We start from the raw sequence: 288,358 nt of genomic DNA on the forward strand, positions 1-288,358 counted from the left end.
GTTGTCGGAGTACATGGTAAAGTCCAGTTTTCCGGCATGCGGTTTTCTCAACTAGCAACGGCGTCAAGTTCCTCACTGGGCTAAAAGGACGACTACCGGAAACTACGTCTTGCCACCACAAGAAAATACATGGTAACTATCTAACGCGTTAACAAGTGCGCATAATACAACGTTAGAATGTTTTCAATGATTTTCCAACTGCCACTCATATTAACCAACCAAGATGTTTTACGCTATTGTGAAAATATGCAGCAAGTTACACATTTTGTGTTGAAAACACAACCGGAAGTTGCTTTGTAATGAATGTCTTGACGTTTTTTTGCGGTACGAACTACTGAAAGGTTTATTCTCGCTGTGTTTTCTACAGAAGACACATTCGCCCTCTTAGTGTCATTGAATAATATTAGCAAAGCACTCATAGTTTAACATTTCATTGTCGCTTTCAGCGGGGTATTGAACTACTTGTAGTGCTTTTGTGTCGCCTTCTATTCCGGTTGGAATTTTTTTTTTTTATAAAGGGCGTGTTTGGCTGATCTGCACCGGGAGTTTCAGCTCCTGTACTTGGGACACTTGTGAGGAATGACAGCAACCGGAAAATCCCTGCAATCCGCGTGAATGGAAACAATGGATTATAAGGAGCTTGGACATCGTTTTGAGGAGAAACTAACACTGACAGACAAATGTGAGTATGCTGCATTAATATAGGTCACGCTGGAGACGTGGGAAAAATGAGGTGAAAATGATTCGTTCAACATTCTCTTGCATATATATATTAAATACATGTCTATTTATGTCGTGTCAGGGTGGTGGCAAAAGCTTGGAAAGCCCATTTTGGTTTATTCCCTTGCTACCAGTAGAGTAGAGTCAGTGGCAATGCTGCACCGAGCACTGGTCTTCATTAGTAATGCAGACACAGCACATCTCTGCAAAAACATTTCTATACCCAAATGCAGTGTCTGCAAAGATGCTAACATACAAAACCCCCTTTCTCTACCCCCAGCCTCTTGATGCCGATGGCTAGATTGAGACAAACATCCACCCTTCATCTTTCCATGACCTGTCTATCTTCATGGAAGGTGTCCCTGTCATCCCTGCCCCCTCCCTCCTTTCTATATAGACATGTAGCATCTTCATCCCTGCAAACGTGGGTGTTTATGCTTGGTCCTCAGAGGAACATTAGGGAGAGGCATTGCAAGGGGGTGTCCTTAAAGCATCTACATTTTTAAGCCTTTTGCTTGATTATTTATGAGTGTGGTTGAAAACAGAATACACTCATTGATGCATTTTCTATCACGTGAAGCGCGGTGCTGGAGCCTATCCTACTTCAGTTGAATATGGCCTTTTTTTAGTCCCAAAATATGCACATTTAAGCACGTTTTTATGTATTTTTCTGCCCAAATTAAGCATTTTCTAGCATAAAAATGACAAACTGAAGTAAAGCAAGGCATTCAGGAGACGCATTCAGCGACGTCATTACATGTGGTATTCTACGGCGGTCACTGTACTGAACAGAGCAGGAAGTAGAAAAACAATGAGGAACTCTCCCAATGCGAACTGTCTAGAGGGACGTTAAAAAGCATAATTAGAAGGTTGGAAACAGGGTTTCTCTGCTCTTTACGAAAATATTCAATTTAGAAATAAGGAATTCTACTTTGCGGAAACGTACTTACCGCGTTTGGGTCTGGAACCAATTGGCCGCGATAAACGAGGGATTACTGCACTTGGTACTCACTCTGCTTACGACTGATGCATTTCCATTGGCAAAAACAGCTGCTAAGTTGCTATTTCCAGTACTAGTACCTTAGCCGGGTTTCCAAGTGTTTGAAGCTAGCACCGTACAACCCACTGCTGGTTTCCAATTGATGGAGCAGAGTCATCCTCAATAAACATACAGAAATGACAAAAAATGAACATATCCAGTTACTCCACAGTCTCCTTTTTGCTGCAGTGGCCCGTTTTATTGCTGCCCTCAGTCTCCTTTTGAACTGTGAGGGAACATTTTGTTGGGAGACCGTGTAAACTACACAGTAAAGCCTTAGTTGTTAGTAAACAACAGTGCTAACCACGCAGCCGTTGTTATACTGATGCCATCGAACACGAAGACTGTCGGTTGCGGGCCCTTCTACCGAGCGCGCCAGCATGTGACGTTATCAGGAATGTGACGCACCGAAAAAGGCAGGGGCGCTGGGTAAACAGAAGCATTCTTTGTCTGTGGTGTCTCCTCTCTGCCAGTCTCAGGCTTGTAAAAATAGAAAAAGGAAGACAAAAGAAGAGGATCCCGGGCCAGGGTTTGTTTGCTTTTTACACACTGGTGTGCATGTGGAGCTCTGAAAGGCAATCATAATCCCAAAATGCTCACAGAGGAGACCATCCCAATCCCTGATACCAGGCCCTCCACAGTTTTATCTCACCTCCCGTGACCTCATCTGTCCCGGGCAAGCAGTCCACATCTGACCCACAGTAGTAAAATGGCTGAGATGGAGTTCTTCTTTCTTTTAGTTGAACACGGAGTCTGGTTAGCTGTAGGTCAGCCTTAGGACTTGTCTTGAGGATTGGTCAAGTACTGTTACAGACCAAAGTATGGAACTGGTGTGGATCCTGTTTCATTGCACGATAATAATATAATTCTGACTTCATACCATTAATTCGCTCGCATTAAAAAATAGCCCAGATAAGGTGGGGTAGCGTGAGCAAATCGAGCGCTCCTATTCTGTGCTGCGCTGCAAACGGCCTGTCATAACCTTCCCTGAGCTCACTTGGAAACAAACACGGCGTCGAACATGTGGGACGTCTCGGCGTTTCAGAGGAAGACATTTCGCCAAATGCCCTGCAAACGTTCTCCCTGCAAATGAGAGGGAAAAAAAACATCAAACACATCAAATCAGCCACCCGAAACGCCAGCATCACTCCGATGCCCAGAGCAAAAAAGTTTGCCGGAGACAACCTGAGGGCAAAAGTGATCCCTGACCAGCCCTACCAGCTTTTTTCGGCTAATAAGCCCTTGGAACCACAGTTTGCACTTCTGAGCTGCCACTATTTTTTCAAAAACGTTTGCTAATAATAGTGATGTCACGATATTTAGTAAGGCCAAATCTACAGGTACAGTTCGTCTGAGTCGTGCGTACCTCCAGGTGTACAGTTAAATCTCAATGAAAAAAAATAACAGATATAAAAAATGGGATATTGGTATCGGTCTTGAGAAGCAGGAAGTTATCAGCATTGGTCTCTCCAGGCCCGGACTTGTTCATTCCCCTGGTTTTTGTGTGTGCAGGTAAGAATATTTGGACTTGGGGATATTCCAGTTCTCTTTCCTGATATTTGTCCTTTCCGGTCGTGTTGCCTTGCAGTCAGGATCTCAGTTTTCAGTCAAATGCTCCACTGTGAAAGTAATCATAAGACTTCCACTCACTCCCTTTTGTCCGGCTTGCTTCCGAGCTAGGATGACGTAATGTTCTTGGCTCACGGTCAAAATCACTGCCGGTCTGAGAACACCAGCTGACATTAGCCCCCTTGGAAGATTAAGTTCAGACGGTATGAGGTGTCGCTTTCCTCAAGAGTACAAAGTATCAGGAAATAGTGACGTTTCCAGGTAGAAGCGACTGTTCTGTGCCTTCAATCACAAATCAGATGAGAGTTTTGTGCTGGATTTGAGGCTCCACGCTAACAGTTGACATACATTTTTCAATTTCTTTCTGGAGTGGTGTTAATTGTTTAGCCTGACATAAATCCCTCAGTTTTGGTCAAAAATGTTGCCGTGAAGGCAGCGAAACCGTATAGGCCAGTCATTGATTAATGCTGTTTAGCGCCATCCGGCTGTGTGACGTGTCCTTTTTGTCTAAACGCCCGCATAGTTCAAGTTACAGTACAGCTTGCCTGTTGATGCTAGCAAATTGTTAGCAAAAGCGATTGACTCCTCGCTGTGGAAGTAGATTAAACTTAGCTTTTTGCCTCTCTCTTTAGCGTTTTCATTGCTGTTTGTGTTCTGTTTTAAAGTGACGCAGAACTACCGTCAAAAACAGAAAAATGCGAAGTAGAATTGTTCAAACAAAGGCAGCCTTTTTTAACGATTCCTCAAGCTTAAAGGCTTTTACTACCCAAATGTTTTGGGCAGGGGTGTCCATACTTTTTCCACCGAGGCACGCAGAAACAGTAAGGGACCAAAATGATCAATTTTGTACGTTAAAGACAGTGGTGGGCAGTCGGGGCCAGCAAGGCCTTTTCTGTTGGCCTAAACACCATCAACTTAAATGAATAAAGTGTTTGTTCCGTGAAATTGTGTTCATTTTATTCCCAACAGTCTATTATGTTCATTTAGTAGCATGTCTCTTGGCTGCACTGCTTCCGACGCGTGTATGTGTATGTCAGATTTCAGCTTCTATGTGTTGCCATGTCAATCGAATACGCCCAGGGCCTTCAGCATCAGTAGTGCTGGCCCATGTCCCAACGCTATTAGCAACGGGGCTGTTTGTTTAAGCAATCCGATTTCAGATTGACCTCGCCGTTCGCAGGCGTACAGTAACATCAGCATGTTTCCGTCCTCTGATTGGTTAATGTCTGAAAGCCACACTCCCAAGTTGCGCAGTACGCTTGAACGCCTCATCACATGAACACAGCCGCTTTTAATTGAGTTTTGTGGTTACGTACGCACCCTCATAAATGAATTAATGACTTTATTTTGGTCCCCGAACACTGGCAGGTTTCAGTGTCCATTCAATAAGTGTGCCACGGCACGCAGCGGCGGGTGAGACGCCGCGAGGGAAGGCGTCTCACTCACCGCGGCTGGATACTGATACTGTACAGGAAATGAAAATAGACATCATTTATGCTGAGGGCCTATCAGCAGGATGGCCCCTGGGCCCCATTTTGCACACCACTTAGGGCACAGGTGTCAAACTCAAGGCCCGGGGGCCGGATTTGGCCCGCCATATCATTTTATGTGGCCCGGGAAAGCCTCGAAACAATGCATGTCAAAAGGACGCTTCTTTTAATATTATTTAAAAAAAATTTGTATATATATTATTATTTTGTTATTAATAGTAATTTTGTCTTTACTTTTTTATGCGTTATTTTTCTTTGTTTGACTTAAAAATATTTTTACAATAATATAAAAAATGTAATATTTAAAATATATTTTTACAATAATTAAATTAACATTTACCGTTATGTTTACTATGAATAAAACAATGATATATTAAAGTAAAAACCAAATTAATATTACTAACAAAAAACCAAAAGACAATCTTTCTTGCTAAACGTATTTGTTGTAAATATTGAGAGAAAACCCAATTTTTTTTGTTGTCAAGTCCAATTGAAAAAGACTTTATTAGTTATTAATTCATGTAATAATGAATTATTAACAAATTTCTAAAATCGATTGATAAAAAGTGGCCCTCTGAGGATAACCATAACTGCGATGTGGCCCACGGTGACAACGAGTTTGACGCCCCTGCGTTAGGGGAACAGAATGAGCCCACTAAGCTCCAAATGTTTTGTAGGTGGAGTTTGTCTTGATTGGGAAAGAGTCGTTATTATTATTACACATGATAATACAAAGCGTTTAGCATGTATCTGTGCACAGAATATCGGTGATAGAGTTCGATGGAATTCACAGCTCTGTCTGGGTAGGAGGGAAAAGTGTTCTGGGGAGTGGAATGGGTCGGCTCGGATGACTCTGAGAAGCTGGAAGCTGTTGTGTTTGTAGGACGCAGACGAAGAAAAGGAGGAGTGCACGCTCCACGTCAGCGAAGCCCAGCGCAGATGCTATAAATCACAGCCACGACGCCTGTGCGGGAAAATGAGAGGAAGGCCTTTCTGCTGCAGAGTATATGGGGGGGGAGAATGACAGCGCTTCCTGTGGGCTTATGCACAGATTACTCATGTTGCCCTCCTCAAAAATGTATGAATCGGCATTGATGTTATTAATCCTGTTTGGAGGATTATTGCCTGTGTGAGGCGGAGTTTAGTCCCAAATAGACCTGTCACATCACACTGGCGAGATTAGCCATTGCAGCAACAAATGCATACGTTTTAGTGTGGCGCTCAGTGGCGACGAAAACTAAATGACTATTTTTCTGAGGAGGTGCAAGCCTTGATTTGGCTTACGAAAACAACAAGCTTGGTGTCGCGACAGACACGTGTACTCTTGTGAAATTGGATATTAGACAAATGAAATCCTGATGGGGAATGGAAGACGGGCTTTCTGACTCGTTTTGGCGTAAAACAGACTTTTGTTTGATTTTTTTGAGGGTGACCTTGGTCAAGTATTAATAGCTTTAGCCATGTAGAGGCTCCGTTGTATTCTTGGAAAGCCTGTTTTTATGCTTTCCGCATCCGTGAGGTCCATTTTCACACCCACTCCCCCTCGAGCGGCCCTTTTCATGCGGAAAATTCCCCCTCCGCGCCCAAATTTTTCTAATTACGGAGACATGCGGAAAAAAATGGCAGGAGCAGGAGATCCTCGCAGGTGAAGTACAGAAATACCCGCAGTTATATGACGCAGCCCACCCTGACGCACAGTAGTTAAAAAATGGAAACAAGCTGTGTTTTTAAGTCAAGTTGTTTGGGTTTTTGTTTTCTTTTGCCTTTTCTAAGCACATTCTCCTGCTGGGGTACAAGTCCATGTGGACCACCTTCTCTTCCTTTTCAGTCGCAGCAGCAAATAAATACAAATAAACACAATTCCTCTTCTTCAAGACGTAGACGCGCAAGTGTCGCCATGTTGGAAGTCAAGTAAACAATGGCAAACGTCTTCCGCTCTGGTTTGGTAGCGTGGCAGACGCGTGTTTTCGACACACCGCCCCCTGCAGTTTGGGAGCAGACGCCTCACGGAGTGTAAAGCCACACGCGGATTTCCGAGCGGCTCTTTTACGCGCGGCTCTTTTGAGCGGAAAGTATAACCCAGCCTTAAGTCTGTCTGTGTGGCTGTGCAGCAAATACACTGCATGCTTGTGTTGATGTGCTGCTCTGACCTCAGGGGAATCACTAACAGATGCAGCACCACTCTCCTGCTTTGGCCTTGACAGACACACACAGAGAGAGAGTGTGTGTGTGTGTGTGTGTGTGTGTGTGTGTGTGTGTGTGTGCAACCTTGATTGTCCGTTTGACAATCACTCACACGCCACCCAGCAGGCATCATTTCAGGCACCAGGACCTGCAGGTTCTAATATTAGAACGTAGTGGGTGGAGACCACAAAATCACATATGCACACACTTGCTTCCAAATGTGTTGCTTCTGCACCTCCCTGGTGGTTGTTTTGAGCCGTTAGAACCAGTCCGAGTGCGGCTTGTCATGCCGCAGCAGTACAATTGATTACATTTGTGCTCACCAGTGATGCTGCACTCCACTGTGTATTGACCAGAGCTGTCTTCAAATAAGGATTTCCATACTCTGGTTCGTTCGATTTTTGTCCGCTGTTGTTGTTGTTGTTTTTTTTTTTAAAAGAGCCGAGCTACTGGCGAATAATGAGATCTCATTTGCGACTTTGTCCACCTCTAAGAAAACACTCAGATAAAAATAAGCGTGGTAGGTGTGCAGCAACAGTACCGTCATTTATTTCAGTAACACCGAAAGCGAGACGAACTAAACGGAAACACGGTCGCTGTTGGCACACATCGGAAAAGTGCACATGGAATAGGAAGAACGCGGCTTGAATAACAACAAATTGTCCAAACTGCCACTTAGTAGCCTCATTTCTTGCATTAAAGGCGTAACAACCTTACCTGTTTGAAATGATACGCTGTTCACTTCCTGGAGTCATCTCTCACCTTTTCAAAATACTTCCACACTTTGGATGTTTTTTTTAGTAGCCTTCATGAGCCAAGAAGTCCGCTCACCTCAGCGCCACTGGATCGTGCCACCGAAAGCGGGTGATTTTTATAAATGCGTGTTAAGTGTAGGTCTTCTGTTTAAAAACACACGTCATTTTTCGTGCTTCACTAACACCAACTAGGCTGTTTCTGTATCAAAATAGTCTATTTAGAAGTCAGAATGGTCCAAAGACATTTTTAATGTGATTCGATGATGAGAATCAGACTGCTTGAATCAAATCGTTGACTATTCTCAGACACCACGAGTATTTACCAACAATTTGTTGTCAGGTTCTACCTGTAGGTATGGAACCTTTTATCATCCAGATTGGATATGCTTTAAAGGGGCCCTATCCTGCTCATTTTATTGGCTTTTAAAATGATATTGGATGCCACCGGGGCACTAATAAAACACTCCATGCACAGGGTCAGTCTCCTCTTGGCCGACGTGCTCGGATTCCCCAACAGTTGCGTTGGCACGGCTCAGAGCTGCAATGAGACACGCCCCCCTCAACCGCTTACGTGCTCATGGTTATGAGCAAACACTAAGGAAGAATCGGCTGTTGAATATAAGTGGATGAATAACGGTGAATCCGGCGTCGAACTGTGCTTTCTTCTCAAAACCGCCGTCTATGATGTGGCGAGAGCAGAGGAGCGGTAACCGTGAGGTAGGTCTTTAGCGCCCCCGTAAACAAACGACCTCCCACTCCTGCCTTACTGCGGTTTAGATTAGAGCTGCAGCAATTAACTGCTCAACAACTCATTTATTCAATCGTTTAAATATAAGTATATAAGTATAAATATCCTCTGATTTTAGCCTCCCAAATGTGAATACTTTTTTATTTCCTTAGTCATCACTGAAAGCAGACGTATTATATTTTTGTTTCAGGCAAAACAGGATGGTCACACGGGAAACAGTGATCGAATTTTTGCCTCTTTTCCGATACGCTGCGGACCAAACCGCTAACTGTGTTTGGTTCGTGTCACTCGAAACAACAAGCTTCAGATTCATCGACTAAGAAAATAATCGGTAGTCGCAGCCCTGGTTTAGATGCACAATTCTTACGTAAAAAAAAAAAAAAAAAAACACTTTCTGGCTGCCATTTTCGGGATGGAGTTGTCGCCGATTGTAAGTGGTCGCCATACACGGGCTTCCTAAAGTTGCGACGTGAGAAATTCAAAAGAGTTTGCGGATAGCCTGGAGTTCTCCCAGTTTAGCAGTGACCACATGATATGGCACTCCCACATCATGTAGAACAAGAGTACAATATTTTAAACGTATGCAAAAGGGCTCCTTTAAGCAGGTCATGTTTTCTGCAATGATTTAAGTGTTGGACCCTTTTTACTGTTACTGTTATGGCCGTGTGCTGCAGTCAAGGTTGTGTGGATGTTCTGCTGTGACCAGGCCGCCCGCATTGATTGAAAGACGACCTTCACCGGGATTAGTCCATCACCTCACCTCAGTCAGGCCAACATGAGTCAGCCACACAGAGCTATGCCCTACTTTATGAGTCCAAAACAAGAATGTCGGGAGGGAGCGGGTCAGCTGTGGTTGAGACTCTTGTGTTGTCTGGACTTGACTTTCTATCACCAAGACGTAAATACTCACCGGAGCTTGTTAAGTTTGCGTCCGGGTTGCTGCAGTCGGACTGGTATGGGTTCTGGTCATACAAAGGAAAATACCGACTTAAACATTTCTGCCATTTTTAGCTGACAGAGGAACACATCCTGAAGATTTGCCTTTGTTTACGTCACATTCTTGCTCACCATAGCTACATTGTGTATATGAGCGCACGATGAGGTCATGGCTGAGGAAATGAAACTCCCTGACTTCAGGCCAGATCCAGAGCTATTTTGTCCGCCTCAAAACGTTCTTCTCAGCTGCTGTAAGCTTCTTGGTGCGCCACCTCTGGCCTCGTTTTTAGTATCAACCCGGAGCTGGTGAAAAGCGAACCTGGAAAATGTGAATAACGAATGATTCATGTATGATTCACGCTACATCCTGCGCTATGGCTTTGTGACTGGGTAACCTACTTCTTTGTTTAAAAGCATCTGGAGATCCCTCCTCTCACAGGAGTCACTTCCTGCCTTCTTCTTCCTCTCACAGAGGCCGCTTTGACTCTCACAAGTGCTGTCGTGTGGAAGCCTTGTGATCACCATGATTTCCTACAGACGTTTCACCTCCTCTGAACCGTCGCATTTGTTTGTTTGCTCTTTCAGATTGTGCTCTCTGAGATGTGTGCCCCTACCAGTTTAAGTGAATGTAAAATATGTCATATTGCCGATGTGTAAGTAAAGAAGTACACACACACGCCATGTTCAAAGGACTCACTGTTCTTTTCTTATTATGATTATCATCGTTATTATTAGGCTCCTCAGTGGAAACTGTTTTTTCTGCCATTCGTCATGGGAGGTCCCGGATGGACAGTTGATGCAGTTTCATGCCTTTGAGTCAAAGACAGTGGTTGCATGGGATTTGTGAGTTGGTGTAAAAGGTTCAAATAAGTTCATATTTGGTAAATAAGTTAAAAATGTATGGTTAAAAAGTAGGGGTGTCACGAGACACTCGGCTCACCAGACGAGACAGTGCGCCATATTTGGTCGACGAGACGAGGTGAGATTTTTTTTTTTTTTTACATTATTTTTAAGAATAGTACAATGAAAAAAGATATGACTGCCCAAAAAGCCTTTTTAATTTAAATGAGTCACAAAACAACTCAGGTTCGTTTTGAAATGTTTATATGTCCATATATTATTGACGATAAACGATATTATTTTCAACATTATTTTGAGACCAAGTTGATCACCCATGTTACGATAATAGGTCCGAAAATAAATAAATATATATTAGAACGTGATTAAATAGATTCAAACGTGACAAGATTTATCATAAAAAAAAAAAAAAGACTCGTGGGCAGTAGGCCTGGGACGATAATGAATGTTGCACAATAAATGAAAATGAACTGGATAATTTTGCCGGCCTTAATATATTGCCATGTGTATGCGTGTCTGTTTTCCTCGTCTCGCCTGCAAAGAGGCAGGAAGACGGTTCACTCTGTGCATTGGTTTCAGCACCTCGCTGTGTTTTTCCATAGAACAATGGCATGAATGGAGTGAGCCCTTTTGCTAGTGATACAGTCTCTTTGTCTGGGTGGGTGGAAGTGGGGCTGCTAGAATAAACACAGAGTGCAGAAGAGTATAACGCAGTAGAAATTAAATTAGTAGATTACAATATATATAATAGAATACAATATATTATATATAATACATATAAAGTATATAATATATTGTCATATATTTTTTCTATCTTTTCACTGTACTTTTCTTCAAAGTAATGCTATAATCTCATTCTCGTAGACCGAATCTCCTGCATCATCTCGTCTCTGCCTGTATTTGTTGTCTCCGCTTGATTTGTGCATGTGTTTCGGCATTTTCCTCTCTCAACCACGCAATCCGTCTTCTTCGTAGACAATCTGTCGCTGCCGGTTGGAGGAAAAGAGAGCTGTTGCCCCCTACTGGGACAGAAATACATTGCCTACAAGTCAGAAATTCACACACAAGATGAATAAGACTTTCATCTGTAGCTCCCGCCGAAAAAAAGACGTCAATAGACGTCTTTGGCGGTGAAAGAGTTGATCATGAAAAATTTAATTCAACATGTCATCTTTCACTGTTGTAAAGTTGTGGAATTGCCGTTTGTGACTTGTATTTACTCACAGGCAATTCGTACTGTCTGTCAAACGTTGGCAGCATTTCTCGAAATGCTGGCTTCTTAACTGTATTAAAGAGCTGTATTTCTTTAGCGATGTGAGCACTGTTCTGTGTGTATTTATTTTGTCAGCCTAATGTCTCAGTGAGTGTTGACTGTCAGGACGAAGGCTCTGCATCTCGAAGTGTAGTTTTCTTCTTAGATGGGAAAACTGGGTCGGGGGGGTATGTTTTCTGTCGGCAAGTTTGCTGCGTTGCCTTTTTGTTGCCACTACTTTCGAAAATACATATTTGATATAATAATTTATTATTTCAATATCAGCTGTTCACTTTATTAATTCGCTTTTTGTGTCTACATGATTGGGTCTAATTGTGAGTGTTCTGAAGCAGCAGGTTTGCACAAAAACAGCTGCTGACGCCCGTGTGATTGGCCTGTTTCACTCCTATTGCTGTTACAGAGAAGCAGCATTTCGTCTTTTGTGACAGTGATTAGTAGCTGTTCCCATTTTTCTTGCCTGTCGTTGTACCCTGGCGTATATTGCAAACACAGCTGTTGGTCTGCTGCAGGGTTCAAAGGTTCGTGCGGCATTTTGCTGGAAAGCTTTAGCCGTCCATGTGGCCTCCAAATTAGTGTTTACAACAATTTGTTTGTTTGTTTTCCATCATGCATGCTTGATGTCGAACTCACTGACCTTCTCCTCGGCTCTGTTGTTGTTTATCATGGACGGCAGCTTTTGAGAATTGCACCAATTGATATAAAACGTGATATTCAGGGAATGTCACACACGCCGCCCCCCCGACACTGGAACTGGACACGTACGTCCCCGACTGTTGTTGCTCACAGCGACTCAGGAATGTTCTTCCGCTTCTTCTCCCCCCAGGGCGTGGACACTTTGTTGCCTGAGCGCGTTTCCGTGTTTGTAATCCACGCAGGAAGTGCAGAGCAGCACTCAAACACATCCTGTGTGTTAGTGTTATTTTTAGGCGGATGTGTGCATGCTGTGCAAACAAGACGTAAACAGCCATCCCTCGTTTATCGCGGTTAATTGGTTGCAGACCCGACCACAATTAGTGAATATCCTCAAAGTAGTTTTCAATATTAATAAATAGATTGTTTTTCATAGTTAGAGCATAGAAAACCTGTTTAACCTGTTTGACAATCATTACCATTATTAGAGCCCTGTAGACATGGAATAACACTCCTGTAGTGACCTTTACACACCTATTCTTCTTTTTTTACACCACATTGCGCAACTGTAATGTACAAGCTACGGGATCACTGCAGGGACACGAGGAGGCCATGGCTCTCAACATTAGCAAGCTGGCTAATTAAATAATTACCCTCCAATTTATTTAGTGTATTCTAAACTTAAGAAAGGGTTTAAAATGGAGTGGAAAGAAGGACCACTTCCACACTGAATGGGAGGAGAACTTATTTTCAATCCATCATGCAGTGCGACGCTAATTGAATGCCATCTCTCAGTAATGGAACATTACTGGCGCCTAGTGATCCGAATACTGCATATAACTTGTCTTTCAATGTTTTTCACTAACAATACGCCATAGTCAACAACAAAATAACAACCTTTTATTAATAAATACATTTTTGAAAAAACGTAAAAGTGCGATGGCGCGATAATCGAACGGGGATGTAGCGAGGGACGACTGCACAGTGTTATGTATGTGTGGAAGTAGAGTTGCGGATGCCAGAGATTCCTGAGGTGGCCTGACCCAGATCTAAGAACATGCTCCCCCCATCACAAACACACTCTCATGCCCACAACTCCCAACTACATGGAGTCTGACCTGTTTCACACAGCTCAAGTGACGTTCACCTTGTTAACCGTTGAGGCACCCTAAAAGAAGTTATACTTTTTACCCCTTCGTCCCAAAATAGTATATAGTAATATACCTGTATATTACTATATATACCTATATAATACCTATAGTACCTATATACTATACCTATATAATATAACTATAGTAATTTTTCTTTCACTTTCAACGCATCAAATTTTTAAAACAATTTCAAGCCATGTTATTTATAATTATTTAAAAAATACATATTTTAAAAAAATATATATTTTAGAAGTGCAGCTGTCCCTCGCCGCATCGCGCTTTCAATTTCACGACTTCAATAAAAAATATATTTTGTATGTATGTATGTATGTAGACACACAAGCACCTGACTTGACTGCCGGAGCAACAGGGTTTTATTGCAGGTTGTAATTATCTGAAAACAGGCACATCCCTGATTCCCTAGTAAAAAAAAAAAAAAAAAAAAAAAAGTCTACCGTTGCAACCGTAACCCACGCCAAGCTAAAACTAAGCTCTGAACGCCTGACGTCACTTCCTGTCCACCAGCCTCACTCAGCTCCCCTAGGGAACACATTCTAGCACAATTTATTTATCTTACTTATGTCTTCAATGGCTTCTTTTCTGTTATTATGTCTATGATTTTGGGTAATACGAGTGTAAAGCTGACCATAGGGGTGTTATTTCATGTCTAGAGGGCTCTAATAATGTTAAAAAATTGACAAAAATTTTATGAAGAAGGTGAAAAACTATGGAATTTGATCTCGCCAGGATTTACGGGTAGTCCGCATCAACAACAAGTCCCATCCATTTGTCATTTATAATCATTTTGCATTGTTTTCTGTTTGTAAAACTATGATTATTCTCTGTAAAAATATGTACTTTTTAAAATTCTTGGGCGGATTCATTGGATTTCTTCATTATTTCCTATGGGGAAAGAATGGCCTCAGTTTTCATATGTTTTGGTTTTCGTCCGAATTCAAGACGAAAACAGAGGCTCTACTGTATTATGAACAATTAATGATTAAGAACATGCAACAAAACAACAAAACATGCTCCAGAAAATCGTAACCGTGTTGTATTCTCTAAGTGGAGGCTCAATTTATTTACTCAATTGGGTCCAAATTAAACTGACCCAGAACCCTTCTTTGGGTTGGGCCTGGTATGGAAAACACTGACTTAACCACAAGTTCACTATAATTTAGCTTTGAGTTCACCGACTGAGGTTGCAACCCCTCATAATTTGAATGATAAACCATCTGTCCCGTAGAGCATTTTGAAAAGAACACTGGGAGAGTGTACAGATTCTTCCTCCGACATGAGCCACTTGGACCGGCTCTGATTCCAGTCGTCTGTGGCTTCATTTTAATGTGACTGCCACTGCTCTTCTTCAGTCTTATTGTATGTTTGTATTTTTAAAAGTTGTCAAATATGTGCAGGAAATGTCCTGCCATGTGGGGTTCCGTCTGCCTGTGGTCAGCTCCCCGGCCCAACTCCCAAGGTGCCTCAGCAGACGCCCGCCCCTTTTATGGCCCACATTCTCAGTATGGTGTCTGTTGCTATTTATAAACCCAGAGTCTGTCACAGTGGCACAGAAACCTGAGATAGCTGTGGGGGTGATGGACGGGTGGGTTGAATCTGTGACTCTGTCAAATGAGGCCTTGATCCCGTCTACTTGTCGGCCTGATGGGTGTGTGTTGCCTGTTTGAGTGAATTTATAATCCAATCATACTTAAAATCAGGAAGCGTGAGAGTTGGTGACGTAGTTGTCTGTCAAAGATGTTATTTGTTCTTTCAAGGGGAGGATTTATAACGTGGCTATCTCTCGCACTGCTTACAGACAACAAAACCACACCCATGCTGTGCTGGTCACAACTGGCTTCATAAAACTCACCTTTTGCAAGCCCCACGCTGTCATGTGACAGATGTTGTCTTGCACCACCGTCAGACTTTGCTCTGTAACTTTATGGATAAACGCTGGGCTTTGTCCCGCCCATCAGCATCTCTGGGGGTGTAGGGGGCAGTGGGCTGGCCCGGATGCTCGGCTTCTGCATGATGATTGGTTGATCTGTCTGAGGCGGAATCCCTTTTTGATTGACAGTGAAATGAGCGAGCTGGACGTACTGTATAAACCACCATCGGAGCTTTTTCCATCTCACGTTCGACAAGCTTTACCAGTGTAGTGTAATTGAGACGGAATTTCTTCCAGCAATCCGCCTTACATTGCCTTTTTAAGCGCTTTCTATGTCTCTTTCTAACTTATAAGTTCGGTTAAGTGTTTTAAACTCACAAAGGCAACCCACACGTGGTGAGCGAATAATCTCCTCAAGTAAGGAGGAGCGCTGCAATCCTCTTTTTGTCAAACCCTAATCCTTTTTTTTTTTTTCAACACAAGGTAGTAACGGGTTTTTTTTCTTAACGTTGTTGCTGCCTCGTCGTAACAAATTGGATCCAACTTGACATGCCGCGGTGCTTCCATTAGTGTTTAACAGGGCTGTACAGTGGGGTGCGTTGGACAGGAGCCCGGTGTTAAGCTGTAATTTATGTGGTTCGGTGACTGCTTGGTCTGGCCCAAGGAGAGCGTCACTCTCCATCTGCCCATTGTTGGCTCACTGGAGAGGAGAGTTAGCGTCCAGCCTCTCACTGTCCATCTCTACACTCTCTCTCTACACTCTACTCCTTTTTCTTGATCCAGTTGGACTATTTTCCCTCGTGTTTTATCCTCCAGCTCTCCTCCCTAAACACATTTCTGTCCGTGTGTCTTTGAATGAGTTGGCTAATGGCTCCATCCCCTCTTTCTTGTTATTTCTTTATTTCCTGTCACGACGATTTTGTCGCTCGCATCCTCCAGAGCGACAACCGTGGCGGAACATGCGATGAGGTCAGTGAGGGTGTCAGCAGGTCAGCCGGGCTTAACAAAAAAGAGGGATTCAGACAGGATGTGTTACGTGGCTTTTTGGAGCCTCTTTGAAAGGGTCAAAGGTAAGGAAATGTGACCTCATGATAGGATCTGAGTTAATCAATTAACGGTCTACTAAAGCACAGCACAGGTGGTTAGAGCTGTGGCCGTAGGCAACCTGCCGAAGTAGTGTTTTTGTTAAATCCACAAGATCACAGGGGCTGCTGTTGGAGCATCTTGAGTGTTTTTCAACATTGGTTCTGTTGGTGATATGTTGTGCATTATTCCTGGTTCGCCTCGACATTTTCTCATGCACACCAAATTATTATCATGATTAAAGTTAAATTGTTATGTGTGCAGTCGTCCCTCGTTGATCGCGTCCAATTAGTTCCAGACCTGACCGCGATAAAGGAATTTCTGCAAAATAGGATTCAATACAGTGTTCCCTTGTTTACTGCGGGGGATAGGTTCCCAAAATACCCATGAAGTAGCCAATTTTGTTTGTTTACAGTCATTATCGTTTTAAGGCTGTAAACCCCCCCCCCCCCCCCCCCCCCCCCCCCCCCCCCATACACTTTATACACTTTTCTCAGTCAGGCATGAACATTTTCTCCCATTTCTCCCATGTTTAAACACTCTCAAAGTTCAAATTTCATTTGAATTTTAATGATCAATCTACTGGGTTGGCCACAAGAAATTATTAAGTGACTCACACATGACCGGCTGTTGTGTTTTTGTGTGCTTGTATCGTTGTTATATTGCTCCTGCCGTCGTCCTCCTCCTCCTCGTCCTACTCCTTAAACCGAAGATTCGTCTTCTTCTATTGGCCGTTAACGAGTAGCTCACACAGGTCGCTAGTTTGCTCGCGACCATTGACCACAACAGGAAACGGCACGAACAAAATTGGTTGACAGCGGTCTACAGCCAATCAGAACCCAATGGGCGGGTTCTCCCTTCGCCAATAAGGACTGCTGTGGCTCTATATTTAGCCGGCTATTGTCTACTGTGGGTTCCTAATATGCTCGTACAGGCACGTAAACACAAACTCAGACAAGTGGAACTGCACACGTCTTCAACATGAGTATACAACACCCTCTACTGGTAGTAAATACAACAACAGACACATACAACAGAGCACCGATAGATCGCTCTAATACACCATAAGGACGCAGAACACACAAAAAATGCAAAATTGCACTTTAAAAAAATCCACAAAAGGTGAACCGCGATGTAGCGAGGGAACACTGTATTGATATATGGAATATTTTCTTAGAGCATAGAAAACCTACATATGACCTTCTAAATACGTTTTTTTAACCATTATTAGAGCCCTGTAGACATGAAATAACACCCCTACAGTCACCTTTACACTTGTATCACCCAATATAATGGACATAATAGTAGAAAATAATAATATAAGATAGACTCACTCCTGCGGTGGCTATTGTGAGGTGACATCACACATACACACTTACAAGGCACCGCCTCTTAAAGGCACACACAACAAGTCACAGGTACTATATTAGACTTCCGAGCACTTCTTCTGAATGCATTATATTTGTATTTTCGTTCATTTTGGCATTTTTATGCTTGAAAGTATTAAATTTATGTCAAGAAGATGTGCAATTTGCTTAAATATGCACTTTTTTTAATAATGACATCAAAATCCATGCAAATTAGCTTCTTCGTTCTATTTTTGACAGTGAATTTGGGTTATTAGTTTTTGCGTGCTGACATTGCTGACAGGAGTGCTTTGCTGCTGTAATTATCTGGGAAGTGGGGGGAGCGTCGTCTTACTGCAGACGGGCTGACGTGTGTGCGAAAGACGTGTGAAAGTGAGGTTAATGATTTCTAATGAGGCTGGAGTGTTTGTGATAATGAAACTCCTGAAGGCAGCGCTTCGGTTTGATCGTGCAAGTGTGTGAGAAAGAAAGGCGGTCATTGGCTGCACATAAGAGTCAATACGCAATCTGATAGCAACATGCTACCATCTTAGAAAATGGGAATTAAAATGTGAGCTAATTTGCATTTCCTCTCCACAGCTCTACCCTTGCAAGCTTGTGGGCCGACCATCCACAATGGAGACGCAAAGTTACTGAGCAGTGTGTTCCTGACGCCCGAAGATTCGGCCATCACAGACCTCTCCCCCAAGACTGAGTCCTGCGCCAAAACAGAAACCCCCACTGAGACAGATGCCTCCTGCAAGACGGAGCCCAGCCAGTCTGTGCCTGGCACCAGCAGCAAGAAAGGTGCGCTATAGATCTGTTAACCCTGTTAAATCTCTTCCTGTCACTCAGTTTTAAAGTTCAACTGCACGTTTTTTTGGAATTTTTTGGAATCGTGGTGTGAAACATGAACACATACTGTATGTCTCTCGCTTTTCTGTGCATTCTAGAGATATAAAAACATAAAAATAGATGAATGGGACGCAACCATTCTGCCTATACAGCCTCCCAAAACTGCCAACAGCGCACCATTTACATAATGTGGCCTGCATATTAACCAAGCAACAAATACAGCAATGTTGTTACTGTAGGCACACACCACACCAGCTAGCTACTAGCCGCCTAGCGACTAGCTTCACCACACACTCGCTCACAGCGCCTCAGGCCGCTACCGAAAGTTAACGCCACATATTGCAGCCAAAGGCTAACGCTAGGTGTAGCGTTCGTTTTTATGTTGCTATGCGAAATCAACGCGATATCCACGTGGTTTTTATTGGACTTTTATGACAGGGGCCATTTAGGGACCTAAGGATAAAAAGTATAACTTGATTGTAAGGGTTCATCCATTCATCCATCGAGCATCTACTCCAGATGCCTCCTGGATGTCTCCCTGGTGAGGTGTCCTGGGCATGCCCAGTCGGGCGGAGGCCTCAGGGCAGACCTAGGACACGCTGAAGGTATCATGTCTCAGAGCCAGAGACTGGGAAGTTTGGACTTCTCTACTGAGTTCGCTGCCCCTGTGATGCAGACCTGGATAAGTGGAAGACGATGGATGGATGGATGGATGGATGGATGGGTGGATGGATGGGTGGCTGCATGGGTGCTAACCAATAACAGACAGTCAAGCTCCTGTTTTTGATCATGTTGGATAAGACTCATTGAAATGTGATCATATTGGATATATCTTCCAATCTGAATGCAGTGTAAGTGGTCAAATTGGATGTGTGTTGTTAATATATGCACAAAAGTGTAACTGCGCATGTATATCCAGTCATACATTATCATAGAGGGTATTACAGTATGTTCAAGGTGAAACTGAATCACTCAACCTGACGCCCACAAGGTCAGATTATTTGTCCTTGATGCAAATGAAATGCAAAATGAGTTGCGTGGGTATGTTTTTTGTTTACGATGAGGCATAAAATGATGAGTAAGCGTTTTCTTCTGCTCTGCACTGTAAACCAACATGAGAAGGTAAATCTCTGAAAACCGAAGACAGGGGTGAGTCATTCATTAAGTATTTTCTTCTCGTTATCTCTGACCTTAAGAGCTATACAGCGCATATTTAAAATGCAGTACACGTGTAACTATTACATCATTTTGTTCCTAACTGGCGGTCCCATTCACTACCCCTTCACAGATGGCTTTGGACAAAAGCCAAATCCTCATTTGGGATGGAGAGACGTGGTGTGTGTAGTGTAGTGTAGTGTAGTGTAGAGGGAGCGACTGGTGCATTAAATGACATGTCTGGGGGACGGAGACTATTATTTTTTATACTGTGGGTTTGCACATCGGCCGGACTGCAGCATGCATCCACGTAGCAGAGCCAAGGTGGAAAGGGAGGGATTAAAGAGGAGGTTGCCATGGTGATGGAGATGAAGTGCTGCAGGTCTATATACTATATGATTGGATGACACACATGGCATACTGGATTTACAGTACATGGGGGGTGGGGAAATTATTCTGATGCCCTAGTGATTTTTAAAAATTTGCTCCACCAACAAAGACATGAATGGTCCATAATTATATTAATTATGGTAGGTTTATTTTAACAGAGATACAAAAAAGAGAGGTAGCAAACCAAAAAAATCACCATTTCATTCCTTGGATTAAAAATTATTATCATAAACACAGAAGAAATGGATACATAAATGAGTTGGTATCGTCAGTTGTCTCCTAAAAAGAGAAAAGAAGCTGGCAACACCAATGTATGTGAGTCTATTTTATGTCTTATATTACTTATTTTCTCTTATTATATCTTCTATTTTGGGTAATACAAGTGTAAAAGTGACTATAGGGATGTTATTTCATGTCTAGAGGGCTCTGATAATGTTAAAAACTGTATTTAGAAGGTTTTAAGCAGGTTTTCTATGCTCTAACTATGAAATTATTCCATTTATAAATAAGGGTACCTACTTTGCGGAAATTCACTTATCATGGTCGGGTCTAGAACCAATTAACCAAGATGAACAAGGGACGACTGTATAGATATTTAATTATAATGTACCTCTTGCTTGGTGATTGCAACTAAAACCAGCACATCACAGCAATACTGACTTATACTTTTTTTTTTTTGTCTCCCACAGATTCAATGAGCTCGGAGCAGCGACAGAAGCTCGCCAAGCAGAGGAGAGAAGAAAGAGCCAGATATATTGGTGAGAAACATAAATTAGTGTTTTCCTGACGCTTATGAAACTGAAATTTATGAAACCGGTGCAAAGTGCGGTCCGCGAGTTGATGCACATCTTCTATTGCACCCTACTTTATTCTAACCTCTTCGTGTATATCGTCTCTTTTCTGTCGACCTGCTGATGGTTATTGACATGTCTCGTTGTTGTTGTCTCCCTGCATGGCTTTCAGAACAGCAAACTCAGCTGCAAGGTAAGGTGCTTCACTAAAACAGTGAATCATAGCATTTCAATTGATAACATTTTCAATGATAACTCCATCGCTGCAGCATAAAATGGTCTCTGTTCATTGGTTCTGTGATTCTCTGTGCGAGCCAATTATTCATTTCATTTTATGGATCTATATTCCCACCTCATGCATGTGTCCCATTCTGTTATCTACCCATCACCATGGCTTTGGCTTAAATTTGAAAATAGACTTGGGTACACGCTTCTTAATCAGTTATTTGATTCATCAATAGACAATTTCAGGGATGTCCGAACTTTCTCCACTGAGGGCTGCATACATAAAAATGAAAGGATGCGGGGGACACTTTCGCACAGTTTGTGCATTAAAGATACTGTGGGAGCCATTTATGTTGCTTTTGGGTTTAGTTCACCTGGTTTGTGTTAGGGTAATTGTGGAGTGTTATAATTGGTTGACCACTGGTGGCGGTATGGAGGGGTTGCATATTTAGGTGCGGACGTGATAGTGCATGAAATTATGGTGACGGGAGGTCACACGGTTTTTACCGCTCACACGTACATCATTGCACCACTTTTACACCCTCCACATATTCAACCGGCCATAACATTTAGCATCTTGGACATGTAATTCATCGTTTTATTCTTTTTATACAATAAACACAATATTAATTCCAGCGTAAGTATCCTTCTGGACATTGCATTATTGGAGTGCGTTATTACCTGAATTGCCCGCACGCAGAAGCGACTAAGCAGGTTTTCTATGCTCTAACTATGACGAGACGTAATTGTCGCTACAGATACTAAAAAACAATCAAATGTAGGTCAATACATGCTAAGACATTGACGTCTTAGCTTTTGTGTTACAGGTGAAATAAGGGTATTTTAGAATAATATGTCTCATTAGTCATTAATTTATTTTATTTTTAGAATATGGGCCAATAAAAAATGAGCCGCGGGCTGAAAATGGACCCTGGGCCAGACTTTGCACACCCCTGACATATTCCTTCTAACCAAAAGATTTGGACATACTGTATGCCAGGGGTGCCCAAAATGCTTTTCAAAGGTGTTTTTCAAAGAAAAATACAATGAAAAGCGTCTTGGTTTGCTGACAAAGCGTATTATTACTATAATATGATGTTTTTCTTCTTACAATACACTTTTGTGCTCATTTTTGCATTTCAAAAAATGTTTTTTTTTGTCGTAACATTAGCAGTATAAAATTTGACTTTTTTCTAAAATGTTTTGACTTTATTTTTATTTTATCATATATTATAAAACATAATAATATGTTATATTATGACATTTTTCCCAACCTCTTTGCTTTGTTTTTCCTCATATTACAACTTTAGTAAAAAATACCGGCCTTTTTTTCTTTAATGTTCCGACTTTATGCTTCTAAAATATATTTTTTTTCCTCATAACATTCTGACTTTATTTTTGGAAAATTAAAAGTTAAACTGCCACTTTCATCTCTTATTACTCAAACTTTATTCTTCGAATATTTTGACATTATTGTTGTAAAATTACTGCTCTTTTCTTCCATATTTGCTGGGGTTTTTTTTGGTTTTCCTGTTTAATTTCATTTTTTAGAACGTGCTGAGGGCCATTAAAAAAAACAGCATCGGGCCGCACTTTGGACACCCCTGCGGTATGTGCAGAATTGTGCACAAAGGTTGTAGACAAAATTGAGTAGTTAACTTTTGGGATGAAGTATTAACAGCCATCATCACCATGATCAACTGGATGAATGAGCAAAAATGTCAGTCCAGCTCCCCCTGAAGAGTGAAAGAAAAATGGTATTACTTATCTCCAGGGCTTCATTACTGAGAGCTGAGACCAAGCCTTTCAGACAGATTAGATTTAATTACAACATTCATTAGCATTGCTAGAGCGGTCACGCTGCTACGTCACCACAATTAGAGATGCATCTTTGTCATCGCCATATTCCAAATTTAGGGGCTCTCACTTACATTACTTTCGGCCTGATTTTGTACGAGGAGTTCCACTGGTCTCTCTTAGCAAGGAATGACCACTGCAAATCAATGTAAAGTCCTGAATGATTAACGTTGTCCTCTTGTGCAATCTGTCAATCTTGACGTGAGTGGTTCTTTCCCATTCAAACACCGATAGGAGATGTCGTAATGCATCACTTTACGTCCTCTACTGTAGGAGAATGGTGATCCTGAAACCAAACCACGAACCCAAGCTTTAACCCTGTGTATTTTCCACAATTCTGCAGTAATCCTGCAAGCATAATGGGATTTTTGGCAGGAATTGGATTACAGAGGAGTTTGTCACTGTCGCTGAGGCACAGAGTTGTGCGCCTCTTCGCATTATTACAGCTGAGAAGCTCTTTTGAGCACAGCACTGAATGCAAATCTTTTCTTGGCGTAATGCTGCTACATTCCTTAGGGCATAAACCACAAAGTATTTGCAATGGTTTTTTTTTTGGTTTACTAAACCCCACACTCCAACGACCACAAAGCTGTAAACCCTGATCGTGCACACCTGTTTGGCTCTCTGGTGATCTACCAACAACCTGCTGTGTGTCGAGCTCCACCTGCAGGGTCCACACCACGAGTCAGCGGGCCATTGGTCACCTGTCCTAAGGGTCATTTCAACTGATCATCGTCACAGCTAACCATCCCACTTCTGACACCGCCGAACTCAACAGACAAATGCAACAGAATGGAACCACACTCAGGGGCTTGTTGGAAACAGGCGAACTGATGATAACAGCGCGATAACAGTTTAACAAATGGTGGTTGTTTAATTGTTACCCGCACAAATGAGCCGCGGCAGTGGTTGTGTAAAGAAATGGCATATGCTTAAGCGCCATTTGAAGCTTCCAGTTATTTACTGTTGCACTTTCTGTTATGTAATGAGCAGACTGCCATCTTTTTCACTCTGCTTTTAGAGGATTCACTATTCAGTTACTTCAAAATTAGCTTTGGGATAACCGATGTAAGGAGAAAAATTGGGCAGGCGTTCATCGAGGCGTATTTCTTCTTATCTGACGCCCGTGTCTGTGATCACCTTTTTAGCGGCAAAGAAGGCCCAGTGGTTGGAGAAGGAGGAAAAGGCCCGCCGTCTGAGAGAGAGCCAGCTGGAGGACCGCAGGAAGAAGCTGGAGGACCAGCGACTGAAGGCCGAGAAACGCAGAGCCCTGCTGGAGGAAAAACAGAAGCAGAAACTAGAGAAGAACAAGGTGAGTTTATTGCCAACAGGTAATTAATTACAATATTCACCCCATAGAAAGGTCGTCTTTTATTCGGGGTCTAGTGATTTATACGGCATGCAAGCCAACTGGTCAGGGCTTTTCTTCCTGTCACTCCCACATTAAAGTGACCTGGAGAGATTTAGTCCCCATTCAAAAAAGTTTGGACCAGTTATCGAACAACAGAGGAGTTATAAAGCCAATTTAAGATAATGACTATCAATGAAGCTGAGCTGGGGTGAAAGCACCGTGAGACAATTTCAACTTTAGTTTGGGCATAAAGTTGACAGTTCTTGGTCTTGGTGCCGTAGGAGCGATACGAGGCAGCTATCAAGAGGTCGACAAAGAAGACGTGGGCCGAGATCCGTCAGCAGAGGTGGTCCTGGGCCGGCGGACTCAACCAGACCTCCCGCAGGGAAAGTAAGTTTGGGATGAACACATCTAAACCGGACACTTCTAGGTGCTAAATCCCATGAGACAAACTCCAATGTAGGACTGTAATTTGAGCAGGGTTGCACACCCTCATCTGTGGCCCACTGACGCAATTTAAGGAAAGAATCTAGGAAGCGTTTGCGGTTGCAAGGGCGGAGTACCACAGGTCCCACAGATGATGTCAGTGTTTGTAATTATCCTGTGAAAAGCGTTGACTCCATCTGACTGACAAGGATGTTTCATTAGATGAGGCGTGTGAACGGCAAGGCGCTGTGAGGTCATTTCCCCCTTTTTCAGACTGAACCCCTGAGCACAGTTGGCACAAACATGTGACAAGCTGCCTTTTTCAATCCCTCGGGGGAAATCATCTTGATAATATGTGAGTGTGTGTTGGTCTTGCCATGCCAATTCTTTGCGGCAGGACTAAAGCAAATTCCTTGATGTTGACCTAAGCCAAACCCTTACTGTTCCTCAAAATCCTTCCCTCCCCCCTCCACCAATTGGGAATAGCGACGAGTCCTCCATGTGATCATGAATTGCCAGTTTGATCTGAGGGAATGGTGCGTCCCTAGCCTTTCTACAGGGCTGTGATTCAGATTAAGGGGATTGGGCAGCCCCATCTCCTTCCAGTCCACAGTTGGGGCCGGTGAGGGGCCACCCACACCCGGTCCTCATGTGAACAGATGTTGTGTGTTGCGTTCTCTCCGGTGCAGGCAGATGCTCGGCCTCCACGGTCAACTTGCCCAGACAGGTGGACCCTGTCATTAACAACAGGCTGTCCAAGTCCTCTGCCACGCTCTGGAACTCCCCCAACAGAAGTAAGGACGACCCGATGTCAATGTCCTCCAGGCTTCCCTCCCCTCTCATCCTCCCCTCCACTTTTCCCTTCTTCTCTACCCTACCCTGGTTTTTGTTCTTTCTTTTTATTGTCGTAATCGTCTCTGGTGACCCGCCTGCCTGCCTGTGCTTGGTGACTGGTCATTCGCCACACATCTCCCCAACGCTCTCACACCGTCGGTCTTGTCTGCATCGTGGTTTTTTGATTTCGTTCATTTGGTTTAGTCTTTGATTTAAGCCGCCTCTGCATTTTGGATCAACCTTCCTTCATCTTGAAGTCACTGGGCCATGCTTTGCAATATTGTTTGGTACGTGTGTTTGATCCGCTCATAAGTTGACATCTCCTCATGGCATCTTCATGTCTCTTGTCTCCCTCCACCTTTCCGTCGGTGGTTTGGTGTGCTGGTGCTGGTGGTGGTGGTGGTGGTGGTGGTGGTGGTGGTGGATATGAGATTGTTGTCGAGCCCAACTGAGCTGAAAGTACAGGATTGTGCTTTTCGGTTCATGGGCTGTTTGATGTAGCAGGTGCATTCGAAAAGTATTCACAGTGCTTCCCTTTTCTAAAATGTAATAAATTCATTTTTCTCATAAAAATTGTAAACACAAAGCCCCATAATGACAACATGGAAATATATATATTTTTTGCACCATATTCTAATTTATGGAGATGCACCTGTATATAATATATAATACTTATACCGTACATATTTATTTTTATTTTCATTGTATATTATATACAGTATATACATGTTATATATCCATCATTTATGGTGGTTGATTGATTCCAGATCCGACCGTGACAAGTGAGTTTCCACGAAGTAGGATTCTACATTTACTGTATAAATGGAATATTTTCATAGTTACAGCATAGAAAACCTGTTTATTAGCTTCTAAATAAGGTTTTTAACATATTAGAGCCCTCTAGACATGAAATAACACCCCTACAATCACTTTTACACTCGTATGACCTAATATAGTAGACAATAGGGGTGTAACGGTTCACATGGATGTATTGAACCGTTTCGGTTCTGCATGTTGAGTTTGGTCCACTTATATTTTATGCTATTTTTCTCATTAAATTTATTACAAGAGTGATCTAAGTGCTTCACGCGGAACAAAAGTCCTGGGCGAGTTTCCGCACGGACTTATTTTCTCTTAATATGTCTACTATATAGGGTAATACAAGTGTAAAGGTGACTGTCGGGGTGTTATTTCATGTCTAGGGGGCTCTAACAATGTTAAACTGTATGTAGAAGGTCATAAACAGGGTTTCTTTTGGAAATAAGGAATCCTACTTCACAGAAATTCACTTATCATGGTCGGGTCCGGAACTAACTAACCGTGATAAATGAGGGATTACTGTAAATGAATACAAATAACCCATAAAATTGTTGAGATAACTAAAGACACTGTATTTTAATATGAAAGTATTCATAAGACTGTTTACAAATGCATTCAAAAGTAAAAGCACAAGAACTCCCATGTACATAAGTATTCACAGCCTTTGCCATGAAGCTGACAACGAGCTCAGGTGCATCCTGATCATCGCGGAGATGTTGTTCAGCTTAATTAGAGTCCATTAAATTCAGTTGATTGGACATCATTTTGGAAAAGCACACACCTGTTTATGTAAGGTCCCACAATTGACAGTAGATGTCACAAACAAGCATCAAGTAGCGATGCTGATCGGTAGAAACCACCGATAGACAGGTGTGCCAAGCTTGTTGCATCATATTCAAAAAGGCTTGAGGCTGTAATTGCTGCCAGAGGCGCATCAACAACGTATTGAGCAAAGGCTGTGAATACTTATGTCCATATGTGTAATTGTTCATAATATTTTTAATACATTTGCAAACCTTAACAAAATAAATTGCCATGTTGTCATTATGGTGTGTTGTATGTAGAATTTTGAGGAGAGAAATCCGTTTAATCCATTTTGGAATAAGGCTGTCACGTAACGACATGTGGAAAAATGATTGAATTATTTCAAAACCCTTCCTTTACATATTAACATATCTGTGTCTTATAGCATTACACAATGCTGATGGTTCCCTACTAATGTAGTTAGGTGGCATATTGGTTCAAACAGCCATAATAGCACCTCTGTGACGCTTTATTTTGGTAAGTTAGAAATGTCAAGAAGGAAAAGCATAACATTTGGAGGTCCTATTTAGCATTTTTACACCAACTGCTAGGATAATTATTAATCACTGAAATATCCAAATGAATAATTCTCAACCGAGCTTGATGACCAAAATGTTAAACACCCCCAGGAACAGAACTTATTGGGTGGTAGCAATACATACGTAGATGCGTCGGTGCTGTGCAAGCAAACCAAGGACATCGGTAACTGAAACATTTCTGCAGAACCAGAGTTAGAGAGGGGCGTTCCTAACCAATATTCAATGGGTGAATGATAATATTGTTCAATATTCATCAATCTACAAGCAAATCAACAGAACAGTGCATCACCAGGCAGCATCTCAGCACAGCCCCCTTCCTGCCGCATTGGAGGAGGTGGAGGTAAACCACTGTTGCTTAGCAACAGGAGGTAGTCCATTTATTGGTCAGTCATGAAACGCACAGCGAAGGTTACAGCCTGCGCTCTTATATAAGGAAGGCAGTCTATGATCCAGAAAGTCATTTCAATATTTGCACGTAATAAAAACACCAAACATGTCGTGAGAGCGCTATCATCATATATGCAGTATATGTGACATCCAGGGTTGTGCATAAAAATACAAGTTCCGCAACGTCCATGCCTCTCCTGTGATTACTCACCTGCAGCTTCAAAAAAAAATGTTTGCACAGCATTTTGTCAGTTTTTTTTATGGTAAAAGGAATACTCCAAACATGACAGCGGACCCATGTCATAGCCTCAAAATGTTCTCAATATTTTACTTCATTCTAGTATATAAAAATATTCCAAAATTACTAGTGTATTATTTTTAAAGATTGTAATTGTTCATAGATTGCGCTTTTTAATTGCTTGGATGTATTTATATTTTTTGTAGTTATATATAGTATATGTTTATGTATTATATTATTTCATATTTGTACTATATAATACGTATTATTGTAATTATAATGTTTAGATTTGTATAAATATATTTATTACATTATTTATACTTATTTCGAGCTGCATCTATTTCTAGTATTGGTGGGTGATTGGTACAAATTGTGGTACTTTTGGTCCGATACCAAGTCAGTACTTTTTACTTGGACTTGTTTCAAGATTGTTGAATGATTTTGTGATTTTTTTTTTATTTTATTTTTTTTGCATTTAATTTGTTGATCGTCATTCAAATCTGAATAAAACACAGATGTTAGGCAACCAAAAAATATATTGTATATATTTTATAATTGTATTTGTGAACCATTTAACTATATTTCATACAACAATACAACAACAGATGTACAAAATAATACAATGATTCCCTTTTATTACAATTAGTTGCCATTGCAATTAGTTTGCCATTAGTGCAAACTAAGTCAACAAAAGCAAAAGCTACCATTGGTTCTCATTCAAATCCTTTAGTCCCTGGGTTTTTAAACAATACAGCAATATATACAATAGATTTGAACAATACAACACAAAAGATATTTGTGAAAATAAACATAGAAGAGAATTGAAAACCATTTCATCACGCTTGTATCAATCAATACCGATACTATCCTGGTATTACAGGATATATATACAGAAATTGTGGGCCCCATTTAAAAAAAATAATAATAATTTTTTATTTTTTTTTTTACATTTTTCAATTTTTTGCTTGGAATTGTCCCAACTTTTCCTCCCTCCCATACATCAATACATGGGTATCGAAAATATAAATATTTGGATTTCTAGACATGTCCAGCACTTGTAATTTACAAAATAAGCAGCTTCTAACTGTAATTAAACAGTAACTATGGTGTTATGGTGTTATATAGTTTTATTGCGTTTAGCTTCACTATCAATTTATGACTCACAGGATTACAACATAGTCCAAATGGTAATGAAAAAGCTCTTGTTGATAACTCTATTTCCAACCAATCTCTTAAAAAACAAATATTATATTTAATGTAATAATAATTGAGTCATCTACTGTATAGTTCACATTACTGTGATTGTGTGTGAGTCACACAGCAACTTGACACCAGAAAATGACTATGGATGCATGAGTTGTGTGGCTTTTTAACCAAGTGGCCCTCAGTAATTGTAAACGTATTGCCGTGTTGCTTGTGGAAAAGTCATACAACGGTGTTTTCACTGTGTTGCATTCGGGTGTTGTCCTGTAAACGGCCGCTCTGGCTCGTGTGTGTGTGTGTGCGTGTGTGAGATGTGTTAACAGTGGCAAGTAGTAACGTCCACGTTCCTCCTTGTGTTGTCATTTAAAATTTGAAAAAGTGTGGAGTGATGGCACTTTTCAGTCATATGCAATTTTGCCTTGTGCTTTTTAGTACTTGCAACTCTGTGGGTCACATGTCAAAATCCATCTGTGGATGAATCATCAACATCACTTGCAGACGCATAGTAACAGGTGTTGAGGAAATGCAGCTCATTTGACAATGACCTGCTATTGACTGCGCCCTCTTGTGTCAGCCCGCAGCCTGCGTCTAAGTCCTTGGGAGAGCCGGATCGTGGAGAGGCTCATGACGCCCACGCTGTCCTTCCTGGCTCGCAGCCGCAGCGCCGCCACCCTGCTCAACAACAGCGACTCCTGTGAGTGTGACACTCTGTGTCTTAATTAATCCAACATTTCATATGCATACGGTTAGCTTTTTAACGGGAATTAGCGCACCAGGGGTCCACTAGGGCAGTGTTTCCCAACCACCCATCCAAATTATTAATTAACAATTAAATGTTCTTCTTCTCTGGCAGAAGGTCCACCATTAACTTGTGCATCAGCATTCGTGCAACACAATAAGCTCTCTTGCTGGTGTGCCGTGAGATTTTTCTATCGTAAAAATATGTCAGTAAAGGTTGGGAAACACGACACTACGAGTCCATACTTTATTTCCACATACACGCAAATTGAATAGATGCTCTTGTTTTGGGTTGGTCGTTTATCATGGATGTCTGAATCCTACTTTCATGCAACGTACAACTCAAGGTAGATTTGTTTGGACAGATATAGTGATGCATTCATGTCATCAGGAGTCATAACATTAAAGTTATATCGTCAACATTGTGAGTTTTGTCGGGCAGAAACAAACTTACAGCACTAAACAAACATTTATGTAAATTAGGCAGTCCCTACAGTCCCTTACCCAATCGGGACACAGAACACAATGCGTGTTCTCTCGTGCAACAGCGTTGTAGAGAGGGAACACTGTATAGAGAACCTTGTTACGTTTCTTACTTTGCCAGTAAAATGTATACTGGAATTTTTTTCTTGTCATGTGGAGCGCATGCATCCCTGATGTTTTAACACCAATCTGCATGGTGTGTGTGTGTGTGTGACCCTGGTCTCTGCATGTCCACATGCTACTCAGACTCTCACCACTGCTCCCGTTCAGCTTCAGCCAGCCCGCTCAACGCCTGCTCCCACCACCCGCACCAGAACGCCGCCGAGCGCTGGAGGCTGTCCTCTGCCAGCACGCCTGACATCACCCAGCGCCAACGCCAGCGGAACTCCACACCGGTAAACTGTGTGCTATTTTGTACAGTGCGCAATTCAACATGTCCAAAAGGTAATATGAAGAAGCAGAGCTTCTTTATTACTGTAATTTATTTAATACAGGAATGAAATGAAACAGTAATAAAATAATGTACTAAAAAGCTGTTACTATTGTTGCTTTCTGTAGTGACCTGGCAATTATGTGTACGCAAAGAGTACAGTAATCCCTTGTTTATTGTGGTTAATCAGTACCAGACCCAGCCGCGATAAGTGAATTCCCACGAAGTAGGGTTCCTTTTTTATAAATGGAATATTTTCATACTTCTAAATAGTTTTTTAATATTATTAGAGCCCTGTAGACATGAAATAACACTTCTATAGTCACGTTTACACTTGTATTACCCAATATAGTAGACATAATAATAGAAAATAAGGCATCTTAGACATAAATAAGACATTACACAGACTTACATGTTAGCATTGACAGCATACTTTGTGGCTATTGTCTCATCAATGTAATGTTCCATATGCAGTGAACATTCGCACAGGAGCTGCTGTCAGCCACAACTCACGCCAGTCACTGGCACTCTCCAAACTGATTACCATGCTAACACTCAGCAACTCCAACTAGCTGACATCACACACGTCACTTCCCAGCCCCCACCTCTTCATATAATAATATAATATAATATGGGGAAACGGCGAAACTCAGAACAACCGCTGCTCAAGCAGTGTCACAGCAAATGTGTTCCCCAAGGAACCTCAGGTCTAGTGCATGTCTCACTGAACAATGACGCCTAGTGGCCAATGTAGAGTACTACATTCACAATTACAATGCTTATTCTGCTTTGTATTTGTATTTTAGTTCTTTTAGGTAGTTCATTTAGGCATCTTATGCTTGAAAATGCTTAATTTAGGCCAAGAATAAGTACAATTTGCTTAAATATGCAGTTTTGAAATTAATATTTATTCATTAATTTGTGAAAAACTGTGTAAGAGAGGAGGAGCGATGTTCGAACCGTGATGTTGCGAGGGATGACTGTAAAAGTGAAACAGTTGTGGGTCCGGTGCCTTGCTCAAAGGCTTTGTCAGTTTCCATCCTGCATGCTAAGATGCTGGCCCAAGATTTTTGTAGGACAGGTCATTCATATTCATGTAAAGAGCTACTGGATTGATAGATGAATGTCCTTATGAGATGTGGGACTGTCCTGATAAATATTCATGCGTATTCTCTGCAGCCTGGTAAAAATACAGTTGCCTGCTGGCTGCATTGTCACACAAGCAGCAAAATCAACTCAGTGGGAGTGAGATTGCCGGTAAAGTCAATAGAAAGCCTTCAAGTATAAAAAATAGAAGGCTAATAGGCAACTCATGAGAATAACTTATTTTAGCCAGCTGTAAATGTAACAGCTGCATTTTTTGCTACGTCGCTAATGATCATGTGGCGCGCTGATGTATTGCTTTGTGGTGTAACAAAAACATCATTTTTTTGTCGCTGTCCTCTCCCAGGTTGACAGAAAGAAGAAAGAAAAGAAAGACAAGGAGCGAGAGAACGAGCAAGAAAAGAACGCTCTCACAAAAGAGAGGGTGCAGAAGAAAAGACAGACCGCATCACCAACCACCACCACCACGAGGAGATCCCAGCCAGAGTCCAGGTAATCCAAACATGCCATACAAGTATTACAAAACGCTTTCCACCTCATGCATGCTAGGGATGAGCAATACTATACGTTTTGGTATCGATCCCTTACCAAGTTAATAATATTGCGGCTACTCTTTATTTGGATGTTTTTCAAGATCATTGAATGATTGATTGTGATAATAATCCCAATAAAACACGGGGCAACAATTTCAGGCAAACATTAAATAAATATTTGTGGTGCGTCGTCAAAGCCAGCAAAGCCTTCTCTGCTGGCCTAAAGCACTGACCTACATTTACAACTTAAATCCTAGTATTTGTTCCGTGAAATTGTATTCATTTATTCTTAACATCTACAGTCATGGAAATAAACATTAGACCACCCTTGTTTCTTCAGTTTATTGATCCATTTTAATGCCTGGTACAACTAAGGTACATTTGTTTGGACAAATATGATGATGATAACAAATATAGCTCATAAGAGTTGAATTTAAGAGCTGATATCTCCCAACTTCCATGGTTTTCTTGATAATAACCAAAATCGCTTAAGTTCTTATAATAGCTATAGCATTATACTGCCAAAAAATGTAACTCTTATGAGCTATTTTTGTTGTCATTGTTATATTTTCCCAAACAAAGGTTCCTTTAGTTGTATCAGGCATTAAAATGAACAAGAAAGTAATCATTTTTTCCATGACTGCATAAATTTTATTTTGTAGCGTCTCTCTTGGCTGCACTGCTTCCAGTGTGCGTGTGTGTGTATTTGTTTTTGTCCAATCAGACTTCAGCTTCTGTGTGTTGCCATGTCAGTGTCATTAGCCCAGGGCCTTCAGAATCACAAGTGCTGGCCCATGTCGCATATATAATGTTTGTTTTAACCAATCAGATTTCAGATTCGCCTCAGTGCCAGCTGGCGTACAGTATATTTAGCATTTTTCCATCTGCTGATCGGTTGATGTCTGTTAACACTCAAAGTTAACAGTGCTTACAGTAACAGTATATATTCTATATACTGTATAAATCAGCCTGGGACAGGGTTTGTGCTCCACTACCAGTGTTCGAGTGAGTGGTGAATGTGGTGTATTTTATTTCATTTTTGATGTTTTTGTTGTGTTATTCGATAAATATTGTTTCTGAACTGCTCCAGGTTATGTTGTAGTGTAGAGGTTGGGGTTGTTTAGAGACAATGTATTGGAAAGTAAAGTGTTAATTGGGTTTATTGCTTTAGTAATAATAATGGTATTCATTCCCAGTTTTGGAATAACGCATTGATATATTATGTTTTTGTATATTATTGATGATTTGTATAGTTGTGACGTGGTATTGTTGGTATTAAGTGGTGAAATGGGTCACTTAAGTCCCCACTGAAGGGCTAGGTACCGAATGCCCCGCCCAGCACTGGTATGAACACTCTTATTTGTGTATACACATAATATATTTTAAACAACAAAAAACACAAGATATTTGTGAAAATACCCGTGCACTTTGGACACCCCTGTTTTAGTGTTGGAGAGTGTTCTTAATTTTTAGAGCAGATGGTCCGAGAGGCTGTCATCTAACTACTAAGATAAGACTACTAACCTGGACGTGGTTCAGGCAGTACTTCTGGCAAGAGCTGATCTGTTTGAATGAAAGTGAGGAATGCTTAGACAGAACTAGGTTTTCAAGACTGATGGTTTCATCTTACACCTCCCGAGAGCCAAATAATAGTGTCAACACAAAGTGCAGTTTCTCACAGCAACTTCCACTTGACCTACTTATGGTTTTGATGCACAGTTGTACCTGGAGCCTCATTTGTCTCATTTCCTATCATCATCTCTCTCCTCCTGCTTATTTTTCTCCTATCACAGCACCCCTAAGCCCAGAACAAGGCCTCCATCTCCGGCTGCTCCCAAAAGTCGGCCCTTATCTCCTTTGGTACCGGCGGCCAAGACGCCCACAGGCAAGAAGACACCCCCTCCCGGCTCCAAGACCCGACCCAAGCGGGCCCAGACACCCGCCAGGGTCCAACCCCAGACGGTCACGACGGTCACAGTGGAAACAGGCCAAGAACCTAAGGAGCCTCACACTGTGGAGAAAAAGAGTGAGTGTGACTTCTAGGTTTTTGGCTGCTGTCCATACTACACAGCAGCATATCCTCACAGTTTTCTAATATTTAGATTTTGGTTTTTAGCTAGATAAGACAGAGAAACACCTCAAAGTATGTTATAATGTAGTTTCACATTATTGCAAGCCACAAAACAGGTACAGGTGCACCAAAAGTTGCTTATTCAGCCCTTTCAGCGCTCTCGCATGTTTTTGAACATCTTCATTCACTTTTTCATGCTCTTCCTGTCTTATAGACTCCAGTAATGTGGTGACTGCTGCACCAGCTACGTCTCCTGCCCCCAGCCCACAACTTGTAGAAGCATCCCCTCGTTCCATGCCAAAAGAAGAGCTCCCTATCTCAGCTGCCTCTCCTGCAGTGAACTCCACAAGTAACCCTGCTGCCCCAATGGCGGCGGCCGGCAGGCCATCGGCTGGCACCAACGACCCAGAGGAGGCTGCTCGCGTCCTCGCCGAAAAGCGCAGACAAGCCAGGGAGCAGCGAGAGAGGGAGGAGCAGGAGCGGCAAGAGCAAGAGCACAAGAACAGGTCTATCTTAGAGTTAATGTGTAAATCAAACCGTATGGCAACATATAGTAGGGTGTAACGCCAGACACATAATCTCAGGATCCTCAGGGAGGAGGCAATGGCGCGCGAAGCAGAGGAAAGGAAGCACAGAGAGGAGGAGGCTCGATTCATGGCCGAGCAACAGCGTCTGCGGGATGAAGCCCAGCGAGCTCAAGAGGAGAAGGAGGCCAAGGAACGAGCCAAAGCTGAGCAGGAGGAGAACGACAGGCTGCAAAAACAGGTCACCCGTTGAGCTTTTTGTCTCAAGAATTGTTTCTAAAACCACACAGGGGACTAATTTACGCTGCCATGAACACCTTTTCAGCTAAATTTGGAAATATTTTGGCATAACATGGGACATTTACTGTGCATACATATTGTTATTACTATTTGCATACATTAAAAAAACATATAAACCAAACAAGTATATCAAAAATATGTAATAAATCAAGTTTATTTAATTAAATTATGATATATAATTACAATTACAATTAAATGGATGTCTAATTCTAAAAATAATAGTAATATAATTAAATATAATTTTGTTTGTAATATTTAATAATGGAATATACTAAATATAACCCATCCGTCCATCTTCTATGACCCTCACTAGGGTCGCGTGTATGCTGGAGCCTATCCCAGCTCACTTCGAGAGGCGGGGTACACCCTGGACTGGTCGCTGTCCCGGTACTTTTGTTTATATAGTGTATCTTAGTGGCAACCCTGGTGAACATCCTCCAAAGCCACCACACACAAACAGTAATCACATATTTAAAGTGTAAATACATTACTCATGGACCCCAGTGATCACCCACCCCGCTCTTATGCTGTAAGGCCATTTACCATCTGGGCTGCTTAATGCATAGGGCCATGCATGAGCTGCCTGCGCTGTCTGGCATCTGGGCAGATTAAATAAGAGGAGAATATGTGGACTGCCGTCACGGATTATATGTGTCATGCTCGAGCCCTAATAGTCAGAGGCCCCTTGTCTGCCTGGACACATGCCAGCTGGTGACCTCCATAATGGCTGAGGGTGCCATTGTGATGGACGAGATAGTGACAGGCTTGTGTCTTCTTCACTGAAGCCCTGCAGTGGGCCCATAGGCAGACAGGCAGCGTCAGTGTACGCCAGCAACCAGCAACCGAGCTCTCTTCTTGGCTCCATCAATAGTTGCTTTGTTTGTGACAGCACATGAGACTGGGATGGAATCTCATCTATCAGGTCCAAGGTGTTTGCCTGTGTCTAGAAATATGTGGGAACATTACATACATGTTAAACTCTAATGTAATCCACATCAGAATGTGCACAGATGCGTAAAAAATAATAATGGCTTTGCTCATCGTAGCACATGTGGCTGCTTAATGGTGAGTGTAAACAGTGAACTATGGAATGGAGCCAGTTACTCATACAGTGCCTATGTGGCCTGTGGCGATATACTGCCCCCCGGTGGTAGCTCCAAACACAACAACCTTGCTTTTATCAGCAGGCTGGATACCGACGGTGTCCAAAGTGCAGCTCCTTGGGCCACTTGCGACCGCGGTTTGTTCGAAACAAAATTAAACAAAAACACCCCAGCAAAAATGAGAAAAATTGAGCAAAAAGAAATGTAAAAAGAAAAGAAAAAGCTGAAATGTTGATTCACATAATGTGGTTTGACATAAAGATACAGTAGTGTTGTTTAGCCTTTTGACAATATTTTAAAAAGTATATAAAATTATCAAAGCATCTTTTGTTTTTTTTTAGTGCGTGGCCATGGAAAAAAAGCTTGAACACCTTTGCATTATACTGTTCCAGTCTTGTCAACTTGGCCATTTTGTCGCTAAATCTGGCGACTTTCCAAACCCTCTTGTCGACATATTTTCTCAAAAGCGACTAGCGACAAATCTAGCGACTTTTTCTGGTGTGTTTGGAGACTTTTCTGGTATTTGGAGGCTTAAAAGTGAAAGCAAGTATTGTTCTGCAGTTTGTGTTCCTACTGAGCAGCGGCCCGTGCTGCCGAGAGGTCCGCCCTGCCCCAAAAGCAGTCACAAGCGTTCAGTTCGCTCTCAGTTCCCGCAGCACACCAAGATCATAGCGGAGCTCTACGAGGCGCGATGCCACCGGGGTGGATCTCGCCGTACAGAGCAGGATCTAAAACTTGTTTCTTAATCTTCATGAAATTACTATTCTTTGCACTGACCTGACAGTGTGTCAGAACGTGTGATGGGAGAACGTTGTGCGATAAATTAAACAAGTAGTCCTAACTACAAGATAAAAGGTGGAGGCTGGAGGCGTGTCTGGTGTAATTATTACCCTGTCTAGACTTTGAGAGGCGCTGGCCGAGATAAAATATTAAAGTTATTCTAGTTTGATGAAGTGATGGCCAATTTTAATTGAATAAACCACGAATCAAGTTTATTTGTAGTTATAAACGTAATTAAGGTATTTTTACCCACTTTTTTGTCTGTCCTATGAGGTTATGCTTTCTTCCTACCGCATTTCCTACAGCATCATATGCAAATTAGACAATTACATTACTACTAATAAAATACAATATAACAAATAACTTATGATAAAGTATATTTTACCATCTTGATGTGAACATTTTTGCCTAAAAAAGTCTCAAATAGACAGGTTTATGGTATTTTGCAGGCCATTATTACTGATGTACACTGCCAGTCAAAGGTTGGGAGACACCTGCGCTTGTAATTGTATGCAAAACTTTTGATGGGTACTGTAAATGTAACTGCCCTGACAATAATTACCTTGTTTTGCTTTGTATGAAGTTCATAGTCATATCTTCTTTGGTAATATTCCCTTTTGTTCTTATTTCAGAGGGAGGAGGCAGAAGCAAAAGCACGTGAAGAGGCAGAGCAGCAGCGCATGGAGAGGGAGAAACACTTCCAAAAAGAAGAGCAGGAGCGCCTGGAGAGAAAGAAGGTGAGGGCGAAGACGTCGCACCGTCGCAGTTTCTCCTCCTTGAAGAAGCCGCAGCTAATTCATTTGTTTGCTTCTTGTGCAGCGTCTTGAGGAGATCATGAAGAGGACTCGCAAGAGCGATGCAGGAGAAAAGGTTAGTTCTTCTAAACTAACACTATAAGCAGCCTCTTGTCTTGTCATCATAACATCTTGGTGTTCACAGAAGGAAGTGAAGGCCTCACAGCAGGTTAATGGAAAGGACACAGAGCTCAGCAAAGGTAGTCAGGACATATAATCAACATTTTCTTTGGCAATGAAGAATTTGATCCAAAATATGGTCTTTCCGGACAGGCGAAAACCTGCTGAGTCCCGCCGCATCCAGCGCGTCCGGTCCTGTCTTAAACGGAGTCCAGTCGGACGATCACCAGAATGGCGTGTCTGCCAACGGCGAGTTTGAGCAGATTATGCAGCTGAACAGTGGCCCGAACCCTGCTGCACCCCAGAGTGGGCTGGTCACTGGAGGAGAGCCCTTCCTCATGAAAACAGGACCCATGAAACCTCAGCATGTGGCAGGTATACACCCACACACACACACACACACACATACACACACACACATATATAGTGGTGTGAAAAGGTGTTTGCCCCCTTCCTGATTTCTTATTTTTTTGCATGTTGGTCACACTGTCCTGTCCTTTGATGATCTTAAATGATGCCCTTAAATGTTTAAGATCATCAAACAAATGACAACACAACTGAACACAAAATGAAGTTTTTAAACTGAACTTTTTATTATTAAGAGAGAAAAAAATCAGTCTGGAAAAGGTTATAAAGCCATTTCTAAAGGTTTGGGACTCCAGCAAACCACAGTGAGAGCCATTATCCACAACTGGCGAACACATGGAACAGTGGTGAATCATCTCAGGAGTGGCCAACCAAAATTACCCTAAGAGTGCAGCGACGACTCATCCAAGAGGTCACAAAAGACCCCACAAAAACACCCAAAAAACTGCAGTCCTCACTTGCCTCAGTTAAGGTCAGTGTTCATGACTCCACCAAAAGAAAGACACTGGGCAAAAACAGCCTGCATGGCAGAGTTCCAAGACGAAAGCCACTGCTGAACAAAAAGAACATTAAGGCTTGTCTCAATTTTGACAGAAGACATCTTGATGATCCCCAAGACCTTTGGGAAAATACTGTGGTGTGACGAGACAAAACTAGAACTTTTTGGAAGGTATGTGTCCCATTATATCTGGGGTAAAAGTAACGCCGCATTTCAGAAAAAGAACATCATACCAACAGTAAAATATGGTGGTGGTAGTGTGATGGGGCTGTTTTGCTGCTTCAGGACCTGGAAGACTTGCTGTGATAAATGGAACCATGAATTCTGCTGTCTACCAAAAAATCCGGAAGGAGAATGTCCGGCCATCTGTTAGTGACCTCAAGCTGAAAACAACTTGGGTTCTGCAGCAGGACAATGATCCAAAACACACCAGCAAGTCCACCTCTGAATGGCTGAAGAAAAACAAAATGAAGACTTTGGAGTGGCCTAGTCAAAGTCCTGAACTGAATACTGCTGAGATGCTGTGGCATGACCTTAAAAAGGCGCTTCATGCTGGAAAACCCTCCAATGTGGCTGAATTACAACAATTCTGCAAAGATGAGTGGGCCAAAATTCCTCCACAGCGCTGTAAGAGACTCACTGCAAGTTATCACAAACACTTGATTGCAGTTGTTGCTGCTGAGGGTGGCCCAACCAGTTATTAGGTTTTTTCACACAGGGCCATGTAGGTTTGGACTTTTTTTCTTCCTTGATAATAAAAAGTTTCATTTAAAAACTGCATTTTGTGTTCGGTTGTGTTGTCAGTGACTAATAATTAAATTTGTTTGATGATCTGAAACATTTAAGTGTGACAAACACACAAAAAAATAAATCAGGAAGGGGTCAAACACTTGCTCACACCACTGTATACACCTACAAAAATATGTCATGGATCTCACTTTCTGGTCTTATTTCCCCGGCAGAGGTCCTGTGAGTCGCCTACACACCATCCATGGACGCGCGCCTTATGTCTCCGCTTGAGCATCCACCAACACACACACAATGACTTACTTAGAAATTAGTGTGCCAAACAACACACCTGTGCTGATTCATGCAAAATCACATGCAAAGGACGCAGGACGGCAGGACAAGGATGTATTATTTCATCCCATGTTTTTGGGATGAAATAAGTACTTTTAAAAAATGCATTCAGTATTCTCATGTCTCCAACATGTGTTATGGTGCAGGTTTTATTGAAATGTCACATGCAGATTTTACGGTGCACCTTAAAGATGACTGAATTTTTAGAAAATACAGTATAAGCCCCACCTTCCCCCCCCCCAAAAAATCCTGTTTGACAGTGGTTGTTATGATTATTATTATTATTACCGTCGTTTCTGATATTGTTAAGTTGAACAATATGTGTTTGTCGTTTTTGTCTTGGAATATTGCGTTATTTAACATGAGGAGCATTGCAAGGACTGACTACACAGACAGTGTATGTAAATGTATAATGAGCCTGGCTGCCTATAGGCCTCCTGTTTGTTTGCAGGGGATCTGTGAAATAAAGCTTTATGAAAGGGAAAAAAAGTGTTTTTTTATGAATAAAACTGCAGTATTCTGCATTGAGAAGTCACAGTGACATTATTGTGTACATGTTGAACTCAATTTACAGTACCTCACAGAAGTGAGGGTATCCCTCACATTTCTGCAAATATTTTACTGTTTTTCTTGGGACAACACTGAAGAGATGACACTTTGATGTCAAGTATACACAAAATATTGACACCAATTTGGACATTTTTGCTTCGGGATATACTTGCTGCAGATTAGGCTTTCATGGCTGTGTGTTGAGGGGACAGTAAATTTACACTGTTATACTCTGCAAGCTGTACACTGTTTTGTACCAAAGTGTCATTTTTTCAGTGTTTTTCAAAAAAAGTCAGTTTTATAATTTCTGGGTCCATTTGCCGAAATTGTCTCACTTCTCAAGATTTTTTTTTTTTTTTTTGCTTCAATCACCCTGTTAATTCAAACTACAATGTTTTGATTTAACATACAATATACGCCGAGGAGGGTGACGGGTACCTTCCAGGATCACCCTCATGGTTCTCCCTTCATACATCCAGCGTATCAGATTCCCAGCCAACTCCACCGGGCCTTGTTTCATCTGGCAACAAGCTGTGAACAACATGTGCTGTCTGTATCTGTTTGCTTTGCTTTGGAGGCTCGCTTTAAAATTAGAACACCATTCAAAGCAGACAAAACCTCTCCACCAGCTCTCATTTACTTTCATTTCTCCTTGTAATTGATACATACTATGTATGCATTGCATACTGTAGAAGACCTGTCAATATTTACATTTTAACATGAGAAAAATGTCCTGGAAAATAAGGACATTTCTGATTGTCCACCAGCATAATACAGTAGTTTCCCGGTGACAACAGAAGGTTTGACAGGTATGGAATAAGGTCAAAGACGAATTTGAACTAAACCTTCCATGTCATATCTCAAATGAACGCGCTTGGCAATGGCTCTCCGGGTGTGCATTTATTTTATCAATATACGCTGACATGATGACGAAATGATCAAAAAACATGTTATAGCTTGAAAGCGAAATTCCCAAGCAACACAAAAACATATAATAAAATATTTAAACAACAAACAAAATTTAACTGACTTTTTACTTCCTTGGTTATAGTTGTCCTCTTCTCGTTGATACCCACACCTCTTGTGAGTCCATAAACAGCCCGTAATGGTGAGTGACAGACAAAGAGCCGTATGCAGTCAGACAATGGTGCCAAAAGAGAGGTTGTCGCTGTTAATAATAACTGCGGTTATTAGTGTCAAACGCCCACACTGTGAAGGAAAATGAGCATTAATAAAGGTACAGTAAAAGGTCGTGCACATTTTTTTTGTCATTGTTTCTTTGCAACTCAAACAGCATAGACATAAACTCAAAATAAAAAATAAAAATCAAATAAATGCACATCATAAATTTTTGAAAATGAAACAGTGGAACAAAATTAGTTTTTAGCTCCGGGCTTTCCAATTTGTATTGTCAGGCAGTGTGTAGAGAAATTGTACAGTAAATAATTTCCTCCATTGGTATTTTTATTCAGATTTGCACCACAATGTTCTTGCTTATTTTGTACACGAGATCATGAAACAGGATGTGCATGATCCTGCTAATAAACAACCCAGTACCTCCTGTTCTCAGAGAGGTCTGTGTCTAACATATACAGTACAATAAATCTTAGTGGTTATGGGTTTTCCTGCAAGGAGACCATCGGATATTTTGGCGGTCAAGGCCGGATGGCGCCCGAATGGTGATCAGGGTGGGATCTGTCTCAATCAGCAGAGGCATTATATGGCCCAACGCTGGTAAAAATAGTACACACACCCCCTCTTCAGGCTTAACTGCTCCACAGACATACCCCCACTGTTAGATGGACAACATGAATTACAGCAGCCATAATGCAGATATGTGTTGTTTCTATACAGTGTATCATGGAGTGAATCTACATTCTATTTGCACTATTTATATCCAATGCGGACTAAACTGAGACCTAGGAACGTATGCCTACTATCCTGTATTAATGGTAATAACTAACAGTGTAACTTCAATCAAACGTAATCACAAAAGCTACACGTATGAAACGTGGCCATTCGTTGACTGTGTTACTACCTCGCACAAGTCTCGCGAGATTTCGAAAGATAGCACCCTGAGCTAATCTGCCTGTCGTTGGACAACCCCTGGGCTGCGTGTTCTCGACGCCGAAAGACGTGCATAAACTGCTACCCACGAGGGAAAAAACATGCATCGCTTCGTATATATGTCATGTGGATTGCCTCGATAGTCCCTGTTTCTTTTTAGGGCGCGGGGGACTCGGGGTTTTTTTTTGGCTCGGTTTGGCGCATTGCTACTATCGACTAGCTAGCGAGCTAGCATACTTGCTAACACCCAGACGGGAAAAAGCAGGAAGGAGAGCACCGACGAAGCTTGGCCTTTAAACGGTTGCTCTACAAGCAAACGACGATTCTTGTGAAAACACAAACAGGTAACACACATTTCCACACATCGTCTGTGCTCGACATACTGAAATGTGCAATAGCTAAACGAGAAATAGAGTACTGATTAACATGTGGGTAGTCAATTGTCTTACATGGGCGTCAAGTTGCATGTAAATGATCTTCGTTATATTTAACTGTAGCATCGAATCCATTGTGTAACACACGGAGGCCAGTTTGCATTATTTGTATACGTCATGCTAATATGCAATTACTTTCGGTTTATATTGGCACCTGTTCTCATCTTGGCTTTGCATGCGTGGTGTGCAGAGACAAATGGCATTGTATAAATTACTAAACGTTGTTGGTCGGTTCTATCAGCACGTTTGTCAGACTGCCCTAAAGAGCTAAATGGCTCCATAGGGTCACACTATTGAGTCTATGGCGTTAAATAATTGCCTTTGGTGGTTAAACAGCATGTAAAATGGATGAAAAGGGGGTGGGGGTTGTGCGTCGTTCACTTCCTCTTCAGTGCTGAATGGAGGCGTGGTTTTTGATTACACCCGCTAGATAAAGTGGTCTGTTTCAGGGTATCTAAAATGGTTGAATGGCTAAGCAGTAATATTCATGCATAAAAATAATAAACAGCTCCAGGTATGTAAGGGGTCTTAGTGCTACAGCATCACGGCCCCGACTCACGCCTCCCCCTCCAAAACCGCTGGTGAAGGTTGGCGTGCACCTCCAGAAAATGTCTGGATCGCAGAGCTGTGATTTGTATTTTTTTTTAGTACATAATTTCCCAATAATTACCCTTTCCTGATTTTACTTCCCGTGAAAGCGCAGCACTGATCACTACTACTAATACGATTACACAGGAAGCTAAATAGCTTGTCAACGAGGGTTGTGGTTGCTCACTCTCAGGAAAACACTGTCCTGTGCCCAGAGCGTCTTACCAGAGAAATGCACGTCACGTGCTCAACCCCCACCAAAGAGCTATATCATGATCAAGATGCCGCCACAAGGGCCGGCGTAGTGACAACGCTGCAGGAGAATGAAGCCTTAAAACCCTGGAGTGGTATTTGTTGTGGAGAAAATGGTGTAGTCATGGCAACAATGTGTAGCCCATAGCAACCGTTTGTTGTCAGCAGGACATTCCACACATGGGGTGCAAAGGCCATTTTATGACGGGACTTTTAAAGAGGATCTGCAAAAAAAATGCGAATGTCACTGACTCAACTGTGCATGAAGCACTTGGGACTCATGGCTCCTTGTTGGACTACATTGGAATAGTACTGACAAAAAAGGATATGTCTTGTTAAGATGCCATGCGTTAATGAACATGTTCTGCATTTCCAGGTAAAAGACTTTTTCCATCTTAAACACTGAATGCTGATTATTTCAACATGGTGATAATTGTTACGGTTTATGGTATCCTCAATTTACAAATAACAAAAACAAATGTACAACCAAGATAATCAAATAAATGTAAATAGATATAAGTAATAAAAGCAACTCCAAAAAACTTGAGAAATGGTTTTAGTATTGTCTGCTGTAAACCATATTTTAAAAAAATAATGTGAATTATTAATTGGTTAATAGATTGATTAATGAAATGGTGGTTTCTATTTGACCAAGATTCCATTTGTATTTACCAATATTTATAGTTATGCACTAACATGTGCATAACATAGCATATACAGTCATTCTTTGCTACATCACGGTTTGAACATCGCTCCTTAACTCTATCATGGTTTTTCAGAAATTAATTAATAAATGATCACTACACAGTGGTCGACTATGGTCCTTTATTTTTCAATATTGCAAGACATATGTTAGTATTCTGGTCACTAGGTGTCAGTAATGAGACAAAGCATTGATGGAACATGACGTTACATGACGTGACCTGAACACTGCATCTAGTCAACCATGGCATGTTGTACATGGCAGAGTCGCCTCCAATTGTGTGTGGAAGTGGTAAGTTTTCCTTCTTACTTTGTCCTTCCCCACTCTGTTTGAAACCCCTTAAGTTTAGAATAAATCAATTGGAGACTAACAAGGTAGCTCGCTAGCATGCGATGCTTAAAGCCGTGGCCGTCTCTTATGGCCCTGCAGTGATCTCGTAGTGATCTGATCAGTAGATTTGTAAGTGTTCAGAAGTCACTGCTGTGAAGCGGGCCTGTGAGTCTTGTAGCTTTAGCGTTTGCTCGACGCTAGGGATGGTGCAAGAATTAGGACTCTGGAAAGCACAAATGCACACACTTAACACGTGTGTGTTTCCTGATTTAAAAATGGTTTACCTGTGTCTCTCCCTCGCTGTCTTGCATCACAACTTTGCACATATTGTGTGCACAGAAGCACTGCTCAGTCTCATTATGCCGCCGGCCGGCTCATGTCCATATGGTTGCATGTTGTTGCAGCTGCTGTCCAACCTGTTGGCATCTTTGTGGCATCCCTGCATGCCCCTCCCCGTGACAGTTCAAGGTCATGTGAGCTGGGTGATGATAGTTGTTGAAGGCAAGGGTTCTTTTTGACAGGTGACAAGGTGTCCCACTGTCCGATCCAGGCCTGTCAGCAGCTCTGAAAGCGTCCAGCTGTCCAGCCCTCAGTGAAATGGGTCACTTGTTGTGTTGTTTTTGTTGCGCAACATGATATAACCTTTGGACTGAGAGTCCCCTTGAACATTTGGTAGGTAAAGAGTAACCTGCCTAATAACTTACAACATTCTGTTCTTTTTCAAGGATATTTATTCTGGCATAAGGGCTAAGATGGCTCCTGACTCTCCTGCTCGCTCCAACTCCAGATCAAAGTCCAGGTCCAGGTCTTTGTCAAGATCGCACTCAAGAAGCCGCTCCCGCTCAAGATCCAGAAAACGGCGCTACAGGTAAATCGAGCCATGTTAAAAAAAATGTAATCCCAGGAAGCATTTCAGGGTTAGGTTTTCATTATTAGATTTCATGTGTTTTATTTTGAATAGTAGTATTATAACCTACGGTGGAACCCGCTTAAGTCAATATTGCTTATCTTGCCAACCTGCCTTTATGTCGAACAACTCATCAAGTTCTGGTCCACTGTGTTGTTATTATTACGAAAAGTCCTCACTAGGGTCACAGGTATGCTTGAGCCTATCCCAGCTGTCTTCAGATATGAGGTCGGGTACAATCTGGACTAGTCGGCAGCCAGTCGCGGAGCACATATAGACAAACAAGCATTCACACTCACATTCATACCTATGGACAATTTATAGTCTCCAATTAACCTAGCTTGCATATTTTTCAAATGTGGGAGGAACCCACGCACGCACACATGCAAACTCCACATAGGGATGTTCCAATGGACATACTAATTCAAAGACGTAATATGTAGAATTCTACTCTGGTCACTAGGTGTCAACAATGTTACATTGCTGAGATGATTAGCCACCGCAGGAAGGACACTGTATTGTACCGAAATTGCGATGCGGATGACGGTGCACAAATCACCCTTTTATTGGCGTCTACAAAACAGCACTGTATACATAACAGCAAGACACACTCAACACTTAAATGCTGCCAACTCTGTTAGGCAAATCTTCTCTTGGGCTAGAGGCTCTAACAAGCTGGCAAACGCCACCACCCCCTGTAGGCCAACCTTGAACCATACAAAATTTTTCCGTTGCTACAATTTCATCTGAAAACAGAAAAATCTATATATGCATAAATGGAGGAAAACTATGTCAACAAACTGCCCTAGCTTAAAAAAAGCCCCTTGAACCCCTGTTCTCCTTATGTCTCTGGCCAAAGTCATCAATAAATATGCAAGCAATGGTTAGTTTTGATTTCGGCGTCACGTTGACCACCGCTTATGTGGTCAGTCGGCTATGAGTGTCAGGAGCATCGAGCTAAGCGGATTCCACTGTATTTATAACAGTTTAAAAAAGAAACAAACATTTTTTATGCTTATTACATGAAAATAGATTAACAGTTTGGCATATTTGAGTTTGGTCACATAATACATCACAAACTTCTGACAATTGAATTGCACACTGAAAGAAACTGAATGACGACCACTACTACACAACTATGCAAGAATGCTTGATTTGTTTTCAGCAATCTCATTTTCTTGTTCTCTCTTGTCCCGCTTCTCCCTCTCTCTCGCTCTCATTCAGTTCAAGGTCTCGTTCTCGCTCTCGCTCACGTACTCCTGCAGCTTATCGAAATTATCCCTCCCGGGACTATCAGAACAACAGAGGTGGGTTCAGGGGCTACAACCGTGGCTATCGAAGGCCTTACCACTACCGGGGCCGAAACCGAGGCTATTACGCTCGTGGTCACTACCAGAACAGGGGAGGTGGCTACGGTTATAAGTCCAACTGGCAAGGTGGCGGTGGAGGCTGGCATGACCGCAAACACGACCAGGACCACCGCTCCCACAGCCCCAGAAGGGGGCGGTCACGCTCCCACACACCGGCTAAACGATCCGGAAGCCGCTCCCACTCCCGTCACTCTGAACAGTCATCATCGGAGCAGTCTCACCGCTCCAGGAGCTCTAGCTCCTCCAGGTCGCGCTCCTCCACACCTCGGCATCGCAACAAGGGCAAGCCCAGCTCCAAGATTACAAAGGAAAAGCAACCAGAAAGCCAAGTGGAGAAGCCAGGCCCGGCAGGAGATGGCAGTGTTATTGAGAAGGCATCAGGTGGTAAATGGATCGACTATGACACAAGCCCCAAACGTGGCAGCTCAGAGACGGCTCAGAAAGAAGACGTGACAGCTACTGTGACTGGCAGTCCCGCCAAGTCTGGACAAACTGCTTCCTTTGGCGGCTTTGGCTTCTTCTCCAAGGAGGATTCCAAAGGTGGCGATAAGACGGTGATCTCTGCTGCCTTCAAAAAGTATGTCTCCTTTATCTTTCATCCCAACTCAGTGGGATTCCTGCTTTCCCTCTTATTTTTTCAGCAATTTATGCAACATGTCATTTTTCTTTCAAATATTTTAGCCTTTTCCAAAAGTCATTGGAAGAATCCAGTTAAAATGGAATAGGAGTCCTGATTTTAAGTATGACAATTCTCCTTTGCTGTGCACTGAGAGGAACTTTAATGAAATCCCACGTACATAGAAAGAGGCGCATTATGTGAGTATAATTACTGTCTCATGGTCTGTACTATTTGCAGCAGGGATGGCTTTTACTCCTGCAATTAAGAGTCATTCTATGATTGTTATATGACCTTTGCACCATGATACTGATTTGATTGTTTATTAAACACTTTGGTGGGAGCTTTTTAGCAGAAACAGTACATCAGACAGCCCCATATGTCTATTCATGCCAACTGGTGAGAGTATATTCTACGTAAGCGGTTTATTAAGTCTGGTTGTCTTTTACAGGTTCCTGGCTGAAAACAAAAGCAAAAAGCAGGCAGCTGAAAAGGAGGATGGTCACGATGGCGAGAAGAGCAGCGCAGACAGAGAGCAAGAGAAGGGCGCCAAGTCTGGAGACATCTTCAGCATCTCTGTCTCTGCTTTTGGTGACTCCAAGGAAGACAACACTATGCCATTCTTCGATGATGAAGAGGAGGAGTTCCTCAAATCTCATGGGTTGAAAGAGAAGGAGGAAGATGGCGGGGGCAAGTCCAGCGTGACTGCTCGGGATATATTCGGGAAATGGGGTGACGAGCCGAGCTATTCCACCTCCTACCCATCAGGAAAGGAGAAAAGCCGTAGAGATGATGATACTGAGACCTTAGACATGGAAGAGGAGATGTATCGAAGCCGCAAGCACAGTAAGAAAGAGGAGAAAGCCAAGAAGAAGGAGAAGAAAGATAAGGAGAAGGCCAAAAGGAGTCCGTCCCCTTCTACGACTTCCAAAGGCAAGGGCAGGCCGCTTTTCCCTGGCGCCTTCCCTCGTCGCGAGGAGTCTCCCGCACAACGTCTGTCTTCATCCAGAGAGGATTTTGAACAAAAAGTTGCTTTGATGGAAGAAATGCCAAGGTATGCATGACCGTATTGGTTGGAAAATACAGTCATGCTCATAGTACTATTCACCCTGTCAGTTATGTCAGTAATGTAATATATTTATTCTTCCTCTCTCTCTCATTCTCAGCTCCTCCCTGTCTAAGAATCGCTTCATGTCCAGAGAGCTGGTGAATCCCTCTAAGAAAGATCCGGAGTTCCGTTCAATCTTTCAGCATATTCAGTCTGGTCAGCTTCGCAGCAGCCCCCCAGAGCTGTTTGCTCAGCACATAGTGTCCATTGTGCATTACATCAAAGGTAGCACAAGAAAGGTCCACTGTGGACTGTTGAGTACATGTGCTGAACATGAATTTGCAAGCTATTTAATGTAGTAGTAGTAGTAGTAGTAGTAAGTAATAGTAAAGTGTGAAGGTGGCATAACACCGCTCTCCCTTCTTCACAGCTCAGCACTTCACCTCTACAGACATGACTTTAAGCGAACGCTTCGCCATGTACCAAAGGAAAGCTGCAGAGATAGAAATGATGAAGCCAAGGAAGAGCCCAGAAATCCACAGGTATGTACCTGGTAATTGCACCATATCCTCAGCATGATAATTTTGCTCTATTTTCCCTGCTGAAATGCAGTCATTTTCTTCCTCTTCTCTTAGGAGAATTGATGTTTCCCCCAGTGCCTTTAAGAGGCACTCTCACCTGTTTGAGGATATGGACGAGACAAGCTTCAAGGTGACCTGTTGTTTAGAAACTTGACGCATTGTCCACAGCCCAATTTGAGACAACCCCAGAGCCAACAGTGTTCAGCTTTGTGCTTTTCTTTCAAAGGATGCGTATTTCTAAATCAAAAGAGCCCAATTGTGTTTTGTAAGTGCCAAGCAAGCCTGCAGCCTATGAGATATGGTTATTGATTGGGTATGTACCAACCCCAAGCAAAGGCTAAAAGGAAGGGAGTTATGATCCTGCCTCTCATGGGACGCTTATCAATGCCTTTACCTTGTAAGTATCTTTCCATGAAAAGAAACAAATGAAGCTACAAAAACTACTGTAAATTTTTCAATTCCCATTTGAAATGATGCATGCATGCTGCTGGTGTCCATGAATATTGACCTGTCAACTTTAGACTGTTCGCAAGACACTGCATTTTAATACTGTCAATGACACACATTCACCACTGGGGGGGATATGATACCTTAGTATACAGTATGACTGAGCCATTTGAAGTGTAATGTGTTTATGTGCATATGTGCAATGCTCGTGTTCCATCACAAATATCCTTTAGCAACACCTGGGCTTGATTGATGCTTTCATAACTACCCCTTGGTATCTTTAACTGCTGATTTAATGACCTCTAAATGCATTGTACTGCAGGATTCAAGCAAAAAGTTCAAAGGGGACCCGATGGACCTTCGCCTGGATATTGAAAGGCGTAAGAGGTTTGCAGGGAAGGACTACAGGCGTGAGGGAGGCAGGAGCCCCGGAGGCTCCCGAGGGCCGAGCAGAGAGAGGTCCTCTGAAAAATCTGGAAAGCACCACAAGAAGTCCAAGTATGTTCAAACTCATAGCATCACAAATGCACGTCTGCAAGCTTCTTGACTTTTCAAACGTTTTCTTTTGTTCGCAGGAAGGGAAAGAAGAAGCGGGATCGCTCTCCATCGTCCTCTTCCTCCTCGTCCTCGCCATCCCCTTACCCGTCCGCACCTTTCAGAGGGAAAGAGTACATGGGAGATGGGGTGGAGCACTTTGAGGAGGGATACGGTCACCCACGTTACCCCCCGCGGGACTACGGTGGCCCCGGGGACAGAGGCCCTCCTCGGGATTATGAGGGCCCACACATGGAAAGAGGCAGAGGCCGTGGATTTGTAAGTGATTGCCTGCGCTTTGCTTGTCTATTCTTCTGTTTGTTTCCAAGGCACTGACATCTCACCTTCTTGCAATTTTCTGTCCTAATGGAATCACAGTAGACTGCACTTCTCTATGTTCCTACCTCCTAAAGCTAAGGAACATTATGTGGAGAAGGATGATGATGATAATGATGACTCTGTCATACTTAGCACTTCCTGATTTGTACTAAGGTAACGAATCGGTGGACTCTCAACTCATTACTAAAGAATGCATTTCATCCTTCCATCTGATAAGTTTTTGTGGTGTTCTCTTTGCCCCTCAGTGGATCATTGACCCTCATTTGGACCAGACCAACTTTCATCTTATAAAGTAGAACCAAAAAAAACAACAACCTGCTCTTCTGCTTTCAGTTCCCCAGAGTGAGAGGACGAGGATGGAACAGGGGCAATTATCCCGGCAACAACAGCAATGGCAACCCTGTCAACATGAACCCTCAAGGGCGCCCTCCAGAGGAGGAATGGGATCCCGAGTACACACCCAAGAGCAGGAAGTACTACTTGGTGAGTCTTAACCACAACAACTTTAATCCATCCATCCATTCATCCATCTTCTATGCTGCTTATCCTCACTAGGCTCGTGGGTATGCTGGAGCCTATCCAAGAGGCGGGGTACACCCTGGACTGGTCAACAGTCAATCTCAGGGCACATATAGACAAAAAAACATTTACACTCGTACCTGTCGCCAATTAACCTAACCTGCATGTTCTGAAATGTGGGAGGAAACCGAAGTATCGGAGAAAACCCACACTCGCACGGGGAGAACATGCAAACTCCACACAGAGATGCCCAAAAGGAGATTCAAACCCAGATCTCGTGACTGTGTGGCCAACATGCTCACCACTAGGCCACCGTACAACTTTAATGTAAACACATAAATTTAAGAGACTGGTAGTGTTGTTACAAGATCTATTTCTTACATATGGGAATTTAATAAAAGCGACATTATGTTTCCCTCTACACTGTCTATTGAGTGGCCCTGCAAGATTGAAAGTCTTATAAGTTTTACAGTCGTCCCTCCATCAGTTTTTCAAAAATCTATTTCTAAATCATTTTGTTTCATGGTTGAATATGACCTATTATTAGTCTAAATATATGTATATTTAAGCAAATGTTACACATTTTATTCTGCCTAAATTAAGCATTTTCCAGCATAAAAATGTCTAAATGAACTAAAATACAAATATTAGGCATTCAATGGATGCATTTAAAGATGTTCTACACTGGTCAGTAATGTTGCTCGTTTTTTGTCCCACGGGAGAGCTACAACTGGATATCACATTCTTGGGGTACGTACTAACTGTCACTGAATAATGTTGCTCTGCTGTTGTCATACTAATTACGTCTTGTCCTCAAAACACTATTTGTGTGTGGTTGTTTAATAAACATAAACACAGTGTGTCTAGCCTTATGATGGGGATACTATGACAGGGGTCTCCTATCTCACCAGGTGATTTTTGAGTAGCTCACAAAGGGTCAAAGAATATTTGCTTAAGCTTTGAGTAGTTTTTTAAAATGATAACTGTTTAATTCAGACTTTATGCCTTAATGACAAATGACCACCAAATAGCAAAATGACAATGGCCACGCTGTTTGAGTAGAGACCCGCTTGGTAAAGGAGTGTGCAATTTAAATGTTGCCAGTTATAAATAAACACATAGTTGAGAGCTCTAACAGTAATGGAAGTTGGAAACTGAATTAACTGTTTTAAATAGGATATATTTCTATTTCATATATTTCTAGTATTTTTTCTGTTAATTTTGTTATCTTGAATTTAAAAATACATTAACAAATTATTTCCCATGTATTTATATTACTCCAAAGCATGCATCAAGTTAAATTTAGGTTTGTGTCAAATAGTACAGAAATTGTTTCACACAAAGGCCAAAAAAATATATATATTTTTTAATAATGACCTTTTTGCCAGGGGCGTTTGGAATTGTCTTAACGGTGGCCCTGACCAATAGCACAATAAATAGAAAACCCTACAGTTACTCCATGTGAGTGGCATTGGTGTTGGTATCAGCCGATCCCACTCATGGTTGATGGGTGACATAAAACTAATCGGAGCATCCCAAAAAAAAAGTCGCAAACCTTCAGTGACACAAAATAATCCACAAGTGAAACCCACAGAAGACGCTTGCTCACACGTGACTATATATGTATGTTGTGATAAAGACATGCCTTTTCGAATTAATGCGATTGCTCCTCTCATAACTAACTCATTCAATTCCAAAGACTTAGTTATACGTTTTTATAAACCCGAACACTCGATCCCAACAACTTTTTATTTTGTACGTATTTTACATACAAGAGAGGCAAAAGGTGATGATGCAACGCCCCACTAATACATTTAACTTCAGAGCAATTTTAAGCCATAAAAACGGCCACAAGGTGGCAGAAGTGCTTTTTATAAGAGCTCGGCAGAGTTCATGGAAAAAAACACATGACAGGAAGGAGGAAGTGAGAGAGCGTGGAGGAGTGTAGCGTGCAGAAGTTACCGCATTGTAGGGAAATTTTAACACATGCACACAGTTCAGTTCCAAATGTGAAAATAGCAATAGTGTTGTATTTGTAAAATATCCCCTTTTTGTGTTGTTTGTTTGTATAGTTTAGATATTTGAGCCGTCACAAAGTAAAACATTTTTGCTTGAAATGCATCTTTTCACAAAAGCTGGTTTTCTCCATTTTCTAGTCAGGAACCGATATTTTCCTGAAACGTACCAATGTTCTACAGCTGATTACTCAAGAACGGGAAAAATGAGAAACTAGCCTTTAACCTGATTGTCTTGTCTCATTTCAGCACGATGACCGAGATGGGGAGAAAAACTGGGTGGACAACCGTGGGCGAGGCCGAGGTTCCTTCCCGACCCGCCGGGGACGCTTCGTCTATCGCAAAGGAGGCAGCAGCCCCAAGTGGGCCCACGACATGTTCCAGGGCGGAGAGAAGGCAGCAGAGCTGGGAGACGACAACATCGAGGGCCAGCCTAAAGACACCAAGAACGCAGACGATGGCCTGAAGCCCTAAACAGCCATCAATGTGTCTGTATAGCAACGCTTGTAAAAATGTCTTTTTTTTTCTTCCTTTTTTTTCCCCGCCTCCCTCTCCAGCTCTCATGTTGTGTAATTTTCTCTGGTGTCTAAGGCTTTTATGTCACATTAGATGAATGAATGAATGCTGCTGAGGAAAAAAATCCTGAGGCAACTTTCAATGAGGAAAGAAACATTTGTGCCTTCAAAGGAAAAAAAAAAAAAGCTGAAGGAGCTTTTTAAGCTTTTTTTTTCCCCCCTGTTCATCTTCCCCTCTTCTCTCTTCTTATTTGGTGTTTGGAGCCCTGATGGTGTCTTGATGTTAAAGCTGCATGACATGTTGGATTACTGCTTCTCCCCACGGGACCAATCACTACCCTCCAAATTCATTTGTATTATTTTAGTGTCACGAGCTATTCTTATGGGCCACATACTTGTTGGTGTGTTTTCAGTTCAAAAAAATTATCCACTCCAAAATATACGGTAATTGCTCTGCTTTAGTCACATGGATATAGTGTAGCGAAATAGGTTTACATGATCATTTTAGTAAAGTGGATGCCTTTTATGTTAGGAGTTTTAATTGAAACGTTACACATAAACGTAATTGCTAACTCTAAAAAAATATATTGTAATATGTTTGGACAAGCTTAAAATTTGTGGGTTTGTTTTCACACTTCATTGAAAAAAAAAATCAACAGGACGTTTTAAGAACTAGATTATCTTTGAGTACGTTCTGCATGTACGCAACAAAACTGTTTAGTTTTTTTCCGATTAATACCAAACAGAGGACTTTTATACTGTGGAAGAGCTTTCATGTTTGTCTTTTAATTTTCAATAAATGATTTTTTTTCTTTTGATTTCGGACAGTTGTGTGAGTGTTTGGAAGAAACAAGGAGAGCCAATGTAAGACGTGTATCATTTCTGCTGAGGCGTGCGCTCCTATATTCTTAATCACCCTGCAGCCAGCACATTGTGAGCAGTAGTCACATTTCCAGCCACACTGGTGAACAGACCAAGTCAAACTGGCTCATTATGCTGAGGTGTTGGCTGTCCTGTGACTGCGATCGTCCTCTTCACTTAAAACATGGCAACCATGCGCTCTGTTTTCAGCATAACAAACCTTTTCATTGGGTGGCGGCTTGTGGGGAGACATATCACTGTATGACAACTAAACCAGAGGCTGCTGAGAATTGTGGAAAGGGAAACGGGGAGCGACAGGGTCAGTGACACCAGCCGGTGGGAATGCTGGGAAACTTTTTTTTTTTTCTCTGGTAGGAAGTCTCAGCAAGTCATTTTCTCTGCAGCAAACTATTTTGGAAATGTTTGGGTGTGGGTTCTTATGGGTTTAAAAAAACATGAGTTTTTATTCAATATAATCTCAAATTTCCTTTTCCTGTTTCGGATGAAACATTTTAAGATTAATTGAAATATGATTATTTCAAATTTTGTTTTAGTCATGAGAACCAAAGTACTTTTTTGGATATTTTTTTTTATCTTACAAGTAAAATGAGGAGATCCTGTACATGCTAATTAAATGCTCCATGTGCGTGTAATGTAGGAATTTGTATGTAGTTATCACAATGATAGATTGCCTACAATATTTTGTTCTGGTGTATGGTGGTGGAAGAAACATAAGCTCTGTTATATGCTGATAGTTATAATGATAAATGTATTTATTACTAGTATTTGTTGTAATGTTGCAGTGCAATCAAAAATATTTCTCCATATTCATAGTATTTTTAAATTTGGTTTTATTATCTAAAAACCTTCCTGCTTTGGCTTTTATGTTACGTTAAGCCTTAACCCATTAAACGTCCTAAAATGGGCCCTATGCAGCTTTATGTGTGACTTGAATACGAAAGAATTGAACTTAACTCACTGTGACAGGAACAATGAAAATCAGTTCGGCATTTCTTCATAATTTGCAGCATTTAAGATGAAATATAAAAAAACAATTATTTACATGTTCAGAATATATCCTTGTTTGATGTTTGGCTCTAAATTGTTATCCAAAGGAAACTCGGAAAGTCCAGTTTGGAGTGGTTGTCACGTGACAGTCATGTGACAATCCCAGGCTATGGCAGTGTGTCAGGTAAGCTAGCTAATGCCCTTTACGGTCATTTTAAACCCATTTAACAATTGAAATGCATTAATAGGGTGTCATATATCACAATTTAACTATTCTTACTATAGTTCTTGAAAAAATATTGTATAAAACAAGCTAGAAAAATCCCGCGTTTTGGCTTATGAATTACTATGGAAAGTCGGAGGTGACATGTTTGTCATGGTGGAAATGTTAACAACTCACTCAATACTGTCTTAAGTATTTTGAAGGAATATATATTTTTTTGTTTTAGAGTACATTTGTGTTAAACTCAAATAAGGACTAACATCACTGATAATATAAATTAGTATTATTTTAGACTAAATATCACAATATGTTCTCTGTTTCACTTCGTCTGTGATACTGTATCACAGACGAAGACCATCGTTTGGGTTCCAATAGGTTTAAATAAATAAATAAATACATTTCAATACAATCATCTTAAAATCAACAAAATTACTTTTCTTCCTGTTTTGGATGTGTGTACATTTTTCAAGTTTAATTTGCTGTGATTTACAATTTTATTTTATTAATTTGATCCCAACCACAAACAAAAACGCATACTTTTCCTGTTTAGAATTTAATATAAAATAACTATGTATTTTTATTACATTTAATGCGAGTAATAAAAAAAAAAACTTTTCTTGCTGTTTTGACTCGTAATATAATAATTATTTTATTTTTTTTAATTTTATTTTGTTCATATAAAAACAAAAAGGTACTTTCCTGTCTTTTTTGGCTTACATGTTTTGTCTTAAATAATAGTAGGAGATACTGTACATGCATTTAGTTGGCCAGTGACACTACTGTATGCTTTATGTGAAATATGCAAAGTAGGAAGTGATAGGGAAAGAGGTCAATAAATGTACAAACTAAATATTGCTTTATTTGTGATCCCACATTATGATCAAGATCTAACATTAAAGTGGGATGTGGGTTAATATAACCATGAAAATACATCCACAGAACGACAGATCGACAAAACATTTAATTACATTTAATTTAAGTACTGACTTGATCCTAAAATGTGCATTTATTCCAATCACTGGAGGATAGCATTTTCATATTTTCCATGAATTATTTGCGGAACAAAAGCAGATTCTCACTTTTTAGGCCACGGAATCTGAAACCGAGGATGTGAAACACCATATTACCCACAATGCAATTACTAGATGCATGTATGTTAATAGCATTATTATCAAACTGGACCTTCTCCATAGAGACACATGAAAAATCTTACAGTCAAGTGTTCCAGTGTTCTGTGTCTGTTTGCCATAGGTTTTTGGACACTAGTGATAATGGACCCGTCCAATAGTACCAGTCCCAGTGACCAGAATATCAGGCTGCCCGTTCCTCCATATTTCCCTAACAATGCGCTCCCTCTCCTCCAGACGCCGTGCCTTCTCCAGCTCCTCGGCTGAGGCGAACACATCGACGCTCTTCAGAGTGCCGTGAGACTGCGTGCTGCGCTCGTCCATGGGCACCAAGGTCAGTTTGTGGTTTTCTGACTCGCCTTCCTCTGCTAGGCTTTCGTCTTCCACTTCCTCCTCTCCTTCTTCCTCTTCTTCCTCGCTGGACTCCTTCAGCTGCCTCCTCTCGGGTGACCGAGGAGGTCTGCTGTGGCGGCGAGGCCTGCAGGTGATGCCAGCTATCAGGAGGCACAGCGCCATGAGCAGGCCGAAGCAAACGCCCATCATGAAGTAGAGGGCGAAGCTCTCTGGGTTGGCTGTGTGGACATGGACACACATGCATTTACTGTTCATAAGAAAAACAGGGAACTCTTCTTTTCCCTCATATAATGTATCACAGGGGTGTCCAAAGTGTGGCCCAAGGGCCATTTGGAGCCCATGGCAAATTCTAAAAATGTAAATTAACATGAAAACTGAAAAAAAAACAACAGCAAAAATGGAGAACTCAAGTACGGTAGTCATTTTACAGGAGAAACAAGAAAAAGTTGTAATTTTACAAGAATATGGTAATATTATATGGGAAAAATAATGTAATTTTAGTGGGATAAAGTTGAAATATTAAAGAAAAAAAAAACATTTTTTAAGTCAGAATATTATGAGAAACAACAAATAAAGTTGTAATTTTTGGAAAATTAGGTTGTGGAAAAAGTTACGTTACGAGTATAAAGTCTAATATTGCAATAAAGTTGAGAAGTTTTACTTGAATAAACTCGTAATACTATGAGGAAAAACCATTTTAGGAGGATAGAGTTGAAATATTCAAGAAAAAAATACACTATTTTTTAAAAGTCGTAATATTACGGGAAACAAAACAAAATGAAGTTGTAATAAAGTTGTAATTTTTGGAAAATTAGGTTGGTTGGTATGTTGGCCCCACAGCCAGGAGATCGGGAAGATCTGGGTTCGAATCTTCGTTGGGCATCTCTGTGTGGCGTTTGCATGTTCTCCCCGTGCGTGCGTGTGTTTTCTCCAACAGCAAAAATGGAAAATCACTGCGTATCACAGTATCACTGCGCGCTGCCGCTTGTCCATTCTTGTGTATGCGTTCCACAGTGTTTACATGCGCGGATGAAGACCGCTGCAACGCGATGGAGCTAGCATTGCAGCAGTCTTCATCCGTGCATGTAAACACTGGCACACATAGACAAGAATGGACAAGCGGCAGCGCGCAGTGATACGGAGAGAAAATAACACCGAGCGATCGAGAGGTCTGACTTTTTTTTGGGCAACGGTTTTGTGTTGCAAACGTATTACTCTTGAACGCATATTGTTTTGAGAAGCCAAACTCTTAACTGAAGAGACCCCAGCAACTAGCCGGAACTGCTTTCCTCCACAACGAAAACCGACCAGAACTCGGCTCACGGGAAGTGGGGGGAAAAGTCACCATTGATGCACTACACTGCTGATGGGGAGGTCATACAACTTCATGTCGAAAAATCCAAACTACCCCTTTAAGAAGCCAAAAACACGGGATGGGAGGAGAACCTTTTTCACTCTCCTGTTGGACATGCCATGCTTGACTTCATGACGCAGTGTTAAGGTAACGTCTCAATGTTTTGTATCATGTTTTGTATCATTACTGCCCCCTAGTGACAAGAATCCTACATATCACTTGTATTTCAATATTTATTGACTAATAATAGTCCACCACGAAACAGGGGAGCGATAATGGAACGCCGATATTGTGAGGAATGACTGTATATTACATAATATATGCCATATATAAATATAAACCCGTAGGTGTTCCCAAACTTTTGAAGGGGAGTGTATATTATATATTAAAAGAAATATTTAAATGGGAATGTCCTGAATGAGCTGAATAATTTTCATGTTGGAATGGTTTGAATCTGTGAATTTTTGTTGCAGAAAATAGAGAGTTACAGAGGGACTGGGGACTTTTGGAGCGTCAAAAACCCCAGGAATCCTGAATGAGTGGAACATTTTGATGTTTGTATTTGAAAAGTGTGAAAACCTGTCCGCAGTGATATCAATTTTTGGTGCATGATATGTCCTCTTTACAAATATCCACCCATTGGAGCATCCGTTCTTTCGACATTTCATCCAAGGTTAGTTTATCGGCTGCTGTATGTGAAATAAAGTATTGCATGTCGCACAAAGTGATGCTGGTGGAGTTTAGTCTCTCACTCCTCAGCAACCAGTGACAGCAAAGTCAGAGAATGTCAGAATTGTGTTAAGGCGAACCTGAATAAAGCACCTTTTCATTCAGTCAAATGTGCATAGATTACATAAACATAGATGTCCAAGGGTTGGTCTGCGTGAAACATATTTTCTCTGCGCTGACAATAAACCACTGAGCTGTTACCTTTGATGTGAGCGTATGTCGCCATGCTGTTACTCAGCAGCTCCATGTCTTTCCTAATAGGCTCCATACTGGTTCAACTTTGCCTTTAAGTCTCTACCATCTCCAGGAACTTCCTTTACTCGCCGAAATTCCAGGATCGGCTACTTCTGTTGAGTACAAATCACATTCAAAGAGTTAGAATCTCATATAGCAAAACAAGTTCATGTTCTTCCACTAGGAACCGTGGACCGGGGGTGTTCAAAGTGCAGTTCAGGGGCCGATTGCAGCCTGCTGATCACTTTGTATTGGCCTGTGACACAAAAATATAATTGCTTAAAAAAAATAAATAAAAAAAAATGGGGAAAAAGCGGAAAGGCCCAATCTAATGGGAAAAAGTTAAAATGTTGATGCATACATCAATTTACAGACAGTCATCACTCGTTTATCGCGATTAATTGGTTCCAGACCCGACCATGATAAGTGAATTCCCGCGAAGTAGGATTCCTTCTTTATAAATGGAATATTTTCATGGTTAAAGCATAGAAAACCTGTTTACGATCTTCTAAATACGTTTTTTAACATTATTAGAGCCCTCTAGACATAAAATAACATCCCTATAGTCACCTTTACACTCACATTACCCAATATAGTAGACATAATAACAGAAAGTCCATCCATCCATCCATTTTCTATGTCGCTTATCCTCACTAGGGTCGTGGGTATGCTGGAGCCTATCCCAGGTGAGAGGCGAGAGGTGGCGTACACCCTGGACTGGTTGCCAGCCAGTCGCAGATCACACGTAGACAACCTTTCACACTCGTAAATTCAGTCTAAAACAATATTTGGTATTAAAGAAACAAATGAACCTTCATAGGAGTCTAATAATAATGATCATAATAATAATAAAAACAATAGTGTCTTTTCATGCGACAAAAATTGTCCCAGAGAATCTCCATCTCAATTTTTAGGAAGAAAATCATGACTGATGTAGTATGCAGCCCTCCGTAGAAACACTTGGGACACCCCTGCCATAAACATTGTGTTAATGTTCAGGCTGCAGCGGGCACATGGGCCTCAGCAACTAATGAGGATGTTTATATTTATGACATCAGTGCCCGAGGAGACTCATTTCCAGCTTCCGGTGTCAAACAAGCACATTTGGGCTCCTCTTTCCCACAACAAAAGTGACATGAAGGTTGTGCTTCACTGGGACATAATGCTGCTTTATTTATGCATTCCTGTATTACTGATTACGCGCCTTTTTTTCCCGAACTTTGTCAACGTAATGTAACCATTACCATCACGACACGGCCCCACGGTTTCAGTAAAGCTCCCATGCAAACATCATTGCTGATGTTTCCCACCGCCCTCACAATGGCCGCATCATTAAAATAACAACCTACATGGGAGCCAAGGCTTGTTCTGTCTCTCCAGGGAGAACAAAACTCTACCCTTGTTCCAGTGGTTGCCATCAGGGTCTGCAGCCTCTCTCCCACCCTGATCTTTATCCTGCTGACTCTTGGCAAACCCCCGCAAAACAAACACAACAAAACGTAGTGATTACAGTATTTTGTCGGAATTGCAATGATTGGTGGGCAACAAATCTACTCCTTAAACCAGGGGTGTTCAAAGTGCGGCCCGTTGCGGCCTGCAGCTTATTTTTTATTGGCTGGCAATTTATTAGAAAAGTTAGGGCTATCAAAGTTTCCTATTTTTGATTTTTGATATGATGTGCTCTTTTACACATTTGAAAATACTGTAAGAATGCCGCTTTGTTATTTTCTAATGTAAGATTAATGAGTACATCAACAAATGTAACCGTTGAATCGTATCGTTTGTACACTGTATCAAATCATATCAAATCGTTCTGTTTTTAAAATATGTCGTTTTTGAATCGTATCTTAACCCGTGTACTGGATGCGTATCGAATCGTTTACCACAAAGAGATTGACATCTATCTATGTGATTAATTGCGATGAATTGTGAGTTAACTGTGGGCAAAATTTGATTAATTGGGATTAAATATTTTAATCAATTGACAGCCCTAGTAAAAATACAATTAAACAACAAACCTAAAAAAAAAAGGACAATAAAGTTGGAAAGCAAGAAGGCGAAATGTTTAAACTAATAACAATAACAATACGCTGAGCTACATTATTGGCCAATTTTTTTTTTTTTAGATTTTTCTTCACTTTCTGTTTGGTTAAACCTAAACCAGTTTAATTTGTAAAAGTACTCACATGGGATAGTAGTTACATCTACAACAAGCTACTGTGTCAGCAGAATCTGTAAATGAATAGCGTCACATTTTGTTGTCACACAACAGTAGTTTCAATATGCTACACGTGAAGCTAATGCTAACAGTTGGCTTAGCATAAACAGGCTAGACATGGTCAGCCAGATGAAAGAAAGTATGGCGGTAACTTTTTAAACTCAGTTTTACATATTTAAATGTGTAAATCTCTGTAAGTCTCTAGGTAGGTAGTCTCTCCACAGAATCTGTAAATAATAGGGTGAAATTTTACAATGGCACAAGAGTAGTTACTGTATGCTACATGTGAAGCTACCTCTAACAGTTAGCGTAGCATAAGCAAGCTAGACATGGCTAGCTAAATGGGAGACGGTATAGCAGCTACTTTTTAAGCACATTTGTACACATTTTATACATGCTATGGTTAAAGTGAAGTTCGACTTTTAGGGTCGAAATGTCATGTTTTGTAAATAGCTGCTCTGTGGTACTATTCAGTACCAATTTAGTGGTTTACTTCATAAGGCAGGGGTGTCCAAAGTGCAACCCGGGGGGCAATTTGTGGCCTTCTAGTCGTTTGTTATTGGTCCACGGCACATTGTAGAAATAAAGTTCAACACTAAAAAAATGGGCAAAATTGAGCATAAAGGCACAATGTTTATCCTTTTTAAATAAAAAAAATGAAATAAAATAAAAATATCAAAGTTTCAAACAAAAAAAATGCTAATTTCCCTGCATGCAGTCTCCAATATAAAATTATCCTTGTTTTGTTCTTCCAACAAGTGTATTTTTATGCAGTCTGCTCAAAAACAGGCAGTTTGCGGTGAAGGTTTGTCTGCGCAGGAAACTCTTACACAAACACCAGCGGGAGACAAATGTCCATTTTTACATAGCCACTGGCTTTTTGGGGCAGACAAATGAAACGGGCAGCATTTCCAGGCTAGCCCAATAACGTCTTGTCTTAACCTCTTCACATGGAGAGGCGGCAGCTGTAGATGTTTATGTCCAGACCATAAAATGCACTCCGCTTCAACCCTCCCACGTTTCCTGCCTGGATAATCCCATTTAAGATGAAAGCTGAAGGCTTTGACAATGTGATGTCTTACTTACTACTTACGACACTTTAAGTACGACTTGAACGTACACTTCAGACTGGAAAGAATGTGAAAAGTTGTTTTCTTGGTGTTTTTACAAGCAAACGGGTGTGTTGCTGCTGCTGTGTAAGGAACTTTTGGCTGTCTGCATTTATGCTAAAGACAGAATTTAAGACAGTACTCACCGTAGTCCTGGATGATGGACGACAGTCTCTCCAACAAATGTTCCACTGAAGATTTAGAATGTGCTAACATACATGTGCTAAGTATAAAAATGTCATTGTTTCCACAGGATTACAGTGAGAAGATGCAAAGAGGAGATGATGTTGCTCTTCCAGGAGCCCTAATGTCCACTCCCCTTCATCTTCAGTGACCAGTCGTCCCCTGATGACAATGACGCTCTTCCTTCTCCTTTAAGGTGGGCCCTCGTACATTTCCTGCAGGCAAAACGCACGCATACTCACTTCCAAGTTGCTCCGTGCTGACCAGAGTGAGGTGATGTGTCCACTGCTGCTTGCAAACACACCACAGGTCTGTTCACTGGAGAGCCAGGAGGGGTGGAACAGGAAATAGCTTGTCAGCTGTTTTGGGCACATGGCCCTTATGCTGCTGCTGGTGCTTGAGGGGGCTTGTGGATTAATTGAGCTCTTTGTATTCGAATCTAGGGAGGGGAGGAAAAGAGCCGTGGAGTAGCAGAACGTGTTATGCGAAGAGCAGAGCAGCTCAGGCGAACAGGTGGTATTGTTTGATTGAATCTGGGAGGTAATTGAGAACGTTTACGCCAGAAGGGTTTCTAATTACTGCCTTGAAATAGAGTTTGGAACTTTTAATTTATACTTCCCCTGTTAAAAGTACAGCATGTACTGTACTTTTTAATCCGCCTGCAAACATGCAAGTGGATTCATCAGACAGTTGATTAGCTAGACTAGCGTACAATAATGCTCACTTTTGACATCTATTGTATAGTAATTCAATGGGTGAGAGCAAGCTTAGCGTAATTTCCAGAATATAAGATGCACACACTAAATTTAAAGAGAAAAGAAGATTTGTACATACTATATAAGTCGCACCGATCTATAAGCTGCAAGTGTCCACGTCGTAACATGGGATATTGAAGGATGTTACACAGAAAGATTTTTAAAACTTTCAATTAAATACATGTTTCCAGTGTGTGTATTACGGCTAGTTGAACAGTAGACTACCAGAAAAGTCATTCATTGTTGTCCTCATCCTCCTCCTGGGAACTCAAAGTCGTCCTCTTCAAATGTTGGAACCAAACAGCCCCCACAGTTCCCTGACCACACACGCCACCGGTCTCTCTCCTTCTTTCGGGTGTCGTTGCAGCGTCACCGCCGCCCTGAGGCAAATCAGCCTGTGCTGTCCTCCCCAGCACACAGCAGTCCAGCCTGACGAAACCCGCCAGTGACAGTGGACCTCCCGACACCGCTCGACGCTGCCGAGATCCATCAGCAGACACGAGTTAAGCTGCTAGATCGATCGCCTTCGACCTGAAAGCCGCATAGCATGCACCTCTCCGTGATGAGTAATGATGTGCGGATCGATACTGAAATATTACCTCCGATACCAGACCTTTGTGCTCTAAAATCGCTTCTCAAATCAAAATATCAGTATTTGGATACTTCATTCATTTGAGGTAATGTACTGTATATCATTAAGTGGACAGTAGTGGTTTAAAATAAAGGAATAAATTACTCTGGTTTAAATTCTTTATTTTATGAGCTATGTTATGGTTTGAAATACACTATGTTTTAAAATTTACAAGACACATTAGGTGTATTTGCACAAAGTATCTGTATCGGATCGGTATTGCTGATACCAGCCTGAAATTTACTCAGCATCGCGTCGGAAAAGAGATCAGTGGCACATCACTAATGATGAGGGCGAGTGCATAAAGCACAAAATGACTGCTCCGAAGCACACGAGATGTCCCGAGATCAGAAGGCGACCACAAATGATCCCCATCACTGTATAAGACGCAGGGTTCAAAGGATGAGCATAACATAGTGGCTTATACACCCGAATTACGTTACGTTCCGGGACCATCATCCTCAGATTTTGGATCAATTTTGCAACAAGAGTGACTGTTCTAATTATTAGATAGTAAAACAGCCTGCACGTCAGCTCTGTGTTATCGGTGACAGTCTGAATTTTTTCATTTTACATGACCCATTTTTCCTTTTTTCTTTTTTTTTTTTAATAAATAAACTTTCTTCTTGTACCTTTTATATGACTTTATCCTCATAATATTATGACTTTATTATTGGAATGTTATAACTTGCAACTTAAATTGCAACTTATTCTTTGTTTTGTTTGTTTCTCGTAATACTATGACTTTAAAAAGTTTTAATATTTAGTAATAAAGTAATAAAGCAAAACATTCCTAAACTGGCAGCAAGACAAATAATTACAGATAAACAGTCAACAGCGGCGCTGATGTGCACTTTTTTAGGTTGGATCCAAAATAAGAGTATGAAGGAACAATGGCGATGAGAGAAGGAAAGTGGAGCTTGCATCATGGGAAGTTCCCTGGCAGTCTGGGCCTATGGCAGCACAAGTAAGGAATGATTCAGGGTCAGCCTGAGCCACCCTTAATAAAATGTATTAAAAAGTATGAAACACTCTTTAAGACTATTCTATACTTACATGGAGCCAGTGCAGTAAAATGGGTTCGTATATATGTTCTGTATCCTAGTTCTTGTCAGCACTTCGGCAGCAATAAACTGGACCAACTTGTTGCCGCAGCTTGTGAACAGAAAACCTGATGGTCACTCAAACACCAACTAGTTCTACAGTCGTGGCCAAAAGTTTTGAGAATGACACAAATATTAATTTCCACAAAGTCTGCTGCCTCAGTTTTTATGATGGCAATTTGCATATACTCCATAATGTTAGGAATAGTGATAAGATGGATGGCACATAAATGCAAAGTCCCTCTTTGTCATGAAAATCATCATGTTAGTGATTCTCTGGTTAACATAGGTGAGTGTGTTGACAAGGACAAAGGCTGGAGATGACTCTGTCATCCTGATTGGGTGAGAATAACAGACTGGAAGCTTTAAAAAGACTGAAATCTTTGTTTTTCCTCTGTTAACCGTGGTTACCTGTAAGGAAATACAGGCAAGGATATTGTTTCTAGTAGGATGGCACGTAAACCAACCATTTATCAGATCATTAAGAACTGATCTGAGGTTCAAGAAGAATTCAGGGCACACAAGAAAGTCCAGCAAGTGTCTGGACTGTCTCCGAAAGTTGATTTAGCTGCGGGATCGGGACACCACCAGTGCAGTGCTTGCTCAGGAATGGTAGCAGGCAGGCGTGAGTGCATCTGCACGCACAGTAAGGTGAAGACTTTTGGATCTACCTGGTGTCAAGAAGGGCGCGTAGAAGCCACAGTTCTACAGGAAAAAAAGCTTGTCCGGAGTAGAAAGAGCTACCATCAGTCTTGTGTAATGACAACAGTAATGCGCCCCGAAATCATTCATGTGTGGGGTGGCTTCTCAGCCAAGGGAGGGGGCCCACTCACAAGTTTGCCTAAGAACACAGCCATGGATAAAGAATGGTGCTTAAACAACCTGCCAGAGCAACCCCTCCCAAACACCCAGTTTAGTGACAAAAGGCAGAAATAACATCTAAGTGGCTTGGGGAACAACATAGTAACGTGACAAAAGGACAAAAAGAAGCAATAAACTTTGTGAAAACCAATACTTCAGTTTTGGCCACGACTGTGCACTGAAAACCAGAATAATACAATTAAAAAAAAAGTTTGTATCGGCTCTCATTAGATTGTATGGTGGTAGTACTTTTTTGTGTCTATTTGCTATATTACTGTATATCTGCACAAGTTGCTATACTCAATGAGCATGAGAAGCAATCCATCTTTTTACGTAGATGTGATTCTAGACTCAGTATTGTAAAAAGAAAGAATTGTTTACGCGGTTGAGTCTGTGCAAAGTTCTATTCTGAGTTGAGCAACAGTTGATGTGGTGTGACATGGACACTAAGCCATCATTATGTGGCCTGTTGTTATTCACACCATCTCAAGGTTAGTTTGAAAGTAAACAGCTAAGAGAGAAAAAATATGTCCCTCAAAGCACACCAACGCCACATCCAATACAATGATCTGCCAAGGGACATTCCCAAAAGTCAGGAAGGCATAATGCTCTTCATAGTCTGAAATGACATCCTTCTATCTGCAGCGGAGGGTTGATCTGACCCAGCTGCGTCTGTGTTTTGTCAGGCCTGCCCTCTTCCTGACACACAGCAGGAATAACATCGCTCGTCTTGCAAATTCCTCAAATTCCCATTCATATTTGTGTATCGGGAGAACACTGGGACAGCAGTTTCCAAGGGAAACAGTCTCTCCCTTTTAGCGGCTTCCCTTCATTTTCCATTGGCCAAACACAATCCCATCCCGTGTGCTGGGTGCAGCAAAAGTGACTGACAGCTCAGTGATGCACTCGGCAGGGACGTTGGTAAGCTACAAGCTGTGGAAACATAGCTTGCTTGTTTTTCCCCCTTTACCACCAGTGTGGCAACCACCATGACTAATGTTTTCATTGGTATGGGCACTTGTGAGCTTGGAGCTGATTTCACAGACAGATGGGCTCTGTAGCACATGCCAGGACCGCAGCCTGAGAGCAAATAGAGTGGACACACCCACCCTTTTCCTTCATTGTAATATTTCCACTCAGTATTAACAAAGGGCTTTTTGTGGCTTGAAAAAACCCTCCCCAGTTTATGTGAAGTTCTTTTAATCACAATCATATTTGTGAGTCTGATTATTATTGTCATTGTTCACCGTATGTTTTTCATTCTAGTTTTTCGTCACTCTAAAAGTAAAAAAAAAACCCTACAATACAAAAAAAAAAGTCAAGAGGTGATGCCACAATTTCCTTTTAACTTGATCGATAACTGTGGCAGTGATGTCATGTCTTTGCAGGAAGATGATAGCACTTACACAGGCTGGCTTTCCACTGCAGGTTGAAGTGATTTAGTGCTTATATCTGATTTTATGTTTTACATGTATTTTCAAGTGACCCATAGCTGATATCAAAATGCATACAACAACAGAAGTAAACAATAATACAGTATATTAAACATTACTAAAGCTTATTACAAGCTCTTAATATATAGTTCATGCATTTCCCCCCTAAGATGTTTTGATGTACATGTAATCCAAATTTTGATCATTTAACCACATACTGTAAATCCATCTTTAGTGTCCCGTTAGAATGTTGTCATCCCTTTACTTCTGACAGGATTGCTTTGATGTGTTAATCTGCATTATAGTTTCTAATTCATTTTTCCCCACCATTTCAATGTAGTTTCAGCGTTTCTCAGCATTTACCCAGTTAGTAAACCCCTGAGAGAAATTAGGAAATAAAAAAAAGATTGTCCTCCATCATGCAGCAACATAAGGAAGGCTTTATTTTCAAACTATGAATGTTTACGTGGAAGCCTCATAAGTGAAATAAATAAGTATAAAAAAAACCCACACAAAAAAAGTGATTTCTGTAAAAAAAAAAAAAAAAAAAAAAAAGATTCTAACTCCGTGTTGTTGGGATTCTATGCCAACAAAGTTTTGTTAATTTCTCTTCTTGGCAAACTCTTTCCTTCCTCCCCCCTCTCTGCCAAAGTTACGGACACGGTGGATCTTTGCCAGCTGACCCTCTATTGTCTTCATTATGTCCATGTGGTCTGGGATGTGCACGTAGCGGATATTTCTTCCAGTGATGAAGAGGTCTTGCAGCTGAGTGAGGCTCCCCTTCCGGTCACGGTAAAGCACGTCCTCCAGACGTATGTTCATGAATGCGTCCACGTTGACCACCCGGCCCCGTGCTGTGCTCTCGTTCCTCAGGTCCACCGTGGTCACTTCCCCTCGCAGGCCCTGCAGCAGCACCACCATGCTGTTCTCTGCGATGGTGCGCTCCCGGATGGAGTTGAAAGTGTCTGCTTGGGCTGACAACGGTCCCTCAGTCCTCTCAGACTCCATGGCCTCGGCAACACCTGCAAGCCGCCTCAAGGTTAGCTGTGCTCATTAATTCAGTACCAGTGGGACATGTAAACACTTCTTGGTCAAACAAGTGGGATCTTGTTTTATTTGAGCCACAAAAATGTACACACTACAAACAGGCACAGAACTGAATCATGTCAGCATCTTTAGTGAAGCCTTATTTACTGGTGGTCTGTTAGTTTGACACGACTACAGAGCTACTGTAAATACCGTCTGCAAGCTACAACCCCTGAAACATACTGTCCAAACTGTGTAATATTGTATTTGTAAAGGTTGTGCTCTGTTGCCTATATGGCGAATAATCGAAGTAGGGAAGCCATATTTTTATACTTTTATAAGACATTAACAAACAGTACAGATGCCTGCTACCTTTACAAGATAGAGATCGTATAAAAAACTAATTTCAGATTGGCATGCGTATGCTATGATCAATTATTTAGTGGCGGTAAAACAAGCTGGAGTAAATGAAGGATAAAAACATTTCTGAAGTCGGTGAACTCTATCGTTTAGGTAATTCAGCGAAATTTTTAGAACATCTAAAACAATTATCGCTGCATGTATAAAATGGCATATTTACCTGAATTAGTTTAACCTTTAATCCATGTGTAGATAAACACAAAAAAGCCTTCGCGGGATTTTGTCAATGTCGTGGCGTGGTTTGGCTGCCGTTTCCGGGTAGGCTATGGGAAACGTCACGTGACGACAATAGCTTGCGTCACAAAATTCCACTCAAATAATACAACACCGCCCCCTGTCGGCCACTGGAAGATCAGTTTGGACATTATACATGAACATTCTCAGTTGTACAAAATGTTGGCTATGCAACGATTATTCAAAAATAAAAGCAATAATTGCCAATAAATGTAAAATATTTATTAGATGCCTCTAAAGAATGCTGTTAATTACAAAAAAAATAAAACCATCCATAGGTATAGTACAAATAATCTTGAACTAAAGCAACTGAATGAGGAGAAGCGGCATAGAAAATGGATGGATAAAGCAACTGAAAAAATTAATTCATCTCTGTTGCCATTTTGAAAACCTGATCAAATGTGGTAAATACAGTAAAAGTAACCAACTGTATTTTATCAGCTCCTCTCCTGCAGCATGAATTAATTATAGGAGGACTGCCTTAGCACCAGTCCAAAGTGTACCCCGCCTCTCGCCTGAAGTCAGCTAGGATAGGCTCCAGCATACCCGCAAACCTAGTGAGGATAAGCGGCATAGGAGATGGATGGATGGATGGATGGATGGAGGACTGCCTTAGCCTTGTCACCAAATAAAATGATAACTATATTCAGTATGCAAGAAAAGAAGAAGGAAAAAATAGTTATTGAAAATTCTGTCACCTCTAAAATAAGCATGAAACCGAATGTGTTACAAAATGCATTTTGTCCAAAAGTCAACCACAGCATGTTAGGAGTTACCACTTCATGTGAAAACTGTTGTACTAATTAGCCAATTTAGTCATCAAACTGGAGAAATAAACATGTCAGAGCAATTAACTCAAACTACACACAAGGGTCAAAGGTCATCCATCATGGCCAGCAAGTCATCTCCTTTGTTGCTGTTCACGTTTTCAAGCGTATCCTCTTGTTCTGCAAAAAGTCCAGCTATTTGAGCCAACTGAGTTGCAGAATGTTCATCCTAAAAAAACAGAACGATGACATGTCAAATCTGTAAATATGCACTAGATGCATGACAAATAAAGAGTTTACCTGCAATGCTTGGATATTTAACACTCCCAGTGAATCTTCAGCTCCACCTGAAGCTCCACTATTAATTAAACAATATCAATGAGGATTTAATTAACGTAATGAAAATGTCAGGTGCAGAAATAAACACTTACGCCTCGTCCTCTTGGATCGCGGCAAACAGATTGATCTGAAAGCCGCTTTCAGAACTGGACACATTCTCAATTTCAACCTTGCCCATTAGACGGGCCAGTAGATTGAGTTCCTCTTTAGCCAGCAGGTTGGGAGTTGAGTTGTCTGTCTGAACAAGGAGCAAGGAAGTGTCAAAAGAATAATGACATTGGCATAAATACACTGAACCTGTTGTTATGTTGGACAGTTTAGGTTTACACTGTTACATTACTTTCACTGAGGGAGACTTGGGTGATTCCTGTGCAAGGTTCACAGTGTACCTTCAAGTGGTAGATGATAAACACAGCAAGACAAGAGGGTTATCCACCTTATATGCAGGTACAAGTCAACGTAAAACATGACATCAGATGTACAGTAATACATGTTCATGCCCAGTCTGATGACTCTGTCTCCATGCAGGCCAAATGATCCCTCTTTTATGGGGATGCTGTAACTTCCCCCTGAAGGGAAGTGGCTCTGTTGCACTTTTCGTCCCTTATTGTCAAATATCCTGCAGAAAAATGAAGGAGATGAGGATGTTCTGGGTTTAACAGTTGGATAGAAATCTTCTCAAATGACTGTATTTTCCGGACTGTAAGTCGTGTGGGAGTTGAAGTCGCATCAGCCAAAAAATGCATCATGAGGAGGAAAAAAACTATGCCTCAATAGTGGAACCTTATTTAGTGTCATTAATTTGTTCCAGATGGTCCAACTCTAACCAAAACAGACTTTAACCAAATCAAATTTTCCCATAAGAAATAATGTAAATCCAATTAATCTGTTTCAGAAAGCCCAAAATTTTAACACAAAACACTTGTTCATAGTTACATGCAGAAACAATCCAAACTGCATCTAAATACATATAAATGATGAATGAAAGGGATAAATGAACACTTGAGGTTACTTTTACCTTCATTGAAGACGTGATTCTTGACGTGACTGAAAACAGGAAGGTGGTGGTGGTTGATCTGGCTGCTGCATCGTGTCTTTGGGAACAGTCGCAAGTTGTCTTCGTTGAAGGTAAAAGGTAACTGCTTTTCATTGATTTATTGACCAACTGGCACACATTACTTTCAATGAAATATAATGCACATAATGGGACGCACCTATTCCGCCTATAAAGCCTTTTGAAAAAACGTCCAAAAAGCACCAACAGTATCCAGTATTACAGTATCCAACTGATAACATAGCTAGTTAGCTACGTCGGCGAGTGCAGCTCGTAGGGCTGAGATGTCATCGTGTGTCAACGCAAGTTGCTGATGTGAACCAAGAAACGTTGTAGGAGACTTATAGGTTTATATACAGATGCGGCAAAATGTTAATCTACTTTGATTCACTTTGTATGGACGTATTTCAGGAGCAAAATGCAAATAAAATGGTTGAAAAATGTAGTCGCACGTCTATATTTTTCTACTCGCACCGTCTATTTCTAGGCGCATATGCGAGTGAAATGCTGGCACTGTACAGCCGCTTCTTCGTTTGAACCATCAGACTCATCGTCTGTTTCCCTTCTTGTTCAGGCTGTACCTCGTCTTAAAGGGGAATGAACATAGCATACCAGCACACACAGTCAAAACAGACAAAAAAATACTTTTATTTTGTTTTTTATTAAAACACCAAATTTACCGACGTGGGCAAAATGACGTTGGTTATCGTGGTAAATTTCGGTAACGGTAAATTTTCGGTTTATTGCCCAGGCCTACCTAGGATGCAGAATATGCTAAACGAACATAACAAGCCAGTAAGTGCAACAAACAAGTTACCAGTAAGCAAATTCACCAAGCTCCCGATCTCATCCCACATCACTGAATCCATTGGTGGTACAGTATACAGGGTCACAAGCCTCGACCAAGCTGGCGACGGTCATGTTCACTCCTTGGCTCATGACAGTCAGTATGAATTCACATAAAAAACATGTTAAATCATATATACTGTTTGATATATAAGTCACAGGACCAGACAAACTATGAAAAAAGTGTGACTTATAGTCCGGAAAATACAGTAGCTCAGTTGTCATAGACACAGTGGCTCGCAAAAGTGAGTACTGTACACTCATGTTTCAATACTATATAAATAAAACTTATATAACTTATATTTTATATACATTAGAGTAGTCAGAGTACAGCTTATATCGCAGTATAGATTTAAATTCCAACATCTAGTGTCACATTGTGAAGTACATTTGGCTAAACTTCAGTCACTCACCTAATTATCCCAGGAACGTCTATCCCATGAGGCACTGGGCCTGATGTTGACAGTGCAAAACGACCATTGGGATTCTGGATTTGATTTTTGAGGAAAATAGAGACCTGAGCAAGAGAGCACAGGAGAGTAACAACACATTAGTGTTGACCTCACATAGACTGACTGTTGTATTAGCGGGGACTCACTCGAACATGCATGTCCTGGAAGAATGTGAGGAGCGTTTGTCGGAGAAGCTGGAATTCACCTGCTGTCATAGTGGAGTAGGCCTACAGAGGGATGGAAAATAGGTTACACATAAAGTAATATGGCTATTTTTGTATCCTGGGCAGATTGTATTTACATGAGTTATACCTCAATGAGCTTCCTGTGTGTCTCATCCACTTTATTTACAACCACAGGGGTGTCTTTTACAAATTCCCTGATAGTGTCGATGTGATTGTATGTGATGAGCAGCAGGTCTTTAGGGCGTGGGCACAGGAAGACTTGATACTTGAAGGCCATGACCATCAGCTCATAGAGCTATGTGAGGTTTAAAAAAAACATACATTAAAAAAGTTAGAATTTAAGGGCAAGTAAAATTGTGATGAAGTATAGTGCACTGAAAATACAAGAAAAAATTGCCTTTAAACGTCTAATAATGCTCAGTTTGATGGAACCTGTGATTAATTTGTGTGATTATTCATTATTTTTCTTGTAGTTTGCAGTGCTGTGGTGTTCCCTGTCTAACTGTTACCTTCTCCATGCTGACTGTGTTCAGCCTCATGATGGAGACGTGCGCTAAACGAGCCAGAACGACTTTCATTGTCCTGTGTGAATACATCTCCTGAGGTTTCAGAAGCTCATCCATGAAGGCTTTACTAAACATGGTCCCTACAATGTCGTTCATCACTGTCAGTGGGAGAAAGGGACAGACACATAGGGGTTATGGTTTGTGCATTACAAATTTGCATACAACTATAGGCTTCTAGTCTGTGCAGTCGATTTGCCAGCAGTCTAATTATCGTATTCTCTGGACTATAAGTGGCTCAGGAGTGTAGGTCGCGATCAGTAAAAAAAAAAAGCATCATGAAGAAGGAAACAACATATATAAGTCGCAGTGGACTATAAGTGGCGTTTATTTAGAAATGTTTTCACAAAATTCAAGACCAAGAACAGACATTTAATTTGGAAAGGCGAGTTATTCAACTACACAATAGCACAGAGAACAGGCTGATTAGGTGTTTGATATGTTAATGTAACACACAGGCTAAATTAACATACAGTAAGCCAGCGAACAAGCAAGTTACCATTAAGCAAGTTCACCAAGCTCCCGATCTAATTCCATGTCACTGAATCCATAGAATTCTTCATCCTGAATCATCCATTGAAGCCTTGAGCACCCGTCTGCGGCTGTCGACGGTAATGTTCACTCTTAGTTTTATGTTAGTCAGCATGAATTAAAAACATGTTAAATTATATATATATATATATATATATATATATATATATATATATATATATATATATATATATATATATATATATATATATATATATATATATTTTTTTTTTAAACATATAAGTTGCAACTGACTATAAGTGCAGGACCTGCCCAACTATGGAAAAAAATGTGACTTATAGTCCGGAAAATACGGTACAGTATGTGACTGTCTCCTTTAAAGGAATATAAGAATGCGTTAATGTGTCTGTACCTCTCTTTCTGTCATGTTCAGACCACAATCTTGTAGCTTTCCAAATAAAACAAATGCAGAAAAAATGCATAGTTTGTTGACAATGGACACTAACATGCATACAAAGGTAGGAAGTTACAGTGGAAAACATCAAGCTACCTTTCTCTGAGTTGTCTTTAGAAGTGTTGTGAGCTTCCAGCCGTTGGTCCAGAATGTAAAGCATCTCACCTCCAAGACTAATCAAAACTAGGGGAAGAGTTCTCATTGACATCCTGCAAAATGAACAGTAAGATCACAGATCCTCAACTAGTACAGACACAATCTTTGGAGTTTGGAGTTCCGCTGGTCTTTTTGAAAACATGTTCTCTGTAGCTCATTGCAGCATTTCCCGTGCTCTGAGCAAACCTCTGGAGGGAACACTAAGATGCAACAGGTGGTCAGGAAGAGGATCAGCCGTGGTCACGCTCAAGCTCATTGGCCAGCATGCAATGACGAGATATCCTGACTACAGCCAACTGCTATACGATGAGCCTGACTGTGACAAAGTCACCTGGCACAAAGGCCCAAAGGACTATTTATTACACGTATTGTAGACAGTGTTGCAGTCCAAAATATAATAATAATTGTACTATATACTCTGGCTTCCTCCTTTTATCTCCAAAACATGCATGTTATCTTAATTATATATATATATATATGTGTGTGTATATGTATATGTGTATATGTATATGTATATATGTGTGTGTATATATATATATATATATATATATATATATATATATATATATATATATATATATATGTATATATGTGTGGGTATACTATATATGTATGTATATATGTATGTATATATATGTTATTTTAATTTGATATATATATATATATATATATATATATATATATATATAACTATGGTGTTGTGACTGTTAGAGAGGACTACAAGTCGAACGAGAATGACGTCATAGAGGCGACAGAGCTGGGAGACAGGATAACTTCCTGATAGAGTAGGAGGAGAGGACGGTCGGGTTGCAATTTGCAAATTCCAAATAAAGACACGTTACAAATACAGTTGGACTCACGCGGTGGATTTAATAACAAGTATGTAATGTGCAAGTGTACAGTACCTGATGAGACAAACACGTGCAGTTTTCTTTATTATCCCTAGAGAGCAGTATTGCGCAAGTAATTTAAAAGTAAAAGGTTCGTGAGTAGGGAAGCCGCTCCAACATCGAAAGGTGTCCATAGACGTTAAAGCCTTTTACTGGCATAAAACTTTTCGTGAGCATTCGAATCACTTAAGTCTTCAGCAAGAAAACACTTATGGAGTTTGAGCTCTAAAAACGTGCTAGGTTATGTATGTTTGTCGAGACTTACAAGGTAGGTGTATCTTTCAACAATTTGAACTTGACGTGGAGGCAACGATTTTTACTAAGTGGTGCTAAAGGCGGAATGTCACCTTGTCAGTCATTACAAGACACATTTGTCTTTAAGGTAGTGTGCATACAGTGTGCTTGCCTAATGCCACTGTTTGTGTGTCTGTGTTTTATTTTAAATATTCCACATAATGAAGTAAAGTGCTGCTTCTTTCAGCTTTCCACATGGGCTCTTTTGTTTTAGGTCTTTGTCATAAAGTGAGATGTGTATAAACAGAGGCTCATTGGTCACTTTTAATAGCTATCGGTACATCATATGGGATTCGGTGTAAAAAAAAAAAGTTATAGTAGTTCAGATTGGCACTGTCGTAAAAAGAGGTGTCCAGTATTTTGTTTCCTAATGTTGCTGAATAACCACCATAGTACAAGCCACACTTACAATCATATTATATACATGTGACAGTGTCAAGAGGTTTGTTGACAGCTTCATTTTCATTTCATGTTCACTATTTTATACTAAAAACAATACTGTGTGAACATAATAGGAGTTAAATACATGATACTCAAAATAGGTGTTCCCCAAACAGGAGGAACAGGCTGCACCCAGGAGGAGCGGATGAGCGTTCTCATTACAAATACACATCTGTGGACGTCAATCTCCAACACAGCAGTCTGAAGACTGAATTCCCCTGGATGGATCTCATCTCGCCCCGCCTGTGACACAATGGAGACCACTGGGTGTACGCGACCTCCAGATGAGCCGGACCCCCTCGAGGCCCATCTGGGCTTCTTCCATAAACTGGGATACTCCACAGCGCAGGTCACAGCTGTGCTGAAGAAGTTCGGCCCTGGCACGGACACTGATAAAGTTCTCGGTGAACTGGTTCGGATGAGAGCTGACTTGCTGGCTAAGCAGGGGCCCGTGACCACCGTGTCTGTGCTGGTTACTAAAGGTGACACCCAGTATGCAGACACGACCATCATGCTGCCGCTTGCTTCGCAAAGCAAAGAGGAGGACAGTGATGATGAAGGTGCACTCAGAGATATTGTCATTGATGGGAGTAATGTGGCCATGAGGTGAGAAACCCAAGTATTACTTATTTCCATTGCATGGTAATTTACACGTACTGTAGTACCGAAACAAACACTTTTATTATCACAATGTACTTTGACGTGTTGCTTACAGGTATATATGACTTTAAAAAATATGAATATTAGGCTGCTGACCAGAAAAATGTATTCACCATGAAAACAATAACTAGATTTTCTTCCATTTTCACTCAACTGTTGGCGCAGTGATCAAATACTTTTGTCTATACCGGTACTTATATATGATCTGATCCCACCCAGTCACCGAACATGAATATTTGTAGTATTATATTTAGTATTTTCATAAGTGAGGACATTTACAGTGTAATAATGATGATAATTATCCCAAATCATTACATAAAACATATGTTTCTTACCCTATGTGAAAAATTGCAATTTAATTGAATCCAGACTATTGTTTGATAAAGTAAAAAAAAAAAAAAAAAGTATGTCATGTAATGGATGGTTGTGTATTTATTTGAAAGACACCTTATGGTCAACCTTATGTGGCCAAGTTTTGTGTAACTATCTGCAGTTGTAGAAAAACACTTAAATAATTAACTTTAATTTTACTTATTATTATTATTATTTTTATTATCAATATATTATATACAAATGTTAATATATATATATATATATATATATATATATATAATATAAATAAATACAAATTCAAGTATTTATCTACTGAACAGATCTGGTCCTAAATAAATATGATTTTTTAACACTATATTTACTAAAAGTACATATTGCACCTATTCCAACATGCCTTTAATTGGAACATATAGAAATATATATATCAATATACTATATAGACATCATAATAAAAAGCATATGTGTGGAGAAAAAAAGTTAAAAGCAATAAATGACATGTACTGTAGCTGTAACATTCAAAAATATGTTCAATGTTTAAATATAACACAGTAGAAGTGTTTAGGGTATAACAAAGTATTAAAAATATTCTGATAATATGGGCGGAGGATTCAATTAAATGAGGAAATTGTAGCATAGTCATTAGAATTCACTTGATGTTTTGCATATACAGTACAGTACAGTCGTTGAGGAATGGTGACTGTGTGTGACATGTTCCCCCATTGGGGGCATACGCATGCAGTGTACGTCTGCAGTGTTTGTGCGTGCTCTTGTGGTTCCTGCCAGGCGTGTCTGTGCAGGCATGTTAGGGACGAGAAGGTGGAATATGCAAATCATTTAACTGGAGAAGAGTGAGTGGATGTAGCCACATGTAACCAGCCTGACTGCATTTTACTGTTTGAACGATGAGCACTTGGCTTTCATTTTTGTGCTGACATTTAAAAAAAACTAAGACCAAAAACCTGACAATAGCAAGATTCAAAAAACATAAATGTTTCTTAACTTGACCCTTGGACATGGAGCGTAGCTATTGCAAGCTACAGATTGCCTATGCAGTTTCACCATGCCATCTACTTGCCGAAATTGCAACTACAACTCGGCCAGTCACACTCTTCCAAAGTAAATGTAAGCAATGGTGAACAGATGGGGCAAAATGTTTATAATGGTGTGATATGTCTAAGCTATTTGCTATCATCTATGTTTGCTCATATCATTTAGCCATGGCAACAAGGAAGTCTTCTCTTGCTTGGGTATCCAGTTGGCCGTGGACTTCTTCTTGAACCGAGGTCACACCAACATCACTGTATTTGTTCCCTCGTGGAGGAAAGAGCAGCCCAGGCCAGATGTTCCAATCTCAGGTAATCCCTTCCTTCCAAACCCCCCCCGTTAGCTTGACGTTGACGTTCTCCTCTGATTTCGGATCAACATTTGCAATAAGAGCGATTGGTGTAATTATTAGATTCCCTCGTCTCTCTTCAATATGCGTCACACACTTATTAAACACATTGTAAATGATAAAATGTACTCATCACTAATGAATGATAATGTAAGATGATCAATGAACGGAGGGAGTTGGAGTCACGGTAGAGTCTTTAACCTGGTCGTCAGGCTAGCGCTCGAGGCTAGCAGGCTAGAGAAGGCACTTTTTCAAGCTGCGTCTAGGATTTAACTGGTTTAGAGTGGCAAAGGTTTACTTGTGGTCTGTGGGCTGCTAGATTTAGGCAGGGCGATGATGGTTGCCCTTGGCAAGATCTAGGGTACTGTCAGCTTGTTGAAGCAGGAGGAGTTGAACTCCTTGAGCCAGTCTTGGCAGTTGTGGCCACAATGGAGCAGGAACCCTGCTGGGATGTTGTCTGGTCCCTGGGCCCTGAAATTTTTAAGAGGAGGTAATATTATAAGTAGGGCTGTCAAAATAGTGAGTTAATGGCGGTAATTAATTGATTTCATTAATTAAATTAAAGTCTTTTGCGTCATTCACGCATGTGCATCATGCCAAGCCACACCTCTCTGTCTCTGCCACAATAGTGTCCCCAGAGTCTGCCGCTCTTTAATGACTTTATTCTGACCTGAACACATCCACAGGAGTGCAATTCCAACACTATATATGTATCTCCAACTCACACATGTCAGCTCGTCCTGGGAACGACACTTCCTCGTTTCACTAGACTTCAGCGAGGTGCATTCACTGACACTCCGAAAATCACAACAATGTCTTTATTATGCGTGTATGTGTGGTCTACAGAAATAGATATACAAAGAAAAACAGTAAGTGGATATTCTTATCTCTCACTAACGTAGCTCTTACTGCGGAAGTACAATTTGCTGCATTTAAGTATGCTCGGAAATCCCAGAAAATACATCTACACTCAAAACATGTCAATTCAACTTAAGTTACGTGGCGTATTTGAACATAATTGGTTCAAATGTTCTGCTACTATTAAAGATACTAGTGTTACGCAAATACATGTTCAGACATGTGTGGTATCTTATAGCTTGATTTAAATTCCCACTTGATTTGGAGCTGTTAATACATACAAATGTATATACTGTAATTGTGTCTTGTCTTTTATCTTTCCATTGATAAAATACAGCAAAATGGGCTTATTTCACACTTAGTGGCAAATGGTGATTAATTATGATTCATTCAATTGAAAACTTTGATTCATTTGATTACAATTTTTAATCATTTGACAGCCCTAATTTTAAGACAAAATAAAAATTGTACTGTTAGTGTTTATTAAATGCTGTAGTTCTCCCAAAAGAGTGGTTATTGTAGGTAGACGTACATTTTGTTTATGGATATTTTAACAGCCTAGAAATAAACTATTGGATGATAAAAATATGGTGATTGTTTGTTGCATGCCATTGTGGAATTATTTTGGATGATTCATAATTGCCTACAGTTGATTGGTTTCGTAACAAAAGACATTTTGTTCTGCAATTGTTGTGTTGGATGTGCAATAACACACTGCCTTGGCCAAACCTCCATCTTAGATTTATGCACGTGAACAGCTTGGACTTTCACGTCATTCGATTTTATCTTGTGGCAGGTGAAATGAGGGCTATACTTAAAAAATGTTGCTTTCAATTGCTGTTTTTTGTTGTTGTTGTTGTTGTTGTTGTTGTTTTGTTTTTTTTACCCTGAAACACAACTCAATTGTCACGCAGATCAGAAGATTCTTGAAGATCTGGAGCAGAAGAAGCACCTGACGTTCACACCGTCGCGCCGCGTGGGGGGCAAGCGGGTGGTCTGCAACGACGACTTTTTCATCGTGAAAATGGCCTACGATGAGGACGGCGTCATCGTGTCCAACGACATGTACCGCGACCTTCAGGCCGACAAGCCCGAGTGGAAGCGTTTCATCGAGACGAGGCTGCTCATGTACTCCTTTGTTAATGACAAGTGAGTCTTGGAACCAATAAAGTGGGCACTTCATTAGATACACCTGAATCAACACCACTGCAAACCACAATCACAATAATAAGCATGTAGGTAAGCATTATTATACGGCTATTATTCAGATAATTTACAGCGCTTTTATTGGATCTCTTTAGAAAGTTCAGGTGTATGTAATATGTGGCTGGTGAGTGTGCAACGGCGGTGTCCAAAGTGCAGCCCTGGGGACACTTTTAGTCTCCAGCTCTTTTTTTTTTGGCCGTCGGCATATTTTAAAAATAGAATAAGTTCATCATTAATGAGATGTATTACAGCTGTATGTTCCGTCACACTTTTTTTCATGGTTTGGCTGGTCCTGCGACTTGTACACCGGAGCGACTTATATATGTTTTTTTTCACACTGACAGCCACGAGAGGACGCTCTCGGCTTGTGTGCCACTATCTGCTACTCCTATCAGTCCTGTACCACAGAAAATTTACAATGTAAACATCAACTTGTAAAGACAACTGACTGCAATGAAGAAAACCAAAAAAGCTTATCACGGGCTAAAAGCTAGATGGCCACCGCTAGAGGAACAAGTTCACAAATGGGTGCTTGAACAACGTACTGCTGGGAGAGGCTTGTCAAGAGTGCACCCAGATAGGTGCCAACACGATGAATATAGATGCGGGTTGTTTAGACTGGAATTATCATACCATACCATGTTAGCATACCACCTATTCACGTTACGCTAAAATACGCCTATTTAGCCTGTTCTCCATTTTATTGTTATTACTATAACTTGCCTTTCAAGATGAAATGTCCGTTCTTGGTCTCTGATTTTATAATGTAAATTTCCGCCCCAAAAATGTGACTTATAGTCCAGTGCGACTTATATATGTTTCTTTCTTCTTCATTGTGCATTTTTGGCTGGTGCGACTTATACTCCGGAGTGACTTATAGCCCGAAAAATAGGGTAATTATTACACTTTGTTGCATACAGCACAAAACAAAGATGTGGATGTTTTGTTCTGATAGCTTAGCTTAAATTGACCAACATTTGATTGGCTTTAGCATGTTTTATGCACAAAATGTATGCGGCCCTAGACAACCCCGAGTAAATAGATTATTCTGTTTTATTACAAAGCTTACAATGAAATGTATTGTTAATGTTATTATTTATTACATTTTTTTTTCTCAAATGCAGGTTCATGGTTCCTGATGATCCACTTGGCCGCTATGGTCCAAACCTGAAGAACTTCCTTCGGAGGTTTCCAAAGACGCAGAAAAAGCCTCTATGCCCTTACGGTGAGAGATGTTTCTACGGGTAGTCCTCGGGTTACGTACGACTTCCTTTCCTAGACTGTGATGCAAGTCGGATGTTATAAATTATATCAAATGATACCAGAATTAACTCCTAAGTCAGTCATACTGTACACAGAACACATGAAAGACAGAAGCCTCAATAATGAGCTGCTTTTGTTGTCGTCACTGTCTATTTCATAGGAGCAGATCCTTTCATTTATTCAAGAATACCATCTTTGTTCTTCATGATGGTCGCCACGTTGGACGGGGCATGCAACCAATGTTGATTTCGCCACGACTGAACGTCTTACAATGTCTAACTTCGCTTTCACTTTTACGCGCTGCCACCAGATGAGTCACTGCCTTGGGAGTTAGTCTGTCAATTAATATTGCTAATAATAGACATATTAACTTGCCATGAATTATTCATCATTAATGGCAGTGCAGTAAAATTCGGAACAGCGTAATCCCAGGGCCACTTCGATAGGAATGTGATATTTTATGTTTTAAATGATCATAACCATCCATCCATCAATTCAACATACAACACAATCATAGTTTGGTCTTTTTACAGGAAGAAAATGTACCTTTGGATTGAAATGTAAATTTCATCATCCGGAGCGGGCCAATCAGTCCCCTCGCTTGCTTGCTGATGCACTTCGAGAGAACACAAAGAAGCTCTCCTCCATTGTTTCCAAATCATCAGACAGCAGTCCCGCTCCTGACCACAGCCTCTTACTTGTGGAAGATATGGCAAAGAAATTGACTCTGGGGCATGAGAAAGGATCCTTGAGGAAAGGCACCCACTGCTCGAGGCAGAAAGCCTCCTCGCCAAAAAAGGAGAAGGCTAGTTTAGGCTTTTCTGATCATTGCTCCCTTAAGCAGCTAGACTCTGGCATAGGTTCTATAGACAGCCAATCAATGGAGGCCCCTCAGTGTGGCGCAACATCTGGGAGCCACCAGCCTAGGCAGCATTTTTCTTCAACAAGAGCACCATGCCACTGCTGTTCTCATGGGTCTGCCTCTTGGAGATCTTTTCATCAGAGGCCAGTGCACCACCACAGCTCTGGTGACTTCATGCCTTCAGACTCTCCTCATTACGCCAGCTATGGAGGCTACCCCGTTAGCAACATGGATCATTTCCAACATGGCCACCTGGAGCAGATATACTGGTCTGACCCAGTCAGGCCTTATGCACCCATCTGCCATTTCCCAGGTGGGCGTTCACCAAGGGAGCCTCCTCAGAGGCAAGCATTGGACCCCAACTTGGAGGAGAGGAAGATCGTGCGTAAAAAGCTCCTCGCTATCTACAGTGCCCACTTGGTGGACGCCGCCATGGACATGTTTCCACATGTGGTTGACCCTCAGATGTTGGTTGCTGAGATTGTCATGATGCAGAGTCACAATAAGATGAGATAAGCTTGTGCTAAACACACGTTTGCGTATTATTTTTTTTTGTCTTTGTGTTTTATTAATGCTTTGGAACATGAAGCTATGTGTTTTCTCAATGAGCAGTATAGTTGATACAAATTGTATCCAAATATATCTCACAAATTAGTAGAAACATTTGCAAATGCTCATTCAGAAATAGAGCATTATGCAAGGATGTTAGGGCTCTGCAGGATGATATCAAGGCATTATTGGAAGACAGTGCTGCCTTGCGCGCTGCTCTTAAGGAGGCTATAAAACCTATGGAAGCTGCCTTGCGCGCTGCTCTTAAGGAGGCTATAAAACCTATGGAAGCTGCCTTGTGCGCTGCTCTTAAGAGGTGAAAAAAATCTATGGAAGCAAATAGAGCATTGTGCAATGATATCAACATTCTACGGGATGATATCAAGGCACTGTTGAAGGATAATGCTGCCTTTCGCACCACACTTGAGGAAGAGAAAGAAGCAAAGGAAAATATCACTATGCAAATGAAAAATACAATTGACGAGATGGATCAGAATGAATGAATGATGTGATCCTCACAGGGCTCCGAATTACACCCAGGTCAAAAGATAGGGTAGTCCAAAACAGAGGGGAACCAGATGGAATGGATGTTCCTTCAACAAAGCAACAGATGGCCAATGTCCTACAATCAAAGGTGGGCGGATGTAGACTTCAACACCGTCGCCACTTGCATCCCACAATATGGCAGAAACAAGACCACTCCTGTGATCGTTTCAGTTCACTAACAGGGAATTCAAAACTGCACTGCTGAAACAGGGAAAGAAGCTGAGAGGCAAAAACGGTAAAAACATGAATGAGCATCGGACAAAACGCAGTGCAGACATGAGGAAGCAGGGAAAGATACAAAGCACTCGGAGCACCGACGGTAAAATCTACATCAAGCTAAATCGAGGTCCAAGAGAAGCAAGAGTGCTTGTTGCCAAATACATCAACGATCTGGATTCATATTAAAGAGCATATCACTATGACAATAAGGATAATAGAAGCACGCCATCGTGCAAGGGCCTGCTCAACAAAGTACTAAAATGAATCTATGTTCAAGGACAGTCACAGTACAGCACCAAAGATGGGAGGATGTGGATGCGGATATCAACTGGGGAGAACAGAAGAAAAAGAAAAAGAAGGAAAAAAATGTATTTTTAAATATACTTGTGTGTGTGTGTATTAGCAATTGATTAGCGATTGATGTGAATTGTAACATGACGTATTCGATGTAATCGGTATGCATGTTAGAAATAAATGAAACCATAACCATAACCCTGATGCATCTTCAATCATATCAGACAGAATCATGGGGCTGCGGCACCCTTAGTGTTAGTACTTTGACGAAGAGCTTATCCCGCAAAAATGTAAAAGTAAGTTATTACTTTAATTGTGATGTGTGCACTTTTACACTTTTACACAAAATGAAGAGCCAGAACATCAGTGCGCTGCCTGGCAGGTAGTGAGGGCGTCAGGCTCAGCTTTAGTCACACATAATGTTCGGCTGGCCTGATGTATTCCTCAGATTCCTTTTCGAGCACAACTCAATGTCTGCCCTGCCACTCACACAATATGCAAATCATGATGGAAGGAGGACCTTGTTGTCTGCATGTGCGCACAAGACATTCTGTTCCTGACGCAGTGATTGAGTGTATAAATGTGTTTCTATTCTCCTTCTTTTTCTCTTGATTGTTTAAACGTGTTCATGCGGTTCTTTTTCAAGTTGAATGACATGAGACACTTGTATGAGGCAGCGTGTGGAAGAGTAATTCAAGGCTTTATTGTGCTCATATGTTTTCTGATACGCAGACCCTTTTTTGATTTTAGTTAGATTGCTACTACTTCATCATTAATTAAATTCAGGTTTGGAAACATTTAGGATTTGGCAAAAATTGTAGTCCGTTGCACTGCTATTTTCCACAACGTGCGTCCAGCGTTTGTTTAGGACACCACCTGCTGGACTGATATGGAACATGTAAGGTGACGCCCTAGTAGCCGCTCATAACGCTGCATAAATAATAATAATGATAATATAGTATCTGTAAAAACGGGTCACTAGCTATGCAAGGTATCTTTTTGTGTCAAAATGATATAAATGAATAAAAACCTAGATTGATCATATACAAATTCTAATTTTAATGTGACATTATTGGATTAATTAGACATTTAAACAAATATGACTATTTCACTTCTAAATTACTTAAGAGAAGTTAAATAATATTTTCCTGATTTTATGTTGTAATTATTTAATACTTATTTTTATTTCATTCTGGAACAATAAAAAAAAACAATCCAGTAAACGGCATGTCCGAAACAGTGAAAAACATAAAGTGAAGTAAAACTGTTGAGTAATTTAAACGTGTTATATACAATAACTTTATTGAATGAATGAAGCATTTCAGTAAACATATGCTTATTCAATTTACTTAATTTAATTTTACAATCCAATAACTGTTAAAGTTGGTTTGATTAACATTACTCTGAAGACAATTCGACTTTGCACAGTCGCAGTGATAGTCGATACTGTCCAATTGCTCATTCGCTAGCAACAAATAACTACATTACCCAGAAGGCAATTGGACTTCGCGCAGTCGCAGTGGTAGTTGATATATTCACTAATTAAAGAGCTAGCCAAAGGGATACATTCTGCAGTTATGTAGCTCAAATAAGGCGGACCCGACTATGCTGGGCCCGGTTACTGTAAGCTACTTTTACGGTCTCATTTGGGCCTGAGAAGTGCTGTAAAACTGCTGTATCTTCGTTAGTCAAACAGGCAGCTAATTTAGGTAGCCACATGCTAGCAGGCTAAAAGGCTACCGTGAGTTTGTTTTTCTCTCTCGGCTAGCCTGTAGCTAGTCTGAGTGAACGGACAGGCGGCTAACCTCGCTACTGTATTTGTTTTGAATTCACCGATGGTGTCTTTTGGAAAATAATCTTCCTCCGCGTCTACCAAGTGTCCAGCAAAGATGTGGCAAAGTGTCGGGCTCACATTGCTGGTCATTGTGGCCACGCTGCTGTGTGCTCTTATCTTCATGTTGTGTGGTAAGTTTGAAGGACAACAATCTTCATGTCCAACTTACATAAGCATGCTGGCTGAGGCCAACATGCGTCATTGTTAATAAGCAGATGGCTGCTCAGTCCTAATCGAAACCTAGCTTTTTAAAGCGCCATTCAGAGTGGATTACATGTCACTTACCAGTTTCAATGTCCCGTGAAGAGTCTATTTTTATCTTCTGCTTAGGCTTCTGTTAATACTGGTGTGATACCATCCTTTATTATTAGCACATGATAATATCTGTATTTTGATGGTTTGTTTACAGTCTTTAACAAGTTAAGACATGTAACATACAGTAATTGTATTGTACTGTAGTGCGCATTGCGATGCCACTTACTAAACATCAAATCAGTTTGCTCTGATGTTTATGATGGTGGCTCATCCCAGGGCGGATCACGTGCTATATGATATGCTGTGATATTTTACCCACCGTTATTCCTCCATTCATTTGACAATACAGGAGAGCGCATTATGGGCTGATGTTTATAATGCGATGTTGTCTTGTCTGTTGGCTCAGGTTGGTATGTAGTCTGGCAGCTCTTCTTGTCCAAGTTCAAGTTCCTGCGTGAGCTTGTCGGGGATGCGGCCGCCCCGCAGGCTGAAACTCAACCGTCCGAAAGCAAGAGCGAACGCGCCGCTAACGTCCCCACGCGAAATCGTCCCAGGACTGCACGCCAAAGAGTTGCCTTTCCAGAGAGCAGCACCTTGTAAGATCATCACTGACCAGGCTCTCTGTGACACTAAATCACAACCTTGATGACACTCAGTAGGAAGCCTCACTCTTGAACCTGGACGCTTTTAATTGGGCCAGGCGGATCTCCTGGTCCATCTAAGAGGAAAAGCCATTTAGTGCACCATCCATTTGAGTATGTCACCTCTTTTTGTGTTTGGACTTTGGACAGTTCACCTTCTTAAAGTGCAATGAAAGGTTTAAAGGAAGAGTCGGGGTGGTTTGAAGCTGCTACACGGCGACACACATCAATAGATGTCTACAAATTAACGCTGCAGTAAAAAAAAAAAAAAAAAAAAAAAAAACACGCCCCAGCAGCGACCAAACCGTGTCTCTCGTTCCCTCCTGCCCCCCCATGCTTTCTGCCTGCACTAGTGCCTGTCTGTAGATGGCTGCCACTGTTTGTCACATCATCCTCTTGTATACCGTCTACAATAAGTTCATGGCCACTGTAGAGGAAAAAAAAAAGAAAAAGAGGCCAAATCAAAAGCCGAGCAGGCCTTGTTGATATTTATGTGATCCAGCTTCCCTCCAAGTTACCTGTTGCACCTTTTTAATTGATGATGATTATGATTTCTGTGGAGCAGTTGCTTCAAACCAAACACGTTGAGCTCAGTCTTCTTTGCTGCTCAAAGCGAAGCATCACTGTCAGAGATGAATGTCCTCACTAGCTCATTTTTTATATTAAAGTCCTCAACATTCATGTACTTGTTTTTTTTATTTATTTATTTTTTTTTACAAGCTCTCTTCCACTTGAACAAAGCAGTTGGCTGTAATTACCTTTACTTTGATGCGTTGTGTGGTAATGGACGCAGCCTCTACATGGCCTCTGTAAAGCTGGTTACTTTCCGGGACGGCCGTTGAATGCCGAAAAACAGTTACTGCTCCTACCCGTCCAAACCCTTCTGCTAGCTTGCCGTTGACATCCGATTTTGGATCAACATTTGCAATAAAAGTGACTGCTGTAATTATTAATTTGATTCAGCTCCGGTTGCAAATGTTGCACTGAGCCGACCGTTCTTTTGTTATGAAGTTAAGCAAAACCTTTCAGCCCCTTCATCTTCACTGGTGCTCGCCGGCTTCTTCTTCGTTGGTGTTTGGGGCTATTTCGTCCAGTCGGCCAACTGCGCATCGAATCTATCGAATCTAGGAATCGAAATAAAAACGTTTGAAGGATCCCGGGAGACTCGGACGGTGAGTCCCAGTTCCCATTGATGCTCGAGACTCGATGCCCAACCCGAGTAACAGTACGCAAGTATGGTGCATTCAAGGACCACCAAAATAAGTGAAATCTTGATGCTTCACGAAAAACCTCATCAGTGACTATTCGCAGCTATTTATAAATCATTACTGACTGATGGCGATTTAGATTTGCTGTTTGCTGAAAATAAATGCCAGTTTTTGGAGGGAAAAAAAGTTGTGTCAGCAAAAATCTGCAAATTTGCCAGAGGCTTGAATGCTGAATCCAGAGTGCAGGGATCCACTATAAATCATTCAAATCCAGTGGTACAAATAAATCTATTATAAATATCCTTACTTCTAATAGACACCTCGTGCTTTCTGCAGTTTTTATTTTCAATGCATGTACGGTATGTACTGTATGTACTACAGGTGCACGTTCCGTGGGGTGCAGGTCACACTGTGGACACCAGATGGCAGCATCACACAAATACATTAATGGATGTTGATGGATGTTACGCTACAATTTACTACAGACTAGACTCACTCAGGTTGGGTAAATAATGATTGTTTTTCTTGCTTGCTTGATGTGTTTTATAGGACTAAAATGCATAAATGATTGGAAAAACATATTGTTAGAGAAGCATGTGTGTAATTTGAGTCTTACTCTGTGTATAGTTCAGCAGTAATGGAGTTATGCTGTACGTGGGATGCTTCATTGACACAGTTTCTGTCCATGTTCCAAGTTGTGTTGGCAGTGTACTGCTGAGAACAATGTGCAACATCTTGAGGACGGCACTGTTTTACTGTTTGCAACGATGCCTCCATATTCTCCTCCAGACTTGGCTGCTTGGTTTGAGACCTGCAGCTGGGCCTTCTTCTTCTTCTTCTTCTTTTTTTTAAAGTAAAGACAGACCTTCTGCACTTTTGAGAAGCTATAATTTCAGATTCTGCAAATACTTTACAGGAAATGATTGTGGTAAGCCACGGAAATGACATCCACTCTCCAGCGCTCACTCAGCTGCCTCTTGTCTCGGCACACTGAGCCTCGCTGCTGCATGCTCTCCGAAGGCCTCCCACGCTCTTTCAGTGTGTCTCCTCACAAAACAAGGTGAGCAGCTGACGTCGAAGCACTTTCCAGTTCCATCTCAACGGCCTAACACCTGTTTGCTATCGCTCTACGCCGTGTCCAGACTGTCTCATCAGGGAGTGTGCTGTCAACTCAGCTTCCCTCTGTGTGCCTGCAGCACCTTGCCGAGTTGTGTAACTGCGGTAAAACGGAGAGAGCCAGGTTTGTGGTGTTTGGTCTGTAGCTCCTGGTGACAAACACACACACACGCACACACACACACACATTGAAATAAAAGAAGCTTGTTTTGGTTGACTGTCAGCAGCCAAGACTAAAATAACTTATTGATTCTTCTAGCGGCTAGCCCAAAGCACATCCTCCCTTGTCAATAACTCCTACACAAAAGGCAACATCACATACACAAATGTAAGCAACAACATTTGCTCATTATTTCTGCTGCTGCCCAATCCACACACTATGAATATTCTAATCATTCTAAACCTGTCACGTCCTTAAATGTGTGGCAGCCCCCTCCATCGGCTATTTGCATACGCTTACAAAAGCAGGTGGATTTAATTTTTACGATAACGTGTCACACAATTTACGATAAATACCACAATCGACGTCAAATAACCACACAGTTTGCACACAATAACTCTCTATGTAAGAAACGTTTACACTATGCAATAACTCTACAAAAACGAAGTAGAATAACTACATGCAAATGCTTTAAAATACCTCTTAGCAATTCTAATTATTTGTTATCATCTGTAGTAAGAGTTCATAGTAATAACTAGTTTTAATATAATTACAGAATCTCCCTTCCCCCCCCAAAAAACACAAAAACAAGGGGTGTTTTTCCGCAAAAGCATCAAACGGAAGACCATGCATAGCCTTTGTTTGCACGATCACGTTCTTTTAACAGCTCACCTCCACAAGGGGGCGTTTTTGCATTGTGTCATGGAACCTACAAAGTCCATCCAATCCTTTTTCTATGCCACTTACCCTCATTAGGGTCGCGGGTATGCTGGAGCCTATCCAAGCTGACTTCGGGCGAGAGGCGGGGTACACCCTGGACTGGTCGCCAGCCAATCGCAGGGCACATATAGACAAACAACCATTCACATTCACATTCATACCTATGGACAATTTAGAGTCGCCAATTTACCTAACATGCATGTTTTTGGAATGTGGGAGGAAACCGGAGTACCCGGAGAAAACCCACGCACGCACGGGGAGAACATGCAAACTCCACACAGAAATGCCCAAGCGGAGATTCGAACCCAGGTCTTCTTGATCTCCTGGCTGTGTGGCCAACATGCTAACCACTCGGCCACCTGCATAGTCGAACACCCCAAATCAGGGGCATGCGCCCTGTGGACCATTTTCAGCCTGCACCTTGTTTTGAGACTTATCTTAAAAATACAAATAAATTCATTAGAATGAGATACCGCTTCTTATAATAATAACTCGCCATGGGGCCAAAGAATGTTGGGAGTGCCAGCACTTTGATAAAGAAGGTGAGAAACACGATTGAATTTGATATCACCAGGACGTACGGGAAGTCCCATCGTTTGTAATTATCTTGCAATGTTTTCTGCACGTGAAACCATCATCATGCTGTATAAAATTGTGGGCGTCAAGGACGGATTAATTGGATTTACACTATTTTCTACGGGAACAATTATTTGTTGTTTTGTCTGAGCTTTTGGAAGGGATTCATGATGAAAACGGAAGTTTTACAGTATATGAGTGTTTGCCAGCCAGCTGCTCGTCTTTAATTCCTTTCACTTTCTTCAGGAAAGTCACCGTTGCAAAGCAGATTAGCACCGAAATCAGACCGACAGGATGGAGATGACATTTTCTGGATTAGCCCTTTTTAAAAAGTTGGTTGCTTTGCAAATTCCTTGGCATCTCCCCGGAGCGCTCACGCAGGAATGCGCTAGATCATAAAAACAAACGAGTTGGCATGCAGCGCCAGCCTATGCGAGCTGCTCTGAGTTTTAATGAGATGTTCTGATTGGGACCTTAAGGGGGTCTATTGTTGGCATATACAGTAGACTGTATAGTATCTGTCTGTAGAGCAGCCTCTCCTCGGGGAGGCGCTATATTTCACTGAAGAAAAAGCAAGGAGGTAGAAGAAAGAGGCTGAATGTAGAAAACACTCCCATCATTCCAATTTGAAGAGCCTTTTGTCAGCTCAGTGAACTTTGAGCAAGAGAAAATGTGTTTTGGCATTTCCGGAAAAATGTCTCACACGGTTCAGAGAACACACACACACTCACGCAAAACACAACGCGTTCTTCATTCTTCACTGTCACAGCCAATGTTCCACAGGAAAGGTGAGGAGTTATTCTCTATCCCCGCTAGCTAAGGGACAACGAGAAATCATGTCACCGGCAGTAAAAATAACCAGATATTTTTAGATTATAGGCCGCAAATAACTCCATGTTGCCTGATGATGAGGATTTGACAGGAAAGGGGGGTGGGAAGGAGAGTACAAATACACACACTGGCCACAGCATGTTGTACAACTCGACTAGATATGATACATTTCCGCGTTCTCCCAAGAATCATTTGTAAAGATAGGCGACTTCTCCAGTCCCACGCCTGAAATATAAAACCCTTTATCACGGTGCTGTACAAGCAATGCCCACACGGATGACGTGGCATCTGTAAAGCTGAGGTTAATGCGTGAGTTTGATTTCATGTAATCATTTACAACATTATTAATGATTCTAAAATGTAAATGGAAAATATGAATAAAAGACAGAAAACTATCCTTTAATGTCACAAAAATGCATTTGTACAAATGCCCTCTGCATAAAATGTAAATTCTTATTTAGCATAATTATTTTTATTTGTAAAATGGTTCAGTAAATGTATTTGACATGCAAATTATGATATTTAATATTTATTTATCATTTATATTTTATGTTTGCACATTTTGTATTTCTATTAATTGTTTTTAGTTTCTTTTTTTAATTAGCTCACATGGCATCTGTAAAGCTAAGGTTTATGGTCGAGTTTCATTCTGTTTCATCATTTCTAATTATTATATTATTTATTCTAAAACATATTTTTTTGTACATAAATTATTTAAATTTAGTATTGTTTGATTGGAAAATATTTTTAAAAAATTAAACTATTAAAATATTCAATATTGTTGTAAAAATGCGTTTGTCAAAATTCTGTATAAAAATTTGTCAAAAAATTATCATATGGTATTGTTTGGGGGGGGAAAATATGCAATATTGCTATCAAGATGGATTTGTCCAAAATCTGTATAAAATTTTGATTTAATAAATAATTTAATGTCGTGGACATTGTTGGATTTTAATATTTCTTTATTATTCAGATTTTAAGTATTGGCTGCCATGGTATCTGTAAAGTTTATTTCTATTTTACAGCATTCTAAAACATTATTTTGCATATTTAAATTATCATATGGTATTGTTTGAGTAAAACATCGTCAATATTGTTAAATAAAAAAAATGCATTAATACAAATTCTGAATATAATTTTGTACAAGACCAGATTAAATAACATTGTATTTAAATATTATTGTATATAAGTATTTTTTAAAAGAAATATAACTGTTGATTCCTTATTGATGATTTGAGCCATAATCATTTTGTTTGAAAAGTAAAATAAAGAATATTGTGTTTTAGTGCAGTATGTGCAGTTTATGACGTTTATTGAGAAAGAACTTGGACGTTTCGTTGTGGGTTTTTGCGCAGTCCAGTTATTAAATAAAATTATTATTTTTTTTTTACTTTATTAGATAAAATTCAAGCCTCAGCGGAGGCCTGTACTCGAGTGTTAATATAAAAGAAATGAAAAGACACTGTGTCACGGTTATGAACAAGTCTTTATCTGTGGAGAGCCCACATACAAACACACAGATATTAACATGATTTAGGATCTACTGTCACACATCCAGCAGTAAGACACATCAACAACACTCTAAGGGTGAAATGAACATAAGGTGCTTTATAATATATGACTGGAATGTTATGAAAAAAGTCCACATGAAACAATCTACACAAAAATAGAGCCAATATTTACACAACAGGGACTTTTTACAACATCCAAAACAGAAGAATCACCATTTAGCCATTTGAAGCAGATGTTCTTTGAATTGTTGCGAGTGATGTGACAGATCAGTGACTCTGTCCACCATCTCCTGGATGGCGGCCGTGTTGGGGTAGTTGAGCGCCGCCGTCTTGGTGGCGGCCACTACCGTCTTTAATAAGTCACACAGCACGTTGCTGGAGTTCATCACCCTGTTGGCCACCTCAGGGGCTGAGGCCTGCCGGGACAAAGTGTCTCCAATGAAGACCAGTTTATGGGCGCTGAGGATGACGAACTTGCTGTGCGCCACAAAGATGCGCGGGGGCTGCCCGGCGCTGACGCAGCTGAAGAAGGCGTCAACGGCGCTGAGGAGAGTGACTAAGTGCTGCTCGCACTGCTCCGAGTAGAAGCCCAGCAGCTGGCGGTCTCGGGCGCACGTGCGAGTGGAGGTGGGCAAGGAGGACATCTCCGACAGGGGGGCGGGGGTTCTTCCCGTGTGTTGGTGCGACATCCACTGCGAGATGTCGTTCTCCACGGGTTTGATCACCTCCTGCTCCAGCTTCTTGAACTGGTTGATCTGTGAAGAACACCAGGAACTGCGTTATTGGTCTACATGCAAAGTGCTCGCTGCTTCCCCCAATTTGCTTGTCCCATCACTTCTGTACTGCTCTATTACTGCAATTTACCTGACTTGCTGGATTACTTTCACTTTTTTGAGTCGTTTTGATTATTTCTATCGTGCAAGGTGGCAGCTGTCACTAATTACTTGCGACAGGAGGGATCACATCTTTATTATGCACACCAATACAGTATAGTTGGGTGAGCATGTGTGCTGTGGTTTTGACTTTTGGATTATTTTGAGTCTTTGTCCCGGGTATTAAGAATCTGGGAGGAGCAACCGCATCTTTATGACACACGTTAATGTTGTGGCAGCTGAGCAAACATACAATGGGTTTGACTTTTGGATTATATTGAGTCTTTCTGTTTTATTTCTATTATGAATTATGATGGTTATGAAGAACTGTGGGGTTGCCTATTGGATTATTTTGTGTCATTGTATTTAATTTCTATTATGAACTCTGTCGGTTATTAAGAACCTGCGAGGAGCAATCGCATCTTTATTACACACACAAATGTAGTCGCCGTTCAGCAAATGTGCTGAGGATTTGATGTTTGGATTATTTTCAAATATTTGTAATTTATGTCTGTTGTGAATTGTGTCTGTTATTGATAAGAACCTGTGAGGAGCAATGGCACCGCAGTCATTCTGTGACTCGGCTACACGGCGCAGGTGCATGGAATCGTGCGCTCACACGAGCTAAACGTGCCGTGCTTGTTGTGATTTCGCATGTTCTAAGTTCTCTTTTATTGGTACCTGTCAAATTGTATGCCTAATGTTGTGATCGCTAATCCTCACCTGCTCTTGGCCCAGTTGAGCTTGATTCTGCTTGATGATGTTTTCTTTCTCCAACAGCTCCTTCTGCTGACGTTCAAAGTCTTCTTTGCCCTGCAAGAGGAGGACGAGCAGGTGAGAGAAGCCTTCTGGATTTGACGGTAGAATGTCCTGAATGTGACGCTTGTTAAATAGCAGGATTATGCACAGACTAGTTAAGAAATTTGCTTTACAACTTGCATGTAATTTCAAAGGAGCCATTTCATTGTGGTGTGGATGTGACTAAAGATGCACTTTTGTAAGAAACATTTGAAGAACTGAATGAAGGTACCTGCAGATGTACGTAGTCGTAGTCTTCCATCCAGCTCTTGACACACTTCTCACTGTGGTTCATGTTGTCTTTGTCTTGGCTGGAGGGGACAGGAAACGGCTTGGTCTGACCCCCGTAGGTGTCGCTGTCCGAAGAGGGCGATGTGAGCGGGTGGCTCATGTTCTCGTCGGGCGTGCTCCCGCTCGAGAAGGACCCCTCCATGTGCGTCCGCCTGAACAGCAGCTCGGCGCTGTTCCCTATCGTGGAGGCCAGCTGCTTGGCGTCGTCCGGCACGGTTCTAGACACCATGACGAAGCGGTTCAGCTCGTCGCTCTTGTTGTGGTGCTTGCTAGCGGCCGAGGCGGCCAACGTGTTCAGCGCCCAACAGCTGTTTTCCAGGACTTGGTAGATCTGCAGGAGGATCTGCTGCGAGTCCTCCAGGCGGCCCAGCTGCCGTCTCATCTTGCTGTGAAGGGTGGAGTCGGAAAGGGCCGTGGCGTTGGCGGCAGCCCCTCTGCCGAATATAACAAAGTCCCCCAGGCTCGCACGGATCCTGTCCAGCACTGTGCGGACATCATTGGCGTGGCGCTCCATGAAGGGAAAAGTCCTCCAGTGAGGGGACGCTGCCATAGAATGCAAAGCCCCCACTGAGACATCCACAGCCTGCTGCAGACGGTACAACCTCTGGACTGCTGTGTCAACATCCAAAGCCAAGCGACCCTCAGCGCTGGAGCCCGTGGAGGAAGAGGAGGTGGACATGCTGCTTCGCGTGCTTCCCGTGCTGGAGAACGATAGGCGGTTCACGCCTTCAGTCACGTCTGCCACGGCGCGGGAATCCTGAGCGGGGACATCGTACACACCTTTGTCTCGATCGGCGGGCACGCTTCTGTGCTGGGGGAGCTGCATGCCCCGCGGGACGTCATAGACGTCGCTCTGAGAGCCAGCGCCCGCTGAGAGAAGAGCGGTCGGAGGTACGTCGTAGATGCCCTCGTTGCTGTTCTGCTGTTGGTGATGACCTGAGGGTTCCATGCTGGGGGGGAAATCGTAATGCGACTGGGGGTTCTGTGCGGTTTTGCTGAGGGCCGGTGGTGGGACGTCATAGATGCCCTCCTGCACGTGTTTGAGAGGCTGAGGGAAGTCGTAGGTGCCCTCCTGGGCGGGGTTTACTCTGCAGGGCGGCACCGAGTAGACCTGTTGGCAGACATGGACGGGCGTCACGGGCGTCACGTTTACGTCCACTAACTGATAGCAGTATAGTATCAGAAGCGGTGGATACTACACTTTGAAAGCACACTAATACTGCTTTTCATTCCTTCCTCTGACAGCAAAGGCAGACCCTCCACACACAGACTGCTGGGAGACTACAATCGAGACAAGTAAGTGATTCCATTGCACTTTTTAACCTTAATTAGAAACGACACCCGGCGTTTTCTGGTCATGAGAAACTTAATGTTGGACGTCTGCCTGAAAAAAATTGAACTGAGTGGAAGAGTAAAGGGTTTTGTCTGTGCCTTTCTACCGGAGGGTTTAAACCACAGTCAGGCAAAGCCACAAGAATGTCATAAATAGGACATTTAGCACATTATTCACATAATACTGCCAATTGTCACACACACAAACGAGAAACGGTATCAATAACTTCACATGATCACATCAAGCACTATTACTTCCTAAAACAGATGGAGCAATATTGCCTGAGGAGAGCGCCGCACTGTTCGGAATGTCCTCTTACCGCTTGCGAAGAGGAAGGAGGGACGTCATAAACGTCTTGTCCTGTCCTGAGGTCAGTTTGAGACGGGGGTACGTCGTAGATGTCTTGGTTCCGTGCGCCTCCCTGCTGTCCAGGGTATGGTGAGCCTAACATCTGACCAGGTGGAACATCATATACCTGAAAGATGAACAAATGAGGAGATTCTACTAATGGTAATGGATTTTTATTGTCAGGTGTCTTATACTTTTGTGAACGGGGTTGCCGTGGGGCAATTGTTGTATATTTATTTATACAATGTCTACATGTGTTTTGTGGACTTGGAGAAGGCATTCAACCGTGTTCCTCGAGGAATTCTGTGGGGAGTACTCTGGGAATATGGTGTACCAGCCCACCTAATTCAGGCGGTTCGTTCCCTGTAAGACCGGTGTCAGAGTTTGGTTCGCATTGCCGGTAATAAGTCTGACCCATTTCCAGTGAGGGTTGGACTCTGCCAGGGCTGCCCTTTGTCACCGATTCTGTTCATGACTTTTATGGACAGAATTTGTAGGCGCAGCCAGGGCGTTGAGGGGTTCCGGTTTGGTGGCTGCAGGCTTGGGTCTCTGCTTTTTGCAGATGATGTGGTCCTGCTGGCTTCATCGAGCCGTGGCCTTCAACTTTCACTGGATCGGTTCACAACTGAGTGTGAAGCGGCCAGGATGACAGTCACCACCTCCAAGTCCGAGTCCATGGTTCTCGCTTGGAAGTGCCATCTCCGGGTCGGGGATGAGACCCTGCCCCAAGTTGAGGAGTTTAAGTACCTCGGGGTCTTGTTCACGAGTGAGGGAAGGATGGAATGCGACATCGACAGGCGGATTGGTGCGGCGTCTGCAGTGATGCGGACTCTGCATCGGTCCGTTGTGGTGAAGAGTGAGCTGAGCCAAACGGCAAAGCTCTCAATTTACCAGTCGATCTACGGTCCTACCCTCACCTATGGTCATGAGCTTTGGGTAGTGACCGAAAGGACAAGATCGCGGGTACAAGTGGCCGAAATGAGTTTTCTTCGTGGGGTGGCTGGGCTCTCCCTTAGAGAAAAGGTGAGAAGCACTGTCATCCGGGAGAGACTCTGAGTACAACCGCTACTCCTCTGCATTGAGAGGAGCCAGATGAGGTGGCATGCGTATCTGGTCAGGATGGCCCCCCCGGACACCTCCCAGGGGAGGTGTTCAGGGCACGTCCAACCGGTAGGAAGCCTCGGGGAAGACCCAGGATACGTTGGAGACACTATGTCTCTCAACTGGCCTGGGAACGCCTCGGGATCCGCCGGGAGGAGCTGGACGAAGAAGCTGCTTAGGCTGCTGCCCCTGCGACCCGATCTCGGATAAGCGGTAGAAGATTGATGGATGGTGTCAGATAATTAAAAATGTATAATGTAATGTAAGTGATTGTATTCACCCCCTTCAAGTCAGTATTCAGTAGATGTACTTTTAGCTGCAATCACAGCACTGAGTCTGTGTGGATGTGTCTCAGTCAGGCTGGCACACCTGGAGGCTGCAATTTTTCTCTATTCCACCTTGCAAAACAGGTCAAACTCAGGTTGCTTGAGGATCGGGCGTGAACAGCTCTTCTCAAGTTCAGCCTAAATTCACAAAGACCCAGTGCTGTCATTGTAAACAAAGGTACATCGACTAAATACTGACCTGAGGGGCGTGCAGTTATTAACGTTACCTAATAGTGTTGTGCTAAATTTACATCCATTTGGAAAAACAATCTGTTTTCACTTAGACATGAAAGGAGTTTTTTTTTTTTGCTGAAACATCCAAGGGGTTGAATACTTTTGCAAGGCACTGTATGTGTTATGTTCCTCCATTTAGAATGCAAAGCAAACATACCTTAGACTTTATTATTAGAAGGTGCTAATTGTGTTGTGTTAAAAAAAATACAACCACCTACCCCCTGTGATCTACTGGGTGGGACATCGTAGAGGTCCTGCTGGTTGTGCTGTCCTGGGCTGTAGGTGTACAACTGTCCCACTCTGGTGGGGGTCACCACCTGTCCAATCACAGCAGGGGAGGAAACAAACAATCAGAGCTGCTGTCTAAAAATGACACCTGAGCATACGGCAGCATTCAAGACAAATGCTCCCCAATTGCAAACATGCCAGGACTTCTGTGTCTGTTTTGGCCCGCCATTGTTGAGCCTGGTTCTCATTTTCAAGTCCTCGTGTGACCCAGTAACAAGTCAGTGGTTACCGTTGAGGCAGATAGACTGAGACAGGCCAACATGCTCCTTGTTAGATCTTATTAGCAAAGAACATGTCTCAAAAATTAAAAGTAAGTTACAAAAGGTAGTGACAGGGTTCAATTAGCTGTTGGAACCTTAGTCAGCTGTCAACACGTGTTATATTTGTCCCACGTCATGTAAGCCCCATGCAGTACACAGTCGGGTGAAACGGTGAAATAAAACACATGACAGTATTTGTTCTAAGCCATTAGTGGAGTCCGAGCAACATGAACAGTGTCCACAAAACAACATGTTGCATAGTATCACCATTGTGAAGTTAGCTAATTACATATTTTAGTCCTGAATATTTCAACTTCACGCGATTTATTTTCTTGATATTATTACTTTATTCCAATTTTTGCTGTTGTTTATTCATTTTCTTTCATCATATTTTTTAGAATGTGCCAAGAGCCGATTTAACCCCCCCCCCCCCCCCCCCCCCCCCCCCCCCCAAAAAAAAAAAACAGCCGCGGGCCGCACTTTGGCCACCCCTGGTTTGGGCCTAATTGAATACTCGACAAATTGAAACAACATGCCTCAGATTAATCAACGAATAAAATAATCGTTGGTTGCAGCCCTATATGGAATGAATAACTCCATAAGGATTTCCTGACAACAAGAGTTACACATTTTTACTATAATAGACCCAAACGTGGACATGCCTTGTGCGTGATATCCTGTGAAGGCTTCGTCTAGCAAACCTATTGGCCCATTTGAAATTTGTAGGCCGCGCATTGTTCGTATTCCATTGACATGTCGCTGTGAGAAATATCAATATCGAACATGCATCATGTCTGCCAAAATGTGTCACGCGAGTTATAAATATGTGATTCAGTTAATCTTATTTGGGGGAAACCAGGATTTAGGAGGTTAAAGCACTCAAACTCCTTTACATTTTGGTACAGATTATCAGGATAATGACGTGATTAGCGAAAGGAAAGCAAAACATTTTGCCGGCTTCAGCGAGTGACATTTTTGTCTCTCATTTCCCCCCCCCCTCTCTCCTTCCTGTCAGTGCTAATCAGTCCTTCCACACCTCCTAATCCCACTCTTTCCACTCCACCCTCCCCCACACTGCTGCCTCGTATCCCCTAAAAAGCAGAGCTGCAAAACTCCTCGCTGCGTCAGACAGACAGAGGAATTCTGGGAATGTCCTTCCTTGGGCCCACAAGTCCTTTTCCAACGCCCCCCCCATGCTACCGTCGCCTCTCTTGGTTCGTTACCAGGGTTCGAAAATAGGAATCATGCACGTCTTAACAGTGGGAAAGGTCTCCAAGGGGGTATAAGACTTTAGTCACAGTATCCTCTCTTCTTGAGTCATCATAAAGCTGATAGTGAGGGAAATCTCAGCCAGCACAGAGTGGGATTCATGTTTCAGGGAAACGAGAAGAGGGTTAAGAGGGGGGCGGTGGTGGGAGTTTGGACCGGTCTGTTAAAGAGATTTATGAAAAAACGTCAACGGGAGGGGGGGAGGAATGGAAAATAGGAGTATGTTGCTCAGTATGGAAAGGAATGCCATTCAACGCTGGAGTCCAAAGTGAAGCCCATGTGGTTCTAATCAATCCCATTTGAACAAGCTCGAGGTGATTTAAGGTGTTCATTGCCGGCATACCTGTCCACGCATGCAAGGGCTGAAACACACACCGATGGCTGAAATAAACCAGCTGAGGAATAAATAGCCTCCCTGAGCAGTGCTCTTCTCACGCACTGTCGCTCAAAGAACCTCCCACTGCCGGCTCGCAACAGCTACGTTTCCAACAAGCAAGCGATGAAATTAACAACCATTGCAGATTAAAGGAATAGAACAGGAATCTGAGGTCCTGAGATGAACTACAGTAAGTCAAACGTTCTTGTGGCGTTACTGTGTTAGTTAGCAGAGAATTACAGAGTCAACCGCTGATGATGTCATGGACGGGCGACGGCGCTGGGGGACAATGACTTCCTGTTCCACTGCTAACAGGGACGTTTTGCAATAAAAATACGTTCCGAAAACAGTTGGACTGCCGCATTGTCTTAATAACATGGCAAGACGTGCCACATTGTACACTAATCGAGGCAACATTTTTTTTTACGTAAACCAAATCATACTCTAACTGAGGCGCAGGCTAACCAAGGTTCCACTGTATAAAATCTTCTAACGTAGCATAACTATTTCGCTTTTGTTTTGATTACTATGACAGCCTGTTTAGGCAGAAAAATAGGCACCATTTACACAAGAGCAGGGTCTTTTTTATTGGCCTGAGACACATTGTAGAAATTAAATTAAACAAAGAAACAACAACAATGAGGGGGTAAAAACAGCAAAAAGGTGTAATAATAGGTGTTTAATATGCTGTTGTCACCTAAACACAAAGCTAACGCAGAGTTTTGTCTTTAAATACTAAAAGGTCTTTTTTTTTTAGCCTTTAGTATCAAAATGGCCCCCGCATCCTTTGACTTCTCCATATGCGTCCCTCTGTGGAAAACGTTTGGACGTCCTGATGTAAACGTACTAGAGCTACAACAATCAATTGATAATTAATTGATTATCCTATTAAATGCCAACTATTTTGTTTTTTTATTAATTGTTTTTTTTTTAATTTAAAAATGTAAATATCCTCTGATTTCTGAATTTAAATATTTCTAAATTTTGTTAGTCATCCATGAAAACAGACCTATTATTATCTTTGAGTTTTAGACAAAAGAAGATACCCACACATATCAGCTTTGATATTTTCGTCTCTTTTTAGATATGTTTTGGATATGTTGCGGACCAAACCACTCACTGTTTGGTTCATATTGATTTGGCCTGTCTAGGGCTTAACCGATTACTCAATGAAACAAGCTTCAGACTAACAAAATAATCGTTGCAGCCCAAAAACATACACCCTAGTTGGGCCTGAATTATTTGGGCTACCTGCTGGTTATTGTTGTCATTTTTAGGGACAAGCTGTGTAATTATTATGAATCAATTCTTCAAACACATTTTTGTTTTGGCATTTCTATCGTCATAAAACACAAACGCAGCATTTGAAATCATGACGGAGGGAGGACTTGTTCGATCGAGGGTTTACCAATTCAGACTTGAAGAAAACAGTAATGCTTGGTGGAAGTATTTGCTTTTACTCGAGCTGCGGTTCCACCAAGCATTACTGTTCTCTTCCAGTCTGGATTGGTAAACTCTTGATTGTAACGTTTGGTAAAAGGTCACGCTCGCCCTGCGGGTTGAGTCTGTGTGTTAGCGATAAGAGGATATTGGGACTCAGCTGCCACATGCAGATGGCAGCAAGGTGTCTGTATTGACCTTTTTCCACAGGTACATGTCATCACTTCTGAGCAGCACTCATCCTTGCCATATGCGCACTGCTCATTTATTTCCCATCTCCTCCCTCTTGTTGACCCGCCACGCTGTTACTCCAGAGGCGGGCCCGGCACTTAATTGCTGGCAGGGTAAATATTTACCGGGTCCGATGAGGTTATGAGGTTGGTTGTTTTTTGTGGCGCCGGCGGCACCCTTTTTCAGCAGAAGAAAGGGACTCGAGGCGATGACATCACGTAGGGCCCCCGTGAGAGGGAACAAACATTTGCTCCCACTGAGGTGATAGGCTGGAAGGATTCCTTCACGGGGAGGAAGTGTGTTACCAAAGGGGTGGTGGGGGGCAGATCAGGTTTAAAGTGGTGCCCCGAGGAGCCAAACAGATATGTTATGTGTTGCGGTGAGTGAGTCATGGCGCTCCCACTATTTGCTTAGCACACGGGCAGGCTCAGGTTTTGGCAGGTAGGACTTACTTCACTGTTATTTGAGCGATGTCGTCACAACGTCAACAACCCTTTCATGGGCTTGTTATAAACCTTGTTGGATTTTATGTACTGCACTTGTTATCCTTATTGTAATATGAAAACCCGTTGAAGAGAGTTGTAATATTGTGATAATTCTGACATATAGGAAAGTAAAAAGCAAAACTGCCAAAATGTTTTGGTTCTTCAAATGTTAACATTAGCACCTGAGGGTCACCGTGGGCCTTTCTGGCAACCTTTTAGGTAGGGATGGGGCTGATCCAATCCAGTAACGGTATTGGGCACCAATACCAGCGTAATTCACGTTTTGGAATTTTCCAATACCACCTGGGGAGATTTCCGATCCATGCGCCACGCCTGTGCAAACGTAGCCAAACAAGTATCAGCAAATGTAGCTGCCTCCACACATGCACTGCAGCCGCCATTCCCACTCGCAGCGCAAACACGTACACAAGTGCTCCAACTGACTCGTTCACGGCCACACACAACAGTCGGACATCACAAACTCTCAACACTACACATAACAATATCATACTTGCCTGTCGAGAGGAGTTTATGACAGCCTCATATGAAATCACCAATAATGATAATGTGGTGACCCGGAATTGATGTGTGATATTAGTTTTATGTTGTCCGACTGCTCGTGAACTCGTCAGGCTACATTTATAGTACACACACAAGCACGAGTTATATTTATGTCTTAAATGGCTTATTTACTCTTATTATTTCTACTATATTTGGTAATGCAAGTGTAAAGGTGACCATAGGGGTGTTATCTAATGTCTAGAAGGCTCTAATAATGTAAAAAAAAAAAACTATTTTAAAACAGGTTTTCTATGCTGTAACTACGATAATATTCCATTTATAAAGAAGAAATATCCTACTTCAAGGAAATTCAACTATCACGGTCGGTCTGGAACCAATTAAATGTGATAAATGAGGGATTAATGTACTACTACTACTTTCTCTGCACTCCATTAGGTACGCCAATACAACAGCTAAAATTCAGACATCATAAAGATCATTCTCAATGTATTTTTCCTGGAGTTTCATTTCTTATATTAAATCTCAGCTGGTTTGTTGTGGACAGGGAGTATATTCACTAGCTGCTCACTGACGAGTTACGTTTAATTAAAGGCCTGTCATGATAACTGTGTGCGTGTGTGTGTGTGTGTGTGTGTGTGTGTGTGTGTGTGTGTGCGTGCGTGCGTGCGTGTGACTAGATTGAAGAGGAACTCATCATATCACACTTGCTCATTGGTTTTGCAGGCAGCACTTCTTTCCCATAATGGCCTGCTGACATAAATCAACAACCCTAACGAGGCCGCTCACCAAAAGATGGTGACAGTGACACGTCCGGTAATTTGGCAACTATATCGAGATTCACCCATCCATCCCCTCATTCACACATCCTCATCTCTTCCCTCCTGCCACGATCAGTCATCTTGTTGTTCAATGTCGAGAGACACCCGAGGACGCACACACACACACACACACACACACACACACACACACACACACACACACACACACACACACACACACACACACAGGCGCTTGCAGACATCATCCTATGTTAGTTAAGAGTGGAACTTTTACATGACAAATCTCAATATAGGGTGTGTCGGCTTTTCTGAATCACTGTACAAAAAGCAGTGTTCCCCCGCTACTACTTGGAGCTGCCTATGAATGCATAAAACCAATTAACGCCAGTAATTAAGTTATGAATCCTCGAGCTGCTTTGCCATTGTATATCCTAAAGCCCAAACCCAGACCGACTTCTTTAATGAGGAGGACACGCAAATCAGGATCATCTTTCACCCGCTCGCATCAAAGCGTCTTAATCCCTTAGCAACATTGAAAGATGACATGCGGTGTTTTGTTTCTCAGAAAGTCATCATTACATATTGTAATTCCCAGAAGAACAGGCAATACCGTTGAGTGACAGATTACTTTAATGATCCTTTGGTGCAAATCCAAATGGGGAGCTACTTTAAAGCTGTATTAAATGCTAGCATTGAAGTACAAACCGCATATGTCAGCCTAAATAGTAGGCAGGCGGATCAGCCAATCCACAGACAGACACCCCAAAGGTCAAATCACTGTTTGCATTGCCAAAAACTTCCAGCACAGCATTTCCTGTCATCCAGCCCGGCTTTGGTTTATGACTCATTTATGACAGGCGCTGCACTAAACCTTCAAGGGGCAAAGTCCTCTCAGTATGCATACCACAGTGCAGTATGCTTTTGCTACAACTGATTTATGAGCGTACCCCCGCCCCCTCGGTCACCGATTCATCACTGCAGTAACAATGGCAAGCAGGTTGAGTGTCGGCGTGCTCCAGGAAGAAATAACTCGCAAGTGAGATTGTTGTATGGACGATTTGGCTGAGGCAAACAAACAAACCATTTGTTCCACCTAATACCGTTGCTCCCAAAAAGCAGTTTTATCAAGGTGAACGGCACACCCCTCGTAGGCCATGAACTACTGTCAGTCAACTTACTTAAATTGCATGGGAGTCCATTAATCCCTTACATCTTCGCAGTGCTCCTGAATAGATTGGCTGTATCGGTATGACGCAGTGGATGGAGGAAATGCCCATACAAGGAGCACAGCTCATTGGGCAGGAAGTGAGGAATGAATAGGCCGTCTGGTAGGAGTAGATAAGACGCTTGGCTGAGGTCTTTGAACTATGAACCCAACCCATCTTTGAACACCATGACCTCACAGCCTGAGTCAGAACGGGGAAACACAAGGGAATGGGCGGCAGCGAGTGCTGAAACAGACACACCTTTCACAACGCAAGCAGAGTAAGGAAACCATGAGCAGTAGATTCAGGATGAGAAACGAGCCTTGTAGGAGCACAAGGGCCTTCTTCTCTTTGGGTGACCGCCACAGCTTTAGCCCTCACGTGGGCTTCAAGAGGGTCAATCCAGGACAAGGCCCAGCATCAAACCAAAAGGAGAGACCGCCAAACCTCAGCGCGCATTCATACACCAAAGCTCCATGCCACATGAAGAGAAACTAACCCGTCGCCAATTTGAATTTGCAATGTGTAGACCAGAGGACACAATTTGGAGGAAGTACAAACGCATGGTGGTTGGTAGCGAAAGCAAAAACTGGACTCGAGCAACGTTGACGTAAAACTATTTTCGTCGAAGTAGAAAAGGATCTCAATTGTGCGGTACTTCACATGCTAATTTAGTCTATCTAATGTGAATGGATATATTAGTTCTTGCCAAGGTTGCACAAGATGCTCTTGTACATTTATGCAACAACAATCCAGTAAAAACATGAACCAGTACGGAAAAATGACGGAAAATGCTGCAGTATGCACACCTGGGCCAGTAGTTGGCAATGTCCCTTTGTAAAGGAACACTTTGTCCAAGCGCACCAACTGCTTGCTTCCCTTAACCGAAAACACCTATTAACTCCATGTCCGCATAAGGTTTTGGGCGGCAGTGGCTCAGGAGGTAGAGCAGGTGGTCCAGAAACCAGAAGGTTGGCTGTTCGATCCTCGCTGCCTTCACCCAGTCACTGTCGTTGTGTCCCTGGGCAAGACCCTTTACCCACCTTGCCCCCAGTGCTGCCCACACTATAAATGTCAATGAATGTTTGGTGGTGGTCGGAGAGGCCGTAGGTGCAAATTGGCAGCCACGTCTCCGTCAGACTACCCCGGGGCAGCTGTGACTACAGATGAGATACAGATAAGATCCAACTTACACCAAAACGTAACTTACATCGCAGTCTACGAACGGAACGTGTTTGGGGTGTCCCGATACAACCTTTTCGCCTCCGATATGATACCAATATGGCAGCCTTTAGTATCGGCCAGTACGATATCAATCCGATTTGATATCGGCACATCTCGCACATACTTTTATTACCTTTTTTTCAGTGTGGGATGTTAGAAAAGTCTTAATGAAGTGATACTACTCAGAGAACAACAGTCAGCAACAGTCGGTATGAGGAAAAACTCACTTTCTCACACTTTGTGTATGTTTCGGATGTCCGAGGGTCCTTGTGCTGTGGTGCTGCTTTGGATGCTTTGGATGCTTTGGAGTCGTGTTGAACTGCCCCGGTTCTGTGCCGCCGTGGAGGACTTGTGCATGGCGGGTTTTGCACCTGTCTTTTTCGGACTTCGACGTCACTCCTGCTAGCACACGCTGTTCTTCGATCACGTGGGATCTATCCAGGTTGTAGTTGTAGGGTGGTATAACACAATACTTTTTTGTTGATATCCAATATCCATATGGGATCGGGACCCCCGCCCCCCAGAACAGCTACATAACCCGTGGACCACCTCAGACAATCTGTACGGATATTGCAAAGAGGGCTTTGCGATGGAAGGATGAGGGCGTCATCATCATTCAAGAAAGGGGATTATCAGTCTGTATAAGTCTCCTTAGTAATTAGTGTGGGATCATATACTGTACACTTGAACATCTCATCATTCCTCAAGATGAAAAGGAATGTTCAGGTTTTGGGGGTCAGTCCAATAAACCATTATATGCCGATATGATGTAATAAAAATTGTATTAAGGTTTTTCAAAAGTGAACAATTGTAGTGATTCCAATAATCCTCTATATAAAAACATAGTCGAGCCATGCTTATTTTTACTATTGGTCTCTTGCTAAAGAGGAAAAAAAAATCATATTTCATTTTGATGAGTTTTTATTGTTTTCCTTTGCCGTGCTTTCATAATTCAAGCCAGGATCTGCAACCGACTGCCAAAAAGAAACAAAAATAGAAGAGGAATAAAGGTAATTTAGAGGTCGAAGCGTCCCTGATGGTGAAGAATGTTGTCATTTCTTGTCTTCCATTACACTAAAGGCAACCGCTGGACCATTCATAGGTTTGGACAAGAACTCACTTACTGCATAAATCGATTTGGAATTATCAACTGCAGACCTAAAAAGGAATTCTTGAAGCTTAAAAGTCAAAAAAACAACTTGTACCATTTGGCACACCAGCTATACTAAACCCAAAAAACGCCGGACTGACGATGCTTTTGTCCAAGAGTGAGACGTCATCGGAAAACAACAGAGCCTTGTCTGCATTCCTAACAATAGAGAAATACATTTGCATGTGACGCACTTATCAAATCTAACATCAAATTCCATTACGGGGGAATTGTGCTCCCTTTGTGAAAACCACACATTCAAGGAAAAAATTCACATCCAAGGCTTAATATAATCTCTCCAATAACATCATTACTGCACAAAACACACTGTCCGTGTAAGCGCCTTTCATTTTCCATGCTACCATCAGGCTTTTTTTTAATACCATTCAGTTCAATCTTGCAGTGGAAAAGAGGTTGATAAGACTGTCTTGTGTGCGCGCACGTGTGTGTGTGTGTGTTGATTGACAGGTCCCCCTGTCAGCCCCCGGCTCCGCTCGTCTTTATCATTCGTGCAGAGAGTCATACATCTTGTAGTGTTTACCCACTAAAGTGCTCACCTGAGCTCATTTCAGTGATAGCTAAAGTTAATTTGTTCACAGAAAGAAAACACCCTCGGCACAACATATGATTAATATCCGTCCCCTGAAGAGCTGATAAGTGAGAGGTGTTGCGACAAGATAAATAGGAGAATGTTACCTCATCTTTAAAGCCAAGAGGCTCATTAGTTGTGGGGAATCGCATTAGGCTGCTTTGTTAAAATAAGCGTGACCAAAGTTTAACACTTGAGTTTTCAGTCATGTGTAAAAAACAGATTCCTGGGAATGATGAAATAGGACAATAGCATCCATTATGCAACAATGAAAATGAAATGCAATGATGTCATCAAATGCGAATACGTATGTGACTAAGGGCCCATACAAACTAAAAACAGACCTGTCCTTAAGACCGCTTATTTATTTGACAACTGTCAAAACCCTGCGTTATCCCTCACTAAAAAACGCTCATCTGCAAAAAAAAGGCAGTATGTTACATTCAAAACAACAAGTTTTATCTAAGAGCGGATTAAAATCCTTGTCTTTGACCACTCATTTACAAATCAAACGTGTTTTTGCTGCCTAAAACAAATTAGGGATGGGGCCGAACTAATCCAGTATGGAAATTTCCGATACCCCCTGCGGAGATTTCTGATCCATGAGCCCGTGTCTGTGCTTGTCAGCAAACGTAGCCAAAAGCGTATCAGTGAACGTAGCTCTGCAATGAACTTATGCGCTGAAGCCGTCCTCCTCACTCGCACCGTTCACACACACACACACACACACACACACACACACACACACACACACACACACACACACAGTCGTGGAAAAAATGATGAGACCACGCTTGTTTCTTCAGTTTATTGAACCATTTTAATGCCTGGTACAACTGAAGGTACGTTTGTTTGGACAAATATAATGATGATGGCAAATATAGCTCAGAGTTTAATTTAAGAGCTGATATCTAGCAACTTGCATGGTTTTCTTCATAATAACCAAAATTTTGTAAGTTCAAAAGTTTCAAAAGTTCTTAGTGAATAGCGATAGCATTGTACTGCCAAACACTGTAACACTTATGAGCTATTTTTGTTGTCATTGTACTTTTTGTTGTATCAGGCATTAAAATGAACACGAAACTGATGAAGCAAGAGTGAACTCATATTTTTGTTCACGCCCACAGTCACAGACTTGTATATGGGGCTGCCACGAACGATCGTTTTCTTAGTCAAGTAACCGGTAAGGCCCTAGACGGACCAAATCAATATGCAATTAGTGGTTTGGTTCGCAACGTGTCCGAAAAGAGGCACAAATGTCGATCACTGTTTTCCTAAGTCAAAGCTGATGTGGGTGAATATTTTGTTTGCCTAAAACACAAAGATCACAGGTCTGCTTTCATGACGGACTAAGGAAATGAAAATGTATTCACTTTCCGAGGATGAAATCAGAAGATATTCACATTTTTCAATAAAAAAAGCTTAATCAAGTACCAAAATAGTTGTCCGTTATGTGAAGCGTATGGGTTGCTACAGTATCATACTGTCCTGTAGAGAGGACTTTACTACAGCCTCATTAAACAAAAAAAACAATCATAATGATAATGTAGCAACCTGGCAGTTATGTGCGATGTTAAGACTTCTGTGTTGTCCGACTGTCTGAAGCCGTGAATGTGTCAGGCTGAGCGCTTACGTGTGTGTGTGTGTGTGGCGCTGTATGTGTGGGCACAGCTACAGTACGTTCGCTGATATTCTTCTTACTACATTTGCTGATATTTTTAATGTGGAGCTCTGGTATTATATACTCGTATCATACTTTTATCATAGCCTACAGTTTCCAAACGCTAATGCTGAATGGAATATGAAGATGGTTCCAAGTAGTACGTCTAAACATACAGCATGTCATCGTCAACTACTGGCCTGGCATGCGCATTACAGCGCTGTTTGATGTTGCCATTTTACTAGGATATTTGTTTTGTAATTCACCCTCAACAAGGCTGACCATGCTCAGTCAGAACGAGAGAAGTGACTATTTTTCCATTGCTAACGACATTACACAGTCTAAAACATTTCATTTATTTTCACAATATAGCTTTTCGCCGGTCTTCTTTGTGTGCTTTTATGCGCTATATTTGAAGGCAGCCCACAGAGATAAATTACATGTTGTGAAATATATAAAATGCAGCAATAAAACAACTACAGCTATGACTAACTATAGTGGCTATATTGTCAGCGACCAAGCTAAGCACTATGTGTTTGCAAGTGAGCCATAACCCAACAATTAAATACAGTAAAAAAAAAAAAAAAAAAAAAGTATTTTGAATGCAGCTGGGCCCCACCAAAAAAGTGCAGTTTTTCTTTTCCCTTCACTGACCTGATTCAGTGAGCCTCTGTGGCTTAGACTGGCTCTGCTGCACACAATGAACAGCTAAAGCCCAAACGGGAGCCCTTGCACAAAAACACTACCCTTCTCTGTGGTAAACACCAGGCCAGGCACACCCTGTCCACGTTTGTCACTGCAGAGCCACAATCTCTCAGGCTTCTACGAGGTGCAATGATGGGAGTCAGGCACAAATCTATAAATGCCATGTTGCATCCTATTGCCTATTGCATCAATATACCTGCCCTTGCCAATGTGGGCCGCACCCACCATTTGATATTTGAAATCTACACTCATCCCAAAGTAATGGCTCTCAGGGGTCAGAACAACAATTTCTCACCATTTTTTTTAAATATCATCTTTTACATCGTTGCACTCTTGATCTTAAGGGATTCACGAGCATTTTTAACACACGATTTGTTGCTTGGCATCTCTAGTGCCCCTCCTAAGTTCATTTTTACTGTTTTTGTGTGTCATTTTGGAAGGATAAACATGGTTTTTCTTGCGTTTCCATCGGGGTCTTTAGGTGGGATGGGGATGGCGAAGCAATGCATTTTAGTCCACGATCCATATTTTGGTTTTCTTCTCATTCCATTCCTATTTTTTTGATAAGGAAGTGACTATTCTCTGTGGACCAATCAATGTTCAGTAAGTAGAAGTGAACTGTACTTTACTACTGTGACCGGTGCATCAATGAAAGCGAGAGGCTGAAATTGGGCTTTGAAAGCATCTTTATTTGGGTTTCCTATTGCTAAAAGTTGTGGAGGGTACCAAATTAACCGTACTGTACCACTCTTTGGTAGGGATGCCCCGATCCACGTTTTTTCACTTCCGAGCCGATCCCGATACCTGAATTTGGTTATCTGGCGATACTGATACAATTCCTGTTTGCTTTAATATGCAACCATGCCAATAGAATATCAGCAAATATAGCTAGAAGAATAGCAGCAAACATATTTGTCTCCACACATGCAGTGCCACACGCACACATGCTCATCCCGATGTGTTCACAGTTTCACAGACAGTCGGACAACATCGAACATAACTTCCAGGTCGCTACATCATAGTTATTGTTATGTTATACGAGGCTGTGATAAACTCCTCTTTACTGGCAAGTACGATATTGTAGCAAACCGGAAATTTAGCTTAAGGGTTTGTGATGTGCGACTATTTCATGTGGCTCTTTTGGCTTTGTTTGCTGACCGTGTTAAAGCGCAGACCTGCTCATGGGCCGTGAGTCTTCGCAGCTGAAACACAAGATTGGGTCCACGAAAAAGAGACGAGACGGGATTATAACATTACTTTTAAGAAAAGTACAATGAAAAAATATGAAGAAAAAATAAAATATATTAGATAATATACGAGAAATCTTGTCACTTTCGAATCTCGCGAGATCTTGTGACACCCCTACTAACAACTAACCGTAACCCAAAGCTTTGTCTTGAAATATATATGAATAAATACTGTACAAGAATACTAGGGGTGTCACAAGATCTCATGAGATTTCTCGTTCAGTCTCGTGGGCACTAGGCCTGGGACGATATTCATAAATGAATTAATCACACAATAAATTCGAATGAGCTCGATCATTTTGCTGGCCTCAACACATTGCCATGTGCACGCGTCTCGGAGTGAGCCTTTTTATCAGCTACACACTCTCTTTGTCTCAGTGGGTGGAGGCGGGGCCGGTAGCATACACAGAGTGCAGAGGAGGGTAGCGTAGTACAAATTAAATGAGTTGATGGCAATATATTGTCATATTTTTCAAATATTTTTTCCTTATAAGAATAAGAAAGCTGATTTATACAAAGCCATTTATGGTGCCTCACCTTGTTTGGTGTGTTATCAGCAGCTAGGGTACTCCTTGGTGGGACCTGGTAGACGTCTTGTGCTGACGGCACCTGGTAGATGCTCTGCTGGCTCTGCTGCTGTGGACTCTGCAGAGAAGGTGGCACCTGGTACAGCCCCTGAGCCCCCGAGCCGGCTTTCTGCTGGAAGCCCGAGCTCTGGAGGGGCGGCTGAGCGGCTGCAGCAGCGGCTGGCGACTGGGCCTCGAACTTGGGCCCTATGAGAAGCTTCAGACGGTTGCCGGGGGCGATGCCTTGGCGGCCGTGCAGAGAGCAGAGCCACCAGCCCTCTAGGCCGCCGGTGTTCTGTTCGATCACGGTCAGGATGTCCCCTTTCCGGAAGGCCAGCTCCTCAGGGGACTCGGGCATGTTGTCGTACAGCGCTTTGGCCATTAGGTTCTGCGAAAAGACGCACATTCATTGGCATCAAAGCAAAAATACACAAAGCTTATTTGTTGAACATAGTCAACTCCTTATGTTGCTTCTTTAAGACATGAACGTTAGCTGCCGTGTATGCTGACATGTTGCTGAACTTCTTTCCGCACTTCAATTACCATGCAGATGGCGTGAGCCTGCAGCTCCATGCCAGATGTCTTTCAAACAAATCTGAACTTGATGGGATTTTCTCAGCTTGCGCGCCGCTTCAGGGCACAGTTACGTGTTCCGGCCAGCGGGGGGGTTGAGGGATAATGAGTGTAACTTGCAGATTTTGGCGATAGGAGAAGCCCTGGAGTGTGCGCCACAGTGTTTTAGGGAGGCATTTGTTGCTAATTGCCACATTAAATGCACCATTCTAGCTCTCTTTGGCTTTTTATGCCTGGAAGGAATCAACTGGGCATGAATGGGGCTTTAACGCTGGCATATAAACAAATATTAGCCCACAAACTAGCCTCACATGCGACATAGTGCATATGAACAAAGGTATGGTCCTCTGCCTCTCTAGCAAAGGCCATTCTCTCTCTCGCTCTCTCTCTCTCTCTCTCTACTCTTCTGGGAAAACTATGGGAATTATTGTCCAGTCATCCATTAAAGTGCATTTGTGAGGTCAAACGTAATGTCTGATGGGGTTGAATGGCCTTTCCCAAACTGTTCTCACAGATTTGGAGACATATAATTGTCCAAAATGTCTTGAAGATGAAGAAGCAATTCAAGAGGAGCAAATGAACCCTTGATTGATTAAATAATTGATGAGGAGGTGTGCCCCAAAGCTTTTGAGTATCAAATCCTCTTCATCACATCAATGGTTAACCTTGTTTGTACGGTGACTGCCTTAAGCTTATCACCGCTTGGGGATATTTTTAGTCCCACTGGAGCCATGCACTTTTCTGACGTATTTAATGGAAGCAAAACATACAATTATACATTGAAAGTCCTTTTATTTACTTGTCTTGTTTCAAAGTCATGCATTGTATCAGATTTCTTGCTGTCATCAGCCTTTGCATAGTAGCTCAGTGTGAGAACCAGGAAACCCTCTTTGAGGGTCTGTGCTGGTTTGATACTTTGTTGAACCCTCCTTGGCCTTCCTCTTTGGCCTCAATCAAACAGTTCCCACGTGAAACCGCTTCTTGTAATGCCGTTATCTCTCACTGTGCTACTGGCCTCCTTGGCCATTGTCTGAGTGCACTGTCAGCACCATTACCCAGCACCACCCGTCACACACACTGACACACCCACACGTATCCCCCACCCACCGCTACCGACTCACCGTACCCGCAGCGTGTTCGATATTGACCCCAGAGGTCACAGTGGACCAATGAGAGCGGACTCGACTGTTTGCTGCTTCCGATAATTTGATCCAGCCTGGCAGAGTCATCCATGAGGAAAGCTTCTTGCTGCGATTACTACTGCAGCTACTGTATCCGTGCAGGAGGATGTTTAACGCTGCTGGTCTATGCAGAGACGCCAGCCTACTGTTGCTAGCACACAGCTGTTTGATGCTGCGAGGAGAAATCACACCGGTCGACACCGGAGCAGTGTGCACCATCCTCCTTTGTCTCTGTAATTACAGTGATTGTTCCAAACGGCTGAAAATGCAGACCTCTTGTTTTAAGCAACCACATGTGCACGTAAGACTCATAAAAAGAAATGCTAAACCATCTTTATTTGAGCAGACAAATGCTTTTAAACAGTCTCTCAGGTGTAAGCAGCTCTCCAATTGTGTCTATTCATCCATTTTCCACACTGTTTATCCTCTTCAGGGTCACAGAAGCTGGTGCCTGGTAATATATTTATGCAAACATCATCACATCACAAACCCCAGAGCAGATTAATGCATACATCAACTTGCCTGTTCTGTTTACTCCCGCCACAGGGCCCCTTTTTAATAGCTGAAAACGGTGCATCATTTGTTTTGTTTGCAATTTTTATTTGGACCAAACAATTGTTTAGTCAGAACCCCTAACCATAAGAGACAATGCATGCTCATATATTATATTATATTAATATAAAGCATGTCTGTGAATAGGTTTGTTCGATGCACAGTTCTTCCTCTATAAAAATGCAAATGGCAAAAACTGCTTTTGTGACAATGCAGTGCAATGAAAAGCATGCAGTCTTCCCTCTTCGCGTTTTCACTCTATCACTGTTTTTTTTAAACTATATTAATAAATAAATCATGCTGTTTTATGTATTTTTTTTGCCTTAACAAATCATTTTTAAGCACAAGTTAAATTATTCTACACTGGCCACTAGGTGTCAGTAATTTTACTGTGAGACACACAAATGCCAGACTTGATCGCCAGAATAAGTAATACAGTGTATATACAGTGTAATAAGTAATACAGTGTAATACAGTGTAATAAGTAATATAGTAATACAGTGTATGAATGGACATACAGTATATGCTATATCAGGGGTACCAATTACGGCGATCGCGAAGGTGGTGTCGCCTACATCATAACCGTCACTTCGTAGATGTCATATGACATCAGTCAGCTGACATTAAGCCCCCTCCTGATTCGGTCTGGTGCCGCAGCGGCGGCATAAAAAAAAAGTGGAGAACAGATGTCGCCAGCCACACACGGATAATGCAACTTTCATCTTTATTATTCCGATTATGCATAAACTAACCCAGCGGTAAGATGTCTATATCTATAACAAAAGTTATCCGTTCACTTGTAGCGGCTACTTCTGTAGAAAAAAAAAAGTCAATTGTTTCATAGCTGCGCTTCGCTTCATGAACTCTAGAATTGTGTTTTCTCCAACTTCGTTTGTTAAACTACTATTTCACAATGAACTGGAAAATGTGCCCATTGCTGAAAGCTTTTTACCTTGACTACGGTTGCATTGTCGTTCGCATAATCCTTTTCATTTCTCATATCCAGTATCTGTAATGTTGTACAGCAAATGCTAAACTGGACGTAATACATGATGAACGCTACGTCGCTATTTTCACTTACATATTACTCAGTTTATGTACACAACTATTGAGGAATTATGATTTGAATTGTGAATTACTGAACAGGGCTCCAATTTGCTACTGTGGTAAACATACTAAAATCACTAGTGATAATTTTACTGGCAAAGACATGGTTAGAAGCTAGAGATGATATGTACAGTATGATGTGCTTACCTTAGCTTGCAACATGACATAAGCATTAATGCTAGCGATGCTACAATGGATTGAGCTTCACCATGACAATGACACAGCTACAAGCTAGTCAAACATTATGCTATGGTCAAATTAGTATGTATTGTATCTTTATACCCATTATGATGACCAGACATGTCCAAACCCAATGGGCCATCAGCCTTAAATGAAAAATAACATCTGTAAATCTCTCCAATGGCTTCCTCTAATTTGACTGTTTTATTGCACTTTCCTGCAGGAAATGCTTGTGTTACTCATCCATGACATCGATTAGATTTGAAACCTAATATAAAAGCATTAAATGCAAATCTGTATGACCAGCATGGGAAATGCAATGAATGAATAAACTGGTTGTTAGTCAAAATAATCCTCACATGTCCGTCTGATGTCACGCAAAGAGGGAACACACTGCTCTAATCGGCGTGTTTGTTTGCTTGAGTCGGAGGCACCGCTGTAATCTGAGCAAGTAAAACTGACTATTAACCAGGCGTCACGTCTACGGCATAAACACCGATTAGTCACTACACGGTGACGCGGCGCAGCCATTGATCATCCTGTAAACACACGTGCTTGCCATTTGTGCATGGGCCGGCGGGCGGGCAGACGGAGAGGCAGGAAGGGCCCCTTTCTGCAACTCCCAGCGATGAGTGGGAGCTTCCAGGAAGTTATCATTCAAAGGTCAAAGACGGGGCGAGTCGTTATGTGTGTGATGCGTTTTTGGTGGTGACCTAAAAAAACAACTTGGCAGAGCGAGAGGGACCATGACACACTTTTTTAACATTTAAGAGGTGCGACACTTGGCGAACACTGCAGGAAGCTGACTCTCAGACATAAACGTCCATCCATCCACCTATTTCGATACCGCTTGTCCTCACTAGGGTCGTGGCAGACATAAACTTAAAATGTACGTTGTTTATGTTGACAGAGAAATTTATGTTGTCTCTTAATCCTAGGTCACAGCCGGTCGTACGAGCGCCTACGGCCGGTCTATGTGAAAAAACGCAGGCTTCAAACGAGGGCTTGCGTGACGTGCTGATTTTTGAGACGTAGACTGGCCGCAGAGGTTCTTTGTCTTGTCAAACGAACTCTGTGGGCGCTTACATTTTTTTCAGATAGTGGTTTAATTTTATTTGAACATGCATACAAGTTACAGTACAATGGAATACATCACATTGTTCAATTCGCAAGACAAACCTACGCACTTACGGACCTATTCGTGAGTCGTCCATTCGGCCAACATGTGTCTTTCATACCTGTGTCGTGCGCCACACGTGCACTCCACATATGTAATTAGTGAGGCCAACGCACGTTAAGATATTTCATACATCCTCCATGCGTGTCGAGATCTTACAAATAAAAAAACGCAGCAATTTGGGGAACGCCATAAATTGGACTTCTGGTTGTGACCTAGGCTTTATGTGAGTTGTAATAGACATGCTTTTTAAAAAACTTCAAGAAATCTTTGTTGAAAAATTTCTGCAATTTGGGTCTTGTCATTAATGGGTGATGATGGGTTCCCCAGCCAAACCAATTGAGAACCACTGGTGTATACCATATGAGTCATGTAAAGCACTGCAGTTCACACGCTGGTTGAGTGAAAGTTAAGAATACATGGCTAGAAATGAAAAAATAAACATACATGCTCATGTTAGCAGACTCTACTGTATGGCTGTGCCTAAGCTTTGGATGTTTCAGTATTATATACTATTATATACTCCACAGTCTCCACTTTGCTGTTTTCTTGCTGAACTCAATCTACAGTTCAACTCAATCTACTCAATCTATACATTTTTGAGTCATTTCTGTTGTGTTCCTGCCGTATCTTCGTGTCCTTTCTTATTTTCTTGGACAGCAAACTCTGTCCCAAGCTTCCCAGGGAAACATTTTTACACAAATGTCCGAGCAACAGGTTTTCCAGCAATTGCAAGATTGCTGTTTACATACTACAGCTTATCAGTCTTGATTGTCAACAAAGAATCTGCTCTATGTGCATAGTTCCAGAAAGTTTTAGTAGTAGCAGTATTAAATCTGGTTTGCTGAAGACATTTTATTCCGTTAAACCATGCTCGGTATGTTCCCTAACTCAACATTTAACAATAGAATTAATTTAGTCTCTCCTATCAATAGGTGTGCCAAGTTGAACTAAGACATAAAGCCTAAAGACGCGTGTGTTCCTTTGCCAGGCGTCCTTCGACATCTGGCTGAAGACGCCTTGCGTGTTTTCATCGTTACAAATCTGAAATAGTGCAGAGCGGAACTGTCTAGGTCTGCACCTGGATCATGGTACACAACTTAAAGACACAGCTGTCTGGTCTCCTACACCCCCACCCTGAACCCCTCTCTACGCACACAGCGATGACTCACGCAGGCTTTTTCCATCAGCGCCTGGCCTCAACGCAGACTATGTAAACGTCCTCTCATTTGTGTAGCCAGCCTGTGCTAACCAATCCAAAAATAAAAAGGTCCTTACATAACTTCGTTGCCTGTTGAAAGGGCCCCACCTTTGCTGTCTGTGAGGTTCATGCACTTTAGGGTGGGCAATGATGGAGGATTTGGCTCACAAATACTCAAAATCCCCTTCAACCATTGCCGAAAATGTGCCCTCAGTGCAAGAAATAGGATAAACAAACACACACCGCTTCGCTCCAGCTGTGAGTGTACAATCAAGGCTGCGCCATTGTAACTTTGTTGAATAGGAAAAGCAGCACACTCATGTGGCCTCATTTCACATGGTTAAATATAGAAAATAATTATGGTAATGACGATAATGAGGACCTGATGACTTTTACCAGTCGTTCCTCTGAGTGCGCCCTGCTGCGGGTGAGAGCCAGTTCAAATAAATGGGCCGTGTGAAGGGTTCTGGGTAGGAAGGGCTCATGGGAAAGTGGTTCCGTGCCTGGAGTACATGGTAATTTCTTTATTTGGACATTTTTCAGGAAGGTTTACCCCCGATTACAGCCTGTGAACAAGCAGCACCAGTAGCTGTGTTCAAACATAATTACATAGCAGCCTCTTCTCACGGTACAAACAAGTATGGAAAACACACCAGCGTCCAATGATTGAAGCTTCAGCACATGAAATATAACATGGCGCGACCAAGTTGTAATTCAATACAGAGCTGTGATGTGCATTGGAAAAGTCTCTAATCCATCAATATCTCATTCTAGCCTTGTGATCACTGTCATCGACTGACTCATCCCCCAACCGCGTTTCATGTGAACAGAACTCACGCTACAGATTTGCTTATCTGTTTCTACACCAGGGGTGTCCAAACTTTTTCCACCAAGGGCCAATTGTAAAAATGACGAATGAATGCAATTTAAAATATAGAACTTATTATGTACAAGATTTGAGGATTCCTTTAGGATCCACTAATGACGACCAATCAGTGGTGCTACAAACTGTGAATGACGTGCAGGCCGGCCAATGACGGTACAGTCAGACAAGCAAAGCAGGAATAAACAGAAACCACAGTCTAGCAAAGAATACAACGTAGGATCCCTGGTGAAAAAGTAGACATGTGCCTAAACACTCATCAAAACTGCATGCAAACAAGCGCGTAGACTGGACTACAGCCACTTCCAGTAGTAAACCTAAATCATGATGAACACAACCTGGGCAGGACACAACTGCAACTCTTGAAGTTTTATGAAGTCACAGGAAATGATTGCGAAACTTGACTGTTAAAATGAATACTCATTCTACTCCTCTTAACCCTTTTCATTCATGACAGTCATTTTATTTCTTTACTGTCACGTCAGCCACTGGGTAGCTTGACATCACCCTTCTGTTTGTTTCCGTCCCACTCCTTACCCCGCAGCACTTCCCGGCCTCTGTAGGACTTAAAGGCTACCTACGACATGGCTGGCCTTGTCGTTTCACATTTTGCAGTGCCTTGCTCAGGTTTTAAAGGTTATAATTAGGTGTGAGAGCCACACTTAGAAGTGCATCTATTCCTGTGAATGAGAAGGACTGCTGTGTGAGCATGTTGAGCAACGTCCCTGCCTCTCATATTGTGCCAGGACGTACTTGGACACTCTGAACACTGCGAAGCAGCAGGGAGTGAAACTGTCCGTCTAACTCAGCACTGCCAACTGTATGGGTTTTGTTTGGATGCAAACACTGAACTCTGCCCCAAATAGCCAATTTGCACATACTGCAAATCAAACAACAACAATGCAACAGCATCATTGGTGTTGTCAAGGTTACAGCGAAAGAGAAGATGTGTGTTAATTCCAAGCTTGATGCCAAACGCTCCATGGGAGCATCTCGGTAGGCCCTGGAGACACAAACTAATCCCTCCAAAGGGGGCATGAGCCAACATCTGAAATCATCTACATGGTATCACTGGAGGGCCATAGTGGATGGCTTTACATATAGGAATAGCCAATGAGATGGAAATTCACCCCCAGTGTCCCCTTGATTTCACGGTAAGCAAATCTCAGACAATTAGAAACCCCCCCACAAAAGTGTCTGTCTTTCCCCCTCTCAAGACATAACGACCATCAGAGATATACGAAGGTACTTTTGTTTACTAGAAGAGACTTAAGTACGGTGGATCCCCACACATTTGCTTTTTTCCCTCAAAGAACATGTCTCATTCCCCATAAGTTGGTATTAATTCATCAATACATGATAATACAGGTAACATGTACAGCATACATGTACCACTGTTAGAAAGCCCCCAGTTTTTACATATTCTGTCTTATGACTTCACACTTTGTTCGTCAGTCCTTGAACGCACCATAGTCGTGTGCTGTGACAGGCTCACGGTTACATTGTGACTCCGATTTCATTTGTTCATCGGTCATCTTCTATTACCATTTCATTGGTGATGAGTACCTCTACATTTATACTGTAAATGTGTTTAGTAAGTGTGTGAGGGATAATTAGGGCTTAACCCTGGCACTTACATTACAAATGTTGATCCAAAATCAGAGAACGTAAACGTGGTACATTTTTACACATTTTTATGGCCTTATCAATTAGTTGCGTTTTTTCGCCATTTGCTGGTGGTCCTTGGAAATGGAAATGCTTGGTTGCTGGTGATCAATATTCCTTTGCATGACTCATAAAAATGCTGATAGTTCCTCAAAGATTGAATTAAAAACAGACCTCAATGTTTAACTTAAATTTTGAATGGTTCCTTCTTTTGACACATACATGTTTCCCCTCTAGTAATATTCCCAGGAAAACATAATTCAAGACTAAATAAAAATGATGAAATCGTACAGAAAATGTTCAAGAATGTAACATTTTGGATATTGGTTGTAACACTACAACTCAGCATTGTCATGATTTAGCACAGTAATTACAGTTTTGATTAACATATCCAGGCTACAGGGCTCCCCCTACAGCTTTGGGGTGTGATTTCTTTCAAGACGTTGCTGGAAACACAAAATAACTGTGTTAAACATGCATTTGCTGACCTACAAAGAATAAAAACACACAGTGTCGTAACACTAGTTTGTGGGGCTTTCAAAGTACATGTGTTGTACTATGAACTAACTTTTGCGCCAGTATTAATAACTTTTCTCAGCTGTCCAGCGTCCTCCTTCCCACCGCGAGGGCAGAACCGGGGTCAAACCAGGCTCACCATCTTGAGAGATGACCCTGCAAAATTGTTGACATTCTTCAGGGTTAAGGGTGGGCCTGGGGGGTACATGATAATTATTTCCGTCCTTAAGGTCAAACATGAAAATTACTTTTATTTATTGTCGGTGATGTGGTATATTCTCACAGCTTAGTATGTCTCCAAGCTTGAATAAAAAATGTTAATAGCTGGCTGACGGTGTGAGGGCACAGCGGGATGGGGTTTGGCGGATGGGGGGTTGGGGAGAATGGTGTGGGACTATTCATTGTTGCTGCAGGAGCATCGCTTCGTGTCCGTTTTAAAATGTTTCACAGAAACAAACTATGAGCTAAGAAGGACATTTCATTTAAGCATAGCCAGTAGACACAGTTGTTGTGTGTTGACAGTTCAATGGGAAGAAAAGAACTGTTACTTACACAGGGGCTCTTGCAACACAATGCCACTGTCTTACACAACTATGTGCATCCTCTGCCAGACTCATTAACAACGTAAAGGGCCACCTTGAAACAATCATGCGCCTCTTCTGGACAACATTCCCAAGCGTAACGTCCTGGAATGCTCTCATTCTCACACAGGGAGCTCCTCGACCTCTCTTCCCATCCCCTCCCCCATTCCTTCACCAAACACATCTAACTTTGCCCTTTCGTCACCCCCCCACAACTTCCTCTCCCTTTCATTTTCTGCAGCCCCTTTCAGCATCGGGGATCCTCCTCCCACACAGAACAATGTCTGCTTCGCCCTCCTCCAGCTCTCTTTACCCTTGGACCGGTGCCTAGAAGCTCAGCCCATTAAAAAAAAAAAAATGAAACAGTGAGGAAAACACACATTTTGGCCACCTAATAACTCTTCAGTGCAGTTGTAAAGCTATTTCTGCAACTGTGACATCAGCATTCAAAGACTGTGGAAGCCTGAGTGGAATCTTTTTTCCACCAGGACTCTTACCACAGGAGTCATGCTGTGTTGAAATCCCTGGACTTCACTGACGTATGTGCGGCCCCATTGAAGGGATTATACGCATTAATGAGACCAATCGGAAGACAAGCCTTCCTCTCACACCTGAGCACCTGTTGGAAAGCCTTTCTGACAACATGCGAATGAGCGCCATGTTAAACCTCTGCTGAAACATTACCCGCTTCGCTTAATATTGTGGTAAATCATTCATTGGAACAAAGATGAAAAGCAAACATGGAAGGGGTAAACTGTGCAGATATTTAACAACTTTAAACACAACCGGGAGGCTGACACACAAAGTGTCATTGAAGCATTGCAAAATTCCTTCCCACTTCCTGCCACCTTCCTTTCCACCTTCCTTTATGTTGCATATTATTGATATGTATACCTTATACCCTCAAATAGCCGACACCGCTCCAACATAGCCATGCTTTGGTTTGGCATGCAACACCTTGATTTGGTGAGAATGTCCCCCGTGGTGGTGTAGCAAGGCATTTTTTTAGATGCTGCTTTTGTTTTCCTACCAATCTGTAGCGTCCCCAAGGTTAAAAAGACAGTGATTTGCTCTTTTGACAAACCAAGCCATGACATCTGAGTTGAAAAAGAGACAAATCACAGGCATAGTCTTACAGCTGTGCCGCAAGTGCAAACCTGAATCGTGTCATGTCATGGAACAGTTCGACCTTATAAAGGTGCTTCAGAAATATTCTGGAGTAGGCGTAGGGACTTGACAAAGTCTCCTTCATTGACCATGGGGAAAAGTCAATCAATGAAACGATTAATTGCTGACCTACAGGCAGTTTGCGTCACTTCCGGTGAGCACATGGGGGGGCAACATAAGCTTCGGCCACATACACGCTCAGTATGTTAGCAATAGGATGGGAGAATCTCTCTCTGAACTCCTCTTATGATGCCATAGAGTGTATAGAGTGGATTCATGCTTGCTGTAGTAGTCTGTGCGAATGTAGCTCAACTCTCAATAACTGATGTCGTGTTTTTCTTTGTGGTTTCCATCCACTGTGCCGCGGCACATTGGTGTGATGTGAAAGATTGAGGAAATTTCACTTCACTGGTCCAAAATGATTATTTATTTAGTGCAAATAATGCACCTGTGTTCATGTATCTATGCAAGTGAGGTATTGTAACAGGCAGAACAATTAAATGCTCTTCCACTAGATGGAAGAAGGTACATAATTAACCTGTGTAGATACTTTTCTGGGGGAGATTTATTGATGCTTTGTCTCAATAAAGGTTGAGAAACTGTTTTGGCCACAAAGTAATTGAGACTGAATCAACAGTGCCTCCGTAGCATCACGATACAATGAATCTAATACAACCAGATTCTTAACATTTGATTCATTGATTACTGTGTATTCCCTGCAATGTCTTACTTAACGTACTTTGCTAAAGTGCTGAACTCGTCGTCTTGGGCCAAATTGTTCATGCAGGTTTGTCCTTGCACAAGCATTCGTTAAAAATAAAGACCTCCTCTGAAATACGGTACGATAAAATAAAAAACAGCCTCACTATCTTGGAAGGAAGGAGAGGAAGGCAAACGAAGAAGTGTAGACGCAGTTCTGTGTGTCAATTTCCTTGTGACACAAGATAAGAGTCTGAAAATGTTGCTCTTGATCTGATTCATTTAAGACTTGTCTTCTTTCTGCTCCCTTTCATTGTGGTTTGAAGAGTGTTTGGTTTTATGTTATAGTGTTTTAATATTGTTTGTTTGTTTTCTTCTTTCTTGAATGGAATAAATGTTTCAATCAAACAATCAATTCATTAATGTCCAAAATTCCCTTGCAGTGATCGCAGACTGAAATCATAAGCCTGCTCTGAAGTGTATATTTAACAGACCAATGAGTCAGTCAGCAAACACGCCCACTAGTCTCAGCGACCCCCCCCCCACCCCCTTTTTCTCCAAAGACAGAGAGCAGCAGGCCCAACACTGAGTAACAGGGGGAAGCTTGACAAACAGCAAGTTGAGAAAACAGCCCACAAAAATGCAGCCCCCCGTCCTTGAAGGCCTCTGAATCATCTGAACATTTCAGATAGATTCTGACGAGAGTGCGGTGAATGTGAGCTCATCTAATGAGGACCAGTGCTGCGTGTCACCGCAGTAAAAGGCAGCGTTTAGTGAAGTGAACATACAGTTCACTTTTACAGCTGATTATCTGGAGTTGGGTCTTGCGTCACTACATATTTTACAGCACACTACATGGCTGGTGGAAGCCACTTCGGTGACTATTTGAGGCCTTATAAACAAATCGCTGTCCCATTTTTTACTAACTGTGTCAGTTGGGTCTAATTAAGGCGGTCCAAATATAGGATCAAACTGCCCCGGTAGTGTAAAAGTACGTGCTGCTGCCTTTTGTGCAGCTGCTGCAAGTTCAATTCCCCGCCATGAGCCCAAGGAGAGATGTCCAATGCCGGTTCCAACCCCCGGATAAATGGGAAGGTTGTGTCAGGAAGGGCGTCCGGCTTAAAACTAAGCAAAATCAAACATGCAGTTGTGACTGGCTGTGGCAAAAACATAGGTCCAACTCACGGTAATCATGATGACATTAGAGCAGGGGTCCTCAATTACATTTGTCCAGGGTTCAAATTTAAAAACCCAGAGCCTCCCCACGTGTCAATAATCAGGGGGAAAGTAGGAATGTTTCATCTGAAAGTGCCTCTGTAGGTTTTATTCCTTCGAAAAGTGTTTACTTCATTAAAAAGTAAACACATTGGCTTCCCCACTGCATTTTGGATAAATGCATATTTTGTAGTCCAGTCCATTTAAAAAAATCTTCTTCTACTGCTGCTTGACTGGGACATGTACACCTCGCTGTTGCACCCTTTAGAGCAGAGGAAGTACTGCATGACTGAACACGTCTCTAGTCAGACTGAATGTTTTACTGGTTTACATGATTTGGGTGATGTTTGTTGGGCCGCGGGCCGCCTATTGAAGGCTGGTGCATTTCAAGTTTTTTTGCTTTAAAAGTATTGTACGGTTTTCAAGCCACATCATTTAGTTTGGGAATTGAGCATTGGAAAATATTGGAGGTGTGTGCCTATGAACTTTGAGCTTTGGTCTTGTGTGAAGGTTCAAAACAATGGTGGTGTCTTACATTAAATGGGGTGGCAACACTTCTTGTCAATAAAATAGTTATTTTTGATGCTGACATCTATGCTGCTGAGTATAACTATCCTAGTCTTGGGGATATACCTAATGGTAACATTATATCATGTCAGAGGTAATGTTCTTGTGTGTATTTGTACTTAATGGAAATGTATATTCATATTTAGCCTATTGTCATGTTACATTCCTCAAAACCATTCCATACAGGGTGCAAAGGGACCCAGTTACCTTTTTGCTCTACTTACGCCCCTGCTGTTGTAATAACTATTTAAATAGGGGAGACAGACTGGGGCGGGGGGGACACAAACCAGACATGTCACGTACCAAGCAAACATTTAACAGCAAAAGTGACAGTATTCAGTATTCAAGCATTTCCATTTCCAAGGACCTTTCTCTCAAAAAGTTGAAGTGCAAAAGTTATTCATCGCCGCCAGCTATTCTTTTGACAAGCGCAGTCTTTCTCAGTTTATGACACCAGAGGAGCCATTACGGTCACTTACTTTGTATTTCATCTTGCAGCTCCTCTAGAAGATTCCAGAAAAGGTTAGAAATATCCGCTTTTATCGCATCAATGAGAAAGAAGAGGGACTTGTCTGTGGTTAGCCAGCCATCCAGAGCGGCGAAGACTGAGAACGTAGCCGACAGGAGCGCCTCTGTAACCGGACTGTGCTTTTTTCCCCTCTACGACGGTCTGCTCCTCAACACATACTGACGAAATGCTGTTATTTGCATAAACACTGCTGATTGGTTCAAACGCATACTAGGCCCGCCCCCCGTCGCTCCCGTTGTCCGAGCTAGAAAAGTGACGTAATTTCACAAGAGACAGTATAAATTTATTCTTATATTTTTTCCTACACATCCTACATAGCAGCGGTGACCAGTTTTTTGGCCTTAAAAATACAATTAAACAAGAAAACTAAAAAAAACAAACAAAAAACCACCAAGTATTTATCCAAAAGTCAAAATATTAGGAGAATTAAGTCAGAATTTATGAGAAAAAAGATGTAATTTTATGAGAATAATGGTGTAAACCTGTGAGGGGAAAAAGGTAATTTTAGAAACATTAACTATATATTATGTTATATTATGTTTGATATGATATGATATGATATTACCCACCATTCTTTTTCTATGCCGCTTATCCTCACTAGAGTCGCGGGTATGCTGGAGCCTATCCCAGCTGACTTCGTGCGAGGGGCGGGGTACACCCTGGACTGGTCTCAGGGCACATATAGACAAACAACCATTCACACTCACATTCATACCCATGGAGAAATTAGAGTCGCCAATTAACCTAACATGCATGGTTTTGGAAGGTGGGAGGAAACCGTCAAACTATAACTGCATTAATAAACATTGTTAAAGTAATACTTCTCTTACATCCTTGCATCATCACACCGAAGAATAAATGACTGAGCCAATTTAACAAACTATTTAAAGTAATGCAATTTCAGAAACCTGATTACTTTACTGTTCATTTACTGTATTACTTCTACCATTATTGAATAAGCTATCCACCCACTATATTAAACTTATGATCACACTTTTTAGAGGATTTTCTTTCCTTGCAATTTAACTTAAACACAGCACGTGAACAAATGATCAGTAACTGCTGAGACATGGAGAAGGGGTAAACCTAAAATTGTAAACGTGATGTTCTTTATTGTGATGTATTAATGTGTTATACGAATATAATCATATGAGTACATATGCATCTTCAGTCATGTAAAACGCCACATATTCAATGGGAATTACATTATTCTTGATTTGTTGCAGCCGCATGGTGGCCTCGTGGTTAGCACATCAGCCTCAGTGTGGAGATCGGGTTTGAAACGGCGTTGGTAATTGCAAAAACATCCACATAAGGCTAATTGGAGACTCTAAAGCCTGGATTATGCTTCTGCGTAGTCACTACACACCATCTCCTCTGACATCGTCCTGATCCTTTTATATCTCTTTGACTGGGTTGAGCATGTGACGTGCAATTTTCTGCCGAAACGCTCGGGGCGGGCGGTGTCAATTTGGTGAGCAACCACACTCGCTTGTTAGCTTCCTTAGTTGTTAGTGAACATAATAAAAAAAGAAGAGGCGAGTGATTGGAGCTGGAACTTATTGATTTATTACAGCAGTTACTTTTATTGCAAATGTTGATCTGAAATTGAAGGAGAAGGCATTGGCGAAGGTAGGCTGTAGCCCCTCTGAAAGAGTCGTATACACACAGGAAATAATGTAGTACAAACTGACCAATCCCAGCCTTTGTGCCAGGTTAGATGTGTATGTGGGTGTACCCCGCCTCTCAGCTGGGATAGGGTTAGGGCTCGAGTTAGGGTTAGCCCTAATGAGGACAAGCACGATAGAAACTGGATGGATGGGGCATTTTTGCATTGGAAGCAGTCAGTAAAGAGTTTATTATATTGCAAATGTGAACCAGAAGAGTCCCCACAGATTTTGTCTTTCCAAAATGTTGCTATGAGACCATTGTGGCTCTGGTCTTGCCTGCGATAACAACCACTGTCCCGGGGGGGGGAGGGGTATCACCTGGAATGCGCCTCTCACATATTCCGCAACTCTCTGATGTGTGTCGGCTTATTTATCACAATCACTGGCTCTTAATGGCTCTCATTGTCCGTGGTGAACAGTCATATCCTCACGCGAACGTCTGGTGTGAGGGCACCCCGAGCCCTTGTTTATGCGGAGCACAACATGCCCAGCTGGAGCCCATTCAAGCTGGTACCGCCGCTATTCTCTTCTGTCTGTGGTATGTGATTAAGTTCATATGCGCACCTGTTTCCTATGACAAACAGTCTGTTTATATCAGCGCTGGGACAAAAACAGCTAAGAAATGTTATTCATCTCCTTTCCACAACATTTGGCGGGATGGACTCAATCCTTCAGGGCTCAATCTCCAGTGGCATGCATTTTTCAGCTTGTTCAGCTCATGCTTGACATGCATTATCAGCTTGCTGGCAGTTTGAGATTTAGCGATCCAGCGGCTGCAAAATCTCCCGCCTGCTTGAGTTACTGCCTCAAAATCCTCCTTTTGAACCTCTGCAAAGTCAAACAATCAGCGGCCAGTGGAAGATTTGTATTGGGGCCCTGTCTCCTTGACGACAGCCACCATGGCTGTGGTATCTTTAGGCTCACACCTAGCAGATTACATGGGCTCCACCGGTGTTATGGTGGCACATTTCAAGCACAGAAATAGTGCGAGTGAAAGATGAGCTGCTGGCCTTTCATCTCGCCAGGTGTCAGTGCTGTTTGGGTTGCATAAGCACCCCTGCAGCTCTGACCCCAGGTTCAACAGTGGGTGCTAGCAGTTGTACGCGGAGATCACACGGCCGTGCGAGCCACGCCACTGAAGCGGCGAACCAAAGTTTTAATGGACAGAGGCAGGAGGACAACGACTCTTCTGTGCATGGAGGTGGCCTCTCGCCGCTCACTGTGAAAGACCGTTCCTCAAACTTTCTGGCAAACCAGCTCAGACATATTTATGGGAGCAGCCTTTCCACCCCCCCCCCCTTACCTCCAACTTTTACGCGCGTTGCCTAGCTCCTCAGCGTGGGTTTAAACAGACGAAGCCTCAGTCGGTGTCTCCGCCTTTGTGCCCTGTGACCTCGCGGCCCGGCAGCAGCACGGTGGAATGCACAGAACACACAAGAAAGGGGAAGAAGAGTAGGTCTGACACAATGTCGTTTTGTTGCCAGTTGTACCCTCACTCTTGAGTAGTGCTAGTGCTTGATTTACATCCCCCAACCACTAAAAACCTGAACTTATTACATGGAGTTACTTGTTGCATAGATCCTTATATCATTGAAAAAATAGGCTATGAAATTTTCACATTATTACAAAAAAAACATTTTAGTGCCACCTCTTTAGTGCTGAAATTGCATTTGTCTTTTTTTATAACTTTCTATGATAGGTTTGCTTCAATGAAGCCAACATGAAATGTGGCATCAGCAACACTATGATGAGCCATATTGATGATACACCCAATATTAAGAACAGGCTAATAAGATGGTTTCTTGTTATTGTCACATTCTCAAATATGATTCCCTTTGTCACGTGAGCTCGATGCTTTATCTAATTCCATGAATGATATCATTGCTTCATCATTGCCTTTGTGTGTGACATACTATTAATAACTTACTTACTTGACCATTCAAATACTGTATACTTTTTTTCCTGCACAACAACGTTTTGTGGACTTTTTTTGGACCGGGACCATCGATGTTTTACAACAGAAACTTTTATTGCAAAATCGGAGAAGGCATTTGCGAAAGGGGGAGGCACAAATCTACGTAGTGTACGTTGGTGCCTTGATGCTCTGGGCTTTACAGGTGCAAATTTCATTTTGTAATGTGATAGATGACTTATAACATTCATGAATGCTAAAAAACAACAACGTCGCTGATTTTAAAGGTAATGAACATATCAACATACATCAAATATTTCACTGTATGGACAAGCAGGCTTCAGAATATGTGACCATTGCATGTGTGTCATACGCGCAATGACTGGAGTGGTGTCCTCTACTGGTAGAAAGCTATACTGGTCATAACGCCACTCCAGATGCTGCGATCTCATCCAAATTTGAAATGACACTTTCCTTCCTGGCTCAAAGAACATATTATATTTGTACTGACTGGTAGCTTGGATAACTTCACCCAAAATCATTCAATCCCCTTCGAGGTTTACCCTATTTTCCGGACTACAGGTCGCACTATTGGTCTAATCAGTCAAAAAATGCATCACGAAGAGGAAAAAAATCACACATTGCACTGGACTATAAATTGAGTTTATTTAGAAATTTATTTCACAAAACTCATGACCAAGAACAGACATTTAGTCTGGAAAGGCAAGTTGTTCAACTACACAACAGCACACAGAAGAACTGAATAAGCTAAATTAAAATAACAGCCTGCCCCGAATCTGACTGTACACCAATATTGACTCGCCCTATTGGCAGAAAGGTATAACTGTCTCAACTCTGCTCAAGGAACGCCGATCTCCTCCAAATTTCAGATGGTGCTTTCAGGTTCTGACCCTGACATGACTGTGTACAGTAATCCATTTAATCATTTATCACGGTTAATTGGTTCAAGACTCGACCCTGACCGCAAAGAAAACCTCCTTACGACCTTGTAAATATGTTTTTTTAACATTAGAGCCCTCTAGACATAAAATAACACCCCTATAGTCACCTTTTACGTTCATATTAACAAATATAGTTGACATAATAACAAGACAAGACATAAATAAGACTCATGCTCGTGTGTGTTGCTGCAAATGTGTTCTGGTGTTGGACAGGAAGTGACGTTGAGGGTTCAGAGTTGAATTTTAGCTTTGCATGGGTTACGGCCACAACAGTAGCTTGTGTTAGAGGTTGTTGTGCCTGTTGTGAGATAATTCAAGCCTGCGATAAAAGCCTGTTGCTCTGGCGATCAGGTCTGACGCTTGTGTCTCTCACAGAACATTACAGTAACATTACTGAATACTACATATCATCCCAGTGTCTTTGAATGTGTCTTCTGAATACCTTCAATTTGTATAGTATTTGTATATGTTCATTTAGATGTTTTCATGCTGAAAAATGCTTAATTTAGGAAAATTTTGCTTAAAAAAGCACATTTTTGGACCACGAAACAGCATGATTTATTAATTCATATACTTCAAAGAACCGTGATGGAGTGAAGCTGCAAAGTAGAGTGGGACGACTGTGTTGATATTGACGTCACTGACTGGTGGTATGGTATCGCTGACATAACTCCGCTCCAGATCTGAAGGAATTGCTATTTCTAGCTTTCCCAAACAAAACTTCCTGGATTACAATCATCAGTTGCCCACACAAACATCATGAACTGAACGTCATGCTCTTATCGAGAACATGTTTCCACACAATTGGCTGTGTTAGGTTAAAAAAACAACAACCAAAAAAGACAGACACAGCAGTGGAGCCTCTCCAAGCCCCCACTTTGACAGACCTCGCTGACATGAATGGTTTCATTAAAGTCTAATTTTCGCACTAGTATTTCACTGACCTGAATAGCTCCTTGTACGGGGCTAAAGGCATCTCTTTATCTGGCAGTGATATAAGTGAAGACTGAAAAACAAGACCATAAAACACAGCATTACACCCAGATTGCACTACGGCGTAAGCGCCGCTCACTGTGCACATGAATTACTTATTTAACTGGATGCCAAGGCCATCTTTTAAATGCTTAAGTTCAATATTCACTCTGTTTTTTCCCCCCTTTAAAAAAAAAAACAAAAACGCTCCCACTTGTTCATTCATTGTGCACGTTTCAGGCATACACACCTCCTTCCCCTGCCAGTAATTTGCCTCTGCATTGGTCTTGTACTGCTGCAGAGCCGACTGTTCATCATCCTGTCACCAGCCACTGCAGGATAATGTTTCAGTGTCAAGAGAAGTTTTAAAATTCATGATATACGCGTCCCCGCGTAAAGCCGAGCTTTACTGACGGCGACAAGACGGGTGAAAATCGCAGTTTTGTGTTTACAGTGCGCAGACCCGACATGCGACGGTGAAACTCCTCTCGGGCGCAATCATCATCTTCAGTGAGCAGATTTGATCCCATCATCCACTTGTGCCCCTGATATGAACACAACAATGCAGTCGCTGAGATGTGAGGTGAAGCTTGATTATGTGTTGACACTCTCATTTCTGCAGCAAAGATGCCCTCCAGCAGGGCGGGAGCACACAGCCCTCCACAGCAGGCAAGGTGGCAGACTGAGCCCATTAACCCCATCCAGCTCTGTGTGTGTATGTGTGTGTGTTCCAGTGATCATGTGTGTTTACTGTATGTGTGTAGATTTAATCAGGCCACTAATCCCGTGGGTGTGTTAAAAGCCGTGGGAGTGAAATGAGATCCTTTAAGCCCCATTTAAGGTGATGAATGTGATTTTGGTGTGCGTGTTTTTGTGCGTCACTCTCAGTGATGGACAAATGACTTCAAAAAAGTAATTAGTTACAGTTAGTAAGATAAATGTGGAACCTCGTTTAGCGTGTTTTTCGGTTAACGTCGAAAACGTTGCCTCGGTTTGTGTACATTTTCTGGCTACTGTACATTATGGCGCGCATCTTGTCATGTTGTTGATACACTGCGGGAGTCCAACTGTGTTCTTAGTGTATTTTTATCACAAACGTCCTTGTTAGCAGCCTGTTAGCCTGCTAACAAAATGACAACCGGAACTAGAGTATGTATGATGTCATCAGCGGTTGACTCTCAAAAACGTTAAGACAAATCATGTTTTTATAGTTTTACAATTATAGATTTACATGCGTAAAACAATTGTAAATGCATATAAGTGTGGAATAAAAGGGATAAATGAACATGGAAAGTCATTTTTTCCTCCACTGAAGATGTGACTATTCCCAAAGACACGATGTGGTAGCGAGAGCTATACAAACGCCGCCTTCCTGTTTGTCATGAGTTATTTTTTTAATCCAATAGTGTTTCTCACTATTCTTTGTCAAAATGCTGGCACTTGCAACTTTCTTTGGCTCCATTTTGGGTTTTTGACGTGAGAAAAACTATTGAATTCCAAGAAATAAAAAAGGAAGGTGGTGTTGAAGGGGAAGGTGTTGATCTCTTTGCCACATTGGGTCTTTGAGAGCAGTCACATCAAGAATCATGTCTTCAATGAAGGTAACCTTAAATGTTCATTTATCCCTTTCAGTCATCATTTATATGCATTTCAAATTGTTTTCTGCATTTCAGACTATAATTGTAAAACTATAAAAACGTGTTTTGTGTTCACATTTTGGGGTTTTAACAGGATTTATGTGAGTTCTTTTGGGAAAAATTGATTTGGTTAGCATCTGTTTTGGTTCGAATCGAACCTTCTGGAATGAATTACTGACGCTAACCAAAGTTCCACTGTAATTTCTTACCAGGGAAAATAATTTACATTTTTTTCTTCTATTTGAAAAACCTTCAAATATGTAAAAGGACTCAGACATATCTTTGTAGCGGCGTATGTCGTGGTGTTAGTTTGCAATCCTCGACCAAAAGGCTAGGGGACAGTGAGCAACCACAACTGTTGTTGACAAGCTGCAGTGGAACGCCCCTGTTAACGTATTTTTCAGCTCAGGTAAAAAAAATGACATTTCCTGGTTAGCATACAATATGGCACCATGTTTGTTTTTGTTTGTTTGCATTACTTTGTTGTTGAACTGGTGATGATGGCAGGTGTGGTGTTGTTATTCCTGCCGGACATTGGAATGCATGTCTCGGTGTTGTTGACATCCAGATCCACCCCCTTTGATGGCAGAAAGTTGGCCACCTGTTATTCTGTTGAAGCAACATCATCTTGTTGTCCTCCGCTGTTATCAGCTGCGCTGGCGCAAGACCTGTGTGTAATGTGGAGCCCAGTCACAATCACGTTGTCCATGCGCACAGACTGTTGCAAATCATCAACTCTGTACCTCATTTGCAGCACAATGTGATTTCATTCATTGTTTTGCTTCTTTAGAGCGTCCACTTTTCCTTCCAGCCCATGAGTTTGTTTACAAAGAGATTATTGTGCCTGTCGTGAGTAGGGATGTCCGATACTATCGGCCCACCGATATTAACGGCCCGATATTGCCATAAAAATGTAATATTGGTTGATATCGGATATTCCCTATAATGAAAACCGCTAATAAAAAACTGCTGGATACAGGTATATAGGCCTACAGGCTCCTGTACTTGCCATCATTGAGGCAATCAGTGACGCCGATACGTGGAAATACTTTGTCACGTCCTGTGTTCTTCCTCACAGTCAGAACTGGGTTTGATATTGAAACCACTGGCGTGGGTGTGCCCCAGATAGCACCGACGTTAGCTAACTCACTAGCTTGTAGCGGCACCGGCACTGTCTCGTAGTCTCTGTTGTCAGTCGACATTTTTGCCCACGTCGAGGGTCACCAAATGCGGAGATGCGACCTGCAACGAGACATGACTCGAGATAGTTGGCTCCAATCAGTTTACTCTCCACTGAACAAGCAACAATTCCTTAGCAACAGCTAAGCGGCTACAACAACCTCATGACCCGGGAAACAGAAGCACACTCGGTAGGTAGAAAGATACTTTATTCATCTCCAAGAGAGAAAATGTCTAAAATGTCTAAAACAATGTTGTGGGTCACCACAATATGTTAATTCCATGACATGATATGTAATGTTACACATATCGGTATCGGTTGATATCGGAATCGGAAATTGAGAGTTGGACAATATCGGCATATTGGTTATCGTCAAAAAAGCCAATATCAGACATCCCTAGTTGTGACATAATTCAAACCTGCAGTAAAAACCCGTTGTTCCGGCGACCAAGTCTGGTGATTATGTGTCTCGTCGAACATTACAGTAACATTCCTGAAACCTAGTGACTGTTGTGGAATGCTACATCAATGCCTTTGAATGTGTCTTTTGAATGCCTTACATTTATATTTTAGTTCATTTAGCCATTTTCATTCTTGAAAATGCTTAATTTAGGAAAAAAAATGTAACATTTGCTTAAATATGACGATATTTTGACTAATAATAGGTTGTATTTAACCACAAATGATGATTTATAAATTGATATATTTTTGAAAATATATGATAGAGTGAAGCCACAAAATTCGAACTGCGAAGTGGCAAGGGATGACTCTATTTTCATTCAATTCCTTAACGTGTTTTGCTAAGGACTTCACGTCATCATGCTGTTTATCTGATTTTGTCGTTTGGCTCCTTTGCGTGGGAGCATTTTAATGATTTATCTCTCATTGTTTTGATTGGGGAGCGCTGAGATTCTTTCCAATAGGAAAGATTCCAGGTCATGAACATAAAAGCCAAATCTAAACATTGCATCTTGTTTCCACTGCTATACATAATATTACACGTATAAGTTTGTGACAAAGTAAAATGGATACAGATTTTGGCATTTTAATGTTGTCACATTGCAATAAACAAGAGATGCGACAAACTGCTTTGCAATTTGATTTTCTGACCGCAATTTCAGATATAAAACAGATGAGCAGTAACTTCTCCCGTTTGTGAATATGGAAATAATGATACTGTTATTTTTTTTCTGTTGAGACTTACAGATAAACAACACTGTATCCATGCAAGTCATATGTTTAAAAATCAATGTAATTTGCACTAGTTATATAGTTGTTGTCCTCCATTCCTTAATTTGCACTGTTTTCTCTCCTCCCTCAGTCAAATGTGTGCCAAAGACTGGTCTGTCTGTGTGATGCATCCAGCACATTTGGACTGCTGGTTTCTACAGCGAGCTATCCAAGGCACTGAAACAAAGCACCGAGAGAAAAACATTGCGGTTTTGGCTTTGCTCTGCTGGTTATTTATGGTGAGTATCCGTCCATCCTTTTGTGCTCTGTGGGCAGTGACGACGCGGGAGGGAATTCTTGGAAGGGAACGTTATAAATAACGCCGCAATGTGCCTCAAATGTTCAGGGAACGGTGAAGCCTGGCAGTGCCTTTGCACAGTGCACTACAGCCTAAATGTGCACAAAACACAAAGAAAACAAGCATGTTTAAAAAAAAAAAAAAAATCCCCGTCTCTCTCCAGCCCTGTTATTCACTGTGCTGTGACAAGACAAACAGCTCTGCCAAGTGACCTACTTTTAGCATCTTCAAATTGCACATTAACCTTTTCCCCTCCCCTACATCACTTTTTACCTCCTGTGGTCTTACCTGCACATTTCAAAAGGATCAAAGCACCAGAAAAGACGATCTCTTCCATTAGAGCAGTGGCTCTCAACTGGTTTGGCTGCGGGATCCACCATCACCCCTTGATGAGAGGCATATTGGTGAAAAGGGGCATCATGCATTTAGACTTACTACACTTGTAGCAGTGGTTTGTGTGCCTGTGGGTGAACAGTCGTCTAAAAACACGTTATGAAGCGTAATGTTGCGTGTGTGTATATACAGCGTGTCCCAAAACGTTTGACATCTTTTGCAAAACGAAGACACTGGACGTGTCCGAGGCCTTCACGTTGAAAAAGAGAAGAATTATTTATCGATATTCCAACAAAATATTCTAAAGTGTGTAGATTTTGTGTTTAACTTTTGTACATAAATGTTCATTATTTGCACAAATGCCTTGTTGCCATTGTTAGTGAATGTCATTCTTCACAATGAAACAAGGAAAAATCCAAAATTAAACTTAGTTTTTGTACATCTCCTTAAAATGTTTGTTCATTTGAGTGAGAATTGGCTATGGTATTAGACTATGACTAGACTAGACTACAAATTATGTCTTTTTTTTTAAAGCACCCTGTGTATACTAGTATGTATAGTCTTCCCTCGCTACATTGCGGTTTTTCAAAAATTAATTAATGAATAAATGATGCTGTTTCGTGGTCGACTATGGCCCATTATTAGTCAAAAAATATTGAAAGACAAGTCATATGTAGTATTCTGTTCGCTAGGTGTCAGTAATGTTACATTGATGAGACATTTATTTACATTACTTGCAGCCATGAAACCTTGCGGTCCGACATGATATAGTGAAAAAAAGTTCTCCCCCCATTCTGTGTGGAAGTGGTACGTTTTTGGCTTCTTATTTTGTCCTCCTTCCCCATTCAGCTTCAAACCCTTTCTTAAGTTTTGAATAAATTGGAGGCTGACTAGTTAGCTTGGTAGATTGCTATGCTTACTCCAGAGATCCACTAGCCTGCGCATAAGCGGTGCGCAATGTGATGTAAACAAAGCTAGCAGTATTATTGGCAGATTAATGTTAGACTAGCTGTCCTGTATAGCAATCAAGTGACAAACGTCATAGTGAGAATGGATGATGTCGATCTTTTTTTTTAATCCATTGCGATCAACCCACGAGTTACTACAGCAACAAAGAACTTTCCCAATGCTAAAGCTGAGTTATTATGTCTTATAACTGTTGAGCATGTCTACTATTTTAGGTCATACGAGTGCAAAGTTAGGGGTGTTATTTAATGTCTGCAGGTGTATAATAACGTTATAAACCATTTTTAGAAGGTCATTAACAGGTTTCTATGCTCCATGAAAATATAAATTTATTAATATTGAATCCTACTTTGCAGAAATTCACCTATCACTGTCAGGGTTGGAACCAATTAACCGGGATAAACGAGGTACGACTGTATACAGTATACACTCCAGTGGATCTAGGACAACCCCTGATTGATTTATGGATTTGGTGGTGTGTCCCATGACTTTTGTCCAAATAGTACACCATGATGTCAGTGATAGACCATAAGCCGTCCTTGCCGGGTTCTTTGTGTGCCTGTTGGTGCATTGAAAATAGTTTTCCCGCTTGCCTGCATCCCCTGCTGACGGCGATAAATGAATGTGGGACAGTACAAGTGGTTTCTTAATGTACTCATAGCAGGGTGTAGTCTGGCCTGGCACATTGCTCTACACAATCCAATTGTGGTCCGAGCTAGAGCGCTCTGATTGCTTTCTGGTTACTGTTGTCAGAACGCTCAGCTCCGCCAGGATTCTGTGGCTGAAAGCTAAAACGAGACGCTCGGCTTACATCTGGATTTGGGGTTGGACGTGGGTGGATGGGACATGATGAGACACGGTGAACGAAGGGACATCTCATCATTGTAAGGATATGAGGTTTCCTCTTTGTTAAATGGCAATAAGGAGGGGATCCAAACCAAAGGGTTGCAAGAAGGTGCACGTCATCACTTCTGTCTCTTTCAGTGGTGTTTTATTATGTGTCACCATGACATTTAAGTTCAAGTTACGTTTGGGAGAGCTCTGCAATGTTTGTTATGGACACACGTCTTGGGACTACACTCTCATCTTCAATTTTTATATTTTTGCTTGCCTAAAACATTTTGAACAATTCAGTGCTTCCAAAGTTGGCAAGGTCCTGAAAGGCATGGTTGGATGAATTTGGTGTGCAGGAACTTGTTGGAGAGACCAGACCTCAGCCCCATCAAATGCCTCTGTTCCATCTCCGGAACAGAGGTGGGAGCAAGTCAGTGTTTTGTATTTTTAAGTCATCAGGCTAAAGTCCGAGTCAGTTCGCGAGTCACTGATGTCAAAATCCAAGTCGAGTTTCCAGTCTTTGATGATATTGTCAAGCCGAGTCCACAGTCATCAAAATTGTGACTCGAGTCCAAGTTGCGTGACTCGAGTCCACACCTGTGGACATGGTGGACCAAACATAGAAACAGCCCACAATCTTCTTTCCACGGGCAGCCTTTTTCACTTCCTGGAAGTGTAATTACCAGGATTCCCAATATTTTTGCCCATGTACTGTACATAACGTTGCAAGACACGGCAGTGTGACAAACATGAAGCTTGCGGTTGTAAACAAGAAGTGAAGAACAAAGCTCCATTGTGAGGTCAAGTGTTTTTCTGCACCTTCAGAGACTTTGTCGGTCATGCAGAGACTTAACAACAAAGGTCAATGTACTGATTTAGCTCATTAGTGTGCCATGTTAACGTCCTTGTCGACTGTTACATAGAGAAAAAAAAAAGCTGTCCAAGGTCAAGAACCATATTGGGTACTAATGGACGCCACAAGGCAGTCGAATCATGTGATTCCTCCCAGTCAACCACAGAAGAGCATTAAATAAGTAAAGAAAATATAAATTAATATTATTATACAGTCAACTCAATCAGTGAACCGCAGCTTTCCACTGCCGGCAGCACTCATGCAGCTCCAGGCCATGACACCATCCACCACCATGCTTGGCTGTAGGAAAGACACAATAATCTTCAAACTCACTTGTGTTGCCCGCTATTATATTATATTATATTATTATTAATACTATATTATAGAATGGCTGTGTGTTGAGTTATTTTAAAATATACTTCTGTACAAGCTGTACACTGATTACTCCAAAGTATATCCATGTTTCACTTCTATACAATTGCCCTTTCTTAAGACATACTGTGATAAAAAAAATAGTTGTTGAAATACTGTATGTTATCAAATATATAAAATCTTTGATAGTTTTTTTTTTTAAGTAAAATGGCATTTTGTGGGGTTAAACGTGGATAAAGTAGTCATAATGTAGTCAGGTTCTACATCTAGATGCACTAAAAAGAATTACATTCTTTTAAATGAGTAAAGTTTTTGAACCTGCAGTAGACTAACTGTTTTTGATATCACTGTTTTTGAATTGCAACAGTAAATTACAAAAGTTTACTGACTTATATGATAATAACTATAGTAGAATGACCCATTATAATTACCGCCCTTGTTTTGGACGCACTAGTTTAGCACTGAAAAGGCACAACAAGAAGCCAAAGAGACAAAGGCTACGTTCACACTGCAGGTCAATTCAGATTTTTTGCTCATATGTGACCTGTATCTGATTTTTTCATGTCAGTGTGAACGGCACAATTTAGATTTTTTTCAAATGCAACACAGCCCACATTCGTATGCAGATATACTGTAAATGCGATATGTATGCAATGCTACTGCAGTCTGAACGGTCAGGTCACGTATATGCGACCTGTACGTCATCGAAAAGTGTGTTTTGCCATGCTTACTGAGACTCGGGTAAAGGTATTCACCGCTATAGTGAAAAGATCTTCTTGTCATCTGAAAATTATTTTTAAAAAGCGTTATGAAGCGGCTCACAGCAGTGTCCCAGAACCGACATGTGCTCGGCCATCCACCCACATTCTCCTTGGAACCGACGTCACAGCAAGTTCTCCACAAACTGCCATAGCCAAAATTCTTGCACTCTTTCTTTTTAATCTGCTTCGCAGGATCATTTGGTTACGAAAATATTGACTCCCGATGCAGAAAATTCTTGAAGTTGCCACAAACGCGGCGAGGAGAGCACACACTGCAGTAATCTGTACTTCCGTAAACATGGCAATGCGTGTGACGTTGTGCTTTTGCGCATGCACGTCCCTTTCTGGACGCTTTGTGTTCACATTGACTAGTCACATTTTTTTTTAAATGTGAACGACCACATAAAAAATCAAATTTTAACAAAAAATCTGAATTGGGCATCATAATCTGCAGTGTGAACATAGCCAAAGAGGTGAAAAACAAGTCAGTAATTTTTTGCACACACTCATTAAGAACGTTCCACTGAGAAAATCTTATCGTCAACATTACCAAAAAAACATGTTTATTTTTCTTTTCACGATACAAGATTTATGTATCCAAGAAGGCAGCTGTCTGGAGGGCTTACTTGGAAAAAAAGAGGACCTCAACCCTCTCCTTTGACACACGTACGCATCAAAGCTGCCAACTTGTGGTCAGCACTTTTTTGCTCTCGCTCGTCCCGAGCGCTTCCATCCCAGCAAAGTCTCAGGCTGCCGCGCATGCAGATGTGCGCTGCAGCTGTTCAGATTTATGTGCGGGGCTGCTCCAACAGCAGCTGTGCTTTTCGCTTATTCCAATCAAAGGAAATGTTTGCACTTTTGAATTAGTTTCTTCAGCAAAAAACGGCAAAACAAAACAAAACAAAAACAAGCATCTGCAAAGATCCTACACGTGGAAGAAAAACAAGAGCAGCTAATGTACACAACAGCAGTTTTCATCATTCCTCACCACAAAATCTGAGTATTCTAAATGCCTATGCTTGTATTTACTTCCTTCTTTTCAAGAATGTGTTGCATACTACCTTTTATATACAGTAGAACCCCACGTTTCATGGGGATTCCATTCCCGACCTACCAGCGAAAGGTGAAAAACGCGTGACACATGGCTTGCACCCCCTTTGCACCACCCTCCTAACCCTCCTGCAATTTTTCACTCGCAAAACAATCCAGGTTTAAGCCCTATACATGCCTCACACACTTAGTATAAAATGTATAGGTACTCACCGCTAATAAATGATAATCCCACGTGATCCACGAACAGATGGATTTATTAAGCTGTGGTGGCGCTGGAGAAAGTTAGATATAAGTTTTACTTTTGCAGACACTTAAAATTCCCAGTGCCCTTGAACACATCATCACTTGAACAGTGGAGTGCTTAATTGTGCCTGTTACAACTCAAAGAATGCAGATGGACATGGTGTTGTTCATCGTTCTGTGTGAGTTATATGAAAAAAATAAGAGGGTTTTTATACAGTCATGGAAAAAATGATGAGACCACCCTTGTTTCTTCAGTTTATTGATCCATTTTAATGCCTGGTACAACTAAGGTACATTTGTTTGGACAAATATCATGATGATAACAAATATAGCTCATAAGAATTGAATTTAAGAGCTGATATCTAGCAACTTCCATGGTTTTCTTGATCATAACCAATACCACTTAAGTTCTTACATGAATAGCTATAGCATTGTACTGCCAAAAAATGTAACTCTTATGAGCTATTTTTGTTGTTATTGTATTATTTGTCCCAGTAAACCCAGTAAACTGGGTTTGTTGCTTTAGTAACAATGGTATCCATACCCAGTTCTGTAATGCCACACGTTGTTAAATTGCCTTTTTGTATATTATTGATGGCTTGTATAATTGTGACATGATAGTGGTGGTATTAAAAGGTGAATTGGGTCGCTTAAGTCCCCAATGAAGGCCCAGGTACCAAATACACCACCCGTCACACCTTAACAAAGTGTTACCAGCTTGTAAACAGTTGGAACCTAAAATAAGGGTAGCTCTAAAGTCATACCTACCTGATGTTCCCCTTTAAAAAAAGACAGTGTTAAAAAGGTATGAAACATCTTTCCAAAAACCAACATTTACCACCAGAGAAAAACGTTTCCAACTAGTAAACCCAAGAAGAGCTCAAGGTTGATGCAGCAGATGAACATCCCATCATTGAAAGTATGTTCCTTCTTCAAACTACCAGTTGTTTTTGCTGCAAAGCTCATCTGGAGGCAGGAATGTTTAGTGCTGTTCATATTACACTTTTGACTTTTGTCTTTTTTTCAAGTTGTAGACACAATTATTTTAAATTAGCAAAGAGAAATGCTGTGATCCTTGTGTGTTCGAGCCAAATAAACAATATTATGCATTTACAATATATATGAAAACATTTTTATATAGAGAGGAAAAGGGCTTTTTGTCGTTGCACTGAAAAGCAATTTTGCATACATATATATCTATATGTGTGTATATATATATATATATATATATATATATATATATATGTGTGTGTATTGTGTGTATGTATGTATATATATAGTATGCTGTGCAACGCCACAACTACTGTATATACTAAATGTAAACTCTTAGCATCGTGTTAATAAAGGCGTGAAAATAATTAGGATATAGTAATGGTATGAGTTTACAGTGGATTTTTGAAAATTTGCAGGTCAGCATTCACGGCCCCGCAAAGTTGCTGGATCTGGGTTCAAATCTCGGTGTGGGGTTTGCATCTTCTCCCCGTGCGTGCGTGGGTTTTTCCTCCAGGTACTCCAGCTTCCTCCCACATTCCAAAAACATGCACTTGAAATTGTCCATAGGTATGAATGAGAATGTGAATGGTTGTTTGTTTATATGTGCCCTGCGAGTGGCTAGAGACTAGTTCTGGTTGTTTGTCTATATGTGCCCTGGACTGGCTAGAGACCAGTTCTGGTTGTTTGCCTATATGTGCCCTGGACTGGCTAGAGACCAGTTCAGGGTGTACCTCTCAGCAAAAGTCAGCTGGGATAGGGTGGCCCTAGTGAGCACAAGCAGCATAGAAAATGAATGAATGTAAATATTATGTGAGAATGCAGAGAGGATGAATTGGTGTCTTTTAGCATGACTGAATGTGCATAGTTGCAGATATAAATAAGAGAAGAAGAATGGCTAGATTCTGCCTGGACAAACAATACAACTACTACTCAGTCATGCACGTTTTCCTATTTATCTACCTGGGGCTGAGACATTTCCACGGGAGCTGGTCCCTGAGCAAAAGGGCAGGAATAAAAAAAAAAAGAGGTCACCTTACCACCTCCTCCAGCTGCTGCAGGCTCGCCAGCTCTCATTCTGACCTGATATAACCTGCCTGCATTAAGCTCTCCTGGGGTTTTATTTTCTGCATATTTGCTATTTCTCCACTCCTGCTGCTCCGGTCTGCCCTCATTCAGCATCACCCACATCCTCAGACCTTTCTGCATCTCATTATAAACAAAGCAACAGCATAAAGGCCTGAGGAGAGCCTCTATTTATCTGTCTACTGTCTACTGTGGTGGAGCTGAACATGACTTAAATGTGCAACACATGGAAACTATGAAGCCAGTATTGTCTGGATCGCTCCATGTTATGTTCATTTTACACATTTGCTCATCAGCAGTATTTCCATTTGTCATATTATGCAATAGAGCGAAGACGTAAATGGTGTCATCTTGTTTTAATAAAAGGGCTAGTGAACGTTTCGTCACATTTCTCTAACTATGCTTGCTTGTTTCCAGTCTTAACACCAGATAGATTTCTCACATCATCGTTTCTTATTTACGTGATGACTCATGAGACAATTCTGTTGTTCTGCGCCCTATTTCTTTATGTTTTTCTGTGTGTAGGGTAGCGATATTTCATTCTGACTGCCTTATGGATGTGTGGTACATTAATACCACCACACCCACAGTACACACACAATAGGAACTCATTTTAGGGATTATACTATACAGGATGTAGTTGACTCCAAACAATGGGGTTAACCTTTCACTCTCTGTTTGTTTGCATCATTTCATTGCCAGTGAATGCACACACAAGCAACTTGAGATCTTTTATTTTCCTGCCAGTGGCTCGATGTTGAGGAAGGTATTTGCGTAAAATACAAAGAATTAGTTTGCTGCAGAAATATGAGATACAGATCTGGGAAAAATATCCACACCAAACAAAAGTTTTCAGTTACACGATTAATGAATATGTTGTCCAAATTCATTCGACTTTTTGGCACAAAGAGTGTTTTGCCACTGCATCTCACATGCTATACAAAAGAGACAAAAACTGAATCAAATTCTTCAATTTTTCTCAAAAGAAATAATGTAAATCCAATTAATCCGTTCCAGCGGTGGAGTGGAGGGGATGGAAGACTCACGCGGACGCTATTTCTTTGTAATTTGTTACAAATGTATCTTTAAAGAGTGGATGGCTAGAGCTGTATACGTCCTCATTAGATTTTTATCGTAAACTTCAGCAGCAGGTACAGTCACTACTATGTGTTATGTGTCTCCCTTAAAATGTTACCCCTGCAACCTGTGTTAATTAGGAACCTTTACATTACAATCCTACTGTAACAGACGCTACCTTTGCACTTTGCTACAACTTCTTTCTTGAATTCAATTGTGTTTCGCACCTTCTTTATTAAAGCAATTGCAACAACCCGAGTAAAAACATAAAAGTGCTGTTTGAAAAGATATTTTGCTAACTTTCAGAAATACTCAGTGCGCTTGCATGCCTCAACAGCGCAGAGCGCACAGTGCTTATTAAGAGGAAGGAGACCGATACAAGTTGTTCATCGTTCTGTGTGTGTAAACCACACACACACATAATAAAGATGATTCAAGGATTCCCTGGTCGGAATCTGTCTACATTGTCCCAACTCTAAAAGACCCATTCTTCACAGAGACTGAGTCGCCAACGTGTGGATGCTTGGGCCCTCCATTCCGCGGACTAGTTTGTTAGGCGCACTGCTTGACCGTGCTATAACCGAGACGGTGTACGAAAACCGAGACATATTTTCGTCAGTAGTTTTGATCCAAAACCAAATCCTATGAAAAGCACCAAAGTTACACTGTAATACTAATTGACTGTTAGTTACTAAATCAGACTTACACTCACCAGGTACACTTGCACAGTTACTGCATTCTTCTTTCATGTAGTAATGTACGAACAAGCATTTATCAACTCAATGCAAATGAAGATGCGAAGGTTTTATCCTCTCATATTCTTCGACTGAAAGTTCTCATTATGTTGCTGCATTATATTGGATAATTTGTCTATGCTTTTTTTAGCTACATTAAAATGTTAGAAACAGTGTGGTTTCTGCAGCAATGCAATTTTATACCCCTGTGACCCACAATAGATAGGCGCAAGACATACTTTTGAGTTAATTGCGGAAGGCAAATTACAAAACCCCAAATTCGTGTATGTCATTTGATTCAATTGCCTGTCTGCCAAAAACTGTAAGACATCCTTAAGAAAAAGAAAAGGCAGAGCTGTTTCACGTCTGCTTGGCTCCTCCAGAGTCCCAAGCAGAGGAGAAATGGGTCAAGGCAGCTGCTTCCTAACCGGCATAGCTCTGCCAGACTGCATTCCCATCGGCATGAAAAACCCTCAAACCTTTTCCACTCCTGCCACTGTTGAGTTGCAGCTCTGATGTCTGCTGAGCTCCAATGTCTTCTAAACCTGTTCTCTACCTCGTCACAGTGTTACGGAAAAAAATCAATCAAATGTTAGTTTGAGCTTCAACAGGAGAGAGCGGGCTGAGCGTTCGGAGCCCCGCAGGGATTAGTACCTGCCCCCCTGCCGGTCTTACATCAGTCTTTTCAAAAATAATCAAACAGATGCTGCTTTGTTTTTAACGGTTTGGACTTCAACAAATCCGAGGCTTGCTTTTCGCACACTTATTCTTGTATTCGTCTACAGCCTTCCCGTTACCGTCTGTTTATTTCAGAAATGCTAATTTCTTGGTTGTGAAACCAAGATCGAAAGTCCTCTGCCCACGCTAAGACACCCAAATATTCCAACAGCACTTCCTGCTTCCTTGCATGTGCTGTGGCTGATTGACAGAACCCTGAGTGAACCATAGTGAGGAGGCCTTATCCAGCAATGCCACTTGATTACAGTTAGGTGAAACCAAAACACTTTCAAGGCTTCGTTTAAACTCAAACTTAAAGGAAAACTGCTATAGTAAGATGTATATGTTCATGGAGATGCTATCTATCCTACAACGCAATAACTAAGAATTCTGGTTATATTATTTTCATTACATTTTGCCCTCACGGGTACCGTTCTGTGATGGCGTCACATAAAGCATTTTTAAAAGCCAAAGAAAAAGCAAACACATTTGTGGAGTTAAACCTTTAGATGCTCACTGAACCGGAGGCTCATGTTTTTTTGACACCTCAAATGATGGTTTAAAATGTCCGTTTGATTATTGATGCATGCGGTATTTCTTCAGAATATTTCAGATGAAAGAAAAACTTTAGTTTGGAATTTTGCCCATCATCCACAATTCCTATGTCAGACAAGAACGCGCGTCTTTCTCTTTTCTGTGTGTTATAGATAGCCGCCTTGTACTGGCAGTTATTCACTAAGAATGGATGTAATTACGATTCACCTATTTTGCCTATAAGGCCATCTAAAAACCACCAGTAACCATGTAGTAACAGGTACATTCATGACAACATGTAACTTACAGTATTTTGGTCATTTGAAGCATTACCAGAACTTCTTTCTTGGCCACTTTGATTTCACAGAGCACATAGCAACTAACAGTACTTCCTGCTGTGTTCTTTCCGTCTGCTATGGCAGACTTTGTGAGAACCACCACCGACGACTACTTTGGGACAAATGAGGATCCAAAATCTTACTTTTTTGAGCCTGAATATATATACAGGTCACGGCATGTAAATGGAGCGGTGCTGGCGAGGCGACTATCTAGAATGCACAGAAAAGAGAAAGACGTGTGTTCTTGTCTCACATAGGGACTGTGGATGATGGGTGAATAATGGGATGAATTCCAGAAAAGCCGGAAATGTTCCCTTCTTTTGTGTAACAAAAAATGACTGAAATAAGTCATCCATTAATCAGGTGGTCCTTGAGTTCTTTACCGAGACCCTGATGGACTCAAGGGCGGGAGGGATAGACTGGCTTATTGGGAGGAGGAAGTCTCAATAACGAAACCACAACACTTCTTAGTTATCACTGTCCATTTTATAGGAGAAAATACTTTCACATGTTCAAGAATGCCATCTTCACCCTTCATGATGCCCACCGAATTCCAGCAGCTTGGACCGGGCATTCAACCATTGTTGATTTGTCTTACGATGTCTCGTTTCACTTTCACTTTTTACGTGCTGCCACAAGACAAGTCTGCCTCATGAGAGACATTGAAGGCTAAAGTTAAATAGTTTAAAAAGAGCAAAAGTGTTGTTGTCCTTCCTCTGAGTGTAGTGACGCGACTACGTCTTACTCCGCCACGTGCATGTAACTAGTTCTCTTTTTCTTTTCTTTTAATCGTAAAAACGGAGGAGGTTTTTCAAATAAACAGACGTTTGCTGAGTGTTTATATTAAATGTACAAAATAATCTTGATTTTGTTGGGCTGTTGTTGGTTTACTACATTATTTAGTTCACTTTTGGCATCTCTACTAGCTGTGGCGAGTTTGGCTTATTAGTTTTTGCCTTAATAGAGACTTTGGGATCAAAATAGATACAAAAATTACTGTAGAATTTATTGTGAAAGGCTACAAAAACTTGCTGCTTTGGCAATATAAAACTGTGATGCTTTGGAGCGATCATTGACACGTTTGTGTACAGATTGGGAATCCCCTCAGCCTGAAGCTTGCAGCAGAGCCCACTGACCTTGTGATGCATAGACACCGTCACACAGAAGAAATGAGGTCAAATGAAATGTTTTCACAAATGGGACCACCAAAATAAGAACAGACAGGCCACGTTCACTATTTCCTGAAGCATTTATACCACACATTTGTTGTGAACACCAGGCTATCATATACAGTGCCCTCCGGAAGTATTGGAACAATGAGGTCGATTCATTTATTTTCACGGTAGACTGAAAACATTTGGGTTTGATATCAAAAGATGAATATGAGACCACATTTCAGCTTTTATTTCCACGTATTTACATCTGGATCAGATGTACAACTTAGAGCAGTGATTCCCAACTGGTTTTCAGTGGGTCACGGGTCTTTTCTTGGGAAAAATGTAGGGAATGACCTGACGTCTGTAAATCCACCTCGTGTTCTTTGTCTGTGCTATTTGCTTGCTACGCCGCCACGAGGTGAGTGCAATGTTATGATCGGCTTTATCAAGCTTGGGAAAGGTTATGAAGTGAGGGCTTAATGTGCCGTCAGTCTGACACACAGCTGCAGATATCTGCAGGAGTAGAGCGCGCCATAGCGTCTCACCGCTGCAGCTCACGGTGTGTTGAATGGGGGGGGAATTCCGCCCACAGTGAAGAAAGCTGGCGCATAACAGTTGCGAACAGTCCCTTTCAATATAAGATATTTGAGAAGTTTGAGTTGAAAATTTCCCGCAATTTGGTTCGCCGAGTGTTATTGAATGCTAATGGCGAGTCCCGCAGCCAAATCAGTTGACAACCACTGACTTAGAGGATAGCATGTTTTGTTTGAACCCGCCCATTTTTCATGTGAGCAAAAAGTATTGAAACATGACAGACAGATGTGGGTTGCTTCCCAGGTGTGTCCCAAAACATTGATTATTCAATCAATAAATAGCACTGAATGTCTGCATTCAGTTTCAGATAGGTTTTGCCTGTGTAGACAGCATTTGACTGTAGCGGTAAATACCAGAACAATTGGACAGTATTTGTCATGTGTTTTACGGGATAAAAATGCCCCCAAAAAATTATCAGTAGTGAATAAAATGTCAAAGTTGTAATCGACATTGTATCGACAAAAAAAAAAAAAAAATCTTGTATCGTCTGTCACTGTCTTAAGGAGAGAAATGATTGTTTTGCAATGAAGGTTACATGAACTTGGAGCACCAGTGGCACCTCTTCAACCTGCTCATATTATTTATAAAACACAGCGTTTGTTTCAGGGTAAACTGCAGGTAGTCTCTTGTTTTTTTTGCACACACTCTTATCTGACCTCGACTGTAAAATGTACCTGGAAACTGCAAATTACTAAGTAAGTGTTGTTGCTCTTACAGGATGAGACCTTTAGATGAGGTTGTGCATTCAATGTGATGTTTGAATGTTTTTCAATGAGTCTTTTGGGTTTTCTTATTCTGTTTTCGTTGTAATAAGTGTACAAGTGGACTGGAAACTGAGCGATTCTTCAAGTTCTGCCCCTTAAAAATGTTGTGTTAGATACTTATTATTAAGTACTGCCAAGTCCCAACTTAATAATACAACTTGAAACCCATCCGTCCTACTTCCCCAGATTTAAAACTGAAGTAACTTGAAAGTACGGGCAGCACCAGTCTACAAAAGTCCTTCATCCGGACCAAAAAATGGAATTCATTCATATAAATCAACTTTTTATTGAAGAAAGTTGATTGATGCTGTTTGACGCTAAGTAACCATCCAGCCATCCATTTTCTATGCCGCTTGTCCTCATTAGGGTCGCGGGTATGCTGGAGCCTATCCCAGCTGACTTTGGGCGAGAGGCGGGGTACACCCTGGATTGGTCGCCAGCCAATCGCAGGGCACATATAGACAAACAACCATCCACTCTCACATTCATACCTATGGACAATTTAGAGTTGCCGATTAACCTAACATGCATGTTTTTGGAATGTGGGAAGAAACCAGAGTACCCGGAGAAAACCCACACACGCATGGAGAACATGCAAACACCACGCAGAGATGCCCAACCGGAGATTCGAACCCAGATCTTCTCAACCTCCTGACTGTGTGGCCAACATGTTAGGCCACCGTACGGCTTAAATTGATCATACTCAGCTGTATTGGCCATTGCAAGTGTTAAAGCTAACAAGGGTCTGTTTTGAACCCAAAACAAAATAGAAAAATACATGAAATGATGAAAAACAGACTTAATGAGATATAACACAGAGACTACACCTGCAATCCACAACACTTCTCAGAAAATATGAACGAATGTGATGATTACGTGACAGAAATATACCTGTTAAACTATTCAAGGCGTATATTTCTGTGCCACTGTGCTAAAGGTGATTCTGTGCAGCCTGCAGACGGCCAACTGAGGCCGTTTCCGATGGTGAAAACAGCTGCAGCGGAACAATCTGTATGCCAAACACAGAATCTAGTCAGTGGCGGTTTCCACTTTTGTGGTATTTATTACAGCGGTCATCAAGACACAGACAGTCCACAGACACTCTTCATTAATTAATACAAATGACTAGATTTATCATCTGTGTTGTGGTGGAAAATGAAGATTGTGTGGCTATAAATAAATACATTTTAATGTTGAAAATAAATAGGTCTGCCAAATGATTCAAGATTTTAAGCAGATTAATCACAGATTTCACTTCAATTAATCATGATTGATCACCACTGGCAACTATATTTGAAATATGCCCATTTGTACTGTGTTTTATTACCAGAAACATGACACAATGTTTTAACAGCTCCAAATGAACTGAAAATTTACATCAAGCTAAAAGATACTGCACGTCTGAACATCTATTTGCTTAACACTAGCCTAGTGGCAGAACCGTGTTATTATGAGCAATGAGGGGTTGCATTCAAAGACATCACGTCATTTAAGTTGAATTCACATGTTTTGAGTATATTTTCTGGGATTTCCAAGCACTTAAATGCTGATAAGAATACCCACTTATTGTTTTTCTTTGTCTTTGTGTTTATTTATAAAGATGTTATATTATATATTATATAGCTGTAGATATATAGATGTGGCGTTCCAAGTTTGGAGTATCTGTGAATGCACCTCGAGGTAGTGTGGTGTGGATGGACTAATGAACAGACATGTTTGTGAGTTGGAGATATAGACATACAGTATACGGAGTTGGAATTGCACTGCTGTTGATGAGTTCTGTGTGACTCTGTTATGATAATTGATGTAGTCTTCTTCAAAGGAAAATGGCATGGTTTTATTTGGCAAAAACATTGACTACATTTTTGTGGTTTTGTGATCTTTTGTTAGGGTTATCCCTTCCAAGATGTGCCGTATGACTCAACGTGGTTGGATCAAACCTTATCTTACAGCAACATCTTGCATCACCCAAGCTTGAGGATGCCTGATCCAGGTGTGGCCCTCTCAGGTAAACACGGTATGAGATGTGGGAGCTGAAAGATGACTGGACTGAGGTGAGTGGAGTGTCTGGTTTCCATGCAGTATGGAACTGCGTGAGACACTGTGAGAAAACCAGGAACAAAACATAGGAACCTCACCTTTCAAGGGCGAGTGTAACCTGAGAGGTGTCCACTTAAAGCACAAAAGGTATCAGGTGGTCCCGCACCTTGTTATAAAAAAAGTCCTCGGGGACAACAGTAGGGAGACAATGAGTGAGGTGACATATGCTGCAGTGCAGCTCCGTTAAATTGTGATTAGTGGAAAGAGAAGCTGCTGAGCTTCCAATCCAGTAACAGTGCGTAGTAGTTCACATAGTTGCTGGCAAGGGATCAATTCCTACTCAATGCCCTGTTGGATTGACTGTGGACCAGTTTGGACTGGTTTAGTGCTTGTTAGTGTTTTTTTTAATCTTGGTAGAGGTGGGACATGACTCGAAGAAGCTGTAAAATCTTGCAGAGCCAGACCAATGTGTTGTTTTTATTGGATAAAAAAGGGTTTTATTGTCATATTTCATCATTACAGTCCTTTTGCATTGGGACCCACCAGCTCCAGTCGATGGAGCTGTGCTGCAAAAAGCAACAACATATGATCATAACATAATTGTGCCAAAACAAACTACAGTAATCCCGTAGTATCACCGTTGTAATTGGTTCTAGACCCGACCGTGATAAGTGAATTGCTGCAAAATAGGATCCCATGTGTATAAATCAAATATATTCATAATTAGAGCAAAAAAAACCTGCTCACGACCTTCTATGCACTCTAGACATGAAATACCACCCTAATAGTGACTTTTACACAAGACTTGTGCTCGTGTGTGTTGCTGTAAATGTGTGCCAGTGCGGGGAGCTGACATCGGGGAGACAGAGTTGAATTTTAGTCAGGTGCTTGAGGTGCAAGTCAGGTGCTTGTGTGTCTCACCGAACATTACAGTAACATTACAGACACCTAGTGACCGGTGTAGAATGCCACGTATCATTATAGCGTCTTTGAATCCATCTTCTAAATGCCTTATATTTGTATTTTAGTTCATTTAGCCATTTATATGCTTGAAAATGCTTCGTTTAGGTAAAAAATACGTACCTTTTATGTATGAATTGGCGAGAGATGGCTGTAAACTGAAACATTTTCTCAGTGAATATTGCAGAAACCGTAATTTATGCATGCATGTAGCTGCCATTCCCATTTTTAGTGTGTTCACCATCAACAACACCTCCATTTTCTGTAAAGGGCTCATTACAATCTGTAATTTAATTAGACTAACCCTGTTGTGAAAATTACGCCTCATTGCAGAATGTTTGCCATCAACCCCTGCAGGCCCCGGGACACCCCTAACCTTTGCACTCAACACCTATCCCGCACCAGTCTTCCCAACACTCCTCGGGGACACGTCCATTGAAGGACTGACAGTGCAGCATGTTGCAAAAGGTCCAACAAACACGAGATGTTAAAGGTTGTCTCCTGTTGAAAGAACAACATTATGTAGGATCAATCAGTGCTGATGATGAATATACATCAGGCTGCACGGTGCATCCTCTCATCACCCAGACGTCAATTCGGATGATGATGAGCCAAGTTTGTTTAACCTTGGACTTTTTTTAATTTTACACATCATGCACACAAATTGAGGTTTATATTACAGCGGAACTTCCGTGAGCATCATTAATCTATTCCACAAGGTCTGACTGAAACCGAAAAGTACTCCAACCAAATCAAATTTCACCATAGGATGTATTGTAAGTAGTGCAATGTCCCATTAATCCATTCCGGACACCCAAAACGTTAACACAAAACACTTCTTTTAATAGTTTAACAAGCAGAAAACAAAACAAAACAAACAAAATGCATATAAATGACAAATGGAAGGGATAGACGGCCCGATCCAGTATCTGTATCGGGTTCAATACAGGCATCATTTATGTATCGGAATTTGCCAATACCATCATTTAAGCTAAAAAGAAAAAAAACAACAGCAAAAATGGAAAAATTAGCAGTAATTTTACAATAAAGACAAAACATTAGGAGAGGAAAGTTGTAATCTAACCAGAAAAAGTCGTAATTTTACAAGAATGAGGAAAAATTATGTCATTTTATTAGCGTAGTGTTGAAATATTAAAGAAAAAAGACTTTATTTTTTAAAAGTTGGAATATTATAAGAAACAAAGCAAAATAAGGTTGTAATTTTTGGAAAATTAGGCTTGGGAAAAAGTTATAATATTATGGGAATAAAGTCAAAATATTACAAAAAGAAAATTTACAGCGATTATTGAAAAATTGTTTTGAAATATTAGGAAAAAAAACAGCAAAAATGTGAAAGAGAGCAAAGACGGAGGTTCATACTAATAATACGCTTTTTTACCTACTATTTCACAAAGCTGAGATGCAGTTTTTCCTTGAAATATCTACCATCTATTAGCATAGCTACATGTGTTGCTTTACAAAATATCAAAGTGGCCCTTGCATTTTTCATTTTTCAGCATGTGGCCCTTAGTGGAAAAAGTTTGGACATCCCTGGACACCTTTGTAAGCAAAGTGCATGTGTTTTGAAATTCAGTTTATTAAAATATCGAGTTAAAAATTCAGTTTGCTAACCTATCATCTTTTAAAATTCAGTTTATGAAAATTCAGTGCAAATAAATGGACATATGCTGTACACTCAAACTGACTGAATCGATTGATTGTGTCTGAGAGCCAGCCAATCAAGTGCATAGTCACGTGACACAGGTCTTACAGGGAACGGGAGTGTATCTGCGAGTTGTGAAACACTGAAATTATTTGTAGCAATTCATTTATTTTTATGCAGTTCTCAAAACGGAAAGGCATAAAATTCAGTTACATACATTCAGAAAATCTTTTGTATTAAAGAAATAAGTCAAGTGTCGTAGTATGGACTGTGTGTGTGTGTGTGTGTGTGTGTGTGTGTGTGTTTGTGTGTGCGCGCACTACACCCCACCTCAGCTCCTCCAGCGCTGCCTGTTGAGTCTCGCCACCTTTGGTGCTTTTGGCCGTGCTGACAAAACAGTTGTTGACCATTAAGACCACCCACAGGCTTGAGTCATCGCCAGGTTGGGGGAGGATTATCCCTGCTCAAACAAACACACATTCATTAACTTGCAGCCAATTCATGTGCATTAAAAAAAAATATCTAGCAATATTGTGGTATATACTTTATACATCTAAATTCGTAGCCTTTTTTAGATTAAAAAAACATATTTGGCAACCAGATTCCTCACGATAGGGCAGAAGAATCATGTGACATCTCCCAGTCAGCCAACAAAGAGGTAGCAGTAATCATGAGTAATTCCCCCAGACAAACCTGTAGATAAATACGGTATCTCACCATAAAAACCCAGAAAGATCTGCTAATCTCAACATCTTTAATGACAGCTCCAGCTTCTCCAACTCTCCTCTGGCGTGGATGGCGTGATAAGAAGAAGTCCAATTTAAATCGGATTGTGAGGAGATGTATTGATACTGGTAAGCTCCTGTGGGATAGGAGAACCACGCAGGACAGGAAACGGCGAGGCCAGGAGACACGAGAGTGTCTCCGTCTGACCTCGGCGACTGTCTGTGGCTCCACCTGAAAAAGCAAAACCTGAGCCGAGCCTGTCTAAACGCGAAACAAACGTACATCTCTGTCATCGGCTCGTAAACATGTGCAGGCATTGACGCTTTTCATTAGAAGGTCAAAATGCAAATAAATGCTTCCCTAATAAGCGATAATGTTGATAAACAATATATGGAATGCTAATTCATGTCATGCTGTCAGTGATTAAATCAGGAGTGCCCAAACTTTTCCAAGCAAAAGCCGCATAAAATCAAAGGATTTCACTTTGATATTTCACATTTTGTAAACCAACCCATATACAGTGTATATAGCGCTCCCGAGCACTTCCGGACAGCTGCCGCACCCCCCAGTTACTTTTTTCATTTTAAACTCATATTGGTACATGTTTGTAGATTTATCAGGTACACCTTTTGAGTGTTAAGTTGCTGTCTGATGAATTTAGTGTTGTTAGGAAAGTCTTCTTTGAAAGATGACACCGTGAGTCAGACTGTTCTGTTGTTATACTCTTATATATAATGACCTCCTGTGATTGCCAATGGATTGACATGCTCGTCGTGAGTGCACTGATCGCTCGTGATTGGCTCCTGCCAAAGAAAGAGCTACCGTTCCCTCCCTGACTCGCGAGCAGCACAGTATTTAAACAATTAGAAATAGTTCCGAAGTAAAGGAGTTGTTATGAGATTAGAATTTAGCCATAAATTAGCCACACTGCTGTATAAACCACAGGGTTCCAAGTTTAAGAAAAAAGTAGTGCTTTATACACCGGAATTTACGGTAATATCATGGCTTTATTGTAATATTTCTACTTTATTCTCGTAAAATTCTTGCTCTTTTCCCACTGTTCTTGTTGTTTATGTTATCATTCTTGTTTGTTTGTATTTTTAAAATGTGCCAGGGGCCGATAGAAAATCAGCCACAGGCCATAAATGGCCCCCGGGCCACACTTTGGACACCCCTGGATCAAATGAATGTCAGTGATAGAAAAAACCTAGATATAACTCATTTTTAGCCCTTTGAATTAACCCAATTTGAATAAAATGTTGGTTAATGGCTTGACATTTTTATATTTATATAACACATTGCATTAAATGAAACTGACCTTTTGTAATTAGTAATTTACAACAGATTTAAATTTTTACCCTTTTTAATTAGAACACATTTCCATTTTCTCATGCTGAATACCTTATCACTCATTATGGAAAGAATTAGCCCATTTAATAGTTGCGCAGGTTACTGCTTTAAAACATACTGATGCAAACTAAAATGCTTCTAAATACCACTAAAGGTAAATAAAATAGCATTTTTCTTGCATTTGACTTTAATTAGCGATAGCACAGACGTCTGCGCTGTGGTTTGAGGAAGCGTTTGTGTGTGCGCGCCATGCATTTTCACGCCAATCTGCTGGAAAGCAATCATCTCGGTCTGAAAGCAGCCAAAGGTTTACTTTAACAAAGACTTCTTAATGATGCTAACTTTGCTCTGACAGTAAACAGTCTTCCCCCCCCCCGCCCGGGAGATGTTCAGCAGACAAATGAAGTATCAACGCACGCCGCAGTATTTCTAATGATTTCAAATCCACTTCCCTCATTTCCCTCCTGGAGACAGACTATATTATTATTCTTCCCCCCTTCATTTCCTGGTCACAGTGCAAATAATTCCATATTTGGTTTCACAGATGGCAGGATTGTAACATGCAAATGAGCTCACCAGAGTTGGAGATGAAGGCGATGTGGTTTTGTCGATGCAGATCGTTATTTTGATGTGGCAGATGGAGAGAGGAAGAATTCCAATGTAAACTGACGATTAATTCATTAATATGATTTAAAAAATGCTTTCCGCTAGGTCAGGGGTGTCCAAACTTTTTCCGCGGAGGGAAAACTGAAGGGATGCAACGGCTGCTTTGATATTTTGTAAACCAACATGCTAAGACGGATAGATATGCTTTGTGTTGTGGGTGAGAAAGCTTATCGCAGTATTTGTATCAGCTTTGGTCTTTGCTCTTTTTTCCCCATTTTTGCTTTTATTCATGTTTTTTAATTTTCCAAATATTTCAACTTTTTCCTAGATTAATCTTTTCTTTTTGTAATATAACTTCATTCTCATATTTGCATTTTATTCCCATAATAAAACTTTGACACCAACCTAATTTTCAGGAAATTACAACTTTATTATGTTTTGTTTTGACGTTTAAAATTGTGTTTATTTTGATATTATGGCTTAAAAAAAAACTTTATCCTACTAAAATGACATTATTTTCCCCCATGATATTACAGCGTTATTCTCGTAAAAGTACGACTTTTTCTCGGTAGATTAAATTATTTTTCCCGTAACAGTTAGACTTTATTTGTGTTAAATTATTTCAAAAATTCCATATTTGCTGGGTATTTTTAAAAATTTCTTGTTGTTGTTCATATCTTTAGAATGTGCCGCGAGCTGGTAATGGCCTCCGGGCCGCACTTTGGACACTACTACTCTAGATTCTTTGAAAACTGTAAAAAATGTCATGCAACAAATCTTACTACTGCTACACTACTCCTACTGTTTATGATAATGGGGACCACAGTGATTTGCTGCTGTGATTTCTGCAGCAAATCAGCAAGTCAGTGAAGAAAGATGATAATGAATATAATAATAAGATGATAAGTTATTAATATTATTATAAATTATTACTATAAATTATTATTCTATTAGTTATTGCTTAGTTCACATCCGTCTTTGTGTATACATACATCATACAATGCTTCTGTCAGTTACGATATATTTTTGTATTTATCTATAAATATCTTCATTTATCTTAATTTAACTTTTCCATGTATTTATGTAATTATTATTTTTAGACTTCCATTAAGTCATGTAATGATTATTTTTGAATTATTTTGGATTACTTGTATTTATTTTAAATTTACTGTGACTATTTACTTATTGAAATAATCATTTTTTAAAAAATTTTTAAAAGCCATCTGTCAATTATGATATATTTTCTCGACATTTAAACACAGGAAGTGAGCGAACTATCAGTAATTACTGAGGAATTATGCAATGGTAAACGTGTGATGTTAGTCGGTGTAACTTCAAACAAATAAACCATAATCATAACAGTATTATTCATTCTAAAAATATACTAAACTATAACAAAACATGTTTTAAATATATCAAAATGCAATCTACTCTTTTAGTGTTCGAGCATTTATCCATCCATCCATCATTTTCCAAACCGCTTGCCCTCATTGCCCTCAGCTGACGTTGGGTGAGAGGCAGGGGAACCAATCCGGTCGCTTGTCAATCACAGATCGCATTTATCCTTGCTGCATACTGTGTGTGTAGTTTTTTAAAGGCGTACTCTATAAAAAAGTGGTGTAAAATATGATTTTTATTTATTTTTTGGCTTCTTCCAATTCCCCATAATCCACCCCACAGCTGCCATGATGGGTATGACATGTGCATGTGCCCCTCGGGGCTCCCGGTGGCTTAGCTGTATGACACGCACACACTAACACACTGTCGGTGATTGAAACAGGAAGTGGCACTCTAATGATTACAAAATGAGATCTAGCTCCGAGAGGAGGGGAATGATGGACGTGCTTGCAGCCCACTTGGCGCTAACACACGTCACCTGTCCATAAATAGACACATAATCAGACCTGTTTCTAATAAACAATGACTGAGAGACTGACGGGACGTGTGCACTGCCTGGCGTGCTGCTCTACATGAATTAATGTCCTCCGTCGTCCTCTCGAAACCTTTGCCAACCCACCAACATCCGCTCCCTCCCTGAGACACACGTCCATGTAAGACTCATTCTGAGGCTTTGCTGCATGTTTATCCAATCACCTTCCCACTGCCAGGACCACAGATCACTGGGCTCGCTTGCTGCGTCCACTTGGATTTTTCCATGGGGCCTCACATAGTGGAAGTGCAGGAGTGTCGTGGAGCTAATGTGCTGCCTGGCCGCCGAACCATCAGGGTGGATCCATGTGTGGATGGGAGGGAGGAGGTGATAGGAAGCCTGTAATTATGTGGGCATCTGCTAGACAGCTATTGCACTGTTTTATTGAACAGAAGGACTACTCTGTGCCTTTTGTCTGTAGGATGGAGGTGTTTGGGACTCTCCCTTTTTGGAGATGTCCTTTCAGCTTCATATGCATTAAAAATGTAGAACGTTTACATTTGTGCTTCAAATTTCACGGCTTTGCTCTGTGATATTTTTTCAAATTAATAAATCTGCTCTTTTGTGCTTGAGCACGGCCTATTTTATGTATTTATTGCCTAAAGTAACCATTTTTCCGCATAAAAATGGCTAAATGAACTAAGATACAAATATAAGGCCGTCAGAAGACAGATTCAGACATTTTGATGATATGTAGTATTCTAAACTTGTCACTATTGCAGGTTTGAATGAACAGCAGGCACAGTAATCCCTAACACAGGGTACTGATGTGGCCATAACCCACGCCAAGCTAAAACTCAACTCTGAACCCCCAAAGTCACTTCCTGTCCGCCCCCACTCAGCTCCCATAGCACCAAAACGGAATGTAATGAATAGATAACACTCCGCAAAAAATGTCTCTCAAATATTGTTTACAAATCTGTCAAAATCTGTTAGTGAGCACTTCTACTTTGCCAACATAATCCAGCTGCCTCACGGGTGTGGAATATGCTGATTAGACAGCATGGTTATTGCACAAGTGTGCCTTAGGCTGGCCACAATAAAAGGCCACGCCAAAAAATTTAGTTTTACTGTATTGCCATACAAGGACTGCGATGAAACTTGACTTTTAATTGATAGAGATGAAACCAACAGGCTGACCCCAATAAAAGGGCACACCGAAAGTGTAGTTTTACTGTATTGTCATGCAAAAACTGTGATGAAACCTGACTTTTGATAAAAATAAAACCGATGGCCACTATAGAAGAACACACCGAAAGTGTAGATTTACTGTATTGTCACGCAAGACCTGGGATGAAACTTGACTTTTAATTGATAGAAATAAAATCAATAGGCTGGACACATTAAAAGGGCACACCAAAAGTGTAGATTTACTGTATTGCCATGCAAGAACTGGCATGAAACTTCACCATTAATTGATTGAAATAAAATCAATAGGCTGGCCCCAATAAAAGGCCTCACCAAAAAGTACAGTTTTACTGCATTGTCATTCAAAAACTGGGATGAAACTTGACTTTTAATTGATAGAAATAAAATCAATAGGCTGGACACAATAAAAGGGCACACCAAAAGTGTAGATTTACTGTATTGCCATGCAAGACCTGGGATGAAACTTCACCATTAATTGATAGAAATAAAATTAATAGGCCGGCCACAATAAAAGGCCTCACCAAAAAGTGCAGTTTTACTGTAAAACTGGGATGAAGCTTGACTTTTAATTGACGGTGATAAAACAAATAGATCTTGGTTTGTGACTTGACGTTGACTTACAAGCCGCTATGGCTAAATATTGAAGAGAAAAAAATGATATCATCGCAAACCACCTCCTGCTCAACTAAATATAAACCAATGTGGCTTTAATGTTTTCAATGTCAACACACCAAGCATCTGTCAAATGTCTATTTTGCTTTTTTATTACAAGTAGGCGCACGTCAAGTGGAAACTGCCGCATTTTCTGTTGCTAATGATGACAAACGTCACGTATGGATATTTGCGCTAGTAGGGCAGTGCTAAAGTAAATCCTATCATCCATTCTAATTTAGCAGCTTGTCACCTTGTGATATCGCAGCGCTATTACATGTTCCTCCACTTAGTTTAGTAAATAGTGCACATCACATCCATGCAGATCTGCAGTATATGTACATTTGTAAATGCAATCAGTTAATAGATTTTTGGATAATGCGTGATTGACTCTTTCGTCATCCTCCATGTTATGATTTCTGTTGTAATCTAGAGGTTACATTTTTTTCAACCAAAAAACATAAGATCACCATCATGGACTAGCGTATGTTACTAATAGTAGTTTAAAAGAACAGATTACTGTCATGATGTTGTTATGATAGGCTATACATTCAATGCAAGCCAACCTTAGGGGCTAAACTTTGTCAAACCGCTATCATTAGCTGATCACAAACATACAGTAACTAATGCACGTACTGTACATGCTCAAAGCAGGAAAAGGGCGGGATATTATGCTTGCAGTACATCTGAAAGTTAGCGCCCTCTAGGCAGCCGCCTATCTGTGACGTACAGCAGCTTTAATTATAATAACGTAATTAATGTGATGTTAATGTGGACAGCTCCACACAGCTCAACAAATGCTATTCATCGTCATCAAGTGCCTCATTCTCATTCAGACTGCTAATTGCAGAAACGGTCAGACAGTTTTAATAGTTTAATGACCGGAAGTCATTATGGGCTAAACTTGACCTCCTTCCCACCTGAAATTAAAAGTGAAGTATGTTTTTTTTTTTTTGCAAAACATGTTTATTACTGCAGGATTTGCACAGAATAGTAGTCACGCTGCTGGAAAACAGCAACTAGTTTCCCTTTATGTGAATGTGTAGAGATGACATTTTATGCTACGGGGATGCATTGCTCCCGCAAATATCCGGCTTCGCCCTCGTTTATCGCGGGGGATAGGTTCCCAAAATAGCCCACAATAAGTGAAACCCGCAAAGTAGCCAACTACATTTTTGTACAATGATTATATGTTTTAAGGCTGTAAAACGCCTCTCTTACACTTTATACACTTTTCTCAGACAGGCCTTAACATTTTAGCACATTTCTTTCGTGTTGAAACACTCTCAAAGTTCAAATTTCGTTAGAATTTTAACGATGAACTTATGAGATTGGTCACAAGAAATGAAGTGACTCATGCCTCTGATCAGGGCTTGTCCTGGCGCCGTTAGGCTGGAGCGTTTTTGTATCTGTGTTAAAACATATTCCCCTCATCGTCTTCCATGAACCGAAGATTCATTCACTGTATTCCAGGCGCCCCACAACCGCGTAACTCCTGCCTCCGTTCAGCATGTAGCCTAGCTAGCAGCCAGCGATCACACAACAGGAAACGGGCAGTCTTGCATAAAGGAGATTGTAACTGTATATTATTTTTTAAATTAAATAATGGGCCACATTTACAAAATTTATATTAATTTACATAAAATTTGATGAAGTTATTTCCGATTGTATTTTTTTTTTTACCGTGTTTTCAAAAAACATTTTTTTTATCATTGCACCTGAAAGCGTCCCGGTGGTTGGGGACCCCCTGTGTTAGAGAGCAGCAGGTAGCACAGCTGTAGCAGGCAACCAACCTCGCCAGGCCTCCCTTCCACCTCATTTGAAGCTCCACCGCTGAACTGTGACCCATCAAGCCGCTGGGCCTTAAACACGAGCGACTCGACTCACCGCATGCATCCAAATAAAGGGCAAAGAGAGCATCTGTTGTGCATCTGATCTCTCCCTAAAACATTCAGGCAATGTGACAAAAAAAGGAGCGGAATCCTCAACAGCCATTGGAGAAGGTTATTTTGACTGATGGGGGATGTGTGATTGTAAACAGTCAATGTTTGTAAGCAGATTTCAGATGTTAAGCAAACACAAGATTAAATAGGATAATCTGATTCAGTGCATAAGCACAGACGTCAATCTTCTTATTCACCAAAAAATTTAGAGGAGACGACTTTTACTATGAAGCATCTCGTCCATCAATGGCATACTTCATGAAGGGAGGCACTTTAGGAGACCAAATCCGTACATTCTGCTTATTTGATCATTTTATTTCTCAATATATGGGTCAGTTTAAGTCTAATTCTATGAAACATGGCTAGGATTTTTTTTATTTTTTTTACATTATTTTGAAAATGCCGTCATCCCCTGTCTTGCAAGGTGTGTATCCTGTATGCCTGCACTCTTTGGCCCCATTGACTCCCATTATAGCCACATGTTTTTTGGTTATATATTTTTTTCCACTGAAAAAAATCTGGGGTTCTTATGACAAATAGGGCATAAAAATCTAAAAAAAATGTTATTTAAATATATATTTTTTATGTTTTTTTTTTTTTGTTACTACACTGCTATGCGAGAGACCATTTTAAGGCCTGAGGCTAAAAAGTGTAATCTAATTTGAAGGGGCCTCAAGGGCTGACTTGAGGTGCTTTTATAGATGCTTTTGCAAGATGAAGTTTATACGACGTCTTCTTGACTGTATACTGCTGATTGGGCGGGCAAGCGTGACCTGCGCTGTCACCCTTCTCTTGCTGCCCCGAACTGCGTTTAATAATTAAAAGCACTTCCTTCTTCCTTCTTGCTTGAGCAAGTTTTCATCTCGCCTGAAATGAAAGTGTGCCGCGGCCCTGCGCTCCCGTTTAGATTAAACTGTCCGGGCATGAAACTGGAGATGATCAGACGTCTGCTGGATTGTTCACAGGGATATTTACCTGCCAATACTGCATGTCTGTTTTAGTTCTTGCAGTGAAGCTAGACAACATGTACAGCTCAGGAAAAGTTAGGGACATTTGGTTTTCGGGGGGGAGGGAGACCCAGGCAAATAAAGTCAGGTATAATATCAGAAAATCATAAACTGAAACAGACACACGATGCAAAAAAGAGAAAAAGGCTGGTCAAAGATCCTTTATTTGACAAAAGACCTATTGCAAAAATATGACCAAAGATCCTCTCTACATGACAGGAGGTTGGTTGTTTTTAAAGACAGGCACCAAAAACTCTGGTCAAAGATCCTCTAAATAACAGATATACTCCGCTGTTTCAAAGGACATACTGCAAAGATATTTGTCAAAGATCCTCAATATAACAGAAGTGCTCTTTTTAAGGACCTACTGCAAAAAAAAAAGAAAACACCAGTCAAAGATCCTTTATTAATTAGAAGCACTCTTCTGTTTTTAAAGACCTGCTGTAAAAATACAATCAAAGATCTTCTCCAGAAGAGCTCTTTTGTTTTTTTGTTTTTAAGGACCTCCTCCAAAAAAAAACCCAAACCAAAAAAAACCCAAATCAAGGAAAAATGCTAGTCAAAGATCCTTGCACTAAGTTAACCCTAGTCACAGATCCTCTATATGACGGGCAGGTGGCTGTTTTTAAAGACAGGCACCAAAAACACTGGTCAAAGATCCTCTATATAACAGAAATACTCGGCTGTTTTAAAGGACATACTGCAAAAATGCCTGTCAAAGATCTTCAATATGACAGAAGCGCTCTTCCGTTTTTAAGGATATACTGCAAAAAAAAAAAAAAACACTAGTCAAAGATCCTTTATTAAAATAGAAGCGTTCTTCTGTTTTTAAAGACCTACTGCAAACATACGATCAAAGAGCAACAAAAACAATCAAAATGCAATGCTAGTCAAAGATCCTTGCACGATCCATGCAAAGATCCATGTTAACGGAAGTCACAATCCTCGATTTGACAGGAGCTTGGCCAGTTTTTAAAGACAGAAAGCAAAAACACTGGTCAAAGACAAAGATCATCCTCTGTGACAGGAATAGTCCGCTGTTTTTAAATTGAAGGAATACCACAGTGTTAAAGGACTTACTGCAAAACATCAAGTAGTCAAAGATCCTCCATTAGACAGAGTGCTATGCTACCTAATGAAAAAATGCAAATCAAAGATCCTCAGGGACAGAGTGGTCTGCTGTTTTTATGCACCTACTGCAAAAACACGAGTCAAAGATCCTCTACATGACAAAAGTTCTCTGCCGTTTATAGGAGTGCGTGTCTCTGCAAAGTTTTTAACTGAAGTTCCAGGATGTCATTAATGGGCCGCGTTTGGCCCGCCGGTCACCATTTGAGTAGAACTGGGCTACACGCTACTATTAGTAGTTTGCAATGTCAGGTACGTATTCATTTAACATTTTCCTACATTGTTTTCGTCTACAAATAAGAAGTAAAGTACACATAACGCCGTCTCAGCAGTGGAACTTGTGAAGTCAATGTTCGGCTGATGTCTTCTGCAGCAATATTCCTCAAACGTTGAAAGCGTCATTATGCACGATGTCATGACTTCAGCGCATCATAGGGTGAGGATTTTTACTTTTCTTGAATTTGATTTAGTTTAATTATAGAGTAGTTAGCCTAACGTCCCTTTATACTGATGACCGGTGTTGAAATGTTGCTTATTGCAACTCCACAGAATGGACTCACTAATAATCTTTCCTATACCTTGCTTCGGAGCTATTCTTTGACCTGTTGTCATGTGACATTTCATGACCGCACTGAACTTTAGAGGCATGATGCACTCTTTAGACTCTAGATGACCTGTAGTTTCTCTGTTTACTATAGATCGGATCCATCTCTGTGCAACTATTCACTTTGTATACCTCTTATCGTGCAATGAGGGGAGAGATTACCAGTCTGTTGCAGGGTTGTGTCTTATCCATTTTTTGAACAGTGATAAGAGACAAAACATGACTGTTCTGACTTTGTTTAGTCTTGTCTACGCATGAGTCGTATGCCGTATCTCAGTAAGAGTGAGTAAACTCCTCGCGGCTGTCGCGGAATCAAATTTTTTTCAATTTGCTGAAACGACACATTCCCGGTCCGGGAGGAGGCCAAACCCCCCAAACATTCATCCGGGGTCCCGGCAGGACCCAAATATGGCAAAAAACGCCACTTTTCCAACGGGTCGATTTTACCACTTTTGTCAAAAATCAACACCTCAAAAAACTGGCATTTTCCGCCTTTTTTGGGTCCTTTCGGGGTCACCGAGGAAAGTGTACGTAGTTTCCCCTCCTCCTCCTGGAGCAGAAAAGTTCAGTTGATGGAAGTCAAAAAAAAAAATTGCGTAATTACCACTTTTGTCAAAAATCAACACCTCAAAAAACTGGCATTTTCTGCCGTTTTTGGGTCCTTTCGGGGTCACCGAGGAAAGTGTGGGTGCTTTCCCCCTTTTCTGCAGCGGAAAAGTGCAGTTGATGAAAGTTGAAAAAAAAAAAAATTGCATAATGGTCCCCCATTACCACTTTTGTCAAAAATCAACACCTCAAAAAACTGGCATTTTCTGCCTTTTTTGGGTCCTTTCAGGGTCACCGAGGGAAGTGTGGGTGGTTTCCCCCTCCTCCTGGAGCAGAAAAGTGCAGTTGATGGAAGTCAAAAAAAAAAAAAAATTACGTAATGGTCCCCCATTACCACTTTTGTAAAAAATCAACACCTCAAAAAACTGGCATTTTCTGCATTTTTTGGGTCCTTTGGGTCCTTGTGTGTAGATTAAATCATGTGTTACTATGTTCTAGGGCCCCTCATATCCAAGTTTCATTTTTAGTATTCTAGTACTGTTCCTTGAGAAGACATGGTATATAATTGGTACTAGGCACAGTACTAGTGCAGTACTGTATGCGTCATAAGCACCAAGACATGCTAAAGACAGGAAGTCGTCTGATGGGATTATTCAGACATGAGCCTTCCCGGTGGGCTTATCGGTGAAGACGGCATCAGACGAGTGGCTCTGTCTGTCACAGCGTGACATCTGTCACATCATTAAGATAAACACAGACAGGAGTGGCTTGGGAGGATCGTTTTTTTTTAACCTGAAGAACTATCTAAGACCTTCTTGCAGTGCTAATTTTATTCATTTCATTCATGAATAAGTCCATAAACACAACATTAGAAATGGCTCACAGTATGCGACATTCCAAACTACAACCACCATAAATAACTTAGTGTCCAATACCTCTCTTACTGTCATTTAATCAGGGGAATTTTCCACAACAGGAACTTCCCCAGGAGGTAAAAAGCCTATCATCTTCACTTCGACCCTTTCTTTTCCAGCTCCAGTTTCTCTGTGTGTTTTTTGACGCAGTCCATAAGATAAGAACTTATACAGGTATGTGTGCATCATCGTTGTCATTTCAAGTACTTCCTGTACCTTGTTTACAGTGAACGTGATCTATGTCCATACATTTTGTGACGGTAACTAACATAACACAAATATTCAAAATCCTTCACCACTGTGACTGACAATACACCACATCTAAGGAGATCACGGCTCCGAAGCCTCCTGCCTTTGTTCACTTGCAGCACAATCCACTTAAGCCATACGCGTTTCAAGCCGCAGGTGTTAGCAAAAGTTAGCACAAGGATAACTGTCTTGTGGCGGCCAAGCGTTCGTAGCGACGCTGCTTTTTGATTTTTCTTATCATCGTGAAGCCGAAATTCACGGAAAATCACTTATCGCGGTCGGGTCTGGAACCAATTAACCGCGATAAACATCTGTGAATTTGCAGCGTCGCAAACGCTGAATCATGCGCATGTGTGCAGGGATCCACTGTCTGATGCAGCACAGATCTAGAGCACCAATGAGGTGGCGCTTGTCCATGTTGTCCACACACTTGAAATGATCAATATCAAAGCTGCAAACAACAGTGATGGACACATCTGATAAAGTCAGACTCAGTTAGACCAGATCCAAGACATTGATAGGCCTGTTGGGACTGGATGGTTTGGGCTGCTTACCAGAATACTCCAAACATACCAGGAACATTTATGCTTCTGGAAAGTTTGCTTGTTGGTTTTAAGCTTTATCTTCATCACCGGCATACCACCGGAATCTGTTTCTTTCCTTTTGCTCTGCTGCTCCAGACCTGCTATTGCGGCTCTGGGAGGGATGCATGCCTCAAGGGGAGGTTCAGGTTCTAATAATGGAAGTTTCAGATTTTGGGGGCTGTTTCATGGTATGAATTTACACTACTCTTATGTAGAATCAAAAAGAACATGCTGCGTAAGTTCACTTGGTTTTATGTATTCCTTGTATCCGGTTGTTTTTCTTGCCAGGTGAAACTTTTGTGAGGATTGTTTCAACCCAAAAATAAAAAGTTTTCTGTGTGGTCTGACGGTCATGAATAAAAATGACTCTTATGACTACATATATTATATATACGTACATATATATTCATTTTATAAACTGCTGTTTTCACAATTTTGAAAGTAAAACGTAATGGTATTTGGAAAAAATGCATGGAAGTGCCATCCATCCATTTTCTATGCCGCTTCTCCTAATTAGGGTCGCGGGGGGAAGCTGGAGCCTATCCCAGCTAACTTCGGGCAACAGGCGGTGTACACCCTGGACTGGTCGCCAGCCAATCGCAGGTCACATATAGACAAACACACTCACATTCATACCTATGGACAATTTAGAGTCTCCAATTAACCTAACATGCATGTTTTTGGAATGTGGGAGGAACCCGGGAGAAAACGCACGCACGCATGGGGAGAACAAGCAAACTCCACACAGAAATGCCCAAGGGAGAATCGAATCCCGATCTCCAGACTGTGACAGTGTGGCCAACATGCTAACCACTAGACCACCGTGCGGCCCCTGGAAGTGTCATATTGTTTTTAAATACTACATATTACACTTAAAATTGTATTATTATTATTAAAAATGATTGTATTATTCATTTTATTATTTTACAAAAATCTAAAGAGCCTCTAATGAACTGTACATACTGAGTGCAGCTACAAAATAACATAAAATAAAGATGCAAAAGATAAATATTAATAACTATGTGATTGCCCAATTTTAAAAAAAAAGGAAAATGTAATGGTATTTGAAACAATATTGCATGAAATTTTCATAATTTTTTAAAATTAATTATTACACTTATAATTTTTATTTTTTAATTCTTTAAAATTATTGTATTGTTTTTTTTTTCATTATTTTACCAAAATCTAAAGCTCATCTATCGAGCTGTGCATACTGTGTACAGCTATAAAATCACAAATAAAATGAAATAAAATATATTTTTTATCAGATCAATGTTAACAACTCAGACAAGCCCCTATTTATAAATACAATAAAATAAAATAAAATAAAATAAAAGGGATGACTTCATTTTCATCAAACATCATTACACCATCCAACATGGCACTGATCCATGTCTAGTTCACAATCAGACTAATCCAAAGAATATCAAGCATATATTGCATTTTAGACAATTTCCCCTTCATATTGTTTCCATACCATTGATTAAAAACAATAATTATCATATTAGCAATATAAACCCTAATTTATACAATGAAGTTCTATGGTCCACTATTCATACACGAAAGTGAACATTAGCAGAGTGTATTTGAGAACACATTAGCATATCAAAGTGTTATTGTAATTCCTGTGAAGTAAAATTATCATCAAATAAAGTTTTTTGAAAAGGAAAAATGAAACCCATTGCTCCAGTAGTACTTGTTGTGAACTAACCAACACAGCATATCTATGCCCTGAGGTGCCGTTTCCTTTAAAAGCGACTACGTCCACCCACGGCAAGAACATGAAGAAACTTGTCCTCTTTGTAGGGACTCACCACTGAATATTTCTAGCCAGAAGTGAAAAAGGAAAAAAAAAAAAGTTCCATTGCCTTCAAGCAATACGTATCTCAGTGTGGGCTTCCCACTCTTCAACATCAGCAGTCAGTCAATATGTTTTTTTGATGTAACCTTTCAAAGAGTCAAGACACATGTAATCACATAAAGACCGCAGTACGTTACGTACTTTTTATTACTTCTGACAAGTGTAAAAGCACAATGTTGCTGAATTGTTCCGTTTGGTTGGTTGCTAACAAACACAAATATGACACTTTCTCTATTGTTGGAGGATTTTTTGATTGAATTTCCTCTGCGATCTCCTCCCCATTCCGAGCCAATAATAATGTGACCATCACAGTGTTTTCTCTTTGTCTGTCCCCTCTTAAACCTGTCCCTGGTGTCTTTATAATACTAGACATACAAATGGACGGCTGAAAGGTACACACAATTTGAAGATACTTTTGTTTCCATTTGTGTCAGCAGTCCAATCTTGGCTAGTTGTTTGTGTTGTGGTGTTTGCGCAAAAGAAACTGGAATAAAAACACTGTAAAGACTGAAATAAGAAGCAATGTTTGCCAATTAGGATGAATAATAGCCCAGATCTGAGGGCTTGGGGTGTTGTGTCAGGTTCCAGATGGATTTGTTAGTTGTGGTCGAGCCTGTGACGTGAACCCACTTTTATATCAAAGCAGCGAGAGATCAAAACCTTTTGTTCTGCTGATATGAACGTGCACCACTTCAAACAGGTTTGTGGTTCATGCTCGGATTGTGAACACCTGCTTTGAGGCAGCCAGCACAGGTGAGGCCCAGTAAACTTTTCAACACTTCTCATCAAGGGACAGTCTTGTCTTCCCACGAAGGGGAATCCCAGTGAGAAAGTGAGCCTTGACAAAGAAAGTGTATTTGTAAAGGTATTTAGAGAAAACGGTTTCATTATTAATTCCTTCCAAAAGGTCCGTTAGGTACAAAATGTGCAAAAACTGAAAACTAAATAAAGTCATCCGTTCCAGACACCCAATCTTATTAACAAAAATACATTTTATAGAAAATAATTATATTTTTTCATGGAAAAAACAATGCAAAACAATTATAAATGACGAATGGGTGGAGCTTATTGTTGATGCGGATGTCCTGTACATTCTAGCGTGATTGAGTGTACAAAAACAGTTTTTAGCAAAACATTTTTATGATGAATTCATTCAGCTTCACAACTAAAATGATAAAATGGCACACCACAGAGGAACACAATTTATTTCTGTTCAGTTTCTGTGGCCACTTGTTGCGTTTGAGATTCGTGTAGTCCATTCTTAAAGAAAAAGTGGCAGAGGCCAGTTACAAAAAAAAAAAAGGCTATGCTGCCTCACACAGCAGCGAAAGGACAAGGAGAGCTGACAGGAACACAGTAACGATATGTAGATGTCGCTTTCGCACTGCCTAACCTCCTCCACTTCATCCCCGACCCGGAGATGGCACTCCACCCTTTTCCGGGACAGAAACCATGGACTCAGTGAGAGTTGAAGATCACGGCCCGGTGAAGCCAGCAGGACCACATCATCTGCAAAAAGCAGAGACCCAGTCCTGCAGCTGCCAAACCAGATCCCCTCAACTCCGTGATTGCGCCTAGAAATTCAGTCCATAAAAGTAATGAACAGAATTGGTGACAAAGGGCATTCCTGGTGGAATCCAACCCTCACTGGAAATGAGTCCGACTCATTGCTGGCAATGTGGCCCAAGCTCTGACACCGCTCATACAGAGAGCGAACCGCCTGAGTTAGGTGGTCCGGTAACCCATACTCCAAGAGTACTCCCCACAAGATTCCTCGAGGAACACAGTTGAATGCCTTCTCCAAGTCCGCAAGACACATGTGGACCTGTTGGGCAAACCCCCATGCACTCTCAAGGACGGCCTGCCCAAAGTGTAGAGTTGGTCCACAGTTCCACGACCGGGAGGAAAACCACGCTGTTCCTCCTGGATCGGAGATTCAACTATCCGGTGGATCCTCCTCTCCAGGACCCCTGAATAGACCTTACCGGTGTGGTCCCACGATACACGACACACCCTCCGGTCCCCCTATTAAAAAGGGCGACCACCACCCTGGTCTGCCAATCCAGAGGCACTGCCCACCCGTTGTCTATACAATTGTTGTTAACATAACAGTTGTTCTGCCTGTGCAATGTCAGCCAGACTGATTTTAATATCAGAGGTTTCAATTACAGTAAAGTTTGAACCTCTGCCTGCCTACGTGCGTTTGTGTGTATTTTATGGGCGGCCCATGCATACCACACTTGTTTAGCAAATGTTTGTGTTTCCACATTCTGAATGATAGACCAAATAGAGATAAAAAGACAACGTTTGTCTTTGTCTGAGAGTCAAGTGCTTGCACCTTGAGTCACCGCCGCTCAGCCGGATGGTTCTAGTTATTGAAGTGCTCTTGACTGTGACAAGGATGTCAGCCAGATGAGGGAGGGGGCCTTCTTCATTGGTGACTCACCTGGGTCAAGGCCATCCGCCTGGGGGGGGGGGGTGAAGGACAGACAAAAACTTGCTGTGAGACTGATTGGCAGAAGAAGTAACACAGGAGGTGCTGAGTAGGTTCAAGGGGAGACGTCTCACCTTACAGATTCAGTTACAGCGAGGTAAAGAACAGCACAATAGGTTCAATATAAGAACCCACAGATGAAAAATAAAACATTGCATGTCTGCACACAACCTTGAGCTGCACAATGCCAACATGGTTCTGTCCAATATATGATGACATCTCAGGTTGCTCCCAAAATCCCCGCTGGAGGAAAAAAATGCATTAACTCTTATAGAACACAGAATTAACAGATGACCTCACACATTAAATGCAGAATATGTGACAACGTCTTAGATAACGTACAATGTACAACGTACAATGTAAGTTATAATGTACAAGCATTTGTCAGTTCTTTTGATGTCATAGCCATGGATGCTGCAGAACACCACTAATTCCATGCAATTGTAAAGAAAAGTGGGAGAATACTGCCACCTAATGGCTAATCAGAGCAACAGCCCCAATACATGCAAACAAGCAATACTACTGGGATTTAGTTTCTAAAAAGAGAGACAGTTTACATGACATCTACCTTTGCCTGTTCAGCAACCATCACTGATTAGATTTCTGGTTTGACGTTTATTTTGTTGAATTAATTCAGCATTTGATGAGCTAATACCTTGTTTTGCACCAGCAGAAAGACATCGCCTGGAGGATATTGTCAGAGCTAAATAATACAAGACACACACACACACACACACACACACATTTGCTTCTGTAGACTCAACTTTCAGCATTTATAGAGCGAGGCAGTTTATTCACAAAGAGGGTGAATCCTTTGGGAGTGTCAAAGCACTCTTTCATCCCACCTCAGTCATGACCATTCATGCGTCTGCTGCTTTATCTGCCCCCCCCCCCCCCCAACACCACACACACACACACTTGACTCCTCCTCTCTCACACTACTCCTTATTTCACCTTGTTCAGCCACGATAAAACCAATTGCAAACTGTGTGCAGCTGGTGGACTTATGGATCTGACAATAGCATTAAATTCTATAAATCGTAATTAGCCTAATAGTATGCTCTGTGGGGTTGCTTTGAACTGAGTCGTCAGCTTCTTGATCAAACAGGAAGCAATTTCTGGAGCTGAGACCTCAGGGATAAATACTGCAACCAAACTACAGTAGTTTATTTTGTATCTGAATGATATCTGTAAGGGCCGCACGGTGGCCTAGTGGTTAGCATGTTGGCCACACAGTCAGGAGATTGGGAAGATCTCTGTGTGGAGTTTGCATGTTCTCCCTGGTGACCAGTCCGGGGTGTACCCTGCCTCTCGCCCCAAGTCAGCTGGTATAGGCTCCAGCAGACCCCAGTGACGATAAGCGGCATAGTTTTCTCCTTGCAAAGGAAGTTGTTGTCTTTTTGAAGTGCGGTATACTTTGCACACCAACACTCCTCATGATCTCCTCAGCAATTCTTTGCTGGTCAAGAGTTTTGTTTTCATCCAGAGCCAGGCCTAATTCAACCGCTTTTTTGAGCATACTGGCAGTACTCATCGTGTATTTTATGTCACACAGTGAGGTCTTGATGGCTCCACAAAGTCTCTTTGAAAACTTTGAAATTTACGCTTGAATCTTTGACTTTAACACTGCTATTTGGGACATCCAACTGTTACATCACATCCTCAGTGGCGTTTTCTTTGTGATTAACAACAAAATGGGGTTTAGATTTTGCATCTTGAAGAGAATTCAAAATGTGAAGCTCTTTTTCTTCCACTTTGTCCGTGAATACAAACACAGCATTGGACACTTCAAAAAGAAAGGTAAACTGTGTAGGCGACTCACAGATAACTCCTCGCAAAATAGCAAATGCAACTGGCTCTGGGAATATGTCAAGATTTTGTCCTCCACAAGGTATTTTGCCCAAACCTGAAACTAGCAAAAGGTACGGAAGACACCAGTTGGCCGTACGGACAACGCACAAAGACGTACAAAGTATGTAAATTTGCCTTGAAACCTGAAAAAAACTAAGTTTCTGTCGAGTTTGTTTGACATGACAAAGAACCTCTGTCAGCGGCCAGTCTATGGCTCAAAAATCAGTAGATCACACGCACGCCCTCCGTGCATTTCTTGCAGTTTTTGCACGTAGACCGGCTACAGGAGCCCATACGACCGGCTGTGTCCGAGGCTTTAAGAGTAAAGATGGTATTCTTGAACATGTGAAAGGATCATCTTCTATGAAATGGACAGTGACAACTAACTCCAAACTGTAACTTGTTCAATTACTGGAATCAGTCTGCTCTATGTTTCTCAGCACATTTCCAGGTTTTTCACAGCTGTCAAAAATTGCATTACACCTTCAAAATGTTCATACTACTGCTGCCTGGAACACCTCTTTGAGCTAATGGGCAAATGCAATGTTCTCCTTTTGAAAATGCACAGTGGTCACAGATGGAACTCACCTAAATGCTCTTAGAAACATCATTTTGAAAGTAAGAAAGTACCTGTTGGGTTTTGTCCTTCAGTGTTCATTGTAGCCATGGTCGGATGGTCCTATGGGACCTGCCTTGTCCTTAAAAACCTTTTTCAGAAGGTTTAATATTGTTTCATACCCAAATTTATAATAAACAAAATGCTGGTTATGAATTGGTGGTTAATTTAAAAAATCAGGTTAGTTATCACCATCCCTAGAAGGTGAATGTAAAGAAAACAATTAAGAATGTATTTCTTATCATCAACACGTCGATAAAGGCTTACTTACCTTCCATATCAGCCAGCAGTACAGTACTCTGGGCTTGACTTTCTTCTGATGTTTCAAAGCAGCAAATGGGGACAGAAAGGATTTCTTAACATTCTTCTTATCTCACTCATAGGTTGTCACATACTGCAACTGTTTTCACTGACAAGCAACATGCAGAAAACACTGACTGTGACTGGCTACCAATACAGAGGTCCCTCGTTTATCGTGGTTAATTGGTTGATTGGTTACTAAGTGGTTAACTGGCCATGAGTGAATATTCCGTGAAGTAGGATTTGATGTAAGTACAATCGTCCCTCACTCCATCGCAGTTTGAACATCTCTCTCTATCACTCTATCGCGGTTTTAAAAAATGTAATTATATTAATGTAATTGCTAATACAATTATGTATTTAATGTCGTTTTACACAAATGTCTTGATCCAAAAGAGATTCATCTAGTCTGTCGCTTGGCAAAATGAATTACGTCAATTTTGTTGCAAACCAACCAAAAACAGAATGTATTCCTCTTGACATCACACAGGACAAATACGCTCTGGTGAACAAACATGTTGGGAAGAGTCGAGCTTCGACAGGAAACAAAGGTTGACATTTGCTTTGCAAACATTGCAGGCTTTAAAGCTTTGCTGCTACCTTTCTCTCCCCTTAAACAACCCCAGTAACAGTGTCAAGGACAATGAATGCACATGTATATTTAAATATGAGGCGAAAATGGCTGACTGTATATACCAAACATACATATAGTGAGTGAAAAGTAACTCCCTATTTTATAATACCTGTAAATGTTTTGTTTCTCTTCTGCTATGCAAATGATTTACTCTCTAGAACCACGGAGAGCTCCCCCCCAACTCACCTACGTCACGGACTACGCTGCTTCCATATCAACAAATGTTTTCCTTTTTCCCATTCAAAGAATTTAGCAGACAAAAACAACAAAAATAATAAAATAATGCACATGCCATACTTGTGAAATGGTTATTATATGGTATTTTTATGTCTTTTTTTAAGTACTCTTTTCTGATTGGCTGAATTCCGCATCAGGAGAGCTGGCGTCCGCCGGTGTTTACGCACGAGCGTCAGCACGTTGGTTTGAGGAATAGCGAAGTGCATTAAAGGCCAGCTAGGACAACTGTCAATTGTTAGATTAGCAAGTGTAACTAGAGCTCGGTGGTAGTTTTAATTAATAATATTTGCCATCGAAACGCAACATTACGAAAGCTATATCGCATGTCATCCTCCTTTTGTTTCCCATTCATAAAGCAGCTTTAATATGGGATATGTCTGCGTAACACGTCACGCGCTTAAAAAAGGGTGACTGTCTCTTTAAGAGTTATGTAGCTGGGCGAGTCAATGTAGGACGAGTCGACGGTGTGTGTGTGTATGTGTGTGTGTATGTGCGCCTGTCTGTGCTCCGGCTGCCATCCCCATCATGGCCTCCACACCGACACCACCACAACCGAGGATAAAGCGACCAGCCACCGGCCCTTCCCTTTCCGACGTGGAGACGGACACGAAGCCGAAGCAGAGGCACCGGTAGAGGCGAGCCGCGCCGGGGAGAGCCGCCTCGCAGCCCATATGTCACCCCGGTCTCCCCCACGCCTTCGTTTAAAGCCAAGTACGGCACTCAATAAAGGAGGGTGCGAACCCGGGCGGCGGCGCCAGAAACATGTCAACAAACCGAGATTATTCCGTTAATCTGTCGGTGCAGCAAGTGCTGAGCCTTTGGGTGCAAGGGACGGCGCTACAGCACTTCACAGGTATGTGTGCCGTTATTTGGCGTGCTTGAACGCTACTGTCATTCATAGTACAATAAAGCAGTGTAATGTACCATACATTACTACCACAGCCGAATGAATGACTGAAGTCAGTCAGTCGGCTACAATTCCAAATGCCGTTCCATGCGGCCAGTTTTTTTTTTGTGACTTTGGTGCACCGTTTTGTGAAGTAAATGATGTGTATCCCATATGTCTTGCTCACTATTAAGCCAACAATTAACAGGAGATAGGTGTAATGCAGCCAGAACGACTGCCTTAAAACAAACGTTTTTCTCAATGCAATTTTGAATGGTGAATCCGGGATGACTGCTTTGATGCTTTCATTGTGGTTCAATGAAAAGTATATTTACACACAAACGACAAACCACAGCAAAGTCATTAGCTGCTCCTAAATGGTTAGTAGCCTATCGCCATTGTAAAGTTTGAAACAATAAACACGAGCACATCTTTTCATAATACTTTGTCTCAAACATGCTTTAAGAAGTTACATTTTACACTTAACATTTCTGAAAAGGAGTAGGAAGAAGCAAAGTGTATTTAATCCCACCCCTTCCCCAGGCTTTAAAGGGACTGGATGGATGCAGTGGGTTCCTCAGCTGCCTAGAGGGTGCCAACTTTTTAACGTATTGCGAGGATTACTTTATATTCCGGCTCTTCCTGCGTTGTTTTTTTTTTGTCAGCTAATAATAGCAATTTGGCAAAGTTTACTAGCTATCATTGAATGTTTAGTCTGTCTTAACCACACAATGACTTCAACAATTGATGACAATTTTTATGCACTTTAATTGGTAATTGTGAAAAATGTGTGGGTTTTTTTTTACCATTATCGGTAACATATGCCAGCCAATGGTGGTGTTGTTATGTTTTTGGTTTGAAAAAAAATATAATTTGCAGCAAATTCCATACAGTCCCTTTATGTATGCAGGGAAATAGGATTTGTCTGTTTCATAAACAGCAGACTCCACATTACAGACGTGTAGTCCTATCTGATTGCAACACTGAAGCTGCTTCCATCCTGTGTTGAGAAATGTGTCACAGGCGAAAAAGAGGTAGCTGATGATGCTGAGTCAGCAGCATGTAAAAGCTGCGAGGAACTGGAAGCAGAGGTGCGGCACAGCATAAAGCGCTGTGTATGACGAGCAGGGCGCAGGAGACTCCGCCACCTGATACCCCTTTGCGCCATACCAACCCAACCAGGTGAAAAATGACCTACTGAGACATGAAATGGGGCCATGTTGAGAAATGACAGCAGCAATGCACTGCACTGCATCATACCAAGAAGTCGTTCTACATATGCTGAAACACATCACCAACCACCAGCCTTTGTTTATCCAGTATGTGCTAACAATACCTGGCACCGCAGGACACTGAATAAATCCACAAGTGCTCTTTTTAGACAATATTTTTACCTGTATTGGTAGTTATGATTCATCATAGATGAGTTGCCTCACAAAATATTGATTTACTTCTGGATGTGTGTATGTGGTAGCACTGGAATGTCAAGTTAAATAACATTTTTAGTGGTGAAAATATAGCAAAATCCTGAAACAATGTGGACTTTTCCAGGCACAGTCGTTGAGACTTGATTACTGACTCATTGAAAGGAAAACTGCAGTTTTTTTTAACTTTTGCCCATCATCCACAATCCATATGTGAGGCATGAACACATATGTCTTTTTCTTTTCTGTGCGTTTTAAAGATATAAAAACAGATAAAAGACGACAGCTCAGTAGTGCATGTAACGACCGCTATTAAAACACCTCAGAGTTTTTATAGTTTTATATACATGCTGTGACAATGTAGTAGCAGGTACATTCATGATAACATGTAATACTTAGAGTATTTTGTGTTTTTGGCCATTCTAAGCATTACCGGAGCCTCCTTGCTAAGCGCATTGATTTCACACAGCAATATAGAAACAAACGCCTACACCTAGCGTTAACTTTTCCAAACACAGCAGCGGCGGCGGCATCTCGAATATGTAGCCCTACCTTTTGGTAGTGTCGGAGGCATTGTGAGCGTAACGGGCGAGTCTGTAGTTGTTAGCCGGTGTGTTCTGGCTAAGTGTCAATACGCAGGTAATGTAGTTTAATTGGCGTAACGGTGTTAATAACATTGTCGCTGTAGCCTGTTAATATGCATTATATGTAAATGGAGCATTGTTGGTCCTTTTTGGAGACTTTTTCAGATGACTTTATAGGAGGACTAAGTATGTCCCGAGCATGCAGTAACGAGCTGGCTCTTTTTAATCTGTTTTTATATCTTTCAAAGGCACAGAAAAGAGAACGACATACTGTATGTGTTCATGTCTCACGTAAGGATTGTAGATGATGTCGCATGATCGTGGTATTAAAATAAGTGATCCATCAAAGGAACTACTTTCTGGGAATAGCCCCAGTCAGTGTGTATTGTAGTTTAGGTTTTCGTAGGATTTGATTTTTGACGAAAGTTACTGCCTGGAACATATCTCGGCTTTTGTACACTATCTTGTTCATTGGTTGGAAGAATGGATAGTGGTTCAAATTGGGACAATATAGACGGACTCCGGCCAGGGAATTCTCTATTCATTTTTATTATGTGTGGGTGGGTGGGTTATTTGCTCATAGAATACACACAAAATGATGAACACCTCAGTTTCTGACTCCTTTCTTCCTCCTCTTAGGCGTCAAGAACACTGCTTACAAGTGTTAGGCGAATACTGCAGGCTGTAGACAGTCTATGCTTTTTTTTTTTGTGAGGACGCCTGCAAAATAACCTACCATGGGGCCGAACAATGTTGCAAGTGCCAGAATTTTAATAAAGAAGATGAGAAACACTATTGAATTCATGAAAGAAGTTTGAATGTAGCATTGTAATGTAAAGGTTTCTAGTTCACACAGGTTGCAGGGAGATGTATTGTACGTAATGTGTAATGTGGATTGAAAGAAAATTACACTTTATAACGGTAGAGAGAGCCCTCAAGTTAACATTGATTTTTGTTCATGACTGCTGCTTTAACCTTGCAATAACATAAAAAAAAAATGTTATCCCTATTTTTGTGCTTAATGCTTTACTGACGACAAGCGATCCCTAAAGCTGCCGTGTGCCCTGTCGTGGCGGATTAGTGGAAAATAATGTCATGCTTTTACTGCATCTGACCTTTGCTGTCTGTCAGAACACTGTAGCTCCCCCTGTTAGTGGGGGTTATGCTCCAAGACGCTGCGCGAATGGCAGAAAAACGCGAATAATACATGCACTCATTGAAAAAAATGTAAAAATTGCTATTTTTGATACTCTAAACCCTGTAATATGCATGTCACAGTTATTAAACGAATTTTAAATTCCGTTCCGCACCCAAAAACAATTGCAGGCATACAGTATTTACAAAACATGCAGTTACACAGCATTACATCTTGTCACAGAGACTTCTGCTGGAAAATGTTGAGTGAATTGACTTGTGAGACAGCGCCCTCTGCTGGATTTATAGCTGTAGCACTCTTTTCCCCTGCATATCGCACCATCAAACGACAACATATATATGTATATTAACATTTTAAAGCAGAGAAAAGACATCTGTGGTAATGCGGGTGTGCAAATGAAGAACCACAAATGGGCCGGGATCGACAGATTTTGCTGCCATTTGTTTCTCAGTGGGTGTTTGGATCAAACTCCACCCATCCCTGTCTTTACTCAGAGGGGTTACTACTAGAGGTGGTTATGGTACTACTGCTCCTGTGGCTCTACTCGCCTCCGTATGGAGCTCGTGTACAGGTGTAAATCCAACCAGGCTGTATTGGACAACAGATGCTCCGCACGTGCAACCAGATCTAGCTGAAGCATCCTATTGGAGCATGCTGGAATGCCTCCCTGTACTTCCGGTGACCACTTCTGATTCCTTTTTGTCTCAGACATTGCATTCCTCCCTGGCTGAGTAGATGGCTTTAACAAGGCAGTGAACTAACAGTGTGCAACGCTCGGCCACACAGGACAAAGAGCTACTGTGCTTGCATGCCGGCACATCGCTCTCTGCCCCGGCCCGACAGCTAATTGCAGGATCAATAAATAGATGGAGGCGCTCATGCGACTTTAGAACAGTTCAAATGGTTGTGCACATAATCCTCCTTTTGGCCTTGAAACTTGAGGAAAGGCATCACTCCAATTGACCATTCTTAATTAAAAATAAAAAAAATGAATGCACTATATTACAATGCACTTAAATTTGTCTTGTCAAGTCACTAAAATGAGGACAAATGACAAACATTCTTTCTTTAATATTTGTACTATAATGACTACTGTTTAAAAAAAAGACCATTAAAATAAGAAGTAGTGACCTAAACTTTTTCACAGTATTGTGGGATTTCAAAACATTTACACAACTCATCATTGTCACATTTCCTGTTTATATTCTACCCTGAAAGAAAAATAGCCCTTGTACTTTTTTTGCTGATATGTAAGTAATGTAAGTATGTAAGTAATGTAAGTTTAAAAGTGATAGGGGTGTTGTTTCATGTCTTGAGGGCTCTAATGATGTTAAAACGCATATTTAGAAGGTCATAAACAAGTTTTCTATAGTTTTAAATATTCCATTTATAAATAAGGAATCCTTCACAGAAATTCACTTATCACGGTTGAGTCTGGAACCAATTAACTGTGATTAACGAGGGGTTCTCTGGGTTTAGCATGATCAGTCTGCATCAGTCCAACTAGTGACTGACCGTCACAAGTTTGCCTTCACATGTTGACATGCTCTTATTTGTTAATAACGAAAATCGGGAGGCTGGAATTGCTTTATTTTGTTACACTTGTGCATTTGAATGTAAAGAAGTTTGTTTTTGCATACACATTTGCTGGGTAGGGACTCTTGATCAAATCTGGAACCTTGGGAGCGGTTTGGTTGGATGCATTGCTCACCTCTGTATGCGTTTTTTGGCTTATCTCTAATGAGCTGGTTGTGTTTTGTTGACTTGTTTGTCAGAGATGTGGTACTGGGTGTTCCTGTGGTGTCTCTTCTCCTCGCTCTTCGTCCATGGGGTGGTGGGGCTGCTCATGTTTGTCATGCTGCAACGCCACAAGAGAGGTCGCCTCATCACGCTCGTGCTGGTCAGCGTGGGCTTCCTGGCCTCCCTCTCTGGAGGCGTCATCACCAGTAAGTCATACTTTTTGTTTTTTGTGTGCTTGTTCATTGTTTTTTGTATTTTTTTTTAGTCTTACATCAGCAGTGTTCAGCATCTGTTCAGCCTGAGGATGACAGCGAAGGGGATTTGCTGAATGTTTGCTCGCTTATGTCAGCCACAGGTGGAGCTGACGGCAGTGGCGGCTGCTTGTGAAAGATCTTTAGATTTAGGGATGATTGTTATTCCTTTTTTATACCAATCAAACTTGTACTAATCAAGTCATAAATTGGGCTTTCGATATGGACTGATGATGGGCAAATTCTTTTTTAAAAGTGCAGTTTTCCTTGAAGTCATAAATTGAAGACTAACTCGTTAGCTCGGCAGATTGCTACAGTATTGTTAAAGTGGCGGCCATCTCTTGTGTCACGTCAGAGATCCCGTAGCCTGCGATAATAGGTAGTGGGAGGAGCGACTGCATTGACTATACAGATGTACTCAAAATTATTCAGCCCATCTGTTTTGTTATTTGCAAAGGTCACAAAGTTGCAGTAGTTTGTGGTAAATGACAAAGACAAACAGGCTGCACATTGGCCTTGTGGTTAGCATGTTGACCTCAAAGTCTGGGTTCATATCTTTGTTGGAACATCTCTGTGTGGAGTTTACATGTTCTCCCCATACGTGAGTGGGTTTTCCCGGCTTCTCCGTCTCCGGCTTCCTCCCACATTCCAAAAACATGCATGTTAGGTTAATTGGCAACTCTAAATTGTCCATAGGTATGAATGTGAGTGTGAATGGTTGTTTGTCTATATGTGCCCTGTGATTGGCTGGCGACCAGTCTAGGGTGTACCCCGCCTGTCGCCCGAAGTCAGCTGGGATAGGCTCCAGCATGCTCCTGCGACCCTAATGAGGAAAAGCGGTACAGAAAATGGATGGATGGATGGATATGGCTATGCACATGTGCCACCTATGTTCAAAGTTCCATGGAAATTTGTGCTGTAGTTTTCTGTATTGCCCTGTGATTGGCTGGTGACCAGTCCAGGATATACCCTTCCTCTCACCCGAAGTCAGCTGGGATAGGCTCAAGCTCCCCCGTGACCCTAATGAGGGCGAGCGGTATAGAAAACATACTGTACAGTGGTTTCGTCCTGTGTATTTATTTATTTATTCATCCCCCTTTAGGCGCAGCAGTGGCAGGCGTGTACCGGGTGGCAGGGAAAGGCATGGCACCGCTGGAGGCTCTCATTCTTGGCGTGGGCCAGACCAGCCTCTCCGTCATCATATCCTTCTCACGCATCCTGGCAACTCTATGAAGCCACCAACCATTGAAGGACGCAGACTGGATGAACAGAGCCAGTTGGACTTAACTGCGCTCATATGGACCTTTGGGTGCAGGATGGAGACGCAGCCCCTTGGCCCTTCTCCTCCCAAGGCTCAGTATCTACGACTGCCACAATAACAGGAGCCCCTTCTTTGCAATTACGAAGGAACTCAATTCAGCGCAAGCAGCGCCAGGCAGACGCACCACCATCCTCAGCTTCTGGACTGAAAGCCATGTTGGGGTTGTTTTCCAGAGGTAACTTGGTGCCAACAGTCTTCTCTGGGATGTCCTACATGCCTTTGTGGACACTGACTCTTCGAGGTTTTCTGCTGCCCTTTACGGGAATGATTAATTGGAAGGGTTTTTTTAAGCAGAAACCTGATCACCTGATCTCTTTAAACTCCGCTTGAGAACAAATGTTGAGCGCTGATGACTGAAAAGTGTTTATACAGTATTCAAATTCTCCTGAGCATTCCAGCTTCACAGCTGCATTACCCAGTTCCAGCAAACAGGAATAGAGAGGTGTGAATGCAGCAAACATGGGAGAGAAAACAAGTATCAGTGCCATAACTTTTGTTTTTATGGGGAAGATGTAATGCCAGTTTGCCTCCCACAAAAGATTTTTTTTTTACAATACTAGTTTTACAACGTACGTTTCCTGAAAAACACATTAAGCCCTCTGTGATACAAAGTTTGCAGGCTTGATTCACATCCGACACATCAACAATAACGCGGTTCTTTGCTTAGTCACCTTTTTTAGTGTGTTTTAAGAGTCCTAATTAACATGTCAGTTCCTTGGTTTACGAACCAGTTTCGTTCCTATGACATTACTTTTAGTCTAAGTCAAAACTTCTCCCCCAATCGACATCAAAGTCACTCACTCGGTGCACAGAACCAATAAATCCAGAAATAAAATGATTAAATACAAACTTAAATGAAACAGAACAAACAACAAAGAAAAGAACATTCTTTACTCTTATCCCTGTGGTTGGCTTGCACACTGAAAGGGGTGTTGCAAAGGCGGGAGAGACGGGCTTATTGGGAGGAGGAAGTAGAAGAGGTATGAGATTCTGGTCTTCCAGCCAAAGCATTAGCAACGTTTCTATCTCAACATTGAGACCCCTACGCTGCTTAGTTGTCACTGTCCATTTCATAGTGACAGATCCTTTCACATGTTCAAGGATACCATCTTTATCCTTGATTGCTTAGAACCAACATGCGTCCGGGGTGGGTCACTTCCCTCTCCTTTCTGAGCATTTCATAATGTCTAATTTCACTTTTACTTTCCCTTTCTTTGACGCACCGCCATCAGAAGAGTCTGTTTTACTCTTGGGAGACATAATGAAGAGCAAAAAGTTAACTCAGCGACGTTGCCCTCCCTCAGCGTAGCGCAGGTGACTAGCTCTCGAGTGAGTCACACATTACGAACCCAAAGTGGTGTTTTGAAACGAAGGCCTTCTCCACACGGAAACATTCCTGGGATTTATTTTTTGGCGGGTTGCAAAAAATTGACACTCAAGAGTGTGTCGGATTAGTAAATAGTCGCATCCAGACGGGAACGGATCATTGGGTGAAAACGATCTAATACATAAGGCACACCTACGCTTGGTGCTGTAAGCAGACACAGATGGAATCACATGACACACCAAACTAAAGAAGAAGAAAGAACGCATGCACGTAAGTTTGTCGTCTTTAGCTCAGCCGTCTTACGTAGACTTACAACGAAGTGGAATTACTTCTGCGAGTCATTTTGGAGTATAAAACAACTAAAAGTCAGGAGAAGTCGACTGGCATGAGTCATGCCAGTCCAGGTATTCCGATTTTATGTTGGCCTGTCGTTGTCACTTCTGGTCACGTGAACACGTCAACAACAGGGCGGTGACGGGACGGTGACTTCATCCTTCCCATAAAGTAGCAATTTGCTTGTCTGCACGGAAAGATCCGATTTTGATTTTGATTTTGATCTGATTTTCCCACTCACAAAAAATACCAAGACGCCGTTTCCGGATGAGAGGCTGAAACAATAAAATACTTTGCCTTTTTTGGCCCGAGGACGTTTCTGTGTGGACAACCCTGAAGTTTTGAATTCAAAGCTTTTATTTATAACATGCCAGCAAAACACAGCAGTTGAGAACAGATGAGCACGGCTCGCCCTTACTTCTGCCTTCCTCACCACACCCCCTCCACATGCGCAAGGCATCATTTGCCCCGTTTCATAGCTGTCTCAAGCAATGCCTGATTTTAACAGAGTGTTAAAATAATCTCAGATTTTGAGAATAAAATGGAAATTCACGAGAATAAATTCGTATATTTATGAGAATAACTCGCAACTTGATGTTACCGGCGTTGCCTGAGACAGCTATGAAAAGTGGGGCCTTATGTGACCTTTGGCCTTGGTCAAAGGTAATATTACGACTTTTTTTATCTCGTAAATTTACGACTTTATTCTCATAATTTTCTTTTTTTAATGCTGATACTCAGTGTCGTAACCACGAAATGTTGTAAACGGAGGACCTCCTGTATTTTGGGTGCAATAACATGCCTGAATTTCTAAAGATTCAGAATCCCATTAATTTCTGCTGCTCTCACAAATGGCACAAATCTGAACAAGCTAGCGGGTCATATTCCACACTCCAAACCAGTAGGGGTCAGCGTGGTATTACGACACATAAGAAATATACTAACTTCTTTAGCATTAGCGTCCTTAGCTGTGCTAGTACTGACTGCTTGCTTCTTGATGAACAAAGTGGTCTTTTCAAGGTAAGATGAACCACTGTTAGCTTGTTTAGGTGCTCACAATTGACCCTTTAATTAACATTGCATTTTGCACTGAATTGAACCTGCCTTGATTTACACAAAAATGAGTGATTCCTGCTGTTTTGGTTTGAAAGAAACTGCTACACTGGTTGAAATATGTGCCTGTTTTACTTGGTTACTTAAAAACAGGAACATTTACTTAAAATTGTATTTAAATGCTCACTGTATAGCCCAAAATTTCTACAAATTTAACTCCATATGGCACCCAACTCAAGGAGGAAGGAGACACCAAAGTATGACTCATATATTAGCTTTATTTGTGTTGTCTAACTCTATTGATCACATTTTAGAATGACTTGCTGCTCCCAGCTTGGTTGTAAATGTAATGAATGTGTCTTGGAGAATCAGTATTTATGTCTTGAGACGTTGGGAAAGGTAAATACATTGTATTTCGAGGAGTTATGTAACTGACATGGCTCCCCTTCACTACCAGTTCACTCCGCAAGAGGGCGGCATTGCACTGTTACTAAAAGACAGCGTTGGCGTGACTGGATGGACAGTTTTTCTTTAACCCTTGTTGGTCATCATAATAGACAAATTCACCCAAAACCCCCTTTTAGTCCACTGAATATTGTACGTACTGTCCGTTTGAATGTTTTTGCTCTTTTTCAGGGACCAAACATGAGTTGGTAGTGATGACTCACCTGCCGCCATAGCACTGAATTGTCTTTTCATGTGATTGCTACCAATAACAGTATTCATTTATTTGCTTCACATTTTTGAAATGGTGCCCTAAAACCTCAAACCTGGCTGTGGACCTTATTGTTAGAGGCTCACACTGAGTTACATAAGGTGTTTGTTTTTGCGGCAGTACTGTAAGCCGCTGCTTCTATCCTGACCTGCAGCTTCAAATGGTGTCACATCAGATAGTGTTATAATACACACACACACACGCATTCACACTGTGCCATGAGCAGTTACGAGTTGCTGTGAAGTAGTGTGCTTGTGTGTTTACTGGAAGATCTAAGGAGACACCCAGCAACTATTAATCCCCTCCAGACATTACGATACCATTGCGATGCTGTGCGATGCCCATGCAGCTTTATTATTCAAAGCCTCGCTCTTGTCATCCAAATGCCACATTAGCCCCTCCCATCGAGACACATAGCCCTGTTCACGTGCCGTTTGTGTGTGCGGTGCAACTCCTAACGTGTGATTGGACTATGGACAATCTTAAAGAGAGACAGTGTTGTCCCAGACCCAAAGTGGCACTTGTCGATAATGTACAATGTTTTTTTGTTGTTTTTTTTTAAATTTTGTACCAGCCAAACAACTGATATTTATAACAATGACCTATTTATGTACAAATGCTTCTCCTGTAAATATTCAACTGTCAGTTGAAATAAAAATCTTTTTAGTATAAACACTGTGGAGTGTTAGAACATGTATATCAGGGATGCGCACTCACACGTTTTCAGCCAGCAAGCTCCTTTTAAATGGAACAAGTCCCAAAGCTCCGCCTCCTACTATAAACATGGAAGATATATTTATAAATGTATCATATATTTATAAATACGAGCATTTATGTACATTGTACATGTATATCAGGGGTGCATACACTTTTTCAGCATGCAAGTTACAAGTCAACATGAATGTAAGGGGAGGGCGGAATTGACCTATTTACTGGTCACTTCCTGGTGGTGTAATGGTACAGCTGCTGCTTTTTACAGCAAGCATTTTTTTAAAAATCCTGTTAATTTGCACAATAAAATAATTTATTGGACAATTTTGTGGCGGGGCTCTAACTCAGCTTTACAGGTAATCAAAGTAGTTGATAATATTCAGTAATTCACAGTTCAATATGGCTATAAAAATAATTACACATAACTCCTCAATAGTTGTGTACCTGAGTAGCTACGTAGCGTTCATTAGACACAAAGTTCATGTATTACGTCCAGTAATACAATTACAGCAATGCAAGAAATGGAAATGATGATGCAAAAGACAATGCATATTAAAAAGGTTTCAGCAATGGGCACATTTTTCAATTAATCATGAAATAATAGCTTAACAGGCGGACGTTGAGGCGTAGAATAAACGTTTCTATAGCTGAGTTCAGGACACGAAGCAAGGACATCAAACAATTCACTTTTTTCTCTAGCAGACATGGAAAAAACAGCTGTAATTTTATGGGAGTAAAGTTTAAAATATTAAAAGAAGGAAGTTGTATTTTAACGAGGAAAAAAAGTTACAATATTCAGCGAATAAACTTGTAATAGTTTAAGGAAAAATAATTTTAGGAGCATCGAAAAATACAAATTAGGTTATTTTTTTTTAAAGTGGTAATATGAAAAACAAAACAAAATAAAGTTGTCATTTTTGTAAAATTAGGTATAAAAAGTTATAATATTTGGGGAATAAAGTCAAAAGATTATGACAAAGTCATTTTATGAGAAGAAAATATGCAAAGATTATTTAAAAAGAAAGTTCAAATATTTGGAAAATAAAAACAAAAACAAAAATGGGGAAAAAGATCTAAGTTGACACAATTTTTTTTATTTTTTACATACAGTATATCACAAAGCTGAGATGCTGTTTTTTGGTTGAACTTCTTAGCAAATCTACATGTTGCTTTGTAAAATATCAAAGAGGCTATTCATCCTTTCATTTCCAGCATGCGGCCCTCAAGTGGAAAAGGTTCGGCCACCCTTGAACTAGGTTCCAACTCTATAAGTGCCCAAAATACAAAGGTAACCCTGTAGCGGTGCACTTAAGCAGCGTAGTCCATACAACTAAAAATAATCACAGAGTAAGTATAAATGACAACATGAATTTATGTGCCTGTGCTTCTCAAGAGTCAGCTTCAACCCAAAAATCTTCAAGACTACCCGCCCCCTTGGCACCATTCCCCTACACTTGTGCGACCCCGCACCCTTCAAGGCAGCCATTTTTAGACAAAGTGAAAAGTTGTGCTTTGTCTTCATTGGGCGAGAGGAAGTAGTCTGTTTGCATATGGTGGCATGATACCCAGAAAAAGCCTCCAGTATACGTGGTCAGCATCATTGTAATGACAGCGACGTGCAGCCTCGCCCTCCCCTCCTTAAACATGTTGATTGCACCCGATTGTTTCGTGTGGCATTTTGTTTGACATTCTGTTGCTATTCCAGTTTCTTAGGCAGGATGTGCACTTATTTATTTTTTGAGGTTATTCATACCCTCATCAAAGTGATGACTTTGGGAAGTGGTGAATATTTGAATGAATGGAATGGAATTTAATCAGATTTGATGCGACAAAACCCGAGTGTTGTTATCAGTATTTTTGTTGGTCTGGGCCCCTGATTTACACTCCCCGCAATACGCGCGTATACAAGTAGTAGTTTTGTAACAAGCAAGTCTGAATATAAATGAAAAGGAGTCAGTGCAGGGCTGAGTAATGTGATGCCACAAGGCTTGACCCTAAGGTGTAATGGTACAGGTGCTGCCTTTTAAGGCAGAAGGCACAAACTTAATCCCAGCCTCGGGATTTTTTAATCCAGTTAATTTGTTCTTTTGCCTAAAAACTAATTTATTGAGTAATTTGTTTCCCATGTATTTGTTACTCCATAACATGCATCTAACTAAATTCAAGTTCAAGTCAAATGATATGTTCAAGTAATTTGGGAATCCTTGCATTTGGGTGTCGGTGCATCAAACAGTAATAAACTACAACAACAACTCCATCATACTGATATTTTTCTCCTCTCATGTCGTTAAAGATGACCAAAAATATTCTTTCCATTTTCCAGTGTCTGAAATAATTGGCTGTATGAAAGATTGTAAACGTGCACACAGCCCCATAGAGGGATTTTCCATGTTTTCATATACCAGAGAATGAAGTCACACTCCATCTGTTTGTGTTGTAATCTGAGCTCTTCTCCTGTTTTGTTTCCCCCCCCCCAGGCCACGGATCATGCAAACTCCTCAGTGGTGAGATGGCACTCTCCGGCTAATTGAAACTGTTGGTAAGATTATGTTCAAACTAAAACAAGTAAGCACGCTTATGCTGTATGCAATCTATATTTTTAGTAAGAAAGCGATACATGCAGTGGTGTGAAAAAGTGTTTGCCCCCTTCTTGATTTCTTTTTTTTCCCCATTTTTGTCACACGGATTTCCCAGCAAACCACAGTGAGAACCAACTCCGCATTCCAGAAAAAGAACATCACACCGACAGTAAAATATGGCATAGAGTGGCCTTTTATTGTGGGCAGTCTAAGGCCCACCTGTGCACTAATCATGGTGTCTAATCAGCATCTTGATATGGCACACCTGTGAGGTGGGATGGATTATCTCAGCAAAGGAGAAGTGCTCACTATCACAGATTTAGACAGGTTTGTGAATATATTTGAGAGAAATGGTGTTATTGTGTATGTGGAAAAAGTTTTAGATTTTTGAGTTCATTTCATAAAAAAATGGGAGCAAAAACAAAAGTGTTGCGTTTATATTTTTGTAGAGGGTATATATACAGTATATATATTGGTTTGTGGGTATTAGTGCTTTCAAACCATCACAATTATTAATCAGATTAATCAAAGGGTTGCTGTGGATTGTGAATTAATCACGATTAAATATAATTCATGTTTATCTGTGGTAATAGTGTTTCATTTTGCATGAGCAAAGAGATGCATAAAAGAACTGGGGTGACGTGTTAGCCAAAGTGCTAGCAAAAGACCAGACTATTCTATGCTTCCATGTGATATTTTAAACTGGAAGTGCATCATCAGTGAAAAGGAAACTCCTTCCTGCAAAGTGTGCATAACACTTTATGGTGGGCGACTGTTTGCGTCATGTTATTTTATTTTTTGGGGGCAACTTTCCGTGTCTTTCCATGTCGAGCACAAAGACATTACAATACCATAAATAATTTCAAGTCAAAAAGTAGTTTAAAATGGGGAGTTACTTTTCAGTCACCCTGTGTATATACAGTACGGTACAGACAGTGCCCTCCAGAAGTAGTGTAACAGGACGCCAATTTCCTAATATTTGCTTAGACGGAAAGCATTTGTGGTGGACATCAGACGACGAATATGACACGACAGCGCAACATTTCATCTTATATTTACATATGGATCGGATTCACAGCTTAGAAGATAGCACTTTTTGTTTGAACCCAGCCAAGACTTCATGAAGAAAAAGCACAATGGCTACACCAGAAGATGAAACCAGTCATTAGCAAGAATAGGAAGGCCGAGCTGGAATTTGCACAAAAAAGATGAGCCTCAAAAATTCCCAGACAAAAGTTGTATGGACTGATGATTTTTTGACATGAAGCCACGTGTGACTTAGTATATACTAAAAGTGGTTTGTCTTTCTTTCGAACAACACCCTCCTTGATGCGGTCATCGGAATGTTTCCAGCTGCTTTGCATACCCAGATGACAAAGTAAAGACGCTCGACTTAACGGTATGGCCCCCCTCAAGCTGACTGCTGGGCCACTCGCTGCTATTGTCTTATTGTTTCCGCCACAGGAAATACTCAAGAGTTTAGCGTGAGTGCAGACAAGAGGACTGCATGCCTGCTTTGTGAAAAAACACCCCTCCAACAATGACTGGACGTGGCCCAAGTCTTTTGACCCAGCAGATCACTTCGCATTATTGACCTTGCCTTTGTGCTCCATGTACAGTATATAAAGAGCAGACAACAGACAAACAGTCCACAAGACCGGGCTCGGCCCGCTGTCAGATCAGCGCCGGCTGTCTGGACCTCACTGTGATCTCTGAGTCTGGGTTTACTTTAGGAAAAAGCCTCCATCCCGACCTCCTGGGCTGGAATATCCTACACATTTTCCAGCAGTGACAACAGCACAATGAAATCTGAGTAAAGCCGGGAGTGGTGATCAGATGAATGCCAAACATGACCTTGTTTTCCATTGCTCTAAATTTAGAGTCTAATCGGGCACTGGTTTTAGTCCATTGAAGAGATTTTCTAGGCTGGTAGTGATACACGCATGCATTGGTGTTTCTTTATGAAAGCAATTCTTGGGGCATTAACCTGTGTTTTTAAAACGATCCTTTTCCTTTCAACAGCAAATCTATGAATGAAATCATTTGTTTTAGCACCGAAATGTAATTTTAACAATGAAGAATCCTTCTTTTTCATTCATGAAGAATTCTTTTTCATTCTTTTCAGTCTTGCGACTCGTTTCTAGGCGGAATTCGTGGAGCCCACTTGGTGGTTCTGATGGCAAACTAGGAGCTTATGACTCCACACTCAGACCAGACGGGAGCAGTGATATAAGATCAGTTCATTTATGCACATTCAATTTCAAAAAAGAAAAAAGTCAGAAGTTCATACTAATAACACGCTTTTTCACCTATATCCCAAATCTGAGATGCATTTTTTTTCTTGAAATACAGACAACTGGGTTCATCCTTCATCTGTAAATTGCGTTGAAATGGACAGTGACATGGACATGTTCCATATATATGCCACAAGAGGGCAGCATCACACCTTTTGCAGGGGCACCCAGCATCATTAGGATTCACACAGTCTGAGAGCCTCTAGGGCTGTTAAGTGAGTCCTGTATAGGCAACACTATCATTCACTTTGACAGTCAATATCAGTTCCAAGCGGAGATGATCCCTTGTAAATTGAGACATGTTCATCTCAGGCACAGAGGGAGTCATGGCTTGCTCCCATCTGTAGCTGTCACACTGTGACACTAACTAGATGAAATGGAAATACATTTTTTTTTGTAGATTTTAAAGCCAAATGCACCCAACAAAATAATAATAATAGAGTAGCTGATGCTGGCTGGCTCCTCCCCCTCCTACCCTCCAGTGGAGCATGACGTGCACCTCCAAAAAATTCAAACTTTGCATCAACAGTGAGACAGACTACAGAAATGTGCTTAGTTGTTCCTTCCACGGCCAAAAGGTCCGCGTAAAGAAAAGAAACAATGGCGAAAATTAAGGAATGTCTCAGCAAAGAAATATGCACGATGTAAACATGAGGAGTTATATAAATATGTTATAAATATGAGCGCTTTCAGAACAACGCGTACAATAAAAGTGACTGATGTGCCGCATCGATTCGTTTCAGGTCTAACAATGATCTCGATGCTGCAGGCGCCGTTGTTTACTACTAGCTAAATAGCTAGTCGGCGAGATTTTGTTGTGCTGGCCACAGCCATAGGTCACTTCGGATTGTGAAGTTCTACTGTATTGGGGAGAGGTCAAAAAATCAGTCAGTACCCGGTGTGACCACCATTTGCCTCACGGAGTGCAATACATCTCCTTCGCATAGAGTTGGTCAGGTTGATGATTGTGGCCTTTGGAATGTTGGTCCACTCCTCTTCAATGGCTGTGCAAAATTGTTGGATATTGGCAGGAAGTGGAAGTGTTGCACATGCCGACCCAGGGCATCCCAAACATGCTCAGTGGGTGACATGTCCTTGGATGGTTTCGGTTTCCAGGAATTATGCCCAGATCCCTGCAATATGGGGCCGTGCATTATCCTGCTGTGACATGAGGGTGGTGGATGAGGGGCACAGTAACAGGGATCCGGATGTCGTCTCGTTATCTCAAAAAGCCATCAGTAAACTGCATCTGTGTTTGTTATCCATAACATATGCCTGCCCGCACAATAACCCCACTTCCACCATGGGCTACTTGATCCACAACGTGGACCGCTCACCCACATGATGCCATACACACTGTCTGCCATCTGCCCGGTACAGTGAAAACCAGGATTCGTCTGTGAAGAGAACCTCTCTACAAAGTTCCAGACGCCATAGAATGTGAGTGTTTGCCCACTCAAGTCAGTTACGGGGATGAGCTGCAGTCAGGTTGAGACCCTGATGAGGACAACGACAAAGCAAATGAGCTTCCCTGAGATGGTTTCTGACAGTCTTTGCAGAAATTATTTGGTTATGCAAACCAATTGTTGCAGCAGCTGTCTTGGTGGCTGGTATCAGACGATCTTAGAGGTGAAGATGCTGGATGTGGAGGTCCGGGGTTGTGTAAATGTGATCTGCGATTGTGAAGCCAGCTGGACGTACTGCCAAATTCTCTAAAACGTCTTACGGTAGAGAAATCAACATTCAACAGCTCTGGTGGACATTCCTACAGTCAGCATGCCTATTGCACGCTCCCTCAACACTTGTGACATCTGTTGCTTTGTTTTATTATTGTAATTGCAAAACCAGCTACACATTTATTGTCTTGGTATTTAGTAAAAATGGGACTTCTTTCCAGACTCTTATGTATTGTAGACACTGTGTTGTAATTTATAATATATTCTATATATCTATATTCTAATTAAGCAGAAAACTGGACATAGTAGTAGGTAGCATGGTAGTTAGTAGGGGTGTCAGGATACACGGTATTGGGTTCATGAGAATGAGATGAGACAATATTTGAACATTACTTTTAGTAAAACTACAATGACAAAACATAAGACTGGACAAACAGACTTTTATATTTAACTGAGTCACAAACAGTGCAGGCGCATTTTGAAATGTTTATAACTTTGCATGCATGACCTAAGCATGATGCTTTTAAATTGTTTGAAACAACAATTGAAACAAAAACTAAAAATTATTAGTTAAAACGATGACGGCTGTTGTAGCTGCTCCAACTAATCATTTATATTGATGTGTACTTGTGTAAAGACACGTGTAAAATAGATTGCAGATTGCAGTAGAGTAGCTTTGTGTTTATGCTAAAATAACGACAGTGCCCATGATGCTTAGAATGCTGTACCAGGAAGTAGGTCAGAATTAGACTGAACTACCACATTTTGATAGACATCATATGTAACAATTGTGTTTTGATCGGACAAAACTTAAGTAACTTTGATCAAATGTAGAATTAATACAGCCTCTGCTTGGACATTAACACCGTGGCAGCTGTTGAACTCCAACCAAAGAAAAAGTCACACCACACGAGCGAGTGACGCTAATTGATAATGTTCCAATCCTGCCTTGCGCACTGCCACTTCCATATTACGTGTACTATCATTCACAGCAGCGATGCCATCGCTCACAGTCTGATACACTTCTGGACGACCTGTTCCCGCCATACAGCATTTCTCTTAATAAGAAATATTGTCACGTTTCGATCTGGTAACACAAGATCTCGTGACACCCCTAGTAGTTTGTAGAAATAGAGAAAGTACTCAGTTGTAGTATTGTTGTAGAGGAAAACAACCAAAAAGTTAAGTTAAATTGTTACTTTTTTTTTTTTTACTATGTGTTTATTATGTTCTTGTGAAGTGTGTACTTGACGAAATGTTGCTCTGTGTTCCCTTCTTTGTGAAATGTGGTTTCCATTTTCCCTTCGAGAAAGTACGATGATGCGGCGATAGGAATCTTCAATCCAAGTCACAGAAGGTGGCAGAGACATGTTTTACATCAAGTGATAAGACTGGCCTTGGGTCACAGCCCAGATAGCGTCACGCTGCACACAGCGAGTGCGTCGACTACTTTCAAGTCACAAGACCAAAGGATTTCCTCCTTGGTGCACTCTGCTGCTCTCTTATGTAATGTGTTTGTGTCAGTTGTAACTGTGAGGCGTCTGGGGTTTCTTGATCCAGATGCGTTGTGATATAAAAAAAAAAAAAGCTTCTCCTTCATCAATAATGGATTAGAGTGAAAACGTCAAAACTCGACATACTACACCAGAACAGTTATGTAACACGTTAGATGGCGGCCTAAATGCTCCAGAAAGGCACGTTAGCATTTTTTTCAGCAAGGGGGAGACAATGACAGCCTGCAGACCTGGCGGCCCCGACTTCAGCCTTCCTGCCCTGCCCAAGTCGTGACATTTTGATGGAGCACACCAGGTCTGTGGCGGTAACAAGCCACCGCTGAGATGTCGCCGCTCATTTGAGCAACGGCCTCCGTCCTGTGGCTTTCAGTGAACCAGGTGACGGATACGGGCACTTTCATCTCACCCATTACTTTCAGTCTGATGGCTGGAATGGTGACCTTTCCACAAATGTTGCTTTGGAAGTAAATAACGCTTAGCTAAGTTGTACAGAGCAGGAATGTGACAGTGATGGCTGGCAGCCGTTAGCTGAGTCCACAGGTTGCTGAGCACTGGATGAGAGCATTTCGGGCAGGTGGAGCATTATGTAATAAAACAAGGTACTAGACCGGTGAGCGTGCACTACAGTTTTTGAAAGTTTACAGAGCAGTTCTGCAGTGCTGCAAAGTACCGCGGTTTTCCCAAAATGTATTATTAATAAATGATCGCTGTTTCTCTCATGGCCTAAATTAATCATAATATCTGTGACTTGTTGTGTGCGCCTTGAAGAAGCCGGGCCTGGGAAGTGAAGTGTGTGACGTCAGCTAGTAGAGTTGACTGTTAGCTGAGGGCCAGCAGCAGGTGAGCAGTGTAGAGAGTGGCCGACAGCAGCTCCTGTGTGAACGTTCACTGCGTGTGTTTTCTGCTTGTTAATAAAGCGACTGAAGTGCATTGTGAGTCTTTCTTGAACCATAAACAGTGGCAGTAGAGTAGTATTGTACACTGGTCTCTTGGTGTCCGTAATACTACATTGATGAGACAATGCCAGGAAGTACGCTGTCATTGCTAACTTGTATTTACGTATAAGATGTCTTATTTTCTATTATTATGTCTACTATATTGGGTAATACAAGTGATTATTGCAGGGCTCTATCAAACTCAAGCTGCTGGCTGAAAGTGGCCCCCCGGGCCACACTTGGTCACCCTTGTAATAGATGGCACTGTAGTTGCCATGGTATGTTGCCAGACTAAGGGATTGGCCCACCTTATTTCTATTCATATTTTAAAAAAGCATAGCTATAGTAGGCATCTCATCTGAAGTTGTTAAGTCACTGCGTCTTGGGGAATGTCTCGTGTTATGCAGGAATGGAAGCAATCGAAACAACTAGGGAGACAGGCTATCAGCAAGCCTCTGCAAGAAGGCGTCGTCAACAGGTGTCTCTAGCCACAGGTTCCAGCTGAACTTCCTCATGTGTGTTCGTCGAATACGACGGACAGTCTGTCTCTCTCGCTAGATAGGGTGCGTGTGGGTGGCAAGATAGTGGGGTAAAAATAAGGAGCAAAGAGAATGAGTCACCCTTCCCTCAATCCCAGTCTGGATATAAATAAATTCACGTAGACACGCGTACATGCATACGCTTCCACACGCGTGGCTGGCATTACATAAGCCTGCGTGGGAGGTGTGATGTGAGGCATGCATAATTCATTGACGTGGGATTGAACTCAGGGGGTAGGTCTTGTACCCTGAACACACCAGCTTCACTTTTTGATAGGATTTCAATCTTAATTGTGTAAAGTGAATGTTAAGTCAGTTTGTTGGAGTGGAGACATGGCAGGTAGCTCAGAACCTTAATAGCACAAACTAGTTATGACAAGAGAGTGATGCTGATGTCCTAACTTGTAATGCATTTAATTGATTGGAGGCCTGCAGAAGCAGCATGGTGGACTGCCTCAGTTAGGGTTTCGGGTTTGAATCTACATTGGGAAATCTCTGTGTGGAGTTTGCATACGTGTTCCCCCGTGCTCGTGTGGGTTTCTTCAGGTATTTCCTTCCACATTCCAAAAAGTTTAAGTGGAGACTCTAAATTGTTCATAGGTGTAAATTGTTGTTTGTCTATATACTGTATGTCTATACCCCGCCTCACAACCAAAGTCCGCTTGGATAGGCTCCAGCTCATCCACAACACTATAAAAAAATGGATGACTGCAGGGCTCCAGAATTGTATGTAAATGTAGCTTTGACATGCATGGAACTAAACCTATACATTCTGCTTATTTGGTTGTTTTAAGGCTGAAAATATCGGTCAGTCTTAAGGCTATTTCTATGAAACGTTGTCAGGATTTAAAAAAAAAGTGCATAGAATAGAATATGTGCATTTACTATGCCTACACCTTCAGGACCGCTTTGGTCCCATTGACTACTATTGTAACCACATATTTTTTGGTATTTACTTTTTCCCACTGAAAAATAAACATGCCTTAAAAACCCAACAAATATTGAAATATATACAGTATATATATCGGTAAAGGGGAAAAAAAGTGAAGAATATTTTTCAGGTCTTATATTTTTTATAACACTTTTATGAAAGGGACCATTTTGGGGCCGAAGGCTAAGAAGTGTAACTGAAGCCCCAAGGGTGTTCATACTGACAGCTGATTTTTCTACACTTGTAATCAATTTTCCTCTTTGCATGTCTTTGATTGTTTTCTTGTACTATACTGACTTTACTGAGAATAAAGTAATGGTCAAGCATAGTTGTGTCACGAGACAACATGATGCACAAGATTGGGTCAGAAACATTTTTTGTCTCGCTCCCATTTCTTCTTTTTGCATTTTGAAGCTCTACTTAGAACCTCCTTAGAACAGTGCTAAATGAAAATTCTTGGAGTTTTTCCACTGGTTTTAAAATTTTGACCAGAATATGTTAAGTTAATTGAAGACTGCCCTTTTAGTGTGAATGGTTGTGTCAGATATTATTATTACACCTTTTTAGATCCAGTCTATTAACTCAGTTCATTTTCAGTCTAATAGCGTCTCATAGAAGGCCTTCTTTACACACACACTTCCATAGCAAAGTCAGAGGTGTGCAAAATTTAGATATGACTCACGGAAAAAAATACTGGGACAAACACACAATGTTTACATTGTTGTTTCTGTGTTTCGCATAAGCTTAACTTTCACTGTCTAGAGGGGTGGGTAACTGTTGGTAACACTTTACAATAAGGTTCACAAAATTACAGTAGTTCATGAGGAACGAACTTACCTAACCCTAACCACTACTCATTAGTTCTTCATTAGTTCCACAGTAATTAGTCTATATTTATGTGCTTTAGTCATTAGTTCTTCAGTAAGTACTGTATTTTTGTGTACCTGATTGTAAAGTGTGACCCAACTGTTATATACTGACTGTGTGATTTCATTGTGGGCTCTTCCTCAATCTTCTTCATTGATATAGTCCACCGCTGTAACCAAATATATTGCTCTTTTGTTTTTTTAACACAATTTGAAACCCTTTTTAAATTGTGTGATCACTGACTAGTTCTCCCATAGCAAAGCGGTCCAAGAAACAGGAAGAACGGCTAAAGAGATAAAAAATAGCCTTTACATTTGTCACAATGTGCGTTCAAGATGCCTCTCGTCCAATGTCAGCTGAGATAGGTCCATACCCTGACCCTGAACAGGATAAGCGGTAAAAATGAATAAATGAATGAATGTCAAAGCACTAAATTTCCATAATTGGTGTTTAGTTTGCAGCACACAAGTTGGAAGACTTCTGAGACATGTAGTGGTATGCATTGGATGCTGGAGGTGTTCTTCAGCAGGCTGTCCTCAGGTCTCGTATCTCTCAGCCTCGGGCTCTGCTCGCTGTAATATTCCCCAGAGCCCAAGCACGCAGGGACAAGAGAAGGTTATTAAGTGCTGCATGCAACTCATAAATCAGCTGATGGATGAAGCACCAGGGGAGCTGCTTCCGACTCCTTCTCTCCTCTCCTCCCTGACTAATACGGAATTTTTCCAATAAACCCATAAACCCAGTGTTTCTTTCACCCCCCCCCCCACCCCTTTTTCCAGTTGAAGGTCTTAAAGGGGAAACAATGCAGCTGACAGGATTTTTCCTTGTGCCCCCCCCTTCCTGCAAATGTTTTCCAGGCATTTAACGTGTAAACAAGCAGAAAGAGTGGAGACTTCACGAAGGTTTTACATGAAAGGATCTAATGGTCTCTGTTTGAACTCGTGGGATGCTTCATTAAAAAGATGCAACACAGGAGCTATACTAAACGTCGTGCACTTCGATGCAGTTGTACACCACTTCGTTGTGACATTCACAACACATTTTGTTGCTATTCGTCGCCAAAAGCCAGCACTAATGCCCCTTATAATAACATTTGTAATAATATGAAAAACTGTAGATTTGCTGTTTCAGCAGTTAAATAATAACCTTGTAGAAGCAGAAGAAGTGGCAAATACCTCGGGGCCATGTCTAAAAACATCAAATGAAATAGAATGTTTGATGTGTGCTCGATCCTGTCAGAGACGAGGAGGAAGTCAGCATGTCTATTGCTCGGAACTGCGCATGGAAAACATTGGTTTCATGCTGTTGTGGCACATTTATTTTGTTGATTTTCTGGAGTTTTTACATTTTTTTTAAAATATTGTGCTAGCTCTTTGTGTGGCAGGCTCTTGCTCCAACACTAGAGCAGACGAAGTAAGCCTGTTCACATTTCCAAAGGACGCCACTGGCCGCGTCAGATTCTTTGGTATTATATTCGGCACATTTCCAAGACAGCTGTTTTGATTCTGTGCCTCAGATAAAGGAAAGTTGGGGACTGAATGTGTATTACCGGAGGGTGGTTCTACCATCAGCTATCTTTCTTTGACTCAGACCAGGATCTGCGACTGAAAACACAACAGAAGAAGTTTGGTACGGTAGTACGATATCACTGCAGGGACATTACAGAAGGCCGGCGCTAGTAGAGCAAGCTACCAAGCTAAATAGTTAGCGTCTCTAATTTACTTTAAGTGGTTCAAACAGAGTGGGGAAGAAGGACAAAGAAGCCAAAAGCTTACCACTTCCACACGGAATGTGAGGAGAACCTTTTTTTCCCCACTCGATCTCAGCCAAGGCATGTCGGCCAGTCAGTCGCCATGCAGTGTGAAGGTAATGTAATCTAACTTCATGTCTCATAACATTACTGATGCCTTGTGACGATACATACAGTATAACTTGTCTTTCAATATTTTTTGACTAACAATAGGCCAAAATCAACCAGGAAACGGCGATTATTTTTTAATCAATAATTAAAAAAATAAAAGCAATATAGTGAGGAAGGACGATTCAACAGTCATCCCCCGCTTATCGTGGTTAATTGGTTCCAGACCTGACCACGATATGTGAATATCCGCGAAGTAGGATTCAATATAAATAAATTGAATATTTTTGTATTTAGAGCATAGAAAACCTGTTTATGACTAAAGAATTTTTTTGCATTATTAGAGCCCTGTAGACATGAAATAACACCCCTACAGTCACCTTTACGCGCCTATTATTTTTTCCTTACACCACATTGCGCAGGCTACGGGGTCACTGCAGGGACACGAGACGGCCTTGACTTTAAGACTTTAAACTTTAGCAAGCTAACTTGTTAGCCTCCAATTTATTAACTCTAAACTTCCAAACTTAATGAAAGCTTTAAAACGGAGTGGGAAGAAGGACAAAGAAGCCAAAAACGTAACACTTCCACACCGAATGGGAGGAGAACTTATTTTCACTCTATCATGTCAGACTTGCCATTGACTATAGTGTCATTTCTCAGTAATGGAACATTACTGACATCTTATGGCCAGTCATTTTTTGACTAATAATAAACCATAGTAAATCACGAAACATTTACCATTAATTAATTAATTAATTTGTGAGTGAGGGAGCAATATTCGAATCGCGAGGGACGACTGTATTCAAATATATAGTAACGTTGAAATGAAGGTGCATTTAACACTGGCCTCAGCGATGGAGCACACGTTTACTGTTAAAATAACCACATCAAGAACATTGCTGTACATTTGTCGTTCAGCCACAGTGATTTTTTTTTCACACTAGGCTAAAATTGATTTCCTTTCCGCTCCTTCCACTCTTCTCAAAATTACGTGCCAACAGGCTCCTGTCATATAAGCATTTTCCCTTATTAGCACAGCCAGGCCTTCCCAACAGTAGGAATTTTCCTCCCTGTGGTAACGTCACTGGAAATGTTGACACCGAACCAGGCTGCTCCTTGAAAACACTCTCCTGCTAGAATTCCAACCTCTCATCCTTCATCCAGTTTTGTGACGATGATGAGATCTCATCAAAGCTTAATTCATCACACTGCAACAATGTGTAAAAAACAATCTGTTGCATCTTCAATACCATCTAGAAAAGTATTTTTGTTTGGAGGATATGTGGGTCAAATGAGAACGTACACAAAAATGGTGAATTTATTTTCCAAAAAGCATACCTGGAATGTCAGGACTGAGTCGCTGGGGTCAAATGGGGTTACCTCAGCTCCACTTTTCCGAGAAGTGCTGCATTTAAAGCTGGCATTGGGCAGAGTGATTTTCTCTGTGCTGGGCACAGGATTCTTCCACTTGGTGTAGTCAATGGAGTGTTTCCATTTCTGCTCCACTCATTTAACCCCAAATACCACATTAAGCACAGCACAAAGGCTAAAAAATGCGCTCAAAAAGTGCATTTGGCTGCAGTAGCTTCCAGCGTTAAACTCGATTTACACCCGTAATTTAAAAAATAATAATAACTGGATCTAAATCACGTTTTTCATCATGATTGTTTTTGAGGTAGGTTCTCCAAACAGTCGTGAACCTGCACCGTGCACTTCAGCACATGTTAATGCACAAGTGCCAAACTCAAGGCCCGCAGAACTCTTTGGAAAATAGCATAACGTTGGGCTGTACCGCGGCCCTCATCAAAACAACATGCTTGCGGTGATCTGCAGAATAAAGTAATTATGCGAGTTTTATTTTCGAGTATTATTTCATCTCCACAGGGCTCTAATAATGTTAAAACCCGTTTTAAAAGGTCATAAACACGTTCTTTATGTTCTAACTATGAAAATATCCATCCATCTGTTTTCTATGCCGCTTGTCCTCATTAGGGTCGCGGGTACGCTGGAGCCTATCCCAGCTGCCTTTGGGCGAGAGGCGATTTACACCCTGGACTGGTCGCCAGCCTATCGCAGACTATGAAAATATTCCATTGATTAATATTCAATCCCACTTCCGGGCTGGAAGCAATTAAACGCAACAAACGAGGCACGACTGTATATCAGTCTGCAAGTCCCCATCTTTTTTCAAATATATCAACGAGCCTTGTAGTCGAGGAATGTACTGATGTCTGAGCATCAGCGTGTGTTTGTGTGGTTGACTCGGGGAGGGGACTGAGCATTACCAAGGCAACAGCCTCGGTTATGTAACATCATACGGTGTTGTGAAAACAAAGCATCCAGCAACGTGTACCCCACAGCATGTATGCAAACAGAAAATTGGCTCGAACGCAGCGGCTTAATTTAAAACTGCAATCAATTTCACAGTTGTTGTTCTCATTAATTAACACAAGCATTCTTTATGAATATGAATTACACCAAGTACAGTGGGCATTATTGCCTCATAATTAACCTTCTCTAATCAGAAATGCCAACTCTAATTGAACAATTTGGATTAGCTTACTGTAGAGGCTGTTCCCGCTTTGCTTATATTTACATAAGATGTTCACCACAAGTCTGTGAGGAAAACTGCTGAAGATGATAGGACACTGCATTATAGACACAAACCTGTGAGAATTAGGACACCAGAAACCCCTTATGAATGCTTTCTTTGCTTTTAATAAATAACAATTTTACAAAAAAAGCACCAAAAAAAGCCAGCACCAGATTCCTCGTGAACATTGCACACGAAAACATGATCACAAGTGCTTTCCCGTCACACAAGAGGCTTTTTGTTCTGCTGGGCAGCTGTGCTTATGTTCTTTAAGATATTATTAGCATGACTGTCATTCAGTCACTGTGAGGCAGCTGAGAAAGTCCCCCTCTTGAAAATGACTACTATGATTATAGTACTGCACTGAGGGGGAAAAAAAGGCTTAACCTAGTTTGGGACAGGTCACTTTTTGATTAAAAAAAATCACAAGACCATCCAAAATATTTGAACCGTCAATCGGACCTCAGGTAGCTCGCAACAAAACACACAGAAGAAACCCCATAGAAGGGCAATGGGAGAGACACACAGATCCAATGTAAACTATACCATGGAAAAACAACAGTAACAAGATAACGTTTTATTTCACCAAACTGAGACCTTGGCAGTCCTGGGGATGAAGTGCAAGCAGTATTGGGTAACTACTCTTTTAGAAACCACACACTATACTTACAGACCTTATACTGATTGGGCCAAAATGTATCGTACACCATACCAGCAGCAGCAGATCCTTTAAACCGTCTCATTATCCATCCATTTTCTGTAATGCTTATCCTGTTCAGTGTCTATGAATAGCTGGAGCCTACTCCAGCTCTGTGCATCGTGCAGTGGTTACCAGTCAAGCACAATTGTCTCACATTATCTGGAAAATACATGCACAAAACGTCAGTTTAGCGAGCACCAAAGGATTATCTTGGCGCGTGATTTGCTATTTCGTCGGCTTTATGTTGCCGTTTTTTCAAAAAAGGCTTATATACGCTGGACCTTGAATGACGTAAACAGCCATACCTGAGTTTTTAAAGTGCTTATGACACCAAAACAGTGCTCACTTAATAAAAAAAAAGATGTGATACCGCTGTCACAGATAAATAAACAACTATGGAATAGGAGCGAAATGAAGTTGTGATTTTGACACGCTCCCCAGCGAGTTTTCTGAACCGACACCATCTGGGCTGTGACGTCCCAGAACATGTTTCCGGGAACCAGATTCAAACACAGGCAGCCATGAACTCACAGCAAAAGCAAGAAAGTGACATATTCACAACAATAATAACATTCACAGTAAGATATGTTTTACTGGCAGTGATAGCCACAACAGATGCAACATTAGCCACCTAGCTAGCACGTCAGTTAGGAATTAGCACTGCATTAGCCGCCATGAGCACGAGGCTGGCTACTATGGCGCACACTTGCAGAAGAAATGTGGTTTGACTTACTGCCACATTGGCACGATGTTCCATGGGCAAACATCTTGTGGGTTTTTACACAACGAGCGGGCATAATGTAAAAAAATATATAACAAAAAACAGAAATTCACAGAGAATTAGAGCATAATAACAGGGAATGCGTTGTAGTGAAGGGGAAGTCCCGGGTGGGACCGCCCCGGTGTAGACGTCACTTGCTCCGCCTCCTGTCGGAAGAAGTGACAAAAGTTTTTTAAAATGGTAACAATTTAAATATTCAAACACACATTTAACAGTGAAAATATGCCTTTCAGTGTTATTTTTCACAGCAGAAATAACAAGATTAACATGTCTTTTGGTGTCATGAGCACTTTAATTGTTTTATGTGTAATGGTTAACTTCTTTTTACACTTATGTGGCACTTATGTGGCTATTACCTTTTCAAAAGTACGATTGCATGACATGGATCACCTTTACGTTACGCCTTTATCATTTCCGTTTTTTAAACTTGTGAAACCCAGAATTCCGGTGCCTTTCATTACAGACCAGTTTTACATCGCTGCAAACCAGAAGACCGAAACAGCTCCTGTGCAATATCTCATCAAACTGGGCAGGCTTACCTAGTGAAGTGTCTGGTGAGTGTACCCGAAATACAGTAGAAAGGCTGTCAAAAAATAATGGCCAATGTTGTATTCGAAGAGAATTCATGCAAAAACTCACAGACGTCTCCTTAGATTACATTATAATGCCCGTACTGCATTCACCCAACACAAACATGTTGTCATCTTACAAGCACGTGGTTATATAAAAAAGTTTTTCACATGCAGAGTAGGAAGGGGGGGGGGAGTGGGGAACGACACGTTTGTCATAACTGCCAAACCTCTGCAACAACTGTTATGGTTTTATATGATTATATTTCTTCACATTTCGGTAGACTGAGTCACACGCATAAAGTCATTGACGTCCCTCATTATGTCTGAGAGCGCGCAGACAAGCTTGTTCCGTTCCTAAAAATAATAAACTTTCTCCGTTATTCAAATGAGCTACGCTACTTCAGGTTGTTGCTGCTGAAGCAGGTGAGTCATAAAGTGAACGGGGAGCCAGGAGTCCCACTCTGCAGACTGCGGGAAGCCTATAATATGACGGTGGGTGGCTGTCATACAATCACTTATTAATGGTAATGCCTCGCTTGCCAAATTGCTGCTTTGCGAAGTGATGCAATAAATACTTTAAGACTATAAAAATGTCTAAAATGATCTTTATTTCTCCGGTGTTTTATATCAACTTCGAATTAAAACCCAATACCTTCACCAAAATCATCTGCAGTGTTTTCGATGCGTGGATAATCCTCGATGTCGAGGTGGCCACTTACTGAAATATGAAAAGATGCAAGGGCCACTTTGATATTTTGTAAAGCAACACATAGATATGCTCAGAACTTATACTGTATATATTTCCACAAATTACAACTTTTTCTTTTGTTTGTTTCTCTTATATTACAACAAAATAATGTGTTTTTTCTTTAATATTTTAACTCATTTTTCCTCATAATATTACAGGTTTATTCTCGTAAAATTGTGACTGTTTTTGTAGTTAGAATGTGACTTTTTTCTCTTACTATTTTAACTGTATCCTCATAAAGTTACAGCTGTTTTTTTCCCATTTTGCTGTTTTTTTTTTCAATTTTCCAACTATTTCAACTTTCTTCTTGCAAATGTTCTATATCTATGATAGTTGGTTATGAAATTCTCATGATATTTAGACTTTATTCTTGTAATAGTATAATTTTTTCCTCCAACAAATTTTTCAAACATGACAACTTTATTCATTGTTTTGTTTTTCTCATAATATCAGGACTTTAAAAATGAATTTCTTTTTTTCTTTCTCTTCTCTTAATATTTTCTTAATATTTTGACTTTATATTTGAAATTTGCTAGGAATGCTCCGATCATGCATGAGTGAGATCAGCAGATACCGATACCAATCACATGGATTAACTGCACATTTTTCAATTGATTTAAGATGAGTGCTATTTGCCAGTGCTGCCATTAGACAACTCCAAGGGCCCCTGGCAAATAGGTAATTATTAAATAACAAACTTGGGGCCGGATAGTTTTTGTTGTTGCTTTTTTTGCCTTCATTTTTGTGAAACTCTACATACGTCCCCAATACACTTTATGCCTCTGGTGTATAACGATGTGCGCCTGTGTCATCACAAGTAGCTCGAAGGAATTAGTGGTGCTCGGGTGATAGATGTTTGTATATACAGTACACATTTTTCTAAGAGACCATACTCACAGCTCAATAAAAATAGCCTGACCTTTCTGGTTCCGTGATGTGTCATAGCTGGGCCAGCTCATGGTGGGCATAAACCAATAGGAATACAGGCAGAAGATGAGAATAAAAACACTACGTCATGGCGCTAAGGAAGGTGGCACAGTGGTCCAGTGTTCAATGCTGGACTCTGTCAGTGTGTTTGTCAGTCAGGTTAATTAGTCGTGTAAAATGTATATGGATGTTTTTTATGACTTGTATCATTCCAGTGCAGGTCATCCCATCTGACTCCTTTGACAAAACATTTCACAGCTCTACTGGCAATTGATGCATCCGCGCTAACAGCAGCAGGTGCTCTGTGCTGTTCCTACTAGCACTCATTGGTAGAGCATCAGTTTATCCTGTCGCTGTGCTTAATCTATGGGAACTGAACTGGGAATATTATAGTCCATAGCCTCCACTTTGCTGCCCTCGGTCTCCTCTTGAATAAAATGTGTATCCTTACCGCAGCAAACAGCCACATTCCGAAAGCAAATACAAGAGACCCTGGTTCTATTTCACTATTGTTGTCTCCTGCCAGTATTTTAAAGCGGAAAACCAACCACCCCAAATTAAAGCAAGTAGAGAAGAGCTGATCCTGTGTATCTAATTGAAGATGAAAATATATTTGACACCCTGATCTAATGGGATCCAATACAGAATCAAAACTCATCCTTTTAACAAGACAGTAATTCTCTGTTGTGACTGACACAGTTTGGAAAAAAAGAACAAGAATATTTTTTTGGAAATACGAAAGATTTTAGTCTTGCTGTATTAATTTTTTAATATAAATAATAATAAATACAATACGTGTTATTGAATTGTTCACAAATAAGTCTTGATCCTGTGGTTTATTGTGATTATAATCATTATCAAAAATTAAAAAGCAAACATCACAAAATCATTCAATGACCTTGGCAAATGTCAAGGTAAAAAGTATCGGTATCAACGTACTGGCCCTTTATTTACTCTACCGTACTTGGTAGATACGAACATTCGCAGTTTCGCCCTGGGTCCTATCTAGTTCGGTTTAGAGTTTGTGGTTTACAGAAAATGGCTGAATAATACTTGCACAATGTAGGCATTATTTGTATTTTTGTGTTAAGCACTTTTTTTCCGACAATGGTTGTTTATAGCGCCATCGACAAGGCCCAGGCAACCCAAAGCTGAAAGGATCGCTGTTGTGTCCCTGCTGCGGGGAGGTTAGTGCATGGGAAAGCCCGGGCGGTGGTGGCGGAGGGGCACAACGTGACCTGACAACAAGGAACCTCCGGGAAAACCGTCAATCCTAAACTATGCAGCGAGGAGAGAGAGAGTGGGGCCCCGCTGAGGGGGGTTTACGTGAAACGACATGGCATTGTGCCTCCCTCCTGTACTGTAAATAGAAGCAAAAGTGTCTCAAGTGTGACATTTTGTATTGTTTTTGTTTGATTAAGGTGGACAAAAACGAGAGAGAATGATATTGTCTGCGGGTGACAGGAGGACACGCGAGGCTACGGTTGTCGTGAGTCCCCTACTGGCTTGTGATGACCCCCTGTGGTTGGGAGGCGGAGACGGGACCCCCGGTGACGTCAGTGGGCCTGTCTGTTTCCTGCAATAGAAAGTCAGAGAGAAGGTGAAGGCAGAAAACTGGAGCTGAACCCCCTCTTTCGTCGTTCTAAAGGTGCGTTTGTAGCTAAACAACTCCTGTGAGTATGAAGAAGCTACCTCGGGGTGTGCGTGGTGTGTTTTCCTGTGTGTGTTTCCCCTGGAAAGACGCTGCCGGGGCGGGCTTTTAGTCAGCCGTGTTACAGGTCGCTTGTAGGCGTGTGGACTCAAACAGGCTCAACTTCCCCCTCTGCATTGTTTCGTTGTGTTTCCCCCCCAGCTGTAGGTAAGATAGGGACTATTTTCCTCCTCTCTGTGCATGTGTAGACTGACACTGCATGGTGTTGTGTGCACTGTGCATGCGTGCGGGTTTTTGTTGGCGAAAAGGAAGTGTTCTGTTGCAAAGGCAGCGAGGGGTTTTCCCTGGCTCCTCCCTCTCTTGCAGGGCGTTCACGTGTTGCAAAAAAATACGCAATTCCCATCCATTGTGTTCCCTCGCTTCATTTTATGTGGCATTTTGCAAAAAAACAAACATTTAATTGTATTTGACAACTGCAACGATGGGTCATCTCCAGGAATCGATTACTCACCCAATCGCAGTGCGCTTTGCTTTTACATAATGCCTCAGATTGATCCACGAGGGTGCGTGGAAATGTCTGATTAATCACCTGCAAGTGCATTCTGTTTTCTCTCGGGCTGGCACCAGGGTGTTTCCTCAGAAATCACGCACACGCACAGAGGGGAGAGAGAGAGGGAGGGTGAGACAGGCAGGCTTGCATGCAGACAGACTGACTGACAGGCGTGCACGTCTCTCTTCTCCGCCTCGTCCGCGTCGTCGACCCTGCTGTGGAAAATCCAAAGTGTGCATCCCCAGGTGAGAGGATTGTTATGTTTGCATGGCGGAGGACTTGTAAATAAACGTGGATGTATAAAGCCAGATGATGCAGCCACAGTCCTGCTCTCATCCGATGATGTCATCGCTGTAGCGCCACATGTAGCAAGTGTATGGAGAAAAATCATCCACTTGTAGTAAGTGTTATGTAATAACGGTGGAGGGCAAACAAAGGATGATTCCTGAAGCAGTGCTGTTCACTGCAAGGTGCAGGTGTGAATATGTCTTACCTGGTCTTGAAAGGGATGATGCAAGCGAGAGAAAGCATCAACATGTTATTTTTTATTATTTTTAAACGGGAGCTTTACATTTTGCAACCAGGCGGTTGCAAAATTTGCAGCTATATGGGCTTGTTTTTCCCCCAAACCGGCATTGCATGAACCCTTGTACCTTGGTTTACTGTTTAATTTTCCAAAAAAGACCTATTCTGCCTTATTTATGCTGTGAACTTAAAGGAGGGCACACATGTGATGAGGGTTAGCCTCTGTGTCACCCTAAGCATTCATTGGCAGTGCACACAGAGCTTTTATTGTTTGCATGTTTCATCCACTGCGAGCACACCCACCCACATGTCAATCAGGCTTGTTGCCACCCCTGTCATCTGAAACTCATGAGTGACAGATAGCATCTGATGCACATACATGGTTGAAAACTCACACCTCCATGCGACAGTGGCCCGAGCGACACTGCACGCTACCACAGAGGAGCTCTGAGCGGCCGAGGGCACCTGTTCGAGGACTAACCTCAATCAGCAGCTCTGTCCCACACTAGCACACAGCTGCCAAGTGAGAGAAACAAGGCCAGCATAGTGTGGCATTTAGGCTAAGCTCATCCTCACTTGACATGTGTGTTTTCATTTTTTCTGTAGATGTACGCAGGCGCTGGCGTCGCCGCCGTCTCCTCCGCAGGTCTCAGCTCCTCTCAAGGCCCGGCAATAGAGCCCAATTTTCCCGACATGCGCTTGTGAACTGAGGTGGAAAGATGCCGCGCACCAAGCAAAACAACCCGAAAAATCTGAAAGGTGAGCTTGCACGTCTTGGATATTTGTGACATGCAATCATTGACACAGTACAGTTCTAATGAGATTGAACGTAAGAGTCGTATCAAATTACAGTGCTCAGTTTTAAGTGGCTTTGAGCATCACTACATTCACACAGCTTCATACAGAGGTGTTAAATTATACCCCCATTTGACTAAATCATTTACAGTGAAACCTCAGTTTTTGTTTTGTTTCCAAAAAGTCTGATGAAAACCGAAGTGTGTGAAAACATGTTTTCCCCATTAAAAATAAGTAAATCCAGTTAATCCAGTCCTTCTGAAATTGTAGGCAGCGAGAGGCAGAGGGCACTATAGTATATACCAGAGTTGTGGAGTCAACTCGCACATTGAGTCACAATTTTGATGACTTTGGACTCGACTTGATAATTTCATCAAAGACTTGGACTCTGACATCAACGTCTCTGGACCTGACTCAGACTTCAATGTGATGACGTGAAAATACTTGAGATTTTCAGTGAGCGTGTTGAGTAAAATGTAAAATGAACTGTTTTTCCTTCACGATGTGTTTTGTTTGGATCAGCGCACATATTCGGGGACTTGTCCCCATGCCAGCCGGTTATTGTGTCAAACAGAGTTCACTTTTTGCGTGCACTTTTTGTACTTTCACTTTTGTTTTCGGAACAGTTCGCTTATGAAAGCAGCGTGTTCCAAAATGGCTGCTAAAAGAAAAGTGCCTGGTGAAAATCGGTAATTGAAAGTGGATTGGACTGAAACATTTGCATTCATTCTCCCTCCAACGAGCACAAGACTCGTCCAGGAGACAAGAGCTGTGATGGAAATGTCCTCTTTCAAATGGCATCATGAGACAAAGTATCTGATTTTTTTCCGAGATATTTCGTCATTATTCAGAGGTAAGAAGAACAAAGCTGAATGCGCAGAAATTGTGATGGCGAGCTATTGCAAACTGTCCTATGCTTGTCACATTTATGACACAACAACAGAAAGCTCACTTAGAGTGTCACTGCTCACTGGGTCCTTTTACGTACGTGCACACACATACATATCGGTAGCAGTCAACTCTCAACTCCGGTCCGTCACTTCAAGTCGTCTGTGTGAAACATAAACAACAATAACAGTTCCTATTGCTACCGAAGTGATGGACGCAATGCTTGAAGGTAAACAAAAAAGGAAATGGCAGCTAAAATGTACAGCAGCCAGACATACTGAAGTACTGGCTGGTGATCTAGTTAAGCAGCTGTGTTATAGAATGAAAAATGCGGAGTGCATTTCCCTAGCTGTGGATGAGTCCACTGATACACATTTGATTAGTCAAAAAAGGAGCTTGTTGAAGATGTCTTGAGTATTTTGACGGGCGCCACATGGAGGAAAAGGAGAGAGGGAAGAGGAGAGGTTATTGTTTGTAAGCGGGATCCGACTCCATGGACTTTTTAAAATCATCAATTGTTTGTGATCTCTGTTTCGTCAACACATTTACCCCTTTCGCAACATTAGCTTCTTTGATTTCTTCTTTCTTCGCCAGGAGGGAACTTATTGTTGATGCGGAGTGTCTCGTACATCATGCCGACAACGGCCACACATAATCCACTTTTGCGTGTTTTTTCCTCTTGGAGTCATTAGTGTTTCTCACCTTGTTTATCAAAGTGCTGGCACTCGCAACTTTCCTTGACCCCGTGGCGGGTTATTTAGGAGTTACACTCCAAAAAAAAAAAAAAAAAAAGCACGGCGACTGAGTCACCAACGCATGGCATGCTTTGTTTGGGCGCTCAATTTCTTTTTCCTCAAATCAGCATTTTACTGTTTTTGCAAAAGCGTCATTTTCGATGCAGGTGTGTGTTGACCAGATGTCGTGTGCAATCCATTATGTTATTAAGTAATTCAGCAGCCTACAGTACACAAGTGACTTACGACAGTGTTGTGGTGAAATGAAGCCAAGTGCTGTACCATTTCTTCAAAGAGGCCACTCAGCCTGCACTAAATGCATATTAATTGAAAAACACCTTCAATCACACTTTCATTAATAGAAACAGTTTTCACCTTGGTGATGTCACACAATATTCCCTTTTTAGCAGGTGGATGAGGGAATCGTTATTGAGTTAACGGGCATCAGTGTTCATGAGGATGAGTTCAAATGTGCTATACAGCAATCCATCGCTTATCTTGGTTAATTGGTTCCAGACCCGACCACGATAAACGAATTTCCTCGAAGTAGGATTCCTTATTTATAAACCAAATATTTTTGTAGTTCGCATACAGTTATGGAAAAAAATATTAGACCACCCTTGTTTCTTCAGTTTCTTGTTCATTTTAATCCCTGATACAACTAAAGGTACCTTTTGTTTGGACAAATATAACATTGACAACAAAAATAGCTCATAAGAGTTACATTTTTTGGCAGTACAATGCTATAGCTATTCATGTAAGAACTTCAGTGATTTTGGTTATTATGAAGAAAACAGTGCAAGTTGCTAGATATCAGCTCTTAAATTAAACTCTTATGAGCTATATTTGTTATCATCATTATATTTGTCCCAACAAATGTACCTTTATTTGTACCAGGCATTAAAATGGATCAATAAACTGAAGTAACAAGGGTGGCCTCATCATTGTTTCCATGACTGTAGAATACCTGTTTACGACCTTCTTCTACATACCATTTTTAATATTAATAAAGCCCTCTAGACATACAATAACACCCCTACAGTCACCTTTGCACTCATATTACTCAATATAGCATATACAGTCAGAGAAAATAAGCCATTTAAGTCATAAATAAGACTCGTGCTTGTGTGTGTTGCAATAAATGTCTTTCGAGCACGTGGAGAAGAGACGTCGGGGATTAAGGGTTGAGTTTTAGCTGGAATACGCCCACAACAGGACCCCGTGTTGTTATGGTTATGATGCTGATTATTGTTATTGTCATTTTTGTTATTGTGCTTGTTGTGACATAATTCAAACCTGCAATAATGACAGTGATCAAGTGTGGTGCGTGTTACTAGTGGCACCCAGTGGCCAGTGTAGACTACAGTTCATCAACGTCCTATAATCCCTTAGACTGTATTTTCATTTCATTTAGTCTTTTTTATGTTTGAAAATGCTTAAGTTAGGCCAATATGTAGAAATTGCTGAATATTTTGGCTAATGATAGTCAACCACGAAACAGCGGCTATTTATTAATGAGGGAGTGATGTTTGAAGTGGCGAGGGACAACTGTATGTGAAAATACTTATATTTGTTTGATCGATGATGAGGAGAACGAATAAACTGATTCTTTCCTGTAATATTATTTTCATGGGAGACTTTGTCCGCATGTTCTGAACTCCTGATTCGATGCTGCACAATCAGCAGTATTCTTACTTCGATTATGCCCATCCTTAATGTGGGCATTTCGTCTTCCACTTGTCTGGTTGTTCCAACCTCACTGGTGTTTCCTGACTCTCCTCTTCTGAGTCTCCCACTGATTCCTGTCATGCTTCTCCACCGCTCCTCCGCGTGCTAGCAATTATTTTATTTGCAACGAGATATGCGTAATATTAATCTGTAATGATTCCGCACAGCAGCAACAGCAGCGCATATCAAACATATTCCGGCTGACGGAGCATATGGAAGAAGCAGCAGCAACCAATTGGCTTGAAGGACTTGTGTGTTATGTTGTGAACTGACAGATTCACGTGTCAACAGACGTTTGCAGTTCACAGAGCTGGGATTTTGCAGCGCTACATGCTGGGTGTGAAAGTATGCATCTTTGCCGTTCCCTAGCAGTCGATCGGCAAATGCCTCTGAGCACCTCTTTGTGGTTTGTCTTATAAACATACTTGGCCAAACAATGGAAATAATTCTGATTAGAAGACAAAAGAATCAACAGCCAACTGATTCGTGATGCTGTTTTTAACGTAGGCTTGTCACTGTTTTCCAACGAGGGAGGTGCAGCTGCTGCAGTGGTTTATGATTTTTGCATTTGATTGTGATTCATCTGGACTTGGAAACACATGACGTGAACAGGATGGAGTTTCCTAAAGTTTGACTAGAAAAAAAATCTATTTTTTAACCTCCTTTTCTGTATATTAGAACAGTGAAACAGATGTTTTTTTAGTTATGAATAGCCCTATCATTAAATTTGAATTTCTTTCTTTCTTTCTTTATTTTTTATGAGCTCATCACAGACTCCTGCTTTATTCCTGTGCTTCATTTGAAGGCATTGCCTTCATTGAGTAGCAAATGCTAATTGAAATGCTTGCTGTCACATGCATAAACTGTGCAGTGGAAAATGTCTCTTTCTGGACAATCCTTCACATAATCCCACAAAAGCCATCACGTGATTCGTGCCTGGGTCTGAAACACAAACTGACCTTATTTTATACCAATATGACCCCACAACTCATAGTACAAAAAGAGTCAAAAGTCACTCTTTGTCACCTCGTTATGTCTATATAAGGGGAACTGTGCCTTTTGCAAACCACCAACTTTTGAAAGGAAAAATTGAAACTCAAAGCAAAAAGACCCCAAAGTGAAGCAGAAAGAATAGACCTGAATCATTTCACAATGCTCCTAAGTGGTCCTGCTGATTTGAACAGTAGTGAAATAAGCTGCCGTTGGATTGCTGCAGCTCTTCTATGGTGAGATGCATTGCGGTATTGTGCACACTATATTTTGCATGCTTTTTCCAGGTGAAAGCCGCCCCCCCGCTGCGTCTCAGCAGCCTCGGCCTTTCAGTATACTGATGGTTGCTCCACTACTGTGCGAGCATGCCCGTTTCTGGTTGTAGGACGTTTCCTGCTGTGTCTGAGGCCTGGTAAGTGGTTTCATAAACTGCGGGGGCTGCAATTGCCCAGATCACATAAATTAAAGTTGCACTTATAATGAATGTGCTTATGAAACTTCTCTCCTATTATACCACTCAAACCATCAGCTCCTGGATCCAGCTCATTGAGAAAGTTAGGCAACGATTGCTTTGTATTTTTTATTATTGTCGGGTTTTTTTTATATATAGAAAATGCACGTTAGCTGTTGGCTATGTGTGTGTGTGTGTTTGAGGATTATGAGTTGTCTAGAGGACTTGTAAGTGGTCATCTTATAAAAGAACAAACAAGAATTGCAATCACGAGGACCGCAATAAAAAGTGATTTAATTGGTTATTACATTTATTTGATGCCCATTGCAGCTGGGTTGTACGTGCAGAAAGTCTGCTTCCCACATGCAGACATGTTGTTTGCTGCTTCCTGTCTCTTGTTGAGGTGCCCTCATGGAGTCTGTTTCTGGCAGTTTGGGTGAAAACCTGCACACTCCCTAAGGTCAATATGTAGGGCTCTTGCAGTGTTCCTCGTTGCGCAAAGGTGCAGATAGCTGTCCTGCTGCTGAGTTGTTGCCCTCCCGAATGCCCCTGCAACTCTCTTGGTGCACTGGTCTGTCTGTTGGCGTCTGCTTCATGCTGTTGACACCGTGCTGGGAGACACTTCTGGCGATGGCGTGATATGGACGGAAAAGCTGCCTTACCTGAGTAGTTTCCCTGGGCCGCAGATACCTACTAACACTTTTACGGTGCAGCATGACATTCATGCATACAGTGTGACAGGAACAGATGGCGTCCTTGAACGTGAGTGGGACTGATGCAACAGTATAAAAGCACTTTTGTCCCTATATTCATAAATGCACCATTAAAAAAATGTCATAGTGGCAGTGGGTGGTACGTCCTCCACAAGAGTTGCATGGATTGTGCACTCTGACTTACTGACCTGTGCACAATTGGCAGGCGGGAAGGAAATTTGTGTCTGTCTTAGGAGAGCATTCCTGGCTGTGTTTCAGACTGGATCATAATAAACGAACACATACTGTAAACACCACCATTAGAGGAATTGTCCGCCAAATTTCTAAGGAAGGAAAATCCCAGTCACGGCCTACAAAGGAATCATTTACCATCAGGAGAGATTTTAGATTTATTATGGAGCAGCTAAACAATATCAAGATGAACAGGAGGAAATGGCGAGAACAGTCTCACAACCGAGCATCTCCTTATGGTAATTTATTTTTTGTGTTTTTTTAATCATTTGTGCAATGCCCGAGGGGAGCAAACGTCCAAACACGGGAATGATCCAAAAAAGAAATGCAGCGGGCAAATTATGCAAATTTAAAATGCTGCAGTTATCTACTGTACATGATGCAGGATCGAATACAAATGCAAAAGGAAAAATCTGCAAATGCCAAAAAGGCACGCAAACCCTCAAAACACAAGCATAACAGAAATGCTGCAACTTCATGGAACAAAATGGGTGCCAGACCTGAGGAAGACTTGAGACGCAGTATTTTAGATTTATTTGTGTTTAGCAAAAATATAAAGTGAAATGTCCCTTTTCATTCCGCCATCTTTCTTGTGGACATCATGTCTTTAAAGAAGAATATCCCTTAGGTCTAGTGCCCCTGGATCCTGGTAGTACTACACGATGATTCGATTTGGAGGAGTTTTGATTCGACTATCAACGTCGCCTTTGAATTGACTGAAAATTCTGACTACTTGGGGGGTGCCCCCGGCATTTTTATATAGAATGTCTTTTGTTTTTGTTACAAATATACTATTTTAGACACAAAATCAGCCTAATTTGTGTTAATAAGGAATTGAAAATGACGTGTGTTTAACTTTAAACAGAAGATCTATACTACGCATGAATAAAATCACCCACTGCAGTTGCCCAATCCAAAGGAGCTGATGTAAGCTCGGACGACCGTCAACATCAACAGACTTACTGGCTCATAATGGCTACTAAAAAATCCTCCAAAGGGTGGAAGTATTTTGAAGAGGTTAAAGATGACTCCAGAAAGTGTAGTGCGAGCTGCGTCACAGAGCTGTTTTTTGTAGGGAACCCTATTAGCTGTGCCCAGAAAACACACCAACAAGGTCGACTACAGCCAACATCTAACGAATCAGATTTGTCTATGAAAATACATAATTCCATTGTGTCCTGCAGCATTTCTTTCATGCATGTGTTTTGGGGGTTTGTGAGCATTTGCAGCATTGTTTTTTTTAGCAATTGGTTTTGATCCTGCAGTATTTTTGCGATTGCAGCATTTCCTGTTGCATGTGTTTTATGGTGTTTGTACGTGTATGGTCAATTTACCACTTGGCTAACACTGACTGGTTTGAAATTTTGGCAAAATATGGAATTCTTCTGGAAAAATATAGTGATTTCAGTGCTTCATGATTTTTTTTGTCTGCATCACTGCACATTGTAAGCCTTATTTTAGTGAAAAGAAAAAAAAATGTGCTTAAAGCATTTAACTCAAGAAGCAATAAGACAAATTCTAAATGTTCTCATCCTTGCTCCCCTGTGTGTGCATAATTTGGCCTCCATGACATACTTGGTGGATAACAATGCAAAAGTTCGGAACTCCTGTAGCCCTCCCTTTCTCTCGTGTGTTTACTTTTCTCAAACAGCTGGTCTCTAAGCAGCTCAGGCCAAATACACAGTGGTCCCCCCGCCTCCCGACGCTCTCACTCTCTTTTTCTCTGTTTCCCTTTGTGGATGTTAGCAGGAACACTTAGCTCATGGCTGGCAGGCAAACGTTAAATGGGTGAAATAAGTGTTTCCCAAAAATGAGCAGTGCAAACACTTCAACAAAATTCCTGTTTATGAATTTTGAAAAACGTGTTAAAAGCTTTTGTGAGAGAAAACATTATTTCTCAGCATATTATCCATGCATGGTATAAATGGCTTTGCATAGACTGTAATGAATGTTGTTGACCTGCAACTGTTTCATTTAATACGGGTGTAAAAGCCTTTACTATACAGTATTGTAGCTGTCATCTGTAGTTGCGTACTGCCTCAGAATGAGACACTACATATTTTGGTATTGATCCGATACCAAGTGAATATAGGGCCAAAATACCACACGAGGCCTTTTTACTTGGACATTTTTCTAGGTCATTGAATGATTTGGTGATTTTTGCCTGATCATGATTAGAATCCGAATAAAACACAGGACTAAAATGATAGGGAAATATGTAAAATGTAATTATTTATAATCACTTAGAATTGACTGTATAATTTATAAACAAACTTCATATATTTAGATATAAAAATATAAGTTCATGTCAAAATAACAACATCAAATAATCATTTTCTTGTGAAAAATAAGTCAACTACTATTAGTTCTCATCCAAATTCTGCAAATCTCTTCTGTTTCCGACGACTTATTACCTGAGTTTGTAAAGAGTATAACAACATTTAAAATATATTTGAACAATACAACAAAAACACACATACACTCGTGCATTCACTCAGCAGTTTTAAGGCCAGTTGAAAAATTGCAGGAATTTTGCAATGTTGAATCTTAAGGAGGTTCTAAGTAGAGCTTCAAAATGCAAAAAGACGAAATGGGAGTGAGACGAAAAATGTTTTGAGTAAGCAATTTATTGCAAACAACCAGTCAAGTGAAATAGTGTGTTCATCAGCTGATCAAAAGTTTAAGACCACAGCCTTTAAAAGCCAAAATCTTCACAAAAATGTAGATTCATTGTCATTTTCTGTCAGGTATTCACACTGTCATGATGGCAAAGGCAAAAAAGCTCTCTCTCTGTGAAATTAAACAGGAAAAACTGAAAAATATTGATCTCATCACGCTAGAATCGATCTGATACTACCCTGGTATTGATTATATCGATGTCTGGACCGACCTGTCCACCTCTAGTGTCTAATATTTGATTATCATAATATTTAATTAGGGGGGAAAATATTGGAAACACATCTTAGTATTTTTATTGCTGCTAACTGCTAACAACATCCACAATCATATAATATTGTTACATTAATATTTCTGACACCGTTAATCAAAATTGAGTATGATAATAATAAAGAATGCATTCATTTAGTGTTTAATTGTGGATTATTACTCATCCCAATCCCAAAATAACTTGGTCTTCTTGTCAAGCGGCACTTTTGTAGTAGTAATACAATGTGTATACAGTAATCTTTTTTATATAACTCTAATAAAGACCCTGACAGAAGCATAATTTTACAGCAGCCTACAACATTAGTTTGAGTAGCACATTCTAATGAAACCTAATACAGTGCAAGAGCTGTATCAAAATATTTTCCTTTATTTGGATGCAAGAGAAGAAAAAAAAAAGAGACAGATATCGAATGACCAAAATATCACAGTACTGTGCTCCCCAAGAGCACACCAAGTTGTTGACAACGGATTAATAAGAGGTCGGTTTAGGTATGTGATTCTAAAAAAGCCTCTACGTCACTTTCTGATTGCCTGCACGTCAGTGTGGATGTGGTTCGGGTCAGCCTGGGTGGTCTGTTTTTTTTCCAGACCGACTGAGGAGGAGTTGCCTTGAACGCTCCTTTCATTCCGGACGCGTTTAGTGAGAACCTGCCCCATTCTCACACAGGTGGAAAGCGCAAACATTCAAGAATGTAAAAACATTATTTAGTTTTGGGTCCAGGTGATTTTTTTTAATGGTTTCTCATAAAGCTTTTCTAGTAGTATGTTGTAGGGCAGGGGTGTCAAAATGTTTTCCGCAGAGGGCTACATACAGAGAAATTTAAGCATGCGGGGGCCCACTTTGATATATTTTGTGCATTAAATACACTAACACCGATCCAATGCAGGTCAATACAGTGTTCCCTCGTTTATCGCCGGGGATAGGTTCCCACAATAGCCCGCAATAATTCAAAGTAGCTAACTTAATTTTTTTTTACAATTATTATATATGTTTTACAGCTGAAAAACCCTCACCATGCACTTTATACCCTTCTCTCTTGTTTAAACACTGAGTTCAAACCTTTGTGTGAATTTTAATGCTCAACTTACGAGGTTGGACACAAGAAATTATTAAGTGGCTCACTGCTCTGACCGTGCCTCTTCATCCTGGTGCCGCTCCGCTGAAGCGTTTTTGTATCCTTGTGAAAACATATTGTTGCTGTTGTCGTATTTTCCTCGTCGTCCTCCTCCTCCAACCGAAGATTCATTTATTCCGTAATGGCGCCCTACAGCTGCGTAGCGTCTACCTTCTTTCAGCATGTCCAGAAGTCCAACTTTTTTCAACTGCCTTTTGGGTGCGGAATGTTTCGTCGATATTGTGGGTTTTGTCGGTGAGAAAACGTGCAAACATACGGAGTTCAGAGTCTCCGCAAGCTGTTTGCTAGCCGTCAGACAACAGGAAACACGGCAGTTTGGCGCGGAGCAGATTGATTGACAATAGGCTACAGCCAATAAGGACGCAGAAGACAATGGGTGGGTCTTATCTTTGTGTTATAGATGACAAAGCTAAATTAATAATTCATCTAATCATTACATTTATTATTAATGACAAATATTAAGTATTTGTTATATAATCTACCAGCATATTATAAATATTAGAAATCATATACTAATCATTATTAATATAAAATATGATTCTACAAAAAATAAACAATGCTAAAGCGAATATTATGTAATTATGTATGTCATTAAAAGTGAGTTAATTCTGTTTTTAAAATACGCTGAGGGCCAATAAAAACAAGCTGCGGGCTAAAAATTGCGTCCGAGTCCACACTTTGGACAGCACTGTTGTATGGATTTAGTCGTCAAATAAAATAAAATCATCTGACTGTACCTCAGATAAAGGCAGAAGAGTAAGGGATAGAAAGCAGGAGCATGTCCTCAAACTGTATATTTTAATTGTTTTTATTTGAATGTTTCCTAACATTATTTTGAATTTTTAATAATCGTGGTTTCAGGTAGCACGTTTTTTAAGCGATTTTCGAGAGACACCGACTTTACTTGTGTTTTTGGGCCAACTAATGATGTTAGTTGTGGAAAAATATTAAATTGATCTAACGCTGAGGTATGTTTTGTGGTTAACAATGTTTGTACCATTCAACGGAAGTGGGTGACATTAAAAAAAAAATAAAAAAGAAGTAAGCGGAGTCAACATTTCATTTTTTACATTCATTAAAGTAAAACAACATTCAAATTGCTGGTACAATCTGTGTTGGTAGCGTGTTGTACACCTGATGTGATCCATTAACAAAATATATGACACACTTATTTAGATATAGCACTCTTTATGTGTTATTTGAATCTGTACATCCCTGATGCTGCTTTAATAAGCAATACCCACAGACTCTGTGGGGTTTTTTTTCCCCCCACTGTGGCCCAAGTGCCCCTGAAAATGCCCAGACTTGTTAGCAATGCCATTGTTTATGGAACGGACTCTGCATTCCACTTGTCGTATAAAAAGCTTCCCTAAAGCCCAACAGGTCTGCTGCTCCCCCAGCTTTAGCAGGGAGCACGCTGCGTGATGAATGCCCAACAACTGCAGTGAAAGGGGCTGCATTTAACAAGGGGGAAAGCCAAAAACAGGGAGATGCTCTGCAATCTTTCTCAAGGGTATTTATGCAGATAAATTATGTTTATGTGTTTTATTACACAAATCTGACTGCTGTTAATATTTACAGCAATAATTTACTTTTAAGGTGAAGCACTAATCCTGTGAGTAGTTGCAACACTGACTGAAAATGTGCCGATCTTATGGTCTCTCTTAGTAGGTTTTTCTGTTAATAACAAACTAACTGTGCGGTGTTTCCCACAGGACTGCAATCTATTCGTAGTGTGGGTTGTTTGGGGTTGCGGATTGGGGTATGCGTAAAACTGAGCTTTTTGGTTTGTGTCATATGAAATGTGTGATGACTTTAAAGAACATGCAATTATTATTAGTTGTAACAGCAAGCCTGCGATTGGCTGGTGACCAGTCCAGGGTGTACCCTGCCTCTCACCCGAAGCCAGCTGGGATAGGCTCCAGCATAACCCCGCGACCATAATTAGGATAAGCAGCATAGAAAATGGATGGATGGATGAATGGATGGATAACAACAAGCTACACAGGCAGTTTTATTCTTTCAAGGCCCCTTCTTGGGACTGTCCTTCTGTAGAATCAACAAAAAGCCAAAAAGCAAACTGCATGCGAGTTAGTCCTTTTGATGGTCTTCTATTTTGATGTCCATCCTTGTGGCTGGTGTTCCAACCTAGCCACAAAAAGCCCAAAACAAAGCAAAACACAGGCCCAGAATTCATCCTTTGATGCTTGCTGACTTGTCTTGTATACATGTATGCTGGCATTGTGGTTCAAACTGAAGATTTGTGCCGTTTTTCAAAAATTGTTTTTAATTGTACCGCTTCTCTGGCAACCACCAGCAATCAGACTTGTACACTAATCAAAAGATGGCCCGACAGTGGACGCACATTGCTCTTCTGACCTTGGCTGTCCACATTTGGATTGCTAAGGAGATCGGGAAGGTTTTTTGACTCGAACTTGTATCCAAGTCCAATAGAAACCTGAGAATAAACAGAAGTGTGCTCATTTGTTTTTACTTTTTATGTAATCAAGCAAACATTTTGGCTTATGTAAATGTTCCAAGCTGGGATAGGAAGAGTTAACAGCCTGGCCTCTGCGAATGGATTTTTACATGTTGTGTCATGCTCAGGCAGCCAAACCAGTGTTTCCGTACGGGCCCTTCAAATTACAGTGTGTGAATGCAGCGAGATTCACACAAAGGGAAGTTCTCTCCCAGGGGTAGGAATAAACCTGGGTTTTAGCAACAGTAACTACAACAAACGGGCCGAAACTAGTTCAGGGAAGTCTGCTCCGTGTGGAGGTGTAACCTCACAAAAGCTTTCACTTTGTCAGAGAGGGAGAGCGAGTGCAGGGAGGCTGGAATTTTGATGGCCATACTTTTGAGTACATGACACTGAACATGGTGGGGGAAAAAAATGAAGGCTGCTGCTCACTTTTCCATCCTGAAATGTGGGTTAATGTCTCTTCATCCTTAGTAATGGAGCTGAAGTACTCTGCAGCAGCTTTTCACTGTACGCTGCCTTTAAACGACAGACAATGAACATCACCCATTTTTGATCATGGAAAATTGTTATTATCATGGACCATCTTCAGCTCTGTTGGATCTTTTTCAGCACTCGCCCTGAGCGGGAGCTTCACAATGGGGCTTTTGCTTGATTGGCAGCCATGAGTTTCAACCAATCTTGCTCCTATTTTACAGACATGCTCGTCTGTCTGCGGTGTGAAATTTCAACTCAATCCGACTTATGGAGTCAAACTTTGAGGGTTCAATAACAGCACCTCAACGTGGTGTATTTGTCATGGATATAATAGCACATAAAACACAGGTGCGTGTTTTGGCAAATTTGTAATTACATTATTTATTATTATTTATGTATTATTTCTTATTATTTTTTTGTTAAATATTACCTCTCAGCATGATGCTGTGCATTTGTGCACCACTGCAAACTATAACTCCAATAATGAACACTTTGTAAAATTACTGTATGTTCCGGACTATAAGTCACACTTTTTTTCATGGTTTGGCTGGTCCTGCCACTTATACTCCGGAGCGACATCTATGTTTTTTTTTCACACTAACAGCCACGAGAGGGCAGTCTAGGCTTGTGTGCCAGTATCTGCTACTCCTGTACCACTGAAGATTTACAACGTAAACATCAACTTATAAAGACAAGTGAGAAAGGTGGAACACAAATGCCCCTGAAAAGAAAATCATATTCTGCAGATTACAAACTGCAACTAAACCAGTTATGTTATGTTGTTTTGGATATAGTTATCTGAATAACTGTTCATATGTTGCGTTAACATACCAACTATTCATATCACGTTAACAGGCGCCAATTTAGCCTGTTGTTCTCCATTTTATTGTTATTACATGTCTGCTCTTGGTCTCTGATTTTATCAAATTTAATTTCCCCCAAAAATGTGACTTATAGTCCAATGTGACTTATATATGTTTTTTTTATTCTTCATTGTGCATTTTTGGCTGGTGCGACTTATACTCAGAAGCGAGTTATAGTCCGGAAAATGCGGTAATTCCTAAGAAATATTGATTAAAACTGAGCATTATTATCTTTGTAAAGTTAAAATGTGTCACAGCTCTTTGTTCAATTATCTAATGTAGTGGCCAGTAAAGGCAGAACCAATGCAATAACTAATCACTTTTTTCTCTTGAAAGTTACATTTTATTACATATTATTATTATTATTATTGTTATTATTATTATTATTACATTTTGAAAATAATAAACAAAAACATTTTGAAAATAAATTTAATTTGGTGGTTAAAAAATGTTGACCAACAAACAATGTGATTGAAGTGTAGACCCTCAACTTTTCACAAAAATATGTAAGAAGTTACAGCTGCAAGTGGCTTATAATCAGTGTTTGTTCAATTCTACCTCTGTCGCCTCGTATTGAAGTCGTCGTCTTCCTCTCGCCACATCTAAACCCATTTCCTTTAAGGCTGTCGCCTGTTTACTGGTGACTAACACTGTGGCTTTAAGTTGTGCAGCTGCATGACATTACTGTGTGAATAATAATGTGGTGCTGTTGTTTTATTTTTTAGATATTACAATAAAGAGTGAGCAGTCGTGTAAAATTGAGAGATGTTTATGTCAGGTAATTGTGTGTGTGTGTGTGTGTGTGTGTGAGTGAGTGTGTGTCTCAGGGTACATTTCAGGCAGCAACAAAGGACGGCGGCCCCATCAGTCAAATTATTTGGCTTAAACTTTTCAAACTGAACCATTAGTGAAGGGCTCAAGGCAAGCCGAGTCAAATTGGAGCTAACGAACGGTGACCTTCTCATTCTTGTTAGTCTCCTATGCCTGAGTGTGCACAAGCACACACCTTCTCCCTCCCCAGGTGAGCTGCTCCCGCCTGGAGAGCCGCTTCCTGGAAAATTGCTTGAGCCGCATTGATGTTGGCAACTCGGAAAGGTAAGCGCTGGCATCGGAGTCGGAATGATGAGGGGAAAATCGAGTTCGGGGCCAAACAGGATTTGTCTGCACTCGCGTCAGCAAAGAGGCCGGGAGTAGTGGAAGAAATTCTCCCTGTGGTGCGATGCTGGGACTGGATGTCGCATTATTTGGAGATGTGTGCATGACACATTGAGGGGGTGGAAAGCTCCTACACGGGATATATGTCATCCGCAGAGAAATACCCCAACAAAACCTTTCTCTGTTAGAATGAGGTTGCTAAAACCAGGGGGTCCCTTTTATTTATGACTGAGGGGAAAATGTGATGTGCTGTTGGAGTTTGGAGGTTAACAGAAAAAAAACATTTGGAAAAAGTGCTCAAATTAAAAAAAGAGCAGTAAAGCTAGAGCCGGAAACCCTTAAAAGGGTGATTGTGTGGGGGCGCTTTTCTATGAGTGTGTGTGTGTGTGTGTGTATGTAGAGCTGGCATTGCTTAATGGCTTGCACAAGCAAAGCCCAATGAAGGGGTTGCTAGGGAAACAGAGCAGCATGAGTCTCGGTCTGCAGGTGCTGTTCCTTGTGTCCTACTGCTGGAACCTCCGACAAGTAAGGGGGGGCCAGAAAGAGAGAGAGGGTTTAAAAGATAAATGAAGGCATTATGTGGGAGAAAAAGTGCACCAACATAAAGTGATTTATACGGCAGTGATGGGATATTGTGGCAGTCACCCCATATACAGTAAAATGTGGTGAATGTTTGAGGAGATGCGTACATGCATTGGCAGTAATGTGGTCGTTTTACACAGACTCATTTGATGAGAAGTGCTGCGGCAAGGCACCAAAGACGACTCATGCTGTCAGTGAAGGTTAAGGAAATGCCCAGAAAGGCAACAACAATACAGTCAATTCAAGCCACAGTGGCTGGCACTGAGCGGCGCAGTGAGGTCTGAGGGTTGACCAAGCCTGGTCCGTAACAATCGCTCAACGTGTCCATGTCAGTTTAGATGGAAGGGGAACACCACATTATTCCCGCTCCTTCCCGTCTACCACAGTGGGAGTGACGATCCCAGAAGTACATTTTCACATTCCTAGCCGGTTTAAACACATGCTTCGCTGTGAATCCCCATCACATCATTTTCAGTCACATTGCACGGTGATTCGTCAGATCATGTTTCCCACCAAGTGGCAGTTCAGATCAGTTCACCGTGGCACACTTCGGAATGGTACACCTAAATCATGCTTGTGTTTCCATCGCAGGGTGTGTATCTACTTCAATACCCTGACAACATACCAGGCGGCAGGGTTCAACAAAAACAAAGCACATCTTCTGTTATTTCTTCTTTGCATTGGTTGTTTCTCATAGAAAGACATCCTCGCACCATCCTTTAAACAGTGTGCTACTATTGCTGCTTTTCCACTGCATTACCAGCTCAGCTTGGCTTGGCTGAGCTATAGTTGCCTCGGTTTTGGGCGGTTGGTTTTCCAGTTCAGAGAAAAGGGAAAGGGAAAACCACGCCGCATTGAAAGAAACGGTCGGAACAAACCACACTAACAAACAACAACAATGAGTGCCTCCTATGTTTACTTCACGGCATGTGGCTGTTGGCCATGGTAAGGAGACATTTATTTATTTATTCAAGAAGAGACTGAGGGCAGCAAGAAAGCAGACCACTGCGGCAAAGTGCACTGTGTAAAGTACTGTATACTCGTACTGCAGGCACAGCAACAGGGTGAAAAAACGTTAGCATATGTGTTTGATTTTTTTTTTTACCATTTCTATCCATGTATCCTTTACAAATGTTGAAGCAATGACAAATCTGCTCAACCAGCGGTGATTTTACAGGCTTACCAGTTTTGCCATTGTGAATGCATTCATTAGCAAGAGCATACTTCACAAAATGACAACAGAAGGGGTGTAAGGAATACATGTAGTTTTATTCGGATCGAAGTGATACACAGCTGTACCGAACCAAAAGCTCCGCACCAATTTCCCACTCAGTTCACATTTCAAATGAAGTATATGAAGCGTACATTTGGTGTTATGATACAGTAGTACGACTAAAAGTGGCCTACTTGGACTATTTTGTACTATTTTTATATTTTAATTTGAGAATTTTATTTATTGGAGAATTACTGCCAACAGATTGCAATTTCATTTTCATGTTTAATTTTTTAAATTATTAAACACAAAAGCTAAGCTGTTTTATGGCACATTGTAAACATATCATTCAATAAAAAAACAGTGAAAATGGAAAAATCAGCAGTCACTTTACAAGAAAAAAGTGAAAATATGAAGATAAAAAAGGTGTAATCTAATGAGAGAGAGTCGTAATTATACAAGAATAACGTGTTAATATTATGAGGAACAATAACATTATTTTAGAAGCATAAAGTTTACATACTAACGAAAGATGTTATTTTTAAAAGTTGTAATATTACAGTATGAAAAACAAAAAAGTTGTAATTTTTGGAAAATTAGGTTGCGGAAAAAGGTATGTTACGAGAATAGTCAAAGTCAAAATAATGTCATCATTACAAATTGAAAATTTACAAGAAGAAAGTTTAAATAATTGGGTGTGGGGGGGAGGGGGAATTGGCACGGGTGTTGGGGACTGTTGGAATTTTAAGAGAATAAAGTTTGGACATCCCTGCTCTCGCCTCTACGGAATGTAATATGACACTTGCACAATTCAAGATGCCTGAAAAGGAGTATAAAGATGTTTATTTCATCCTGCCCCATCTCCATGTCTCAGCAAACACTGATTATCTGTTCACTTCCTGTGTTGCACGTTGTTCCAGGTAGTTCCACTTCCACACTGCACTAGTTGGTAAAACGAGGCTTCATTTATGCATGTTTGTGAACTGTAATAAACTAACCCTGATGCCTTCTCTGCAGTAATTCAGTAATTTTAGATAATAAGACATTAAAGTTTCCTCATGTTAGTTCTGTCTGCCTTCAGTAGACCTTGACTTGAAGAGACTGCTGTTGTGCTACCAGATGTTGAGTGCAGGTGGGCAGATGGGGGCAGAAGGCAGACAGTTGCTGAGTGTTGCCTTTAAGGTCAGGTCGTGGGCTGTATTTATCAACACTGACACTTGCTGTGTCTCTGCTGACTAGGACGTCTGGCATCACAGTTTGCAGTGCAGCAGCCAATCAGAACTTGGCCGTGCGGTTTGAGCTACTTAACGGTCGCATTAAACGGGCGGGGGCCCTCATCAGAGAAGAAGTTGTACAGTAGTTTCGCCTCTTTGCACACAGCGGTTTTACACATTATCCCGTCACTTCATTTTGCTGCCTCTGTCAAATGTTGATTTGATATTCTTCCTCCCTCTAAACGCTTAGTGATCTATGGTGTGTGAAGCGATCATTTAGGAGCACGACGAGCAATTTTGAATGATTAGAGGAAATTGCAGCAAGGCTTTTGTGGTGTGCTGGGAGGGAAAGTGCTGTGTTTTTGTTGATATAAAAAAACGTTGAGACAATAGCTGTTTACAGCAGCGCCACTAACATTGTGTCTGCTGTTACTGACAACTGCAATTATAATGTTATGGCGCGAGTTTGATATTTGGGGCTTGTGAAACCAAAACATCACATGGTGCTTCCATGCTGCTGACAGCCGTGGGATGATGATGTTGTCATTCTTAGAAGTCTGATGGCTCTGGATTAAATGGAAGGGTTTGGTTAAAAATGTGTCACAAAGCAACAGCATTTAAATCAAAATTAAATACACTGACACTCGCCTATAAACCACATTATTGGGCCAGCCTGTGTTCAGAGCTGTGTGTTATATAAAGAAATGTAAAGTCCACAATTATGCCTCACTGGTACTGTGGTTAGATGTTCAGAAGATCATTGTGACATGTTTTTCACCATACCTAATAAAAAATATTTAGATCAAAGGAGATGCAAATACCTTGACAATGAAAAGGGATGACCAGAATGACCACTGACAACTGACAACATACGTTTCCCACCATTATTTTAAAAAGTGCTGTATGTGCTTAAATTCACTTTTCCTTATAAATAATCTGCTGTACAGTATATGATGCAGATATTGAAATATCCGAACATCAAATTCAAACCAAATGCAGTTTATATTAAAATCCAAAGCTGTCAAATGATTACAGTTTTTAATGTGATTAATCACAGTTTACAAATGAATTAATCCTGATTAACCACCATGTGCAAATATATCTGAAATATACCCATTGTCATTGTATTTTATTCACAGAAAGATAAATGACAGACACGAGTATATAAGTTTAACATACTGTATGTTTTTTAACAGCAAATGAAAATTCAAATCAAGTTAAAACGTACTACACACCATCATATAATATGTTGGTCTCTTGGCAATGTCCCTTGCATATCCCTCTGCAGTTCCTCTGAACAAGGCTATCGGCCGCAGTTACAGGTATTTAAAATAGTCATGTAACATTCAAGTGTGGTATAGTAAGAATAGTAAAACTAAGAGATACCGCACTTTTTATCCTACACAATTAAAATGGGCAATTTTAGCCATTGCTCTTTTTTGTGTGGAAAGATGGCTTGTGTAAGCTACTTTTCTGAGACTATTTTTGTTCAGTGCACTCAGAAAGGATATAAAGCAAAGCGCTCTTGACGACTGTAATGTGTGACCATGAGAAGAAGATAGGTGTCAAAGTGCCCCCCGAATGGCTGTCGTCCTTCCCTCGTTTTAAGCTTTCACAACGTCAGCAGTCAATGTTATAAACCCTCTGTTACACTTTAATTAATTTTAGTAGTTGTTTTTACCTACTGACGCCCACTGAGTATGATATGCTTTTGTTGCGTTGACGTTCGGAATTCCGTTGCCGGTGAATGCGCCTCGCATGAGTGTGCTTGGTGGAGAATGAGGAAGTGTTGTTCCAAGGAGCAACGGAGAGACATGTTTACGAGGCGAAGTGTTGGAATAGAGCACTGCTATTGATGTGTTAAGATAGGAATAAACTGAATAAAGTGTCAGACTGTATGCTTCTGTGGGGACACTTGACTTGCCTCCATCCGCCATCAAAACAGAGGTATGGCTTGTCGTGATGCACACACGTTAATTATTAATGTAATTAATTAAATAAGTTTACTTACCGCCAGTATTGCATTATTTTTGACAGCCCTATTAAATACTGTACATTCCTGACTTGAACTTTTCCAGCTCTCAGAGCTTTTTTTTTTTTTTTTTCCATGCTCAATGATTTTAGCACATTTAGCTGTGTACTAATGAAGCCTGCTCTGCTTTGTAACTTATCCTCATTATCTAGATGTTCTTTGCTGATGTAAATGTTCTCTTGGACACATACAGGCTTCACTGGTTAGTCATCACAGAGCAGGATGTGGAATAATGGAGCTGAACTCCACACAGGGACTGACTTACAGGAATTAATCGGTCCTACGCGTAGCAGGAGGCGGCCTCTTAAAAAAAAAAAAGAGAGGGAGAGAAAAACAAACCACATCACGAGGCCGCTGCTTGTTCATTCACAAAGTCTTTGTTGTGATAATTTCCTTGCTCTTTGTGTAGGCTCGCTGCCATCAGAAGGAAATCTGTTGTTTCCTATGAGCGATTGGTGTGTTATTGACTGAGTGAGGAGGCGGTGGAGTGAGAGGCAGCGAATGCGTGTGCCTCCTAGGGGTCAGCATTAGGGGGAAAAGGGAGTGGAGAAGTGAGTAGTGTTGGTGTTGGGGGAAGTAGGGTTGTCCTTGGCTGTCCAGACCCAGTGGAATCCAGCAGGTCGATAATGGACCGCTAAAAGCCCTCAGAGAGCCTATGAGTCACCAGGATTGTAGAGAAGGGTCACCGAGGTTGGGTCAATATTTTAAAGACTAGCAGTAGTGTAAAAGTGCAAACACATTTAGAGCCGGGTCAGGAGGTGCTCGGTCGTCCCCTTCGCCATTCAGGAGTGGCGACAGCAGTGATGGTGGCCAGTCAGGTGGGAGAACATAATGCATTGCCTGATGAAGGCTTTACGATGGGAAATCTGTGCTCTTTTCCCCGTGCTTGGTCAAGTGGTCAAGAATCCAGTAACCCACTTCCACAAAGCAAGTATGATTTCGGTTGTAATTTTTTGCTCTAAACCTGATTACTTTAGTTTTTAGTATGGTACCTTAAGTGTAGAAAGGGTAGATGCATGGATTAATCAACAAAGAAGAACAACAACTGTAATAGAATGCAAAGGACTCTCCTGAGGACTTTCCCTAATGAACACCATGCCAAGATCCTAGGTGTCCCTCATGAATGTGTTTGTTTGCTGTCACATTCCACCTCTTTGTCTAATTCAATGGAGGCTTGTGCTGTATTGCGCTAGCATGATGTCATGCTATTTGCATTGCTGATGCTTGGCTGACGCAGCTATCGCCATCCCACCTACAGTGCGCGCCCCCCGTTACATCAGGGTTTACCTTTCCAAACTGTACTGTGGCCAACAGACTTATTTCAGTCATCTTCCTGGCCTGCTGACAGTAGAATCCTCAAAGAGGATGCAGTCAGAGCGACAGATAAACGACTCCCACCTCTGTCAACAACCGTGAAAAAGTCTCAAAGAGGATGTGGGGGAGCCGAAATGAAGAAGGGCAAAGCTAAGACTTGGCGATGGGAAAAGGACGGAGGCTAGAGATTGGGGGCGGATGGCAGGGATGAAGTGTGCGGCATCAAAACGAGGGTGAGAATGATGTCAAACAGGCCGTTTACACAGCGGTTTTCAACAGAAAATGAATACAGTGTTGTATCATGATCGCATGAGTGTGACAATTTGGAAATTGAAGACAAACGTGTAACATTTGGACATTTTAAAATGGTCTAGTCAGTGAAAACGATGGCATGCCTGTTTAGTGTTCACCACCAAATCAATGGCACCGGGCCGCTCATGTATTTGTGCTTTTAATGCGTTTCCACTAACCTACACCACTAACTGCGACCGGCGGACTCGAATTCCTTCCATACGTCAAATTCCAAAATCGCTCGCAGTTGGTGAGCATGGTCATAACGACGTCACTACCTATTGGATTGGCATCAATATTGTTGTGTTTTCTGTTGTTTTTGCAGGTCAGTTTGAACAGTAATCGTTTCTGACACCATTGCCATCTGTACACAAAACTGTTCAAAGGGGTGAGTCGAGACAGACGTCGAAAGGAGGCTTGGAAATATGTGTTGACAGAATTAAACAGTCTGAAAGAGGGCGAGGAGGGGAAAGGGGTGATTGCCTGCTGGCAAGGCTTAGTCTTCTTGCATAACATTGGTCATCTCTTCCTTTAGCTGCTGTTTCCATGGGGAGAGATGGTAGGGATGAGAGGGAGAGGCTCTAGGGGATTTAAATTTGTAATTTGTCTAGGAAATAACTAGCCTTTGGCTTGAAAGAAACACGTCGCACACACCTGCGACTTGTTTGTAAATAAGGAACATCTCTTTCCATCTTAAAAGAATGGGCCCAAGGACGTAACATCATTACAGCTAGAGCGCCTCCAATTGTCCAACTTATTTAACCAATAAGAATAATTGCACTCATTGCCTTGAAAGAGGGAACTTCCCAGACATACTGCAACAATTAACCCCGGGTTTCTACGCAAGGTGTGAAAAGTTCTAAATTTTCCATTAATGGTCCAGTAATGATAATAGTTTAGTGTATTTCACACATGCTTAAAACAGCTACATTAAAGTAGAAGCGGGTAAAAAATATTGATATAGCAGTATAACACAATTTTTTTTTCTCGATATAACATCAATTTTCTTGATGCCTTAACCAATTAACTTCGAATAGATAAAAAAATATATATATAAGTCACGTTTTGGCCTGATTGTAAGCTTTGCAGTACCTGTTCTGGTGAACTGCCTGTTAGCCCCTCCTCCTTCCTTTCCTACAACGGGGAGTACCAGCTGCAATGAGGCAATCTGAGCGTTTTGGTCACCTTCAAAGTGACGGACCTGACACTGTAGATTCACAGAATCGTTCATAAAAATATCAGAACATCTATTCTCCGAATTAAAAAATAAACAGGAAATTATTCTGAAAATGAAAAAATGCCTTTCTCTGCAAAGACAGTCCAGGACAGGACCAATTGAATGGTCACTGATGACAAGTCAGCACAGATCTGCTATTTTTCTCTGCTACATTCATTATGTTTGACGTGAAAGATAAGCTTTCACTTTCACTTGATTGCTTTGTTTTCAACTATTTCATGTCTTTATGCAACACACCATGCACACTCACACAATGCACACTTATCTGTATTAATCTACCAATCACTGTACATAGATAGTGTGTGATGAGTGTGTATGTGGCGCTCCCCACCCAAACGCCGTAAGTGACGCGAACTACCTCTAGGTCACGTGGTTGCAACCCAGCAACAGTGAATAGCAGAGGTCTAGTGCATGGAAATGGATGTGAAAAACAGAAAGTGAAGTTGCAGGCATAGTCCGGCGTCGTGTGTGGGTGTGATTTGTGACTTGAGGGCTCTTTCAGGTGTGCACTGATAGGTGAAATCCAGGTATTGTTTCTTAACCACAATTTCATCATCCTGTCCTCATTGTACACCGCACGACGAAGGCTAAGGGCCATCTGTGTGTTTGTATTCTCAGTCTACATGTTGTGCTGTTGGGAAAAATGGGGAAGTGAAAATCAATATGACTGCTTGTTTTGCCCTGCCATGATTCAAGGAATTAGCCAAAAGAGACATTTCCAAATTAATCTTATTCTTTTGAAGCTCGTATTTGGCATTAATCGCTGTCCTTTTTCTGGGTGTTGGTGTGGAGGCGGCCCATTACACCTCCTACTCTCTGTCTGACTGTGTAGATAATTTGTCTTTCAATTTCTTCTTATATTCCTGCCTTTATTAGTCCCAAAATGCTCATTGTGGTGGTCTTGCCTGACTCAATCGGGATCAATGCACAGGGATAGATGAGTATTTATAGCCTCTGTGAGGGCGTGGGACATTGTGGGCAACAAGTAGGTTAGTGGCTAATCTGTGTGTGCGTGTGTGTGTGTGTGTGTGTGTGTGAGTGAGAGAACGAGTTATGCATATAGAGGAATTTTATTTTATTTTTAGACCCTCTATCCCAGTTTGTTTGTTTTCTTTTTAGAGGAATTGCTTCTTCTCAGCTTGGGGAAGTCTACATACAGGCAGGCAGGGCTTTCCCTCATTTTTGGGAAGGGATTTAAAAAAAAAAAAAGACGAGGAGGGAGAAGAGGAGAGGAGGTGGTGTGAGAAGGAACACAAAGGAAGGCAGGCAGGCAGGCAGGCAGGGAGGAGAAAGAAGCGTGGCTGCTAAACTGACAGTAGGCAGAAGTGAGGAGTGAAATCTCAGCGCAGACACACATCTACGTATTAGTGAGTGCTTGTCTTGTGTGGCAGACGGCAGCCAGACGCTCAGTTCTTAGCTCCGGTGGCATTTCAACTCTCTCCTCTTCTTGTTTTTTGTTATTTATTTATATATTCTTGCCGGAAGACCGAGCGGGCCCAGGAATGTCAGAGACTATTGGTCGGGGAAGTGGTCAGGAATGTCAGGTGTTACCCCTGTGAGCACTTCTGACTCTGGGAGGGAAAGCCAGCCAGCCAGTTGTTCTCCAAGAGACACCAGACTGCTTTCCCAACGAAAGAGGTATTGTTTGGAACTTCAATACGTGTGTACTTCTTATTTATATATCTGTGTTGTGTTCCTTATTGCAGCATCACAGCCTTTTGTTGACGTTTCTAATATTTTATCTAGTCTTGTTTCCTTGCTGCAGTTAGCTTGTCTTGCTCATTAATTGTACTAGTTGTAGTTTACCTCTTACTCTTGTTTACTATTCTATATTGCTGAAAAGGGTTTTTAAAGATGACCCAAAAAAAGGATTGCAATGCCACAAGCATGCTCGTTCTGTGACAGGCTTGTAAATGAGACATTTCTGATGTTCAGTTGATGAAATTATTTTGGTTTCAACTTCAGTTTAAACATTTCAGCCCTAACGTTTTGAACAGTGAAACCATACGTGTATCACAAAGTTTATGAAGCGTCTTCTCTTGCTGAAGAAGAATTATGACATTCACCAGACAGGAAATGACCCCTCCTTGCTCGTTCTTCCTCTTGCCTCATCTCCCCCGTGTAGCAATAATGTCAGTCAGCGGACTGACGGCTGCGGCCGCTCGCTAACCTATCTCAGCCTCGGCGGCATCTTCCTAGCTGACATGAACGGGAGGACAGGATAAGCCTGCGCGCTGCAGCCACCGGGGATGAGCTGCAGGCGTTATGCAACAGCTCGGCCCAGAGATAGAGCAGATCCGAACTTAGACACCCATGACTTCTTCCACACTCCATGAGATCATCAGGCTCACTTAGCATCTCCCTGCTGGGTGGCTTAGTGTAAGAACAGATGTTGTCGTTGACGGGTTGCAGAATGGTATTGTTATTTGCAAAAGATATTGTTTGCTTATGGGGACGTTTCCTGTGAATTTGATCGACTAATATAAGTTGTCACGATATCCGTTACCACATCTGATGTGATGGAGCCCAAGGAGGGGCAGTGCAACCCTGGAGGCATTTGTAGGGATACATATTGGGAGTAATGAGACAAAGTGGCTAATCAAGGTTGATGCAAATGAGCAGAGCAGTAAGAGGGAACGCCATGTCTCCCCCTGTGCTCAGTGACTTGTGCTCATAGCGTTATGTAACGTTACCTCAAGCCCACTGGTGTGGATGTGGGCGGGCGGCAACAGCATCACTGAGGAAGATGAGGTACCCAGGAGGACCATGGCAAAGGTCAAAATTGGCTTTTTTCCTCATCGGCGTAACCCTCCGCATAACCCCCATACTGTACACTGACATACTATGAATATACCTTTGCCAGGAAATCACACAGTGGTCATTTCAATACCAGTGCAGATAAATGCAGAGCAATTATTATAACAGCAGGGAAATTACAAATACCATTAGGCCTGTCACGATAACAAATTTAACTGGACTATAATTGTCCTACAAATTATTGTTTAATCGATATTATTGACAACATTTTTGAGACAATTTTTTCAGTAATTATATAGCAAAATAATAACAGTACATCATATCAAAAGCGATACACATTAATTTCTCAAGAGTATTTAACATTGTAATTAGAATGTCAAGAGCTTTTAAATAGATTAAACAAACAACATAATAAATTAAACAAACAAACAAAAAAACCCTCAATAAAAATAAAATGGACTCAGTCTCTTTTAGCAAAAAATGCACTTAAATAAAAATCACAATAATCACCCAAAACAATAAAAAATAGACCCTGTCTCTGTTAAGAAAAAACACTACAATGAAAACCACACACACACACACACACACACACACAGTTATGTAGTGTATTGTTAAACTAATGTAGGGGTTCATATTTGAACTGGACCACGTATCTGTGGTGGCGGAATGAATTGCAGTGTTTCTCATGTCCTACACATCTTTCACTCGGTTATACAGTTCAGGAATTGCTGTGTGTGACATGTACATGTATGTTCTCCCAGCCAATTCGTACGGTCTGTCAAACATTTCTAACATTTCCCAAAATGTTGGCTTTTCAACCGTATTGAAAGGTTGTATTTCTTTTGCAATGTAGCGAGCGACACTGTCTGTGAGTGTGCATCATTTTGCGCTGTTTCGTTTTAGATTTACTTTGCGGATCAAACGCCTCAGTAAGTGTTGACTGTCAGGATGAAGACTCTGCTGCACATCCACACTGGGGTTGTGACATTCAGCTTAGAAACCATGGCTTTTGTGCCTTCATTTATATTAGCATTTGCTTGCTAACTGTATCCATTCACTAGCCCCGCCTCCATGTACTGGTGGACTAAGAGGCTGACAGGAGGATTCCCTCTCTCTGTTCATTCCACTATAGAACCAGCCTGTGTGGTACAGAGAGAAAACAAACAGGCATGCATGCACATGTCAATTTATCGAGGCAGCAAAATTAGCGACTTTTTAAATTGTTTGATTAATGGATTTGATTAATGGATTTACTGATTATCGTGACAGACCTAAATACAATCACTCGTAAGGAAAACCGGGGCCCTCATATTTTTCTGTTATCGTTGTTGTTGTTTAGGTTTAGGTTGTCCACAAGACATGATGCATGACATGAGTGCGGTTGTAGTAGGTAGGACAACTGTCTCAACAAGCAATGACATGTTAAAACGAGCATTTTAATGCCTCGGACACATTTATTTTTAAATACTGTTTTTAATTTTTGTACGTATTCAAAGTGATGTTTTTGTTGAATGGGTTTCTTCTAGCTGGAGATGGCACAAGGAAGACTACTGTATAAGATAAGATATTGAGATATTCATTTACATTTTTGAATAACTAGGGCTGTCAAATTATTACAACATTTAAGCAGATTAATAATTATTCCTATTAATCAACATTTGCAACTTTTTACTATATTTTATTAACAGAAAAATAAATGTTATGGGCAATGGGGGGGTTGCATTCAAATACACCATATAATTTTCTGTTGAATTCACGTGTTTTTGGTGTATTTTCTAACCCACTTAAATGCAGCAGATTGTACTTCAGTATTAGGAGTTACGCACTGCACTTGAACGCATCACTATGCGAATAGCGGCTGGCCAGCACAGAGAGGGCAGTACTAGTCAAGTCCTGCTTCGACACGAGGAAAGGAGACAATTATGGAGGTGTTCTTTTGCGTGCGTTATATGACCCAATAAGCGAGTTTAATGATTACGTTTGACATCAGGAGTGAGTGTTAGTGCTAAAACTATCCACTTGTTTCTGTTTATTTACAGCACACATAATAATCACAACATTACATCACAACAACATTTTCTTGTGATGTTGGTGTCTGTGAATGCAACTTGCGCGAGTGTGGTGGAGAATGAGGACGTGCTGTTCCGTGGATGAACAGAAAGATGTGTTTGCAAGTTGGAGGTACATATATGGTGTTGGAATGGCACTGTTGTTGATGTGTTCAGGTCAGAATAAAGTTATAAAAGCGTGTAAAACTGTGTGGCTCTTTGGGAATGCTGCACTGGGCCTCCATCTGCCATCCTAACAGAGATGTGGCTTGCCATGATGCACATGCGTTAATTAAGATCAAAATTTCCACGCCATAAAATAATTTAATTACCACTGTTAACATGTTATTTATATATATATATATATATATATATATATATATATATATATATATATATATATATATATATATATATATATATATATATATAAATATATATATATATATATATATATATATATATATATATATAAATAAATAATAGTTAATTGTTTTCTTCTAAATGTATGTTTCGGTTGCAAGTCACCAGGATCCTTTCTTCAAAATTGTCAGCAGTAAAAAAAAAACAACAACAAAAAAAATTCCTTTAATGCTATTCCTAGAGTATGCATAACATTGGGCTTAACCGTAATTGTCCAGGCTAGTGACGAGACACCGTTCCATGTTTACACCCAGGAACAGCCATGTATACATGAACGCGCGATGGTGCTAAATGAACTATGTAAGCAGATGGTTGTGTGACGGCATCCACAGAGACACAAACCAGTGGGAGCCTCCGAGCGACTGCAGGGAAGCCCTGTGGGAGTCTACAAAGCAGGATGCGGATCTCGGTAGGCAGGATGACAGCAACGTTGTCATGATACATGCATTATGCTGTAGGAGAGCTCACTAACACACTGCCACGTATGAGTAGGAAATCACTGTGCTCTACCTGTTCACTGTCATTCATATAATCCACATTCATCTTTTTTGCAAGCAAATGTTGCTGGATGAACGGGCAATGCACAGTTTTTAAACTGTGATCCTTTGTCCCATGAAAAACATTCTGTCGCGCTTTATTTTTAACTGGGAAAAAAACCTGGTGATGTAATGGTGATGTCATGAAGGTTGTTGAGGCTATAATCAGTAACAGTAAGCTATGTTACAAACTGATGCATAGCATAGGGATGAAGTATGAGCATAGGCTTTTCTCTTTGTGAATGCACTTTCTTTCTCTTAACGTTGAAACAACAATTGTAATCACTGCAGCAGATTTTAAGGCACGACAATTAATAACAATAATTGAAGGAATGCACAGCAGATGCACAGTGAAAACTGTCTAACCAGTTAAATGAGAATATACTGCTGGGTTCACAAATGTCTTCAATTTACAGTGAACCAAAGGGGGGGAAATGAAGGACATTTGCTCAAATTAAATCATAGCAGGGTTTTGATGTTGACGTGTCTCACATGTGTTCCATGTGCAACACTTCCAGTCGTCGTAACAGCCTTGATTAACATCTTAGCTCGTCCCCTGAGGGCGGGCAGCAGGAGGCAGCTGATGGACAAGAGCTTGATGGTTGAGAGAGTCTCATTTTGTAATCTAAACAGAGGAGATGAGGAGGAGGAGGAGGTGGTGATGGTGGTTTGTGGACAAGTTGGCGCCAAGATGCAGGAGCTGAACCTGAGCAGGATCTGACGGCTGTTTTGTAACTTGATCAATGACCTTGCAACATTTAGATCCTTATTTCCTGTGCAGCCTCATTACCTTGTCTTATTCTCACTGCTTCTCAGCCTCATAAGCTCTCGATCTAATTAAGAGTTCTCTCGCTGTAGGTGTAATAGTCTCTTTCTTCCATTCCGAGGATGGCACTGCAGCATCTGTCAACCGGATCAAATCCTACTGTACTGAGCAGAAATGTGTTGTAGACTGTACTGACTGGGCCTGCGGTGGCGTCATGGCCTCGGAATTATAAATCTGTTGATGACAAATTACCATCATCAGCTGTTGGCTGCTTACATAGCATAGTTGGATATTTCAGTTTGGAGATTTTTTTGTAAATGGATGATAAAATGTCCATTAAACGTTCCAACGTGTTCCAACTTCTTCCTAGTAGGAATGATTTCTATGTGTATGTAGGTCATTCAGTGTTATTAAAATTAAACATTATGTGTGCAACACATAAATAGGTTTTGTTTTGATCCTTTTTTCTTTGACTGGATATGCAAAAACTACATATTGTATTTTCCGGACTATGAGTAGCACTTTTTTTCCATATTTTGGCAGGTCTTGTGACTTCAAGTTAAGTGTGACTTAAATGTTAAAATCTATATGTTATTTAACATGTTTTAAAATGTTAATTCATACTGACTGACATGAATCACGGAGTCAACATTACCTTAGACAGTCTCCAGGTTTGTGACAACAGATTCACCAATGGATTCAGTGATGTGGAATGAGATCGGGAACTCGGTGAACTTGCTTACCAGTGACTAGCTTGTTGGACTCTCTGGCTTAGAGTATGTTAATTTAACCTATTCATCATCCCATGCATGTTCTTTACGCCATTGTGTAGCTGAATACCTGTTAATGTGTTATGTTAAAATGCCGGACTCCTGTTCAGCCTGTTGTTCTATGTGCTATTGTATAGTTAAATAATTTATCTTTACAGATTAGCAGCACAAATATGGCACAATTTGGCCTTGGCGGCGGTTGGTCCACTCTCCATTGTAGTGTGGCGGTAGCAGTGGGCAGCCAGTTGTCAAATCCCCTTTTCGATGCATGTTCCAAATACATTGCTTCTACACTTCTAACCCTCTGTAGACTTTTTGTTGTAAATTCCACTCTGAAGCCATGTAAGTGGGTCACCAATTGTTTGTGCTTTATATTTGCCAACAACAACAACCTTATGTTCTTGCTTTGGCCGGCATAATTACAGAGCAAAATGTTGCTCTTGACTTTTTTTCTATGAACATGTATAGTATTCCTAGCAATGATACAGCAAAACACGTTTGTTGTTTTGGCCTGAAAAAAGGTTTTTAAACCTCTTTTTCAGGCAGCTTGTGAAAGCCGCATGATTTCCCATAATGACTAATCCAAAAGTAAAGTGGAGGGTTATTCCTCTTTTTTTTGGATGCACTCAGCATAGTTGTGTGAGTTCAAGCGTTGAGGTCAGCTTCACAGACTGACTCAGGTTCAAACCGGTGGTAGTCCACTCATATCAGTCCAACCAAACACTGAGGTGGGTGAGTTATTGGATACAATACATTTCTTTTGTTCTGTGGATGACTGGTTCTACGTGGCTACTATTTAGCGTAGTGTCTGCAGTGTACAGTACATCCCTGTACTACCCCTTTTAAACGACAAGTGCCAGCCATCCTACAGTGGCCTAATGGGCTTTTCCGTTGGCATCTGCAGTCAACCCTGAAGAGTCCACTCTTTCCACCCTGATTTGCATTTCCATTACCAGTTTAAACGCGACAAGTTGTGCCAAGTCATATGCAGGACGCGCCATCTTTGAAGGCTGGCCAAAGCACACTACGAGAAGGTTGTGTGACGTCTTTCCTACTGCGGGCTGCCCTTTTGGCCTTTTCCCCTTTTTCCTCAAGCATGTTGCCAGAGAGGAAAATGTAGAGGAAAATGTTTTTACAACTCTCTGTGTGTATTCAGCTCTTTGTACTTTTATACCTTCTAACTTGGTGGTCAAAAATGAATATGTGGGGGGAAAATGCAATTATACTGCAATATAATTATAAAAAGGTTATAAACATTATAACATTATAAGCACCACATCGCGGTTCGAATGTCACGGCTTCAGTTGAACACAGTTTTTCAAAAATATAATAAATGATAAATATTTTCAGGCATAAAAATGGCTAAATGGCATGAAGAAGACTCATTGAATATGCAATATTCTACACTGGTCACTAGGTGTCAGTAGGTGAAACATACACGCGCCAGACTTGATCGCCGGAACAACAGGCTTTTATTGCTTTTATTACTGTTTGAATTATCTCACACAATAAGGCACACTAATAATAGCATAATAATAATGATAACAATAATAATAATCATTCAAATCATAGCACAGGCTACTGTTACAGCTGTAATCCAGCTAAAAGTCAACTCTGTACCTCGGACCTTCCTGTCCAGAACACACATGTAGTTTTGTTTAGGTCTTAAATAGCTTATTTTCTCAGATTATGTCTACTATATTGGGTAATATGAGTGTAAAGGTGACTTCACTTATTGCGCTTACCTATAGAAAAGTGTTATTTTTAGGTTTGACAATGAGCATAAAAAGAATACTTAACTCCCAGAAGTTTTAAGTCGTTATAATGAGGGAACAGAAAAAAGAAGTCATACCGTGGTAAACATGCCAGTGGCCTCTTACCCAGTGAGTAAGCTGTTGGGCAACCAGCAGTTGGCAAGGAACTTTAAGTCCCTCCCCCCTCCAGTACAAACACAACACGGGAGGGAAACCAAGCGAAGCATCCCCTGGAGGGTGCCAAAGCCGGTTTAAGTGACGTCACCTGCCCTGCTATGTTCAAGCCAAGCCTCCTCCCCTCACTTCACCTCTTGGCTCCACCTCCTCTCTTCCTGGGCCTTACAGGAATTCCCCTCCTCGTCACGTAATTCTGAGGAAACCGCTGGCAACGCCCCAAAACCACTGCAGCGCTCCAGCTGATAGGGCGGAAACACAGCTGTGACTGTTTTGACAGAGGAGCATGTATGTACTGACTTGCCTTAGTCAGGACCAAACGGACCCGCTAAGTGTTTATTTCCATGAAAAGTCAGCCGGAGTGTGCAGTAAGAAGTGAACATTTTGTTCTATTTATGAAGTGCACACAATTTGTCTGATCAGATATGCAGCTACGGGCTGCCCTGCACAGGGATGTTCAGTTTTTGGTCATTTGCCACTCACTGAGGCAGGCAAAACTGAGGCACCCTGCACATTTTTATGAAAGGTTTTGGTTTTCATTTTGCTCTTGCTAGGATGAGGTCATTCAGTGGACATGCCTGAGCTTTCATTTGATAGAAAACACACTATTCCTAGCTTTGACTTTAATTCACAATGAAATTATTGTTAATATTATTAGTAACAGTAGTAGTGGTAGTGAGGCATATGTTTCTTTTTGTTATACTGTAACTGTAAAAGGCCTGTTTTACAGTTAGTTTGCAACATGTGTTTTAAATTAAAGCCGATCTGCGACATACAAATCAACACCGGTAAACGTGCATTTGGAGACAGGCAAGAAGTGGTAAAATTAGATATATAATTGATATTAAACAGACATGTCTCTAAACCTAGTGACTCAAATTCTACTCATAATATACATAGTATGGTTATACATAATTAATTTTTAACTGACTTAACATCTATCTGAATGTGAACAACGTTAGCACTGATGCTAGTGCTAACGACATAAGGCGTATCCAAATGGATCCAAATTTTGCTGATTGTGATGAAATGCATTTTCAAAACCTGACTGATGTGGCAACACAACCCTCCCCCATTCCTTGGCTCACATACAGGGCTGACTGTACAACCGCAATTTGTTTTCGCACTTAAGCACACTGACACATGCTTCCTGTCAGCGCATCGCTCGGCGACACACCGGCCGTCACTCGCTTAGCTCAGCGAAGGGGAATCGCCGATGTTGTTCTGTTATTTCGGTGTCACTGCGCGCAACCTAGAGGGAACTTGAGATGCTGACTGGATGGGGTTTGGCGTGCGGCGTGTTTTAGGTCCTTTTTTTAACCACCGTAAAGAAGGAAGTGTGTGTGTGTACATTTTCTTGTTTCACCTCTTATCTGGAACAGAAATGAGAAAAATGTGCCCAGCTTCACTGTTTTTCCATCACTTTCTAAATGCTACTAACCTGCTGATTATTTTATGGAATATTTATGTACCGTAGATCCCCACTACTTGCAGCGGTTATGTCCGAGACCACCCGCAAGTAATTGAGACACACATAAAAACGTTTAATTTGGACACACGGCTTGCTCCCCTTCTGAAAAACCCTGTTACCTTGAGGTGGCAACACTTGCAATAAAAGTGACTGTTGTAATTAGATTAGATTCAGCTCCAGAACCCTCTCATTTCACTTCAGTTGTCATTGTTCCAACCTAAATGCATACAAACTCAATATGCCTCACACACTTCTGAAAGGTGAATCGGATTCCTGGTCGTCAGGCTCGCTTGACAACCACACTTCCATTGTTGTGGTCTCCATCTCCCTCTCAAACAGCTAATGATGGCGCTTGACTCTGCTGCTATGCAGGGCGCTGGCCGAAGGTGTTTTTCCAAATCTTCTTTATAATGCACACTACTTGCCTATTGTAATTCCAGTAACGACTTACTTATTATATGTTGATTTGTGTTGACCTTACTGCATGTTTTGAGGAGTAAGAAGAAGAAAAAGGAGCACGAAAGTTAACTATAGAAGCTCTTGCTTTCACTGGCACACAGGGCACTGCCATCTTGCACTGATGTCACGTCGTTCCGTGTAGAGGGATACATTTCAAACTGTTTTTATTTATTAATTATTACAGACTTGCGTGAATGTGCGAATCTGCGAAAAAAACTATGTATTTTTCCATCCATCCATCCATTCTTTTTCTATGCCGCTTATCCTAATTAGGGTGGGGATTTATACTGTTGGAAAATGGAACAAACAGACTAGACAGGAGTAGACAAACTGGTAATTGACTGTGGAAATCAAAGTAAGGAAACGGAAGTTAGTTGTTAGTTAGTAAAGCCCCATTTTCACTTGCGCACATTTTGTCCCCGCAGTGGTGCGCAATTTTGTGTTCCAATGAGTGAATTGGTTGTAAACGAGAAAGAAAATGTTTTAAATGTTCAAAATTTGTAATAATAACATAAAAATAATAACGTAATTTCCATGAGGTAGTTGTGAATGGAGCGTGAATGCACCACGAACGCACCGCTACCTATGTCTAAACCATGCGGGTGGTGCGTATCAAAGCGTGTCCATATCGCTCAACTCTACTTGCTCGAGTTGCAATGCTGTGTTGGCGGCCATGTTGTAATGTGCATTATCGCCACCTACAGGGCTGAAGGAGAACAGCAGATCTTCATTTTTCAGTTGCATGTGAGGGGCCGATCACCTGCTACTGTAGTTGTTCTGTACTGTGATTAGAAGTCTGCGTCAGGAGGTGTTAAATAGGTGTGGTTTGAAAAGTATGCAAGAGGTTGTCCTCATCCACTTGCCAGCAGCAGTAAGCCCTCGGTACACTAACATGCTTCTACCCACCCAGTAGTTTTCTCGTTATATCAATTTTTCACAAGGGTGCCCACGCAGACCCAATAATCAGTGGCCTCCAGTCTGCTGCTTCTTCCACCTACAGTTTCCTGCGGGGGCAGCAGCGCTATACATATACTGCAACGCACCACTGTCTTTGTCTGTGTGTGTGCAGTACAGAGAGACCGATCAATGCATTAGCTGTTGATTGGCTTTTGCAAGCTTTCCTAAGAAGAACGGAGCACTAGTTACATGTGTGATTATATTTGGTAACGATTCTGTCATTAGAAATACGACAATTCCAACTCCCCAACTGCATTGCTCATCTTGCACTGCTCTGTGTATACGATCTACATCTCTCCACATACATTATTTAAAGGCTCCTGTCAAAACTCGGGCGATCCTATATTTTCTTAAAATCGTCTCCGCCTTTCCCCATTGGTAGCATCAAGCATGCTGTTTCATGCCGCTCTTAAGCAGTCTTCCCCAGCGGAGGGTAAACAGCCAGATTGTTGAGTTCCTCTGTCCGTGTCCTTCCCTCCACCTTGTCGCATCTCACTAGTGGGATGCTAAACAGTCAGCAGCCCATTGTCAAGCCGCAGAAGAGGCACAACTTGTTTGAGTACTTTGGTTGTACATCCAGTGTAAAATCTGCACAAACCCAAATTTAGCTTTTATGTAAGCAACGGCAAAATAAATAGTGTTGACAACTAAACAGACTTTGCAAGCTCCGGGTGCAATTTAGTTAATTTCTGAATGCACTTAAATTAGTAGTAGTAGCAGTTGTTGAAAAAGCTTAGATTGTTTTATAAATAAAATGGTAAATAAACTTGAATCATTTAACTTAAAATGTATACTTTTAATTCCAAATAAAATAGCATAACAGTATTATAATACATCCATTACATACAAGATTTTCTGGTTCTGTAATAACTTTCCACTATATTTCCACTGTACTATATGTACTATATTTAAATATACTTTTTTCTGGAAATTCTCAATACTGGATTTTTTTTTACCGATACCGACACCAATATCGATATTAGCAGCTTTTCTCTCAAACTCAGGTCACATCTTGTGTAACAAATAAACGCTTTATTTGTCTTTTACTATGATGCCACTGGGTGCATTTCACAAAAAAAGCACTGTTTTTTGCAAAATAAGAAAAGTTATTGAAAAAGTTCCATATTTATTTTTAACATTTTACCTCAACAATTTATAAAAAAATCATGACCAACTAAAATAACAAGTTCTCCTAATAGCATAAGTTAAACGACAGGTTAATCTTAATTCACGAATCAGAATCCAATTAAATAGCGCTGGCGACTATACAATTTGGAAAGCTGCACATTTTTATGTGGCACAAACATCTGTATGAGAACATAGTAAAGTGCACAGTATGAAACTAATAAATCCGTGAAATTATAAACTGGGCTCATTCAGCATATCACACACGAACGCAGCATGAAGGAAACATATTAGATTAGACGTATTAAAGGAAGGCACCTTTCTCCCCCCCGCATAACTTGCGCTTTTATTGCAAATTGCATATTTACGATCCAAAGGCGGAACTTTGAAATAATTCCAGGCCATGGACATATTGAGCTAGCAAGCTTGTTGCTTTGTAGAGCACATCATCGTTCACACTACCACGCTACTTATTGTGTTGTACATGTAACTTCATCAGACAGACGTTTGATAAAAAGCTACGGAGTCACATCACAAAACCCTTTTTCCCTTCTGTTTTTCATCGCTTAATCATTCCCTCACTCCCATTGTGTCTATTAGATTAGACAGCGCTAGTCATTTCACAGCTAATTTGTAAAATTCCATGCAATGCCGGCTGGTGATGATGAACTACAGCGTATTGGGACACTCCTCTTGTCGGGGATTCCTCAGCATTGCATCGTCTGACCACAGTCGTGGAGGGAGCGACAGACTTCAGCAGTCCTTAGCGTCCCTTCCAAACTGGTTCGAGCATGGGGAGTCTGCAAAGATATAGAATGTGTCTGGTGCTGACAGTAACTATTATGATGGCTTATTACATGGGTCAGCAGCTGAGGCCTGCAAAACTGCTGGGTCTTTCTCCTCAGCACGCCACAGGAAGAAAGCCGAGATATGATCAGCAGACTTCCTTTAAAGTTGGCGAGGGATTTTGCACAGCTCGCACATTTGCTGGCTGCTGGAGTTTGTATTGTCTGAATCGGGTATGAAGATAAGAACGCTATTTGAGCTCTAAAGCCATACAATCAAATCTGAGATAGTTCTCTAAGACTGGAGACAACTATGTCAAAACCAAATTAACATCTAATAGCAGAGCTCACCCCAAATAATTACTAGAGTACCAGAAACTGTTATAAGGTTACTTATGATTGATGAGAACCACTTCAGGAGTCAAAAGTGAGCATTGTTATATTGAGATTGACAGATTGCTTTATTAGATTATGCAGGGGTACCTAATGTTTTGGGCATTTATGGTCAGTAGTGTAAGCTATATTACCAGCTACCATATTTTCTGGACTGTAAGACGCTCCAGAGTATGAATCGCATCTGTCAAAAAATGCGCCATAAAGACTATACAGTATACTATACAGTAAGTCACATTTATATAGAAATTTATTTCACAGAATTCAAGACGGAACAGACATTTAATCTGGAAAAGCAATTATTATGGAATTTGATTTTATAAATTTCCAGATATGGGAACGTATGATGCTAACTGTCGCATCGCAGCGGTCTTCGTCGGCGCATGTAAACACTGTGGAACACATACACAACAATGGACAAGCGGCAGCGCACAGTGATACGAACGGAGAGAAAATAACGCAGAGCGATTGAGAGGTCTGACTTTTTTGTGGGCAACTGTTTTGTGATGCAAATGTATTACTGTTTTTTGAATGCATATTCAGCCCTGTTGCTGATAGTGTGTATGTGATTCTGATTCTGAAGACCCTGGGCAGACTACATTGACATGGCAAACGCATAGAAATTGAAATCTGATTGCACAAAAAAATGTAACATACACATTAAATACAGGAAGTAGTGCAGCCAAGTGAGACGCTACTTGAAGATGATAGACTGTTGGGAATAAATGTATATAATTTAATGGGACAAATATTAGAGTTGAAGTTGTAAATGTAGGTCTGTGCTTCTGGTAGTGGTTAGGCCAGCAGAGAAGGCCTTGCTGGCCCTGACTGCACACCACTGATATTGTGATATATAAGTCACACCTGCCGACTAAGTTGCAGGACGAGCCAAACTGAAAAAAAGTGTGTTTTATAGTTGGGAAAATACGGTACTCTTGAAAGGTCGACATAACTTTTAAGAAGATAGAACCAGTCTAATGTCCACCCACAGAGTACTCTTCCTGCCCCATCTTATTGTTGTCTTTGCAAATGTCCTTGACTGTTCAAAGAATGCATCAGTCTCTCTGAGGGTGTGTGTGTGTGTGTGTGTATTTGCGCAAAGCCGGGCGTGTACAGAATGCTGGTGAAGGTGCTCGAGTTACATAATCCCCCTCTCACGCAGTGACAAGGAAGAAGGGGGCAGCTGCCGTCTACCATCTCGTCATCTTCATCCCGCTTCTGTTCTTCTCCTCTCTATCGAGTTAGGATGCTACAAAGTGCGCGTTGACCTTTGATATCTTCCATCCAACCAGCGTCGCATACATCCTCAAGATCAGTCCAAAGAGAGAAGTGGCTTTCACCTTCAACTTGTCCTCTACTTTTTGGTCCATCTGCTCACACGCTGTTTTAGTCAAAGTGTTCAGGCTGCTGTGCTGGTGTGGTGTAGTGCATACTAATGATATCACAACCTCACAGATGCTATTCTATCAGAAACAAAACAACTAGAGCATGTATTTTCCATGCTAGCACGGGGAGCAGCAGCAGCTTGACACAGAAAAGCCGGCAGAGCTTCCTGAAACTAGTAAATATTGTGCATATGGACTCTTCATGCTGCCTTGAAAAGCTGCCACTATGTAGCTGATGGCGTCCATTTGGCGTGGTGAGGCCAACGGTGCAGATTGTTTAGCAAAATGTGTATTTTAAGGACGAGGAGGGAAGGTGTCTTGCCGAGGGTGTCGGGTACTTGGCTGGCCGAGAAATGCAGTTGTGGTGCTGCAGAGTGAGTTTGATTTACCCCATTTTACCTCTGCCAAAGAAGTCATATTTTCATAGCTGTTTCTTCCTTAGGAGGATTATGCAGGAACAACAAAACTGATTTTCGCAAGACAATTTTGTGGTGTGTGTCTGGGGGGGGGGAATGAAACAACCCGATACATTTGATTGTTTGAATGATAATAAATATGAGAAAAAGGTGTGAACCAAGATTGAACGATTGCTTAGTTTTTGTCACGAGACACCAGATGCACCAGAAACACGATGCACCAGATTGTAAATTAATATTAAGAAAAGTACAATGAAATAATATGACTGGACAAACAAACTGTCATTTAACTGAGTCACAAAACAATGCAGGTGCAGTTTGAAATGTTTATTGTCGTACAAATTGATGCTAAAGGAATATTGTCAGCATTTTTTTAGACCGAATAATCAACTAATGCTATGATGATATATGATAATAATAATATATCATAATAATGCAATATTTCCTTTAATATGTAATATTTCACTCTGTAAAGTTGTGGAGTTGCTGTTTATGACTTTGGGCTGTTTGTTTTTTCACAGGCAATTCCTACTGTCTATGAAACTTTTGCAGCATTTCTCGTTATGATGGCTTTTCAACTGCATTAAAGAGCAACATTTCTTTTGTGATGTATTACACTATACTCTCTGTGAACGCACACCATTTTTGTCTAGGTGCTGAAACCAAGGCACAGCGTGAACTCTCTTTACCGTCTGTTTCAATCCAATTAAATTCAATTTATTTATATAGCGCCAAGTCTTTATCTTAGTCCAAGGAACATAAAGGGGTGTATTTGATACTTATCAGTGTATCGGGGTCAGTTCTAACTATATGCTTTAGCAAAAAGGTACAGTAGGTTTTGGGTTTACTTTTAATTAGAGACAGGGTGTCTGCCCCCCGGATTGAGTCGGGGAGATGACAGCGGAGCCTGTTAACTAAAGGCTCTACCTGCCATTCTACTTCCAAAACTTCTACGAGTGGCAAGTAAGTGTAAATTCTGGGAGCACGGTGTTCTACGGGGTTGATAGGGTTCTAGGAGCTCTTTAAGATATACTGGTGCATGACTGTGAAATGCTTTATATGTCAGAAGGAGAATTTTAGCTCAATTCTAAATTTGATAGGTAACCAGTGTAGTGAGGCTAATGAAATGTGATCTCTTCTTCTGGTTGCGGTAAAGACTCGTGCGGCAGTATTTTGGACCAACTGAAGGGTCTTTAAAGATTTCGTAGGGCAATCTTTTACCAGAGAGTTCCAATAATCCAACTTGGAGGTCATCAGCATCTGGTAGTGGCAGGTATTTTCAGATTTTTTGTTGTTTCGTAAATGAAAAAATTCTGTTCTGGACGCAGGGCAGTAAAATCATTTGCAAACTTGTCTCCGAGGTGCTGGGAACCAAGACGGTGATTTCAGATTTATCTGAGTTTAATGTTGTCTTTATGTCTTTAAGACATGCCTGGTTTGGACAGCCGATGAGTTAGGTCAGGTTTCATTGATAAATAGAGTTGTGTGTCATCTGTATAGCAGTGGAAGTTAGTGGAGTATTTTCTAATGGTAGTGCCTAGCACGGAACCCTGTGGGATGCCATGACTGACCTTCACGTGTCTGGAATCTTTATTCCTAATAGATCTAAACTGCAGGTGGTCTGACAAATAGGACTGAAACCATTTGAATGCAGTTCCTTTAATGTCAAGGGCATGTTGTTATCTTTGTATTAGAATTTGGTGGTCATTTGTGTGTCGAATGCTGCTGTAAGGTCTAATAAAACTAATACTCAAACAAGGTCTTTGTCTGAGGCGGTGAGGAGGTCGTTCATAATTTTTACGATTGCTGTTTCTGTGCTGTGGTGCATCCTAAATCCTGACTGAAAGACCTCAAGTAGATGATTGCTTTTGAAGGAGGCGAAACACAAGGAAAACAGACACGCATGTGTTCCCAGCATCAGACCTCCAGTAGGGGAATCTGGATCAGTAGCAAAGGTTACACAGGGAGCACTGCCTAGCTAATAAAAATGAGTGTAAAACAATAGAGACAGATCCAAAGTTAGTGTTAGCATCTTATGATTGAGGTTGTTGATTAATCAGCGGTGCATGGCTAAAGCTAATGTTCCAGTCTCCCGAATAAGTCACTCAGCACCGTGACACACCCTCTGCTGCCGTAAATATGTCATTACCCTATCAAAAAGAAATACGGTACATAGAAAATAGAAGCTAATAAGGTTCAATTATTAACAAACAATTTGTGGCGATGCCTGTTTAATTTACAATTCTGCATGTAGCCGTTCCAACCTCCTACTCACGCACATGGCGATATATGGAGACCGGCAAAATTAGCCGGTTCATTTTCATTTGTGATGTCTTTATTTTTTTATTTAATTATGTATTTACTTAACCTCCTGCACAAAGGTCAGCTGAGTTCCAGCATACTCCCACAACCCTAATGAGCATTAAGCGGCATAGAAAGTTGATGGATGGATGGATGTTTTTATTTCATTTCATCACATATTGATCTTGCGAGATCATGACATGAGATCACTTTGGTTTTCAGAGCTACGAAAATGCTCATGTCATATCCTACTGTTTTCTTTAACAAAGGATAGACCTTCTCGGTGCTGAACCGCCGCATGAGTTGAGTCAACTGTTCTCGCCCTGCCATGTTCCACCGTTTGCTCTGGTTTCCAACACAACCTGCAACCTTTATGTTTTTGTTTTTTTTTTTCGTGGGGCTGCAGGACAATGACACGCTCTGCAGATGGCAAGATAGATGTATAGCCCCTTTTGTGAAATATGTGACCATCATGACGAGCACTTCAGCAAACCCCAGCGACATAATAAGGGAAATTTGAGCCCATATAATCGTTCCCTGCTGTCTTAATAGCTTGGCCCGCGTGGATGGAATATTTTGTCCCTATTAAGGGTGAGGGATGAAGGGGCCGCAGCCTTGTCCCTTACTACTCCTTGTTTCCTGCATACTGAGCATGACTTCATGAGTGTCATTCAGCATGAGGGGTCTTGTTTGTGGTTTTTTATATAAGGAAAGCAATTTGATTGAAACACAACCGCTAATGCAATATATGGTGGGTAGTAATCACTTACGGTAACCATACGGTAGTATAGCAAGCTGTTCAAACAACAAAGCTTGAGTAAATCTTCTCACCAATATCCAAGAAAGGTTTGCAATAGCATAGTTGTTTACGCGAAGAAATCATGCAGTCTGGTACTGATTACGCTGAGGGAAGCATCAGGATTCTCCGCTGATGGAAGTACTATCCCGAGCGTCATTGTCAGGAGGTGATAGCGGAAGAAGAGGGAATCCACCATTTATGTGCTACATGTTTTTTCTTTTCTTTGATGGACATAAACGTAACAAACATGCTGCCCTCTCGCCATGCGCCTCGGTTGCTGTGTTTCTGCTGGCAGGGTGCCTTTGTTTTGCTCCACGGCAGCTCTGGGTTGGGAACACATTATGTAATCCGTGGCGTGTGCCTGGGATAGAAAGAGAGCGACAGAGGAGGGTGTGACTTGTTAACACACACACAATGACATAATCCACTGACCTCCTCCAACCGGCCACTCGTGTCCACCCCTCCTCTTGTGTTTTCCTGCCATGGAATTAGTGTGATTTTGGCAACCACAGAAGAACATCCTTCTTTTTGCCCTCCAATAGCATTTGTGTGGTCTAAAACTAAACTGGTGCAATTGGTCCTCAAGGACTTGCCTCAAACCATGATGTCATTGGTAAGACAGAAAAGCCGTGGTTGGTTTATTTTTCCGTCTAGTTTCCATGGTCATGGGTGGAAAGCTCATATTTTTCCCCCTAACATTATGAATGACTAGCATGATCATTGGTAAAATAAAGAGTATTACAATTGACATGAGCTGAAAATTTCATGGTCAGTGGTAAAATAGAGAATATTGAAATTTGGAGAAGCTGACATTTCTGTTCAACATTTACTAATATGGCAGCAGCACCTTGCATGGAAAGTACAATGAAACCTCATTATCATTATCATTCATTCGTTCCAGAAGGTCCAACTCTAACTAAAATTTCCTCCCCAAAAAATATCAATCCAAAAATCCGTTTTAACACAAAACCCATTTTTCTAGTTTTACAAATATAGGTTTACATACAGAAAATATAAATGAACATTTAACGTCACTTTAACCGTGATTGAAGACGTGATTGTTGGCCAAGACGACAGTGCAGCAGCGAGATCTACCGAGACGCCGCCTTGTGTTTTGCAATGAGTCATTTCTTGCATTCAATAGTGTTTCTCAGCTTCTTTAGCAAAATGCTGGCACCTGCAACGTTCTTTGGCTTCATTGTGGGTTATTTTGCACCCGTGATCAAAAGAAAAGCAGAGTCTTATGGCTAACTGTGCTAGTTAGCTAAGAACTACAGAGTCAACAGCTGATGACATCATTGACAGGCGACAGAGCTGACTTCCGGTTCCTGTTTCCATGTATTGGCAAATTAATAGCCTGCAAACAAGGGTGTTTTGTGATTTAAAAAATACATTAAGAATACAGTTGAACTCACACAGTGTATTAATAACACGACCAGACGCAAAATGTACACAAACCGAGGCAAAATTTTTGTGTAAACCTTCAACGTTAACCGAGAAACACGCTATGCTAATCGAGATCCCACTGTAATTATTTTTATCAGCTTGCTACCGCCGGTCCTGTCTTCACGCTCACTCGTAGGATTTGTTTAAGCCTTTATTTAACCAGGTTAAAAATCCATTCAAAAGAAAAATGTATTTTACAAGAGCAATCTGGACCAAGTGGCGGTAGCACAATATAAAACATGGAACATATTAAAACCATATTACAGACAATTTACACGTGCACATATTGAAACAGCGTATCACACAAGGTACACTGTCGAAAGAAATTGAATTATACACAAAATGTGTACACAATTTCAGCACCACAATTTTTTGGCATCATGTTAAAATTGTGGAAGTTATATTTTCATAAGATTTTTCATGCAACTCCGTCTACTTTTTAAACTTTGTTTTGTAAGGAATCCCTCTAAATTACACACACACACACTGCGTGACTCTACTATGACTAACACACACGACACTGAGCAAGCGTATCACTTGACGTATCATACCATCAGAGCTGATTCATATCCCGCGCATCCATATGCTTCATAAGGTGCGTCACCGACTGTATTCTGGGCCAGCAATGTGATGTATGGAAACATCCCAAGCAGAGTTAAATAATTTTCACTGAGGAGTGTGCCGACAGTGTTTAGTTATGTGTATTGAGCTTCTGTGATAATAAGACAACCTGATGACCTTTTGAAAGTTTAACCTGTACATCATGCATATACAATTATTTAAAAAATGTGGGTGTGGCCGTATAGTCGTATTATGCAAGCACGCTGATTCCATAATGACAGCAGTTTCCATTATGGAGCAATGCACTCTCTCGGCTGTGGAAGAATATGTTTTTCATTTTACAGATGTTCATGCTGCATGGGCCGTGTGGGAGGAATCCCCTGTAACATTGCTTTCATTCTGCCATCCGTTTACAGTTGAGTCTTGCGGGCATCTGCATGCTGCCGTTCTTCATGTGATGAAAATTACACTTTTTTTGCATTGCAGATAAAATCGAAGAGGCACAGAAGGAGCTTAAAGACACAAGCTCAACGAAAGGTAAGAGATTTCAAATTTTGTAAGCGTTACAATGAGGGCAAAATGAATTATTTTCAAAGAAATAGAATGCATGTACTATTATTTAAAGTGATTTGGAAGCAAACGCTCGACAATTTTTTTTATCAGAAATATTTTTATTGAATTTTGACAAAGTAAAAAACAAATACACACAATGTTTGCTGGTAGTTTAGGCATAGAACGAGAGAGAGAGAGAAAACAAAAACAGCAAAATAACAAACAAAAAACCCCAACACAAAAACACCCACAAAGTAAGCCACACACAGCCCAAAAAGACAGAGGTCCGAGTTTGGTAGGACTACCAAATGCAAAACAACCAAAGCAAATGCACAAGTGAATTAAACGACAGATGACAGCAAATAGGCCAGAGAGGGAAAGCTATTGGGGAGCGCAGGTAAATTTAATGTTATGAAAATATACTAAGAAAGGTCCCCAGACATTTTGGAATTTTTCTTTGGCATTACAAATTGAATAATGAATTTTCTCCAAATTTAAACAAGACATGACATCTCTCAGCCACTGAGCGTGGGTGGGCGGAGCAGCATCCTTCCACCTTAACAGAATTGCCCGTCTGGCCAAGAGGGAGGCAAAGGACAAACTTCGTTGTCGTGTGGGAGTCAAACGCAAGTCGGGTTCACCTGTGGTGCCAAACAGTGCTATTAAAGGGTTGGGTTGCAAGGGTAAATTGATAATCACAGAAAGTGTCTGAAAAACTTCCCTCCAATACTTCTCCAGACTAGGACAAGACCAGAACATGTGAATAAGTGTGGCATCCTCCCTCTTACACTTGTCACAACAGGGATCCACCTCTGGATATATACGGGCTAGTTTGGATTTTGACATATGAGTCCTGTGTACAACTTTAAATTGTAGCAAGCTATGGCGGGCACAAATAGAGGTTGAATTGATCGTTTTAAAGATTAAATGCCACATGTCACTTGTCAAAGACATATTCAGGTCTTCCTCCCATGCTGTTTTAATGTTAGTAAGAGAGGTCTGTCTTATGTCCAACAGTTCAACATAAACAGTAGAAATTAACCCCTTACGTAATGGTTGCAAGTCCAGAAGTGCATCAACAATGTTCGCACCAGGAGTCTCAGGGAAATTTGGTAATCGACTATAAACATAGTGCCTAACCTGGAAGTACCGGAAGAGATGGGACTTTGGAAGATTATATTGTTCCGTTAATTGCTGGAATGACATGAACGTATTATCGATAAACAGGTCCCGGAAACACAATATGCCTCGTCTACGCCACTCCCGGAACCCCAGATCCAGCAAGGAAGGTTGGAAAAGATGATTGTCTGAAATGGGGCTAAAAAGGCAGAAATCTTCAAAACCAAAATGTCTCCTAAACTGGGCCCACACCCTCAACGTATGCCAGACCACTGGATTATCGATACGTTTGTTTGACGGGAAAGGGAGTGCAGATCCAATTAGCGCTGGAATAGAAACATTTAAACGCTTGACAATTTAAAAAATATCCTGTAATTTCCAGACTTTAGAGTGCACCAGTATGTATTCCGCACCCACTAAATTTAAAAAGAAAAAAACATTTGTACAGATATAGGCCACACCTGTCTTTAAGCCGCAGGTGTCCACGTCGTAACATGGGATATTTAATACACAGAATGATGTTACACAGGAAGATTTTGTAACCGTTTGATTAAATAAACGCTTTTTTTCCCCCAACAGTGCCGAACAGTGCGTTGTAAGATGCCGAGTTAAACAGTAGCCTGCCAGAAAAGTCATTCATCGCCATCTCTTCCTCCTCCTCCTGGGAACTAAAACCACTCAAGTTGTTTTGACAATCCACATAATTCCTTTGTCTCACACTTTGTCAGTCCGTCTCTCTCTTCTATGGTCGCTGTTTGTTGTCTCCTAAGCAAATTAGCCACTTAGCTTGAGTTATCCTCTTCATTCAGTCCAGCCTTTCGATACCCGCTGATGATAGTGGATGGTTGGCAGTCCGAGTAGTCCAAACAGAAACTGTAATAATTCTACACTTGATCAAACTTACTTAAGATGCGTCAGAGATGGCTGCATAAGACTTCAAAACGTGCTATTAGCTTCCACTTCACTTGTCCATGTCATTCCTTGCTGAAGCTGCACTCAACGTATCATGGGACATGTAATTTTAAGCCATAAATTAGCCACGGGTCAAAGTAAGGTGTGAGGATGGACAAAAATTTGCAAAAAATGTTTTGTATATTGTCAGAATTAATGTGATTGTTCAATTATTCTTTACAAATGTGCGTATTTATATATTACTTTAACTACATACAAATACTGTAAAAGCATATGAATCTATCATTATATTCAATATACAGTACATATCAACAAAGCTCCAATTTCGCGGCTTCATTCTATCATGTTTTTCAAAAATATATTAGTTAATAGCTATAAACTATACTGTTCTGTGGTTGAATACAGCCTATTAATAAAAAAAAAAGTGCATACTTAAACAAATTGTAAGTATTTTTCGCTAAATGGCGCTCCGAGTAGAGGGTGGTGTTGAGGAAATGGCCAAGATTTTGGACATGAGGTGAGGGAGTGAGTGAACTGTCGCCAATGTGGAGGGAGAAGCTGTCGGCTGTGTTTGTGAGGCATTTGGGACCAATGATGATGATGTCTGATTTGTCACCGTTCAGTTTGAGGAAGTTCAATTGCATCCATGATTTTAATTTCGGAGAGGCAGGAGGTGAGAGTGGTGTGTGTGGAGGCAGTGATACTGTAGATTTGGTGGATATGTAGAGCTGGATATGGATTATGTTACCAAGCGGGAGCAAGTACAGAATAAAGAGGAGAGGTCCAAGCACCGATCCTTGGGGGACACCCTGGGACAGGGGAGCAGTGGAGGAGGAGCAATGATTGATGTGTATGAATTGATGATGGTCAGTGAGATATGACTGAATCCAGGTGAGTGCAGTTCCAGTCATGTTTCATGTTGAGGATGGATGAAAGTCGAGGATGGAGAGGAGGATGGAGTGACTGATGGTGTAGAAGGCTGCAGTGAGGTCGAAGAGAATAAGGATGCTGAGATGGTCTCAGTTCCATGCAAGGGGAAGGTCTTTTGTGATTTTGAGAAAGGCTGTTTCAGTGCTGTGATATAAGCGGAATCCAGATTGAAATGGTTCAAATAGGTTATTGGAGGTGGGTTTTGAGCTGGGCAGCGACAGCACGTTCCAAGATTTTGAAGGGAAATGGGAGGTTGGAAATTGGCCAGAAGTTGCCGCTTATTTAAGGGTTCAGACCCGGTGTTGGTGACCCCTGCTTTAGAGTGTAGTAACACAAGACGCACGACAGTGTTACATCTGTTGGAAATGTGGCCTTAATTTATCTGGTGGAGATTACCTGACCAAGTGCTGCGTCACCCTTCTAAAAAAAAATACCCAGCTTATCTGCAGGTCATTAGAGCGTTGACTGAATCGTCATTCTTAATGAGATTGTGGGGAAGCTGGACAAGATAGAAATAACAGCATATACTGTATTTTCAGTTCTTGCAAGCAATTTAATCTAATGTATTTATATATTTATTCTGAATCAATGTTGAAATTAAATATAACATATGAAAATCGTTTTCCAATGGAAAACCTTGGGAGAGAGAGTCTTGGGAGAGCCGGTCCATTGAGCCCGTCTCTCTGCACTGTATGTGTCATCGAAACACTATTCATTTTGACTGTGCTTTTCTAAAAAAAAAAAAAAAAAATCACAGGGTTGTTTATTATGTAATGCTTTGAAGGCTGCATGGTTTGCATGGCTAATGGATTAACACGGACAAGGCATTTCTCGTTCTAATTATGCCAAATGCCCTAGAGGAACCATGACCTAATCTTGGGAAATACCTTTCCAAGACGGAAAAGTGTGACAGGCCACTATTAAACTTATGTAACATATCTTGAGTCACTTTTGTAGCGCCAACACATGATGATGAATAGTCCAGCATGTGAATTGGTATGTGTGTGCCATCTTACAGTACCAATACCATTAACCACTTTCGACTGCTTAAATCAAGTTCAATCTTGACAAGTCATATTTTTCTTATTCTGTTGCCTATTTAAAATAATATATCTATATTTATATTTCATATAAATGAAATCTTCAAGATTAAACACTCTTAATGTACAAAATAATCATCAAACTTACTTATTGGTCATGTAAAGCACACAGAGCAATGAACAACTTCATGCTCTGTCTCCTTTCTGCTCCATTCTTCTTGCGCCGTGAAGTGTTCAGGTGCACTTGTAATTGTGACTGTTAAGCACTAATTGTTTTCCATTTTTATCCACGTGCCCCTTATTGCAATTGACGTTCTCCTGGGGCTACTCGTACCCCACTTTGGGAACTTCGGCTCTATAGGGCGTCCAATTCAAGAATTTGTGATTTATTTTTTTTTAATTATGGATTGGTGTTTTTTCTTTTGCTTGGTATTTTTGTTTGCATGTACAAATGCATTGATGTTTTTCCAAAGTACAACTGAGCCAAAGTAGTCATATTATTAATTAAAAATCAATTTAAACTATAAAATTTATATGCTGTACAGTTATTCCCACAATTAATATATCATGATTGTGTATTATATTTGCAAAAATTAAGGCTTGCACACAACAGTAGAATCAGTTTCCTTATTGCTTTTCATTTGTTAAATCAAAGTTTACAAGATTATTGTACTTTGTATTGCTGAATGATTTCAGATTTTGGAAATATGACTGTTCCTTTTTCATCCATAGGGATATCTGGAAGCAGTCGACGAATTGAAGATAACATCAAAGGCCTGAAGAGGAAAAAGGTTGTTGCAGAGAACAAGCTGAAGAAAATTCCTAAATCTCCAGTGAAGAAACCTCTGCAGTTGAAAACTCCCGAAACTACTCACCAAGGACGATCCCCTAAGGAAAATAGACCTTCTTGCTCCCCTGCTTCCAACAGTCCTTCCCATCATCCTTCAGCATCACCCACTGGGAAAAGCGAGTCACAGGATGCGCAGCCTGTTGAACCATCCCCTGACAAAGGGGCATCTGTCACTGACCATGAAAGGTTGAAGCAAGAGGAAACTAAGTCCACGTCTCCAACACACCAACCAGCTGATGAGGAGGAGGGTTCTTTGAAAGTGGCGCAACCTAAAGACAGTAACACCCACGACTGCAGCATTGATCAAATTTATAAAGATCCGTACCACACCAGTGCTCCACTTGATGTCTTGCTAAAAGCAATGGAGCCTGACATTCTTACACTTGCCGAGAGGAAAAAGTCCTTCCAAGTCTCAGGTCAACCCACTGGTGAATTATCGAACATGCCAGCTGTCAATATTGGTCTCCAAAGTCAATCTCATCCTATGCAGACATATTATATTGACAAACAGGGTAATTTCATTGGTATTGCGGCACCATTACAGGGAAGTGTACAGGCTTCTACGCCGGGTGAGGCTTTACAACCGCTCTCATTCGCAAATCAACATTTTATTCCTGTTGTTTCTAATCCAGAAAAGCCAAGCATTCACATGAGCTTCAATACTGGACCGTCAACTATAACTCATGCACCTGTTCCCTCAGGCTCAAATGCTTTGCCAAAAAGTCAGCCTCCAATTGTGCAAACCTGCCGGTCACTCTCAGCAACTGTTCCCAGCCCCATTCAGGTGCCAGTTACACCTGGAAACAACCATGTTCAGATTACTACTGTAATGAATTTTGGTGCTGAGCACATTTCCAAGGACCAAAAGCCTAAGAAGCCAGGAAAGTATGTATGTGAATACTGCAACCGGCCATGTGCAAAGCCCAGTGTGCTGCTCAAACACATCAGGTCACACACAGGAGAAAGACCATACCCCTGTGTAACCTGCGGTTTCTCTTTCAAAACCAAGAGCAACTTGTATAAGCACAAGAAATCCCATGCTCATGCTATAAAACTTGGTCTCATTGCACGCTCTGAATCAGGAGGTGGACTGCTACCTCCAGAATCTGACAAAGCCCTTGGAACTCATTCAGAGGTGGAGGAGAGTGGGGACAGTGACGAAGAAGGTAGCACTGTGGACCTGGATCCAGACTCATCACAGAGCAGTGCAGCAGCCTTGTCTGAAAATAGCTTACAGAGCTTGGGTACATCCCAAGGAATCTATGGTGAAGCGGACTCATCAGCTCTGTTCGATTCAGTGAAACCAACCCATGCTCAGAGAAATCATGAGCCTAAAGTGACAGCTGCACTGCCAAAAGTTGTTGTTTACCCAGTTAATGTTTCGCCTCTAAGGGCAGATAGCCCGAGAGTTACAGGTGCAGCGCCTGAACAAGCTGCTTCACAACGCCAACGAGAGTTTCCAACTGCCGCTCTGAGAACAAACATGATGGTTCTGTCATCTCTAAAAGAGATAGTTGGCACAAGTCCCTCACTAGATACTGTGAGTGAAGATGAAGATCAGCGATGTAAATCTCCACTTTTAAGTGGACATGCTCAGCTTCAGAGGCAACAAGCTACTGACTTTTCTCAACAGCAACAGGCTAAGTGTCTACTCAGCCCTCGTAGTTTGGGAAGTACAGATTCTGGCTACTTCTCTCGCTCTGAAAGTGCTGACCAGGCAATGAGTCCACCCAGTCCATTTGTGAAGATCACGCCACCAGCTGACATTGACCTATCCAAAAAGGATATTCCTAATGCCCCTCCTGTTATTTCTACAGTAATGCGTGTGGCAACAGAGCAAAAATCACAAGTCACAGAGGGACAAATGCGTCCCCCTTTAGAAACAAAAGCCCTCTCGCTGGAAGAAAGAATTTCAAAGCTGATATCTGATAATGAGGCAGTGGTTGACAACAAGCAATTGGACAGTGTTAAACCAAGAAGGACCTCTCTGTCAAGGAGGGGGAGCATTGACTCTCCCAAGTCCTACATATTTAAAGATTCCTTTCAATTTGATCTTAAACCAATGGGACGAAGGTCAAGTTCCAGTTCAGACATCCCCAAGTCACCATTCACTCCCACAGATAAATCAAAGCCAGTGTTTCTTCTCTCCGTACCGTCTCAATATCCCCCAATGGATTGTTTGCCAATAACGAGGAGTAACTCCATGCCGACAACACCAGGACACTCTGCTCTTCCACTTAATATTGCTCACCTGGCACACCCTTTGCGAATATGTCATTCTTTTGATGAGAAAAGTTCAATAAATGATGATGTATTTTCATCTGCACCATCAACCCCCAATCCAGCAATACATTCCCGGACCTTAGTCAGACAAGCAGCAGTGGAGGACTTTTCCACCAATGAAGGGCACAGACTTCCAACTGTCCGCTCAATGGACGATGGATATCATGCTCTAAACAATAGCGCAGAATTAATGCAAAGAAGTCGATCTTTTGAGTACAGTCAAGAAAGACAAAGAAAATTTCAGCAAAATAAAGGCACAATGTATGAATGTGAAACTTGTCGAAATCGGTACAGAAAGTTAGAGAATTTTGAAACTCACAAGAAATTTTACTGCTCGGAACTTCATGGACCAAAAAACAAGCCTGTTGTTGTTAAAGAAAGTGATCAAGACGTTTTTCATGTGACCACACAGCCCCATTTAGTTTCCAGATCAGCTACTGGATCAGGTTTAATAGACCAACAGACATCATTCAGGAAGAGACGAAAAATGAAAAGTGTTGGAGATGAGGATGATCAATCGCCAACTGACACAAATCCCCCATGTTCAGTTAGTTTTGATTCAGGTCAGTTACCTACAGCCCTGTCAAGTCAAAGTTTCCCCCAGCATGGTGTAATGGTAGATATACAACCCAAAAACAACCAGGCAAAGCTACCTCAAATTCAACTCATAGCCCGAGGTGCAAGTGCTTCAGATTCCAGACTGTCACCAATTCGAGAGACACAGCTCAGCACTTCTACTAAAGGAGAAATACAGAGGCAAGGCAGTGGTACTTCAGTTATCAGACACACCAACTCTCTCAGCAGACCTAGTTCATTTGAGACAGAATCTACAGATAAGGGTTCTCCGCTAGACAGCAAGGAAAAGGACCCTGTGAAATCCAAAACAGATCTATCAACAGCTAACAGCTATCATGACAAGTTATCAAACCAGAAGATTATAGAAGCTGATTATGGGAATCCACGAATGGACCATTGCACCGACGGTACATTGGCAGCAACGGGCGAAACCTCTACTCCTGCCCATCAGTGTCGTCTAGTTCGTCAAAACAACATCCAAGTTCCTGAGATTTTGGTCACAGAGGAGCCTGACAGAGAACATGAAGCACAGACTTCTGAGCCAGCAGAAAAGGCTGCAGATCAGTTCAGCTGGCCACAAAGAAGCGAGAGTTTGTCAAAGTTACCGGCTGAAAAACTTCCACCAAAAAAGAAAAGAATTCGTCTTGCCCAAATGGACAACTCTTCAGGTGAATCCAGCTTTGAGTCAAGCCTCTCACGAAGCCTGAGCAGAGACAGTACTCTCTCACACTGTTCCAGCATTTCAGCCTCCTTTGACAGAGAAGAAGCTTCCCGATCAGAGAGTCCATCAAGAGGGGAGTGTGTCAGCAGAATTCCAGAGCCGCAAGGTCAACCCAAAGTATTTAGCACACTTGGTGTACCTGGAGCGATGAGGCGCGCTGCATCCGAACAGATCAATTGTACTCAACCCTCAGTGGAAATTTCATGTGACTACCGTAGCAAGTCTTTTGACTGTGGCAATGTATCCCCCAGGAGAGGTCAGTCACCTGTTGGACAGCCTAAAGGTGGACCAATCACCCAAGGCGCCCAGGTTCCACTTATTGAAAGGAGGCGGGGGCCATTAGTTCGTCAAATGTCTCTCAAGATATGCCCAGATAATCAGCAGCCTGTTAGAAAAGTCATAACTCTCGACAAAGCTCCATTTACAAGTGCAAACTCTGTAAACCAAAATAGATCTCAACCGATTCAAATTGTCAATAGATTTCCTATGGCCCAGCCTGCTGTCCTACAATCTGGAGAAGTACCCCTGCAAAGAAATGAGCAAATGATCCAAAGTATTAATTTGGGCAGCCCGACACAGCAACCCCAAATCTATGGCCTTCCACACCCTTGGCATCAAACATCTAGAGTTCAAGTATGCCAAAAGGTACAACAACCTGTGAGCCAGATCATAGTTGGTTGTGAGAACGCCCAAAACAAGCTGGCTGACTTAGAAGAAAACAAATGTTATGTGCCCAAGTACCAATTGCCATTTCCAACTCAAAGACCAACTCAAACATTTTCATTCACAAGCACACGGGGATCTCACATAGCTTTGCCAGTTTTAACAATGCCCATTGCCAATCCGATTTTGAGCATTTCAAAATCATCAGATGCACTCAGAAATGTGTACACTGCTCAGCCCAGTCAGAAGGCCTCTGATATTAAGAACAAATCTGTTGTTTTGCCTGTTGAGCAGCATAGGGACTCAAACAATCCGGCCCAACCAGGTGGTATTCCATTGCCACAAATCCTGATAACTCATGAGCAGATGCACACTGCTCCCTCTGTCTCCAGCAAAAACACCCTTCCAGCCACTCATATTGTAGATGCTGAAACTCATGCTGCACCAAGTATAAAGAAGGATTGCACTCAATTTGTAAATATTCATAACAATACTGGAGAAAGAGTGTCGTCTCTGGGGTCTTTGCATTGCACACAGAAACTTGCAGCAGTGGCTCTTTGCCCACAACAGGAGCCTATTGCTTCAAGTAAAAGAATGCTGTCACCTGCCAACAGTTTGGATATCTACATGGAAAAGCACCAAAAACGAGCTAAGGACGAGCACGGTGTGGCCTGCCTTACTGACGGCAGATCAGTCAATTACCTTAATTCCAATTTGTCGGACGCGACCAGACAGCGGAAACTTACACTTGTAAGGCAGGTGTGTACGACTGAGCCAGTAGACAGTCCCATTGAAACAGAGGCCCCTCCTTTGCCTCAAGTTAAAACAGATACTGAGAAGGACCTTGATGATGTTAAACCTATGTCACCTGACAGTACTGGTCTGGAAAAAGACACAAGCACAGTTATTCCCGAAGAGGCTGGCCCTGCCGTAAATACCTCACCTGATTGTCAGGGTTCCTCTACACCAGCCAGTAACTCTCAGAAAACTCAAGAGAAAGTGGAGGAGCAGAGGTGGAATCCCATCAAATCACCAATAAGACCCTCAAGTTTCCATGGTGGTCAAGTAAAACTGACCACATCTGTTTCCGTGGTTAACACAAAAGACAGCCATCGCCTCTCCTTCCCAAGCCTAAAGACTACCACCACTTTCACATGGTGCTTTTTGATGAAAAGAAAATCACTTCACAAGCTACAAAGTGACCTGAAGACCTCCGCTTATGCTGCCTGGGCAGTGAACCCAAATAATCCAAACCCACTTGGGTTGCCCACAAAGGTGGTCATGTCGCTCCTTGACTCCAAACATACCTCCAAAAAAATCCACTACACTTCAGCTATAAGAACAACTGGAAAATCAGACATCTTGTCTTACTCTGGCAAGCTCAAAGATGTCATGCCAAGGGTAAGAACACATTTCAGCAAACAGTCCTTCTTTTCATCTGGTTTGTTTTGTTGAAACTGATAAATACATGAAACTATTGCATGCCACTACAGGCGCCATTGACCCAGAAGACTTTATCAGTTGAAGCCAGAAGTAAAGTGCAAACAGAAACTCATTCAAGCAATGAGTCAGACAAGGAGGTGGCATCAAAAACAGAACCAAGGCGTATTAAAATCTTTGACGGCGGGTATGTTTTCTTAAGCATTGTTGTTAACTCGAGTATGTTTTGTTTGCAAAAGTATTTGTCTCGTTTCCCTAACCTGTTGCAACCCCACAGATACAAATCCAATGAAGAGTATGTTTACGTACGTGGGCGAGGGCGCGGTAAATACATCTGCGAGGAATGTGGGATCCGCTGTAAGAAGCCCAGCATGTTGCGCAAACATATTCGCACCCACTCTGACGTTCGGCCATATCACTGCATCCACTGCAACTTCTCCTTCAAGACTAAAGGTGAGAGCTTGAGTGGTAACCAGAGATTAAAGGTCTAAAGCCACAACTTCTTCAGTTGTGTATATGTTTCATGCATTCAGGCATTTTGAACTATGGTAATGGTGGTAAGGGTAATGGTTTTCGTTTACATGCTCAACAAGTTTGCATTAAGGAACATCATATTTACAGTACACATGCACAAAACATGTCCGAAAAGGAGGAGGAAGACGCGGTTTATTTAATCCTACCCCTTCTCCGTATATCAGCAATTACTGATAGTTTCATCACTTCCTGTGTTTAAATGTTCGGTAACGTTTACTAACAAGGAGAGGACAGAATATAGAATAAAAAAAATGCTATTTCAAATGATTGAACTGTTGTTTACACTCAAACAATTGAAACAAATATCTATTTAAATATCTAATTAGGGATGCACCTGTTAGAGTTGATGCCATTGTCTAATTTACATAACTGACTACGACACAGGCATGTAGTTTATTTTAAAAGGCGAAAAATAAAGACATACATTTTTATACATTATTAATATCAACATTTTCTGTTTTTTCTCGGGTGTCTTTTCTCGGCCCATGTCTTCTTAGTGCCGAGCCCTAGAGGGGACATGGACACAAAAAAAAAAAAAAGAACGAACGAACTTTAGCGAGACCTCGCAAAACTTTTGCAAGATAACGCAAAGCATATTCACATATTCAAACTTCCGGGATCAATAACTCCCAACCTCTTTCCAACCGTGGCACCACAGACAAACAGCTACAACCCGGTTTTTATCAAAACGAGCCGTCTTCTGTGCAGTCTGACTTATGTTGATCTCTATGAGAAGCCGGCAGCGAGACCGGAGGCGTAGGGACCGTTTACAAATGTCTTCTTCTTCTTCTGTATTATGGCGGTTGGCATCAATGTTGACAACTCCTCAGTAAGACAAGTATCTATTGGCTGTTCTGAAAGGCGATATATGACGTCTCATGCAAAAGTTTTGCGTTATCTCGCAAAAGTTTTGCGAGCTCTCACAAAATTGTGTTCTTTTTTTTTATTTTGATTTTTTTATCCATCATATTTTTTTTTTTTCCTCCATGTCCCCTCTGGGGCCCCGTATCTTAGCATGCTAGTTATGACTCCCGCTAGTGAAAGGCTGGCTGCACGCTTCCACACCTCGCCTTTCGGGTGGTCTTGCGGAGACCAGTTAGATTGATCGCCTTCAACCGCAACAACCGCGCCTCACATTCAAGATTCAAGAGTTTTATTGTCATATGCATAGTAAAACAGGCACATGCGCCTCTCCAGGCTTTCTCAATACATATCGATATCTCCAGTACCAAATCTTTAGGCTCTAAAATCGATTCTCAAATCAAAACATCAATGCTTTGATACTTCAGTCATTTGAGGTAATTTATATCATGAACAGGAACACAGTGGAAAGTAACTAACTTGTCTTAATCTTATGCAGTTGTTCAAAATGAATAAATTACTTGATGTCTTGTATTCTTCATTTTATGAGCTATGCTATGATTTGAAATACACTACTTTTTAAAATTTACCTGACACGTTTAGGTGTATGTGCAAATATCGGTATCGGCTCGGTATTGCTGATACCAGCCTGAATTTTACTCGGTATCAAATCACACATCACTAATGATGAGGGCACACAGACAAAGCACAAAATGACGGCTCCGAAGCACACTGACACAAGACCAGAACCCGGCCACAAATTAGCTGCATCACTGTGTAAACCACAGGGTTCAAAATAGCAGCTTCCGGAGAAAAAAGTAGCAGCTTCTACACCTGAAATTAGGGTACATTAACAAATGGTTACAAACTTAGAATGTTGTCATGCACTCATCTTAAACCTGCTCGAGACGTGTATGAATAATTAAAGTGTGCTCTACTCTGCTGTTGTAGGGGAAATAAAAAAATGAGGTTTCAGCATCCCTCAAGTGAAGACATGATATGATTCACCCTTCGTTATCAAACTTGCCTACCCACGCAACACTGCGGAACAGTACTTCGTGTCAGAACAGCCCACGTTCATTTAAAAATGTCTTCATCAGTTACTCACCCTTTGCATGCAGCTTGCCCAAAGACAACTGTCTTACGTAAAGTCTTCCTGTGATACGATTCAAGTGCTTACCTGCCGATGACACCTTTTTGCTCCTTTTGTTTTGCAGGAAATCTCACCAAGCACATGAAGTCCAAGGCACACAGTAAGAAATGCATGGAAATGGGGGTGCCCAACGGACTCATTGAGGACCAAGACGCAGAGGATTCAGGTACAAGAGACGACATGTATTGTTTTGGGGTCTTCTTTCACACCATCTATTGTATGAGTTGCCCTTTTGATTGCATAAGATCAGTCATCACTTGTCCTCTTGTTGCTATGTCATTCAGCTTTGCCGTGGTCTAATTAGACATTCTAAATGCAGCTTCATCCTCTGTTAACTCCAAGTGCATGTGGGCGGCAAGCACAACATTTACAAAGAGGAAATTGCGGCGCCTAATTTTAGAATTTAAAAAAAAAAAAAGGGAGAGAGAAGCTAGCTGCCTGAAAGCATTCTATGGTCCCAGTCTCTAAGAGCATATTTGTTTTTCCACCTCTGCAAGTGCTGGAGGTGTGTGATGGTCTGAGGGGAAAATGCCACTGCTGCAGCAGTATGAAACTAGTGGAGCAATTTGACACCCTGCAAAATAAGCTGACAAGACATTTTAATGATTATTTTAGTGATTATCATCTTGCATGATTCAGACTAACAACCATCCTCTTTCATCTGCAGGAGACCGCAGTCAGGTGAGCAGCGCTGACCGCCAAGATTCAGACGGCGACGACTCCGACGGCCCTGATGAGGAAGAGAATGAGGACAACGATGAGGAAGAGGAGGACAGCCAAGCGGAGTCGGGCCTGTCCACGAACCCGTCTGTCTCTGCCAGCCCGCAGCATATTCCATCTAAAGAGGCTGAGGTCCCGCCCAGTGCCCTCCTGGCACAGATGTCAATCAGCTCCATTTCACAGCCTTTTGCTCCTGAACCCCACACATCAGACTCACAATCCGTCCCCATCGTGAACCCTTTGTCCCTGAGTAGGCAGATGTCTATCTTGGGGTCCTGTCCTAGCTCGGCGCCCCTCTCTTGTAGTTCTCTTCCCGCCACGACGGACTGCAACATCTCGGACACAGAGTCAGTGCACATGATGAGCCCGGTGTCACCGTGCAGGCAGATGTCCATCGACTACCCGGACTGTGATGTGCCTCCCAGCCCGCCAGTGCCAGGGATGGGCTTTAGACCAAGCCAGGTGAGGCCCATGTACTTAAAGTAAAGCCACACTCCCACAAGCGGTTTCAATTTGGTTTATTCTGCCAAATTTCTAAATGGAAGAGATTGCAGCAAAAAAACTATAAAACACAAAAAGTAACACCCATCTCAATTAGGCAAAAAGGTTCAATCTGATTTGTGTGTATTATTTGTACATTTCCAGCTATTAACAGTGAAACAACATAACATCAAATAAACATTACACAACCAAATTAAAATCTGCAAAATGTCTTTATTGAAGACTGGCATTCATAAACACAAATTCATAAACACAAAGTGCCGCAGCTTTGGTTTCCTGCTGCTCATTTCCCTCACATTTCCAGTGTGTGATCTCTAATTCTTGAGCTACTTTCACTCTCTCTCGTCTCTTTCCCTCCTGTTCATGTGTTTCCCGACTGTGATGTGCATGTGTAACCCCAGGGATGTCCAAAGTGTGGCCCGGGCACATTCTACAAATACAGTTTAACAAGAAAACTACAACAAAACAACAGCAAAAATTAAAAAATCAGTAATTTTACTTTTTAATGTTGGATTGTTTCAAAAGCCATGTCTTCAAAGAAACACCCTCCATTTTGTCGTTTTTCAATAGGAGCCCTCTTTTGCTGCTCATCCCATGGCAACAACTGAGTCTGGCTTACCAGTGGACCGCAGCACACAGACCTCCACTTCGCAAAGTCCCACACATGTTCCCCTACAAGGTTTGTCTCAAGCCCCAAGAATGGAGACGCAGACCCACCTCTTCAGTCACCTGCCTCTGCATTCCCAGCAGCCTTTTCGCTCCCCTTACAGTATGATTCCTGTCGGGGGCATCCAACTGGTGCCTGCTGGACTGGCAGCTTATTCTACTTTTGTGCCAATTCAGACCGGTCCTGTTCAGCTCACCATCCCAGCCGTTAGCGTTATCCATCGAAACGCAAGCCCGGCACCGAGCTCTTCACCCCAGCCAGACTTGCAGCCGCTTGTGGTACAGGAGCCCATCAGTAACGTGGTGCCCTGCTTCCCTGTCAGCCAGGTCACTGACTTACAAGGTCAGACATTGCAGCCGGTAGGTTTGGAGACACTCAACCTAATGGGCCTGACCAACGCAGGGCTCACACCCGCCCAACTCGTCCCCCAGCAAGGGGTCGCCCTGCAGGTTTTAGCTGCTAGCCCCACCTCCCAAAGCAGCACCAGCACCCAAACACACATCCCAGGCCTGCAGATAGTAAACATCGCCCTGCCTGCCATCATCCCCTCCCTGAGCCCGCTGCCTGCCCTTAGTCCTCTTTCTGGGTCGTCTGAGAGGCAAGGGAGCCCTGACACACTCGGAGCACAATCATCTCAAACTGAAAGTCCTTCAGGTTGCATGGCCACCTCCCCGCCTGCACCTTTGACACACTGCACCTCGGTAGAGTTGACCCCAGGCAGCAGGTTGAGCCCTGGAAGGAGCAGCCCAGGAGAACACCTCACACAGACTTTGGAGAGGACGGAAGGGTCCTCACGGCAACACCCGCCCCCAAAAAGTCCAGCACATTGCGTGGCATCCCCCAAGGGAGGTGGAGGCGATGCTGCACCGACGAGAGCGCCACCAGTGTCCACCTGGCAGAAGGTCATGGATGACTATAATGAGGTTTCCAGCGACGACGAAGACAGACTGGTTATTGCCACCTGAGAAGACCCCTCACGTACAAAGCTCTTCTTTGTTCACTTTTTTTTTCTAATTGGAGTCACTTTAAGACTGAGAACACTTCTTCAGGGGTTTGTTTCTTCACAAATCACCTTTCAAAGCACAGATGCTGACATTCATATTGTATGTGCAATCATATGGCAATTATAATGATGACCAATCCTTTTGTTTTTACTTTCTTTTCTGTCAGCTCCACAAAATGTTTTTGTACATGTTGTATAGACGATTGTGCCTTTTATGGAGTTTGTTGTTTAGGGACCTGTACATAATTCCTTATAAATTCAGTACTTGCTTGTGTTTACATACTGTATATATATATATATATATATATATATATATATATATATATATATATATATATATAAACAAAACAAAAAAGGAGGCTTAACAATGGAGGATATCAGTTTTATTTTGGAGGTTTTCTCATTCGTAAATTGATGGAATTGTCGTACTGGTATATGTACATTTCTATGGATTATGGGGCAGTGTTTATGTGTACAAATATTGTGTTCAGCTATTTATTATATTCCAACTAGTGCCCATTATGATTTATTGGTCCATAGGTATGTGCACTTGGTAGCTTTACATTGCTGTATCAATATTCTCAACTGTATGAGTAAAGATTTCGTTACATTCATTATGTCATGTTGTTATTATAATCCTGCACTGTACTTATTCTAATGTTATTGCTCAACATTGAGAGTCTATTTAGAGCCTCACTGAGAGACAACCTCATGCCCTTCTCAGCCTCTCATTGTAAAGTACTTAATTAGAAATCATTTGTTTATCAGCTGAACAGCACTTGGTGGAATATTAAACGGCGTTTATTTTTCTACAGAGGCTAGTCACGGCAAAGGGCTCTCTGAGGGGCAGGAATCTGGCCTGAATGAGGAAAATCTTGAGTCGAGTGTCTTTGCAACGATAAGCAAGCGTTGCAGCCCATTCACAAGGTGACTCATCCACCTACAGTGCAGCACCGCATCCCCTCCCTTCACATGTGGAGGACGGGAGGGGAAAGTGAACAGTGACGCCTGGTGGTTGATATGTGCAAGGTCAAGTCTGCTCCCATCCATTTATTTTCTATACCGCTTGTTCTCATTAGTGTCACGGGTGAGCTGGAGCCTCGGAGGGGACAAACACACGCAAGCTCGAGGAATACCTACAAACTCCACACACACACACACGTTCCAACGGAGATTCGAACCTTCAATCTCCCATCTGAGGGCTGACACGCTAACCACGAAACGAACTCCGCATGTCCGGAACTGTAAATGTGACGTAACAGTGCCCTCTTGACACGGTTGCCTTTGGCCTAAATGAACAAGAAACACATCCTTAAAGTAGACGATATCTATCCGTACACAACGCCAGACGTGGTTCCACTGCCCACTGGAAACTCTGATTAGGGGTCCCAAATCTTTACCATGTCAGGATACTTTACACAGAATATTTCCACGTTGAACACACAATAGTACCACCTCCACACAGTATAATCTTTTATGCACACGGTACCATTGATTTATTGAACTATCTCTTATAGATAAAATAGTAAAGAACGTAAAACATTATATGAACACCTTGCACACTATACAGTACCAACGCAGGGTTGCAAAGAGATGGAACATTTCTGGTAAATTTCCATGAGAACTTTCCATAGGAAATGTTCAGAACTGTGTCCTTCCTATCAGAATAACATATTAATATATTTTTTTTAGTAATTGTACTTTAATGAAGTAATTTCCTTGCCAAAAAAATTAAATAAAAAAAATCATAAAATAATATGTATGTTGTCATCATATGATACGGTATTTTTCAAATTTAATACAGTCCAAAAATAACTTAATTTGGGGGTTAATTTTTCATTTAAAAGTGTCATACACAGGTAGATACATACATTCACACATGCATCCATACATGGATACATACTTTTTGATGCACATGCTGTACATGCCTACAGTACTTGCACATGTGGATAGAAACATACTTGCATACATACACACTCCTCATCCAAATTTTCGAAAACAGTTGAAAAATTGCAAGAATTTACAATTTGCACTGTTGGATCCTACGGAGGTTGAGTCATGCTTTAATGCTTGTTTGCAAGTGAAATGGGCTGCTCATCGGCTGTTCAAAAGTTTGATGAAATGTAATATACTACGTTGGTCACTAGGTGTCAGTGATGTTACCGTACTGAGACACACGAGCACCAGACTTGCTCACCAGAACAGCAGGCTTTTATTGGAGGTTGGAATTATCTCACAACAGGCACAATAATCCCTAATATGGGCGACTGTAACCCCACGGCAAGCTAAAACTCCCGATGTCACTTAAAAGTGTCACAGTAAAAGTGATTTCACGCTATAGTAATGAGCATATTACTTTATTTCATTGTATTTTGTTAGATGTATCGTCAGATTTTCTAACTAACTCTCATGCAAGCGTGAAAAAAATATGCTATCATTAACCTTATTTTTGCGGCAGCCCAGTAAATAACCACAACGTGTTTATTATGGGATGTGATGTGCTCTGCTTAAAAGAGACTGAAGTGAAAGGCCACTGTCATGCAATGTGTGCCTTTACCGCCGCCTGGCGGCGCGTCAGTGTAAAGCCTCCCATGGGAATATAAACACCAAGTCGTTGTCATTCTCCCCGCCTGCTTATCAGCGCTGACACAACATTTGAGACACAAGTGGAAGGAGGAAGGAGGAGGCGGAGGAGGGAAGGCCAAGCACATGTATAAAGCCAAGGGGGCTGAACATGTGGGGCCACATTCACCAACACTTTGACACTCCAACTGAAGCTTCCGTGCGCACCTTTTGGGGCTTTATTTTGCAAAGAAGGGATACTCGTTCATGTTTTTACACCTCTCCTGCTGGATTATTTATTTGTTGGCGCAACTTTAGAGTCGTTAAATGATGGATATTTACATTTGGATCGTAATGTATTCCTGGATTTCAAGCACAGGTGAGAATGATTTCATTGCAGGGAAATAAGATTCAGTGATGTGTGGTGTAAAATTGGACCACACGCATGTATATCTTTATTTATGTAATATTTTTATTGCAGTCCTATCAGCGCCTGCTGGAGAGTCACCTCCTGTCTCCCATGTGCGCCATGTGAGGAACAAGCGCTGCTCTTGCGCCACTTTTTTGGATAAAGAGTGCGTGTATTTCTGTCACCTGGACATCATATGGGTCAACACACCCGAGTAAGTGTCATAATTGACTATAAAAGGGGGAAATAAAGGGGTTTTAAAATTCCAAACACAACATTCATCTATGTCTGGCTCTAAATCTTTTGGTCCTTTCAGGCGAGTGGTCTCTTATGGACTGGGTAATGCTCCCAGGAAGAGGCGCTCCGTCAGTGAGGGTCACGCCCGGTGCCAATGCCGGCATGAGGGAGACCTCACCTGCACCAACTTCTGCCAAAAGCTGGACAGCAGCATCAGGTTAGTGTTTTTTGCATCTTGTATCCCATCAAGACCGAACCTATTATACACCAAAGACCCCTATTTACTGTAAGCGTGCACTAAAATTAATGCAAAACATTCCCCTTTTTGCATGTAAAGACATGTTTCAGTGCATGTTTGCTGAAATGCTCTTAATTGCAACTCTTCTTCATGTCGCCTGTAGTGATGAGACATCAGCGGTGGTCCACGTTGTTGAGGGAAAGGACACAAGTGAGACAAAAAGGTAAGAAAACCTCTAGAGTTGTGTCTAACGTGTGTCTGGGATTATGCTTGCTTGTCAACATGTGTTTTGCGTGACATTTGACGCTTTTCAGTGCGAGCGACTCAACCCCTCCTTCCTTTAAAATACATTTCACATAACCACGAGAGATCTATCATGCCTAATTGCCTCCGTCGTCTTTGTTTGCAGGATGAAGAGCGCCGATGACAAACGGGCGACGCCTCAATGGCTCAGGGCCGTGTCCAAAACGCGACTTCTCCTCGAAAAATGGAGACACAGGGTGAGAACACGCCAGGCCGAGGGGACAACCTACTAAAGAAGACAGAGGAGGTGTTGCTAAAACCACAAAAACGGACATGCCATGTGGATCCTCCACGCTGGTGACGTGAGCATCATCACCTGTGTGGACTCCGAGAAGAAGCCAACAAAACATTTCAAAGAGACAATCCATCACTGCTACATATGGATTATTACCATTCCAAAAAAAGCATGGACGCCTACATACAGTAGCCAGGATTATGTCATTCCGACTGAGCCGACACATGCCACCATGTAGCCAAGCAGTACTGTAGCTCCCGGGAGTTATAATTTAAGTATTTTCTTACTACAATGTGATAGGGCTTATATATTGTCATATTTATTTGTATCCTTCACTTGACAGCCATATTGGTTGTACACTGAATTTCATTTCTGTGAAATGTTTTGTCGCCGAGATGCCAAATAACGGCAAAATCTTTTAATAAATTTGTACACATTTATTTAAAATGAGGTTTTTTTTTTCTTTTTGTTATTTTCCGGAACACTTATTATTTCTATACCGCTTGTCCTACCAGCGTCACGGGAAAATATATGACATAAAAATACAAAAATGGAGAACAGTGCGAGATTAAGGAAGACTAATCCGATGTTTACACTTTCATGACTTACTAATATTAACTGTGGGGATTAACATGCGGATGAGAAATACAAAATAAATGCGTTTTACGAGACTCAAAATAAAAATACGATAAATCCCCGCATATTCATGATGCAGCATTTGCAGAGTTTTGGTCAAAAATACTGTACATTTATTGAATTTTTTTTTGGTTTAATCTCCAAAAATAGTCTTTTTTTTTTCAGGGAACGCTCTGATTTACTCAATTTCAATTATCCTAAATCTGTAACAATATACAAATACCTGATAATACAGGTAAAATACACAGCATGCATGTGCAACTGTTAGAAAGCCCACAATTTGGACATTTCCTTTCCTCTTAATTGATGTTTTGCATCAAGCGTTGAGATTTTGCACTTTGTTTGGTGATCCTTGAACGCACCAGAGTTGTACACTGTGAGATGCAAAAGTTAACTATACATATATACAGTAGTATACTGTATGTATATATATATATATATATCTATATAATATGAACTGATGTGCTATTTAACTTGAACACATACTTCTACCATTGCCGCCGGGGACTAGTGAGAGCCTCTCCCTTTAAACCACGTCCAGACGAGGCGTCAGTGTTGCCATATAGACAGAACAAACAAAAGCATTGTAATGAATATATAAATAATTTCAATTCAATTCAAGTTCATTTCTATTTCTTACACATTTCAAACAACCACAGTTGAGCAAGGTGCTGGACAAAAGTCAAATCAAGTCGAAGTAGTGCAAATACAGCACGAATAAATACAATTTATGAGAGCATATATAATAAAACACTAAAAATAACAATGGTAGCTAAAAATAAATAAAATATTCAATATATGCTACTAAGACATATGTATAAGCATATTATACACATGCTGCATATACACTTGATCAACATTTTTAATTTGCAAAAATTGCCATTTTGCACTAATGGATCTTAAGGAGGTTCTAAGTATACCTTCAAAATGCAAAAATAAGAAATGGGAGTGAGACAAAAAAACATTGAGTAAGCAACCAACAACCATGTGGGCATCCACTGTCTGGAACCGATGTTCATTTTTGTAAACTTCCCTTGCCATCCATCCCCAAATGTTCTCGGTCGGATTTTGATCAGGAGAACACGCAGGATGGTCCAAAAGAGTGAGGTTATTCCTCTGGAAGAAGTTCTTTGTCAGGCGGGCACTGTGAACTGCAACGTTGTCCTGTTGATAAAGCCAGTCATTACCACACAGACGAGGACCTTCAGACATGAGGGATGCCCCCTGCAACATCTCCACATGACGAGCTGCAAGCCTATTTCACTTTTACGCTTGTTTCACTAAATTACTTATTGAAAAGGTGGAAGATGACTATCTTATTCTTCAGCTGTTGTCCCGATGTGATGCTTTAACACTCTTCCCTCCATTACGTCACCTTGCATGTGTTTTGTTTGTGCTATTCATCAGAAAGTGGTCACTGCAAAATAACATCTTTTAACACGCTCCGGTCTTCCCAAATGAACGACTATTCCTACAACACACGCATGCGCCTTTACATTAAAAGAGAGTTGCATCAGTCCCGCAGATTCCCGCTTATTTACGTAGAGTGCGGTTAATGTCATACAAGTTGTTCTTGGGTTGAGTTCAAATGGCGGTGCGCCCAAATTCCATCCCATCACTCATTGCTGAGTTGTTTGAACTGGCAGCAGGCAGCAACCCAGTGCAAATTGGTTCAAAAGTCTCGACTCTGCAGCCCGTGTGGCAAAATTATTCTTACTGTGTGCCTCGGGCCCACAGCAATAAATACTGTTACTGCGTACTGCTCTCTGCACAGGCTAATAACGTCAGTGAAGCTGAGGCCAGAGTTTCCAGATCAGCATGGTTTTTGTTTGCAAACACTTGGTTTGTTACATCTCGGGTGCAGACGTCAGTTAGCACTGCAATGAAAGACAGCAAGTTAAATACAAATAAAAACACAAAATATATTACTGTAATTTCCAGTGTATAAGCCGCGACTTTTTTCAGCGCTGCGGCTGATTTATGGCTAAATTCTAATCTTGTGACATCTCCTTTATGTCAGAACTACTACTAATTGTTTAAATACTGTGCCGCTCACGAGTCACTGAGGAAATGATAGATCTTTCTTTGGTAGGAGCCCGTCAAAAGCAATCAGTGCACTCACAACAAGCTTGTCGACCCATTGGAAGTTGCAGGAGGTCAGTATATATAACAGTATAACACATAAAACATAACAGTCTGACTCACGGTGTCATGTTCAAGGCAACGCTAAATGCATCATATAGCAAATATACAAACATGTACCAATACGGGTTTCAAATGAAAAAAAAAACCCTCTTTTCCCATAATGCATTGTGTCTGACCAACGCTGCAATGACGTCAGCCTCCCTCTGGGCTCTGGGCTCCTCTGGCTCCCTCTGGTGGACAGAGGCAACATTTTCTATGCTGCTTGTCCTCCAATTAAATGTTTTGCGCAAATGAAATGCATTATGGGAAAAATTAAATGGTTTTTTTTTTCATTTTAAACTTGTATTGGTAGATGTTTGCATATTTATTAGGTACACCATTTGAGTGTTAAATTGCTGTGTGATGAGTTTAGTGTTTGTAAGATGACTCCTTCAGTCAGACTGTTATATTGAGTAATGACCTCATGCAATTTCCAATGGGTTGACAAGCTCGCTGTGAGTTTATTCATAGCTCCTGATTGGTTCCTGTCAAATAAAGAGCTGCCTGGTCCTCAAGGACTTGTGTGCGCCACAATATACCATTTTATGGTGTGGACACGTGCGGCTTATACACCGGTGGGGCTTATATATGTACAAATCTGTTTTTTCCTCAAAATTTAGTAGGTGCGGCTTATACATCGGAATTTATGGTAACAGGCCGTATTCAACCACAAAACAGCATGATTTATACATGAATATGTTTTTTAAAAAAACGTGATAGAGTGAAGCCACGAAATTCAAATGTAGAAACATTTTATTTTGTACATTGCCTGGTACAAGCTCTTTTATTATTATTATTATTATTAATATCTATTATTCTAGGTAATATATAGTGAGAAAGTTAATTTCTCAGGAGGTCCCTTTAACCAACAACTAATGCAAAATGCATTCATTTGTACCACAGTGTATGTTGCAAGTACCAGTGCATTGAATAGAATATAATAGGTACAGTATTGTATATAGAATATAATAGTAGTAGGGGTTAAAAATAGTGAAAGAGTGATTGTGATCATCAGACTGACATGATGAAGGTAAATGTTGACTTGGCTGTTTCGTTCTATTTTCAACACAATCGCATGGCCTTTACACCATGAGTCATCCGTGGCTTCATGAAGCTTTTTCGCTTCTGCGAGAGCATAGCTGCAACAACATGCCTCCTTTGCACAGAGGCTAACGTGTACAGACCGGAGTGACCCGGCCCGGCGTCGCGACACAATGGCACTCACCCTCTGAACTATGCACTTCAATGCAAGCGACTCCCCTGAGACGCTGGCTTTTGACATAAGTCATTAGTCTATTGAATAGCGTGCGAGCTAGCATAATAGCCCATTACACAGCGAGGAATCTCCTCCGCTCGGCAGGAATTCTCCAGCTCAGGAGCCAACAATAGAGAGGGAATGTCTGGGCGGGGCTGACGGGCCTCGACTTCTGACGTGCGACCAGCGCTGACTCCACACACCCTATTTTCCACCACGCATCTGTTAGCGACTTATGAAACCTTTGGATGGAGCTAACAATGTCACTAATGGGGTACTCACACAGTGAAAATGTAATGTCCCATTTGCTACTGTGGACATACAGTATTTCAAGTGAGGGACAGTCTAACTAAAAGTGGACGAAAAAGCGAGGCATTCAGAAAAAGAGCGCAGGAGTATAACATAGCGTCCGTCTGTGTCATGACTCAAACCAGGCCCTGGCCCCCCCGCTTCCTGGCACTGACGTCGAGGTGCGGTTCACCTGCTTTTGAACACTTCAACCTCCGTAAGCGGAAAAAGATAAGTGCGTAATATGAAAGCAGCGTGCTGTGCGTTCAGTATGGGAATGGTGCTGCATGCTGCAACTATTAACCTCGCACCTATTAACACAGGAACTTTACTAAAAATAAAATAATCATCACCCTGTTCAAATTCTTACTGTTGCACCTTCCTAAAAAGAAACACTGTAAACCAGGGGTGCAGTTTGCTCTCTGTTCTTTCTAATGAGATGTATTATTAGACATGACACTAATTTGCTTTGTCACCTATAACAGGGGTCCCCAACCACTGGGCCGCGGCCCAGTACGGGTCCATGAGTGGGGCCGAACTGGACAATGATAAACCTACAATGATAAATTTAAAAAATACACTTCACTTGTAAATAACTACATCTATTTTTATGTAAATGCATATCATTTTCGGAAATAAGGGCCATTATTTTATATAAAAAATAATATACAGTTAGAAATCCCATAGTTTTGGCATTTATATATTGCCGGCGACCCGTCCCACTTTGTTCGATGGTCTCTGAACGCACCATGGTGCGTGTGCTAACTTTCTCCCATGCCGCACAGATTGACTACTATACTGTATTTTTATCGTTTTTCTTTCACCTCATATTTGGTCTCAAATGCTGATACTATGTGTGGGAATGCCGTCTGCCAGTACAAGCCTGGAGTTTGTTTTTCAGAGCGATTATTACATTGCTGTTTGATGTGTGTGGTAAAAGGCAGTGTGCTAGCATGAATTAACTTGAGACAAATGTGCACATTAGCACTCAATAAGTCATCAAAACTTACCTTTATGCAGTATATACAGTCACTCGCTACATCACGGTTCAAACATCGCCCCATCGTGACTTTCTTAAGTTTAGAACAAATAAATTGGCGGCTAACTAGCTAGGTCAGTAGATTGCGCTATGCTACTGTATGAAAGGCAGTCGTCTCTTATGTCCCTGCAGTGATCCCGTAGCCTGCGCATTAGTGTTGCGCAATGTATTGTGAACGAAGAGTAATATGAGCGTAAAGGTGGCTATGGGGGTGTTATTTTATGTCTACATGTCTTTAATAATGGTAAAAAAAAATGTATTTCGAAAGTCAAACTGATTTTCTATGCTCTAACTACAAAAATATTCCGTTTATTAATATTGAATCGTACTTTGCAGAAATTCATTTATCGTGGTCGTGTTCGGAACCAAATGCAAGTGCGGTGTTTTCGCAGGTGCTTATCTGTTTGTTTGTTTGTGTGCAAAATAACTTGAAAAGTTCTGAATGGATGTGGATGAAATTTTCAGGGACATGGAAGAACTGGTACAATTTCGGGGCGTGATCCAGATCACCGTCTGGATCCAGGAATTTTTTTAAGGATTCTTTAACATTGCGAGGGAGGACCATTTTCGGCATTTGAGCATATAACTCCACAAAACGTGGTCTGAGCCAGGTGCTGGCTGAACCAGGTGGGTTACAATTGCATTATATTCATGATATGATGCCCACCTAGCACACCCGTTGGGAAGGACTGGTGACGCTTTCACCTTGTCAGCATGAATCATGGGAATGTCTTCTCTCAGCACCTTGACTGCCTGTGTAATCCTTCCAGCCAACCAAGTGTCTCCCTACCTGTCAGGAATGACGGTGTGAAGCATCGCAGGTATATCCCCTGCATACTTTCAATTACACTTTGCTGACAGACATGAATGAGCGTCGTGTCTGCAGCTTGGCTTGACTTAAAGATGCTGGCAAAGTGGGGAGTGAGGGGGGCTTTCACCTGTTCCTCATATATGTGTGAACATTTGAAGGGAATGTTCGGAATGCTTGGAATTGTACACTTGGTTTCACAAAACGGGGCACCGTTTCCTCAAATTTTTCTCAGGGAGGCCAGAAATGGATGCATGTGCATTACGTAACATCAACATGTGTCGATACAGTCCGAGTAGACAATGAAAGCCAAGCTTTAGTGTTTTCTTTTGAGCCCAAAAACAACAAAAATGACCTTTCTTCTTTCTTTGTTTTATTTTTCATTGGTTAGCTACGCAACCCGAGTCATTGTTTGCATTTTTGTTAGACTGGTTTACATTTATAAGAGCGCGTTCACAATGGAATGTCCTGTGACCACATTTACATGGCCAGCAATTAACTGACGTTATTGTAAATGAAGTCAACACACAGTCCCACTTTACACATTAAATATTCATTCATTTAGTATTAAGAATGCTGTTTATGATATCAATTCCTTACACTTAAATTTGGCAATAGCAATTTATGAACGGTATAAACAACTAGCGGTTGCAGCGGCACTTCTTGTGTGAGCTCCCCGCACCATGACACAGCAATCCGGGCACAGTGAGGGGCAGCCATCGTTGTAGCTACGGAGCCGAGTATCCAAAGTCTAACGTGAAAATAACCACCGCGCACCACGTGGATGTGTTGTGTTTTCTTCTTCTTGCGGGTGGCGGGAGTTGAGTGACAACCAGGCTTTGAGGCGCATTACCGCACCTACCGTGTTGGAGTGTGGCCCAGAGTTACGAACGTTATACGGTTTTCATACAGTTTCTCTGTTTTTGTACAGTATTGCGTGTATCAAACTGCCCTGTGCTGTATCGTTCCGCAAAATCAACCAGACGCGGTGCCGACTCACTGTCCGTGCATTTTCTGTTGCGTGTGACTGCTAAATAACCCGCCATGGGGACTAAAAAAAAGTTGCCGCTGCCAGCAGTAGGTGAGAAACACTATTGAATTTGATCCCGCCAGCATGTACTAGGAACCTGCATCAGCAATAAGTTCCATCCAGTTTTCATTTGTAATTATTTCAAAAAAAATTTTGTGGGTAATAATTATTCTCTCTGGAAATTCATTTTGTGTTAATATTTTTGGGTGTCTGGAAAGGATTGATTGGATTTACATTATTCCCTATGGGAAAAATATGCCTTGGTTTTGGTACATTGTGGTTGTTGTCTGACCTTTTAGAACAAATCAATAACAAAAACCAAGGTACCATTGTATTATTTACACTTTTTACAGGTATCTATAAGTAAGCATTAAAAAAGATGACAACAAATACAAGTTTGCTGTATGTGTGGCAAAATAATAGCAAAAAGTGCAGTAACTTTCTGGTGTTTAGTCCAAATATGACCTCGTTTGTGTTAAAGTCATCAGCAAAGTATGTTGGCACGGTGTCTTGGTATTGCAGGTATTGCAGTCATCATCTGGTTATTTCAAATATTTCAAATGTTTAGTATTATCTCATCGTAAAAACAAAGTTTTGTTTATTAGGATTGCGTCTTCGGGCTTTAACACCTAATACATCTTGGCCATTGTCACACTATTAGACTAAATATTAAGACAAGCCACTAAACTTGTGTGTTCTCAGGGCTGAATAAATTGGGTCACAGCCTTAAGGCCGCAAACACAGCTGAGCGTTAAGAGCCTTTCTAATGCTTTTTGCTTTGCTCCCCGGTGTCGCCGTGTTTGTTTACATTGCTAGGCGGGTGGCGTGAGATTCTTTTTCCGTCTTTGTCCTTTACATGCATGGACCTTGCATGCATACACATAATGCAAATCCCTTATGAAGGTCAATGTTGATAGACACTGCAGGTGTGTGTAAAGCTGTGAAAGCGACGGAAAATTACATACCAACATTGTGCCAGTTTTCAGTTGTTTAAAGAGGCCAACGATTGGTTAGAGAACCTGGACAACGCCGGTCTTCATGTTATTCCACTTCCCTCCTCTAGAGGCAATAGTGAGGCAAATGTCAAACCTTTTCATTCCATAAAGAAAGAAAAATGGTGTATTAGGTTAGAAAAGTTAGTTATAAAGGGTTTAGGGCCACTCAAATTTGTAAAAAAAAAGGCATAGATTTACAAGAATAAAGTTTGAATTCTGAGAATAACGGCAATCAATTAAGAAAAAAAGCTAGTTTACGAAAACATATACTCTGCTGAGAAAGAAAATTGTGGCAGACTTAGGACAAATTCCGATTTTTATTCTCACAACAGAAGGTTATTTTTGTTTTTTATGAAAAAAATACTTTATTCTTGAGCCATTATGACTTTTTTACCTGTTTCTTCAAGACTTCTTTTTCTCCTTGTACTATTACTACTTTATTCGAAAAAAAAAAGTATTTGTATAACATTAAAAAACTCCTGTAACTTTACTTTACTAATTTTTAATGTAATATTACAACTTTATTCTCATAACCTAACTAAACTGACATGTCTTTTTTAATATATATAGCACTTTATTTTCGTAGAACTTTTTTTTATTGAAGAAAATATTATCGTACTTTTTTCCGCAAACCATTACAATACTTCTGGTAGTTTTTAGACTTTTTTTAAAAGATATTTTCTCTTTAAAATTCCAACGTTATGCTCATAAACGTACACCTTTATTCTTGTGATATTTCAACTATTTTTTTCAAATGTTGTATTTGTTTTTATTCTTTTTAAAGGGTCCCTAATACTCCTTTGTACCATCAATAATAATAAAGCTACAAAATAATAATAATAATGATAACATAGGGATATTTTTAGAGTGTTATTTCCACTTTCTGACATGCTGTTCTAAAGGTTCACTATCACAATTCAAATTGCACACCCACTCATCCTTGCACAGAGTGTGTATTGTGGTGTGTTGTTGTTTGGGTCGGAAGGCTGCCAGCTGATAAACTAATGTGTCAGAGTCATTGTGTCAAAACTTTTTATGCTCCATCATTGTGTACGAACATGCCACCGTGATTGCTCATGTGGGGGCCTCGAACTTCACATTCCTCGCTATTGTCAACACTAAAAAAATGTTGTGGTTTGATTGGTCAGAGAGCAAAGTGTGACAGCAACAACACAATCAGACGTAAAACTGCAAGTGTATTTGGTTAAGACCATGGATGTTAACTCTTTCATGGTTGGTTAGTATTTTTCAAGGCCAATCAGATTACATAATACTGATGTTTGGTTGTGTAATTACTGTGGTTTCCAAGAGTTTTTTTTCTTATGTTGGATCAATTCAGTTCACAGCAAGGTTAGAGATTTACAGTAATCCCCTCCCCAGGCGGGGAATAAGGGAGCAACAATAATATGGGAAGAGACTTTGAAAAGACTTCAAAAATAAGGGCGCCAACACCAAGGAGGAGGGGAATGGTGGACAAGTGAGTACTGGTATCGCATGGATGTAAAATTACATGAGAATCGGTTCATTTCCCTGCAAGTTATACAGACAGTAGACACCGTCATTTACGGAGTATAAGCCGCTAATTTTTTCTTAGACTTTGAAGCCTGCGGCTAATTTATGGCTAATTTCTCATCTCGTGACATCTCCTTCACTTCAGAACTGCTACTAATTGTTTAAATATACTCGCGAGTCAGTGAGGAAACGGCAGCGGCTGTGTGATGAGATTAGTGTTCTTTGTAAGATGACACCGTGAGTCAGACTGTTATATTGAGTAATGACCTCCTGCAATTTCCAATGGGTTGACGAGCTCGTCGTGAGTTTGTTCATAGTTTATGATTGGCTCCTGTCAAATAAAGACCTACCTGGTCCTCACAGACTCACGTGTGCCACAGTATGACGTGAACATGTGCGGCTTATAGTCCGGTGTGGCTTATATAAGCACAAATCTGATTTTCTCTCCAAATTTAGTGGGTGCGGCTTGAACACAGTACATATAGAAATGAACTAACAGAGTGAAGTGCATTGCCAACAAAACAAACACACTTGCCAACATGAACTTCAAGTGCGGTGGGTGCAAGGGGTCAAAAAGGCTCAGTACTGCTCAGGTAGACCCTGGGAGTGCTACAGGTCCACACCACCATACCACTGCATGCATTCTTATTAATCTTGACATGAAAGTCTAAATTGTTCACACATAAATCTAAATCTAAATCCAAAAAGTTGTTTGCAAACATTGCTTCCAGTGACATCCCTGATAAGATTACCGTAACTGTCATTCGGACTGTTGATGGAACTTCTATCTCCTTTTTTTTTTTTTTTGCCTTTGTCACCGACACATTCCACACATGTTTTCTCCAAGACCCATTTCCCTACGACAGTTGTGTGTCGCCACAGAGGCCCGCCGCATGCCCACGCAAAACTGATTAGCACACGGAAAAAGTGCGCAGTGACGGCCAGTCTGTGGTCCCATCACGTCATGAGGTATTGTTGTCTGCATGTGCAAGAAGCGTAAGGGGGTACATACTTTTGTCATCTGCTGCTAAAAACACAATTGCCTAACATGCATCCTATGCACATCCACTTATTTAAAAGCAATGTAAAATGACCATTCTGTGTAACATGTCTGAATGACCTATGTCCTTATTTTACTCAAACTATGTGGAAATCAGCCAATTGGATAAACATTTGCAGAAATGTTTCTTAATGGGCAATTAATAATGCAATTCATAATTAGTATTATTTAATTATAGTTTTATTATTATTATTATTATTATTATTATTATTATTATTATTATTATTATTATTATACTATTATTAATTTTAAAAAATGTGCATTTAAGCAAATGTGACATTTTTTGCCTAAATTAAAATTTCAAGCATAAAAATGGCTAAATTAACTAAAATACAAATATAAGGCATTCAGAAGACGAATTCAAAGACGTCGTGAGGATATGTAGTATTCTACACTGGTCACAACGTGTCGGTAATGCTACTGTAATGTAACATAACAACAACAGGCTTTTATTGCAGGTTTGAATGACCTCACAACAGGCACAATAATCCCTAACACGGGCTATTGCTGCGGCCGCAACCCTGCGCCAAGCTAAAACTCAACTCTGAACCCCCGACGTCACTACCTGTCTGCCCCCCCACTCAGCTCCCCTAGCGCCGGAACACATTTACAGCATCGCACACACGTCACACGAGTCTTATTTATGCCTTAAATGGCTTATTTCAGTTATTATGTCTACTATGTTGGGTAATACGAGCGTAAAGGCAACTATAGGGGTGTTATTTCATGTCTAGAGAACTCTAATAATGTTAAAAAGCATATTTAGAAGCGTATGTAGACGGTATTTTCTATGAAAATATTCCATTTATAAATAAGGAATCCTAGTTTGCGGAACCAGTTCACCGCGATAAAATGAGGGTTTACTGTATTTCATTTATTACTGATAAAAAAAATATTCTTTGATACAATTCTTGTATTGGATATTGAGGGTAAAACCTGCAAATCCATGCCGTGTATAAATGCATTCTTGTTGAAATGTGTTTACGTGTGTGTCTCAAGGGTGAAAGCTGTCCTACTAGAAACCTTGCACTGTGGCGTGTCACAACAAGCAACAACGACTGACTTTTAGATAAACGCACACACACACACACAAAGAAGTTGACACACGTTATATCGTCCTATCATCTTATCCAATCCGTCAGCTACAAGTGTGCTAGAAACAGTGCATGTGCAGCTCAGCAACTGGGCCAATGTCGCTTTGCCCTGTCACTGACTCATATTGTGCAGCCTCCTCTAGCTTCTGCTATCAACTGGAAACCAAACAAGATTGTGAGCACCTGCTGCACGCCGAGGGAGACTTTCCTAAACAAAAGTCCAGCTCCGTCAACAGTTAGTCATTCAGATGACAACAAATACATTGTCGCACATGCCTAACCCAAACAGGGATCATCACCCAAAATGAAACCTTCCGCTAAATTCAGTCAGAATGATTTCTTATAACTCTTGGGATGTTATGCAACGTTGGTTTCAAAGCTGGTCAGGTTTTCTTGTTCCAACACACGTCCTGGTATTTTCTTTTTACAATTGTTTGGTTTTGCCACATAGTTGTTGGTGTGTTTTTGTTGTTTTCAATGGTTGTGTGGCTTGAGGGTTCTTGTAGCCTCATGAGCCATGATCACATGCACCAACATTTGGACAGCACCTTGAGGAGCGTTACTTACTCCTGAACCAAGTAGTCATTATGAGTGTGTGAGGTATTTTACAACGACAACGAACAGCCGCATAGTTTCATTTTGTACAAACTTGCATTCTGTGCATCTACCAGCTTGAATTACCAGTAATGCTATTCCCGTTGTAAAAATCTGTGACGATACCATCAATAATATTATATAAATGTATTAATTCACCGATACGTAACATATATTTATCATACATTTTCATGTTTCATATACAGTAGTACCTCGCAAAACATAAACCTCCTTTTACATAAATTCCACTGAATATAAAGAATTTATGTAAAGTTTTTGCTTCGTATTACAGAAGAAAT

The 288,358-nt window shown here is 41.3% G+C and overlaps 10 protein-coding genes and 1 long non-coding RNA gene across 37 annotated transcripts; 8 read left to right on the forward strand and 3 right to left on the reverse strand.

Moving 5' to 3' along the window:
• The first annotated feature begins 310 nt into the window (after positions 1–310).
• LOC129172965 (MAP7 domain-containing protein 1-like) lies at positions 311–40,999 on the forward strand. 8 transcript variants are annotated; one of them, XM_054763304.1, is made up of 18 exons: positions 311–682; positions 18,271–18,477; positions 20,760–20,828; positions 21,034–21,054; positions 24,092–24,255; positions 24,576–24,684; positions 25,410–25,514; positions 30,119–30,238; positions 31,012–31,160; positions 32,646–32,791; positions 34,626–34,858; positions 35,118–35,409; positions 35,488–35,668; positions 38,243–38,347; positions 38,430–38,480; positions 38,553–38,604; positions 38,678–38,899; positions 40,352–40,999. In XM_054763304.1, exons 1-18 carry the CDS (start codon positions 616–618, stop codon positions 40,360–40,362), a joined length of 2,304 nt encoding a protein of 767 aa, XP_054619279.1. In that variant the 5' UTR covers positions 311–615; the 3' UTR covers positions 40,363–40,999. The 8 variants fall into 8 exon arrangements, with proteins under 8 accessions (XP_054619279.1, XP_054619280.1, XP_054619278.1 ...); XM_054763305.1 differs by having other exon boundaries at positions 35,497–35,668; positions 38,550–38,604; XM_054763303.1 differs by having other exon boundaries at positions 38,550–38,604; positions 40,352–40,996.
• Positions 41,000–43,075: 2,076 nt separating this feature from the next.
• thrap3b (thyroid hormone receptor associated protein 3b) lies at positions 43,076–55,101 on the forward strand. Of its 3 annotated transcripts, XM_054763302.1 has the most exons (12): positions 43,076–43,429; positions 46,118–46,260; positions 47,524–48,246; positions 48,737–49,339; positions 49,452–49,618; positions 49,764–49,875; positions 49,969–50,044; positions 50,684–50,859; positions 50,937–51,174; positions 51,568–51,717; positions 52,476–52,503; positions 54,018–54,169. In XM_054763302.1, the coding sequence occupies exons 2-12, from the start codon at positions 46,145–46,147 to the stop codon at positions 54,023–54,025; spliced, it is 2,397 nt and encodes a 798-aa protein (XP_054619277.1). In that variant the 5' UTR covers positions 43,076–43,429; positions 46,118–46,144; the 3' UTR covers positions 54,026–54,169. The 3 variants fall into 3 exon arrangements, with proteins under 3 accessions (XP_054619277.1, XP_054619274.1, XP_054619276.1); XM_054763299.1 differs by lacking the exon at positions 52,476–52,503 and having other exon boundaries at positions 54,018–55,101; XM_054763301.1 differs by lacking the exons at positions 52,476–52,503; positions 54,018–54,169 and adding an exon at positions 51,790–52,463.
• Positions 55,102–57,214: 2,113 nt separating this feature from the next.
• On the reverse strand, positions 57,215–64,002 carry eva1bb (eva-1 homolog Bb (C. elegans)). Its single transcript, XM_054763957.1, has 3 exons — positions 63,647–64,002; positions 60,141–60,286; positions 57,215–58,074 (listed from the first exon to the last, which is right to left on the reverse strand). Exons 2-3 carry the CDS (start codon positions 60,205–60,207, stop codon positions 57,638–57,640), a joined length of 504 nt encoding a protein of 167 aa, XP_054619932.1. The 5' UTR covers positions 60,208–60,286; positions 63,647–64,002; the 3' UTR covers positions 57,215–57,637.
• Positions 57,737–65,480, forward strand: LOC129173236 (uncharacterized). Its single transcript, XR_008567199.1, has 3 exons — positions 57,737–57,836; positions 63,754–63,879; positions 64,806–65,480. It is a non-coding gene; the product is annotated as an uncharacterized LOC129173236 (long non-coding RNA).
• Positions 65,481–68,124: 2,644 nt separating this feature from the next.
• On the reverse strand, positions 68,125–75,642 carry LOC129173581 (U7 snRNA-associated Sm-like protein LSm10). Of its 8 annotated transcripts, XM_054764628.1 has the most exons (12): positions 75,395–75,642; positions 75,257–75,292; positions 74,299–74,453; positions 73,917–74,084; positions 73,751–73,831; positions 73,566–73,669; positions 71,743–71,871; positions 71,593–71,641; positions 71,345–71,490; positions 71,214–71,271; positions 71,015–71,142; positions 69,348–69,488 (listed from the first exon to the last, which is right to left on the reverse strand). In XM_054764628.1, exons 1-11 carry the CDS (start codon positions 75,504–75,506, stop codon positions 71,020–71,022), a joined length of 1,161 nt encoding a protein of 386 aa, XP_054620603.1. In that variant the 5' UTR covers positions 75,507–75,642; the 3' UTR covers positions 69,348–69,488; positions 71,015–71,019. The 8 variants fall into 8 exon arrangements, 6 of the variants coding, with proteins under 6 accessions (XP_054620608.1, XP_054620609.1, XP_054620603.1 ...); XM_054764629.1 differs by lacking the exons at positions 69,348–69,488; positions 75,257–75,292 and having other exon boundaries at positions 70,078–71,142; XM_054764630.1 differs by lacking the exons at positions 69,348–69,488; positions 75,257–75,292; positions 75,395–75,642 and adding an exon at positions 74,852–74,946 and having other exon boundaries at positions 70,078–71,142.
• Positions 68,939–85,432, forward strand: zc3h12ab (zinc finger CCCH-type containing 12Ab). 4 transcript variants are annotated; one of them, XM_054764624.1, is made up of 8 exons: positions 68,939–69,258; positions 69,340–69,505; positions 74,906–74,963; positions 77,196–77,685; positions 79,288–79,427; positions 81,238–81,472; positions 82,654–82,754; positions 83,326–85,432. In XM_054764624.1, exons 4-8 carry the CDS (start codon positions 77,333–77,335, stop codon positions 84,168–84,170), a joined length of 1,674 nt encoding a protein of 557 aa, XP_054620599.1. In that variant the 5' UTR covers positions 68,939–69,258; positions 69,340–69,505; positions 74,906–74,963; positions 77,196–77,332; the 3' UTR covers positions 84,171–85,432. The 4 variants fall into 4 exon arrangements, with proteins under 4 accessions (XP_054620599.1, XP_054620600.1, XP_054620602.1 ...); XM_054764625.1 differs by lacking the exon at positions 74,906–74,963; XM_054764627.1 differs by lacking the exons at positions 68,939–69,258; positions 69,340–69,505; positions 74,906–74,963 and adding an exon at positions 76,279–76,333.
• Positions 85,433–86,766: 1,334 nt separating this feature from the next.
• On the forward strand, positions 86,767–88,378 carry smim13 (small integral membrane protein 13). The gene is made up of 2 exons (XM_054763949.1): positions 86,767–87,227; positions 87,758–88,378. The coding sequence occupies exons 1-2, from the start codon at positions 87,152–87,154 to the stop codon at positions 87,949–87,951; spliced, it is 270 nt and encodes an 89-aa protein (XP_054619924.1). The 5' UTR covers positions 86,767–87,151; the 3' UTR covers positions 87,952–88,378.
• A 5,676-nt stretch (positions 88,379–94,054) lies between these two features.
• On the reverse strand, positions 94,055–127,346 carry nedd9 (neural precursor cell expressed, developmentally down-regulated 9). Its single transcript, XM_054763442.1, has 7 exons — positions 127,157–127,346; positions 113,385–113,801; positions 99,636–99,734; positions 97,728–97,883; positions 96,017–97,186; positions 95,710–95,799; positions 94,055–94,869 (listed from the first exon to the last, which is right to left on the reverse strand). Exons 1-7 carry the CDS (start codon positions 127,166–127,168, stop codon positions 94,324–94,326), a joined length of 2,490 nt encoding a protein of 829 aa, XP_054619417.1. The 5' UTR covers positions 127,169–127,346; the 3' UTR covers positions 94,055–94,323.
• Positions 127,347–135,630: 8,284 nt separating this feature from the next.
• tmem170b (transmembrane protein 170B) lies at positions 135,631–190,958 on the forward strand. 4 transcript variants are annotated; one of them, XR_008567149.1, is made up of 7 exons: positions 135,631–135,729; positions 136,861–137,008; positions 152,364–152,481; positions 182,342–182,512; positions 183,660–186,558; positions 190,495–190,582; positions 190,712–190,958. XR_008567149.1 is itself a non-coding variant. In XM_054763443.1 (5 exons), the coding sequence occupies exons 2-5, from the start codon at positions 136,865–136,867 to the stop codon at positions 183,788–183,790; spliced, it is 564 nt and encodes a 187-aa protein (XP_054619418.1). In that variant the 5' UTR covers positions 135,631–135,729; positions 136,861–136,864; the 3' UTR covers positions 183,791–187,963. The 4 variants fall into 4 exon arrangements, 2 of the variants coding, with proteins under 2 accessions (XP_054619418.1, XP_054619419.1); XR_008567148.1 differs by having other exon boundaries at positions 190,495–190,556; XM_054763443.1 differs by lacking the exons at positions 190,495–190,582; positions 190,712–190,958 and having other exon boundaries at positions 183,660–187,963.
• Positions 190,959–209,025: 18,067 nt separating this feature from the next.
• hivep1 (HIVEP zinc finger 1) lies at positions 209,026–272,387 on the forward strand. Of its 5 annotated transcripts, none has more exons than XM_054763045.1 (9): positions 209,026–209,182; positions 210,867–211,019; positions 255,542–255,592; positions 260,341–266,102; positions 266,195–266,328; positions 266,419–266,594; positions 268,754–268,855; positions 269,357–269,871; positions 270,481–272,386. In XM_054763045.1, the coding sequence occupies exons 2-9, from the start codon at positions 210,980–210,982 to the stop codon at positions 271,540–271,542; spliced, it is 7,842 nt and encodes a 2,613-aa protein (XP_054619020.1). In that variant the 5' UTR covers positions 209,026–209,182; positions 210,867–210,979; the 3' UTR covers positions 271,543–272,386. The 5 variants fall into 5 exon arrangements, with proteins under 5 accessions (XP_054619020.1, XP_054619022.1, XP_054619023.1 ...); XM_054763047.1 differs by lacking the exon at positions 209,026–209,182 and adding an exon at positions 209,184–209,207; XM_054763048.1 differs by lacking the exon at positions 209,026–209,182 and adding an exon at positions 209,253–209,392.
• A 1,880-nt stretch (positions 272,388–274,267) lies between these two features.
• On the forward strand, positions 274,268–275,988 carry edn1 (endothelin 1). Its single transcript, XM_054764122.1, has 5 exons — positions 274,268–274,521; positions 274,624–274,765; positions 274,868–275,005; positions 275,190–275,249; positions 275,436–275,988. Exons 1-5 carry the CDS (start codon positions 274,470–274,472, stop codon positions 275,560–275,562), a joined length of 519 nt encoding a protein of 172 aa, XP_054620097.1. The 5' UTR covers positions 274,268–274,469; the 3' UTR covers positions 275,563–275,988.
• The last annotated feature ends 12,370 nt before the right edge of the window (positions 275,989–288,358 follow it).

Source organism: Dunckerocampus dactyliophorus, chromosome 20 (genome assembly GCF_027744805.1).
Source record: "Dunckerocampus dactyliophorus isolate RoL2022-P2 chromosome 20, RoL_Ddac_1.1, whole genome shotgun sequence".
Classification (NCBI taxonomy): Eukaryota; Metazoa; Chordata; class Actinopteri; order Syngnathiformes; family Syngnathidae; genus Dunckerocampus; species Dunckerocampus dactyliophorus.

What these genes read in the sequence shown, in the direction of transcription:
- LOC129172965 (XM_054763303.1), top strand. Translation starts at nt 616, where the DNA reads ATGGAAACAATGGATTATAAGGAGCTTGGACATCGTTTTGAGGAGAAA. An exon ending in TCACACTGTGGAGAAAAAGA is followed by an intron (nt 34,859 to 35,117) that starts GTGAGTGTGACT and finishes CCTGTCTTATAG; the next exon opens with ACTCCAGTAATGTGGTGACT. An exon ending in GAGCAAGAGCACAAGAACAG is followed by an intron (nt 35,410 to 35,487) that starts GTCTATCTTAGA and finishes ACATAATCTCAG; the next exon opens with GATCCTCAGGGAGGAGGCAA.
- LOC129173581 (XM_054764628.1), bottom strand. Translation starts at nt 75,506, where the DNA reads ATGTCAATGAGAACTCTTCCCCTAGTTTTGATTAGTCTTGGAGGTGAG. An exon ending in CCAAGTCTCCCTCAGTGAAA is followed by an intron (nt 71,491 to 71,592) that starts GTAATGTAACAG and finishes CTCCTTGTTCAG; the next exon opens with ACAGACAACTCAACTCCCAA. An exon ending in GCGATCCAAGAGGACGAGGC is followed by an intron (nt 71,272 to 71,344) that starts GTAAGTGTTTAT and finishes TTTAATTAATAG; the next exon opens with TGGAGCTTCAGGTGGAGCTG.
- thrap3b (XM_054763299.1), top strand. Translation starts at nt 46,145, where the DNA reads ATGGCTCCTGACTCTCCTGCTCGCTCCAACTCCAGATCAAAGTCCAGG. An exon ending in ATCTCTGCTGCCTTCAAAAA is followed by an intron (nt 48,247 to 48,736) that starts GTATGTCTCCTT and finishes TGTCTTTTACAG; the next exon opens with GTTCCTGGCTGAAAACAAAA. An exon ending in GAGGCAGAGGCCGTGGATTT is followed by an intron (nt 51,175 to 51,567) that starts GTAAGTGATTGC and finishes TTCTGCTTTCAG; the next exon opens with TTCCCCAGAGTGAGAGGACG.
- smim13 (XM_054763949.1), top strand. Translation starts at nt 87,152, where the DNA reads ATGTGGCAAAGTGTCGGGCTCACATTGCTGGTCATTGTGGCCACGCTG. An exon ending in TCTTATCTTCATGTTGTGTG is followed by an intron (nt 87,228 to 87,757) that starts GTAAGTTTGAAG and finishes CTGTTGGCTCAG; the next exon opens with GTTGGTATGTAGTCTGGCAG.
- eva1bb (XM_054763957.1), bottom strand. Translation starts at nt 60,207, where the DNA reads ATGGAGCCTATTAGGAAAGACATGGAGCTGCTGAGTAACAGCATGGCG. An exon ending in GACATACGCTCACATCAAAG is followed by an intron (nt 58,075 to 60,140) that starts GTAACAGCTCAG and finishes ATGTCCACACAG; the next exon opens with CCAACCCAGAGAGCTTCGCC.
- zc3h12ab (XM_054764624.1), top strand. Translation starts at nt 77,333, where the DNA reads ATGGAGACCACTGGGTGTACGCGACCTCCAGATGAGCCGGACCCCCTC. An exon ending in TACTCCTTTGTTAATGACAA is followed by an intron (nt 81,473 to 82,653) that starts GTGAGTCTTGGA and finishes TCTCAAATGCAG; the next exon opens with GTTCATGGTTCCTGATGATC. An exon ending in AAAGCCTCTATGCCCTTACG is followed by an intron (nt 82,755 to 83,325) that starts GTGAGAGATGTT and finishes GTCTTTTTACAG; the next exon opens with GAAGAAAATGTACCTTTGGA.
- edn1 (XM_054764122.1), top strand. Translation starts at nt 274,470, where the DNA reads ATGATGGATATTTACATTTGGATCGTAATGTATTCCTGGATTTCAAGC. An exon ending in TTCCTGGATTTCAAGCACAG is followed by an intron (nt 274,522 to 274,623) that starts GTGAGAATGATT and finishes TTTTTATTGCAG; the next exon opens with TCCTATCAGCGCCTGCTGGA. An exon ending in GACACAAGTGAGACAAAAAG is followed by an intron (nt 275,250 to 275,435) that starts GTAAGAAAACCT and finishes CTTTGTTTGCAG; the next exon opens with GATGAAGAGCGCCGATGACA.
- hivep1 (XM_054763044.1), top strand. Translation starts at nt 255,356, where the DNA reads ATGCACTCTCTCGGCTGTGGAAGAATATGTTTTTCATTTTACAGATGT. An exon ending in CATTCTGCCATCCGTTTACA is followed by an intron (nt 255,471 to 255,541) that starts GTTGAGTCTTGC and finishes TTTGCATTGCAG; the next exon opens with ATAAAATCGAAGAGGCACAG. An exon ending in TGGGCTTTAGACCAAGCCAG is followed by an intron (nt 269,872 to 270,480) that starts GTGAGGCCCATG and finishes GTTTTTCAATAG; the next exon opens with GAGCCCTCTTTTGCTGCTCA.
- nedd9 (XM_054763442.1), bottom strand. An exon ending in ACGACTACGTACATCTGCAG is followed by an intron (nt 95,800 to 96,016) that starts GTACCTTCATTC and finishes CTCCTCTTGCAG; the next exon opens with GGCAAAGAAGACTTTGAACG. An exon ending in CTCAACTGGGCCAAGAGCAG is followed by an intron (nt 94,870 to 95,709) that starts GTGAGGATTAGC and finishes TGTTCTTCACAG; the next exon opens with ATCAACCAGTTCAAGAAGCT.
- tmem170b (XM_054763443.1), top strand. Translation starts at nt 136,865, where the DNA reads ATGTGTGCCAAAGACTGGTCTGTCTGTGTGATGCATCCAGCACATTTG. An exon ending in TGCTCTGCTGGTTATTTATG is followed by an intron (nt 137,009 to 152,363) that starts GTGAGTATCCGT and finishes ATCTTTTGTTAG; the next exon opens with GGTTATCCCTTCCAAGATGT. An exon ending in TCCAGGTGTGGCCCTCTCAG is followed by an intron (nt 152,482 to 182,341) that starts GTAAACACGGTA and finishes CTTGTTTGTCAG; the next exon opens with AGATGTGGTACTGGGTGTTC.